Source organism: Onychostruthus taczanowskii, unplaced genomic scaffold (assembly GCF_017590055.1).
Source record: "Onychostruthus taczanowskii isolate IOZ18803 unplaced genomic scaffold, ASM1759005v1 scaffold11, whole genome shotgun sequence".
Classification (NCBI taxonomy): Eukaryota; Metazoa; Chordata; class Aves; order Passeriformes; family Passeridae; genus Onychostruthus; species Onychostruthus taczanowskii.
In genome coordinates this window covers 12,827,741-13,116,098 of record NW_024497629.1, presented here as the reverse complement: position 1 = coordinate 13,116,098, position 288,358 = coordinate 12,827,741, and the positions used below count along the sequence as shown (strand labels likewise).

Sequence of the window (288,358 nt, the reverse complement as noted above, 5' to 3'; positions counted from 1 at the left end):
AGAAATTTCAGAATTCTAAACTTCAAAATTCACATTTAAGAAGCCAGATTATCAATTTATATTTAGATTTTCCATTTTCTTATGCAAATTTCACAGAAATTTGGAAAGTGTGCAAATGGAGACTACCTTCAAATTTAGTCCTGTTTATAATGAAATTAATGCCAGGTTTACATGATAAGCTATGACTATAAATAGTGGGAAACTAGTAATAGTCTAAAATACAAAGTCTTGAAACATTTACGGCAGACAGCTAAAAAATTAAGTAGGAACACGGAAGTTTTTAATAAAATATTTAGAATTAAGGTATTGAAGGAAAGCTGTAGCAGAAATAAAATTACTGAACTTCACCTAATTAACTGTTAACCCACATTTTTACTATTTTCTCTACTTGGTGGATTGATTTCATGCCCTCAAAGAAACTCACTTTTCTTAGGCAGACAAGAGCTTCTTGTAAAAAAGCAATCAAGACAGCCAAGAGACTAGAAGACATGCTTGACAGATTTCCATCTCTAGCTCCTGAGGGAAGGGATAACAAATGGTTGAATTCTTCATAGGTGATTATTTTTATCAACTTACTTCCTTTCCTTTGGTTAGAAAATCATGTGTAGTCCACTTAAACCAGGCTTGATTGTCTTTGATTGTATCCATTATTCATGGGCATTCACTAAAACATAAGATGAGTGTTTTTCAGAAATGACTTGTGGGCTTTGGATATTTGCTGTTAGTCAGATGCAGTATGCAGACATGTGGGATGGTTTCTGCTCTACAAATGGACAACTATTCTGTTACGAAAATCACACAATGCCACATCCCCGGAGCTTCATGCTGATGACAGTTACTTGTACTAACACATGTTTGAATTTCACATGCACTGTCCCTCCTAGCCCACAGAATTTACTAAAGATAAATTAAAAACAAGTGTTGATGATCTAAGAAATTAAAAAACTACAATTCAATTTCTGAATAAGAGAGTACATAATTTTGGCTTTAAAAAAATTCATAGAGAATTTAAAATCTCTTATTTGCCATTTTCCAGGCCTGTGACTGATGTCAGTTTTAACTTTGCATTATCTTCCTATTTAAACAATTAGGTATGTCCTGTAAAGACTTGTGCATGTCTCTGTCTCATACATTCATTAAACTAAAATGATGATAGGTACCAAAGTCTCGTAAATGATTGTTGCATGTTGCTGCCTAGAAGTGTTCATTCTTTGCCAAGGTTCAGAAATTTTTCAAAGATCAAGATAGAATCCATCTAGCCACAAAACCAGATATAATTTCCAAACTGGAATTAGGACTGGTCAAAAAATATTAGTAATTATCTAAGAATGAATAGTCTGATTTATTTCCAAAATAGTATATAACAGGTCACCAGACCACTGGCACAAACATGAGAATAAATTAAGGTAACAGATAAGTCTTATTAAAGTTCAAAATAAATCATTCATCATGGATTCATCACACAGATTTTTATTTGTTTTTCTTTTCTTCTTTTAACAAAAGAAATAATTGTTAGCTAAGATCCAGAATATGTCCAGTGCATTTTTAAAAAATGTCACTAAGAATAAACAGTAAGTGTTCAAAAGAAAGATAGATAAACCTAAAATTATCTACTCTGCTTTGTTCAAAAAAGTAATTACATGTTCAACAAAACATATTGATAAAAAGCAATTCTGATTCCCTAACAATTTATGAAAAAAACCCTAATTTTGCTTTAATCAATTGTTTAGGCTGAATTAATTCTACTGCTGTTGACAGAAGACTGATAATCACAGCTGCTTTTGATAGAATTGCATGAAAGTTAGTGGCTTCATTTCACAAGAGCACTTAATAATCATGCAAAAAAACTCCAAACAAGTATTCTTAAAAAACAGTGCATTCCGGTAAACTTTAAAATTGAAAGCGTTTGAAAACCCTTTGCTCAACTTCAGCTGTATAGATATATTTAAGAATATCATTAGAGTAAGGTTTTCCTTTGAAGGACCATAATGATTAGTTTGTAAGACAGCTGTAAATGCACTTTTTAGTGCAGCATTTTACCAATAAATGAACATTATTTGCATTCTACATTCATTTCATACACACAAAGACACATTTATGCATTATTTTTATGAATATTCATGCTCCTTAGAGATAATTCAAGTGGCAGTTGAATCTGAAGATTTCCATGATGTAACTATGTAAAATATTGCAAGCACATCCTGGAGCCATAAATCCTGGTGTGCCATGACCAGGTGCACTGTTTCCATTGCAGGGCCAAGGTGGGTCTGGGGTGCCTTGTCTTCAGGTACTTGCTTCTATCAGAAGCCCACCTGTGTCTCAGCTGAAGCATGATAGTGCCCTGAGGTGCAAAGTCATCTGACATTTCTAGTACAATATTTGTATTTTCCCGAAATAATTTTGGTTAGGTTTGCTCAGGATAATCCTTCTGAAAGCCCCCCGTTCTAATGCTCTGCTACACCAGTGGTCACTGCAGCCCACAACTCCATATAAGGTAGTCAGGATTTCCAAAGATATCATTGGTTTTTGTGGGACGTCTTCTGCTGCCCCACTCCCAATTTTAGATCTTTAACACTCACTGTGCTCCTGCTCTCTCAGAGCAATGGCCCTGTCCCTTCACACAGGACAGCAAGTCCCAAACAAGGTAAAACCACAGCAAGACCTGGTAGCTCACAGCTTATTTTTTTTTCAGTCTCTATTAAAAATAGAGTGCATTTAACAGTGGCTTCAAAACTACTCTGGGGTATAATGGATTAAAAAGAATGTGGGTTTTTTTTTGTTGTTTTCAAAGAAAAAACATTCAAAGATGCAGCGGTCCATATAATTAGCTCTATGGTCCTTGTTTAATGATACAGAGAACAGTGTAGTATAATACAGAGATTGACAATACTGAGGCTGATTTTTTGTGACAGTGGACAGCCACAGTCTACAGTTATTTGATACATAATTGATAATGCTCACTCATTTACAAAGTCAAATATAAATTAATAAGCCAGTTGGGCAATGCTGGCTTTTTTCAGGCATGTTAAGGAGTTTATAGAGATCGGCTCTTCATTAATTAACTAGGCTGAAATGTTTACTGTAGGAAAACTTAATTATATTTCAAAGGAATTATTTTGTCACATTGAATTGTGAAGAAAATTAGCAGCAGACATTGAATAGTATAAAGCATAAAACAATACTAAGAAACACTATTTGACTAAAATTATTAAAACCTCACATATTGACTCAATTGAATGCCTGTTGGACATCCACAATAATAAGGAAGGAAAAAAGCTGCAAGAAGGATGTTAGGCACACATGCAAAACTTTATGAAGTCCTGATCTAAAACTATAATTGCCATTCAAATAGCAATTCTTTTCAAGAGGGAATACGAACTTATATGGCTTACATAAACAAGCTGGTCTGAATCAAATGGTCAGCATTTGACCATATCCAGTCAGGTTATGAATATCCCCAGGGGTGTGTTTCCATTTGTGCCCACTGCCCGTTGAGATGCCAGTGGGCACACCGAGAAGGGGCTGGTTTCTGCTTCATCCCCTCCTGTCAGGTGCTTACACACATCTGTGAGATACCCCTTGTTGTAGTGTGCTTTTATACTTTGTAATAGTTTTGATTTTGTATCCCCTTATTCTCCCCAGATGATGTACCCCTTTTTGTACCCCCTTCCTCTACCTGTGTAACCATTCTCCTGTGTTGATATCAACCCCCCAATCCCCGCCCTGGCTCTCTGTCAGTCTTTCAGCATCCCAGCCCCTCTATCTAGAACTTTCGGTCAAAGCCGTTGAGTGATTAGCCCGAAGCCAGGGGTCAGCCCCCCAAGGATGATGTTATACACTATCCCAAATGTCCATCCCTAAGGTTGCATCCCTGGAGGGTCTTTATTGGTCAGCAAATGTATCTCCCCTCGGTTTCCTCCCCCCCTTTAAATGTAACCTTGAGAGTCCTTTGTTTCACCCTGAGCACGGCGCATCACTGAGGTGTGGGGCCCCCTGAGGAGCTCCGAATAAACCTTGGATTGGCCCCAAACTCAGAGTCGGCCTTTTACCCGCTACCGATGTCTCCTTTGTCTCTTCTGCTGCAAAGGCGACTAGCCTAGCTGCCCTCAGTACCCTCGGGGCACCAGAGAGTGTCCCCCCGTTGTCGGTCACTTCGGGGCTGCCCCCCCGCTGTTTGCCGACCCGGGGCTGGCCGGAGTTCACTGGGAGGCACCCAGAGAGACAGAGATAACCCCTGACTCCTCTTCCACAACAAATCCCAGCTCTCAGACTTTCCTCACAGAGCAGATGCTCCAGTGCTTTCATCACCTTTGTGGCTCTGTGCTGGACACACTTTTCTAATTCTATATGTTCCTTGTACCACAGAGCACAGCAGTGGACACAGCACTCCAGATGTGAAGGTGAAGGGAATGCTATCTGCATGTACAATTTCAGGTTTTTCACATAGCAGTAAGAACACAGTCACCAGTAAAGTGGCATATCAGCATACTTTGCACGTGCTGTGTATGCACCAATTTGTATAATTAGAACTGACATTACTTTTGACTACACTTTTTTTTAGTTTTTAGAACTGAGTACCTTTGACTACAATTTTTTTGTCTATCTGTTAATGCCAGTGTGTTATAACATGGTTCATATGGAATGAGCCCTCTTAAAATAGTAAAAGACACTGTTACACAGTAGTGCTTTACATCCATAATATATTACGTACCCACTGTTTTCACTGACACCTTCGTCAGTTCCACTAATTAGCTTGTTTCTATGTATATTGATTCTTTTAATTGACTTTAGCAGAATTCTACAAATTCATTTAGTGTCTTAATAGACCATATATTTAATAGCTCAGTAATTTATTCAAACTGTTAGGCATTGCTCTTTGACATTATTGCCCATTATGTACTTCACATAACAAATTCTCCTTATGTGTTATTAAATGGTAAAGGCATTCTGGCAGTCTGATCCAAATATTAAAGATTTATGTCAACTAGATTAACTTTTATAATCTTTGCTGGCATGGTATTTACATGTTATGTAGATTAATGGATCTGTAGATCTCTGAAGTTCCTTCACAATCAAATTTAGTAAGCTTTACCTAATTGAAGGTAACTGTTATATACAGCTGTTCATGGCATCAAGCTGTGAAAACTCCCCCAGTCAAAAAAGGGGATGATCCTTGTTTGTCCAGGACTGGTATGATTTAGCTGAATTATGTGATTGGTAGATATGAACTAAACCCACAACTTTATGAAAGTACATTACAAAGCTGAAATGTACTGCCATAACAAAACACAAAGCACTACTTTCTTGAATTTACTGCAACACTTAGATGCCAGAACATCCACCAGTGATGACATCTCATTGGCAAAGATAGATACAACAAGAAGACAAAGACCATTACAGAGGTCAACGAAAATAATTTTAGGGACAATTTTTTTAATGTAATTCCCTCAAGGTTCCTTTCTTCAATACTAAGGATTAAACAAGGGAGAAAACACATTTTCCCAGCACGTGTATGTTTTATTATCCTATTCTATCTAATATTAGTTCTTTATGTGCTCTCCCAAAGTTGTCTACATCTAATCAAAGAAAATATTACTATACTACTACTCATTAACATGGAAAGCAGAAATATGAAAGATCAACTTTCTTTTATTTGCTACAGCCTAAAAGAACGCACATGAACTTTTGTCACAGTTTTCTTGAAGAATTATCTATTTTTTTGACCACCTGCAACCTGATTACTGGGTTACAGTTTCATTATTCTTTAATGACTTGTAATTGCTACAAAATGAATCTCTGTGATCTCCCACGTAGGTCAAGTTGTGTTTATTATCATCAATATTAGAAGCTATGCCCTATTTTTCATTAGTACTGCCTTGTTTTATCACTCTAGTGCTATCCCTTGTTGGAAGACCCTTTTTCATACTAAAGAACACATAGATACAAGGAGTACCATGCTCCTCACAACAGCTGTCCTTCTGGCACAGTAGTCCTTCCCTGTCAGGGGCCATAGGGGATATCTCTTAGGGATAACCTTGCCAGCACCTAAGCTCTATTCCTGTCTTATTCCTCCAACAGTCATTTTTAGATTCCCCATAAAACATTTTGATACCTCACTTTTCTATGTTTCTCTATGAAAACATTTTGTTCACATATTGACTTTTCTTACTCTTTCTCCTTTCTCACTTTTTTCCATATTCTTTTTTCTACCTGTTTTGAATCCTTTCCAATTGTTTTTAAATCTTTCCAGCTTTAGACTTCAGAACTGGATGAAATAGTTGCAATGATGTAATCAAAAAAAGACATACCACTTATTTCTTCCTGATGTCCTCCTGTTCTTCTAAAGCTTCAGTGCACTCTAGTGACATACAGAGATTCCCTGTTCAGCCAATTATCGATTACTACCCCTCAGATATCCCTTTGCAATGGAATGACACAGCAACCTCCATTCATTTGTGGCCAAGTCTATTCTTCTGGAACATTCATCTATGGTATCCTGTGCCTCAGTGGAATGCAGGCTAAAATAGATTTTATAAGTGAGGTTTACAGGTTTGTAGCATATTTATATGTTACTTCTCTCTAAAGGTTTTTAAAATTAATTAATACTCAGCAATTTTTTTCATCTTTGAAGTTAAACTGGTTAAAAGCCATTGTCTTTAACAAGCTAAACTGTCATATTATTGTTCCAAAACTGGTTAATCCTTATTTCTGTTCTGCAGCACACTACCATGAGACAGCATAAAGTTACGTTGTCCTCAAGGCACAGATATCTTTGCATTCGTTTCACAGAATTTTCAGTTTTCTATAAAAGACAAGTATTTCCTAGAATTCTGACCAGTTCAAAGAATGGATCTATTACCTGATAACTCTTTTAATTACTGGTAATCAGTAGCTCTGTTAATGAAGGTTGAGGTTATGTATACTGTTTTCTTAAATAAGCTGTTTTAAAAGTAGGACAGACAAATGTGATAAGATAGCTGAAGGAAATGCAGAAACTCCGGATAAAATTAGTTATGACTGGATATTTTATTATTTTATTTCTTTGTCTATTAAGATTCCTCTTGCTGATGAACATTACTGAAATCTCTTGTCATTTTCAGCTTGTAATCTGCATGATTTGTTTATTTAGGTGTTATCTTCCCCTTGTTTTCCTCTTACCTGCTGTGCTGTTTTCAAATGTCCTATCTCCAAAACTAACCTTCTGCTCTATATCTCATTGCCTCGGCCCATTTTCTATCACTTCCCAACTGCTGTTTTTCACTTTGCCAAAGAATCTTTCTGCATTCCACACTTGGCACTAGTGACTTGCGCTTGTCAGTTTTCTACACAGTTTCCCTTTAATTGCTGTTCCCATTAGCAGGAAGGCAATAGAGCAGAATATGCTCGGAGATGTTCAAAGTTCTGGAAAAAAAAAATCCAGCATATTTTGCAAGAGTTTAGAGTAGTAATGCAATAGCCTGTATTGGTATCTCCAGCTGCAGAAATTTGTTCCCCAGCACATTACCCTTGTAACCTAGACTTGCTCTGAATCAGCCTTGTGGGGTGAGATAAACAGGATGGTTACTCTTTCTTAATGATTTTTTTTTTCTTTTTGGTGGCTGTAGGTGTGAGAAATACTGGAAAGTAAACAGAATATGAAGAAGGAATGGTCAGCCTCCAGGAGCCAAAGGACTGTTTTCACAGCTCTTCAATGTCTCCCCCAGCTACAGATTGCATAGAGAGGATGGCAGAGGCAGTGGCAGGATCAGCTGCACTCGCTGGGTAGGTGAGACATGTCACTGCACTTTCCCTTCTGTGACCAGCTGGGCATTCTCTGCTATGGCTTTATTTTAGCTTTGACACCAGAAATTCTTCCTTTCTGCTGTTAAACTGTGGTATCATAGGCTTTACTATTAGTACTGTAAAACTCACTGCATGCATAATATTCTGGTTTGTCCTAGTGGAGAAGGACCAATATAAATCAATATTTGGTAATCTTATAGCATGGTAGTGCTTGTATATACTGCTTATCCCAGGCAATACTTTTCATTAATCAGCTGCTCTTCCTTTCCATCATTTATGTGCTCTTTAGAGCATGCCTGTATGATGCAGTGAAGGTTTTCCTCTCAGGTGAAAGTAATTACACTGATACATGAAACATATAATAATGTGCAAGAGAAGTTCAAGTATCAAGGATGTCATTTCTGCCTGAACTGATCCCTAATTCCGCTTAGATTCTATAGATAGTTGAAAAATGCTAAGTGACGTGCTGAACTTAAGCAGCATTACTTACATCTGGTTTCTTTCTGTCACCAACTTCACAGTATCATAAGCCATCACAAACTCACCTGTCAGAAAGTGCTAGATGAATTGCTAATCAGGGTGCAAGAAATACTGAAGGAAGAGCAATACAATTTTAATTGCACAGCCTGCTCTGGCTGTAGCTGTGGAATGTCTGTGTTAAGAGAGTACTTATGATACCATATCACATTTCAATTTAAAAGAATGCTACTTGAGGCTGTTCAAATATTAATAGTCTTGTCAACAAGCTTTTTTGAAAGAAAAAATTTAATTTCTGAATATCTCTGTTTGATAAATGCAGAGAAAGTGAGAAATGTGAAAAACCAACAAAGGTCTTACTATTTTGTGTAATATCAGTCTCTTGTATCCATCAGTCTCTTGTATCTCTTGTTTGGTCTTTAACTGCAGTCCGTTTTGGTACATGTTCACTGCTTCATAGATCATACAGATATTATTATCAACATTTCACTGAAATGTTTTTAAAAGGATCCACAGTTTCATAGCGCAAGTGGATTACAGTAATATGTCAAAACTTCCCAGAGAAACAGTTTTCTTGATCATTTTGCCCAAGCCAAACACAGAGACAATGCCTGTCATGAGGGCTAGGTAGCCATGTGTCACTGTTGTCCTTGCTGACTATATTCTCCAACTCCTTTTCCACTTTTGTTTATTTTTTTTCCACTATATTTAATTTAATTTCTAATTTCACTCATTTTTCAAGACTGTAGATCATGAGAGAGCCCTTATCAGCAATGTTCCACTGTAGGAGAGCTCAGAGACCTTGGTGGGCAAGCACCAGGGTCAAAGAGGTACATACACATGTATCAGAGAAGGGGTCAGAGGAAGACTGCCACCAGGGGCCCAAAACCCTACCCCTCACACAGAAAGGGTATCCCAGGCATTGAAATGCTGCACATTCTATCTGGGAGATCTCCCACGGGTCTCACATTCACTGCAGGCATCAACTGCAACGTCATGGAAGTGATAAGATGCTACAACTACTTAGCTTGTCTTCAGTTGTTTTCTGTGCAGGGTGAGACTAAAAAATTTTCTTCTCATTAACAGAATTCAAATTGAAGAAATTTTTCGTCCTTCAACATAGCCCAAAAACCAATTAAAATAAAATAACAGCTAAGATTTTGTCATTACTGTGAGTTTTTAATCCTGTCTTCAGGAAAAAAAAATCTTTTAAATTCTCACAGCAACAGTAAATTTAATTTTGATGTCTGCACTACCTTTTTCAATAGCAGCTGATTCTTTTTTCTTTAAAAAGTGATGAAAAGAAACGTCATGCACCCCGTCATAACATGTTTACAGAGACATCTTCCTGCCCACACTTCTTCATTAATTTCATCTTAATTATTCTATTGAAGATATAATACTAATGGATTTGAAATGACAGTGGACATTCCTAAAATTCATAGGATGAATATCACATTTGCACTCAATAGAAAAAAAATTATGTATTTTACTTGGCTTGCAACAGAGAGACATTTAAGCCAAGAAGGAGATTTTCCTCATTGCCAAAATCCAGGCCACTAGCTTTGGCACATTTTTATCCATTTTGCTCGCAATTTTTTTCCAATTTGCAATATTATTTTATGTGATGTGCAAGCAGGACTATATATTAGTATGTATTATCTGTTATGAAAATAGTGAAAAATTCTTTGAACAGTACTGGAAGTGTAGCATGCCCTTGTTTCTGCATGATGAGAATATATTTTGGGAGTGTAACACACCACTGGTTTTGAAAGTTAAAAGAAAGATTCTTCCTATCTTTCTCTCAAAGTATTCCTGTTGAACTGTCAGGAAAGATTACTGTCCAGAAAAGAGCTGCTGTGTGATTTATTCTCTGCAGATATAGCATAATATTTGGCTATTAAAAAAAGACAGAGATTCTGGAGATGGAGCATTAACTTTGCTTTAAACATGTTTTGGCATTCCTTTTTCTTCTGCAAGCTTGTTTTTCCTGGAAAAGAACAGAAACAGAGCGGAACATTCTTAGACTTTTAAAAATCATAACAAACTATTATAAAAATGAAAGAATATTAGTAATTTAATCAAGGCCTGATATAAAATAAATAAATTGGTTTAAACATCTTAGATAAAAATATATTCCAGTTTATATGGTATGTCATGAAAGTTATTGTAGTGTATTATCTTGCAAGGATAGTTCATCTCTTGTATCAAATGAAATTAGGATCTTTTCTGGCAATGAAGTTCACAATGAAAATATTTTAATGTATTCACTTTGTGGCTTGAAATCATTCATACACTCTACCTTGATTTCAAAGCTCCTAAATATGAATAATCAGCTTTTTTATTAGGCGTGTTTTACATTTTTCTTTAAAGATAGTAATAAAAAATGAATCATACAGCAGGGTATCAGCCATGTTATACTACAGCCATATTACTGAGAAATATAATTTATAAGAAGTTGTAACACTTCTAATTAAAATAAATTTTAATTTAAAAGGTCATATAGCATACCTAATACCCTTTCTAAACAATCTAGACTACTTATTAAATAGAATTCTTTGCTTGGAAAACTGTGAAAAGAGATTTGAGATTAAATTCTAGCAAATAATTTTCAATACAATTTCTAAATTTCCACACTTGGTAAAGTGTTCTTTACACAAAGATGCAGGATTTCCCTGGCTCCTCACAGGTTTTAGAAGCCAGACATAATATGAAATACTGAACACTGAACATTGAAGAGCTGCTGAAAGAATTAATGGATTTTTGGAAAAAGTGGGGTGAAAATCCTCATGATCCCAGTTAAATCTAACTCAACTGAAAAGCTGGCAGCAAAATGGAAAATGAATAAATTAGGTGTTTTCTCAAAGTCCCACAGTAAGCCAAAAGAAGAGTCACTAGAACTCCATAACCCTACACTAAATCTAGGTGCTTAATTAATAACAAAATTTGATCTTTATTCCTAAGTATATCTAACTCCTTTGCACTAAAATCAACTTGAATAAAAGACTAGGAGATACATGTTGAAATTACTGAGACTCTCTTTCTCAGTTAAATAAAGCATGTAATTTGGGCAGTCAATATTTACTAGAAGTTTCACTGTGCAGTCACACCTAAAATGACACAGCTCTTTGAGTTTCATTTTCTATCTACAGTAAAGCATAGCTGTCATCATAAAATTCAAGTGTTTTGCATAGGAAATACCTTTACACATTGTGCAGCCGTAGCCTGAATATTATAAGCTGGTACTGCTGATGAGCTTTAATGCTATCCAAGGTACTCTAAATTCACTTTAGTGCTCTGCATAGGTTAGTATTCAAGTGCAAATCTATCTACTATTTTAAACCTTTTATTCATCCCTTGTATTCTACCAGTTTTCAAGAAAACAAAACAAAATTAAAACCCCATAATTATTTCTAGTTCATTATGTTGCTTCATTATGCAAACATAAAATGAGAAGTCATGGAAAGTTTTTCACCATCTATTCAGCAAGGTCTTACACTTTAAGAATTTAGATAACCTGGACAACTATCCAGAATCTGCAGTTCTCATTATATCTGATCTTCAGGAGTCTTCATCATTATCAAAAGCTTTTTTATTTTTTTTCTTTGCAACTTGTATGATTACAAGTCATGTAATGTTTCTTTAGTCATAATAATGTTTCATTATATATTGTATTTTCATAAATACTTCATAAAATATTTGAACATGAAACAAGTTATTCTTTATCATAAATTTTTAAAAAATTTGTCTCAGATATTCTACAGGAGAAGAACTGTCCTCCACAACTCCTGTCTACACTCTGGGCTCTTTAATCCCAGAAAAGTGTAAGTGCATCTGTTTTACATTGTCTCTTGCCCTTCAAATTCCTGTTGATATACAAAAAGCTCTACTGGCTCTCCAACTAATCTATTTGCATCCGCACATATACGCACTTACAATGACCCCTCACTTTGCACTGCCATACACGGGACCATACAGCATCCCCACAGATGTCGCTACTCCAAGATGGTCACCAGAAAGACACAAATCCAACACAGGGGTAAAGCCATGATTCTGAATGCTCTGCTCCTCTCAGAGTTCAGGAAGTCATGACAGGGACCAGATACAGACTTTAGCCAGGCATCAATATCCAATAACAAACTTTGGCTCTGAAACATGCAGATTATTGGACAAATTCATTCAATAAACCCCCCTAAAACAGAGATCAGCATCTCTGTTTTAGGAATCTCTAACCCCTGTGTGAATGGATGCTATAAAAATATTTTTTCTGCGGTGTTGTGTGTTAACCCCAGCTGGTAGCACAGCCCCAGACTGCTCTATCCTCACCATAGTGGGATGGGGGAGAGAATCAGAAAAGCAAATGAGGCCAAACTCATGGGTCAAGATAAAGACAGTGCAATAAGTGAAGTGGAAGCTGTGTGTGCACGCAAAGGAAAACAAGGAATCCATATATACTGCTTCCCCATGGGCAGGCAGGTGCTCAGCCAAGCCCAGGAAAGCAGGGCTCTATCACATGTAGTGGTGACTCAGAAAACAAATCCCATCACTCTGAACATTCCCTACCTTCTTCTCTCTCATCTGTGGGATAACACTTTAATACTGAAGCTGGTGACTCAGAAAACAAATCCCATCACTCTGAACATTCCCTACCTTCTCTCTCATCTGTGGGATAACCCTTTAATACTGAAGTTGCTACAACAGGTGCACTATACTAGATAATGACAGAAAAAAAAATGCCTCAAATGTGTTTTAGCAAAGCACTTGGACCTATGCTTTACATTACTAAAGACACATGTAAGAAACCAACACATAAAGTATGAAGTTCAGCTCTGGAGAATATTTTTTCAACCTATATATATTTGATATTTTTTCATTATCTATACAATTAAATATCTATACAATCAGTGGTGCTATACTACAGCAGAAACAAACTAAAGGTTGTTTTATCAGTAAGTATAATACAAGACATATGTCTGATTTTACCGCGCAGGATGGTCTGGTTTGGATCTAAATAACATACCTTTTTCTAAATTTTTCTCTGAAAATGAGGCAGTTGGAACCATCAAACCATATTTTGTTTTGTACTTTTAGTAATTTTCCTTTGGCAAGGCTAAATTGAATTTCAGGACACTATTCCCTAACCAAAAGTAAATTTTTTGTGCTCCATTTTAGCAGAGAAAAAAAGTTAAAATCCCACAGCCAACCAAATAACCAACCAAACAACCAACCAACCAAAAAAAATGGGAAAAGATGTTGAGAAAAGATACTTAAAAATTTATAGAGCAATTATTTTCTGTATCTTATGTACCCCTTTTAAGGGGACTAATCTCTGTTTTCTTGATTTATCTGATAAGTAGGAAGATACTGTTATAATTTTCCATATTTATTCTCGAAGTTTATAGCAAAACCATGAGCTTTCTCTCTTTCAGAAGAATAAGTTAAGAGTAGATTTGCACACAAAATAAGATGCAGTTCAAATTCAACAAATCATTTGTTCAAAGGCCTCAAGATTTCACTGCATTGTGTTAAACTGTCTTTATGAATATGCATTATACTCTGATCCTAGCAAAATATATATATATATGTGAATGTTATCAAGTAATAAAACTGGAATTATACTATTTATATTTTTTTCAAAATTTTAGTAGGATCTCATCTATATATTCTGTGTTAATTCTTTGCTTATAAAATTTTTAATTTGACCATTATTTCAGCTGAAAATATTAATCACATTTAAATTATTGAAGGTCTTGAAGGAGAGTGACAAATAAAATATGTATATATAAAAAGAAAATCAAAAATCTGAAAGTTGTAAAGTCATCTGTCTTATATCTGACATTATTTCTATTATTATCTACATTGTGTCTAATACCTAGTTCTTGGCTACATCAAGAAATATGATTCCTGTCTCTGTGCTCCATCCTCCATTTTCTTCTGAAAAGACATAAATAGAGCATCAGTTCAGCAAATCTGGTGTTCTTTTATCCTTTCTATCACTTTTCAGCTACAATTTCAGTGCAGCAATTTTCATTTTATCTTCAGTCTCCCGTAAACATATTTGCAGAACAATTTACTATTAGCTGAGAAGGACTCTGCAATTCAATGATAAGTGTATTTTTGTGTCCCTGATTATCCTTTTAGTATTTTCTGATCAGTTTTATGTCTTCTTAGCAGACAGCTTGTAGTTTGAAAATCTCGCATTAATATTTTATTCTGAGGTCAAAAAGATGTGCTTCCCTGGATTCAGGATTTGAACTCAACTCTTTCAATCTATAACTCTCAGGGGGAAGAACAGCAGAGTTATGCTCAAATATAAAAAAAAAAAATCATATATAATTTTAAAGTATCACCTATTTGTATGTGTAAGCATTCATGTAGCTGTTGTCATCTCAGTATTTATCTGCTTCCTAACCCTTTAAAGAGAGCAACATTTCTCTATCAGAATTTCTCTTTTTGTCTCTCTCCTGAAGGAGACACAGCTGGATGACCATGACAGGAAGTTACAAAGGGGAAATAAGCACAAGAAATAAGTGCTGGTTTAATTAGAGTACATGTGAAAATATAAGTGATTCTTTTTTGCTGCATCAGTGGGCATCAATTCTTGTCCAAAATGAAAGCTTGGTTCTTAGAAGATCATGAGCCCCCCAGGACTGGCTGACCTCTCCAGCTGTGCCAGCAAATAGAGCTGAATGGAAACAGAAGGGATCTCTGAAGTTGTGAGGGACTGGTCCATGAAGAGTTCAATCTTTGAACTGCATTTTGCAGATATACACTTTTCCTTCTTTGTTACAATCATTCCATTTTTGGAAACGGTGCTATTTTTTGATCCAGCATTTCAAGAATAGCTCTGAAGAATCATCCTATGTAGTCCAGGAATTCACATTTCAAGGGAAAAAAAAAAAAAAAAGCAATTGACCTCCCGCTGCCCAAGCCAAAACTCAAACCCAACATCAAAATCCAACTCCAAAATATAACAAAGAGCAAACATGCCAAACATATCATGTTGTCAACTTTTTAATTGATCCAATGTACCAGTTAAAGTTATCTTAGGGAAGACTTCCAGTGCTATAAACTTTAAATGTGGAGAAGTTAAAAATTATGATAAATACCTGCAATGCAAAAAATAGTCACTGTTTATCATGGTAAACTTTCCTCATATGCCACACTCACAGCAGTTTTAACAGTATTTGCCTAAAGTTTTGGGATATTTAAGTTTCATTTTTTGTGTGTAAATTGGATTGGTCAAATACAGGATGAACTAATTCACTAATATTATAGAAAAGAAATATCTTACTGTTATATACTAGATCATATTAGTTGTTATTTATGACAAGTTATTTATTCATGAAAATGTTAATAAATCCTTAAAGGATTACAAAGTGTAAACAAGGGTGTGTCAAAAATATGACCTAACTATGTTTTGTTTTCCTTCACTATCTACCATTTATTATTCTCTGTTTTTTAAAGAGTTTCAGTCATCTAACTAAAGAAACAATATACAATTTGGTTTATGAGACATATTGCACTTACTGAGTAGTCAATATAAATAGTTTGTAAAGAACACATATCTGGAAATTTTTTGAGAAGTCATTCATTTTGTCTGTCTGAATAATGAATACATCTGCCAGAAAGAGAGGGTAGTGTCAACGCAGGGGTCCCCCTGACGCAGGTGGAATTAGCACTGACTCCGTGATGCAGAAGGCTGAATCATTGCTTTATTCCTCTATCCTATATTAATACTATATTCTTAAGAAACCCATAACCCCTTCCAGCCTGTCCGATGCAGCTTTGACCTCATTGGTCAACCACCAAGCCAAAACACCACCACCCTTTGGTAAACAAATCTCCATAACACATTCTACATTTGGCTAGCAACAGGTGCAGCAAGTAGAGATAAGAATTGTTTTAATTCTTTCTCTGAGCTTTCTCACAGCCTCTCACAGCCTTCCCCAGGGAAATTGCCTGGGAAGGCCTGTGCCTGCTCCCTCTGGCCAGAGAGCTGCTGCCACAGGTTGTTTTGTATCCTGTTTTTTTGGTCCTGTTCCTTTATGAACAGGACCAAAAAAACAGACTTAAATACAGCCAAGAATGGGTTTCCAAAGAATAGTTTAACCAGAAGCACTAATGATACTTGAAGGGTTTTAGTGTAAGGTAATTCAGTAGTGTTCCCCCCTGAGTATTACATTTGTCTGTCCAAACACCATCAAAACTCTTAAGCATGTATATATGCACAAATATGTATGGATATATAAATTCAGAATATGTTAATGGAATATATATATCTCTTCAGCTTTTATTAGTTATTTTAATTTCATTTATAATTTTGTTTTTGCTTTTTGACATCCTCAGAGGATTTCTACCTAAGAACCTACAAAATTCTGGTTACAAACTATTGTTCATTAAGAACTCCAAGAATAAAGTTCTTGAATTTTATTCAAGCATATTTTTACACCTCTGTATTACAGACAGTGTAAGTCAGCAGTAAGGGCAGACAGAATGCCATAAATTATTGATTATGATGATGATGAGCAAGAGCTGGGGATCTTGTAAGCTAAGCTGAGTTACCTTCAGAGTTTCAGTTTGTCTTCTGATGGGCATTAGAATGAAAAACATTAATTATCTACACATAATAGAGCATGGTACATATTATTTCATCCTTATGCCTCCCACAAACCAGTTTCAAGAGCTGTTGCATATAGTAAGGCATATGTTTCTTTATTTGGCCCCACCATTCATTTTTCTCCCACTGTTCTTGGTTATTTTTCTTTATTTCTATGAATGCTTTTAAAATACCTTCTTCCCAAGGTATTTTATAAAAAAAAATACCTTGGGAAGAAGGTATTTTAAAATACATGAAAACTGTTAAAAGAAACTGTAAAAAATCAGACTACTGCAACCTATGGAAAAAGCCAAACTTGTCTATACAAAGGCAATCTAAATTTATGATTTCTTTGGAAGGTTTTATTCAATTACTTTGAATTATTATCACTCTTCCAATTATTCTGTGAATATATTCTAGAAATACAATTAAATAATATAAATTATTTTTAATGTCCTTCAGGAGGCCTTTATTATTATTATTATTATTATTGTTGTTGTTGTTATTATTGTTGTTGTTATTATTATTTTATTTTTATTATTGTTATTATTAGCAACTCCTACTTAGATTTGCCTATTATCTCAATCTAAATAGTGATATATCAGCAGCTCACAACTCTTCTGCATCAAATTTGCCATTTCCTGTTTTATTTTCCTCACCCCTTCAGTAAATTCTGAAATGTGGTATTTCAAAGCCCTGATGAATTTCCAATTCAGTGTCCCTGTCATTCCAATATTAATCTCATACAGTGCTTATCTTTGAAAACATGAAAAAAAGATGAAAGAGAAAAAGACATTAGAATTCTTTTTAATATATTATGCTATGCCATACCAGCATAAGGCTTACAGTTTTATTGCTGTCCTTAGTGATGAAACAGAATCATGTCTTTGACTCTCCTTGTTTCCACAGTTATCTGCCTTAGGGATTTTGTTCAATTTTATTTTTAAAAATGCTAAGCTTTCACTAATGATTTTTCAATTTCTAACCTGTTTCTGTCAACTGCAACTGCAAATCAACCCTTAAAAGAGTTCTTAGTTAAGACCTGCCAAGGGTTGGGCTCTTATTGGTTTGCTGTTATGTGATCTCAATTCAGCAAAACTCTTGAAGTAATTACCAATGTCCTGTGTACACACAGACATAATGACTGCCTGAGACTACATTCCTGTCTGAAATCAGAGACTGACACAAATCCTGCAGGAAATTAGGTGCATTTGAAGAAATCTTCCAGAACAAGCATTCCTGTTTCAAAGGAAAATGAAAATTTCAAGAATTCCACTCTCCTTTTTATTTCCTTGGGAGAATTTTCTCACTAAAGGTACAAACTTTGCAAATTGCTGTGTGAAACTTGGTGGTAGGACTAGAGTTTGCAACTGCTTATGCCTTTGCAGATATTCTGTTCTTGACACACACAGAGCATTTTTTTACTTGAATCATTACAGAAAATTATACATTTGGCTTTTTCTGCATCAATGGAATGCAAACTTTTCAGAAATTCACAAAACCTTTTATCTTTGGGCAATTTATGGCAAGTAAAAGTAGCTGGTATGCAGAAACTGGTTTCCACTCATATGTTGATGTTGTTTAACGAATATGTGATAAGGCTTCCCTGCCTGTTGCTTTTATTATTCATGTTGTGGTGGTACTGTGCAACTCTTAACAGAAAAAAGGCCATCCTGTACCAAGAATGTATTCCAGAGCCATGCTCATGTCCCTGAAAGAGCCAAAAAAACAAAACACAGATATCCACCTCCTTGAGTTTGCAGACTGGAAAGCACTGACCTCTGCAGGCAGTTTGCACCTCCAAAGAAGGTGCCTCTGGCATTACCACTAAGTTTGCACATAAGAGAAGATTCCCGATGCTATATGATTATGATGTTGTTACTTCAGTCACACAGATTCTCTACAAACCCATTTAAAACAAATTATAAACTAACAATTCAAAAATACATTAGTTTTCAGTCTGGAGTTAGGGTATCTGCCATCAATAGAATGCTTACATCACTCAACATGTGAGTTTTGCCATCTCTTCCACATTTTACATAAACAATTTTGTGATCAATTGGATTTCAATATGTTGTGGCATTAGCATAGGATCAGGAAATATCTTGAAAAAAAATACATTTTTAATTTGTTCATCAAAGGAATTTGTCTCAATGTGGATACTCAGTTTAGGAATACAAAATCACAGAATCATGGAATGGTTGAGATTGGAAGGGGCCTCTAGAGGTCAGCTTGTCCCCAGCAGCTGCCACTTTATACCAGCAATTATCTCACCTCCATAATTTTGCCTTTATCTAAAAGTGCAGCACAAAGTTCTCTTGTGAACACCTTTTATGCATAGTTATTTATTTTCTAACAAAATTATACAATAATTTTATTAGAAAACAACCAAAAGGGAGGGACCTGCCCCCACGGACAGGGTCTGCAATGTGACATGGGAATACCCACCTGGGATTCGCCTGATGCTGCACAGATGCCCAATACAGATACCCAGCACCTAAAGTGGCATAAGATTGACTTGCTTTTTGTATTCCTCTTCTTATACAGTCTCAGTAATGCCATTAATTTGCTTTTGTTATTGGGCCTTTGTTACTGAGAATCATTAGGAACCCTGCACCAGCAAGCTCACTCTCTCTCTTTCTCTCTCTCCCCCTCTCCCCCCTTCCCTCCTCCCTCACCCCCACTCAGTATAGAACAGTGACATGATATCTAATCAGTGCAAATCACATAGGCACTAAAATTAGTAGGCAACATTTGTTTGTTTCATCAAGTTCTTGTATTAAGGCAGAACAAATATTATATTGAAGTGCCACAATATTTTTCAAGCACTCAGAATGAGGCAATTTTGAGTACCTTTCCCTCTTCTCTCTGCTCCTGAAAAACATTTCCAAGGTGTAGATTTCTTAGCATTTTGTGTAGCATCTAGGTTCATTATGCAACCACCTATCTAAGGTTAGAGGAAGAATATACATACAACCTAGCATCCAGGCTCTGTGAAGTTCTATATATGGTACTTAGTTTAACACAGAAATTTTATTCCATGGCATAATTAGACTGCTGCTGTTACTCAGTTCAAAGTAGCACTTAAATAATTGTGATGACATCTGCTAAGTGCATCCTGAGAGAGTCCTTTATAATTAATTACTCATTTTCATGAATCATGCATCCACCCAAAGTATATCTGTTACCAGCAAGATGGTGGTAATGGAAATTTGATATAATTTTTTGTAGTGTATTGCAGGGTTGAGATTTTAGTCCATTTTTGGTGGACATTATATGAGTTATTTCATTTGTATACCCTAACAACCTTGATCCTGGGCTGTATCTAGAACTGCTAAATCATTGACTGTTCAGACACAGCAATAGGCTCAAGTTGGCAGAGATGCACAGGCTGCAAAGCTGTAGCCCTTCTTTTCTGAGAAAAGGAAAACTTCTGTGTTAAATTGCTATTGAGTACATGTGACAAAGGACAAGACTTACAATACTCTTTGCTGGTGTGCTTCTAACATGGTTTCAAATATCATATTATTTTCACAGTACAATGTGCATATATACTTTTGCCTATTTATTTATGTTTGGTTTCTTGTTTTTAAGAATAATTTCTGCTAATCCATGGATGTATAAGCCTTGTTTTATAATGAATATAATGTTTGTTTAATCATGCTATAAGGATGGAGTTTTTTTCAGACAGAGGAATGTTTTGCCAACAATTATTAGGAGTATACTGTAACTGAGCAGTAGTGTTTTATATACAAGGTTATTGCCTATAAACAATGTTTTTAGACATATGTCTCTTCAAAAACATTATCAATAGTTTCCATCTAAGGGGTAGCAATAGGAGAAATGCTTGCTGTGGCTGACTGACTAATGGCTGTTTCGTGAGGAGACATGGCTCCTTTTCACTGTTAAGAGGAATATAGGTCTCCCATACTTCTTTCTTATCCTCCAGTCTACTCTTTTTTTTTAACTTAGCCTTCCAGAGCAGCCTGCTTTTTCCTTTTTGTCATGTTGGATGCAAGTGGGCTAATCAGGAAAAGTGCTTTTCTGGGGTTTCTACTAACTAATACTTAGTTATTGAGAAGGAATCTGAAAGACTATTTTGCTTTCTTAATTTATAGGCAGAGTGATTTCTGAACTGCAAATTTCATAGTATCTCTGGCTGACAAAGGCCAAGAAACTAAATTAAAAATATAAAATAAAAAACTTTAAAGCAGTTGCATTTATTGTAATGCAACTATAAATAAATCTCTGTGCAATCAGTGGTATCTTACTTTGGTCCTCATCTATCTAATGGGAGAATATAGAGCAAAACAGGCAGGTATTTCTTTGGAGTTTGTAGCAATGGGGACGATGGACACAAGCTGCAATGAGGGAAATTTTCACTAGACCTATTTTCACCCACAGTATATTTAAGCATTGTCATAGAAGGTCCAGAAGTTTCGTAGGATCTCCACCTTTGGGGACAACCGAAGCTCATCATGATGAGACCCTGACCAACCTGCTCTGACTCCTCTTCAAGCAGGAGGTTTTATTAGACAATACCCAGAGGTCTCTTACAAACTAAATTATGCAATGATTTTGTTAACTACTCCCTGTCCTTTTTCTTCAGCATGAATAAGTTTGGGCTGTGATTCAGTCAGCTTTCCTAAAAGCGACATAGTCTGACAAATCAATTTCAATTTAAATGACTACCCTGGAAAACATGTAAATGTTATGACAAGTCTTAAAATGTGCTATAGCTTTGTAAAGGCCTCGCCTTGGTATTTAATGTGGTAAAGTTTTCAGTAGTTTAAAAGTACAGTAGAAGTTATTTCTAGTATTTTAATTAATATATCTTAAAGCCGTCAATATAAATACTCTTTAACCATTAATGATATTTATATAGTACAGCTTCTCTGCTCCTGAAATTTTGTTTTAAATGAACTCCAATGATCTGGAAATGTTGCTCATTTTGGGGGTATGTTGCGGAACACAGAAGATTTAATGCCATGCCCAGACAAGTTACAATTGAACTGTTCAGAAAAGTAACTTGGTTGCAGTTAAAGGAATAGTAGCCATATTTTGCATTCTCTCTTCCTATAATTCAATTTATGTCCATTCTCTGACTGTCTTGCAAATATCATGAGTAGATAAAACAAGCTTATCAGCAAATCATCAGCAACTTTTGAAAGCAAGTACAAGTGTTATTTTTGGCATTGGCCAGTAATGACACCTGGACTCCAACTCCCTTTCAACCAAGTCACTATATGAAGATGTAAGTACTCCATGGCACTTTACCTACATCCAGATGAATGGGCCTGGAAAGTATATATTTTTCAAGAAGAAACTTCAGTTTCTCTACCTTTGCTTCTGTTCTGAGGTAAGTGGCCCATCAGTAATTTTTTTTTGAGTCACATATCTCATCTTTCTCATTTCTCCCTACTACACCTCTTGTATAAAGTAACAGGAGTTAGATCACAGAATAGTTAGAGTTAGAAGGGTGATTATCCAGTCCAACCTGAAGCCAAGGCAGGGTCACCTGGAGAAGGGGACATAGAAATGCATCCAGGTGTGTTTTGAATGCCTCTGGAGAGGGAGATCCATGCCCTCCCTGGGCAGCTGTTCCAGTGCTCTGACACCCTCAGTGTAAAAAAGTTCTTCCTCATATTGAGGTAGAACTTCTCGAGGTTTAGTTTACAGTCATTGTTCTTCATCCTGTTGCTGGGAGCCACTGGAAAGAACCTGGCACCTGCCTTTGAGATATTTGCAGGAATTAATGAGATCCTCTCTCAATCTTCTCTTCTCCAGACTAAACAGGTCCATGTCCTGCAGAGTGTCCTCATCAGAAAGATGCTCCAGACCCCTTCAGGCATATCAGCCACTCCCCCCAGGTTCATATCATCAGCAGACTTGCTGAGGGTGCATTCTATCTCTTAATCTAAGAAGAGATAGATTATGATACATAATGATAAATAGAGATATTATGCTGATCAAAAAGTCAAATAAGGCTAGACCCAGTATTGATCCATGGGGAATGTCGCTGACTACAAACTTCCAACTGGATTTACTCCCCTGATCACGGCCTTCTGAGCTCTGCCATTCAGCCAGTTCTTGGTCCACCTCACTGTCCATTCATCTAACCCACATTTCCTGAGCTTGCCTATGAAGATGTTATGGGAGATAGAGTCAAAACCTTGCTGAAGTCAAGGTAGGTTACATTCAGTGCTCTCTCCTTGTCAACCCATCCCACCATGCCATCAGAGAAGGCTATCAGATTGTCCAAGCATGATTTCCCCTTGGTGAATTCATGCTGACTACTCCTCATGACATTCTGTTCTTCTACGTGCTTGGTGATGACGCCCAGAAGGATCTGATGCATCACCTTTTCAAGAGTGGAGGTTAGGCCGACTGAACTGGAGTTTCCCATGTCCTTGTTCTTTCCCTTTTTGAAGATGGGGATAAGATTGGTCTTCCTCCAGTCATCAAGCACCTCACCTGTTACACTTGTTCAAAGATGATGGAGAGTGGCTTAGCAAAAACATCTTCCTCAGTACCTGTGTGGGTGCATCCCATCAGGACCCATGGATTTATGGGTGTTAAGCCTGTCTAGCCACTCTCTAATCCAACCCTCTACAAAAAAGGGAAACTTCAACAATCTATATTATACAAAAGAAAATTATTTAACTTATAAAATCTGAAACTACTTCCATGACGAAAATTTTAGCAAGAGTGGTCAGTGCTACAGAGCAGCCTCAATAGGTGGAAAGACCATTAGTAATATGTGGAAAGACCATCACTGAAACAGACTTCTGCACCAAGAAAAAGGCCCTAAATCTGGGGTACAATGAAAATACAGAAAACGTAAAAGATGACATTAGGTTTCCTTACGTGTTTCTTTTTTTCAAGTAGGGCATGACTACATTGCAGAACTCCCTCACAGAATTTCACCCAAAAGTATATATGCTGTTTAAGGGGATGGGACACTCATATAAGATGGGATTCAGTCATGTCTGTGAAGGATAATGGGCCAGAGAAACCTTTGGATTGCTAATTTTCTAAAACACAACCTGTTCAAAGACAGGAAGTTTTATTGAGTTCTAGATATTACATAGTTGTTAGACTCTTTCCCTAAATATCTTCTGCTGACCAGATCTGAGGTGGTATAAAAAGTATTCTTATGGGTATTTGACCTACCTGTACACATCAAAGGCTGCAGCTAGAGAATATAGCTGGAGAATGTAGCCGGAGAAAGCCTGAACCACACGAATTTTACTTCCATGCTGCAGATGCATACCCTAAATTTGTAGCCCCTGGATCCAATAAAACCAGTTATTCCTCAATTTTTGTTAGAATAAAAATATTTATTTCCACAAACAGTGGAACTACTGATGTTTGATTGCCCGTAGAGTTGCACCTCCTGGTCAACTTTGAACTTAGAAAAAATATTTGCCATCCTTGTGGCATTATAACACATCAGATCATTGATATCTAACTGTTCTTCAGTTATGCAGAAGTTCAGTACTAGTTTTTTTCCTTATTCCATTGTTAGTTTGTTCTTTTTCATTATTATTATGCTGTGGCAGTCCTTTTAACATCCTCTGCCCTTGCTTGCTGTAATAAACTGTAGCAACTGCTCAGTGACACATATCTAATATTTTTTCTTTCCTTTGACTGTTCACAACCACTACCTGGATATCTAACACTATCTATCCACCACCTGAATATCAAACATTCTGAAACAATTCTACTCAAATAAAACAGAGATTGTGATCCCATCACACTTAAGACAAAATAATTTGGTACTACATTATAGCCGTTTAAAACAGATTTGTATGTTCAGTTTCATTGACTTGAATTCTGCTTTTAAATGATTCTCAACATTTAGTGATTTACTTTATGTATTTTCTACTAAATCAATCTAATATGCATAAGCAATACTGGCAGTGAGTCTGTCACCATTTGTTTTCAGAATTAGCACACCACTGAGACAAATATAGGAGTACCCTAAATTTCAGCTATATGTTTTCTCTCATCAAAGACTCAGAAATGTTTAATTCTATTTTACGAAAAGCTGAACAACATACAGGATAAGGAAAGGAAAAATAATTGGTCTTATTTTCATGGGCTCCCAGGCAGTTTTGGCTCAGGGATTTTTGGTTCTTCAGGGATGAGATTTCTGAAGTTTTTTCCTGCCTGAACCAAGATGATTCTATCAATTTATGAGAATTCACACTTTATAAATGTAACTTATTTTACTCTTATATTGAATCCCAAAGAGATAAGATTGCCAGAGAGTTAAATGTCTTGCTGAAATAACCACTTTTGGTAGAAGTTTCTTCTGTTTATTCTAGCAGCCGTATTGGTGAATAAATGCTCAGCTGGCACTAAATGTATAAAAGACAAGAAAATATTGTGAACAAAATTCTCTTTCAGTGGTAATCTCTTTCAGTGCTAAGTAAATGACCTTTAATAGCCAATTTTCCTCAGCTGTACTGTGTCTTTGTTGATTTTATTTGATTCTTCATGGTCTCCTGCTGGTCCAAATGAGATCTTCCCAGATATTGGAATCACTATGACACTGCATTTTAGGTACTTCCTGTAGCAAAGTGCAGTCATGAAAACAGCAGTGAAAATTATCTTATTTTAGCCTGGGTCCATGTAGCTCTGTGTGAAGAAGAGCTTAGATCTCAAAGTAAGAACAACGATTTTGCTCAGAAGAATTAATTTAGGACCTTTTGAGAGCTTGCAGAGCAATTGTTTTACTACTAATCATTCAAGACCCATGAATCCCAGCTAATGAATCAATTTGTGGCAGACCCAGAATGAGGCTCAGCTGGCAGTGATGTGTCCCCTCACTTCTCAGCTGCTCTCAGCTGCTCTTACTGGAGAAGAAAACAGAGACATGACTGTCTTCCTATGTGCTCTGACCAGTTGTGGTACAGCTTTTTGTGAGTCTTTAGTCAGCACAGTCAGGGCTTCCGCTCACCCCTTTCCTGTGATCCCTGAAGGAAGGAGATTTCAGAGGGAAAAGGCAAGAGCTGCAGCTACCCTTTCCCAGCCAAACTCCTTCCTCCTCCAGCTTGGCATTGATAGTACCCCCTTTATTCCTTCAGTTTCCTCCTTCAACTCCAGTGCTACACAATGAAATTATTCTTCAGACAAAATTGTAAAAACTTTGTATCTGAGGCTGTGAGATGAGCGGTGTGAATAGGCCATGAGATAGACAGCATTTCCACACTTCAGATATGAGTGAAGACCTCTCCAACCCACATCTTTCCAGCATGACTTCACTGCTGCCACCCTGACAGCAGCTGAGAAGGTCAAGGCAGGGGATTCACTGAGCACTTCAAGGAACCTGAAAGAATGAGACAAGGTCAAGCCTTCATTTATTTCCCCAGGCCTTATTGCTCCTTTGCTATTAGCCTTCCATCATCTTATCTTTGCAGTACTCAAGAACACACAAGAAAATTAATCTATTAAAAATGTATATAAACCTGTAAAAACTTATTATATTGAATGATCACTGGAAAAATGGAAGCAATAGACACTGTATTTTACCATAGATGCTTACATCGAAACAATTGTCTCTATGGATACAATGCAACTTTGATTAAGTTTTTCACTCTTAGTCTATAGTTTCAGGTACAGCTTCATATGTAAACTCTGAGACTCATAACAAGAGGTGCTGAAAAAAACTTGTTTAAAAATTGTGAAATTTTTAATTTATATTCTAGAATATTAAAAATTTTTGTATTAAATTGGTTGTTGAGCAGTGATCACTGTCCACAAGAAAAGAGAAATTTCATAAGGTTTAAGAATCAAATCCTTTTTCAAGTCTGAAGTTGAAAGGGAGCACATTCAGCCTTGTTTTATTAATTAAATAATTCCAGAACAGGAAACTATATTTAACTCTTATTGCAGTCACTGACATATTTGCAAATTAATTATTTCAGTAAGAAATAAAAACTGCTTTAGATTAGTTTAGCTGGTCAGGCCAGGAAAACTTGTGAAAAGCAAGAACTGATGAAAACTGCTGTGATCTTGAAAAAGGAAAGTCAGATCAGTAATTCCTTGCAATTGATTCTGCCCTGAATTAATTATGTGGATAAGGAGAAGCTGTCTCTGACTGCCTCATTCCTTATCATGAACTTGGGACTGAATGCAGCAGGTGAAGCGTGTTGTGGTTTTTGACCTGTCCCTCACAGTTTTTTGAAACATGGAATATTCTTCTGCTCACAGAAGAAACTTAGATGACTGCTTTTCTTAGTACAAGTTTGTTATGCAATCTGATTTGTTGTTTAGGATTTCTTATTCAGATTTCAGTTTTGCTCATTCCTACCCCTTCACAAACCAGTGATGCATCTAATTAATCCTTGCTTTGACTGAGGTGCTGTAGTCATTTTGCCTATGCTTCTTGCCAAGATGAAAAAGAGGGCTTCAATAAGTAATGAGACACAAAGTTATCTATTTATCTCCAAAACTGTCATGAAAAATAAGCAATATTGGCAGGAATACAATAGAGCATTTAAGTGTTACAGATGTATAGAAGAAAATCAGGCTTGCTTCTAAAAGAATGACCAAACCACCGATCAAACTTTATTTTATGGAACATGAGAATGTCAGTCTTAGAGTGTGATCTAAAATTTTATTTAATCCCCTTCGGTTGTTGTATTCATCTTATTATATTGCAAAAATTAAGAAAAATAAGATACATAAAAAACTTCAAAGGAAACTTATTGCTAATCTGTAAAAATATTTATTCAAAAATTAGTGCTACCAATATGAATTTAATGTGGCAGCTTGACATGCAACAGTGATGTGAGCCATAGTTTAAGGTAGGCAGAAAGTGGGATGGCAATGACTGGTCTGTAGGCAAGGAAAGGAAGGGGCAAAGCACACAGACTCGGGTGGGAGAAATGAGGAAGCAGGAATAAGAGGAGAAGAAAGAAACATCTGGTCTCAGATTTAGAGGCAGAAAGATTACAAATCCCTCATTAGGAATAAAGCATTATTTTTAACAAGCGTTCCTATTTCTTTCTACATATTTGCCATTTTTTGTACTTCTTTTTCTTAAAATAAGTATTCATAGATATTTCTTGTGTACTTTATTTTTAGAGAACTAGCAGCACATAGGATCCTCCTTACACCCTTATTTCTGAGCTGCTGCTGCAGGTTTGACTGTTCAGCTGTGAATTCTATGGTTTGAAAATTTTCTGCTTTGACACTGCTCTTTTAAAGAAAATCCCATTACTGAAAACAGAGATGCTTGCAAAAATTAGCCAAGGACATTAAATGAAAGGAGTTGCTGTTTAATATATTTCTATAAATAGCATAGTGTTTCTCTTTTCAAGAGACCAGCTGCTGCATCTGTTTAAGAAATACACACCTATTAGCCAAAAAGCTGAATAAATAAATATAAAAATGTAAATATGCATAAGTGTGCATATATATATGCAGGATATACTGAATTCACTGAATTTGAAATATATAATATATTTCAAGATTATATCTCAAATATATTTGAAATATCTCTGTATATATATATATGTGTGTGTGTGTATAATATATTCAAAACATATATATATATATATTTCAGTTTTGATGTTTGAAGGATTGGACTGACATTACCACAAAAGAGTTTTTAACCTGTCACAGAATTGGACTTGTTAGAGACAGGGAGTCCCCAGGGCACCTATTCAGAATCATTCTTCTAGGGCTACTTAAAGTTAGGGTAGTTTCAGACTAGATACTTGCTCTACAGTTGGTTTTCTATGAGAAACTGCTGGTTAACATTAGCTGCAATGGATGAATCTAAAAGTACAAATACTTTTATTCCACTGATAGAGCGCTGGCATTTTTGGAAGTTGGCTGACTTCAGAAGTTAGACAGACATATCCAATGGCTGTGCTTGAAATTGTAAAGTTGTGATGTCCATTACATGAGCAGATCCCACAAGATTTCCTCAGCACTTCCCTTCTTGTGGAACACATTATCACCAATAGTGAGTTGGCATAAGGAATAAAACAGGTAGCCTAAGAGCACAATATTTTGTGTTTCAAAACGAATAGTTAGCTGCCTGTGTAACAGTAAATTTTTTATGTTTTACTGGAACCTCCAGGAATATATTTTTTACATTCACTCAAATGCAGGGGCAGTTCTCCCCTAGGCAGCAGTGGGGTCCAGCCCCACAGGAGCTTCCTAAACCTTAATAAAACCTTTCTGACTTTTTGCTTTTCCCCTTTGCTATACATGGGTGGCCCATGTCAGCACTGACCCCAGCACCATAACACTGCAAGACAAGATGTTCACACTGAAAAAAGTAGATTGTACTGCCTAGCGGGAATCCCCACCAGCTGAAGATGTCTGGAGTCAAAGTTTCAGTGATATTTACCTCAGTATGATTAGAATTATATAAATTTTTTCAATTGAAATTCCTATTTTTAGAGTTTTTAATGGCTGCTTCTGCCATTCTTAGCATGACTATATGAGGTAAAACATCCAAGCTCACACTTTCTCCTGCTAAGCCAGTATTGCATGTATGTACAACAGTTGCATATATCATAAATTTCTGAAAGTAGATTCTATCCTGCCATCTATAGCTTCCTCAGGAGCCTATAGCTAGCTGTTAAAGGATAGATCAGAGGAGTTCTGCAAAGCAATGTAAAAATCTCTGAATATACCAGATTCAGCCCCAGCAAAATCCATGTCACTCCTCCTGAGCAGGAGGTTAAAGAGAAACAGACTGATGTGAACCCCTTCTCAAAGCCAGGAAAAAAACATACACATTTAGAGTAGAATTATTTTCTGGCTTTGAGAAAGCAAGGAAAGGGTCCAACATGTTTGCAGCTGAATTTCAGAGCTGTAATCTGTACCACATCAGAAAATATTCCATGTCTCTGTGTTTCTATACGAGTCAGGAGAGAACAATCTACCAGACACCAGCAGATTTTGGGTCCAGGTCACATAACAGATCTCCCAAAGAATTTATGATTGCTTGAAAGAAGTGTACCTCTGCTATCTCCCCTCCAAATTTCAAGGCTAAACTTTTAATTGTTGCTTGCTAACAGCTTCAGAGGCAGAGAATGGTACTTGGCATATTTTATTTGCTAGTATCGATAAAGCCAGAGGGTCTATGAAGAATGTTGTCAGGAGCACAGCAGATTTGAGACATATCTGAACTACTGAGATTTTTTAGGCTCATAAGGATTCTAATGCAGACTGCCAGTAATTATACATAAGCAAATGTGAAACATGGTTTGAAAGTATTCTACTGTTTTATTTAAAAATCTATATGTATTGATTATAAACCAGAGGAACACAACTCTAAAGTAAAACAAAGTAGAAATCCAGTAATTCTGCAGAAAATTTTATAGCATTGTAAGTGCATATCCCATATATCATGGTCATATTTTTAAAGATAAGATTTTAATTGTACTTCAGCCAATGAATTATTCTCATACAAACATAAAGCTATAACAAAAGCAGCAATAGAATTACTAATACTTGCAACTTAAATTTTCTACTAAAGGAAAATAAGGTCATTAGTGAGCTCAGAACATGGTCCCTCTGGAGTAAAATAAACTGGCTTAATATTATTGGAGCTGTTTAAAGCATAAAGATACTGTATTTTCCCAAAATTAAAGAATTTTCATTTCATTGTGCTGAAGAAATAATCCCTCAAGTATTTATAATGCGTAGATATATAACAATTGGTAATTTTGTTTAATAGTGCATAGAAAATAAGGATAATGGATTTTTGAAAAGTAAGCTTAGGCAGCTTCAGGGACCTGACGAGGCAATATGAAGTCAAAGTATTTGAATGGCTGCTTAAAATCAGCCTCCTGGTTTGCACAAGGTGTAATATCCAAAGACTTGGTCCACTGATCCTATCTCCCCATTTTAAAAGGTTGCTATCCATGTCGGTAGCTTAACTGTTTGTACATTACAGTCCTTTCTCATTCACAAGCACCTGAAAAAAACTCCCTAACTGTGATGGAAGAGCAAAAATGACAGAATGGGCAGAATCGAAGAGAGAATCTTGAAATGCCGGCATGGAAAAATAAAGCAACTAAAGTGTAGAAGTACTTTAGCACTCAAATACAGGACTGGGAATGCAGGTGATGTAAGACCTGGAAAAAACTCAACCATTAATTTCTTCATGAAAGTGAGAACAGTCATTGAAAGCAATTGCATAAATATATTTTCAAAAATAAATTGCTATCTTGGAGATATGCAACTACCTTCAATTAGGTCAGAAAGAACAAGTTCTCAGATAATGCCACAGAAGTTTGCAGATCACTGCACTCCTATGGAGAATAAAGCTTTTGAAAGATCCTTCTTTAATCTCATAAAGCAAGAAAAAGTAAGAATATAAAATATTTCAGTCAGATTTTTGTGTTATTTAGTTAAACATTGAGCTTTGATGAATCTTTAGGCTCTGTGTGGGATCAGACTTTAATGGGCCTCAATAGCCCAAGAGTGAAGGAGTAGCACTGGAAGCAGTTGTGTAAGGTAGAAGCCAGTTCAGTTCAGTCAGACTGGATTGCATGCTCTGGCAAGGTAAAAGGGAGTATTGCACTGCAGAAGAGAAAATCAGGCTCCCACACTTGCTCCAGCAAGTGCACAAAATACTAACATCTTATCCTTTTCGGCAAGAGACAAGTACCACAGTAGATGTGGAATGAAACACCATTACAATATCTGTCTTTAACTGGAACTGCTGTAAATGTTTGAGCTAGAGTGCCAAAGAATCAAAGCGAGGATTTTTGCAGAGAGGAAGCAGCACAGTCCAGAACAGCCACAGGCTGCATAAAGATGGCAGCAGCAATCAAGGAAGGTTCTGATCACAGGAATGATGCATCAGCATAAATAGCAACTCTTCACAGAATTTGTTTGGGAAACTTTCATGGTTGGATCTATCTCATCTAATTTTAGGCTTATGCTTGATAGATTCTAAATGACTATTCTATAAAAATATGGACTCTACCTTAGAAGTAAATTTCTTCCCATTTTTGCCTCAGCTGCAAAAGTCCATATGAATCACTCAGATGTAGCTCAGGTAAGCTGTACAACATTAGTTATATATATTCTAAATAAGGCATCACAAGTATTTAAGAAGACAGAAACAAAAGATGTATATAAAAACACAAAAATGCAGCTTAAGAGTAAAAAAATAAAAATAAATGAATAAATTAATAATAAAAATGAATTAAAATTAATCAAATGAAAGAAATTTAAAGCCTAAAATTTATATAAAGACAAAGCGTAAAAAAGAAGAAATCAGAATCTTAAGCTGTCTGTGAAAACGCATTGCCCAAGAAGAATTGTCCAATTTCTGCTGCAAGTTTTGCATAGGTTTATTTATACTGAAGAAATCATTATACCTTGCTTCTGGATTATTATTGCCATTACTACATCAGTTTGTTTCAGGAACCTGGAACAAGAAAGCCAGTCTGCACTGTGGATATCTAGACTAGACATGGATTCCAACTTTGACAATGACAGGGATGAAATCACAAGTAATTGTTGAGAACTTAAATATTTTGCAAAAGAGGATAGTTTTAAGTGCATTGTGCCTGTATCAACAGGTGGTAAGCAGATTCATAAGGAAAATCTTGGTGCTTAGGACCATACACTCACCCGATAATCCTTCCAAAGTATGCTTATGTAAAAGCATTGTAGTTGTTACCCAGATTTTGAAGGAAAATATAAGTTTGCGCCAGCTCCTATAGACTACCTCGGCAGGATCATTAATCTTGCATGCTCTTTATATAATATTGACTGTGAAAGATACTGTCATACATCTAGCCGTGATCAGACATTTATCTTGATGATACATAGATGGTAGTATGTCACCCTGCCCTCCTAAGTTCTTCTAAGCCTTCTGATGTTTACATTTTTGTAATGGAGTTGCTCACACACTTTTCATCTAAATAATGATTGTTTTGCATTCCTTTCTGGAGGAGGAGAAATTTGATAGACTGTTGGGTTGACCAGAGTGGCTGGAGAGGTGGCAATTTCATCCCTGAATCCATGGTCACTTTTGAAAGTCTATAAATATTGGAGTTTGGAAATAAACTGCCTTCTTTTTACCTTTGTATTCCAGCTTGTGCGTGTGGTTCATTTCGTGTCCTATTGCGACAGTAGTAGACATATACTTGCTGGGGTCAGGATTCTCACCCGCTGGACCCCAGCTAGATGTTTTTTCTTCACCAGATAGAAGAAGGGCAGCTTGAGTCCTGGATAATTTCAACTGATTTATTGCAGGGTCCAAAAGGGATAGGAAAAGATGGAGGGTAGGCTGAGGGACAGATGGTGAGTCGGTGGGGCAGCAGGGAAGGATAACAACTAGTAGAAGGACTCCAGGGCGAGTGCCCTGTTCTTAGGGAAAGTTAAAGTTTTTGTGCACAGCTACATGTCGAGGGGGATGGGAAGGGAAAGTTTTCACAGGAGTAACTATTGAAAGATACAAAAGGGTACAGAATGGGTGGGAGTACAGCATTCGATCCATGGGAAAGGAATGAATTTCTTCTGGCTTAGACAACGGTACTTTCACAGGGCATTCCTGAGATAGCTTTCTCACCCCTGACCCCCACATATACTCCGCAGGTATCAAAAGGAAAGTGTAGATTTCCATCTTTCTTTCATGAGTGGTATCTTTATGATTGCAAGGTGATCTTGCATTACTGACACTATTTTCTGCTATGGGCTACTGAACAACCTAAGTCTGAGCTTCTAGCAAACAGCTGGGGCTGTCCTTCCTGCTGGGCACCAGCACGTAACCGAGCGTGTGTGCAAAGAGCACTGGTGAAGACCGTGAGCAAAGAAGTGTGTGAGCAGCTGCCTGCCACTAACAAGAGCAGCTAGCAGCTTGATTTTGTTGATACTAACTTAATGATTAAAAGAGATTCTAAAAACTTCTGGTTCTGATCTGTGTGTCCCCCTAGTTGCCAGAGAAGGAAGTTTAAAATAGTCAGTCCAGTTTAGTTTTAGCTGTCTCAGGGCAACTCTCCAGAGACTCTGCAATCAGACTGTATCAACCAGACATCAAATGTGTTAACTTTTAAGGAGTTTCATACATTTGGCACTTAGGTGGCTTTTCCCTTTTGATGACCAAAACGGCTGGTATAGATCTGGAATAAATACCAAGTTTTTAGAAGGTTGAAGCAGGATGAAACCTTGCCATAACAATATGTTATGTCAAAGCAGTACATAAAAACCTTTCAGTTACATTGCTTTTTCCACAGAAAATATATGTGCACATCACACATGTAAGAATTATACCCAAAAATTACTTCTTAGGGAGTTACTTATCTTCAAAGATTTGTCATTTCCCTGCACACTGATAAAGAGCAAAGAAAGAGTTCTGCTAACAGTAAATCCTATTGAGAAACAGTTAATGCTCTAAAATTAAAAAATCCTGAGCACCTTTTTAATTGTACATAATCCTCAATGAATGAACCAATTTAGAGAATTACATTTCAGTTACAATTTAAAGAAATTACTACATACCTAGATTTTAATATTCTTTTGACTAATAAGAGCTACTATACAACCTTGAACACAGTCAAAACATCAAGTGAAACATTCACATCATTTACATTTGAATATTCAATATGCTTTGAACCTTCCAACTTTTTACACTGATGTGAAAATTTGCATGTCTTAGTAGTTCCAGTGGAACATAACATTAAAAGGTGCCATGAAATTGGATAGCTTGACAGCCTGTAAATCATGAACTATAACCTTCACTCTGTTTCTTCTCTTTTTGGTCTGACAATACACTTTTGAACTGAGAAGCACTTGCATTTTGCTACTCAGTGGTTTTAATCTGATACTTTAACTTTGTGCTAATTTTTTTCCAGGATAAAAAACTAGTAAGAGATTAAAGCAAGGTGTTGGACAGAGAAGGTAGGGGTCAGCTAAACATTTGGAAGGGAAGAACTGTGAGATAGTGTTTGTGTTTTTCTTTCAATCCAATCAAGCTTGCTTTCAAATTTAGTCTTACTGTTTTAAACTGTTTATGTCATTCTATTTACCGTATCAACTATGGCAGAGAGGAGCTAAATTTAATCATGTATGGGTCTGTTGCAGTCCTAGGAATACTTAAAGAAAGCACTCAACTTTAAAAATAAATATACAAAAAATGTGAAAATACTCTCAGATGGGTGCAGTTTTTCCAAGATATTTAAGAGTCCTTTAGTTCCAAATATTTAAACAGAACATCTCAAAACTATTTATAATTTCTTAATTGTGTCTGAAGTATCAGAAAAAGAATTAATTTATAGTCTTAGAATTCTAAAAGTCTTTACACTTCTCAATCTGGTTTTTGTGATTTCCATTGCCTTTTCTCAGTTGCTGCTTGCTTTAATGGAAATGCAAATACAGACTGGTCAGAGACTTAAAATAACAATATCTCACCTTTCTTTTCTAATTCCTTCTGTTTTATCTTGGTGTATTCTCTGGACAGTTCATGCTTCTTCAAGCATCAACATTGCAAAACTAAAAAATGCAGGTTTTTCACTGGCACTAATCTCACTTGCCTCTTTTTCCTTATCTTAAACCTTCTAGTATTCTGAACATTATTTAGCCTTCCCAGTTCTGAGTGTGAGTAATAATCTCTTAATGGCACCTATCCCAACATGAGTAAAAGCATCCTGTTGCTGAGACACTGAGGTTATTAAAATTAATTCACATTGATGGTGCTTTAAGATTGCTCTTTTTAGGCTACTTTGGTGATTCAGTTATTGTTTCTGCTTCTTTTTTTCTGTTTTTTTTTAAAGACAATTTTCTCAAAATGAAAATGTTTCTTTTTACAAAACATTCAAATATTTGAATTTGTTATCTTTAAAAAAAAAAAAAAACCTAATACTGTATATAAAAAATTCTTATATAAAATTTTATATTAATTTCAGATCATATATTCTCCTTATAACTTCATATATTGTTACAATAAGTTTTCAAGTTTTAAAAGTTACAGACAATAATTAATCTGGTAATAAATTATTTCATTAGCTTTCTGAGGTATTTTACATAGGGAGGAGCTGATGCCTCCAAGATTAATAATTTCATTTTTGCATTAAATACGTTACAGCTAATTTTGTAGATGTTTTCTGCTGATTCAACCCCCAGTGAATTAGCACAGATGCCTGAAAAGGTGAGTGCAGTTCAATATCTGATTAATATACAATGTGTATGTTACGTATTTTGCAACAGAAGTAGCAATATAAAGAAAATGCAGAACCTCTGGATTGTTGGTTTTCTCTCCATAAAAAAAGGTAAAAAAGGACATGCAAAAAAGCCCCGAACATGTGACTTACTGGGCAGTCATTTTTGTTTGCTTCAGGGTTGGATTACAGGTCAGGAATATAAATCCTGTTTTTTCTATTCCCATTCCAGGAATATAAAGCTGCCATAAACCCATAAACCTGCCATAAACTACTGAAGGATTGATCATCTAGGAATAATCTAAACAAGATTCTTTGTGACTTTTATAGATCATGTGAACAAGAAAAAAGGAGATAGGGATAGCACCTATTTAAATTTAATGGTTAATATGAGATAATCTGAGTTTTCCAGTCAAAGTATCATTTTAATGTCTGTTAAAAGGATTGGATACACCTCACAACTTTTTTATCCCTGTTTAACCTTAGGGGAATTGCCACGTCTGTAATTTCCAGAAATGCATAAGCCTTTCACTACTAATGGACTTCTCATCCTAAATCAATTAAGTGCTTACTGAAAGTTCTGCCAAGAGTTTTCCTCCCAAGTCTGTCTGCCTTTTCTTTAAGTTGCAAGAGTAGCATTTTCCCATATGATATTTTAAAAAACATGTCTATGTATAGGATTTAGATATCCTATACACTATCTTAATAGAAATATTTAAAATAAAATCTTAATACACACATAGATTATAGTTATTTTGTAGAACATGTCTGTTCTTAGAGCTGAATAAAAGTTTCCAACTTTGTTTACAAAAGTCAAAATTAAGTTCCTCCCATATTTTTAGTAACAGAGGTATTCATTCCCTGACAGTCCACATTGTCCCAACAGGACTTTAAAAATTAAAATGATGAAACATTCTTGTAAAATTTATTAAATATCAGCATACTCTTCAAAATTGACATGCAAAAATTTCCAGTGAATATTCAACAAAAACGTCGTCGATGGCTTCCATGTTTTCATGTCTTTCATCTCTCATGTATGTTCTCACTCATTAGAGACCTCATTTGCTAAACACTACCGGTTCTTGAAAAAATAATAATAGAATGTCTAAAGCAGTTTGAACAAGTCACACATTCAAACAGCTACTTGAAATTTGTATGTGTTTTTGCTGAAAAATTTCAACTATCTTACAACACCACTTGTATATAAAAAAAATGATATATCAAGATATATCAAAGAATTAAAGGTTCTGAAATTGAAATCTTGCAAAATAAAACCACTGTCAGGAAATGCTTATTAATTAAAAACATTCATTAGTGCTGTGGTATGTATGGTGTTTTCTGCCCCTGCCTTTGTGTCAGATATCACTACAATATATTTTGAATATTATCTCAGTATCATACTTGTTATCACAGAATACACGTAGCTTTGAAGGAAGACTAACCCTAGGCAGAGCCTTCAGGTGAATTTCTTAACGTAACAGAGAAAAATAGATGGATTCGTTCTGTTTATCTGAAATAGGTGCCCAGCCTTGGCTTTTGTCGGCATATTTGCAGAAGAGTGTCCCACCAGGAGGCATCTTGTGGATGCTCCGTCCCTGGAAGTGTTCAAGGCCAGATGTGAGCCTGAGAAGCCTGGGTGTCATCCCCCCCAGAGCAGGTGGGTTTGGAATTATATGATCTCTAAGAAACCCTCAAACCTAAGCCATTCATACCCAGTGAGGATCCAGACCCTCATGCCCAAAAGATGGAAACTATTCCCACTGAGCAAAGGATCCCAAGACCAGTCCTCATGCATGCGTCTCCCAAATCACGTAAGAGGGGAAAGGAGCAGAATGATAGCTCTGTGAGTTTCGAGGCTTCCTGGGAAGAAAAGAAAATAGAACTTTTTATTAGTGTAGAGGACAGGTCCTATGAGGAGCAGCTGAGGGAAATGGGGTGATTTATGCTGGAGAAAAGGAGGCACAGAATTTGGTCTCTCCAAGAACCCAAAAGGAGGTTGTAGCAATGTGGGGTCAGTCTCTTTTCACAGGAAACAACTGATAGGAAGAGCAGTCCTCAAGCTGTGCCTTTCACAGAAGGGACTCCCAAGCACTGGATGCCCAAGCAAATGGTTGAGTCTTCATCCCTGGAGGTATTTCAGACATGTGGATATGGCATGTAGGGAAGTGGTTTAATGGTGGACCTAAAGTGTTAGGTTTACTGTTGGATTCAATAATATGAAAGGTCTTTCCAAATCTAAATGATTCTATGTGACCTCACATTCTGCATTGCAGTAGATGGGTTTTCTTTGATGAATGTTATCAGCAGCAGGCAGGACTCCTGCTGAAGCTTTTCCTCAGACTTATGCACCTGCAGAACATATTTAATTATCCACCATTGGGGATAGCCTTAGTATATTAGAAACTTAGCAAAAATGTGCAAAGTAAATGTATTGTACATACCCAATGTGTGATTTGTGAACTCAATTCAAAACAATTGTTTACTAGAACAAGCAGACACACTTTTCCACAGAAAGAGGTCTTTCCATGCCAGGCTTCATCACTTGATACCGCCAGCAGTGGGAGTGGTTCTGTTAGGAGAAAAAAAAAAGAAAGCCGGTAGCAAATGGAGCTTTTTGTTTAGTTTTCTTCTTTTAATGTGAGAGAAACATATTTTACTCTTCTTTATCATAATGTTCTAAAAATTGGTTAATTTAGGTTTAAAGAGAAACAACAAGCCTGTGGGATGAGATCAGATCTAGAAAACTGTTCCTCAAAATTTGAAGTTTATGAAAGTGAAGGGCAAGTGAAATATGTACTTTGAGACTTCATTGCAGTTACTGCTTTCTGCAATGAAAAATTGATTTTCAGCAGACCTTTCTGAAACACACTACAAATCTGGAAAATGTAAGGAAATCCATGGATTTTACTTCTTTATTTAATTTTCAAATCCTCAGAATTTATTTAAATATTTTTATTTTGATTTACCTACATCTTATCCCTGCACTTTGAGGGATCAAAATACGAGGGGGTTGGATGTTTCTGTGCACGCTAGGGAATCTGTGCACAGAAGGTCAGATATTACAGATGTTCCTTACTTGAGTCTCTGTGTATCAAAGGGGAAAAGCAAACTCCCTGAAAGTCTTCTCTCACACACAAATATTTATACTGGAGAGCAGGCTGAAAGAAGAGGAAAATAGAAAAGGGTTTTAGCTAGGTGACCACAAGATTTTAACAATTCTAAATCCATCAAATGAGATAGATTTAAAAAGACAGCAGTCTACAGACGTAGAGGTCTAAAATTCTTGTCACTAATGCATGCTGTGTTTATCATTAAGTATCTCCACTTGTAATAACATTGATAAAAATGCTACTATGCTGCCAAAAGATTAAATACTATCATCATCAGCAGAAGCAGAGGCAATATCCCATGTAAAAAGGAAAAAAAAAAAAAAAAAGAAAACACAAACCCCCTGGTGTTTTCTACTTCCTATCTCCCCTAAAAAAATGATAGTGTTTTTTAAATATTCTTCCACCGCAACAGACTGCACATACATTCTCTTTTTAGTGCCAGTTTTACCCATCTCTAAAATTATAGTTATGATTCCACTTGCATATGTCAAGATGCCATGCATTCACCAAGGATGAAGAGGACAAAGTTCTTGGAGGGGCTGCAATTCTCTTTGTCAACGACCATGTCCAGGCAATGGGAGCTAGATGGGATAGTATGTCCACAGAAAATATCTGCTTAAATCACAGAGGCAATCTTGCCTGGGGTGACTACTTAACTATGCTAGCCAACATGATGACAACTCGTGATGTTTCTTTTAATATCCAGATTGTTTTAAATCTACATAGTTTAGAGGCCTATTTGTAAATTTCTGTAAGGCACATTAATTTAGTTTATTCAAATTAATACACTATGTCAGCAGTGGTAGAATGTGGAAAATGGAAAAATGACAACTGGCCATTAACTCCTAAATCTAAATTGTAATTCCCACTGAACTGTGATAATGTCAGTAAATGAACACAGAAACCCAAAAATATTTTTCAAAAGTAACACTGAAATTTCAAGAGGAGAGACCTGTTCATACTTTTTTTAACCATGAAAGGCTTATTTGAAGATAAATTGTAAGAAATGTTAATATTAAATTTATTAACTGTAATATTATAGTATACCTTGCTCCCAAACAGAACCCCTGGAAGTTTTATCACCAATATTATAACCACTTACTCAAAAGTCTAAAGTCTTGCACCTGGAAAGACCTACCTGTCTGTGGAGCAGCTCTGTGGAAAGGGACCCGGGGGTCCTGGGGATGACCAGCTCAGCGTGACTGGTGCTGCTGTGGCACAGAGAGCCAGCAGGGCACTGGGCTGCATCAACAAGGGCACCTCCACAGGGACACAGAAGTCATTGTCCCACTCAGTGCTTGTCAGGCCACACCTGGAACACGGTGCTCGGTTCAGGCTCACACTATGCAGAAACATGTAGACCAGTTGGAAAGGGTCCAGATAAAGGCCAAAAAGGTGATCCAAGAACTGAAATTTTGTCAAGGAAGGTGTAAATAGATGATCCTCAGGTCCCTTCCAACCTGGTGTTCTATGATTCTATGAAAAGAGTAATAGCACAAATTAGACACAAGCCTTCACAATTCACAACATAATTTGCAGATTGAAACAGACATACTACCAATGGTACACACAAAACTGGGCTTGCAAATTAGAGACTCCTTTTAAAAATTTGGCCCATTTTAAAATCTCTTCATACTATTCTAGTTTCATTAATTTTATTAGAATTGTCTAATACTATTTGTTTCTAATATTATTTTTTTTCTAATTTTTTTTCTAAAATGTTTCTAATACAGAAAATAATAGTTCCCTCCAAAACTTTTTGATAAAAAGAGAGTAGCAGCTGATCATTGGCTTCAGATTTTTAGTTAGAGGTAGAAGATGGATCCTTTAACAAATGAGAACAGTTTCAAATACAAAGGAGTGGGTTAGGGAAACAAAACTTGAAAATTTTAGTTGTAGTTTGCTTTGAAGTTCTTAGATTTAAGTGATCTTGAAACACAAGCAGGGAAAAAAATCATGAACCGGGTTACGATATGTTGGAACTATGGTTGAGCTTCCCTGCTATGATACAATGAAGAAATATGCTTGACTATGATAGATATCTTTACATTAGAGGAAAAGCTGGGGCTGTCGGTTTTGGTTTTCTTCTGTCTTGTTTTTAAAAAAGCATCTGACCTTTCTATAAGAAGACAGTCTTTGTGTCTTGAACTTTATGGAAACACTGAGGCTCCTGTTATGCTATAAATAATATGCTTTTGAGAACAAGTTTTTCTCAGTTTAAAACTAAAATTTTTTCTGAGTACATCAAAGCACTTGGCATATGTTGATATCAACTCTTTCCAGTAAAATATTTACTTAATAGGTTAATTATGAAAGCACTAATTATTCTATATGTCTGTAAGGCAAACTGCTTCTGTCTGGAAAAGCTTTATAATTCTGACCTAGTGAGGCATTTCTGTCAGGAACTAAAAATTAACATACAAATTCACTGAACCATTAGCGAACTTTGATGTTTAAATTCTTTCTGCTATGAAATGGGATGATTTTTTATTTCATGAGTAATCTTTGATGTTGGCAGTTACACAAATAAATTAGGAAAATCCCAGTGACAGGAATAGTGTTGATGAATTACCGTATTGCATGAATAGTTTCTTACAAGTGCAGAAGACTTATCAGTACAAATAAATTTATGGTTAATGTAAATTCTTGCTAAACTAACCTGGGCAGGTAGGTTGCCTAATCACTACCCTATAGCTACAGATATATAGGGAAATAGTTTCACAGACATGGCTTTTTAGGAGGTGACTTATCATTTCTTTGAAGTGGTGATCTCTGTTTCATTCAGTATCATATTTTTTAACTTAAATACCAGTTGCAGAAAATACAGTTCAGAGCAGCAAGATTCTTCAGCTTTTTTTTTTTTCTGTTGTGCTGTTAAAAGCCATAACCCAACACCTTGGTTTTGCCTCAAGCATTTTTATTAAATTGTCTAATATTTATAAGCCTTAAGTAACATCTCATTATAATTCATCTCATGCTTCCTATGAAACACTGTAAAACTGGAGATGGCCTGTGGTCAAATGCTGTACAGGGGAGAGGACAGAAAACAGGTCTCTCTTGTCTTCCGAATTATCTTCCTAATCAAGAGGAGGACACAGTTTATGCTTTTAGGTCGTCATAAAGCTTCAGAAAATCTTATAGGTTTAGTAATCAAAGGTCTTTGAACTGAGATGACATTAACCATGAACTGTTCTCACTCATCTGCTCCCAGCACTGGGTTGTTCCTGTGGATCCTTGCTCCTACCACAGAGGGAAGCAATAAGAAAATTTCAGGATCTTTTCACTTTCTCACAAGAGAGCTGCAAGGAAAAAAAAAATACACCTACATCAGAGTTTTAGTTTGGATAAATTTTTGAAGTGCATCTCCTCATTTGCCATGGTTGGGTTGGCACTGTGGAGTGAACTCTCAGTGCTTAAACTGCCTTTGGGTATTCTTCCAGGATAATGATGATGTGTTGTCTGGAAATAAATTGAAAGGCTGGAGTATTCAGCTCAGGAGGCCAGATAAAAATTACTTTCCTTGAAACACGCATTGTGTAGGCATAAGGTCCTCACACCACTTCTCTCTTTCTGTATCACATTTTTGAACCATACTAATTACATTATTGCTTGGGTAGTCATAGTTGATAAATTAAAAGAGTGATGCAATATTAGGGTATATTTTGGGTTGGCTGCTTGGTTTTTATTTTCAGCATTTCGAGTGTTTTGTTTCCTGGGACAAACTCAAATAATTTGTCTCAAGTTTTGATTTATGAGGGATTTACAAGAAATGCTGGCTTTGGAGACTGTATCTGCTGTATCTGCTACCCCAGCAGCTCATTCTCCTTACCAGGTAATTTTTAACATTGATTTGTTCATGGATGTAGTCTACAGCACAAGTCATGAGGTAGCACACATAGGAGGGGTGTGAAAGTTTCTTAATCAACTGCCAAAATAAAAACATTCCTCCCTGAGTTTTGAATGAATCATATGACTTTATCTGGTGATTCATCCTATTTAACATTATTTTTTTACTCTTAAACTTTAAACAGCCTGAGCTAATGCCTCTTCTTTTTATATAATCTATTGCTGATTTTTTCCCATTCTACCACAAATGTAAAACCTCGGGCACTGCCTCAAACCAGATTAGTTTCTGTACTAGTAAATGGAATAAGTGTCTTGAGCTAATTCTGTTAATTATGTCCTGAAGTTAGTTTTATTTCTCAATATTTCTAGTTTGTTTGTCCCAAAACACTTCTCTAATAAAAACTAAGCCTAATTATATGAGGGGAAATAGTGGAAAGATAATAAGCTGTCTGCCCACTGACACTTAAGAAGTCAATGACACTTTTCTAAGAGAGCTTTCTTTGTTATTCTTCTTCAGCTCTCCTTGCACTGCAATGTTATTTTCTCAACCCACCCTTACATATCAGACAAAAATTCCAATTCAAATTTGATACAGTTTCATTACTGTGTATTAATACCTGAATTGTAGCCTCCTTTCTTGCTCTTTGTGAGAGCCTAGATCTGAATTTCACTTTGTTTCGCACACTGAAATATGTTTGGAGTCTCTGAGTCTTTTTGAGCTATTCAGTAACCTAGATTGTTTCTCAAGTTCTATACTTTATAATAAAACATAATGTTAAAATATTCTGTACTGAAAATAGCATTAAAATAGTTCATTTTAAAGTTCACATTCCTTTTTCTTGATGCTGCTTTTCTCTGGTCATAATTAACAGTGGTATCTTCAGGGCCAAAAATATATTTGAGCTTTTGAAAAACACTTTCTATTTACATCACAAAAATAATGCAGGTACACATATCACTGCATTCTTTCTAAATATTGCAATAGAAAACTAAAGCAGTTCCTTAATTTATAGAACCTAAAATAGAATAGTTCACTTTCAAAGGAGAAGAAACAAAAATAAATAGAATGAAGGATACTAGAAGCAAGTAAACCAACAAACAAAAAAGACCTGTCAACCCTTTTGCAGAAATACTTTTTTTGCTTACTATACAAATAGCAGCCCATACAATCCTCTTTCATTCTTCAATAGATAAAGTTTAAGTAAAAAAGAACTCTATTTATATTAATTATCTCTTGCCCAAATGATCCTCTTGCATAAAAAATTTAAAATGTATTTTGCAATACAACCTTGGTGAGTGGAGAATTTCGAATTTCACAGCTGATTTTTTTACAGTGTACAGCCTATCTATATATATATATATATATATATATAATTGCATTGAATTTCAGATACAACTAAAACCATACATGCCAACTGGTATCAAAAATAGAAGGAGGCTGACAATTGGTAAGAAGCCACAAAAGTTAATGATGATTACAAGAAAAATTAGAAGAATTCAATGTCATGACTGATCAATTAAAGTAGGTATAAAACATGACATAATAGTTATATACAGATTATTTTATCTAAGTGATTGTCCCTGCTTAATAAGAACTAGATCTGAGCATATGGAGAAGAGGCTGTTGACCTGATCAGAATAGTAACAGCATTTTTACACAAAGTAGGACATTTCCAGCTGGACCTGCATCTCATTGAAGCTCATTATAAACTCCTTTGGACATAGATGTTAATAAGTATTTAGAGCAAATAGCTCACCTTTGACAGAAAGAGTAGCAACTGAATCAGTGGCTAGTTTTTGGTACTGTCTTTCAGTACACTAAAACAAAACTGTTAAGAAAATCTAAGGGGAATTAATGTAACAAGTCTTTTATTGAATATGCCAGTTGATAAAAGAAATCACAAAAATGTGTGTATGGGGAAACAGGTACTAGGATTATAGACATACTTCTATATATTGACTAAGACTTCTGCTGTGATATGCACTCAAAATTGCATCTAATCCCTACCTCTACTACATAAATCCTACCTGGGATTTAGAAAACTCACATAATTTTACATTCCTCATACAGGGTATTTGTAGCATACTAGATACTGGTCTTGCACTTGAACTGGTAAAAGTCTGAGAACATAAACTAATTTAAAATACTCAAAATTTCAGCAGGCCCTTTCTGCCTGATAGTATAAACAAATATATATATGACATCAAATATAAATGACATCAAAGTCATTTATACTTTACATAGTTTTGGTTGAATAACTACCTTCACTGAGGTACTAAGGTCCTTTGGGACATACTGGGCCTACAGTATTTTAAAGTCATCTAAACCAAATGCATCTTGTTTGCATGCAATTTATTTTGGTAGCTCCACACATGCATCCCCAATTACTACTAGTGCAAAACATTTTAGTGCCTTCAATTGGCATTTAGCTTTTTGGTCTTTACCTCACTTTAGAGAAAAAGCCTGTTCCACATAATGACAGCCTCCCCTTCCCCCACCAAACCAGGACTGAACTGGGTCATCCAGGTGTGCCTGGGTAAATGTGGATGTGAGACAGAGTGAATCTCCTAGAAACTTCTTCAGAAATCCTAATTCAGCAGGGTTTTATTTCTACTTTCCTTCCCCCTTTTTATATTTTATCCCCTGGATAGGACTATAGGGTTTAATTCCTTATCTCTTTGACCTTTCACATCTACCCTGTAAATTCAGAACTACTCTACTCTAGCGAAGAAGAATAACACTGTTGCTTGGCTAAGAACATTTAAAAGGAATTCTTCAGATTACTCCTTCTCATCAACAGCACAAACTTTCCACACCTCAGTCTCAGCTTCCTCTCCCTCTCAAATTTTCATGTCCTCTCAGTAACATTTGCCCACACTGTCTTCATACACCACCACTGTGTTGCATTAATCACAAGCAATTTGTTTTGGCTTAACAGAACACTCATCATATGCAGAGCCATGAATTTATTAGTAGTCTAATTAGTGTTTTGGCAGCCTAATACAACAAAGACATATATTAATCCAGTTACAACAATACTAACACGTATTCCAAATTACCCAATCATTGCTAATCCCCATTAATTTGATTTTTTCAGTTGTGTGCTGACTTTTTGCAATCTAACCCTCTCCCATGACCTTCAGGATACTAAATGATCCTCAGTCCAGAAAAGGAAGGGTTTGCACTGAGTCACCAGTGACCTGAGTTCTTCGCTGAGAAGTCTGTTCTTGCTGTTCTCTCTGCTCTTGGGTCTTAGGTTTACTTTATACAGGTGCCTTCGATTGACTTGTCTCTTCCTATTACCTTCAGGTTAGTTATACAACAACCACCCAGTTTTTCATAGCTGCACTTCCTGAGGCCACACATACAACTGCAATCAGTGCTAAGCTAATGCAAAACCCATTGCAGTGGGGCAACAGCCTCTTATGCCACTTTGCTGTTACACACCCACAGTTACCCAAGACATCAGTGAAAATTCCTCAAGTCAGTTGTTAAGTTTATTAGAAGGTCTGTGGTCAAGGTATAGAAAAAAAACCACTGGTTGCTTTTGTTTAGGTTCACTTAATACTTGCAATTAATTCCTCTGTAAAGAGAGGCAATTAGCTTAATCAGCACTTTGTCCAATCTATGACTATGACTGAATATGTAGAAAAAAAATAAGATTTAAAATAACTTGGTATGTAAATGTGTATTAAAAATTAATTTTATATGAAGATTTTGCATATTTTTCCTATATCTTTAATACTCAAGTATGACTCTAAACCTTAGGAGATTAAAAGCTAGAGAAAAACTGGTTTAAAACAATATTTTGTGGTGCCAGAACACAGAGAAAACTTTTGTACTGTTATAGAAAGATGAGCGAAAAGGAATATTACCACTGCAATGAACATTTTCTTGTATTTTCTAGTCTATTTTCCATGGGGACTATTAAGAATATACTCTCCTAGCATTTTCCAGGCAATAAAACCAGCAATAAAATTCTTACTTTCTTCTAATGGTCCACTTTACTTTTTTTTCTCAACAAAGTATGTCTGTCTCAAATGAAACTCCTTTAAAATTAGCTATAAATTGATTCAAAGTAGTATAAGGATGGGATGGGATGGGATGGGATGGGATGGGATGGGACAAGACGGGACGGGACGGGATGGGATGGGATAGGAATGCAGCTACTGGAACAATTCAAGAACTATATTGTAGCCTTGCTTTTGATAATGAGTTACTCACAAATGAAGAAAAATCCATAAAAATCATGTCCATCTGTAATGACATTATTAATACACAAGGCTATGGAGTTTTTGACAGAAGTTGGCTATGAATCATGCACACATAAGTTCCTATCTGATTTATTTATTTTTGACACAAACCACATAACATTGCCTTGGTTCATTGATACAACTTACTAGTGTTTTGACATGTAATCATGTTCGCTTTCTTTGTGAAACACTTTTTCTTTCTTAATTAAATGAGTCTTGGTTACTTTCAAATTTTTATTGGATAAGAGAGATTTTGGTCAAGTAATATTGAAGCACAAATAAAAAATCTATGCGAACAAACTGTGTGATATGATAAATAGCTCACAGTGATGCTTATGCATTGGTTGCCAAATGTAATGAGCAGAAACCAGTGTGAAACAGAAAGCTAAAAAGAGCATCACATCCTATCTCAGTGAGACAGGCACTTCCCAAGAAGCAGGGACTTCTATATTCTACTGCCTCCTCCCACAACTGGCAACTATTTTCGTGTCAAGCAGTTTCTAAAACTGAGTAATGACTGTAGGTTTCCAGAACTTATTTCTTCCCCCTCTCACAAGGTGAATACTTGTTTGTGCTTCCTTTGGCCATGAAATACCATATTCCCTTTTGCATATTGGCAGAGCTTCCACAGAATGTCTTGGCACATTTCTGTCTGCAAAGAACCAGCACACACAAAATACTCAAGTTTGCAGAACATCAGCTCCTCCGCTTGGCAGTACAAGGCAGATTTCAAGGACAGGCAAGAATGAATGTTTTATCAGCAGCTTTAAGAAGCAGGACTAAAATACTATTTGGTTCCACAGTGCCATTTAGTCAATTGCTTGCCACTTGCTACTTTTCCTCAGGTGGTGATAAGCACTGGAAGTCTACATTGATGTTTTCAGTGTTATCAAAACTGTCTGATTTTGAACAATACATACTGATCAGTTCAATGGTCCTCTGTAAACACCCACTGGGAATATATCTTTTAGATGTCCACTCACTCAGTTACCCATTTCTGATCATCTTTTGTAATAACTTGCTCAGGACAGCAGTGATGAGTTTGCTGCCTTGAATAGCCTGGGATGCTGAACTCCTGATTGATGCAGTCAATACTCACTCGTGTGATAGTGACAGCCAAAATATTACTGGCTTGCCCTAGCCAATCCTTAACTTTGGCAGCAGGGTGCCCTGGTAACATGTACCTATGCCTCAATAAGGGGTGGGGAAAGACAGTTCAGCAAACTTTTCAACAGTGTCTCCCCCAAGCTGCTCAAGCCACCTGCCCCAAAGGATGAGACGCTTACTTCTAACATCCTTTTTCAATGAACAGTTGTTTAAGGAAAGTTTTTGTTTGTTTCTTTGACATATAGCAGTCTCTTCCTTTCCTTTAATGTTAGACAATTTTACTGACTCTTTCCAGTTTGCTACTGTCATATTTACAGTTACAGTTTTTTACCCTACTGAATGAATTGAAGAAGTTTCCGGGGCAACTTATAGGGTATTTGATGCACATTATAGTTTGGAAGAGCAAGGGAATGTTGGTCTTTTGAAGAAAAAGAATATATCTGTGAAATTTTAGTGATTTACCAGTGTGTATTTTAAGAAGACTCAAATATTACTGTCCTCTGATAGGCTGTCCAGTTGTTATTTCCTGTAATTTACCCCTTATTCCTGATGACACAATAAAAATGGCAAATGGAGAGCAGATTGAGATAGGTATCTAAGGCTGATAGTCAGCATACTAGTGCCTTCCTTACTCTTCCTAAGTTGGAGAATACAGGTGGCTGCATGGCAGCATCCTCATCAGGATAGGCAGCAGTTTCCTTGAGACATTTGTCATTTTTATAACGCCTTGCCTATAATTTCCAAGTAAAAAACTTCTTTTTCTAGTTGATTGACTTTGGCTGACTTCCAGACATCCACCAAAAGCTGATCTCTCATTCCCCTTTGCAGCCGGACTGGGGAGAGATAATACAACAAAGAGTTCATAGTTTGAGATAAGGACAGGGAGACATCACTCATCAAATACTGTAACAGGCAAAACTAGCCTATTAGACATACTAAATTTGTTGCTAACAAAATCAGAGCATGATAATGTGAAGTAAAATAAGACCTTAGAAACACCTTCCTCCGACCCCTCCCTTCTTCCCAGCTCTATCTCCTCCCCCCAGCAGTGCAAGGATATAGGAATGGGGGGTTATGGTCAGTTTATTACCCATTATTTTGCCTCTCTCCACAGGTCTGCAGGTCCCTGCCAGGACCCTGCTCCAGCACGGGCCTCCCACACGGTCACAGCCTCCTCTCAGGCATCCACCTGCTCCAATCTGGGTCTCCTCCGTCGGCTGCAGGTGGATCTCTGCATCCCTGTGGATCCCCATGGGGTGCAGGGGCACAGCTGCCTCACCATGGGCTGCCCCATGGGCTGCAGGGGAATCTCAGCTCTGGTGCCTGGAGCAGCTCCTGCCCCTCCTTCTCCACTGACCCTGGTGTCTGCAGAGCCTCTGAGAGTTCCTCTCATGTTCTCATCCCGCCCTGCTCCAGCCACAATTACACCTGCACAATCACTTTTCTTTTTCTTCTTCTTAACTCTGTTATCTCATAGGTGTTACCACCATTTCTGATTGGCCCAGCCTTGGCCAGGGGCACATCCATCCTGGAGCTGCCTGGCATTGGCTCTGCTGGACACAGAGGAAGCTTCTGGCAGATGCTCACAGGAGCCACACTTGAAGACCCCCACTACCAAAGCTTGGCTATGCAAACCCAAAATACTTCAAAAAGTATTCTTTGCTTCCCCATACCTTTGATCTCTTCCCACAACACAAAATTAAATGGTGGAGCATTTATTTTGTTAGTAAAATATTAGGTGCAATGAAGTTCACAAAGCAACTAAGTTTTACAAAAGGCTTCCTTCCTGATTAATACAGAAAATATTAACATCAAAAAACTAACATGGCATCTGCAAATTTTGGGGTTTGTATTAAGACAACAAATGCACTTCAATAGCTTTGTGAAGGCTCTTGTATTGACAGAGCTATGTTTTAATTTCTGCATACCTACATTTCCTGGAAAACCAAATTATACTCTTTCATTCACCTCTCTGGAAAAAATCCTTATCCTTGCTATCATAGTAAAATAAATTATTTTTTGTTTTAGTGCTAATAGTCTTCTGTTTCTATTCTGAGCCATGTATCATCTGTGTGTGTGTGCTCATATGTACTAATGCAAAGCATCTCTATGAAAATAGAGTAAACAAAGCCAGGTCTGTAATACGATACCTTCCAGATTCAGCAATTTGCATCTGCTTTCATGCATGCTGATTTTATTCAAATCTTTTGCACAATTTTCAATTTTCCTGTTGTGAGCCAAGTCAGATCTGAGCGAAACTTGGCAATTATCTACTGTAACACCCCAAAATAATGAGTTTGGCTTAAAGTCATCTTATTGAAAGCATTCCGCATTGTCTGGAACTGCCATCTTTTTGCATCATTACTTTCTTGATATTTTGTAGATTTTAATAAAATTTTCAAATAATTGCCTTATTTCAAATTATAGGATTTAATGTAATCCAGAAAAACAAAAATTCTCATCACTAAAATAGCTATGTGACAGCTATTTCCCATTTCATAAATGGGATAAATGGCAAAAGCAAAAGATTTTGCAGGATCAAAGATGCAGTAAAACTGAAAAAGTACAAAAAGAAGAAAGGGAAAAATGCATATATGCTTTCAGCTAGTAACAAACTGAATGGACAAGATATCAACTCCTAAAGAAACTCATGGGTTTCTTAAGCTATTAAACCAAATCACTCCTTGAAATAAAGCATAGATGAGGCTATCACAAATTTGCTTAGCTCAAGTAAAAATATTTATTTTTTCCTAATCCTTCCCCAAATTATATGTACCCACTTACATTCAGTACAGCAAAGCCATAGGAAAATATGATTCACTGAAGGGCATTTCTAATCCCAAAAATAAATTAACATAAATAGTTCCTTGGCTGTCTGAGTCTATCCAGTTTCTGATGAATTCCAGAAATAATTTATATAATTGTCAGTGTTAAGATATGCCACTCAGGAAGTCATATATTGTGTACAAGGCTTAATTATATCTACTGACAAAGATTTTTAAGTTTAAAAAGCACAGCTTGTAGGTAAAGAGAAACATTCTAGAAAGTAAATTCTTTCTATTTTACTTATCTCTGCCAGTAATTTCCCATATATATTCTCTGTACATTATCATACAGCTGTCATTTATATTATATTTACATTAACTTGTATATCCACTTTTTAATCCCCACTTATATGCCATATTCATAAAGAAGAACCATGAGAAGCAATGCTGGATGAGGTAACAAGTTTGTAGTCACAGGAAAACTATTACCAATACTAGCAAATACCTTCCAGGACTGCTGCTGTTATTTGCTGGTCCCTGGCAACTCCCACGGAGCCTGGAGCAGCCCACCTCCAAAGCGAGCGCAGCTCATCTGTGCTGCTTTGCTTTCTTTGGCTGTCTTTAGCCTGAAGCAGACTCGTACCTCTCACAGTGTCTGCATGCACCTAAGTCTGGATGGTCATGTGGGGCAGTGGCCCAGTCTCATCTCTTCCAACACTTCACACTGGTGTGTTGTCATGCACTTTTCTACAGGCATGGAGTGAGAAAAATGCCTTTTCATGCACAGGATGGATTGGGGCAGATTGGCTTGAGTGCGAACGCCAGCTCTTTAGCAGAATGGGTTGAACTCCACACCTCTGTGCATGGTAAAGAAAATAACTCAGGCACAGGTGGAGGGCCCCGTGAACCACTGGAGAACAAATGAAATCCCACAGCAAACTGCCCTCTTGTCCACCCCTCCCCATCTTCTCCAGGGCTCTGGAAAATCAAACAGCAAACAGGGATGATGTCAGGTATTTTTTGACCAGGAAAACCTGGGAAGCGAAGAATTTATTCTAGGGTAAAATATAGCAGTGACAACCAATATTTTTATGGATTTACCTCCAAGAGAAAGATGATGAATGTTTCTTTCCGGCTTTACTCATGCACTTTATGGGGGAAAAAACCCCAATTTTAAAAGTAACTTTATAAAAAGTCTAGCCAATAGTCCAGTCATACTTTATCTATTTGTGCATGACAAAGGTAGAGGTAACAAAAGGGAACAGAGATGCCTTTTCAAATTACATTTAGGTAAGAAAACAGAAGAGTACGTGCATGAAGCACATATTTTTAAATCAACTGATAGGAAAAAGTAAAAGCTTTCCCTTCTCTCTCCTCAAGAGTCAAAACATATGTCTCCTAATAAAGTAGTATGTGAAGGACCAGGATGAACTTCTTTGCCTTAGGATCAGCTTCAACAATGCTATCACTGGACTTCAAGAAGCTCCCCCAAAACTGATAGCCTGGGCCACGGACCATGGTCAGGAATTGGATGAAAGCTAAAGATGCATGGGGGAAAAAAGAAAAAAAATCTCATGACAATGTTTAGGTGCTATCACTGGACTTCAAGAAGCTCCCCCAAAACTGATAGCCTGGGCCACGGACCATGGTCAGGAATTGGATGAAAGCTAAAGATGCATGGGGGAAAAAAAAAAAAAAAAAATCTCATGACAAAGTTTAGGACTGGGGCTTTTCCTGGCCAGGTGTTACACAATGCCAAGGGTACCAAGAATACTCGAGGGATGTCAAACTCCTCTTGGTTTTGATTCAGACATCAGCGAGCGAGGGCTATGCGCGGCTGCCGCTTGTGACCCAACACAAGGCGCAACTGCCTGCTACGGGCGCGGACAAGGCGAGAGGGGCTGCGCTCGGAGCGGCAGCACCCTCACCCCCACAGCCCCGCCACGTCGGTCACCTTCCCCAGCAGCAGCGCCCCTGCCCCAGCGGAGCGCGGGAGGCCGGAGCCCCCGCCCGCCTTTGCCCCGCGGGGCGGCGCGGGCGGGCCGAGCGGAGCCGTGCGGTGTCGGGGAGGAGCGCGGCAGCGCTCGCAGGAGCACCCAGAGCTCGGCTGTCGGGATGCGGCCGCGGAGGGGAGGGGAGCGGGAACGGCGGCACCTTCCCCCAGCGAAGAGCCAAGTTAAATAGCCAGCACCACGCCGCTGCCTTCCTCTTCCCTCCCGGCTCCGAGCCCTCGGCGAACACCCCCGTGCCATCCCGCCTCGCCCGGCCGCGGGCGGCGGAGGGCAGCGCGGAGCCAGCCTGCCCCGCGGAGCCAGCCTGCCCCGCGGAGCCGGGACGCCGCCGCTGCGGGGAGGGGCGGGCGCTTGGGAGTCGGTGCCGGAGGCGCCGCTTCCCGCCGAGCCGCCCGACTGAGAGAGAGGACTACGCCAGCTGCATGGGAGGAGATGAGCGTGGCGGGGAAGCAGCCTCCTCCAGCACCGCTCGAACGGCCCGGCAGCCTCCTCGTCCCCACCTGGGCAAGTACCGCTCCCCCTGAGCCCGTCCCGGAGCCAACTCCCGCGGCGGGGCGGGGGTGGGGAGGGTCCCGCCGGCGGCGCTGCCCTGAGGGCGGGAGGGAGGCGCCTGCGGGAGGGACGGCGAGCGGGGCGGCGCGGGCTCGGGCTCGGGCTCGGGCTCGGGCTCGGGCTCGGGCTCGGGCTCGGGCTCGGGCTGCCGGCGGAGCTCGCCGGGACGAGGGGGCAGCTGCCGCGGCTCCCCGGGCGGGACGGGTGCATCCCGCCTCCCTCCCGCAGCCGGGCGGCACCGGGGCTCGAGCGCGGCCGGGCGGGACCTGTCCCGGTTGATCCTGCCGCGATTTTCAGCGCGCCGTGACAGGCAGCAGCGTGAGGGTCGAGTTTCCCGGGGACCGCGCTGAATCACTCAGTTTGAAACCCAGCTGCAAGCCGGCGATGATAAATTTAAAAAAGGAAAAAAAAGCACAACAACAACAAAACACCATAGGTCAGTTACTTGAATGTATTTAGCACCTCATGCACTTTTAGGAGAAGCCCGTGAGGGAGTTAGAAAATAACTTGCTACTTCACGGCAGCGTATTTGGCAAATCATTCATGAGTGATGCCCTCTGACGGCGATTCTCCGCTGTCCTGGTTTATATAAAATGTAGGAGGTCTGCCCTGCGGACCTTTTAAAATCATTACAGACTCTGTGGTTTAACACGCCGCTCTTCTTGGCATGTAAAGTTGTTTTGTTGAAGCGTCATTGCAATCGTTTTCGATCATCAGCTAAAAAATTATTCATTGTATTTATATAAAATATGTAGCAGTGCTAAAATAAACTTCCCCCCCCCATCCTTCGAGCTGTTTCGGTGACCACAACCTTGCAATTTTTAAAAGAAAAACTGTGTTTATCTTCCTGATGTTTTATCCAGGGTGTTGTTTAGAAGGTGCCTCAGCTGCATGAAAGCTGACTTAAGAGACATGTTCTCCCTCACAGTGAATTTGTAACTACTTCAAGCTTCTGTAATCATAAAAATGAAAGTAATATTTGAAAATTCAAGTGTAGAAGAAAAGGGTATAGAGGATACCTGTCATCATAAGGATGTATGACAGTTGCACATAAATCTGTGGAAACAAACTGTTGTCTTGTCTGAGAAGATTTCACAGCCTGTATTTGCATCTGTCTTCTGACTGTGTGTGAGGAGATGCATAGTTTTAACCTTTGAGCTTTTAGAATTTCTATAATTCAAAAAGAAATAATGGAATTAAGCCTACTGTGGAATACTCTGTGTTTTAAAGTTGTTTCGCAGTTCTTAATTTGTAAGACCTGTTCAGGAACTGCAAAAATATTCTGTGCAGCAATTATCTAAAATGTTAACAGCTGAGTAGGTTGTATGGCAGTTCAGGATATTTCAGTGTTAAAGGTGAGGGATAATCATTATAAATAGGTGAAATTTATGACTGGTATTCTTGTAGTTGTGCCAAATGTGTATGTTTAACATACATAGACATGCCATTTCTGCTGCTACTCATGGGATTTCTGCCTGGGACCAAACTAGGCACTTCATGAATGGTGAACTGACCTCTTGGACAAGAGCTATAGGAACTAAAGGCTTGTGACTACACAATTTACCTTGACTAGATGAAAAAGAGTGCTATGAATCTAAGGCTTTGGCAAGCTGCCTGTTTCCAACAAACAGACAAATTTAGCCTCACTTTCCTGGCTATTTCTGATAGAGGTATGTGATTGAAAAAAGGAATTAATAGTGTAAGTTAAAAAAGCAATTTAGACTCAAGTTCAACAGGGACATGATACAGCAGTAATTTATTTAGGTGAGTTCATAATTACTTGGCTCCCCAGATATGTCACATACTAAACTTTGAAGAAAATTGTGCTCAAAATGTATTGAAAAATAAAAACTTGATTTATAATTCACAGTGTGACAGGTGCTTGACTTGCATCTTCTTAAGTTATTTAGCAGTATTGGAATCTAGACCTGTTTACCTTGTTAAAAGAAAAATGTGTATTTTAATGTCTGTGTATTGACTGTGTGCACATTTTTCTCAGAAACAAGATATAATAGTAGTTAGTGTTTACTAAATGTTGCTTGCTCAGTCAATTAAACTGTTTGGGATTCTGGTAGCTAGACAATATTAATACTAAAAGATAGATGGGATGTCTTTTTAGGTTTTTTTCTCTTCAGAAGGATAGCAGTTAAATACTACCCCCTGGAAAACACCTCAGCATACTTTCAAATTAAAGACAATTCTAGATTTGGAATACAATACTAATTTGTTTTGCATGCATGTATTGATATGTATCTATATCAATGTATCTATAAACTTCTTGAAGTGCAGTTGTTTATGTTCAGTTCTGTAGAACTGAAGTTTCAGTCAGACTTTGTCTTTAATGTTTTGCCAATCTCAGTGTCATGAAACACCTGTTTCATTCAGTATCACATACGGATTCTTATTAATCTGATTTCAAAAATCAGTATATGTTTCCTCTATCTGTAGTGAACTTTTTGTTCTAATTTTTCATATAATCATTTCCACCCTTTGCCTTTGGAAATACTCAAGGGGTCATATCTCTTAGTAATTGTTACTATGTTAGAGCGCTTGTGCCATGTTCTTACATGGATTTTATGGTCTCATTGGTCTAGTATGCATTAGGTACTGTGGTTTTCATTGTGTTGCTAGAAACTTGGAAGGGAATGGTAACGTAAGAGGCACTTGTACTGTTGATACACCACGATTTTATGTACAGTACAATGTACAACAATTTTATGTACAACTGTACAGTGTACAATTCATTGCTATGTAGAAATAGACTTTTTTGTGGTTTTGGGGTTTTTTTTTTTGTTTTGTTGTTTATTTTTTTAAATAGGGAGTATTATTTTAAACTTGTGCTTATTATGTGTTGTAAATCCAATTTTCTACTAGCTTCCATACAAAACCAGAAAAAGATCAATAGGTAGACTGTTTCTTTTTTCAGCAGAAACCCAAAGAAAAAAAGCCAGCAACATGAAACTTTTTTGGATAGCACTCTTCTCTGCAGTTACCCAAATTATGTACTCAAAAAGAAGGGCAAGTGCAGCACAGGCAGATTTTCCTTTCCTCCTCTCGGTTTTCCCTGTGTCTGTGTGATTTAGGCACTTGCTTAGAGATGCTAGTATAAATATCTATCTTTTTTTTTTTTGGAAAGAGGTCCTGGGTCATTGATGTTTCTTCAGCATTTGGCACCCACCTACGCTGAAGCTTCCTGAAAGTGAACACTAGGTGTCATGTTACCACAAGCCTCGATGTCTTGTCTTCTCCCTATGTTTTCAGGGTCAACAATTAATCTTGGAGGTTTTGTAAAATAGATGACCACCATTTTATTCCACACCAGTATTTTAGTAAGTCTGGAATCCATTCAGTCATACTGTTTGTTACTGTCAGAAGTTTCAATTTTCCTGTGATTTTTATGAGAAGTTATCAGTACTGAGGTGGCATGGATTTCAAGATTGTTTCCAAGATATGTCTATGCCACAATACAAATCAATAGGAGATACTTACTAATTGAAGCTTTTTCTCACAGATACTAATTTTCTATTAAAATTCCTTGCTTCTTAAAAGCTGATTTCAGAAACTTTTGCTGTAAAGTGAACAGAATTTATCTTCTGATTTGGGGATGGCAAACAAAACAGATGGTGGAGCTTCATGACAGGGAGGAGGTGTCTGTGTACTCTGTTGTGTGAAGCCTAATAATTACTTTCTAGTGTAAATCTTTTTTGTCTTCCTGCTTATTTGGGAAAATGTTTTTTCCCCCAAAAAAATCAGTGAAATTAATAGTTTCAAGATCCTATTAAAGACTTTGCCAAACAGTTACTAAATATCAGAGTGATCAGATGTTTCATTTTGCTTCACTTGGCTTCCTTGCTTTCACAAACCAAATCTGATATGGCTTTTACCTGTAAATATCTTCATGAAAACTCTTATCAAAGTGATAAAAAAACATATTCAAGCTTATGGCTTTAATATCTTAATGGAAATAAGACTTGTGCCCACCTGCTGCTCAGAAAAAGGAGAGCATTGGTATTCCTTTTACACCTCAGATCTGTGTTTCATATTGTAGGCAGGTTTTTTTCTGATGCTTTAAACATTTCATGAGATGAATATAAATAGAATCACTTTCACTTGAGAGTTCAGAGACAACTTAGAATAGAAATGGTAGTAGAGGTCAGCAGAAAGGAACAGAGCATGACCATGTTCCTACAAAACTGACACCTATTATTGCTGGTCAGTGGCATCACAATAATGGAGACAGCAAACACAAATCAGATTCACTCAGGTTAAAAGGGACCTTGGGATGTCCACAAATGTAGCCTTCCCCTGAAAGCAGTGACCGTGTGGAATTCAGATTGAGTTGCTCAGGTCTTTTCCCAGTGCATCTTTAAAACCTCCAAGGATGGATACTGCTCAGCCTCTCTGTGCAAGCTGCTCCCTGCTGGGCTGTTTTCCTGGTGAACTGTGGGTGTGCTGGTAGCTTCTCCCTCGAAGCCTTAGGTCCGGCCTGGCTTACTCAGCCACTTCTCACAGGGAAGTGCTTCAGCCCCTGGTCCATTTCAGTAGGCTTTGAATGGGACTTGCTCTCATTTGTCAGAGTGTTTCTTGTGTTGCAGGGCCCAAACATGTCTGCAGTGTAGTGAGTGCCAAGCAAAGGGAAATGATTGCATGGATTGCTCTCTCTTCTGGCTAATGCTGTCAGCATTTGTGGCTGGCATCATGCACTGGTGACTCCTGCCCATCAGGACAGAAGGACCCCTGCTTCTTTTCAGTATATACTCTTTCCCACACCTCACCTGCCCCCTCTCTCCTGCCACATCTCAGGGAGAAATCTGAAGGTTTTAAAAAGCAGATGGCCAGTTTAAGTGCCTCTTCTTGTCCTCCTTTTGTTGAGAGTGAATGCAGAACTCCAGGGAAATTTAGCAGATCATTGCACTTTCTTTTTGGTGTGCTTCTTGACATTTTTTGGATTTTTTTCACCACCGAAAGGAAGAAAATACTCTTGCTGACTTTCTCCTGAAATTAAGATTCATTTACTATAAGAACTGCGTGTTAAACTGGTTGGAACAATTTAGTGGACTTACTCATCCTTCACATTACAGATGAAGCTGACCGTTAAAGCCAACTGAGGTCCATGATTGTGTTTCACTACAGACACTCTTTGTCAGTAATACTCTTACAGCAATTCTGATCTAAATTTTATTGGTCTGTTTTCTTTGAAAAAGGGAAGCTGATTCTACTCTATTGAGCTCTTCTGTACCTGCTTGTCTGAACTTTCTGTCTGAAGAACAGCATGACTCCAGTGAGAGCTGCCATACTGGAACCCTTCTGCCACTCTTTATTTATGTATATCAACAGGCAGATTTCTATAATGAGATTTACAAACTCTCTAAAGGATATAACCTTGAAGAGCTGGAACCCTTTATCACAATCTAATCAATATTATCTCATTTATCATCTCCTTGTGAAGTTCAGGTTGTGTAGGGACAAAATGCACTTCTCATATTTAGAGAAGTTGTGGGCAGAAAAATCAATGCAAAACATCGGGGGGTTTTGTACTGTGTTTAAAGAGGCATTGTACATGCTTGTGCTGTATGATACTCTAAAATCATTACCCTTATAATGCTTCCCTCCACCAGGCCAAACTTGAATGACAGTTTCATAACTCTTGTTTTGTGATTTTTACCTTTGCAGAGCTTATCTGAGAAATTTAAGTCACCAGATGATTAAAAGCTAAGGAGAAACCTTTCCCTAAACAGGCAAGTTCTGTGTAATGCCATTTGCTGTTCAAAGTGCATCTATAGTAGCTTTTATTCATGGGTGCTTAACATCCTTACTGTAAACACAGTGACTTCCCAGAGTCAGAGTGGCTGAATTCCATAGCGCTTCCTTGACTGAAACCAGTAGTTAGAGTGAGGTGCAGCAGACAGGCTTAAATGATTTGTTGAGGACCACAGAAGCAGTCTTACCCGGGGCTGGAATCAAAACCTTTTGGTGTCAAATCTGTATCATCAGCTCTTGATGATTTTTCCATGCCACAAAACAATAGTTTGTTGGTTTTACCTTTTGTTGGGAATTCTTGTTTATGGCCAGGTTTTGCAGGAGGCCTGACTACAATGGAATGAGCTGAAATGGGGCTCAGAGTGGCTCAGCCTCTATTTTGTGGTGTCTGTTCTCACACAGCCAGTAAAAAAACAGTGAGTTGGCTACACTGTGCTTGCTGGTGGGCAGCATGTCTACAGTGATACAACAGTGGTTCTTACTCACTGATGTTAATATCTATCTGTACACCAGAGAAAATGTACATAGTAATGTGGTAAGTTTCAAACTTCACTCTGTGAAGTGGGTGTGTGTTACTGTTCCTACTTTTATCAGTGGAAAAACTGAAGGAAAGAGATTTCAGTTAAGGTTTTGAGTTGGTTTTGGGGTTTTCTTTGTGAATTTGGATTGAGGAAATTGTCTTTCAGTACTTTACATTTTGTGAATACCTGACAAAACTTCCCCATACATTATGTAGAGAATGTTTTTCAAAGTTTTCTTTTGTATCTCAATTAGATTTCTTTTTTCCTCTCTCAATATCACTCGCTATCCTCTCCTGTCTAGTAACAGATGTAGTAATGAGATTTGGACAAATCTCATTCATTTAACTAATTGGCTGCTGCTACTTGTCTAACTAAGGACAAATATATTTAGGATTACCATGAACACGGGTACATCATGTTACAATATGTAACAAGAAAAATAGAGGAGAACAAAAATACACATTCAAAACGAAATGGGAGATAGTAAAGTATATTATTTTTTTAACCTCTATAGAAGCTGTGTTTTTCCTCTAGGTATATGTGCAAATAGTAAGTTTATTGGAGGAAAGTGTCAGAAGAATTGATCTCATATGGGATAGCATGAGGACACATGCATATTTGAAAGCTGTTTGTCACAAGTGTGTTGCCATCTTCCCCTCCAGCAAGCCTGTTAAATCAACAGGCAAAGGGATTGGTTTTTTGTTTGTTTCACTGGCTGCAGCTATGACATAGATACTGCAAGGAAATTCATGGGCACATCTTTCCATACAAATCCTGTCTTAACAGTATTAAGTCACAATTTTAGAAAGGCTTTAGGAATTACTCAGAGATGTTGTTGCATTAATAAAATGCTAGTGTCTTCTGTACCAGTAAAATGCTTACTTCAAGCAGGCATTGCAATCTTATTTTATGTCATGTGTCTTTTCCTCTCTTTCTCAAACTATCCTGCTGTTTTTGGCATTGTAAATGCAGCATTTAGATGTTCTTCTGCCACCCTTCATGAGCCCTGATGGAGCAGCAATATAAGGATATGCAGTAATCTGTGCTGTGTGCTCATTTCCAGAATACAGTTGAAGCGTCATTAAGCATGTTTCCAGTTCAGTCTGACAGTATTGTTTTGTGATATAGCTATTGCTCTTTATAAAATCTCCTCTTTTTCTAGTTTTGAAAGAGTAGTTATCAGTTGTATCGTCACACAGTTTTATGCAACTATTTATTGTACTTTCATTAAGAGATGAATTATTTGCTAAGGCATCTGGTGCATCATATGGTTCATATGCTGGGTGTGCTAAACAGAATGCTCTTTTTTAATAATAAGGGAAAAAATACTCCACATAAAAGGATTAGACTTCCTAGTGTGCTTTGAAGAGTAACTTTACTGTTCTAAAATCTCCAAGCCTGTTTCACAGGATTTTGTGATCATTAAAGGAATCTTTGATTCTAGTGGAACATGTGTGTATAACTGTATGTGTCTGTATTCATAATATCTAAAAAATAGAGGGGTAAAAAAGACCTTATTCTCTGACAAAAGCTGTATTATACATGGGCTAACTATATGATACTTTTTCTACTTCTGTGACCGATAATCACAGAAGTATGTGTTATAGTAGTACCATTTACAATTTATAAGGCAAGAAATTTTTATTCTTATTATCTATAGAAATTGTATGTCCTCCAAGGTTATCAAACATTAAACAAAAACCTTCTCAGTCTCCAGATAACCTGTAGTCAATAGATATACTTCAGCCCACTGAATCTAACTCTACACAAACATCCAATTTCTTTCATATATTTAAGACAAACTTCACACTCATTTTACATTAGAAAATTATTGAAATGTACTGTAGATGAAATCACCAACTGGCATTAATTTAAGGCTGATTTACCACTTCATTCCATAGTATCATTTCCATAATGTCAAGGGAAGGATGGCAGAAATTGTATATGGGCTAATTTATTCACTGGTTAGAGTTACACATCTTTGCTCCCAATCAAATAAAATTTAATACAAAACTTTCTACTTATAAAGTTTCAGAAGTTGAGACTTAAATCTATTCAGCATACCTTCCATTTACAAAAAAAAATTTGTTTCTTCCTTGAAATTAGACATTTAGGAGTTTTAACAGCTGTAGGTTTTTTTGTTAAACAGGACATTAACAAAAGCATGGCTTGTCACAACTGTGTTTAACAATCAAAGCTGGGGATGTAGCGGAATGTGTTGTTCTCAAAGGACTTTGAAAAGCAACATTTTTTTCAGAAAACATGCTTAATCCAATAAGAAAGCTGCCTGCTTTAAGCATATTTGGCTTTGAAATAGGTGGACACTCCTAAAGGTAGATGGTTTAAGAAGATGGCCCAGGAAGAAAATATGAAGTCTGAGTTGTCAAAATCACAGAATTAACTAGGTTGGAAAAGACCTTTGAGGTCATGAAGGCTGTGACCTCACACGACCTTGTCAACAAGACCATGCCACTGAGTGCCACACCCAGTCTTTTCTTAAACACCTTCTGGGATGGTGACTCCACCACCTTCCTGGGCAGCCCATTCCAACCCCCAATCACCCTTTCTGTGAAAAAACTTCCTCCTAATGTCCAACCTAAACCTCTCCTGCTGCTTAAGACTGTGTCCTCTCATCTTTAAAATGCTACCACAACAACCTAGTGGTTCAATTTACACTGATACAGTTTTAATCTGATTTGCATGCATAATCCCAAGAAGCTTTCTGTTATTTATGACAGTGTCAGATGACATAAATTTTAGCTTGAAGGAATGCTTCGTTCTTCATACTTTTACTACCTGTAATTAAACCTTTTGAATAAGAAAACAAAAATTAGATTTGTAATTCTTCCTGAGGGCAGTCTTGTAGCAGTTGGACCCATCTGTGACTAAATCTTCAAGAACATTCCTTTCAAATGTCAGTAAAGAAGAAAAAAAATGTGTAATATTTTACTGACAGTAAGGAAAAAACCCAAACCAACCACAGCTGACAAGCTGACTTGATATAGTGATTTTTTATAATTTCTTCAACTTTTAGTTTATTGTGACTAATTGTGCTTATGTGCTATTCTGCCTATTTACTCCTCTAATTCTGTACTTCACTAGTTTGTGCTCTTTCTTCATAGTCTTTACTGTAGATCTAATAAAAATAAATCAGACTTTCTCATTAGTAGAAATTAGAAGAATACATGTACTCTTGTAGGTCCTCCATTTGTCCTCCATTCAGTTAACAAAAAAATGAACAGAAGATTTTTTTTTCCCTACAGTCAGAAACATTATAGGGTAGTTTTAAAAAGAAAATGGATGTGAAAAGGGTGAGTAGGTAGACAGGTGTTGCCTAGACCTCAGGGTGTACAGGGTTGGTTTTAATGGGTTATTTGTATTTTCATGTAATAGAGAAAGTCCATACTTACATCTCTGCTATCTCTGTTTCTTCTTTGCATCTTTTAGCAGTTTGACAGACCTTTATGAATGTTGCTGAGCTTAACTCAGTGTCAACCTGCTGAAGTTTTCATAACAAAAAATACCTAAATGTAGTAAACCTGCTTGAGTTGACTCTAATTCTCATAATACCAGTGTCATTTTAATCTGACCAGGCTCAACCTAATTCTGTTTTGTAAAAATCTCTTGCTTCATCAATTTATAGCATAAATGAAGACTTCGTCTTTTAAAATTTATAAAATTTCTCCTCTATTAGTCCAATATGTGATTCATTGCCAAGTGCCACAAGGAAGTACAGAGAGTGCTTCATGTATAATTTTAAGCAATTAGTGTTAGCATTGTCTGCTTGGGAAAACTATAAAAAATGGTTTTTTTTGTAAGGCAGACTATTCTAACTTAAAACAATTACGGCTTAGCCCAGCATATTTATCAGAACTAAAAAATAAAACTAAAACAAATCCACCAACCTACTGCCATAGTTTATGGCACTGAGGTGTGAGATTAACATAATGATGTTCTATAAATTCCTTTTGGATGGAATTTATAATTGGTAAAACGTAGATTGTTTTGCAGAGAATCATTATTTTTTAAGTATTTCTGTGAAACTTTGGCAAATAGAGGCCAGCCAAGAGAGTATTATCAACATAAATTGAAAAACTCTTGTCCTATGGAGAAGGGACCTTTTTTATTTAAATTAAATAATCAAAACATTCTCCAAAATGAAAGATGAGGAAACATTATTTAGGTCTATGAATAATATTTCTCTGTAACTGACTAGTCTGACTATAATCTCTGGTTCTATTTGTGGTGTTGATGTTTCATTAGGAGGGCTTTTGCTCACTGACAATTAATTATCTTACATTTAATTGGATGTGACTTGAAAGAATAATCAAAGCAGTATTCTGTGTTTTCTATATGTAATCTGCAAGAAATACTGAAAAGTATTTTCTTACTTAAATATAATGGAAAATTGTCATCTCGAACATTATTGCACAGAATAAAAAATTAGACACACTAGTTATACATTGCAGTCTAAACAGTCTTTCATCAGCTTGCTTGATATTTACAGATCAGATATCTTGTGGAACTAATTAATGTTCTTATGTGAAATTAAGGTGCTTTCACTAATGACTTCTGCAGATACTTTTTATGACTGTTTCATTTAATTGGAACATAACACCTTGCCTTAGTTTTTCAAGACTTAATAGTTTTCAACTTTTCCACTGGTGGTCCAGGATAACCTATGACTTAAAGGTCTAGTCCTGCTTGGGATATGGGAGTTTCGTTGGATGTCGAGTAACTGCTGTATAAGCAAAATAATATTCCATTTAAATGGTACCCTTCTGTGAGTGAGAATTACTACTGCCTACACTACTGAGATGTAGTCAGTAAGAGTGCATGAAATAATCATGGCAGAGTGCCAAGCACTAAAATGCATTTGATTATAACTGTTAAGATGTTGCACTTCTCTTATCTGGGAGTTTCCCTCTGAGAGGCAGACATACCTGGAGAATTGGGCTGATAAAATACAGGGCTGGGGCAGCTCTTCCCTCTCTCTCTCGCCTTCAGAGGAGGATGATTGGAGCTGCTGCTTGGGGAAGGGAATTTGCTGCTGCTGCCAGAGCTCAGCCCAGAGCTGCTTCTTCTGCCATGAGGTGAGCCTCTGCTTGGGAGAGCAGCCACTGAACTGGGACCTTATGAACACCCATATCACTAAAACAGGGACCTATCCCCATCTGTTTGGGTGCCTGGGATCCTGAGCTTTTGAAACTCTCTTCTGTGGTATTCTTATAGCAAGGATGCAGGTACATTATGATCTGGATGGTGACATGAGTTAAATATCTGGACTCTGGAGGTAGTGGTTATGGGTCTACCTTTTACGGCAGACCCTGCTTCGAGCAGAAGGCTGCACTATGCATCTCCAGGGGTCCCTGCAGTGGTCATTCCATACAGGACCTGATGCCTCTCTGTGGTACTTCAAGAAGTGAAATGTAAGTAAGATAACCTGGATGGAATTACAGAATCAGTATCCAGTACTTTCTTTTCAGATAATGTACTAATTAGTATAATAATGTCTGAATTTTGTCAGGGGGGAAAAAAAATGGTCACATTAAAGCTCTTGTTCCTTTGAAGATGCTGAATATAGAATTAATTAAGGCAGAAGGAGATCTAAGGAGGTCGAAGTACAGGAAAGCCACATGGTAAAATGACCATGGTACACTGTGTTACTAAACAACAACTAGGAATATTATCTAATTTTCTAACAGGAAGATTTAACTTAATGGATATATAGCAGTGGGACAGAGAAAGTATTTTTAGGAGACTTTTGAAAGCTAATATTATATTTCTGATTTCTTCTTTTTATAATGTGACATGTATAATGCCTTTCTGCAACAATTTATTTATTAAAAGCTTGAAACTTCCAGCATTCAGTAATGGATTTTATTTTCACACCATACAATCATAGAATGGTGTGGAAGCCTTGCCTTGAACACTTCCAGGAACAGGGCATCCATAGCCTCTCTGAGGAAGCTCTCACCACCCTCATAGTGAAGAATTTTTTTCCTAATGCCTAATCTGAATCTTCTGTCTTCCACTTGAAGTCCATTCTCTCTTGTCCTATCTCGCTGTTCTGGTTTGAAAGACAACTTTCAAACTGTCTGCCTAGGAAGGCGGGAACCTCCTTTGGAATGGAGAATATGACCCCCTTCCCTCTGAATTATTATAACTTTGAAGTTAAGGGGCTTTCAGGCAATGATATGGGAAAAGGAATAACCGTTCTCTACTAGTGTGTACAACAAAGCAAACAAATGACAACACCACCAGCAGGAACGACAGACGGGAGCAGAGTCCCGCTTCCCGCCCTCTCCCGGCCGCGGCGCTTTCCCTGCGGTGCAGTTCCGGGCGCGGCCAGCAGGGGCGCTGCTGGCTCCCGGCAGGCAGGGCAGGCGCGCTGATTCCCCCCGCCTGCAGGGGGCGCTGTGGCGCGAGTTTCAGCCGCCTCTCCATTCGGTGTAGGCAGAAATGGGTGGAGACGGGGCTTCCTCTGCAAAGCCGCAGGGGTGGCTTGTCCGGGAGCCGCCTGTGCTCAGCGAAAGGGGCTGTGGCGGCAGCCTCAGAAGCGGCAAGCTGGAACAGCAGGGACCTGGAAAATCCTGGAGTGATAGACAAGATGTATCAGAGCCTCCGCAGCTGTAGCAGGAGCTGATCTCGGAAAAAACCTTGGGATCAGTAGCAGAGGCATGGTGGGGCAGGGTAGTGGCAGCCCAGCTCCTGAACACAGCAGGGAGAGGCTCTCTTGAAGGGGAAAGGACTCGGGATCTCGGGGTTTCCCCTGAGATGCCTCATCAAATGGTGAAAGTCCCTTATTTAGTGAGGTAGGGTGTTAATAAGGTCCCAGTTCAGTGGTTGCTCTCACGAGCAAAGGCTCCCCCGTGGCAGAAGAAGCAGGACAGGGCTGGTCTCTGATGGTGGCAGCGAATTCCCAGTAAGCAGGAACTCGACCATCCTTCTCCAAAGCGGCAGTGAGAGAGGGCTGGGGGCTGCGCCCAGCCCCTTCCCCCAGCCCAAGTCTTGTGGTATCTCTGTCCTTCCCGGGAGATTGTCCCTCAGCTAGGATGGTAAAGCCAGCTGCACTCCTCATTCTCTGTGGTTACTTCTTTTGTCTCTCTTAAGTGCCAGTCTTTATTGTTTCTTAGCAACAAAAGGGGAGAAAATTCCTTAAGAGAAAGAAACAAATGGAAAAATCCTAAACCCCAATACATGCTAACCCTTGTCAAAAGTCTGGCTTTCTTGTAGGACCCTTTTAGGGAGTAGGTTGAGGACAAGCTGCTCTCAGGTTTCCCCAGTGTCTTCTATGGGGAGCCCAATGCTCGTGTTCATGATTGTCCCCTGGACTAACTCCAGCAGATCAATGTCCTTGCTTGTTGGACACCTAAGAGCTGGATGCAGCACTCCAGCTGGGGTCTCACCAGCAGTACAGAGGGGCAGAATCTCCTCCTTTGAGCTGCTGACCATGCTCCTTTGGATGAAGCCCAGGACTGTTTGAATTTCTGGATTTCTGGGCTGCAAGTACAAATGGATGGATCACACTGTACTTCTCTTTGGCAAACACCCCCAAGTCTTCTCCTCCAGGCTTCTCTCAATACATTCTTCACTCAGCCTATATTTTTGCGTGGGATTGCCCCAGTATAGGAGCAGGACCTTGCACTTGGCCTTGTTGAACTTCATGAGGTCTGCATGGGCGCACCTCTGAGGTCTCTCTGCATGACATCACTTCTCTCTGGCTTGCTGACTGCATCACACAGCTTGGTGTTGTTGGCAAATGATGGCAAATTACCCATTTAAAACAGGCAAAATCCTAGAGCTGTATTACTGGGTCAGACTGCTACAGACTACTACTACAAACAACCGCATTTCAAATTCAAACTTAGCTTTCCTGTTGAAGTTTTTACTTATTTAATATGAGAGCTTTTTTAAAAGTAGTTGAAACTAAGTGAACAGTAGCTGATAAAAATGTGTTGTGCTATTCAGGATTTTCATTATAATTGAAAAGCTCAGGTCATGATGTGGCTGAATAGAAATTGGTATCTCAACCAGGACAGAGAATCAGCAAACCTGGTTTGTAACCATGGAGAAAAATTATATGTATTTAAAAGGTGAAATACTAGCAAACTAAAGCATGCAGAGATATAAAAAGAAGGAAGTGTACCAAGCAGAATGTAAGGGGATATACAGAAAAAGGTGAAAAAGTTAAACATGCTATTTCTTTTCAGTAATTTTTTTTTCTTCCACGGCTGTAATTGTCACCATTTTCTAGATATAACTGAAATATTTTATTTGTCTCCAGCACTAAAACAGTAAGCAGATCTCTTTTCTGCATTCCATGTAGAAATTCGAATAAGTCACATCTGAAGTTATTTCACAACTTATATTAACACTGTAGCTTAATTATTTTTTTTTCATTTTCACTCCACATAAGTTGTTACACTTTTATGACAGTAACTTTAGATCCACTGGATCTCATTCATGCAAGTGCAATTTCTGCGGGATGTGTTAACTTGAGTGAGGGTGCACAATTTATAAATCAGTATGAACTTTTGTAATTAATCTGTCAGAACTGGGATTGTGTCTAATTTTGCCTTGTGCATGAGTGTCAATATTCTTTTTTTTTTTTTCTTGTTCACATTACTTCTTGGTTGCTCTGGAGATTTAAAGAGCCAGACTCTGCTTTGCGATTAGGAAGAATTTCAGAGAATATGATTTCATGTTCCATGAGACAGAGATTTCACTTGTGATACATATGAAAGCTAAATACCTTAAAGAAATGTATGGGAACAGGTTTTTTTCTGGGCTGTTTAGTCCAGAGCAATAGAAGAAAACAACATCAACAATTTCTGAAAAGTTACTTCTTCAAAAACTTCAGATTTTTGCCTGATATTTTTCATAATTTCAAGAAGGAAAAGAAATAATTGTTTTTCTGTTGCAAATGATAATTAATGCTTTTTTTGGAGGTTTTCTTTTATTGCATATGGATTTTGCAAAACTCGTTAGTTACATATAGTGGGATATGTAGTGAAAAGTTATTTGTGTGATCATTATATTTTAATTATCTGCAAAATAACCCCCATGCTTTTTGTTTCACAGTACTAAGTGTTCTGTAAAATGTTTCTCTTCTGTAAATAGTTCTGTAAATACAAGCAAAGAAGGAAATTGGGAAGGATATTGACTTTTCTAGGATAATTCTAATATTCTTTTTGTATTGTGAAGATAGTGCTGTGTAGCTTTGGGTGGGGACACTGGGTCGTGTTGATTCTAGCTGTAGATGAGAGCCACCAGAGCACAGAACCCAGCTTGCTGTGAACATCAGTGACAGTAGGTTTCCATCAGGCTTAGTGATCTCCTCATTTGAATGTTGTATCCTCATAAACTGGAGTGTAAAACAGGATAAATACAAATGTTGTTTCTTACCATTTAGCATTTCTCTAACTTTGCATAACAGCTAATCATTTTTCTAAACTCGTTGTTTGTGACGTGGGCTCATATTGCAAATTTTCACTGTCTAGTGGAGTTTAAATTTACATTTACAATTTTGATTGGAAATGTTTGGACAATGTAACAGTTTTGATTTACTCTGCATTCACTTTTTCAGTCAAACCTTTTGCAACCTTGAACTCTTCAGATTATGTCATCTTTTCTCCCTTAATGTGTGTGGTTTTGGCTTTGATTCCAGAGCTGACACTGAAATGCTAGATTTTTATGAGACATTTTGGAATCAGACTCTAGCCAAAGTAAACTATTCCTTGTGTTTATAAAGTTAAGATAAATATTTATTTTTTTAAAAAAGCTCTGAACTGAAAATACATTTTAAACCAGTGGAAGTAGATGATGAATACCAGTATTTATTAAATATCCCTTCTTCTGTGAAATTTTTCCTTGCATGCAAATCTTGAATCTCAGTGGCTCCATACTTACGAGGATTAGATGAAACCTTTTTGTGTCGGGCACCAGAAAACGGAACTTTACATGGATGAGTATGTTGTTCTTGTGTTTTAAGGTGTTTGTTTGATCAGCATCCAGGAGTGTGTATTTGCTGAAGTGAAACAGCACCTTCCAAACTGCATTGAAAGCAAATGTTAATATTACATTCTAGATTCAATATACATTTTGACTCTTGCATTTGAAAATGTATAAATGCTCATAGAGTGTTCTGCTGGAAAACTTTCAGACATATGTATTGTGGGAAGTCAAAACAAGCTTTGTTTTCTTCAGTTTGTTTTACCTAATAAGTTTCTTTTGGTCAATTAATGTTGTGCAGACAATGTCACAACTCTCTTCTATTTTGGCTATTGCATAGACCTACTTCTGCAATGTAATTTATAGTAATTGGATTATTGAATGACTATAATAGTTACCAAGAATTGAAGTAATAGATATAGGCAGAGCAATTTCATGCTTTTCAGATGAGATTATATTACATTTAGGATAAGCCACAAATGACTTGATGACTTCACCAATTTTAATTAGCTTTAATATCTAAGAAGAAAAAAAGAACCTGTCTGAATTGTCAATCATTTTAACTTTAGTTGCTATTTCACAGCTAGCATTTTTCTATGCTCAAGATTCTATCTTTTAATTTTTTGACGTATTTCCTTTTCATGGTCTTTACAAAATGTTATTCTGGACTATCCTTGAAAGTGAAGTGTGTGACCTTCAGGACCAAGATCAGTTCTTTGTCAGCCTGACAATGACTTTTCTGTTTGGAAGAGGACTCCTGTTGAAGCTTCAGTGCATGTGTTTTGATGTTTTGTCTGTGAAAGCCATTTAATGTGTAGCTTGAGATGTCTGTAAGAAAACTTGTGAGTGTTAGGGTTAAATATCAGGCCTCATTTTCCCTCTCCTAAGCTGCGGAAACCTGTTCAAAGACAGTGCTTGCAAATCCGGCAGTGTGGTGTTTGTCACTGCTGTAGTGCTTTTTACTGTCCTTGCTACTTTCATTTTCTCTAAATTAATGTATTCATGCTAGTGAACGTAATGTTTTCACAGTTCTCACTTTTAGACTTCTGTGTCATTCACTTAAGTCACTAAAGCTGGCAGGAAGCCTCCTCCCAGTGTGGCAGACATCTGCAGAGATGCTCATTTTAAGCATGGTCCATCTCTGTACAGCAAGAGCTGTACCATGCTGACAGAGGTTACCCCACCTGTACTGAAATGGTTTAATTTTCACAAGTAACTGGCCATTGTAGATAAAACTTGCTTTAAGCTGAGAAACAAACCAGAATGTAAAATCTAAATTACAGCATGGCATTTCACAAAGCCCTTGTGCCTTCAAAACCAGTTGTCTGAACTCTGAGAACACCACTGGGCTGCATCCTCCCTTCTTAAGAAAGGCTCAGGGGGCCCATTTCAGCCCAGCCTGACACCCTTTCCCCCAGACTGACCTACACTGGCACCAGCTTTCCTCACAGCTTGTTTGGGCTTCCTGGCTTGGCCTTGTGTGGCCCCTTAGCCTGGTTCTCAGAGTCTGGTGCCCAAATGTCGGGGTCTCTGTGGTCAAGATGACCCTGAGATGGTTCAAAAGCCTCTTTTTCCCAGCCCAGCGCTCGAAGAAGGAGTCAGAGTGCCTTGGCTCTGTTTTTCAAGGTTGTTTTTTTTCTCTTATCTAAGAGAAAAAAATCTTTTCCTGACCCACAGAGGTCTGTCTAGCAGGTCGATTTGCAGCACACTGCCCACCCTTGGGCTGATGTCGACATTTTATACTAAGAACACTAAGAATTATTTTCCAATATCTATCACCTATGTTAGACTGTCTACGTCTAGTCTAAACCAATCTTAAAGTGCCAACATCACACAGAAGATGGATGCTAGGAAGAGGAAGGAAGAAGGACAACACCCAAAATCCTTCATTTTACCTCCTAAATCCCTTTTCTATGAATCTCCAAAATTCCACTTTTCACCCTGTGATAAATTCATTATCATTCTACTTAAACTTCTGTGACTTGTAATTCTTCATACAAAGTTGGTAATTTGCTCTGTGGGTTAAAATTGAAAACCAAGTGTCCTTGGCTTTCTGCCAGGGTCTCTGAGCCCCCTGCCAGGAGCCCAAGCCATCCAGAGCACCCAGAGGGATGTGCTGGGTTCCGACACCCAAACCCCCTTTGCTGCCAGCTCAGTGCCTCCTCGGGAGCAGCCCCTGCTCCAGCTGCTCCGGGACACTGAGTGCCCTCTGCGCAGAGCTGCCTGTGACAGCCAGGCCCCTGCCACTGCCACAGTGGCTGCTCGAGGCTGGGTTCAGTCCCATACCTGATGGTTTTCCTCACATAAGATATAGAGTGGGATAAATGACAAGCAGGTGTACAGCAGGTGTTTTGTGTGTACAGAAAATACATGCAAAAACGGAACTAAAGGGCTTTTATTTTCTGCCCTAAATTGCATTATGTTATGAAAAGTTAATTTTTAATTCAAAATATTAATTTTGAAACAGTAAGAAAATAAGTGAAGGTTTATAACAAAAAGCTTCATTAAATACACTGCCAGTCCAGTAATATTTCAAGAGGCTGTTTGCTGTAGCACTTCTTGTGTTCTTTCTTACTGACTAAATAAAATGATGCAGACTATAATAATGAATAATTCTTGTAATGTAATCAAGCCATTTTAGTTTTGGAATGTGTTTCTTCTGAAATTTATGGAAAACCCATTACCATTTTGGCAAGACAAATTTATTATTTCTGGCTTCTCTGATAGGTGTCATGTTTCAAGTGATAATGAATCTGTAACTTCACTTGGCAGTTTGTTTAATGATCTGGTGAGTGTAATTTTTTCCTCTGGTAGGGCGGCTAATGTACCCTACGGCAGCTTGAAGTCTTGCCTCTTGTTCTGTCATTAAGAACAAATGAAATTAATTGATTCTGATTTTCTTTCAAATCTGTAATGGTGCATTACAAAATAGTTGTCATCTCTACCACCAGAATTTTCTTTCTAATGTGTCTGTGCTGCCCAGTAAAGGGTCTGATAAAATGACAACAGTAGTTGGAGATAAAGAGTCAAATGAGGAGTATTTAATCTATGTGTTTCCATGAAGAAGTGGTTTTTGATTGCTAATTTTCTGTGTTCTGGAGGAAGCTTGACCAAAATCCAAGAGAAAGCAACACATATGGGGTGTTTAATAGTGGAAAGTGGTATTAACTGAAATTTGAAAATAATATAGCATATCTCTTTTGGTAATTTCAAATTGTTTCCATATGTAGTAACACTTTAAATGGAAAATTCACAGGTTCGTTGTGAAATAGGTTGTTAGGTGGAAAATGCAGATGAGAAAGGTTAGGACAAATATAGGGCAGTATTTGGTTCTTACTGGAGCCCAAAGTTAGCTGAAGACTACACGAGAATGTATAATCTCACTATTTTTAGCAGAAAATTAATTCTCAAACCTAGTAATGTCTGTGACAATATTGTCTTACCAACTCCTCTCCCACCAAGAAGGTCAGTGATTACAGTACATGCTTCTATGTTATTTTGAAACTTCTTTTCTAAGACTATGATCCAGAGAACTTCCATGTCTGTGCTGGACTGACAAATTTTCCTTACCATTGTGGGATGTAGCATGGAAATCTTGAATCTGAGGGCACAGCTACTCCATGTGATTGCAGTGCTTGACTGTCAGCTAGCAGTCACTCATAGGATAGTAAATGAATTAGTTATTATATTCTATTTGGAGAAGCTATATAGTTCTCACTTTCAAGTTTATTAATATTTTGAAATTAATTATGTGTAAGTATAAATAATGTTTCGTGTACTTGATAATACAACTTTATTTTTGTGCTGTGCATGCAACTATAACCTCCTGTGATCAATGGAACTTGGTTAAATAATCAATTGGAGCATTTATTTTATATCCCTCTATCAGACTCATAAGCTTTTAATACTAAGATAAAGAGGAGAAAGTAGGAAACTAGCTATAATAGAGGAAAACTTAAAACAACTCCTTAGGACTAAAAAATGACAAATTAAGGAGTTATATCTCATTTTGAAGGCAACACTTTCTATTAGCATGGCTCTGCAGTCGTGGTATGACTAAAAGCTGAAGACTACAGCCAGTGCTGAGCATGTAAGGCATCTGCAGCACACATAAGTGTCAGCTGCTGGCTCTGTGCTAACACTAAGCTGAGGATTTCAGGATTACTGTCCCATGCTGCATGTAAGAACAAGCAGCATTCACTCACAGTGAGGAATGTCGTTAATAGGTGTGGGTTTATTAAATGCATCTGAGAGAAGTCCTGTGACATTTCGCCAAGCAAAGGTGAAAGACTTGAAAGCATTTCGAGCTGGATGTTTTCACAGACCCCTACTCTCCCTTCTTCCAAACTATTTTGTTTTGTTTTGTTTTGTTTTAGCATCACACGATCCTGGTATCTATATTAAGATTAATGTTCTTGTGATTTTTCTGTTGTTCAGTATGAGGCAATAAAACCTCATCTTCTCATATGGTGGAGTAGAGAGACTTTGCTCAAGTTCTGGGCTCTGGAAGAGAGCCAGAATCTCTGCACTTTCAGCTGGGTGGCTGGGTGGATGTGGAGGGCTTGGTTTGCAGCTGCCTGGCAAAGTCTAACATATTTGTCTCCTTCTTATACTGATCAGAGACTGTGGGGTCCCCAATCCTAAACAGTTGGGTCACGGCAGGATGCTTTTACACTCCCCTTTCTTGTACTAAGTTTTTTTTTTTTTTGTTTGTTTGGTTTTTTTTTTGTTTTTTGTTTTTTTGTTTTTTTTTTGTTTTGTTTTGTTTTGTTTTTTTTTTTTTTCAGACTTAATCACAATCTCTTTGTAAATCCAGGTGTCTCTGTGTCCTTTTTAGAGACTACCAAGCATAATTTTAACTAGACTAGAACAGCTGTTCTAAGTGTGTTGTCCTTTTAAAGGAAGAATATTATGTGGTGTTACTGAAACATCAGGAATTATTAGTGTTCTTTTCATCTTTCTTCAAACCTCGATGTGTCTGATTTAATCACTTTAAAAAGGTGTGTGTGTCTGTATGTTTATGCTGGGAGTACAGTTGGACATAATTATTCAAGTAGAAGGGGAAAGATGTGAACAAATGCCTCTCCTTTTAGAAAGAATGTGGAGAAAATCAAACCATTATTATGCAAAATATAAACCACCTAGTTTTACATTTCACTCTTCGGTTATTGTGGAATTTTCTACATTGATGTGAAATGCAGTGCTGTAGTTTTGAAATACTACCTTCTTTCAGCTATGCATTGAGAGCAAAACTGAAATTATTAAATCTTCCTGTCATGTGAATTGTTAAGAGTCTATTGACTCCAAGAAGAATTGAAATTGCTTCTCTATGAGTGTATTGCACATTGTGTGGTCTTCATATCAAAATGTTACCAATAAAAGTTACAGGGTAAATGTTTCTTAGGATTTATTTCTTTATAAGAATTTCATATTTCGGGCACTAATCAGTTAGCCACTGTCATCTTAAGATGTCTGATTAATTTGAAATGTGAATCAGTCCCTCATTTTGAGTCTTAATTCAGATTAACTGCAAGTTTGAGGATATACACTTGAGTCTCTCATTTAAGCTTTTAATGATCAAAGAGTTGCTGTCTAGCTTCAAAGTGTTTCACTAAAACTCTACATAAACAATTAAAAGTGACTCAGTGTCTTTAGAGTGACTTCTTAACATATGTGCTATGTAGTAGCTAACACAAAATCAGAAGTATAAGGGATGGTTGTGTGTTTATGTTTTGTAGTTATTTGGAGAATACTTGCAAGCAATGCTAGCACAGGTAACAACTACGTAAAGAGACAAAGGTTGATAAGTGAAAGTAATTTCTTAGGAAGAAATAACATTTTTAGGCAACTGAAGCAAGAATGTTCCAAACATTTTCTATTTGTTTTCTGTCCCCAGTGAGTTGCTGGGTAATTGCATGTGCTGAAGGCTATTGAAAGAAGCAGGGCATGTTTTTAAGTTGTATTTCCTGTGAGCCATTTTCTTTCCATAATACACATCTTAGCAGAATTCAACTAGTTTTAACTCAGTAAATGTATATCCATAGATTAACTTTATTATTCATGAAGTGAAATAAGAATGGTTGCTATTCACATAGTCATTTGGGAACTGCACTTTTGAGGGGAGCAGGGGAAGACAATTAAAAGAGTAATTTTGATAAAAATTGTAGCATCTGATAAAGCGACATTTATACAAGCCCTACATATAATTTCTATTTAAATGTCTTGAGGCATAATTAGGACACTTCATTATTTTCTGTCTTAGTCATATAATCCCAATTTCAATACAATTATAGATGATTTAATGTAATTTGCAATGAGCTTCTTCTATTTCACCATCAGTTACTTCTCTTTTAACAGTGCTTGTTGAAAATATCCCTGGCCAGCTACATCCTCGTATCTTTGCAGGACTCCTCACAGGCCATCAAAAGTTTCCCACCAATACCTCCCACCTTGGCCATGTACAGCTGCAGATTTTTCACCTGTCATTTTCAAGAAACGACCTTTTGACTGTGGTGGCATTAAGTGTCTGAGGGTGCTTCTGTGAGATGCAGAAGTTCATTGCCACTGTCACAGAGAGGTCCTGTTCATGGCTGTATGAACAGCCTACATTCTCTGCACAACTGTCTTTCTGTTGTGGATAGACATTCATAGGCAATTACATTCCCAGATACTGTTGGCATCCTTTAGGATTAGCCTCTCAGCAGTGCTATTAACATGAAATACTTTAAAAAATTTTTTGTTTGGAAGAAAATTAAAGACAGAATAAGCCTTAAATGTCATATTTTTTACTTAAGAAAGCTCTACTGGTAAAATTGGATTTATTGCCTTCTGGAACTTGTGATCAAAATTGATGTGGAGAATAAATTTTCAACTGTCATTGCAGATACCAGAAAAAAATTGTATGGTTAACCATTGTTGCCTTCCTGTCAAGATTTTGTATGTCTTACCAGAACATGTTACTTAGATCCAATAGCTATGAACATCTGATTGGCAGAGATGAACAGTGGGAAAAATGTTTGTACGATCTTAATTTAAGTGCAGTTGAGTGAACTGATTTTGTGAAAGGAGTATCAAAACATGCAAGTCATTGTCTTTTGTACAACTGAAAATTCCAGTATTCCTTGCATATAATTTCTGTCAAATAATTTGGGATTTTTCACACTGAACAGTTATATCAGTTTTGCCAGTCATATGTGTCTGAACATAATTGAAAAGAGCTTTAAAAATCAAATCTGGTAATAGTTGTGCAGGGGTCTCGAGTCTTTCTGTTTAAAAGGAAGGGAGAATGTTGCCCCCTTGGTGAAGGTATAGCCTGGGTACCTCATAGACTCTAATCTAAACCTACCATCTTTCATCTTAAAGCCATTCCCCCCTGCCCTGTCACTGCCTACCCATGTAGAAGTCCCTCTCCAGCTTTTCTTGTAGGCTCCTTCAGGATGCAGTTAGGTTTTCCTGCAGCCTTTGTTTCTGCAGGCTGAACAGTTGCAGATCACTCAGTGTGTCTTCAGAGAACTGTGAGCTAATTGCTTTATTCATCACAGGGTTTTTTTTTCCATTACAAAAATTTTTATGTAGAGCCATGTTAGTGCTTGTTCTAAAACCATGCTTATTGTGCATTTTGGGAATGGCTCTGAAATTAATCATATCTCTACCATCTTGTGCTTGGAACTTGCTTGTGGTAGGTCCTTGTGGAGCAAGGCAAAGGAAGTTCCCCTCTGCCTGCTTGGTAGCCTGCAGTCATGCCCTTCCTTGCCTTCCTTGTCTGGGTATCTACAGAACGAGCAAACAGTGCTCTGCCTCATGAGCCCATTGTGTGCAGTGCTTCCAAGACTCTAAAACAATTAGATGTTGTGTGAGAGGGAATTATAAAGGACTTTACATAAGGAACTGCTGACATGTACTGCATTTGGACCTTTTTTCACATACTTAGGAAGATACTTAAATATCTTTCTTACTGACTTCTGTATCTTCTTCATCCTTTTAATTCAATTTTTTTTTTGATTAGTCAACTGTCCTTCTGATATTGCGTAGACAGAAAAATAACTGACTGCTCCAGGTATGAGTCTTAATCAGCTTAAAATAGAATAATTTAAATTAATTTTTGATGGGTCAGTCTTACTTTCCCAAGAAGATGAAAAATATGAATGTTTCAATTTCTGTAATGCTGTAGTATTGTGGCTGTCACTCAGGCTTTTCCTGCAAATCCAATGAAAGTCTTAATTTGTTATGATTAAGTATAATACTTCTGGCAATCCTTTAAGGCCATATTATGACCAAAAGTAAATTAGTTATGAAAATATTCTTGTTTTGTATTAATAGAAAGCCTTTTTTTTTCATTTAGAAGCAAATATAACAAATCTCTGTGGTGAATAATGCTTTAAAGATACTTCCTTTTATATTTAAATTGTTTTTTGAAAGGGAGCATCATAGTACTTTCTGAGAGAACAGAGGAATAAAGTCTTGGCAAAACTTGTTAATATGCATCTCAAGGCTTATGAGTTATCCTCTAGGTGCTTGTAATAAACAGAATTTTTGTATTGTTCAGGAGTGATAAAGTAGTAGAATGTACGTGTTATAGAAGAAAATATTAAAGCTCATGCTATTAATATTTTCGTAAAGAAATACTTTGGAAAATTTTAATAACAGTTTGCTTTTCACAAAACAGTTCAATAAAAAGATGCATAGCTGAATTCATTACTTTTCTAGTCTTCCGTCAACACAGTTCTTGCGGAGATGGAAGAAAGGCACAGTGTATGAAATCATTCTCTGTTCCTAATTGACAGAGGTCATGGGTAGGTGTTAAAGGGCAGAAATAGGTGTTTAAAGAGCAGAAAACGTAAAAAAATATGCAGAGATTTAACATGTTACAAAGGAAAGCCAACACATTTCACATTACTGCCTGTGAAAGATCTTATTTTTACTGGGGTCAGTATTGTTCCTCAATCTTAAGCTCTGTTCATCCCAGTAAGCAACACTGTATTGGGTTTGCATGGCCTGGTTTTTGGTAGCAGGGGGCCACAGAGGTGGCTTCTCTGAGAAGCTTCCAGAAGCTTCCACCATGTAGAGCAGAGAGAATCCGTGATGGCTCTGAAGATGGACGTGCCACTGGCCAAGGCTGAGCAAATTAGAGATGGCAGAAGCCCCTCTGTTGACAGCATATTTCGGAAGAAATCAAAACAAAGGTTGTAGAAGCAGTTTTCATTCCAGCCAGAGAAAACACAGTGAAAACATGAGAGACAAACAGCCCTGCAGACACCAAGGTCAGTGCAGAAGGAGGGGCAGGAGCTGCTCCAGGCACCAGAGCTGGGATTCTCCTGCAGCCCGTGGTGCAGCCCATGGTGAGGCAGCTGTGCCCCTGCAGCCCATGGGCATCCACCTGCAGTCCGTGAAGGAGCACACACCAGAGCAGCTGGATGCCTGAGAGGAGGTTGTGGTCCTGTGGGAGGCCTGTGGAGAGAGGGGCCCTGATCCCAGGCTGGAGAAGCCTGTACTTGGAGGACTGCACTCCATGGAAGAGTGACCCACGCTGCAGCAGTTTTTGGGCAGCTGTTGCCCAAGGGATGAACTCACATTGCAACAGTTCACAGACAGCTGTTGCACATGGGATGGACTCAAATTGGAGAAGTTCATGGAGAACTGTTTTTGCTCAAAGTTGGATTCTATGCTTTTGGGGGTCTTTTGCAACCTTAGTTATAGTTCCTATAGTTCTAGGATTAATACACACCAAAATACTGCCTTACAATGTATTCTGTCAGGGATAATTTCTCATAGTATTTTTTTGGTGTAGAAACCAGTGCTTTTACATTGATTTCACAAATACACTGTTTCTGAACCTGCTTTAGTTCATGCCAGCAAAAAGGTTATAAAGTTTTTTGCAAGCTTTTAAAAACTAAGCTTTTTCTCAAAAGATCACTTTTTTCTATTGCAGGGAATGACATGACAAACAACTGCATTCTGTCACTTCTTGTCAGTTTTGTTTCTTTTTCTTCTTGGAAAGGAAAGCCTTTGTCAGTTCAGGAAGGATTGTTGTCAATTTTTCTTTCTTTAATGGTGAATTAAAATAAGCCAAGATAGCTCCTGTGTTATGTTGATGAAAATATTAAACTATGAGCTAAAAAGAGAAGGCATGGGAGGGATTTTTGTTTGTTCTGTTCTGTATGACTAGTCTATAACTTTGACAACTAGTGTCTCTAGTGAAAAGAAATTTCAGGAGTATGTTTTTTTTCATGCAAGGCAGGTTTTTGGATTGCTTTTCTTTCAGCTTGGACAACTCCAAAAGCACTTACTTTAAATGGTACCTAAAGAGTAGGGTTTCGCTTTATTTATGTAGTTTCTACTAAACTTTCATTTTTATAGAAGAAAAGGAAAGCGTGTTTAACAACATTATGCAACTTAAATGCTTCTATTTTTTAAGTGTATGATTTTATGAGAAAACCAATTTTTTTAAAGATACTCCCAAACACCACTGAATTTGATTTCAGGATAGAAGTTTGGATGTGCTGAATTGTACTAAAAACAATTTAAACATGCAAAATTATATTGCTTGTTGAATGTGGGACAAATATTTTATAATCAGTTTTAAAAGAAAATTCTCCTTTTAAATTAATTTTAAGTCCGTTAAAGCATAGAATTGGTACACATTCTGCTCTGGCTTTTGTATATTTAGATTAAATTTTTCAGGAATTTTATATTTCTACCTGGCAAATTAAAAGAATGACTGTTACAAAAGTTAGCATTTTTAAAATTTTTTTTCCACTTGCAATATATACTTATTATTTTGTCTGTTTCCTAATGACCAGTGGTTCTCTTACTACAACATATACTACAAAGGCAAAAACAAGACAGAACACCTAATGTTCCAGTATTCACAAGTCATTATGTTTAAAGTTAAGATTAGATATCTGCAACTGCTGATGCTTAATACACTCAACATTGCAGATTTGATCTAAAGCCAGTTTAACATCAGTATAAATCTTAGCATTGACTCCAATGACCACTGATTTTCAGAAAGCAAAGATATGTGCAGATGTTTTCAAAATGTTTTTTGGCCATCTTGCTAGACAAGGAAGTTTCAGCTATCTGGAAGTATAAAAGTGTAATAGACAAATAACTGCTATTTGGTGGGATGCTGCATAAATGGAAATTAAAATGGAGCAGTGTAGATTTTGCTGCAGTCAAATGTGAAGTTCAACATGCAGGAGCCAAAACACTGATAATACCTGGAGATGGCAGAGATGTGGGGATTATGGAACCCCAGGAACTGAAGGGATTGCTGCTAACCAGGAGAAGCACAATGAGAAGCTATGGAGCATTAAATAGTTCAATGTATTTTTTGTGTAACAATTGTCAGGAAGAATTAATTAATGCTTGTTGCTATAAAATCTCCAGAGGCCTCTATAAAACCATTAATGTATATGTATATAACCTATGTAAATGCCTTTGTGACATTATCAAAATCTCTAAATGTGATTGTTTGGGATTTTTGTCAAGATTATATGGAACTAATATGCAATCAAGCAACTGATGTGCTCAAATTTTGTCTGCTTCAAATTTTACAATGTTAGTTTAGTTTCTCTAAAATTTACCAGGACATAAAATGCAGCCAGGAAAGGTCTCTTTTGAGTGTTGGGGAAAGAGCATGTGGGCTCTGTTTAGTTTGCTAAATGATAAAAATACATGCATGTGGAAGAAAGTTGCTAGTTTGCATTTTTTCATGTGACCACTTTCTCAATCAAACACAAAATTGAACATTTTCATGCTTCCTAAGAAAACCTCTCATAATAGCGTTTTGTTTTTAGGTCTTCTGTTATTGACTTTTCAACACTTTTAAGATAGCTCATCACCTATATGCAACTGCAGAATGTAATCATAAGTAATTAAAACTAAGAGAAAAGTTCTCACATTGCTCTGCAATTTTTGAAAACTTTTAAATCAATCTTCACATTTCAGGTTGCATTGTAAGTTTAAATATGAGGCACTGAAATGCCTGCACATTACACAAATTGTTCTAAAAATGAAAGTAGGTCAGATTCTGGAAACTCCATGCTTGAGTTGGATTGACTTCTGATTAAAAGATTTTCTGCATCCAGATACATAATGAATGTTTATTCCTAGCTCTTTATTTGCTTGTATTACTTGAGTTATACAGCAGCATTTTCATGTTGCTTGCTCAGCACTAGTTTTGTTTAAATTTTGTGTTGTTACTTTTTAAATTTTTTACATGTTGTTTCTTTATAGGTAAACGCCACAAAAATCTGATCTTCACTACCAAGTGGTGCATCTCTCACAGATGAGAATTTAAATTCTAGTATGGAAGGGAAAAGTTGTCATTATATGGTCTTGGGAGTAGTTATTTTTTTAATCTTAGTGGCGTGTAAACATAACCTTTTAAGAAGATAAAGGACAAAAGGATGATGTAAAGATTCAGGATTTAGAAGTGTTGTAGAAAGAGGAAGTGTCTAAGGAGATCATTGTAGACATTTGAAGACCATCAGAATCCACTGGGGAGACATGCCAGTGAATTTTTTTCAGGCAGCCTGTGTCAATTCTTGGAGTCACAGAACCACTGGGCTGGAAAGGCACTTCTGGAATTTGTCAAGTCCAACCCCTTACTTAGAGTGGACTCACCAGGAGGAGGTTGCTCAGGGTGATGTTCAGTCAGGTCTTGCATATCTGTAAGGCTGGGCACTCCGCAACTTCTTAACCTTTTCCAGTGCTTGACCCACCCACACAGTAAATGTCTCATGGTGCATCTCAGTATGACCAAGAGCAGAGCCAGAGCAATTTATGACTCTACTTTATTTACTTTCCCTTGGCAAAGGATAAGCCTTCCCCTTACTGTATTCAGTTGAAGTTTAGGTAGGGGTCTAAGGTGTGGCTTGTCACACTGCTCCAAATTTTTTGTCCTTTTCTCCTAAACAAAATAATGGCTTCTCTTCCATGTGCCATTTCAATCATTTGATCTGAGTGCAGTGCTTTGTAAATCCTCATGGGTATTACACATTGTTTTTAGATTAGGTCAGAGTCTCATGCTAAATTTAATGTCCACAGAGTGGATTCAGTAATGTGAAACTAGTCAAATATTCTTGGTCATCAACAGAGAATAACAGCTTTGCTCAGAAAGACCTTCCTGTGACTCAGATAGGAAAATACATGCTATTACTTTGTGCTCATGGATGCAAACAGTATATTGTTGGTACTGCTCTGTCAGAGCAGACCAGTGAGAGGCTGCACAGAAGTCTGAGTAGCTGAGTTTGTGAAGGCAAAAAATAGGACTGTAAAGAATAAGAGCAAAATTTTTATTCTTCTCCAAGGAAAAAAGAGTTTGGAAATCTTTAATGTTACTTGGAAGGCAGAATGAAAGGAAACCAAAAACCTTTAAAGACAATTTTTCCAAAATGCTTGGAGGAAGGAATTGGGGTGCCAAGAACCTCAGAAAGAGAGCTGCAATAACCAAACTATTTAATTACAGTAGTGTATATGGAAGAGGAAAAGATAGAAACTTGTATGCTATTTTTGTATGTTTTCATTTATTCTTTTTATTTGTGGGGACTTCTGTAAAACCTTACCCTTCTCTTCAAGAGGAAGTATAATGCAAAATCTCTGACACAATGATGTTTCTTTATCTTTTTTTTTCTTTTTCACAAACTTCACACTCATAGAACCTTCCAAAAATATCAGTGTTTGAAGCTCCGTTATTTTTAAAGCATACAAAGTTGTGTCATACAAAGCATACCTGTTATGTACCTGCTTGTAAACCTGCAGCCTGAACAATCAGGAGGCTGAAATACAGCTTGGAGTGAAGCTCAGCTAGCCTTGCTCATGCGGCTATTTTGTCTATCTTCAGAGTTTGAGGTATACAGTGTTTTTTTGAAAACCAGAATAAGCAAGCCACTTTTACTTTTTTTTTTTTTTTTTTTTTTCTTTCCATTTTCAGCATGGGAAAATCTTTGTGTTAAAAGAATTGCAGTGGAGGTGGGCAAACCTGTATGTTGCCTTTTAATTGTCAGTGTTGTGTAGGACAGATGGAAGTGAATGCAGTATTGAAGTATCTGAGAGAGCAGCCTCAAAGCGATGCTGAACATTACCACAAGAGAAATAAATTCTTGATCTGGTTTTGAGATTTGACTCTGGATCCCCGAGTATTGTCTGTCACTGTTAAAAATGTAATTTCAGCATGACTTTAAAAGAATGAGACAACTGAAATTTAGAAATGCTTGTGTTGGTTGTTGAATGATTATTGCCTGAAGTAATTACAGTGTAATGTCAAATATATTCTCACCAAGAAAGTCTATTTATAAGTCTTTTTGCTGGTTTTTTCCATGACTTTTATCCCAGGTGAAAATTTCATTGTATGTGTCTAAGCTCTGGATTCATGAGTTTGTGTCCAGTCTTTTCAGGCAATCCTAATGAAAAATGCCTTATTCAATATATGAATTTGATTTTTATCTTCATTTCTCTTCTGAAAACAGTCAAACCTCCAGCGGGAAAAGAAAACTAGTCTATTAATTGCCTAGGATTTCTAAATGTAATAATGAGGTACAGCAGTGTGCCATTCCTTCGGCTGTTCTTGCCAAACCTGTTCTTGTTTTTGTCATGCCAAACCACGACAGCTGCAAAGGCTGGGAATACTTAATAGGGTATGTTTAACTCTGTATTACCTAAAAGAAAGCCAGGGCTAATAAAAGAGAGAGTATACAGAGAGCAATAGTACCAATAAATACATAGAATAAATAGAATGTTTTTAAAAAATTAAGCTGTTACACTGGACTTTCAACTTCTAAACATAGAATTTTTTTTCTCTTGCATTGCACAGAACCCCTTAAAAGATGCTGAAGAAGATACATAAGAGGAGTAATGCACATTATAAATTAAATTCTAAATAAGAAATATGTGAAAGTATTGAATTATATACCACACTAAATCAATAGAATAGTTAATACTTTTGATTCCCTAGAATTCTCAAAAATTAGCTTAATCATACATAAAACTGAAAACAGGGGATGGTTGTAGCAGATGAATGATTCTGTAATGAGAGAATAAAGTCCTTATTCAGTATAGCAGTTCTAAACAGGAACCAAATATGCATGGTTTTTCATTACATGGTCGGGAGTAGATAAAATAAGGAAATTGGTGACCTCAGAACATGTTTCTTTCCATCTGGACTATATCATGATAGATTAGTCCAAAGTATTTTATCTGGGTACACCTGATTTCAGGCAACTGTACTAAGTAAAAAGATTTTCTCTAGTTTGAATTGGTTTGCTTGAACAAATGATTAAAAATCATTGCACTGCAAAGTGCTTATTGACACACAACTCTACACATGGAGGGATAGGGAAAATCTTGTCAGTAAGTGAGAAGACAGTAATTCAGTGAATAAGATTGTTATCACTGATTTTGAGGAAAGTAGTTATTTGAATTTTCATCTGGATTACTGATAAGAATATGAAGATAAGCAGGGTAGAAAGAAAGAAAAACAATAGGGGAAAGTGATAAGAGAAGTGACTGGGGTAAGATAGAACTATCAGTTTTTAAGTATAAAGGTGTACAAAAAATTGTTTAATCTAAATTATTTTTTAGTTTGAGACTGTGTGAGCATGTTTTGCATGCCCATGTATTTAAGGATCAGATTCTTCTTTCCAATCAATTTAGAACTGTGTTTTCAGTGTACTATAGACCAAAGAATTCTGTTTCTTTGGGGAACAAAACAGTGTAATTGAAGCTAGGAGAAGAAATTTGGAAGGTTAAAGATGATGAGGCTTTAGAGACAGCACTTGTTTGTAAATGCTGACACGCCAAGAGTCTCTAGCTGCTTGGTATAGCTCAGAAAAGCCAGTCTGGACAACACTTCTGAAGAATTTTTGGTGGAAGGGAAGGCAATTTGCTGAAAAGCTACTTGGCCTAAGTGAATTTGGTATTTTTAGCCCGCCAAAGCAATACAGATACATTAGTGTCCTTTAACCAATTATCTACTGAGAAATGAAGAAGGCTCCAGTCGTTTTGGAGCCACTCTAATATTATGGTGCTTCTCAGAGCCAACCTACCTCAAGTAGCTCTCTCCTGTTTCACTGAGAGCACAAGTATTGGCTTTTACTCATTCCAAGGCGGCATATTTGGCTAGAATACCAAATGCATGTTTTGAAGGGGCTTATATTCAAAATCATGCCTTGAGTGCTGAAAATATATATTTTGGAAATCTTTTCTCAGTTAAGCACTTATGTTACTCTCCATAATTATGAAATTAAACTGATTCCCTGGGATATATTCCAACAGAACAGTTGTTAAAACCAAACACATCCTTCTGGACTGGCATGTATGATTTTGGCTGTTTTCTGATCTTTATGAAGATGCTCAGCAGAGTTTACTTTTTGAGCAAGTTTGCAGTAATACCTCATTCTGCAGAGCTTTAAGTGGGTTTTGCTGTCACTTCACCTCAGTGATTTCTATATATAGCAAGATTAGACACAAAGTGTTTTTCTGAATTGATTTCAAAACTGAAAACATAAGAAATAAAAAATGTCGAGAAAAACACATGTATTGAATTATTTAGTTTGTCAGTTGCTCCTTACATTCCAACACCAGTGTGAGCTGTTTTGTTGTTTTTGTGTGGAAATCCAAATGCCTTGTCTGTGTCAGATGGGCACATTTTTTGTGGAGTTCCCACTTTGGTGGGATTTACTGATGATTTCAGAAGGGATGAAGAATGCATGTCTGCTTGGGTGTTGATGAAGGCATGGCCATATTTGTTTTCATGGTGTGTTTTAATATGTAGAATGTGTCACTATGTAAGACTGTCAAGTGGTACATACTGTCTTTTATGCTAGAGTTTGGATTTTTTAAAACTATTAGTCATCATGATTTTGGTCTTTAAAAAATTGTCTATAATAATGGACACCTTTTTTATTATTTCTAGCTAAAATTGAACAAATTATTCCTTATGATATTTTGGATGGGTTTTTTTCCCAGTTTTCTTATTCCAAAGCAATGGAGATAATTCAAGATCATTACACCATTTCTGTGTCTGCATTTGTGACATTGTCCCTGCCTGGAGTGGCCCTGGCGTGGCCAGCCTGGTGAAATCTCCTGGAAATGGTCCCATGAATGTGTTCACCCACGTGCTCAGTGGCTGGCTATTGCCAAGGCTGATTCTGTTGCTTGTTAGATCTTGGCTGTAAATAACCATTCCATGATAACCTGGACAGTAGGGCAGTATTCACCTGAATGGTAGATGACAGAAAGCACAGCTAAAACAAATCCAAATCCTTCGAAGTGCAGAGACTAAACACCATTGGTGAGTGTAGACCCTCCCTGTGACCTTTCAAAGGAAAGGCAAAAGCCTGTTTCCTGGGCTGTCTCAGAAAACTGTAGCACTTTGAAATTTTTCTAGATCCAGGAGACTGAAGGGTGGTTAATGGGTCTCAGACAGTGAGTGTTTCATTTTGTCTCTTTACAGCTTATGAGCTCTCAGTGTTTGGGCCAGAGAACAAAGTTGTTCAGCTGGTGATGCCACTATACCTGGATGCAGATTATCCTCCTTTTCAAAGCCCTGTGACTTTCAAGCCTTATATATGGCCTTGAAAAGTGCTGCCTTTTTGCGTATTTACTTTTATTTTTAACACTGGCTCAGTAATAAAAGTGTTATAGAATAGTACCAAACAGAATGACAACCAAGGTGAAAACTGTAAGCTAGCAACATTTTCAGGCAAGGTCATTTTAGTTTTTTGCTTTGTTAAGTATAATACTGAGTGCAGAGGCAGCCTCTTGATATCTGGCCAAGTCATACACACCTTACTCCTTGCTTGGGTACAAGGTACAGCATTGTGCTGCAGTGGTAACTATTCCAGGGCACTGCACCTTGGTGCTCTGCACTGGGATGTTGTCACCATGAAGCCTAGCATTGTTTGATCCAAAAGAACTACAATTGACTCAAAGCCTCCTCAGGCAGAATCACAGGTCAGCAAGAGCCACGGGAGTTGAGTGAGGCCTCATTGTCTGGGATGGAGAGGGAAAGGTTGACAGTCATGACATGGGCTCTCAGGAGGGCTCCAGGCCTGAGAACAGTTCTGGCCCATTAAATTCATGAGTCTAGACACAGTTTTTGGATGGAAGCTGTACCAGGGACAGCAGCCAGCAAAGTAGATATGTTATGCACAGACTTCTGCAATGTCACTCCAGCTTTGACGGAGAGCTGACTGCACTCTTGACCTTGCAAAGTACTTGGCTGGGGAACTGGAGCAAGAGAGCTCCTATTTGCCAAACAGAATCTGTTCACTGGGCAGTGGTGTGCTGCAGTCAGAAAGCTGGGAAGCCAAGCACCATATTTTTTGGCACAGCAAATTTTTCTGTAACATGTCCTGAGGGTTTGCTCATCACTGATTAAAATCTCTTGCTTCCTCCCAGGAGGGAGTAGAGGTGCATAGGCATCTGCCCACCTCACCTCTGTTTGATGGGATCACTGTGAAGAAACAGAGATGCTGAGAGTGTGAGCTGCTAATTTAATGTCAGCTGTTGCTTGTTCCAGCTAAAGTAGGAAAAGCATTGGTCAACACAAATAGATATGATCTGAATGTAGAGGGGCTAAGTTTTTCATCTATAGGTTGCAGATAACTTTTTTGCAGGTTGGGAGTTCAGGCCTTAGGAGAAAATAGTTGTTGGTGATGTAGGGAAGTGAGGAAGGATGATGGAGCAAAACTTAAGCTGGGACCAAGATGGACTGAGAGGAGAACCTGGAAAAAGTGACCCCAAGGTGATCAGCTCTGACTGTGCTGAATCATTCTTCAGGTCTCTTGGACCAGCCATGCAGGGCAGGTGTCATGTGCTAACAGGGAGTACTTGAGTACTTGTCTTGAGATATGCATATTTCTCTTTGTCTGGTTTGAAGGCAAACCAGCAGGAGGAATTAACTCCACACAAATATCTTGCAAGAGATTCCAAGTCAGAATTACAATTTAATAGGAAAATTAAAATAAAGGCAACAGTACAGAAACACTGACTTGTCAGAATAACCTGACACCCTGTTGGTCAGGGTGGTGATCAAAGGGTGGCTACAGTCCCGTTGGGGTGGTGGATGTGGTTTTGTCAGGTGATCCTGTAGCAAGACCTGGTCCTTCTCTGGAGGTCCAGTGGTAGTTACAGAGCTCTTGTCCTCTGTGAATCCAATGGTAGTGCTGCTCTGGTGTTCCAAGTCTCAGATTACATACAGGTAGGAATGTTTGGTTCCTCCCCAAGGGCAGGGCATCTCACAGTGGGATGATGTCACCTTGATGGCCCACACAGAGATGGCCCCCTCAGGGTAGCTGCTGCTTCCCCAGACAGGATTATCAGGACTGAGTCATGGAGAAGATAAAGGACACTGCCTCACCTATTTTAACAGCTTATGTACATGGTAATAGAATACATACTTTTGGTTATACCTTCCATTGTAACCTAAGACACTTGTGCTTTACTCAGCCACTCATGATAAAACAACAATGTGTCTAGCTTGTTTCTTGACTAATTAGTTCTTTGAATAACACACTCTTTTCTTTAAGATCCTGTAGACTAAAGGTATTTTTAGGATACTTTGAGCAGTCCTTATGAATGTGCTTGCAAACTTTTTTCTGAGCCTTGTACTAGCAAGAAAAAAAAACCCAACATATTTCTGGGTTTCATAATCCCTGCAGCAATAGAAAAGGCTTTTTCTATCTTCTAGAGTAGGTTTCTTACAGTGTAGGTTTAAGATATTCAAAGGGCTTTTTGAAGTGCCATTCTGTTCACAGAGCTGATAATTAAAGCAGATAATAATAAGAAAGGGAGGAGTCCTAGAGAATTAGGTAACAGGCTATAGTTAGGTGGTATAACATAGTGATGGGAGAATCTTATGTCAGAATGGCATCTGCAACATATGGAAGCATGTGGTGCTAATTAGGAGTGACATTATATAAAATGTAAAAGATTGACTATGTATTGTTGTAATCAATGCTTCATTGTATTCATTAGTTTTTAGCAGGCATCATCTGTTCCTTTAATCTCAGAATCATAATGCCTGTGCCATATGTTGTACTGTGTTGCTCAGCTAGTATGGAGACAAGAAAGACAAGTAAGCAATATTGTGCTTCAGAATGCAAGTTCCACTACTGGGGGCTTTATTATTATTATTATTATTATTATTAGAGAATTAGGTAACAGGCTATAGTTAGGTGGTATAACATAGTGATGGGAGAATCTTATGTCAGAATGGCATCTGCAACATATGGAAGCATGTGGTGCTAATTAGGAGTGACATTATATAAAATGTAAAAGATTGACTATGTATTGTTGTAATCAATGCTTCATTGTATTCATTAGTTTTTAGCAGGCATCATCTGTTCCTTTAATCTCAGAATCATAATGCCTGTGCCATATGTTGTACTGTGTTGCTCAGCTAGTATGGAGACAAGAAAGACAAGTAAGCAATATTGTGCTTCAGAATGCAAGTTCCACTACTGGGGGCTTTATTGGCTTTATTATTATTATTATTATTATTATTATTATTATTATTATTATTATTAACATATTTGGACAGCTGATAGAGGAATTTGTATCATACTTTGTGTTGTTCAGGGTATGGGACTGGAATTTTTAATTTCTTCGAACTAAACAACTCTATAAGAAATACTTGGCCTAATTAAAAGGTATTAATAAATATTTTGCAAGGACTGCATGAAAATGTCTGCAAGCAGACTAAAGGATGAGAAGTATCTTGTCCTTAATTGGCAAAGGGACACCGCAGATGAACTTTTGCACAGCTATTTGGTAAACTAAAATCCCTTTTTGTCAAAATATGAATATCTTGCTTTATTTCAGAGCTAAAAAGTGATCCTTGCTTACAAACTCCTCTTGAAATGAAGTAAAACATAGGGTCTGGAGTTTTCCTCAATAAAACATTAATTGCAAATGAAGCCAATGCATTCTTCTAGCCTGATTCTTAGATGCAGTTTTGAGGAATGCATTTACTAAATGAGTAAGTAAACTGTAGCAGTCCAGATCTATAGTGACTTTGGAACATTTGGCATACATTAATTAATACCGACTGGGGTTTTGAAGAAAAATCCATGAGATGTTAAAAATGCAAGTGGATTCTGTTTTGACTAGCATTCTATGTTTGTTGTCTTTGGGGTTTTTTTTTAGCTTTGGGTCCTGCTAGATTTCTTCAGGGTAAATTGTCATGCTGATACTTGAAAATTTTAGTTAATTTTTATAATCTTTAAGCATGCTATACTTTCTCAATATGTTGCAATTAGATTTTATATTCTCTGATGTAATTGTTTTCTAACAAGGGCTTTTTATAAATAAGGAGCATATTCTCTGTTAATATCTAATCTAAATGATAACATGCGAACATTTATTGAGATATATTAGACATTATCATTTCAGTTTATTACCATTAATGCTTCACAGAAGGGCAGTGTTACTAATATTTCAGAGGTGATTGTTTTCTGGTGGGGTTTGGGATTTTTTTTTTGTTTTGGTTTGGTTTTTTTTGTTGTTTTGTTTTTTTTGTTTGTTTGTTTGTTTGTTTTTTGTTTTCTTGTTTTTGGTTTGTTGGTTGGGTTTTTGTTTGGGTTTTTTTTTATTTTTATTTTGTTTTGGTTTGTTTTTCTTGTCTTGTTTTTTCTTTAATAGCAGTTATTTCATGAAAAATTGTTAAAAATGGTAATCAGCTCTGTAATTTATTAAGTCATTAGTGCACACTTTTGACTTACAATTTCTGTTAAGAATGACAGATACATTCATTATAAGCATACTGTCATATGCTTGAGGCTGATGCAGCTGTGTGTGTGGCTGAACTTTCTGTGGTTATGAGGTGAAAGTATTGAGCAGGTAGAAAGGGATGCAAAGGAAATGTTGTGAGGACGCTACCCAAGGACAAGTGGCAGCTCAGTTAAAAGCAGCTGATCAGTTTCCTGCCCCATGTGTACCCCCTGTCAGACACAGTCTTTGGTCACTGCTGTCTCCTGACCTGCTCTGGTGCATTTGATGGGGAATGCTAGTAAGTACAGGCCAAACTGTGCCAAGGAGGAAGCCAACATTTAATTAGTGTGCATGACTTCTGTCCATGTCTCAGCCCAGCTTTTTGTTACAATGAATATGCTTTGGGAAAAGTCACAGGCTTTTCTTAGAGTTTGTTATCAATTTTAGCATGTACCTGACTTGGATCATTTCAGCCTGTCATTACTGTTCAGGATAAAGCCATGTTCTTGAAGATGACAGACCTTCTGTAACTGACTGCATTTTTGTCACTTTAAATATGCTTGTTGTTATTTGATTTCATGCTAAGAAAATACATGCTCTTGAATTGCAACAAAATCTGTAATAATTGCTTGGGTAAGTGTTTTCTTTGGGCTTGTTTTCTGCAGCTCAAGTTATGGATCTCTAACAGTGAACAACATAAATATTCTTCAAGATGAGAAAAATCTGATAGCTAAAGGAAACAACAACAAGGAAATAACTAGTGTAGTGGGGGCTGATAATTATAAACTGGATATTTATTCAATACATTGGTTAATAGGTCTGTGTGACTGGGTTTTTTTTACAGTGTATTTATATTTAAAAATTGTTATATGCAAAAGAGCAAACTTTCCTTGCAGATGTAACTCTCCAACATCTTTTAAGGTCAATGTAACAGCGGATTTCAAAAGCAGTAGCTGTAGAGTTCTTTTTTGGCATCATGATTTTTTCAGAAAGGCTTGGATTGAAAATCCTAGCAAAAATTTTTAAATTAATAATTTATATAAAAGATACATTAAATATTCATAGAGAATATAGAAAGTATATGTTCCACCTCAAAATACCATAGGTACTATAGTAAAAATCATGCTTCCAGATTAAAAAAAATACTGTTTCTAGCCTAAGCATAATTAAGTGGTGACAGACGGAATAAACATCCACATAATAAAAAGGATCACAGAATTTTTCATTTAGGAAGGGGACCTCTGAAGATCCAGTCAAACCCCTCTGCTCCAAAACAGATTGATTGCAGCAGGTTGCTCGGGGCTGTGGCTGGTTAAGTTTTGAGCATCTCCCAGAGCGGAAACAACTCAGCTCCCAGGGCAGCCTGTTCTGGTGTTCAACTATCCTGTCAATAAAAGTTTCTTTGATGTTAAATGCAGTTTTCTGTATTCGATTTGTGCTCATTGACTCTTGCCTGTTCTGGATCTCTCTGGACCAGTCTTCTTTACTGTCTCCTTCAGGTGCTTATATACATTGAGCACATGTCACCAGAGTTTTATCTTCTCTGGGCTGGACAGTCCCAACTCTCTGTCTCCTTGTGCAGTTCCCTGCACTTGCTTCAATATTTCCACGTCACACCAGTGCTGTGGGGAGGGAAAGCATCACCTCCCTTGACCTGCAGAGAACAATCTCCCTCATGCAGCCCAGGCTGCTGCCAGCCTTCTTTACTTCAGTGGTGTATTGTTGGCTCACAATCCTTGATCGTGATCAATATGGTGTCCACCCAGAGCCCCAGATCTTTTTCTGCAAAGTTGCTCTCCAATAGCAATTGCCCCAAACCTGCACTCATGTATGAGGTTATTCCTTCCCAGGACTGAGCACTTTTATTTTGACTTCATTAATCGCTTGTTGACCTATTTCTCCAGCCATTTAAGGTTCATCTGAATTAAACACAAATATCTTTTGTATCACCCTTCCTGCTTGCTTTATATAGTCTGCAAACTTTTGGCAGGTGTTTTCTGTCCCATTACCAGGTCATAAATTGCAATGTTATACAGTACTGCTCCCAGTATCTACTTCCTGCATATTCCACTAGTGACTGGCCTACAGCTGGAAGTTCTTCTTCTTGCTCATTACTGTCCTTTGAACCCAGCCTCTGCTTTTCAGTCCACCTCACAGTCCACTGTCCTAATCAGTGTTCTTTTCTACTCTTCCTTTTGCTGGTTGTATTTCAGTATTTCAGCTTGTGCTTGTTTCCTCTTGTCTCTTCTGGATCTGAGTCAGTCTTCCTTGCTGCCCCCATCAATATCTCTATATGCTAAGGGGGTTCCATGGGTATTTTTTTTTCTGGGCTGGATAGTCCCAGATTCTTAGCATCTCTTATTATCAGATACCCAGATGGGCTTTGGCTTTCCTAACAGTTGGATAGTGTCTTTTTATTCCTTCTAGATTACCTGTTCCTCTTTCTACCTTCAGAATGCTTCCTTCTTCTGTTTCAGTCCAGTCAGGTACATCTTATTTACCCCTGCAGGCATCTTGCTGCATTTGACTTCTTGCTTGTTAAGATCAGCCATTCTTGAGCTTGGAAAATGTTATCCTTGAAAAATCAATCAGCTGTTCTGGGTTTCCCTTGCCATGACTATATCCTACAGAATTCTTCCAAACTGATCTCTGAACAGGCTAAAGTCTTGCCTGAAACTCAGTGTTAATAGTCTGCTTTCTGCTTTCTTCCCTCCTCTCAGGGTCGTGAACTCCATTGTCTCGTGGTCACTGCAGTGAAGGCTGACTGTGGCCTTGCATGCTCTGCTGGAGCATGGTCTTTACAGAGAAGTTACAAATAGACACATAAAAGAAGTCTGTTTAAGCTAAAGCTTACTAAAAGTCATTAAAAAGAGAAAAAAAGGAGTCCATGTTTCATATTCAAATCTGATCATAAATTGCATCTCTGTGGAGAATTTACTTCTACTTATGAAGAGATTTCTTTAATTCTAGATTATATATTTTAATTGATTATATATTTTAATCCATTGTGTCAGACACTGTTGAAAATAATACTGGTTTTGACAAAGGGTTATTTCATTTTTAAAATGTCTGATAGATACTGTGAACGCTATCATTTTGGTAACACAAATGCAATTCACAAGTATTTTCTGTCACTAATTGTTTTGACATTGAAGAGAAGAATTCATGCCTTATAGGAGACAAGAATCTTTCCTTCACTTAACATACTTGTTTGTCCCTTAATAGCTAACTATTTCACTGACCACTAATGCAAGATGTGCAGCAGGTTCCTTTCATTACATGACAACTACTTCTGTTTTGGGGGAAAAGGTCCTGGAGCTTTTGAATTGTGTTGGAAGTTAGGTTCTGCTGGTGCTGTGACCAATTAAATGAAAAAAAAGAATTGAAGATCTTTCAGGCTATTAATGTTCTGTGTTCCACATGATGTTTTTAAACTAATTTAAATTAAATCTCTGTGAGTATGTTTTGGTTTATGCTTTGTTAAGATAATGGTATTATTGTAGCCTTTTTCTTTCTGACATTTTTGGTGCCTTTTGAAGAAATGTGAAGAAATAGGCACCTTTTCTTGAATGGAAGAAAGAACTGGTAGAAGAGTGCTGTCTTCTGTGTCAATCTTTTTTACTTTTCCTTACCATTTTGTGTTTAAATACCAAAACTACTTACAAGTGTTAGAAGCACAACTATTGTTATTATTTCTTCTTCTTCTTATTATTATTATTATTAACATATAATTTAACAGGATGAAAGAGCATGTGGTAGGTGATCTGCAGCACATTAGGTGATATTCTGTGGCACTACGTCATGTAGTTCAATGTTGATATATGGTTCTTTTGCCCAGTCATATCTCTTAGGTGAGCATATCAAAATAAACAAAATGTGAGATGTGAAAAACTAGATTTCTGTAGAAATAGTTGCTGAATATTTTTCTGTTTGGTGTTCCTTGCCTAAAATTATGAAGACCAATGCCCTTGGTCTTCACTTACCTTTTGAGATCTTCTGGTCAATAGATTGAGGAGCATGGATAAAATAATGCCAAGCCATGTTTTTTCTTTCTATCAGAGAATGGATTAAAAAAGATTCAATGGTGTTTTATTGGTCATATCTCAAGTAATGCACATGATTTAATAGGTGTTAATTTATGGAAGTAAGTAATGTGAAACACTTTGAGAGCTGTACTTGGTAAGCTAAGAGAATTTATCTAAAATGATTCTGTGATATCTTGTGTACTGCAAGAGTAGAACCACATTAATTTTCTGTTGATAGTGGAAAATATTATATCTTACTGAAGACTTAGAACTCAGGATCTGCATGGCAAGTTTCATTTCTTTTCACTTAATATCATTGCTTGTAAATGTGTGCAGCTAATTCTTTTCAGTCTTGCCCCTAAGCAGTCCAGTTTGGCCCTTGTTTCTTGCATTTTTAAAGATAATGGGAATAAATAGTCTGAGTTAACAATGAATTCTTCTTAAGGCAATGAAGCTCTATCCAGTAATCTCCACAGCAGCATTTTTAGTAGGAAGTGGACTGTATGTATTAACTAATTTTAAATTTTCTTGCATCATCTTCTAAGATATTTGGTTAATTTTCAGAGTATGGATGCTAATACTAATGTAGAATGTCTTGTAAATCATGTTCTTGCACTTAGACACACAATTATTTCTGGCTATTTTTGAAGATGACAAAATTTTGCATGAACATTTAAGTTTTCTGAGCTATGTTTTTGTGCTGCTAAAATGACTAAAAACAGACAGTGAAATTTCTCAAATGAAACCTGACTTTATTCAGTTGAATGGCAATATCTTTTTTGAGTCAGTTTCTCTGAGAAAGGTTGTATTCTTTTACATCAGTTAAATGCTACTTTGTCTTACAAAGGTTTGTCTGAATTTAGCTTATGGCTCTAGACTACGGGTGATGCTCAGATAAAGCACCAGGAATTAAATTAGATGTTCCTACATTACAAAATCTGAGATCAGTAAGATGTCTTATCTAGCACTGCTGATGCTACATTTTGATACTTGGCATCATCTAACTTGTGTCTTTATAACAGTGAGAAGCTTGAGGCTACCACTGAACTCATTCCAAACTCAGTTCAGTGTATATAAGCATCTTCATAAAATCTTCTCTTGCTTCAAACATCCTTTTGAAACATAGGCATCAATGAATTAGATATAAGATCTGCTTTAGAAAACCCTAGATCATTTTCAAGGAGAGACACAGAACTTTTTTGAAAGATCAGGTTTCAGTGTTTATGTCAAATGTTCTAGCTCTCAAATTTGCTTATAAAAGTAAGAAAACAATTTGAAGTATCCTGGAAATACAGATGAAGTTCTTGTACCACCTGGCATATCTTCTAAACAGATTAAAACATTGGGCGATTTACACCCAAAAGGTAATAGATGGGATTCATCCAGGAATACTCAAAGATCTGGCTGATGTCCTTGTGAGACCCCTCTTAATAATTTTTGAATGGTCTGGCGAGTCTTGTCCCAATGTTTAAAAAAGGCAAGAAATATGACCCTGGAAACTACAGACCTATCAGTCTCACTTCAGCAGCTGATAAAATTATGAAGATTATTCTGGGAGATACTGAAACATGTTTACAGACAATGTAGTAAACGACTACATGAATGGAATTTTGCTTGTCAGAGCTATTGTCCTTATATGAAAGGTAACCCATGTAGTTTATCAAGGGAGGCCAATTAATGTAATAATGGATTTAAAATTCCCTTCCTCAGGAGTTACAGGTGGCTTATATAATATGGTAGAAAAGACATGGATTGACAAATACAAAGAAGCCATTACTGTGGTAAAGGAAAAATGTATAAATTATGAGTGTTGTTTATAAGAACTCCCAAACAAAATGCTTGACTATCATGTGATTTCTGCCAGTGTGTCACCTCTCCATGCTGTTGACAATACCTGCTTCAGGAAGGTGAGATGGCCCAGGAGATGCTGCTGGTCAGATGGGTCAGCCCTCTGCTCTCAAGGAATTCTGCAAGTTTCTTGGGCTTACTTTTGGTGTGCACTATGCAGCTTTCTCCATCTGTCGTCCTGTGGAAGTTCACCTGGACAGAGGCCATCCCCAGTACACAACAGGTATATTTGCCTCCTCTTCTGAGGAGTAAAATAGATCATCAGGCTGGACCTGAGCTGTTCCTCCCACTGGCCTCAGTGAAGGAGGATGATTGTGGCTCCATTGGATTCTTTTGGTTTTTTATCCCATTGTGTCTGTTAGCTTGTTGTGGGAATAGTGGGAAGGTCCCTGAGAGTTTTTGCTCTGTATGCTCTCATGAAATGTCAGCACTGTATTATTTATATTTAACCTGAATTAGGGTCTATATGATACCACTCATGAGTATAACAAATCTTATTATTATGGCAGAAATAGAATTTTTCCATTATTACATTTTTTATGTTCCTGAACAGAAGAGGTATGTGATATTAAAGAATGTGTGAGAGCAATACAAATGCATGTTATTGGCTTCTGACAATCTTTGTATTCAACTAAAAAATTTCATTGCGCTGTTAAAATAATATTTATTTTCCCATTAGGTTCTGAATCGATCTTTAATAATATTGTTTATTGAAAATATTTGCAGAATGTTAAAGGCCTATTTCTGTGCTAAGCAGATTTTGTTGATACACAAGGGTGATGTTTTTCTGATCATATTAAAATTCTCACTTTAATAGCCAGAAGCCTAGGAATTGAATTTGAAGTGCTGGTGCATTTGTTTTCAGAAGAAAACAGTAAAAATGTTGTATCCCACCCTGAGAGGCTGCTGACTATTGGACATTAACCTTTTTCCCCGGGGTAGTGTAGTTGGCCAAAATGTTTAGATTATTTTATTTACTGGTGGAGGACTATTGGGTTCAAACAGAAAATACTTGGATGCCTTAATTTGCTCCAATCTTAATCTTTACCATGGCATCCCACAGCTCAGCAGCAGGGGCAAGTGTGCCTCTTTTGTCTTTAGAAGCATGCACTAGGTGCTTGCAGGGGATTCTGCATTCATGCTGGAATGCCTTGTCCTGGAGCTGCCTCATATTTCTGGAGAAACAGTAATAGCTCTTGGATTTGAGTTATTTCTTTGTTTCCACAAAACATACAGTGGAATAGAAACCACAGGAGAATTATGCTATTCAGGAAATAATAGTATTGGAATCTCATATATCCTTAATACAAATAACTCATATTCTGAATTCCATAAATGACTGAACACATTTTAAAATCTAAAGAACCTAAATTCAAGTACCCAGAACATGTTTTTTATGTGTTTCTTTGCAATCTTAAGGAAAAGTGATGTTGGGTTCAAGAGGTTTTGTCTGAATAACTGAATCAGTTAATTACTGTGATTAATGCAGTAATTGGTGTTGTTGATCTTTGCAAGCTTTATGTGAAACTTTGTAATAAACTAGACAATGCTAAAAATCCCCTTGAAATAATTCTTCTTAGAGGGGAAGGGTAGCATCTCTTGTCTACAACAATTGTTTTGCCTATCCAGTGTCCCTTATGATGCAGTAAAAATCTCATCACATTAATATTGTTCTTTTTCTGCAGCAAGAGTCAGGCAGTGAATTAAAATGAGTAATTTCTTCGAGGATTTATCCAATTTATGTTTTCCGATAAATGCAATTTCATGTCTCTCTACTTTTTCTCAGAGATATTGCATCTTATGATGTTAGTGACCCAAAATTTTATTTCTGCATTCCAGTGAATCAGTCAAAATACAGTAATACAAAAGAATAAAAATTATCTTTACTATATTTCTAATTGTATACTACAAGTAATGTATTGTGATTCTGTAAGTTCTTAATCTATTTTGTTCTTTAAAAATTGATTTGGATTAGTTTCAGCAGAATATCTGAATCTTACTTCTTATGAATTTCAGCTAAGTTGCTATAATTTAAAAATGTCTGGTCAGCAAGAAGGCTTGAAAGAATACTAATTTAATAAATCTGTTCTAATTCTACGTAGGGAAATTGACTGGTGGGGATGCAAAAGGTAGGGCTAATTGCCAGCTAACCTTTATTCCCTACTCCTTCAGAAAGTTTCTTACCATGGAAGAGATGACTGAGGGATCACAACAAATATCAGAGTCTGCGCTGCAAGGATTCTGCTTTTTTGTGGTGTTTCTAGATTTAGCTACGAACCGTTCTTTGCCATGTAAACAGCCTTCACAGGAAAAAGAGAATATCAAATGACACTTAAGGAAAATACTTTTCTCAGACTTGTTAGTACATGGTACATAGTTAATACTATATTAATTCGAATTATATAAAGTCATCTCAGATTTGGAATTTTTAACTTCTCAGTAAATAATGTTTTCAACAGTAATTATCATTTGGTCCTGAGTTTATAGGGAGTTAATTATGTTACAGTAATTAATTTTACCTCACTTTGTGACAAAGACCCTGAATTACATGCCAGCATAACAACATGTGCTGAGTCTTTTGTTTATGCCTTGGCAGAAGTGTCCTCTCCCTCCCAAAAAGATAAATTATAGGCATGCTTTAGATATATTTGCTACAGCTACCAGTTAAACTGTGAGCTTTTATATCCTTTGGTAAGGTTTTCAGCAAAGTTTAGAGTTAGAATTTTTTAATATAAAGTCTGTTTATTTCAAACAATGATTTTATGTGTTTATTTACTCCTTTTTACTTAAAAAAACTCTACCAGTGACTCCAGTGGAATAGACTGCCTGAAGGCTTTGCAATATGTTCAGTTCAGCCTTATTCTAGCTGCAGTGCAGAGCTGCATCTCTGCAGGGGATCTCAGGGGGACTCTGCAAGGTATAAGAAATCAGCAAAAGATTCTGCGGTGTGGAGAAGGGTGATCACCACGGAGGCACAGCCTTTTGTGGCTGGAGAAAATTGTTGTGGTAATTTGTTCAACTGTCCAGTAATTAAAACCATCTGCTGTCAGTTATTCCGCTGTTTGCCCACATGCTTTCACTAGCTCTGGCAGGAATCTCTTCCAAGACTGTGCAGCCTTTATTCTGAGAGATACATACCTTCCTTTTTTGGGTAACTTTGGCTATTAGACTTGGTGTTTCCAAAACTTTTTAAATAACTTACATGTTCCTAGGTTCTGTAGCAGGCAGGTTCTGAAGGGTCTAAATTCAGGTCCTTGAAAACATCAGTTGTGTTGCTGTTGTACTTCTAAACATTGGTGAAGATTAAGCAGAAGGGTGATCTAGCAGCTGCCTCCACGTATTTGAAAGGCAGTTGCAAAGCTGATGGTGACAATGTCACCTTAGTACTACCAGGTACTGTAATAAGGGTGCAAAATGCACCTTGGGTTGTTTGGCTTAGAAGTAGGGGAGCAAATTCCCCTTGGAGGATGGGGTATTGCAGCATGAGAGCAGGTTGTTTAGAGGCTATGGAACACCTTTCCATAGATTTTCAAGGCTTAGCTAGACAGAGCAACACCTGAATTGGTGGCTTGATGCTGGATACGTTCCCACTTAAAGCTCAACATCGTACAGGGCACCTCCAGAGGTTTTTATTGACACAGTCCTGAGTCTTGGCTCTGGAGTGGGTCAGGCTGACTCCAGCCTCGGGGTCACTCAGTTCAGCCAATTGCTCACGGGCCGCCCATGGGAGGGAGTGGGCTCAGCATGGTCATCACTCTCCTTCTAAGCCACGCACTCCCACATGCTCCTTTATCAGACCTGACTTATAGAGGCTTACAGTAGAAAATAAGTTCATTTCATTATTTTTTTTCAATTTGCAAGAGGCCTGGTCTGACTTTCCCTTGGTTGCTGCTGCCTGAGCAGTAACAGGAATTTATGGGTAAGGCACTACTGGGCTTATACTTTCAGAAAGGCCACCTGTGGAAACGATGCAATTGTGTGTGGGGATGGGTGAATAAATACCATTTTTAAATGTAATTTGTCTCTTGGTTGCTGGCAATTTATATTTTGAGGAAAATATTCTTTACTTGCTTAGCAAACTGCAAATACTGAAGAATCCATTAATCAAATCAGTAGCATGTAGACATAAAGAGCAGACAGGTAAAGAGAAGGCATCAGGAAGAGACTCATGTTTATTTTTATGATTGAGTGTGTATGGGCAGGGCAGTCAAGTTATGGCTTGTGGTTACATCAGAATCTCTGAACTAGAAAAGAAAATTATGAAAAAGTAAATCTAATTGGGTGAAAAAAAGTGTTTTAATAGGGATTGTTTTTTCAGTTCTAAATGTGAGTTTAAAGTTCTAAATAGTCTGGAAATCTCAAGGAACTATCTATGTGCTTCTATCTACTGGTGTTGCAGTACTTTATTCTAATGTTAGGCATGGGAACTGAGAGCAGGAAGGTCTCCTGTGCTACTGCAGAGTTATGAGGTCATTTGATCATCTGGAGGAATAAATTTCCAATAGAGAAAACATTTGTTTCTCAAAAGAATGTAACTTTTTTCATCTGTTCTGCCATTTCTTATCCAAATTCATGGACTGTGCACTCTCTCAGAGCCCACTTTTTTACTTACATGTGCAATGGTGTATACCACTGACTACTGAGCAATAACTCCTCAGAATAACAGATAAATATACAAAGGCTTCAGGCATTCAGTAAAATACATTTCATTTTATGCTGAAGGAAAAACTTAATCCTTGGCAACTCTTGCATGGTTCTAACAGATAAAATTAAATTACTGAAACATGAAAACCTGCTGTATTAAGAGCAGCCTTTAAAAATTGTTTTCTCAAACAGTGTTTTCATGTGGAAAATGATTCATTTAGCACCTGCTTATGTGTGAGATTGCTGACCTAGTAATTGATTGCTTGAACTATAAGTTTATAAACAATATAGGTTTTAGTTTCACAAGTGTATTAGCTGGCTGTCTTAAGTATTAAAAATTTCTTCAGGTATATGGAACTAAATTGTTTTGTTACTTTGCCTTTCTTAGAAGACAAAACATAACTGCTTTAAAAGTGAAATGTGCATATTTAAATTATTGAGAATAATCTCTTTTAAAAAGATTATTTTTCTTTCCTTGCAGACCTATCTCTCAGTGAATAAATGAGATTTTGGCAGATTTTCTCTGTGTAGAACTAGGTTTCTGATAAATCCCTTATTTGTAGTTCAAGTGAGTATTCTTTTTTTTTTTTTTTAATAAAGATGTACATTGCTTCTTTAATCGAATGATTAAAAAAATAAGAGGACCAAAATCCATGCAGCAAACACTATATGTATTCAACAGAGACAGTGCAGATAAATTAAGTTCTGGAAAATTCTGGATTTAAAGGAATAAATAGGTGTCCATTTTCACTTGAAATTTGTCATTCTACTTGTCAACTTCTGGTTACAAAATACATATTTAAAATTTTTCCCATATAAGTGGTTAAAAGCAAAAAAAAGATATTCCTGTATTACTTATTTCAAAGAAATAGTAGAGATGTTCATCTCCCGTTATGGTTTTCTTTAACCCAGGAGTCTGTTGTCAGACCTTTCCAACAGGATTTTGGAAGAACTAGTGTTATTAGTAAGGAAATGTGAAGTCTTGTCTCTTTGTCAAGAAATATTTTATCATATTTTATGTGCCTGATTCACTCACAAATAGATACCTGGGTAAAAGGTGAATTAGTTCAGAAGGCACAGGTGGTAAAGAAGGTGTAAGGTAAGAAGAGAACCTTGATTAGGAAGCATTCCTACTTTAAGCAATAAAATCAAAAACTGAACCTGATGTGTAAAGCTGGTTGTTACTGGAGATTCAAGTTGGAAGCAGTTGCTGGAAATGCTCTGGGGTTTGTGTTGCAGGCAGAATAGCTGCTGAGCTTTGAACATTGACTGAAAAAATAAATCTACACCCAGTGGCCAGGGATTGATGTGCATCCAGGTAAGTACAGCTATGGGACATCCAACAGAGCTCCAGTGCAAAAAGTGGGTAGGATTGATTCTGGCCCAGCAGGATTGTTGAAAGTCTCTGGTGTAATTTTCTGTGTTTGCTCTGCCTACAGACCAGCTATTTGCAGTCCCAGAGCTGCTGGTTCCAAACCAGGAGCCCTATTCTGGTAGCAGACTCATGCCTATATCACAAGAAATATTTTCATTGTCAGTCACTGACTAGAGACTTGTCTTGCCTTGCTTAGCTTCCTGACAAGGCTTATCAGGCATACTTTGCACTTTTCTTAGGCTTACATGCGGCTGTTACAGCTTCTTCAACTGTAATAGCAATTGCATAGTGACCAAGAAATTGTTCCCTTATCTGTTTTGATTTTAGTTTCGTATTGTAGAATTGTGTACTGAAAAGGCATTTTTTCCCACAGACTCTCATGCACTTCTTGACTAATAGTGTAATAAGCTGCAAACTCCATGTAAGATGAGCTATGACCACAGGAGAAAGGTATAGTTCAGAGGATCAGGGGCATAGAGTGACAGCAAAGCAATTAAGTTGTGATCACAGAAGATGATACACACATATCCCTGAGATATAAACAGCTCAGAAATGTTCAATTACTGATCACAGAGGGATTGAATTCTTTGGAATGAAGTAAAATTTGCTTTAGGAATTCAAAAAAGAAAAAGATCCAAAGTATAAAATATAAAAAAGCATGATATTATATTAAAGTTAAATGGTATGTGGAGCTGCAGACCAAGGAAGTAAAATTTTTTTTTTTTCCTCATCTCTAAGTGCTTCATGATCTCAGTTTTCTTCTGTTTGGGTTGGTTGTAGTTAATTTCTTGCTCTGTGGAAAAAGACAGCAGGAAAGTTGGCTGTGCAATGAGATGCTTGAAAAAATTCCAAGACAGCAGCTCAGACTTGGCTTAATTCAGCACAGCTATGGAGGAATGTACACAGATATAAAAATTAAGAATAATCTGAGCATGAGAGTGTAGTTTCTCATTGTTTTATTTGAAACAAATATGAAATTCAGTTTTGCTGACCACTTCCTGTAATTAAGGTAGTTTGCAGCCTGTGTCCATAGACAGTTTCATGAAACTGAAGAGGTTGTAAATTGGGAGATCGGAGAGCTGGTATGGATTCTTACGTTGCCCCTCCCACCAAACAAGGTTTAATTAAATCTTGACAACTTGTTTACCTAAGGGTGCCATTGCAGTGCTTGGAAAGAGTGCTTTTGAAGTGCATGTGTATTGATGTTACTTTTTCACCATCCTGCATTTGTGTAGGACGCACCACTACCACATTCTTTCCAAGTGTTTTTTATTAATAATCTATCAGTTTTGGTTTTTTCTGCTTTGTGTGCTAACATTAAAATACTTAATTTATGAATGGTGTGCTCATAATTTCAGGATATATTAATAAATTGTAACTTACTTATCTATTAATAAAACCTTATGGAAAGACTTGTTATAAAAAAGTTCTCGCAGTATTCCATCTAGTCTCTCCTTTTTTCTCCAGATTCCTTTTGGCACTTCTATCAAAGACTGAGAAACAAAATATTCTTAGCAAATGAGAAATCATTTGTGGTGAAAGAAACCTTCATGTTGATGTTTAATCTCTACTTCACTCCTAGTGGCCTTTATCATAGCTGTTAGTGGAGTAATGGAATATAGTATCATTTCTTGGTAATACAGGTAGAATGCTAGTGTGAGTAAAACTCCTTGTACCATAAGTATTTTATAGCTACATTTATTATGCATGATACACATAGTGTGCCTTGCAGTAATCAGAAAAGACTAATGGATTTGGTATGTTACTCAGAATTAATGATATCATAAATAAGTATTTAGGAGGATAATATACATAATATGGGGGGCACACAGCAACCTGTCAATGCAAACTTAGGGGAGCATAAAATGACCGTTTAAAATGTTTATTGTTTCAGTGGAACAAGTGAAAATGTGAACAGAATCCTGCAGGGCTGGAATATTTGCTGAAAAAGTAAATGTAATTTGTGCTCTGAATATTCTCAGAATTATGAGTTTCTGAGAAAAAGAAGAAATAATCTTCACAATGACTTAATTGCTACAAATTAGATTTACTGGAGAGACTTTCTGAATTGTACTACAAATAGGAACAAAAATTATGTAATCATCTTACCTCCAGCTGATAAATGTTACACTGTATGCCATAAGCATAAACTGAAATTAAAAAAAAAAATTACAGAAGGGGTGCAACTGAAATGTAGTGAATTTGTATTCATTGGCTCTGTCACACAGCAAAAACTATCTTTAATAAATATCTTTGTTATTGACTCTGTTCTTTTTCTGATGTTGTCATGCAGAAGTTCAGAATCCTTTCACACAGAAAATCTTCTTTGATCCACAGAGCTATTTCTTCCACAAAGGGACTATTGTAGAAAATTGAATACCTCGCAAATTTTATATAGCATGCTAATAATGGCTTGAAAAAATTATGTTCTTCACTATGGAGGACACTTGAATGTTTCTTTTTCTCTTGCATTATTGGTTGGGTTGGGATTTTTGTTTGGTTTTTTTGGTTGATTTTTTTTCCTCTTCAAAGTCATCTTTGAAACTTTTTTTAGTTTAGTTAGCTTTCATGGAGCTGGATTTAGCATTTTCAGAATAATGATCAATATGAAGTCAAATATTTTTAATGGAGTTGTTTTCTGTACTGAGTAGTTGGGAGCACGGGTAGTAATTTTTATCGTTTCTTCCAAATATTTTACTTTATTGCTTTATCTTTGTTGTGTCAATCTGATCTACATTTAATTCTGTCTATCCTACAGCAATAAAACTGGCACTTTTTGCTCCTTCCTGCTGTCAGAAGGCTTTTGGATGTCATAAACTTCCAATTTCTTGGAAGGAGTTAGGATTATAGTGACTACATGAGCTTTCTCACACCTTCGTCTTTGCAAAGTTTTCAATGAGTAGCAGACTTCCTGTCCTCTTTTGCAGTAATGCCCTCAGATAAAACCCCACATGGAATACTTTCCTGAGACTAAAAAGTAATCTGATAAAGCAGCCTGGAGAACAGCCTGAGGATCAAGATTTGGTACATGGGTCTCTGTGTGAGGTAACATAAGCAGTATATGATATGAATGCTTGTACAAGCAGATCAGTTTCTTACAGGTTTTAACCTCCGCTGCACAGAGTTGCCAAGCAGTTGGTTGAATGAATCCTGTGAAAATTGTTTGTGGGAGTTGACATAAAAACCTTGACAACTGAAGTTGGTTGTGCCTAAATTCAAGTTAGAAAATCACTTGTCAGGATGTCACAAAGAGCATTGCTACAGTACTGTGGTGATGTTTTCAGGCTCAGCAAACACTGATGCAGATAAGCTACCAGTTTCTCTATTGTGAGCTGCATTATAGAATGAAGTTCTTCATATAGTGCTGCTCTTAAATATTGTAGTAAAATTAATCTATCAGGCTTTTCTGACAGTCTTCCTACAAAGAAGGCCAGAAATCAAGGATGGAAAACTGATCTTTTTGTGGTCAGGATTTACAGTACCTCTAAGTACACTTCAAATGCAAGATAACAAAATAGAAGTTAAGAATTCAAACAGAAGCAGGTTCTTACTGAGGTCAGAGCTGCAGTCCGACCCCACCAATCTGTTTCTGATAGTGACAGTGCAAGACACTAAACCATATTCTAACTTTGGAAACTGTTTTCCTTTATTGTATCCAATTTATCTTTTCAGTAATACTGATAATGCAGATAAATGCTGTCAGCCTGGAGAACCCTTGTGATGACAGATTTCCCAAGTTTACTACCTGCTGTCTAAATGAGTTATTTTTGTTTGCTTACTGAGTTGATGCTGTGTTTTTTGCTGCACAGAGCTTAGTGAAAATGGTATTCCCCTTAACCCACTGTTGTTACAATCTTAAAACTTGCTCCTATTCTCTGCAGACTCTTACTTCTGAGAGTTCCAAATTTCTTTATTTATGTATAGGGCAGCTGCTCAACTCCTTAGCAGTACACTTCAGAGATACAGAGACTGGAACTACATGTAGAAATTGTGCTATGTGGAATGGATGCCTTGAATTTTATCACTGGAATTTGAAGAGAGATTCCAGAGTGTAGTTTGTTGTGTGCTGTTTGGTGTGGATGATCTTAAGTTTGGTATTCAGAGCTATCATTTCTGCAGTTGAATAATACAACACTTCAGCTTCAGGATTAGAGACTGTTCTCACATGCATTAATTTCATAGCACCCCCAGAACTGGAGAAGATGTTGCACCAATCCATTACCAGCTCAACAGCCATAACATGTAATAGTAATTTTAGAACCTAATAGGTTTCTGGCAAAACTTCATTAATTTCTGTTCACAACAGATCCAGGAACATTTTAAGTCAGTCATGCAAGTATGGGAGTTACCGTATCTGTTACTTTCGGTGTTTTTTGCAGAGAAAATCAATGCAAAGATACATACACTTGTCATTGTTATGGTGTGGAATTGTTACACTATTAATTAAAAGTTTATTTCAATGACAGTTTATGTGTTAAAGGTTTTGAGGCAGTATATGTGTAAGGTTTACTTAAATTATTTTGGAATGATGTATGGTTAAAAACACCTCTTCAGAAAACTGATATATTCAAGAAAGATATCCATGCTAAATATATAAGTAAGCATTTGGGTTGTCTAATTGTATCTATTACATTTATCAGACTAAATGTGGTTTGAAACTTTCAGGCAAACTATTTCTCTTTTCTATTACAATTGCAGTCTAAAATGTATTGATCTTTATTTACCATAGAATCATAGATTGGTTTGGGTTGGAAGGGAACTTGAAGATCATTTAATTCCAACCCCCCTCTACCATGGGCAGGACACCTTCCAGGACACCAGGCTTCCACCCAACCTGGCCTTGAACACCCCCAAGGAATGGGGCAGCCACAGCTTTTCTGGGTGCCCTGCTCCATTGCCTCATCACCCTCACAGTAAAACATTTCTTTCTAATATCTAATCTAAACTGGATCCCTTTCAGTTTAAAACCATTCCCTCCTCTCCAATCACTTCATACTCTTGTAAAATGTCCCTTTCTGACTCTCTTTGGGTAATGGAAGGCTGCTGTAAAGTCTTCCTGGAGCCTTCTCTTCTCCAGGCTGAACAACTCCAGCTTTCTCAGCTTGTCTTCATAGGAGAGGTGCTCCAGCCCTCTGACCTTCTTTAGGATTAATTGTGTGGCTTTTTGTTTGTTTGGTTTTTTTTTGTTTTGTTTTGGTTTGTTTGTTTGTTTTTTTTTTTTTTTTTTTTTTTTGTTTTTTTTTTTTTTTTTGTTGTTGTTGTTTTTTGGGGGGGGGGCAGGGTTTTGTTTTGGGGTTTTAATATCCTATGGGAAATTCATCTGACTTTATGTGCAGCTACAGCTTGGGTTTTAGGGAATTTCCCCTTTCATCTCCAAAATATCCAAAATATTTCCTGTTTCATCTCCAAATTATCTCCACAATAATATAAGCAAGGAAAGCTTATTGTGTGTGTTGAGGAATTTCCCCTTTTCTCTCCAAAATATCCTAGCAATGGAAAGTTGTAATAGTTGTTTTCATATGCATTTATTAGCTTGAGGTTTTGCAGAGAGCTGAGGATTTGTCTTGTACAGAGAAGCGATGTAGGCTCAGTAGACAGCAGTCCCAAGAAAGCACAGAAATTTCAGTGTATTTATACCTCTGCATACTATCTGCTTTCGTATCTTTGAGAAGTTATTTCATTTACACATCTCTCTGTCAGCATCCCTGTAATTTCATTATGAATATTCATATGCCATAAACAGATGTGCTATGAATATTTAAAATGTGGGTATATCTATATGTATGAGTGCCTACAGATATTTCTGCTTATGACTGAGAACAGGAGGAAAATATATACTAAATTGTGTCTTTTAAGTACCTGTTGCAATCATTTAAGTAACCAGATTTTTGAAATTAATCTTTAAAGTACTTAGAAATTTACTTCCATATTCTATCTTGTTAAAAAAATGTCTGAATTTATTTCTTGTCTTTCAAGTTAGCAAAGATTTTTTACACTTAGTGTCTTGTAGTATTGTGTTCTATGCAGACAGGAATATTCAGAGATTTTATGTTCAAGTTAGACAGCATGTCACACACCACAGAATCACAGCACGGTTGGAAGAGACCATGGTGGGGTCATTTGGCAATCAGTTCCAGTGCTCAGTCACCTGCACAGTAAAGAAATTTTCCTCATGTTCAGGTGGAAACTCCTGTGCATCACTTTCTGCCCATTGCCTCTTCTCCTATTTCTCAGCACCATCAAGGCGAGCCTGGAGCATCCTCTGACACCCTCCCCTTCATTGGAAGGCTTCAACGAGGTTCCCTCTCAGTTGTGTTTTCTGAGGTCTTAACAGACCCAACTCTCTCACCCTTTCCTTGTAAAAGATGTCCTTTTAATTAAGAGGTTTTGTGTCATCTTTTCCTAGTGAGGGTGGCTTAATCTGTAAGTAAAAAATTGTCAGTGATAAAGTCCAGTGAAGGAGTTTTTATTTTACCCAGGAAAAAAAAAGAAAAAAAAGAAAAAAAAAGGGAGTTGAAATTTGAAGAGTTTGAATTACTATGATACAAAACTTCCAAACAAAAGTTCTAAGGCGTAAGCTTCCCTTGTCATTGAACAAAATGAAACTTTGAGGGTACAGGAAAATTTGCCATTTTGCAAAATTGTCTTTATGATATTTATTTTTGACTTCTCTGGACAATGCTTTGACACAAGTTTTTGCAAGAAAAATCTTCTACCATTTTTTATATCTCTGCTCTATAAGCCACCTTCTGTAACCTCTTCCTGTTCCACCCAGGGGAGTTCTGGAATCAGTGTCTAGTTTAAATCTGGACCAGATATAAAAGACAGTAAAATTTTCACTGGGTTAGTGAAGATTGGTAAGAGAGGGAGAAAAAGTTGATCATCTCTTGCTGGGAACACAGGAAGACTTTAAGACTTCTTGTCATGCAGCTTGAGAGAAGCTGGCAGAGTAATTATGTATTTTTTTCAAACTATCTCTTCTCTTGATTAGAATGACAGATGGAGAAATAAAGTAGAGAAGTGGTAAGGTAAAGAGGAAGAATCTGAGTTTATGGGGAGAAAATTATAAAGTGAGGTATTGAAGAAGGATCTCATCTGCTTTGATGAATCCTTTTTTATGTTTAAGGACCTGTTGGTTATGTCAGGGATCAACATGAATTGATTCATCCTATGGTATGCAGTTCCTGCAGGAAAGGGGGATCCAGGACAGCTGGTTTCTTTTCAGAGATGACCAATAGCATGTATAGAAATAGCAAATAATGTTTCAAGTGTTAGATCTACAAATGAGAAGAGTTCTTATTATCATCATGTCAAAAGTGTGTGTGATGTGACATAAGATCTCTACAAAAACTATCCAGGTTCTGGGAAAACACTGAAGAAACACTTGAGAACCAGTGTGGACAGAGTGGTCACTCAGAGGCTTTTGTCAGCAAGTGACTGACAAATGCACTGCAGATGAATGAATATCCCTTCTGTCTGCCAGCCTCTCAGCATTGCAACTAAAAGAGAAGACTGAGTGTTAGTGTAAGGTAAGTTATTAAGTGAAAGAAAAGATAAAACTTTAGGTTTAGAAACTACAGTGACAACTGTATGGTCAGTCTTTTACTTGGCAAGTTTTTTATTTGCTCTGTGTAGATTTAGAGTGCAATTTCTAGTTTCTCTTCCTAATAAAATAATAAAAATATTTGGAGGTGAAACTAAGTGATCTTTAAGATCCCTTCTAAGCCAAACCATTCTGTGATATTTTATTAACTAAATCTAAGTATTCATGATTAGGAAATGCTTGAAAAATCCTGGAGTAAAGCTTGGAGTTTCTCTTTTATTTTGTCAATCTAGCATCCATGAATATGTATTTAAATTTTATCTGTATTTTTCTTCTTTAAATTCAAAATAAAGGCTAATTATTTTTACTTGATTTATAATCCATGGGAAATATTTTCCAGCTATTCTGTGTATCTGTATAATGTTTTGTTCTCTTTAATTAGTGGTGTATTCAGTGTTGCCTACTGTTACATCTCTTCAGTGTCCTCAAATACTAGTCCATTAAGATGTCACTATCAAATGTTTTGTGTCCAAAAATGAAATCTCTGTTTATTAGCACATGTTGTTTCTTCAAGTCAAATAATAACTTCTTAAAAATGTTAGACTGTGATTGTATTTAGTTCAGAGAAGATGGTGAAAGCAGAAATATTTATTTGTTCATTTGAAACTGCTTCTTGTTCATATGCGGTTGAACTGAAGAAGTCTGAAAACAATTTTTCTTAGAATAAAAGCTTCAAGAAATCCCTTGAAGTCCTCAGAGGTGCACACTGTTCTGCCCAGCTCACAGACATTTAGTGGAATTGGTGAGAGGTTTCTGTTGTACTAGAAGCAGTTATGTTCCTGCCAGGGATTATAAACATGGCAAGGAAGTTGACAGTTACAGAAATGTTTGTATTTGAATAGGTAGTAACCTTGATTAGAGGAAAACTTCCCAATCAGTGGGTCTTTTCCATTGCTCCCATTTACACATTACACTTTTGGTAGGTTTATTTAGGTATATGCTTAATTCTGGCTGCTTAATTTTGCTTTTTTCATATCACTTGTTATGATGAATATGCTGCCTTCAGATTGACTAGATCTTGCCCTTCACATGTTCTCTCAACCTGAGCCATGTTTGAGCAATTGTCTTCTTTTTCTTTCCTCTCTTGCTTTGCAAAGAAACTATTTCCTCATATTGTTCTTATCTTTAATTCAGTCCCTTGAAGAGAACTCATTAGAATTAAGCACAATTTTAAATCTTCATCCTGCTCCAGTTTGCAATCATCTTATGACATTTTTTTGTGCAGTGAGTGTACTACATTAATAGTTCAGAGGAATTCTGTGCAGCATATTTTCTCTTCCAGCCATGGAGATGCTAATATTTCTAGTCTTGACATTTGTAGTCTCTTAACATAGAACCAACCAAATCTTAAAATTTTATTGAGCAAGGGCAATTCTTGCTCTTCATATTTTAAACTTTTTTTTTTTTTTTTTTTGGTACTAATGTTATCTTCTATCCTCCTGCCATTACCAATATTCTTTGAAAAAACCTTATAAGAAATTACAAATGCAGTCTTAGGAACATTTTGGCAGAAGAGCATCCTTTGGGGAATTCCCCAAGCACACTCCCTGTTTCATACCTTTTTCCTTGAGTAAACTGTGCCATGTTTTCTAAGACTTGTCTCTTGCTTTCTATTTACTTGTTTTACTGACATCTCTGATAGGTTAGCTCTATCTAACTTCCCATCTATAAGGACAGGGTCGATACCAAATTAAGTTGTATAAGGCAATTGGTGTTATAATGAGAATGTGTTAAATCATGTTTTGTATTTACACTGTCCTGTAATTACTGCTTTTGTAAATTATATGTCTCCTTGTATGATCTGTGAAGTCAGAGTAGGAGATCATCCTTGCCAAATTCCTTCCTCTGGAAGGTAATACAGGTACTTTACATACACAGTAGTCTCTCCAAATCTTTATGAAGGAAATAAATAATTGCTTGCAATAAACAGAGAGAAGTATAAAAGGTAATATGTAGGGTAGCATAATTTGTTGTGCTTGTAATTATTTTATTATTTTAGTTTTTTTAACTGAAACATCCCATAGCAATGCAAGCTTGCATGTCAAAAGGGCTTTTAATTATCAATTATACATCCTTGCAAAAGTGCAAGTGGAGTACAGGTGGTTTAACAGACTTGGATACTCATTGCAAATTTTTTAACATGGTACTTATCTCGGTAAACTGACTGAGTAAATATAGTATTTGTGTGCCTGTGTAAATACTGGTATAGGCATGTATAAAAATATGAGTACAACAATTGGAATGCAATTGCCTTATTTTATTTTTTTATTTTCCTTATCCCTTCATAAAGTTACTATGGAAAAAAAAAATTGTCCTTATCCTGATCTGGAGACAAATACTCTCCAGAATCATGTCTTCAGTATATTAAAGATATGTGTAAAGACCCATTGCAAGACTCTGAAAGCCACATTCTGTTACACTAGGTAGAAAGAGAAACCTTGTTTTGTCAGCATTTCCCAACTGTTTGATCCATTGCCAGTTCATCACATTTAAGGGTCAGACTCTCAGTGGAGTATGGAACAGGAAAATGAAGCACATATAGGCAGAAGATTGAATAAACATGACAAGAAACGAGCTTTTATATATGAGTACAAGGCAGGAAGCATTAGCATAAAGCAGTCAAATTTGTATCTAAAGTGGTCTGTGTCTTCATTTTACTGTTTCTGTCTTGATGATGAATAGTTACTGTGAAAATTGAAGTATTGGGGAAAAAATTATTACTGCCTTTTTTAATTAACACTTTGTGTAGCTATTACAGTTTTGAACTAAGCTGTGAGTTTTGTGTACTGTCTGCACAATATCTGATTCTTCTTCCTTATTCAGAACACTGGTATCAAAGATGGAGCTGGGAAGGAGTTTGCATATTAGGATCAATTAGAGTGCAGGGGAAATACAAAAAAGAAATTGAAAACTGACACAGGTTAAAATCAAGGTCTCCTAGTCACATTTTGAAGGCAGGTCCATGATTTTTTTGAAGATACATTTAAAAAATGGGTATAAATTGTGTTGCTATTATCTATAATAATAACAGTCTGTGCCAGCAAAAGTCCAACTTCATTGTGCAATCAGTATAATTTTGTTAGCAAAGTACAGTTTCCAGTTTGATGAAAGGTTTTGAGTACAACACTTTAGTAAAGGCAGCCAAATGCCCCTTCAGTCAAGGTGGGTTACTGTTTGGCAGTCTTGGCAAACAAGCAGAAAAGCAGCCCTCTGTGCATGTAGATCCTAATTGTCTTGAGCATAGAGAGAATATTAAGTTTGGAAGAATAAGTGCTTCATCAATTATGAGGAGGTTCTTTTAATGAAGGCCATTTTTGTCATTTCTGTAGCAATAGGATAGTAATTTACATTGATTCAGGAGCACAAGTAATGAGTCCTTAGTATGAAATACTAGATTCCTCTAAGAGAATTTTGATTTTTGTTCACTGGCCTAGACTCTGCTGAACTGCCAGCCATTATGTTCCTCTACTATAGCCAAGTTATTTAGAGGTATATCATGGATTGATTTATTGAGTGACTCTTGCCTAAGAACATGATATGGCTGATGTATAATCAGGATTATAAGTGATAAAACAATAGTAGGTGAACATCCTTACAATAATATTTAACTGCATTGTAGATCATTGTAACAATGTGAGTGAAAGGTGAGTGTGATACACCACATAAAAAAAACTGTAAGATGTAGTAGGAGTATTAAGAGAAACATAACGGATGAGAGTACTTAAAAACAACAAGATGTTTATATTATTTGAATTGTAAATCAAAATAAAAAGATTGAATATGTAAGTTGATTGTGGTCATCTACGTCAATTTTAATGGTAATCTGTAATTGAACTATTGAGCAGAATCTGAGTGTTGAAGTGTCTGAGGCCTTTTAGGTGAAGAAAAAAGTTATATTTCTCTTCAGATCTAACTGCATATGGTGTTTTAAGAGTGTAGGGCTAATTCTGTACTGAATTAGGAATTGTGAAAAAGATTCAAAATGTTTGTGTTCAGAGGTACTTTTCTTCACATTTTAAGGTGTTATCTTGCAGGCATTTTTATAGAACACTAATGTGTATGTTTAATTACTGGACAGGTAGATGTGAAATCACTGTATGTACTATGGTGTTTCCTTGATCTGATAGAATCTCTGTGTAAGTACACTTAAGGAGAAGGCTGCTTAGGACAGAGTGTACTTTAAAATAGGTTATATGAACTTTAGGTAAAATAGGTTATATGTACTTTAAAATAGGTTATAATAGGTTATATAGAAAGCCATTCCTGTTAAAAGTGAGCATTTATTAAAAGAACTGCTGTGGGTCTGAGAGTAACCAATAATAAGAATTGCTGGCAATACTTCATTACAATTAAAAATTATTTCCACAAGTTTCATGTTCTGGGGTATCAATTTATTTAGTTAAGTAACAGAACTTGTAGATAAGTGTTACTGAACCTGAAAATTTTTATTTTAAAAACCAGGGAAAGACTATTACATTTTTGCCAGTACTCTGATGGAACAGAATCACAGCATCAACTAGGTTAGAAAAGACCTTGGAGATCTTCAAGTCCAACCTATGACCTAACACTACCTTATCAAGTAAACCATAAACCATGGCAGGGAGTGCAACATCCAGTCTTTTTTTGAACACCTCCAGGGATGGGGACTCCACCACCTTCCTGAGCACCTTTTTCCAACACCCAAACACTCTTTCTGTAATTTTTTTTTCTAATGTCTAGCCTAAATTTCCCCTGGTACAGCTTAAGATTGTGTCCTCTCATCCTGTCACTGGTTGTCTGGGAGAAGAGACCAACTCCCACCCGGCTACAGCCTCCTTTCAGGGAGTTGTAGAGAGAGCAAACTTCATGGCAGCAAAGTCCTGCTAATCAAACCTGATTTTTATGACAAGGTAAGCCACTTACTTGATCAAGGGAAGCCAGTTAATGGCATCTTTTGGGATTTCAGTAAAGCTCTCAATACTGTCTTTCACAGTATCCTCTGGAATAAATGTCCAGCACACAGTTGGATAAACATCCACATCATGTAATGGGTGAGCAGCCGCCTCATGGATCAGACACAAAGGGTTATCATGAATGAGTGACATCAGACTGGGGACTTGTCACTAGTGGGGTTCTTCAGGTGCCATCCTCAGCCCTGTGGTCTTCAACATCTTCATGAACAACTTGGATGCAGGACTTGAAGGGGCACTGAGCAAATTCACAGACGATACAAAACTGGGAGGAGCTGTTGACTCCCTCTAGGGCAGGGAGGCCCTGCAGAGACCTCAACAGCTTGGAGGACTGGGCAATCAACAACCAAGGAAGTTCAACAAGTGCTGGATTCTGCACCTGGCATGGGGCAACCCTGGCTGTACAGACAGGCTGGGGCATTAGATTCTATAAAGCAGTGGCATGGAAAGGAACCTCGGGGTCCTGTGGACAAACTGAACATGAGTCAGCAGTGTCCTGGCAGCCAGGAGGGCCAGCCCTGTCCTGAGGTACATCAGCCCCAGCATCACCAGCCAGGCAAGGGAGGGCATTGTCCTGCTCTGCTCTGCCCTGGGCAGCCTCACCTTGAATATTGTGTGCAGTTTTGGGCACCGCAATGTAAGAAGGATATAACTTATTAGAGAGTGTCCAAAGGAGGGTAACAAAGATGGTGAAGGGCCTTGTGGGGAGCTGTACGAGGAGTGACTGAGGGCACTTGGTCTGTTCAGCCTGGAGGAGACTGAGGGGAGACCTCAATGCAGTTATAACTTGTTAGTGAAGGGAAGAGGAGGGGCAGATCCTGACCTCTTCTCTGTGATGACAAGACCCAAGGAAATGGCCTGAAGTTGTGTCAGGGGAGGTTTAGGATGGATATTAGAAAAAGGTTCTTCCCCCAGAGGGTGTTTGGGCACTGGAACAGCCTCCCCAGGGAAGTGGTCAGACCACCAAGCCTGACAGAGCTTCAGAAGCATTTGGACAAAGCTCTCAGGCACATATTGTGATTCTTGGAGATAGTGCTGTGTGGGGACAGGGAGCTGGACTTGTTGATCCTTGTGTGTCCTGTCCATTCCAACCCAGCATATCCTGTGATTCTATGATTTGAAGATAATGCTACCTCTTGAATTGAAAACTCTTCACACCAAGCATGAAATAGAAATACCAGTTTTCTATTTAATATCTTTTAACAATTTTTTTGGGATTAAACAAGGAAAAATAGTGCATCATTTCTGTCCAAATTAATTTATTTGCATTCCTAAATTAGGAATATAAATGTGCTTTCTCTAAAGATAAACTAATAATCCTGTATACCTTTGAAAGATTAATTTCCATCTGTAAAAATAGATGATCTGCTGTTTCATCCTATAGAAGGAAAATGGGTCTCATTTTGTAATGGTTAACATCTGGAGAATGCAGGATGCTTTCCTGACCTGAGTGATTATATTCTTGTAATTGTCATTAAAATTTTATCTCTTAAAGCAATTGAAGTTGTATAAAACACAAAAAACCCACAATTTAAATTTTTTTTTGTTAGAATTTGAGAATATTATATCTTACTCAATGAAGCTATTTTCAGAGATAACTATTGCAGTCAAGTTGTAAAACCTTTTGATGGTCCAGTCCAAGATATTCCTCGTGTTGAAAATTAATCCTAAAAAAACTTCTGAGTGATCTTCCATCAATCTGATGTGAAACATCAGAATATGGTGGAATATGCAAGTGGAACTGGAAAAGGAAAAATACCTCTTGCTTTAGATACATTTAAGCTCTTGTAGAGATGCAATTGGCTATTTTGCCATGTAACTTCTAAATAATGCAGTCAAAAGACTAATATTAGAGTTCTTTATTTCTAGAATGTTGAGGAACTAGAAGAAGCCAGGTAAATGTGGTTAGTTTGAATTCAGATGAAGAATTCATCTTCTACAGCAAATGACCAGGGTGGAGGAGAAGGGCATCTTGAACTGCTGCCTTCTGCTGGTGGGGAGAAACCCTGACTTCTTACCTAAATGTTGGTTGGGGTGTCCTAAGCTGTGCTGTGTGCTGTTAATGGGATAAGAACCTAATATACAAAACATGTTTAGTATGACTCATGGTTAATAATTTCATAACTTGATTGCCACCTCTTCATTGCACTGTGGCTGTTGTGTCTGCCTCAGAAACCTTTGAAAGCTTTGAGACTTCAGCATTAGTGGAAATTACACAAAAAACATACTCTGTATAAAGTTAAATAGTTCTTTGTTCATCATATATTTTAAAGCAAATTTATAAGTTGCATGCGATTTGAATATTTATAGTTCACGCTCTTACCTCTTTTGCCATAGTTGAGCAGTTGCCATGGTTTCCATTACACTGTCTGCTTTAGAGGCAAACTTCATAACCATGCTAAATGGAGCTAAGTGTACTACACTTGTAGTGCCCTCAGCTGCCTCTTGAATTGATCTGCATTTTCTACTGTCTCCCCTTATACCATGGAACCAGAGATTGGGGCTCACAAGAAATGCAAATATAAGTACACAAAATTAATTCTCTTCATCTGTCTTACCAATAAAGAACAACAAATTAAGTGTGTTAAGTGTATAAAGAAGTAATTTTTTTTTTTAAGAAATTATCTTCAATTAAATGTGGGTGACACTATAATCTGTAGGCATAATAGTTCAACCTTTGTGCAGGGTTACTCTTATTTCTGAAAGGATGTAAATGGGGAGAGTTACTATAGTTATGTTTTGCAAGGATCAAAAGACTGGGGCAATTTGTACTGATATGAACTTCAAGGAGAGATGTTGAAAACTTAATTTTTATACTTTTGGCATCATAACTTTCAGAAGATTTAGCTTGCTAAACCTGTCTTTATCAAGGGTTTCTGTTTCATGTCTCTGGTGTATCTTTAGTTGGGTTTAACATGTTCTGAACCTCAAAATGAAAAGAGGTCTCCTACACCTAAGCATTTAGAAAGATCACATTCTGGTCTAATTTTTTTGCCAATCCACTTTGATTAAATATAGATATGTATATATATTACCATTAAATGATCTTGTAAAAATTTATGTACTTACTGATTCATTCAGAAATGCCTTAACAGACATCTGCTATGTAGAGGTAGCTCCATGTGACTTTACAAGCCTTTGCATATTCACCTTTGCAATATCTTCAATATTGATTTTCATGTGATAGGTGATAAGGATTTGCAATTTACTAAAAATCAGATCCTAGCTGGTAGGGGGAGAAGGTGACACACACAACTCAATAGGTGCTTTTTAAGTGACTCCTGTATAATGAGCATCAAGACAAACTGATCAATTTATAGCAAATAAACCTAATATCAAACAGCTTCCCCCCACACCCTCCCCAATGGCAAAATCTTAATTCCAGCAAATTTCGTACTCAGAGCAAGATTGTGACTCAGTAGGTATATTGCTGTTGACAGTAGTGGTACCAATATTACACAGCAAACGTGAAATAAAAATTCAAACTCTAATATACTCTAATATACTCTATAAATACTTCTATACATTTAAACAGATAAACTACTTGCCATGTGCAGGATCCCCAGATTTGAGCATGCAAAGGGAGAGTTATGCAGAAGATATGTTTTATGCTGTTATTGCAAAGCTAAAAATAATTTTTAAAGCTTTACATTTAGACATGCTTTTTGTAAATTACTTGTGCAGAGCCTCTTTACAACTTCATTGTGTGTAAGAGATGCTCCCATACAAGCTTGAGCTGCTCTCTTGACCTTGAAATGTGCTCATTTCTCCCCTCCATCAGGCTGCTCTGCTTCTGCTTTTATTCTCTTCTGTCAGTCAGCTTCTCACTGATACTAATTGCTGTGTTATAGCCTCACATTATTAGGTCTAAATTAGATAACCTGTTGGTGAATCCAGCAAATGCTGAAGAATGAATTTCTCTCTGGGTTATGTAGGTTTGTAGGGGTCTATGAACATGCATTGTGGGAGAGGTGCCTCATGGAGTGCACGTCTGCATTCCCACCTATGTCAAAAATAGGGATGTTAATTATGGTTTGTGGAGATGCCAAATATGAACAAAGAGCTGTTATGTAAATAAATTATATTAAAATAGTGCTTAGTATAGAATTGTGTCTTTTGCAATGGGTGGTTACATCTGGAATAAGGATAAAGGATGAAATAATATATGAGAACAGCAGCATTGGTTGTTTCTGCTGTGTAATGCTAAAGATTTGAATACTGCTTTCCCTATTATTTCCTAGTGAAAGTATTAACTCTTATTATGCAACCATCTATTCACCACTGAATGCACTTCTTTTTTTTTACCTCAAAGGTGCAAAAAGTATGTGCATTTAAAATGAGTCATTTATTCCAGAGTAACTGTCTCATCATCAGTCTGCAGTGTGATGAATGTCTGTTGCCTTATGTCTTTTCATACTATAATTGTTTACTTGAGGGTAATAGCAGACCAGTGAGCAAACTGCTGTGGAGGAGCTGTTAAACTGCACACTCCTACATGCTGGGAATAGCAGCACTCCTGGGAATAGCAGCACTTAGGCTGTGACTGGGTAGGGACAATTTTAAAGTAATTTTTTATTACTGAAATAAAATCAGTGGAGATGAAGGGTGTACCTAATGTTGAAGTACAGTGTGAGACTTTACAGTGAGTTTTAATGTTTAGTCCTTTGTTCCTGTGGAATAAGACATTTAAAGACTAGGGCTGAACTTTCTCTGTTGCTTCCCAGGTTCTCTATTGCCATTTTCACCCACTCTTGTTTTGGTAGGAGTACAATATGTTTAAATCATGCTCTCTGATTCAGCAAGTTTTAATTTGGTAATATGAATTAATAAAGTAAAGGTTTTCCATGTCCTCATTCCAGTAGTGACAAAGTTGATGTGGAAAAGGTGGCATAATTTAGGTATAATTTGTTGATATTTTTCTTTCTTCCAGCTTTAATGGTGTTGCAGAAGTATGTTTTCCAGAACAGAAACTGTTATGTTTGCATTTTTGTGAACTGTATTGCAGTATAATACTGAAATGTCTTCAGGCATTGCTGTAAAACACAAACACAGAATGATCTTACTTTTTGCCAGGGAATACAGTGAGCAGACTATACTGCTTTTTTTTCTGTATATGCAGCATTATATTATCGTGCTTATGTGTTATTACTGCTGGTGCTAGATTTTTACCCTTAGATGGTAAAACACTACAAACACAAAGTCTGTGATACAGTCCAATATAGTTAGTATTGCTCACCTTAATTGGAAGAATGCTGCATTAATTACACATTAGATCATTGAAAATCCTGGTATCTAGAGTTAGTAAGAAAAAAATGTGGTAGAGAGACTCTTTCAGCATGTGATGCTCAGTCTATCTATTGTATTGTGACATAGCACATAACTTTGTATTGAGATTTAAGGCAGGTTTTTCATTGTAGATTTATATCAAATACTGCATATGGTCTCAGATCCTTAGTGATGTTTTTTTATAGAAGAGTGATTTGGTTTGATTTAGTACACTTTGCAAAGAAGTGCACTATGGTCTTTTCAGTCTATACATAACTTTTTCTTATAATTCCTTTCTATATTGATAACAAAATTACTTCTATGAAAATACCTTTCTTGGTCTTTGAATCTGTTTATTTACTACTGGAGGCACTCAAGCTCAGTGTATTTGACTAATTTAGTGAGCTCTTCCATATGTATGACAAAATAATTCCTTTTCAGTGTAGAATGTAATTTTAAAACGTAGATAATGCCATCTAGTTGGGCTATCATTGCAATGTAACTTGTGCAGAGCAGTGTCCTGCTGCAGAGTGGCACTGAAAGGAAAGCTCTGACTGTGGTGATGGCAGTAGTAGTTTCCAGACTTTGATCTCTGGTCAGATGGGGGATCATAAAAGGGTACTTCCCTTTAAAGTGCTTTCAATTGAATGTTGGATTTGTACAAATATCATGAGGATAATTAATGTTGATCCAAGAAAAATCTTAACGGGTAAAAGATTCCTTTGGTGTCAGTTGGTTCTGTTCCTGGGAATGTTCCTGGGATCCCAACTGGAGATTTACAGTATGAAAAGGTAGTAAAGCAAGCACAGAAGGATGAGATGACAATGTCATGCATCCAAATGATATGACAACTGACCTATAATAATATTTTATTGAATAAGTCCATTACAAATTTCTAATACAGCTGTTTGAACATAATGCAAATGGTTGTGGAAATACAGGCAGCCAGGCACAAGGGCTTTACAGAGCTGTCACCACGCATGGATGTAAGACAGGGGAATCCAAGTGTTTCGTTCTAGATGGAGGAACAGTGCAACAGTGGCAGTGAAATATTGACAGTTCTCTTTTTACTTGCTCTAATGTCTTCATTATATTTTGTGGATGACTTTGTGATTTAGTTAGATCTTTTACAAATTGATCAAGTGATGAAATATGAAATCAAATTGTGTTCAACTGCATTATATACCAAGAGTTCTTTCTGGACTATGTTATACTTATTCTCAAATTATACTCAGATATTGTACTATGTTACTATTGTCTTTGTGTGCATAAAGGTAAAGCACAACTGAAAACTTCAGAAAGCCCACAGCATTCACTGCATTTGTATCTTCTTTTTTAAATGGTTCATTATAAATATGGGAAACTACATCTTGAAAATGCTGATTTAAATTAAGCAAATAATGCAAATTCTTCCACACTAAATGTATTCTATGTGATAAACCACTCATTAATTTTTTTGGCAACAGCTGCATTTATCTAGTCTGTCTCTCCTGAATGTGTTTATCATATTTCCTTGGCTAACCCAGCAAATATAATGAAAGTTTAAAAACAAAAAGATGAATGTAGAAAGACAAATTACAAGACAATAGTCCAAAGGCTTGGCTCTTTTTTCCTTTTTTTCCCCTACATTTTACTGACCAGCAACAGATTTCAGATTATGCTTGACTATGATGTTTGTTCATGAAAAAGACTTATTTGCTAAAGGGCTAAAGGCTTGTGAAGGTAATGGGTGTTATCTGGGAGCATCTGCACATAAACCCAGGTTGCCATGCCTTCTCTCCTTGTGCAGACTAAAAAATGGAGTGGTGATACATTTCCTTGGCTTACCTGCTGTTGTTCCTTCTACAGTTCAAGGATCCCTGCACCCATGAGAAAAGCCAGGCATTTTGAAGGCTGTGGTAGCAGCCAACTGAAGCACAGACAAGTTACAACTTCCCTCTCAGTACTGCAGAAAAGTGAGAGTTTCACATGGATTTTCAGGGAATTTGAGGAATGAGAAAGGATTTCATTCCTTGGTTTTTGCTCTTTCACAGAAAATTGTTTGTTTTGGCTTCAGGTAGTGGACTCCTGCCAACTCCTCGAGGACATCCTGGACATCTTAAGTGGTGAATTTAAATATGCATAATAGAAAATTACTAGTTAAAGGGGTTTTCATTTCCCTGCAGTAATAGGATAATAATGTTTGTGTAATTGAAATTATGAAGAAGAGTGATGTTAGCATCCTTCCACTTGGATATTTTTTGTCTGCCCTGGTAAGAGAGGTAATAAGGCAGTGGACACAGCAAATTCAAGTGCCTAACTTTTTTCATTTTAAATGTCCTGCTCAGTTTCAGGCTTTTAGAGTCAGTATTCAACAAAATGCAGCTTTCAGGACGAACAACCTGTATGAATTGTACAGAACCGGCTATTCAATGTAAATGGGAACATCTTTACCTGTTTGCATCTTCTACTTCATGAAGCTCTGCAAAATTTTATCTAACTATCCATAACTGATTCAAGAAATGAAATGTTTTTTAAATGAAGAATTTATGGCAGAACTTTTTAGATTATTGGAGAGATGTAATGATACAATTTTGGGAAACCATATTGATTAGCATTAAATGAAAATGATGCCAAAGTCTAAAAAAACCAAACAACAAATCCACACATTCAAGAGCTCAGGAGTATCCATTAATAAAAAAATTTGACAACTTAGACTATATTTTGGCAATACTTAGATAAATATCCCTATCAAATTATTTATTATCAAATTCGCAAGTCACTTTGTCAAACTGACTTGTGAAATTCTTCAAGAAATAAAAGTCATTTTAGGAAGTTGGTTTTCCTTTAACTTTGGTGACTTTGTTTCCAGTGTGTTAATATCAGAAAATGATTATTATTTTACTTGTGTATAATAGCTGCTAATCTGTTTGTAATTACCTAGGATGTCCTATTTGCTAATGCAAATAGGACAACAGTGTGCTTTTAATAGTCATTTGGAATTTTCCTGCTATTCCATGACTTGTTAATTAACATCAGTGGCCTGAGGTGTCCTGAGCTGCACTCCATTGCTATCTGATGGCAACTGTCATAATTTTAAGAGCCTATCTTAATTCTGTTTTTATTTTACTTTCTCAGATTTTTGCAATTTATAAAGTCTGGTTTTTGCTGATTTCTAATGACTTTCCTATCTTTCAGGATTTTTTTTTGTCTTTAATGGCTACTTTGCCAAGATATGCTTTAATCTTATTTTCTTGCTTATGCTGTTATTTTTTAGTTCTTTTGGCCTCTTGACCTCTCCCATCTGTACTTGTTAGGCTGGTGATCTGCCATTTATTTGCATTTTGTCACTGATGTTCCTTTCAGCATCCTTCCCCTTATTTGTTCTCTCTGTTAGACCTAAACTTTGTGAACAGTCCATCAAGTGAGGTGCAAAATTACCGAACAGGGCCTCTGTTCTGAAGTATTTTACAGCCAATTAATTCACTCATGTATTTTTAGAGGGTATATTCTCTAGCAGAAGGCTTGTCCTTCCATAAGTACATTTTGCTCCTAAGGTTTGCTCTTTTTTGTCTGTCCTCATCCATTCAGTACTGGTATGACTGACAAACTTCTAAACAATGCCTGTTGACACACACCACATTTCCATCCCTGGCTGGAGGTGTGGTTGCTCCTGCTCTGCATGTGCTCCTGCCACTTCCCACAGTCTGTTGGGTCTTGTCGCCGTCCAAAAGCCCCCTTGAGATCCTGCAGACAGTGAGGTGGAGGTCCCCAGGTGTGGCACACCCAGCTAGGCCCTGGTGGCCTGTGCTAAGCTGTTGATTTCAGGAGTAGAACTGGATTTCAGTAGTGTTCTTGTTAAATCCTGGGTACATACCTAAATGGTTTGCTGAGTTCAGTCTTGAGCAAGTTTTGAGTAACTGAAAAGTCACTTATTTTGTTAGATCACCTATTTTTTTTTACAGGTAGCCTTATTTTCCCATTTGATGTAAATACATTCAAATTGTTGTATTTTTTAAGACAGCGACAGCTCTTCATTCTACCCATTATGTGTATCCCCATAAGAACTGAAATAATTACAGTGATTTTACAAATTTGCTTATGTATGAGTATGGAAAGATTTCTACTTGACTGTAAAACCTGACCTTACTATGGTTAGTGCTATTTAAAATTTATCATGTTCACTTTGTTTTTAAATTAATCCCCTAAAATGGTTTAAAACACATTTGTTGACACGCACTCAATCTGACCTCCCATCTGACCCACCCCAGTAAGCCACTGTTACATTATAATTAAACTACTGAAATAAATCCATGAGACTGCTTTCCAAAATTCAGATATTCCTGCAGGATTTATGGTGTGCCTTTATATTCTTTTTGTGGGATGATGACTAAGGGCTTAGACAAGGGCTGTCTGCACAGTACATTTCATTTTACATTATCTTTGTGGATGGAAATGTACACAGTTGATGTTAAGAAAGGCTGACTTGGCTGAAGGATGAGGTCCTGTGGAGACAGGATGCACCTGAGATAGGATGATACTCTGGACATGAGCCAACAGTGCTCAATTGCAACCCAGAGAGCCATCTACACCCTGGGCTGCGTCCAAAGCAGTGTGGTCAGGAGGGCAAGGGAGGGGATTCTGCACTCTGCTCTACCTGGAGTGCTGCATCCAGCTCTGGGCTCCCCAGCACAAGAAAGATTAGAGGAGGTATAGAGTGGGGCTACTTGGTGAGATCCTTGGCAAGATCCCTGGAGAAGTAATAGAACAAATTCACCTGGAAATCCACTTCCAAATGTGATAGACAAGAATGTGTTTGGAAGTACTCTGCAATGATTTATATTGGGGAAATTTCACCTGACTGACATTATAGTCATCCCTAATGAAGTCATTGGATTGGTAGTTGGGGGTCTAAGAGTGGATGTTTATTTTGCATATAGCAAATTCTTTGACACTGGCCCCCATCATATCCTCACAGACAAGTTGATGGAGTATTTACTTGGTGAATGGGGAGGTGCAATTTAAAACTGACCACAGACAAAACAGTTGTGATCTGTGGCATGAAGTGCAAGTTGATGATGGTCTCTAGTGCCAAAGTGAGGAAATCAATAATAGATCCAGTCCTGTTTACCATCTGTTGACTTGGATGTTGGGACAGAGAAAGCCCTCAGAAAGTTTGCAGATGGTACAAAACTGGGAGGACTGGCTGATAATATCAGATGGCTGTGCTGCCTTTCAGGAGGACAGGCACTGGCTGGAGAATAGGCTGAGGGGAAGTTCAGGAAAGGGTAGTGCACAGTCCTGCACCTGGGAAGGAATAACTCCAGAGACAGTAGAAGCTGACAGGATGGAAAGCAACTTTACAGAGTTGGTAACCAAATTGAACTGAGCCAGCAATGCAGCCTTGTGGCTAAAGGCAGCAGCTCTCTCAGCCAGAGCATTGCCAGCAGGTGGAGGGAGGTGATCCTGCCCCTCTGCTCAGCACAGCACTGTGAGACAGCATCTGGAGTCCTGTCCTATCTTGTGCTCCCCATGCAGGAGGGATATGGACATGCTGGAGCAAGTCCAGCAAAGGCCCAAACAGATCAAGGAGCATCTGACATATGAAGAGAGGTGGAGAGGGCTATGACTGTAGAGCTAAAGAAGGGAAGGCTCAGAGCAGTCTTACCAACATGGAAAAATTCCCAACTGGCAGGTGGCAATGAAGACCGAGCCAGAATGATCTCAGAAGTGCCCACTGAAAGAGGCAATGAACAAAAATTGGAACACAGGAAATTCTGTTGAATTGAATTGAATTCTGTTGAATGAGGATTATTTTTTATTTTTCACAGTGAGGGTGGTCAAACACTGGAAGAGGTCCCACATTGGTTTATCCAATATTTCCATCATTGGAAATACTCAAAACCTGATTGCACATGATCCTGAGCAGAGCAGCCTGGTCTAGTGGGAGATGCTCCTGCCCATGGAGGGAGGGGTTGGGATTAGATGATCTTTAAAGTCCATTCCAACCCCTTAGCATTCTGTAATTCTATGATTTGCATGGGGCTTTGAACTAGATGAACTCCAGAAGCCCCTTCTATCTTTAGCCCTTCAGTGTTTCTGTCCTAGTGTTTTCCTGTAATTTTGAGAATTTTTTTATTAAGTGCACAGTCTCAAACAAACAAAAAAACCCTCACTTTGTGAGAGCAGAAAAATGAATATGATTAGCATTTCCATGCTTACAGTGATAACCAAATTTCAGAAAAAAAGATCCACATTGCTTTTTGTTTTAATAATTGATCATTCTTAAAAAATGAAGCAGGCCCTAGCACAATCAGGAAAACAAGCAATAAAGAAGGCTACTAATATGGGGGTTTTTGCATATCTTTAAGTAGGTTATATGGTATAATTGTGATTGGGTTTTTTATTGTTTTTGTTCCTTGTTTCTCTTCCATAATTTTTTTTGTAACATCTCCATAGAAATCTATTGTGTTGTTCAACTATATTTTTTTAAAGGTTCCTGTACTGTTTGATTAGGTTTTCATTTTTATGTTCAGTTTTCACTGCCTTTATTTAAAACACAATTACTAAAACTTCATCTGTGTGTGATTGTTTCTTCATTCTTTATTAACAAATATTTTCATTGTATTAACCTGAAGTATTTAGTAGGCAATTTGGCCCTTGTTTTTCTGAGATTGCTTTGGAAATAGCAGATTTTAAAACTATACTACTTAATTAGTTTTTTAAGTGTCATTTTCATTTCTAAATGGCGATGTTGCATGTGTTTATAATTTGTTAATGTACCCTTTTCTTTTTCAGAAACTTGAAGGAATTTTAAATGAGTATGAAAACCAGCATAGTTTGGTGGGGTCTTGATAGCAGTTAACAAAATGGTTTAGGTGGATTTTATGTAAGAAAACTGCAGAATCCTGAAATATGTCCTTCTACATTAATTTTTATAGTTATGGTAATGACTATGCTATGAATGTTGCAACTTGAAAAGCTGTCAACATTTGTGACAAAATTTAAACTAATTATTTTTACAATGAAAGCCTGACTTGACTGAGAATTTTAAATTGACTTCAGCTTCATTGGGACTAAAATTAAATCCCTAGGATTTTTTTGAGCATTTGTGCTAGAAAGCTGTTCCTCTTTTATGACAATAAAATAATAGCTGAGTTTCAGCTACAAGTAATGGAGAGAGATTATCTAAGATTACTCCCAGGATTTTTAATGACCCATGAACACCGGTGAGAATCATCTGGACACAGAAAACGTTTCCCTGTAGTACAGAAATCAAAGGAGAGTAACAAAGGCTAAAGTAAGCCTTTGACATTCATGTAATGAAGAGAACTTAAGCAGGAGCAGGGGAGGTGTCCTGTACTGCACCTTCTAATATAAAAATCTTTATTTGCAAAACAGAAAATCCTGATGTGATACTTTATGTGCTGCTTTGGTGTCATAAGAAAAAAAAAAGAAACAAAAAAGAAAAAGAGAAAGCACAGTACATTTTCAGCTGTAGGAATAGTGAAGTATGAAACCTGTATGTCACAGAAAGACTGAAAGAGTAATGTTCTCATTGTTTATCCCTTTAACACTTCCATAGAAAAGCACATAGTTTTCTTGTTTTCCACTGTGCAGAAAAGGGGTAATAGAAAGTATGGCAGTATGTAAAAGGGATATAAAACATATGTAAGTATAGGTGTGGCAGCAAAAATGGGATTAGGAAAGCAATGATCAGTTGGTTGATCAGATGATTAAGTTGGCTCATCCATCTTTGGGCTGGCACAACAGCCCAAAGGAAGTAGTAGAGTACAAGGTTCCATTAATGGTCATCCTGGAGGGCTGTGTGATAGTGGGAGAAGCAGTGGTAAACCTCAGGTAGGATCCTGTTTACCACCAGCTGTGTTTTATGGCTTCTTGTTTAGCTGCACTTTCAAATATTGGATATCGCATTTGTTGCACACAGTTTTTGTAAATTTTGTCTACATTTTTCACACATATTTTTAATACTCTGAGTAGAGCTAATATGTCAGATCCTTTTATGGAGTAGTAACCTATGGTGATCATTCCTGCTAAAGATAGATGTGTTTCTCAATGGGCAGCTACTTTTTTTTCTTAAGCATACAATTTCTAGAAATTACCTTTTTTAATATTAATTTATTTCATTTTTGTCTTTTCCCCTCTATTACTGTTAATTTCTCTTACTGTTTTCTGTTCTTATTTTAAATCTTCTCTTCCTCTTCCCTTAGTTTTGTTGTCTCAAGAGCTATTCTCCTGCACATCCATACCTCTGCTCTGGTTTCCTACGCAACACAATCATGTTTCTTACCCTGCAAATTTGTCTTGCATACTTGCCTAAACTGTGAAACTGTTGATAGTTTATTTAAGGCCATGCACCTTTTCTGAACACAGGCCTTTCATAAGTATGCTTCAAATATACACAACAAAGGAACTTGTATTCTCAGTGTCTCATCACCAAAATATTTGTACCCTCATGGACATTACTTCCTTCAGCCCTTCCATGTGAAATACCACTAGGATAAACTGACAGTAATTCTGCCATCGTACTGGTATAACTTCGTGATGCTGTTGATGTCGTCTGGAAAGGAACAATTAAAATTTCTGTTTTCTCTTCCTTTCACTCTCAAGGGTTTTGTCTGTTTCTGAGTCTGTTTTAGTTCTTTGGTTCCAGATTCTGAACTCTCAGTCCCACCATTTTCTCCTGCCATTTCTCAGGATAGGAGTTTACTTATGTTCTGGTGAATACCTTTCTGGGACAGGAGGGTTATCATAAAATTTTGTGAATCCTTGGGTTAAAATTTCTGGTGTCATTTTGCCACCTGACTTCTGTTTAATGCTCTGCCTTGCTAAGCGCTGATTGCTGCTTACTTTCTGCAGGAGCTCTCTTTTCCTGGTGCAGTGTGTGCTGGGGAAGCTGGTGCTCCTGTCCTTGGGTGCCTGCTCTCCCTACGCTGTCCGGCCCAGCAGAGACCCTGCCCAGCCCTTACTGTGCCCTGCTGACCTACGAGTCCATCAGAGCTCGCTCAGTAACCTCTGCCGTGGTCTGCAGAGGGTGATACAGATCAGCTTTAACCCAGCCTGTGGGAGTGAGACTTTCCATGTGGTGTCAGTCAAATACTGTGGCAGTCCAGTGCTCTGTGACCAACAGCATCAAGGGACAGATGACACTGGACAGATGATAATGGATAAAAGTAAATTCTGCTGCACATTAATCACTCTGAAATACAGATTTTTGGCAACATTTTATAAAAACCCTTAAAATTTCCAGCTCTTTTGTCAAGCATCTTACTTTTGAATCCTTTTTACTCAGAAATGTTTGATTTTCTCCTACCTGGTTTCCTTTCATAAGTTTCATTTTTGTTATGTGATACATGCATCCAAATGTGTAAATGCACCTCCATAGACTTAAGCAAAATGCTTACAGGCCCAGTGTATCAGTCAGTTGCATGTACTGGTTCTAGATCAGAAAATTATTGAAATTGAGAAAAATATGAAACTAGTTTCATATGCAGCTGTCAAAATCAGACTTAGCATCAGTTCCAGATTTTTTTTCTTAGTACTGATCTTCGTGTTTGTCTTGATGTTAATGAGACTAGACTGTATATGCTTTAAAAATAACAGTGTCTTTGAATTCTGGACAAACATTCATTCATCCCAGTCCATGTATTTTTTTTTATTTAAATGAGAGCTGAATCTGTATCTCCCCTTGCTATTTCTGATTACATGTTTTCTTGCTTTTGAAAAGGGGTTTAGAATACATATTCTCTGTCTTCAGAAATCTTTGTGTGAAGTCTGAGTTCAAATAAATAATTGAATTTTCATTATTTAAATTACCTGCAATTTTTCTTCAGTTACTGGGTATTGAGAAAAACCTTCAGTTTTTCCTAGGTTTTCTCCATCTTCTGTGCTATTTTCTTTATATTCTTCCAGTTTCCAAAGGATGACTGCTTAAGGTCTTGAAACTAGTTATATATTATTATTTTGTTTTGGTTGTTGTTTTGTTTGTTTGCTTTGTTTTTGTCTTCTGCAGAAACTTTAGTACTTTTTTCCTAGTTGGACTTGTTTCCCACCTTATTCAGAAATTAAGCAGTTAGATGTGGCTTTGTTCTTGGTTTTGGCAGACTAACATAACAGTTTAACAGAACAAAAAGAAACAAACCAAAACAAAACCAAAAAAAAAAAAACAAACCCAAGAATTTTATGCAAAATCTTGAAAAAGAATGAATGAGAAAAAAAAAAAAAAAAAAAAAAAAAAAAAAAAAAAAAAAAAAAAAAAAAAAAACAAAAAAAAAAACCCAAGAATTTTATGCAAAAGCTTGAAAAAGAATGAATGAGGTGGACCTGTATCAGTCAAAAGGGGAAGGATAGCAAGAGCAGCATGAATCAAAATCTGGTATTCTATTATTAAAAAAAAAAAAGTGATGCCTTTATAGTGCTTTTTCTTGGCTATTCTAGGTTAAGAAAATTGGTGAGGTGTTTTTATTATGCTCTTAGTTTTTTGTTTGCCTTTTGATATAACAACAGGAATATTTATCAGCTGAAGCCCTACCAGGGTAAGATTCATGGTATCAGCAATAGAAATAATCACATTAATTTTCTGATAATCTTAAGTTTCTTAAATAATTTCCGAAGGGAATGTTGTGGGTTTTTTCAGCTATTGCTAAGTGGTTTATTTTGAAGTGTGAAATTTATGCTTTCTTGTTCAACAGGTAGGAAACTGCTGTAAACATAGGAGCATCCTTATATTCTGAGGTTTTATACTCCTTATATTCTTAATTCTTCTACTTAAAGATACTATCTAAATCAAAATAAAACTAGGCAATTTTTCTAATAGTTTGAGCCTTGGCAATTTTCTGGGTTAGAATTTCTATTAGAACATATTTAACTATATGTCTTTATTAGCGTTTGTTAGAGTTTTAAGAAGGCAAATGTTGTTCTGACATGACATTCTGGAAGTTCATTTTTCAAATGTGCAATACAGAATTCAAATATTTGTGTCTGGTGTTTTGAGAGGTGCATGAGAATGACAACAATCAATCATATCTTATTAGCTCATGATATAATGAGCTTGCAGTAATTAAACAAGATATTAGTGCTTACTGAATAAGATCACAGATATTGTGAGCCAGCTGTTAATCACTTTTCTTGCAAGACTAATGTTATTAGCAGATATGGATCCCTAAGGCTATTTTTGACTATTGAATAGGTTGTGACTATTCAAAATAGACTTTTATATTTTGTATATTGAAAGCATCTTCTCAAAGTTCTGTTACTTTCAGTATGGCCCTTGAAAATTTAGGAAAAATTGTTCTGAGTTGTTAGAAAGTGATGTTGTCATGCTGCAGTTAAAATCTTCTAAAGAGTTGTAATGCTACTACACATTTTACAACTGTGTATATTTAAATATCAATTCACAATATTGTTATTAATAAATGCAAATATTTAAAAAAATCTTTATCAAAACAATTATTGAAGGTGCATATTTCAGATGTAATCAATGCTTTTTGGGAAAAATTCATTCAAATATTTCCTAAGTATCTAGTTTAGACCATCTTTATTTCTGATGCTGATTCTTATCAAAGAGTGCATTTAAAATTTACAGTACATTTTAATTTAGTATCTTTAGTCTTAATTGACTTACATTAATCAGTGATGTCCATCAAATAATATTCCACTGGCTTTGTTGTGATCCACTGTCTTTTGAATGTGAATCACCTTTTTGAAAGTAGTTATTAGAAATTTGTGGTTTTCTTCACTGAGAACGATTGTGGACATTATGAAATTATGAAATGGAGTTACAGCTCTAACAAGAATGCATGATGTATTATCAGTCTTTAAATGTGGTATGACAAACATAAGTAATCTTACTAGCTTCTTACTGAGGCTGCAAAGCAGTTGTGGTATTTTTCCTGTAATTTCCTGTGCATTTGGCTTGTGGGTGTGCTTATATTAAATAGGAGCTGAAAGAAGTTGTGTATGTTCCCAGTACATCATAAAAGTTGGGTAGCTATTAGATCAGTTTGATTGTCTATTATTCTAGTTTAGAAGGTGGGGGGGTTTATTGATTTTGTGATGCTAAAAATGCCAGTGTTAAAAATTAACATTGGCAGTTTCTTTCCAACTGGAATGAAATTCCAACTTAACTTGGTTTTATCTTAATTTGAAATATTTCCCTTCAAGCTACTTTGAAATATTTCCCTTCAGACATGAGCAGGAGTGTACAGGCTGGACCACTGGGGCAGCCAGAGCTTTCATCATCTGCAGCAGTGCTGGTGTTGGCGCTGTTTCCCAGCTGCAGGGCTTCTCCTTTGGGAAGGGAGGCAGAAGCAGCTGCTGGTGGACTACATGTGGGGCTTTGTGTGGAGGGTGTGAAAGGGGGATTGTGGCCCCTGCCGTGACTGTGAGTGTGTCCTGGCCTTTGGACTCTGAGATAGGGTGGGCAGGACTGCTTGGCCTAAGTAAAGGCATTGCTGTATCCTTCTGTACATGGGAATTAGATATTTCTGAAAGTGGGCAGTAATACTTAGAGCAGAATGATACCTGATAGGGGCAATAAGCATGATGATTTCTTTCCTGATTTTTTTTTAAATTAACATTTTTATGCATTCATGTCTTAAGACAAAGAATCAGTTTTATTATGAATATTGTTATTGGTATTAGTAGTACTTTAGTGTAAGGAAATAAATATATTTGCTTGCTACTTTGTTACTATAGCCTCAGTCTAGATGGGTGGGTGGACAACTACTTTGATGCTCAGGCATCAAAGGAGGTAGTGGTTAATGGGGTATCCTCTATCTGGATTCTTGTGGCAAGGGATCATTTTAGGAGGAGAACAACTAGGAGATTGAGCACTCTCATCCCAATGCTCATTAGACTGTATCCAGGATCTGTATGCAGTTTAGATTCCCCCAGTACAAAAAAGGTATTGATGGTATAGAGAAAGTTCACTGTGGAGTCACCAAGCTGGCTGGGGCTGGAAGCACTTTCCCTGTGAGGGAGCTGGGCTTGTTCAGCCTGGAGACAGTCATCAGGACTTAAACACAGCCTTCCATGTCCACGAGGAGATCAAGAAGATGGAACCAGGCTCTTTGTAATGTTGTCTGGATGGGCAGGAAACAAGAACCAGAACTTGAAATGGGACACAATGAAAAACCTTTCCTCATGAGGACAGAGGAGCAGTAGAGCTGGTTGCCTAGCAGTGGAGAACAGCCTCCATCCTTAGAGGCTTTCAGCCAGGCTGGTCACAGAATTTCCTTACTTTGAAGCTGGGCTTCGTACCTTTCCTGATCCCTTCCTACATGTGATGGTAAAATGATGTTTTCTTTCCTGATAAGAGTCTTGAACTACTCTTCTGAGATATGGGACAAATCCATACCATTTCTTCTCCACAATATTTTTTGAGATGCTTCTTCTGACTTGTTCATCCTCATAGTATTGGGGAATCATAACCTATCCTCCAAATAGTATGTTTAATGGCCTCATTATCATTATAGTCAAAATTTCTTAAAGGAAGGAGTATGAGGTTAAGTATTTTTGTCTCTGCATTTGTGAAACAATGTCATTAGATGTAAAAGTTGTAGTATGTTAAAGCTGAGAATAAGGACAATTCCATATATAATTACAGGAAAAAACATACTCTGTAAGGGAGCTCTCTATGACTGATTTCAGCAAGCTACAGTTGATTTCTGTCTGCTTTTAGTTTTATTAATGGTTCTTTGTGTACTTGTGTTGCTAATGGAATTGTTGATTCTCCGTGTTCCACAGATGCGTTACCGTTCTCACTTATATACTGCCTTATCCATTTGTCCCATGTTGGTCCATTAAAAAGTGCGTATTTGTGTTCTTACTCAAGGCTTCTTAAGCCTGGAATTGTCTTTTCATCAGGAAAGACATGAGCACATTTCTTCTTAGGTTACAGTCACCTTTCAGATTAAGTGCTATGAAAATTATGATTTTTTATGAAGTTTGTTGTAAATGTCACTCATCCATTATCAAGGCCCCTAAGTGATAAACTTCTTCAGGCCTTATTAGTTATTTTGCACCCGTCCTATGGCAGTTGCAAATTGTTCATTCCAGGTGTTCTTGTAAAGCTGATCAGGTTTTCTCCTGGATTCGGAAGTTCATTCATATGCAAGAAGTCACATAATTTTGAATATTAGCGTGAAATAGATCTAAAGGAGATTTTCTTTTCTGGGATTTTGCCCTTTTGGGCAGATGTTTGTTCAGTTTTCTCTCAGAATCCATTAGCAATGGTTGTCCATAATTCATCCAAGCAATCTGTTCAAGGACTTCCATTTCCTTGTAACCGGAATATATTCAAAAGAGGAGATTTCTGAATTATTTTCTTTCCTGATTTCTCTATTTGTAATAGGTTATGAAGTACTTAAAACTGTTGCTATGTTCTCGTGTATGCTGTCTTGAAACTAATTAACCTGAATTTGTCTTGAATTACTTACACATCCTATTTTACAGATCGCTGACCACTTTTAATTTTTTTGCTTCTGTCATGACCCTTTTCAGCTCATTACCTCTTTGATGTAATGTAGCCATGAAATAAAGCTGATATAATACTGTATAAAAGGAAACAATATACTAAGATGTATTAAACACAACACTGGTGGTGGACTACTTCATGGGCATGACATTTTGTTCCCTCACATTCAGCAGTCTTTAAGGAACCTTCTCTAGTACCCAATTAAAGAACTTTACTTTGATTTGTACTTTTAAGTACTGTCTTGTAAGATTGAGAAAAAACAAATCAGTTGGAAAGAATATAAAGAAAGAATGCGTGTGCTTTTATTGCAACAACAAAATATTGATGCCCATATTGTTCTGCCAGTCCTTAGTCCTACATACCTGTTTCCATTCTTTAGGACATGGTGATGAAGAGCTTTTCTTCTTCCATACAGATGACTGTTCTTCCTGTAGTGCAACACCTTGCACTTTTTTTCCTTTTATATTTAATTCCATTTTAAATTTTTTTTTGTGAGTCAAAGATATTTTAAATTTTAATTTCCCTGAGAAAGTATCTTTCTCTTTTGATCATGACAAGCAATGAACATCAAACCAGTCGTGAGAGAGAAAGTAGATTTGAGCCTGCTGTAATTTAGTGCTCAAGGCACTATGTGGGACTGCCTGATGTTCTATTTCTTCCTAGTCTTAAATGATGTAGGATAAAAATCAGTGACTCCAGTTCTTATGTGTCTTCAGCAAGTTTTCCAACTATACTATACCACTGAGTTAATTACACTTAAAAAAATGAAATTGGATTAGAGAATTTTATCACTAGACCTATGAGGTATAAATGTTGCTGATAAAATATTAGTTTAAAAATATAATGAAGCATTTCAATGGGAAAAAAATGTTCAAATATAGTGCTTAAATAATTTTATTTACAAATAAAGAGAGGTCATTTATGAATGAATTTTAGCAGATAAAATTGAACTCCAGTACACTTGAAGCTACAGATGTGTTTATTAAAGATCAGCAAATGATGTTTTCTGCTGGAGAACAAAAGAAACTCAATGCACAGGAATTTTTTTGTAAGCTATTTCAAAATAAAACAGCAGTGAAGACAAGTATTTTATGCCAGTAAAACTGAAGTTTGTTGTAGAGATGCCTGTCTTGAAACACAATTTACAGCTGTGAGATTTAAACTGCAGATATAGCAGATTGAAAGAGTCATGTTACTTTGAGTAGGGTCCAAAACATTAGGCTGAACAGGGAGTACTTTAAGGCAAATACACTGGCTAGGGACCTGCTTAAGTAGTCAACAATAAAACTGATAAAAAGATTCATCTGCCATTCTAGCTTCCCCTACAGAGGAATGTTTTCTGTGGTATTGGCAGTTTTTGAGCTGGTTTGAGAAAGTAGGTTTCCGTGTTTTTTCTTTTTTTCAAAAACAGAGCAGTGTCTATGCTCTCTTAAAAGTCACAGCTACAGCTACTGTGATGCTTGTACCACTGATCTTCTTTTCTCTTCCTCCCACCACATGGTGAACATGCACATGAACACCCACACACTCCTCTTCCTGAAGCCAGTGTCTAGAAAACTAAGAGACATGAAAATCAACATTTGATTTCTTCTTCTGCCCAAGTGAATTAAAATTTGTATTCCCCTACCTCTCAATGTAAATGCTGAAATCCTATTGAGATGCAATTCCCTATGAACTTTCTGCATGCTTTTTATTACAAAACGCATGAGCTCTAACAATACTATATAATTTTGGAGAGTTATTTTGACTTTTCAGTCCTCAGATTTTTATATCAGTTATTTAGAATGGCCACTATATAGACAGTTTTTAAATGAGAAATCAAGATGAATGTAGCTAGTTAAAATGCAAAATATGCATATATATGCAAAGACTGAGTTCTCATTTAAAGTTTCTTATTTGAAGACACTTTTGTCTGGACTGAGATTTGCCTGCTAGAGTTGTGTATGCCATCTCTTTAACACAAATACAGAACAAGGGAATGTGCTGAACTTTGATTCAAAGCTATTTATAATGGTCAAAAAAAGCTGACTTTAAAGGCTGAGAGAAATCCAGATTAATCTTATTGATTCTGAAAGCAAATAAGGTATTGCTGGGCGTCATCTTGGATGACATCAGCAGTTAGATGAAGTGTAGTGTACCTATTGGATTTTAATAGTAATAGATGAGCTTCAGTGGGACTTTGGTTGAAATAGTGTGATGGCAAATACTAAACTATTTAACAAGTCACTCTGCTTATTTCATTTGTTACCTGATCATCTGTTACAAACTAAAGTTCAGAGTTTTTTTCATGCGGATTCTTCTAAACGTATGTAACAATTTCTAGCAAGAGAATTGTTCTGGGTGTAAGCTGTATAAAATGCTCCAGAGCTCCATTCTTGCAGCGTTCCTGTAAAGCATGCTCTGGTACACAGCAAAAGTCACCAGTCCAGGTGGGACAGTGATGCTCAACATCTGAACAACAGCAAAACTCAGGGACAGTGGGTTTTCAAGTCTGTAGTTCTACTGTTTGGAAATACTTCCTGCTAGTAGCATGGCTTTTAGGCATATGGTACTGCATAGTTTTTATGTGTTGTCATTCACAAAAATGTATTGCTAAGACATTCACACATGCTGAAAATGTGAAAAGACTCAAAGTCTTGGAAAAATAAAGAAATGTTGGATTCCAAACAAGCGAGAATGATTAAGGCTTTATACCATGACTGAATTTTCTTTCCCTTAGACATACCCAGCAAACACTGAATAGATTTGTCTTCCCACACTACATCCACACAGGGTGTGTAGTAATGGGACAGGGCAGAATGGCTTTAAACTGAAAAAGCATAGGTTTAAGTTCCATATTAGAAAGAAATTCTTCACTGTGAGGGTAGTGAGGAACTTGAACAGGCTGCTCAGAGAAGCTGTGGATGTCCGATTCCTGGAAGTGCTCAGGTTGGACCTTGAGCTTTGAGCAACCTGGTTTAGTGGAAGGTGTTCTTCCAAGGAGTTGGAAGTAGATGATTTTAAAGACCCAAGCTGTTCTGTGATTTCTGCACTGTAAACCTTTTGTGACATCCATGACAGGCTGAAGATACCTACATGTGGATGTCTGCTGACATGACCAATGTTAGTATCTCATTATAAACATGGAAATCTGGTCTTGCCTCCAGCTAGCAAAAGACCTGGATATCCTAAAAATCCTTTGTCACTTTTACATGCTCAGATGTCTTAGGATATCTCAGTGTCTTAAATGGCAGAAGTGACCTACATTTAATTGCTGTCTAGATTGCATTTTCTACTTCTACTGTAAGGGGGGTTTTGACATTCAGTTGCAGCATAGAGCTACACTAATTTTAAGTGCTTTAAGCTTAACCTGATCCTGTTTTTAAAGACCGAAAAGTTTATTGACAATCACTACAGACCTTTCTCCCTAATTTTATAGAAATGAAAATATTCTGAAGCTAATTTTTCATGTTTAATTTTATTTTTAAATCCCTTAAGCTTTCATTCAGTACACAGGACACATTTTTTCTTTAATTCCATTACTCTGTTTTTTTATATAGTCTACCATTTAAGAAAACATAGGTGAACAACTTGATTTTAAATCTTCATTTAAAAACAAATGCTGCAGCTAAAACTTAAATCATGCTTGATTTTTCCTCACTTACATAAAGTGCAGTGCTGTGATGGTGCTGTAATATACATTATAAATTAACAAGCAAATAGTACTTTTAAATATGACCACTCAGAACAGGTGTTTTTATCTTCTGTGCAGTGAATGTAAAGATCTGAAATTTCATTTGTGTGCATATTTTAACAAATACCTATAAGCGGTCCTAATACCACAGTTTTTGTTTGGAGAAGGAAATATCTGACTGAATAGTGGGAAATTTAAGGGAATAAGCCAGAAATTAAAATAAAGCTTTTTTTCTACTTGTAATGGAGAAAACATTGTTTATACCAAATAGTTGGCTATCCTATGGAGTTTACTAGTTATTAGTCCAGTGATGATGTAACTTAAGAAATACATGCTCACCTTATCCTAAGCAAAATAAATTCTGTTACAACTGGGTTTGATTACGTTTTACAATGTGAAAACATAGTTTTCTACTGTAACAGAACTCTGTATCTTAATGGCAACTTTTATGAGGGGCACAGTTCTTTTTCTGTCAGATTGGAATGAACATCTTCAAGACAGGAACAATATTTCACTTCCCCACTTCTTGCCAAAAATGGAAAATGTGTTCACTTACATTTATACATACCTATCTCTTTCTAATACATTTTCATAAATCTTTGTATAAATAAAGGCAAACAGGACATCATTAATTGGCAACACTTCTTTATGTAACAATATAATGGAGAAAATTTTGTACTTTTTTTTGCTCTTTGCATATTAATGTCTACTTCAAAGACCACTTATCCTGTACTTTCCAGTACAAAAGAGGCTTTTTAAGTCTAATCAATTTGAAGACTGAAAAGCATACCAGTTTTCCGCTTTCTGTAAATAAGGCTCATTTGTATGCTTTTTATTTATTGAATGGCATAGAGCTTGTTATTCACCATTATGAAATGTTCATATTCTTAAATTTTTGTGTATGCCTTTCTTTTTTGCAGACTAAAACTGGTATTGCATTGTTGTATGATGAAGTATCTGAAAATGCTTATGACATCCGACTGAAGCTTACAAAAGAGGTATTAACAATTCAAAAACAAGATGTCGTCTGTGTTAGTGGAAGTGATCACAGTGCAAATGTAAGTGCTTCTATATCTCTGTGCTTTTGGCTGCACACTTTAATGTCTTCTGCAGAGGACACCTTATTGTATTGGAGTGCAAGAGATTTTATTGGGTAACAGAAATACAAGTAATTATCAGTTGTTGGGTCTTCTGTGCATACCTACATTCATAAATATAAAAACTGCATTTCTGACCAGTGCTATACATACTTTATTACGGCATTTATAATCTTAATAGAAGAAAAAACGTCTATAAATACCAAAATTAAGGCATTCTTCCACCAAATATTGCTAGGCCATTAAATTAAGAGAAAAAAAGGAAAAAGTGTTTCCCAGTGAAAGCATTTGAAGAGTAAATTGATACACCAAAGTTTTCTTCATTTGTGTATCAGACAGAATGTCTGATCAAGGGCATTGAGCTGACTGAGAGAACACTTGATGGGCACTTATTTCACTGTAATTCTCTTTCAGGCACAGATGGAGCTTAATCAGCGCCAGCACGTCTGGCGTGCTTTTTTTAACCAAGATTCAGTTATGCTGCATTTTCAAAGCCTGTGGTGCCTCTAAGCTATAGAGGAACCTTCTGTGTGACCATTTGGTAATGTCATTAGATAAACTGGTGATGTTTTGCATAAGCAGTACAGCAAGGGTGTCTAAGTTATCAACATCCCTAAGTAATGTATTTCATTTCCTCATATAAACAGTGTTCTTGAATTTGGAATACATGTGCTTAATTTAACACTGTAAAATCAATTTCATGAACTTTGCTGGTGTTTCTTAGAGTGCACAATTCATGGCAGCCTCCTCAGAGTGGGCCAAGGGAGAGTATTTCTGTCTGCTTGCTGTATTGCATCCTGTAAACTTAAAATCTGGCACTTGGGGACATCAAGTGGGTTTGTGATAGTCTGCTAAGAATTAGAAGCAAAAGCATATAACGGGTATTTGTGTGTGTATATGTGAGTATGTTAGAGAGTCTGCCTCTATAATATGTAAATATTTAATTCCTGCTGCAGTAAATATTTATATAAATTGTTTAGTATCACAGATAAAATAATTTGAAATAGCTTTTAGTAATTCAAAGCATTAAGTACTTGTCCATGGAATTCTGTGGAACATGACTTGCTCTTTAAAATGTTTTAAAAGGTTGATCGGTGACAGGCATGTCCACTTGAGGTTGGTTTGCTGAGATAAGTATAAGCCTCATTCATCAGCTTTGCATATACTTTCTGCTTCACTGAGAAAACACAGTTGTATTTTTTTTTAGCAGGCATTGCTGGTAATGCTGATAAGTTGCAAGACTCATAGTAAAATATAATGAGACTTCAGTATATAGCGTCTGTGCATGTAATTATACATGATTGCTATGGACTCGATGTGTTCAAATGCCTTGTGTATGAATCTCATAGAAGAAGAATCAAAATTCTATCCTACATAGTCCCAGGTTACTTCTCGATTGAGTTAACACAAGCTTGGTACATCTGAGAAAATACTGTATCAAATCTGTGTATGTATTGATCAAGACCCAAAATACAGCAGGACACCCCCCACCCAACATTCTCAATCTCCAACCTAAAACAGTACAAAAACCCTCTCTGAACAACCCAAGTCTGCCTCTTCCTTTTAGTATCAAGATTTGGGCTGATTTTGATGCCTTTTGCTCCTACATTTTATGGATACCCTAAATAGTATTTCCTGGTGGAAGACAGGGCAGGAATACAAGCTTTGATAATATTTAAGCAACCAAATTTTGAAATAAATTCTGGAAAGTAATAGATCTTGCAGAGGAGGCATAGCTGGGATATCCATCCTCTGCATATAAAATGAATCAAGTTTCATGGTTGTGGTTCATCACCAGTAGTGATCACAATAACGGATAGAGCCTAGAAAGAAGTGATTCCCAGGACTGTGGCAAGAAAGACAGTTTATCTTGGTTGTAGAGGTAGTGTTAATGTGTAAAAGTAAGTGAATTTCAAGTATAATTCAGATGATAATTTAGGTAAGGGTTGCAAAGTATTACGTGGCTCTAGGTATGACACCCATTCAGAAGGGATTTCTCCTACCTCATACTATTGAGAAATAAGAGTGGGCAGTCATGCCAAGCTCATGCCCTTTCCTTGGAAACATTGTTAACATTGTCCTTATTTTCCCTAAGTTTTCTCACTGAACCGTCTGAAAACTAAAATTTAAGTGTCTGATCTATTTTTTCTGTGTCCCTTACAAGATCTCCTCAAGGTCCCTTTCTGAAAGTGTTATCTGCAGTCTTCACAGGATTCGGTTGTCAAACTCTAATGAGAAAAATGAATTAGACTGTTTTCATGGCCATATTCACTTTTTCTGCATTATACTTTGAACCAAATAAAAACTTCTGGACAATTAGCATTTAATATGAATGCAAATTGAGTGTAACGTGAAGATATTTTTTAAACTTATATAAATTTCTAGTACATAGGAGCTCAAGAGCAGAATTTGAAATCAGGCTGAAATAGCTGGTATTTGTCTAGTGCTGAGTTTGGCAAGTTTTACAATTACAGTTACGTGACAGAAATTCCAGAGATAAATGCTTTATATTTCAGGTGGTAAAAGAGAATAGTTTTCATCCCTGTTCTATATGATTCAAAATATTAATGGAAAAATTTAACCTGAAAGCCAATGCTATAGCAGTCATAAATGATCACATTGTCTTACTGATTTATTCTCCTTTCTCTGTACTTTTTCATTCTCAGGTACTCCTAGTTAATCTTTATTTTACACATGGCCATTCATCAAATTAGTTAATTTTCGACAAAAATAGAAATAGCTTTTGCCTTCTTTTTGTACTCACCTCAAATGCATGGGAGGAGGAAAAAACTTGGTGTAGAATGACTTTCCCTCTTAGGTGGGATATTTGAATGGAAAATTATTGAAAAGGAAAGTTCTGTTTCTACTTGTGGTAATACTTTTTCTTCAGCAATTTACATGGGACAGCATTTGTGGGATGCATTTGCTTCCAGCATCCCTTTTACAGATAGGTTAATCCTGAGGAACAGTGGGGAAAGGATTTGCAGCTGTGCATATTTAGCTCTGCTAGTCTGGTATATTCTGAATGCTAGACTGAGGACTGGCAAAGATATCAGTGATCACTAAAGCTGCTGTGATGAGTTGGACTTTCAGCAACAGAGATTATATCCAAGCATAAAAGAGTCTTACTATAAAATGCCTTTTACTACCATCATCTAGGTCTATTCCTGTTTCATATTTTGTCATCTGCCATTCATTTAAGTGCTACTTTTAAGCATTGAGAAACCTTCACCTTTGATGAGAAGTTTTATACCTGCCTTACTGTAATTTAATGATAGTTCAGTCCATTTCACTTCTTGCAATCTTGGACTTGATGAGAGAGTAATGACAGAAAAACATGGTTTTTGAAATTCAAGGTGTATATAGACAAAATAATGTAAAATCAGCTGGGTTTTTTTTGGTATTCAATTTTTTTCACAGGAGGCAAGCTGCTTTTAAGTATCTCTAAAAATCCTTCTAGATGTGGAGCTAATTAGGGAAGTATTTTGCAGTGTTTTTTAATATAATATTACACTTATGAGAATAATTGTCTATAGAAATATTTATAAATATTTATGTAATTTATATTTGTGTCCTAAACTTGCAATTGTTCCATCAAGATTTTCAGACTTGGCAAATTGTGGTGTTCTAAGCAAGTCTTCATGACTTGGTGTAACATTTGGGGTGTTCAGCTTTCAAGGATAAAGGATGTATGTAAATGCATCAGAATCACAGTGGTGGAGCTGCCCTCTATGTGAGAAAACACTTGGAATGTATCATGCTCTGTCTTGGGGTGGATGAATAAGCAAATTGAGAGCTTATGAGTTAGGGTAAAAGGGCAGAGTAGCAAGAGTGCCACTGGTGAGGGTGGCTGCTGCAGGCTCCTGGTCAGGAGGAGGGAGTGGACGAGGCCTTGTACAGGCGGCGCAGAGCAGCCCCACAGCTGCAGGCTCCAGTTCTTGGGGGGACTTCAACCACCCCGGCATGGCTGGAGAAGCAGCACTGCGAAGCACAAACAGGATGGGAGGAACCTGGAAAGCATTGATGGCAGCTCCCTGACACGGATAGTGGAGGTTCCCACAAGAAATGGTGTGCTCCTTGACCTTTCACTAGAAAACAGGGAAAGCCTTGTTGGAGATGTGGAGGCTGGGGGCAGCTTAGGCTGCAGTGACCATGAGATTGTGAAGTTTAGTGTAGAACAAGGAGAAGCAGGGCAGCAAGTAAATTGTAACCTTCAGCCTCCTCCGGACTAAAGAACAACCTTTAGCCTCTTCAGGGGATCTTCTTGGAAGAATCCCGTGGGAATGGGGCTTTCAGGGAGGAAGGGTTCCAGAGAGTTGGTTAATTTGAAGGATCGCTTTCTCCAGACTCAAGAACAAACCACCCCAGTGAGCAAAGAATTGAGCAAAGAGGTCATGAGACTTGCATGGATAAAAAGAAACTCCTGTCATTACACTTACTCAAGTGTAAGCAGGAAATGCAGAGGAGATGGAAGCAGTCAGACCACTTGGAAGTAATGTAGAGAGGTTGTTAGACTACAAATGAAATGAAGGCCAAGTTCCACCTGGAATCAAATCTGGCCAAGGTTGTCAAGGGCAAGGGATGTATTTAAAAGAAAAGTTTTTTTAAATACATCAGTAACAAAAGGAAATCTAAGGAAAATGTGAGCCCGTTACTACATGGAGAGGGGACCCTCATAACAGAGGATACAGAGAAGGCAGAATTACTGAAAGCTGCCTTTGCACTGGTCTTCACTGGTAAGTTGAGACCTCTGGAATCTCTGACCCAAGAAACCAGGAAAAAGGACTGTTGGAAGACAGACTTTCCCTTGGTCAAGGAGAATGGGGTTAGAGAACACCTAGGTAAACCTGACATCCAGAAGTCCAGGGGCCTGGACGGGATGCATCCACAAGTGATGAGAGGGATGCTAAATACCACAAGGCTGCTCATGATCATCCCTGAAAGGTTGTTGCAATCAGGAGAGATGCCTGAGGACTGAAAAAAAACAAATGCCACCCCAGTCTTCAAAAAGGGAAAGGAGGAGGATCCACAGAACTACCAGCCAGTCAGCCTCACCTCAATCCCTGGAAGGGTGATTGGATGCCTCATTTTGCAGGCCATCTCTATGTACATGGATGACAAGCAAGTGACCAGGAATAGTCAGCATGGATTCACTAAAAGTAAATCAAGATTGACCAACCTGATTGCCCTCTTTGATGAAACAGATACCTGGATGGATGACACCTGAACTCCAACTTCAGTAAGGCTTTTGTCACTGTCTCTCACAGTATCCCCCTAGGAAGGTACGCATGCACTGGAACAGATTGCACTGAGGGGTTGTGGAGTCTCCTTCCTTGGAGACATTAAAGAACTGTCTGGACACAATCCTGTGCCATGTGCTGTGGGATGACCCTGCTTGAGCAGGGGGATTGCACCAGATGACCCACTGTGGTTCTTTCCAAACTGACTCATTCTGTGATTCTCTGAATTGGTGCACACTCATAGAATCCAAGCACAAAAGTATTGACAGAAATGGTGAATTAAAAATAAATAAACAGATTTCCCTATCTGTCAGGTATTTTTACAGAAGATATTTTTCCCTCCAGATTTAAAGTGAAACAATACCCACAGAAATAAATTAATTGCATGACAGACAGAGAGGGATCAATTTTAGTTAAAGGATAAAAAGAAAGGCATTAATTTTTAAACTTCATGAAGATATTACTGTACTTTGACTCTTTCTCACTTTACCTGCTAAAATTAATTTAATCTGACATAGAGTACCTCATCCTTAATATTCTTTGGTTTTCATCCATGTATATTGCTTCCTCCCTCTCCTGTTGACAGTCCGCAGTTTTATGCTCTCCTCTTTTCATAAGCATTTTCTTTCATTTATTTTGTATTTTATTTTTGTAAAAAAAAAAAAAGAACAGAAATCCTTCTGTTTTTTGTTTTGTTTTTTTGTTGTTTTTTTTTTTTTAATCGAAATTGGTCCTTCTCACAGTGATAAATTTTCTCTGAATTGGTGAGGGGTCAGGCAAAGAGTTTTTGAATGCAGGTGGATGGCATCTTGATTGGAAGAGGGCTCCTCAGATCCCTATTTGAGTCTAATAGAAACAGTATAACAAAAACCTTTGTATGCTTGATACTCGATGTTCCAGCTTCACAAGCTGTGTCTGAGAATGAATTAAAGTAGGTGAATAAGGAAGAAAAGCAGCAAGATTAGTTATTTTGTTGTTTAAAAAATAGAAACAGTGTCTGAAAGTACTGTTCAAATCCCTGATGAGATTTCTATGGCTTTTCCTTTATAACTCAGATGCTAATAATGACACAGAAAAATGTTACCTTAGAAAACCTCTAGGGAACAGATTTGCAAAAAAATCTAGAAGTTTTTGGGTTTTTTTTAAAACAAGGAAATTTCTGTCTCAAGTACTGCTAATATTGCAGTTTGCTCAGTGACTGTTCCACCATTGCTGGTGTGGTATTTTAGTCCAAAATTGTTTGTTTTTTGGTTTGTTTTTTATTTTTTTTAAAGCTAATAATGAACAATTTCTATCTTATTTTAAGCAGCAAGTGAATGATTAAGAGTCTTCCTTTTTAAGCTAAGATCAGTTGTATGGAGAAAATATATTATTTAACCATTTGTTATTTGTTTTTCATGCTCTGGAAAGCTGACCTAGATACTTAGAAGATAGCTATCAAGTAATTCCTTAGGAACTTTATTATGACAGATCATAATGCTTGTCTTGCTGCCAATCTGAGAACAGTTAGAAGTTTGCACCACAAAATAAATAAGAGTATTCTTCAGTATGATAAGAAAACTTTATTATTAAAGATAGAAAGAATAAGTAGCTTTAAAAAAGGCTGCTAAATAGAACAGAAGAATGCAAAGAACACTTTGAATATCCCTGAAAAACAATCTCATCCTGAAACATGGAAAGAGTCCATCTAAGGGTGAGTACTCATACCAACAAGATAAAAGAAAGGCACCACAACTTTGATAAGCCACACATATACATAAATATATGTGTCCTTTAATTGAAATTTAAATAAATCTATTACACTTGAAGTTATGACAGCGTCAGGACTGGTAAATTGTAGCTTAGACATTGTGCGAGATCTTGTAGCATTTTGAAGCTTTCAGCAGTTAGGAGCAAACTGTCTGACTGTGATGGTAGCATGAGGCTTTCCAGGATCAGTATTTGGGATATTGATGGGCTCAGCCTCTGTTGTTCATCTTCACTGTAGCTGTGAAATGCTGTGCAAAGTTGAATGCAGATTGGCATTACTCAGAGAAAATCTGTATTCTGGCAGAATTTAGCTATAATTTGTTGTTACAGGATGCCATTTAAATTGAAAGTAATCAGCTAATTTTCAATGGGAAAAGTATTACCATATCTTGACACAGGGCCTTATAGGTGTTAATAGTAACTATATTTTTAGATAATCTGCATTATGTAATTTGTATCTGAGAAGAGTCTGGGGTCTTTTCACACCACTTGCCAGGAAAAGCTCCTGTCCCAAACTGAATATTTGACAACTCAGTGGAGGAGCACCTAAGGATTATTCTGAAGTCATACTGAGACTGTTTTTCATTCAAACACATTAATATGATTCCTTCCCTCAGAGGAATAAAACACCATGGGCTTTATCAGTCATCTTAACTAGAGTAAATCATGTAATAATTTATTTTGAAAGGGACCTCTTGAGGTTATCTAATTCAACCCACTGCTGAAGGTGGTAATAGCTTCCAAGTTGCTTTGCCCATTCATGTTTAGAATGTCTCCAAGGATGGAGATGCTGGGAAGCTCTGGGTGTTTAACCATGTGAAGTTCTTTCCTATTGTTATGCTCAGCTGGAATTCCCTTCCTTGCAAGTTGTGATTTGCCTCTAATACTTTTTCTTTGTGCACCTGTGAGAAAAATTGTTTGGGCTTTTTTGTTGTTTTGTTTTGGGATTTTGTTGTAGAATCCTCCCTTAGCTTGGCTGGGTTTGTAAATAAAATGAGTGACTTCATTTTTGTCTAAAAAACTCCACAGAAATTCACCAAAAAATACACTTTCCCCTTAAAAAACTCCAAAATAACCGACAAAAAAACCTACACAAGCAAAAAAAACCCCACCAACTTTTACCTACAGTAATAAGATAATATAACATTTACAGTAAGATTATAATGTAAACTAATAAAATATTATATTTAATCTGCAGATGTCCCAGGTCTGTTTTAGTACATGAAAAGATCTACTTTGACTTTATACAAAACTGAACATCAACTGACATGTCTTAATTAATTTTTACTGCATTCTTCCTGCCCTTTTAGGAGAAGGTGAGAACTTGTACAGTGCAAGAACTTAAGCTTCAAACTATCACATTCAAAATAATATTTTGATTTTTGTCTACCTATTCCTTATAGGAATAGGTAGACACTTCATGGAAGTGGAGAACAAGTGTTACCATGGAGTACTAATTTGTGTCTTTCCCTCTCTTTCTTGAAGTTTTCTTGACTTACATTTACATTATGTCAATATTTTTTCCACTTAATGAGTTATACTGTCTTTTTAAATGATGCAACTGTTTCTAAGAATATAGAAGGCTGTTAAAAATGATCCACTCTTGTAACTAAAGTTTGTACAGACACCCATGAAAAAAAAGCTTTTCCTGGAAACCAGGCATAACCAACAGTATAGTAAATCCTACTCTCAATAAAGTTCTTCAATTCAGACCCTACCCCCAGTGTAGTTTTATAGAATAGTTGTTTCATTATTTTTCAAAGCAGTCTTTGGTTGTTTATGTGGCTAATGATAAGATGATTATGGTTACAGTTCTCTGAGAGGACTGTATTAAGGACTTGTAGAAATGCAGACATGGCGTGTTCAGTCAGACTGTGGCTAATTGTGTTACGTTTACCTTTTCCTCATGCTGCACTCATTTTTTAATATAGTCAGGACATACATAAGTAGTAACAGCAGTGAGTAAGGAAGCAGCAGTCAACTCAGTGCTTTCTGGTTTATAGTCAAGTATTCTTTGATCCTGACTGCCATATACTGGAAGAACAAATCTCTGTTCCAGTCCTAGGTGTTGGTATTGCAGTTCATCTGGTGTGCTGTATGATCTATTATATATCTTTACATATTAACATGAGATTGTCTGGTTCTAGCCTTGTCATGTAGATGCCTGTATTGTTAGACTTAGTGGTTAACCATAATCTGGCACCATGTTTTGTTAGTGTGCTGCACATACCTGCTCTCCTGTATGGTGTTTCTTTTGAATTCCATCCGGAAATAATTTTGGCAAGTGCAGCCCCTATTGTACTTTTAAATCCATACTTCTACAAGAAAAGTCAGTGTTATGAATAGAAGTAGGGGTTTAGATAAGTCCTTGCCTTTTCCCCAGGCCTCTGGCAGCAAGCAGTAGCTTTACTGAGGTGTTCAGCACCCCAAAACCCACTCTTGTCTGCAAGTTCTTTAATGATGGCTGATTCAATCTATTATAGAATGAATTATTCATTTAATAGAAAAAAACTAACAGATATAACACTTAAACTAATACTGAACAGGAATAAGGATAAAAAGAGAATCTACTAGTAGGTGTACCTATTTAATGTTACAGCTAGTGAAGAAATAAAATAGCTTAGGATTCACTGTATCTTACCATGCAATTGTTGGTGGAGCACACATCAAGGTCCTTTCCCTCATTCCCCAGAGGGAAGTAACCATGGATTTGCATCCCAACTCCAGGTAGAAGTCTCAAATGCTTCAGGGTGTAAGAGGCTTCTGCCTCTGTCATATTTTGTGTGTAGTTTATAGTTTCTAATAGTAAAACAGTGTCTATTAGTCAAGAATATTTTTATCCCTTCCCACATCTGCTCTCCAGACTATGTTGATTCTTAGCTGAGGTCTGAGCCCTTTTGGCACCAGAGATGACCTCTTGCTGGGCCTTTTATCCCCTGGGTTATCTCTTCTATATGCACCAGCTGTCTGTGGTAGAGCAGGGGGCGTAGCTGTCCTGCCACAATCAGCCAGCAGGTGCACAGCAGCCTGCAGCCACTGGGTAGGTGGAATTTTGCTGCCAATAAGTGAGAAGTGGGGGTTGTATGAGCAGAAGTGGAGCTATCTATTTGACAAAATGCTAAATACCTGTTAAACAATTTGCTGAGGAAGCTCAATGTTTGGAGAGGTGGAGGCTGTGAGCTGAGAAAGCCCTCATCATGGGAACTCCCCATCTTGAGGAGAAAATTTCCAGAAGAATTTCAACATATCCTTGCTCACCACATCCTCTTTTCTTCTTTTGGGATGTGTAACAACCAGCGGATATCTGCCTTTTATGATACATTTTAATGGGTCTCACATTCTTACAAGATCTGTTTCTTCAGTCATTTCCTATCTCATAAATTGCTCATGGTATCTGTCAAGAGTTGCTAAGAAAAGGAACATATGGCTGATACGTTAAGTTTTGAGAAGAAAGCTAACTCTATCCCAAGTGAAACCAGGACAAATTTATCTTCTTATCCCTTCAGCTATCAGACTTTCTTCCTGCATCCATGTGGACAGGTTACAGGCTTCTTTTTTAAGTCTTATTATTGCACTTGTTTTGCTTTTTCCTTTCCCCTGTATGTTTCCCAAGGGCCTGGATGGCAAACTCTGCATTTTTTTTTTATAGCAAACCTGCCCTGTAGTATCTGTAGTTAATTTGACATCTTGCTTTCAACAAGTAAGGAGATCTTCTGAGACTACTTCTTCCAATAAATACCAGCTGCAAATTTAGAAGTAGGAATAAATTTATTTTTTAAAAAATCCTGTAAACAATGCTGAAATTATTTCTTTGTTCTCTTTGTTCACCTTTTCCAAACTTGTTCACTTGTTCTCTTTGTTCACTTTTTCCTATCTTCTTGTTTTTAACTTTTTATGTTTAAGGACTAATCTGTTATCTATTAAGGTCATAGTCTGTTGTGGTTTGAGTGTGGGGACTAGATAGGCTCATGCACATTTAGTCATGGCTATTTATCAAATATATATATTTGATATATGTTGTATTATATCAAACATAAAATTTATCATTTACATACGTTCTTTTTCTGGGTTAAGTAAAGGTGACTAGTCCCCTTGAGTGAAGACCAGTGATTTTTGTCTTAATTGGTGATTTTGATGATGTGTCATGATACTGAGCCTGTTGGTGCCCCTACATTCCATGGGATTTGCTGATGTGGCCATTGTTATGGACATTACTGTGGATAATAATTGGTTGACCCATTTTTGCCCATTTCTGTCTGAAGCAGTATAAGGCACATAGCACCCCTTGGTAACTGCAGGGCTGAGCCCAACTACTCTTAGCCCATGGGCACAGACTCAGGCTAACAAGTGGAGTTCGTACCAGGAATTTAACCTTGTAATGCTATTGGTCAGTGAAGCCGAAAGATGGAGAGGAAGCGACACCGTCACACTCGGGCAGTGCTCAGCTTAGTTACCCCCAAGGCTCTTATTGGGAACACGAGGAGGTGTGACATTGGCAGCTCTGCCCAGCTCTTAACTGTGTCCTACCCTAGAGAGTTACTCCCATCAAATTTAATGCTGTCAGCGTCCAGGTCCTGCAGAAGGAAAGATGCCCACACAGGACACGAGTCAGCACAGGGTTCCCCACTTGACCTCCTTTCTATGGGGACAGGGCAGTCCAGGAGGACACTGATGGAGTCATCACAGTAGTCTTAGTGATACGTAGAAAGGAAAAGAACAAATTAAATTGTTGGTGATCTGTCTCTTCCAACCTGTCCTTGCCATTGTGAATGGGCTTGTTTCCTAGAACAGTTTCTACAAAACCTGAAGAACACAGACTGTGTCAAGTGCTCCAGCCTTTTCTGCTGTGTACTTCAGTTTGATGCTTGGAAATAATATATGTATTCATTAATATTTTCGTGCAGACTGGAACAGAAAAGTAAAATATTGTGCCTACAGAGTCTTTTTTCAAAAATGTCTCTTTATATCAATGATTTTGGAGTGCTTCAAGCAGAATCTTCTTCTGAAATCCCCATAGCACATTATTAATTTAGATAGATAGATAGATAGATAGATAGATAGATAGATATAATACCTTTTTCTGATGAGAGGTCTTTTGCCACAAGTGCCAGTCCTGGGTATTAACAACCTGGTAATAATGACATATTAGGTAGGCATTGGCCTATAGGTGGATATAAAATCTTCCTAAAACAGAGCAACAGAAATAAGCACTGCAGTTGCCTTCTCATATTGCCCATTAAGCTCCAGTCATGCCACTTCATATGAGCAAATAACAAGAGACAAAAGACCTTCCCAGAGATAAAATTTCTATCATCATTTTTTAACAGAATCTAGTAAGTCTTCTGTGTAGAGCTCTCATACCTAAAAGATGGGTATTTGACCATATAGTTCTTCCCATTATATTTGAAAGTGTTATTCAGTGTGCAGCTAATGAAAGTATAGCAAATTTTTCAGCTGTATTATTCATTTTAGCTGATATAAGCAGCACTGCACTTTTTACCAAGTGGTCTCTTTATACAGTTGTTGAAATAATGCTCTTGTGAATGGTGTCTGCATCTTATATGGGTAAAATTTTATGTTGTATCTGCTTTTCAATATATTCCCTGTCTGACATCATTCTTGGAGTTCCTGAAATTTTCTGCCTCACCAGCTGACAGCTTGCAACAATAAAAGGTCTCAAAATATAGGAATATTCCATATTGGTATCCTGCGAATTACAGTTTTATTTCTTATGTTCTGTATATTCAAATGTGTTCTGAAGTTTTATGTGGGATACTACTTTGTCCTGTAATCTCCTAGAAACAGGAAACAAAACAGCCTGTTGTGCCATGGGGGGGTACATAATCTCTTCTGCTTGGTAGCACACCTGTAATGAGTGATTGTTACAGAGTACACATTGGGTGCTTTGGAACCCATAAGAATAAAGAGTTTCAAGAAACCATAGATACTATTGAACAAAACAAAATGCTAGTTAAAAAGCAAAAAGGTTAATTTAAAAAATGTTAATTTCAGCTTTGCTGTTCAGACTTATTATTAGTAACACTGTCTAAAGAGTTTTCCTTGCTTATAATGAAATAAAATTACACAGTCTACTATAGCACTCTATTTTTTATTTTTTAACACTGATACAAATGTCTGTCTCACTTCGCTCTAAAACCATAAATAAATACATCTGGAAAGAAAAATTATATCTAGCCTGCAGGCAACCAAAAAGTGAAATAAGTTGTTTGTTTGACTGAGACATACACATTGGGTTTTCAGCTGCATATGTGCATGACATAAATGTCACAAAAAGATAGGTTTGTTTATTTCCCCACAAACATTGCAGTTCAGTTTTGGCAAGATGCTTTGGAGTAGAGGTTTTTTTCATAGTTACTTGCAAAGCTGCTGTGGGTTTCAGTCCAAATTTCATAGTCATGAAATTTTGTCTTGCATAATAAATTCAGGACTGATTCAGATCTGAGGTCTACTGAGCCGACTGTCCATTTTCTGACAGCAGCTATTAATGTTTCCTTAGAAAAGCCAAACAGGGCAAGAAAGCTGTTTTTCTAGTCATAGCAAATTATATATTATCATAGACTTGAAATAAATTTATGTAAATGATCTTGATCATGGCACTTAATCATGCTCAGCTTTTAGCATTTTACTTTGCAATTTGAACATCTTGAAACGAAGAAAGTTTTTGCAGCTTTTAAAAGTAGCCTTTAGTAAGCTGATATGTAGGGATCATTTAAGTATGAGTTTAATATCTTCTTTTAATAGCAATATTTGAATACCTGTAATAAGCAATACTATGAACTATTTAAATAGAAATATCAAGATTATACCAATGTTATGCAAATAGTTTGCTTCATAGGACTGCCTATCAAGCATATAAAAATGTATGTTAACTCTATTTGAAAATATAAAATGCCAATAAGTAGTACCCTACTTGTCTTTTTAATAAAACTTCTAAAGCTGTTCATGTAGCAGCTTTCTATTTGCGTGATTGTGCTAAAGCAAACTAAAATGTGAAAACATTTATTCCATTGTCTCCTCGTTGTGATGGGATATATTAGAATAATATATTTTCAAGGTGTGAGTATAAGTGGAGTAAAACAAGAATTAAGTAAGCAGACAGTCATTATTCCTGGAAAGCATCTCTTGGGAGTGAGTCACTGAGTGAATTCAAAGTTAGGGATGTATTCTGATTCGGTTCGGATCTGAACTTTTTCAGCGAGTGTGATAATTTTGATCAAAAGTTATGATGCAGTTCCAAATTAATAAAAAACCTATGAAAAAATTTGCATTGGCATGGATTTCAAAGAAAGTGAATCGTATTAGCTGAAATTGAATCATATAAACCTTTTGACATGTCAGGTGCCATGTTCATAGTGCAGCAGTTTTCAATTTTTAGTGCAGACTAGTGTAGTACAGTATTCATTGGAACAGAAGCAATTTTGAAAATGTATGAAAAAATTCCTAATTTTTTTACCATAAGCATTATTTTTATCCACCTAAAATGAGACTGAAATTCCAGTTACGTTTTGTTTTGTTTTGTTTTCCCCTGAGCCAATATGAACATATGTCTTTCGGAGGGGTGAGACAGAGCATACCATTTAAATAAAATGGAATACAACACACCTATACAGAAAGTATACATATAGGAGTAATCTTATATACTATTTCTAATGCACGGAGAAAGAAAAAAAATATTACATGTTCAGGAATTACTGTAAAGATGGCATTCTATCCACTACTGTTCAGCATGTTCCAAGAAAAGTTCCCATCAACTGTATAATTATTGTCAACAGATTAAATGCTATTATTATGTTGTCAGGCACCATGAGTTACACATTATTGAAACGTCAAATTCAGCATACTGTTAAACATATGATAGGTTTCTTTAGAAAAATATTGATAAAGGTTTATCTTCTTTATGCACTTAAATCTGAAAAGAAAAATTAAGCATTTGAAGTAGACTATTACTAAAAGTTTTTCAGCATATGCTACAAAAAAGATATAGAGATCTGAAGATGTAGACTAGAAAGCACTGGTATCTTTGGTTGAAAAATTAGAACAAGTATGCATACGCAATAGCTATGAAAATGCACATATCTGAGTTCTTCAAAGGAAAAGTATGTACAAATTTCTGTTCAGGAAAAATATCACTTCAGAGACAGAAAAGCATGCTAAAGTCTGAATACACAACTCACAAGTTCTGCTCTCTGTGATAAGGAATTAGTTGCCTATAAATCAATGTTGAATGATACTTCAGAACTGATCACTCTGATAATAACTGATTCTAGACTGCTTTTAGGAATATTTTTTTAAGTAAATGAGAGCCTAGGAAAATCTTTTATGCTCATTCAGATATTGTATTTTCACCTAAATTTATTTTTTCTACAATTTTTTAAAGCACAGAACTGTTACACTTCGTAGACAACCAGTTGGTGGCTTGGGCTTAAGCATAAAGGTATGGGTAACATCTCTTTTTTTCTTTTGAATTTCAGTATGACCACTTCAGTCTTGAGATCTCATGGTTAATATCTCTCTCTTACAGGGTGGTGCTGAGCACAAAGTTCCTGTCGTCATATCAAAAATATTTAAAAACCAAGCAGGTAACTTATGCTATTTACTTATGTAGTACTGTTGTTACTAATAGTTTCAGGAATCTGTTTTTATTTCAGTAAGACAGTTATGTTCCAAACAAAATATTTAAAGTGACTTGCAAAAACATAAGTATGACAGAGGAAATCTATTGATATACTTAGATTTTATAATACAGAGGACAGAAAAAGTACAAACCAGTTGTTGTATTTTTTCCCACAGAGTAATTCATTGCTACATGGCATGACTAACTGTGCCTAGGTGCCTGCAGAGAGTAATTTGTAATGTTTATTATGGTAAAGATAACACAACATCCAAATCAGTACAGTCTACCCCGTTAAGTATTATATTGACATGTATCTAGCAAAAGGAACCTTTGGGAAACCTTTTCAGACCTGAAACTGAACTTGCCAAATTGGAGAACTGGTCTGGAAAACAAAGGGGTTCTTTAGTGAGGAAAAGTTGCATGTGGGTGGGCAGTGCCTTGCAACATGAAGGGTCTTAGATGACCAAAAGCAGTCGTGTTCTCTTCTCTGATGGATGTGGACATGGGGATAAGCTTGTTCTTTTGTTTTCTGAGGCATTCTTTTACATATTTTAAGATTTGTTGTCTTCCAAAGCTTCTATGTGTTTCCTCTCTTCCCTAGTATAAATCTACCCATTTCATATAACCTTTTCTTCAAAAGAAGGTGAAGACTGTGATCCTCAGTGCATGTCCTGCTCCTTAAAGGTCTCAAAGCCACTGACATGACCTTTTTAATTCATCAGGCTCTTTTCCTGTTTTGCTGTAATGGAGATTAAGCACATTTGCTTGACACCATATTTAGACTTACACTTTACTAGGTCACATACTGTGCTGATTTTCCTCCTCTGCATTTTCTTCAGAGGGTCCTTGTTTTACTTGAAATGAATACCTGATTTCATCTGATACCTAATGAATATTGAATGGATTGTCTGTGCCTGTATCCTATTGGAAACACTGCTTCAAGTTTCCTGTGTACAGTACTTACATTTCTTTTTATAATATTGTTTCTGCAGTGAGGAAGAGAAGGTGAAGATTTTTATATCAAATGTATTACTGTATATGGAACAGTGATATGCTCCTTAAATACACAGTGTAATAAACAATACCAAGAAAATGTGCTGCATGAAAATAATAACAATAATTTAATATAAGCATTCAGATCAAAGGGAAGTAATTCAGAAATTTAATCACCAACAAGGAAAGCTGTGTCCTGCTCTCTTAGGGCATAGTACTCTCAACAAAGGTTAGTAGTGAGTTTGTATATAGAATACTTACATTCAAAGTTTTGTACATTGTGAGTAGTTTATCTGTATTTATTTGTAGAGAAACAAATGCAACAATTTTGTGGGGTCATCTTTTTACTTCAAATTTGAAAATCACTCCTCAGAATGTATTTAAGATCTTATTATCTTTTGTCTGAGGAAACTCCAAAATCAGTAGTGGTTATAACCAGGGGCAGTGCTGTATCACAGCAAGCCCATATGCAATGTTCCTGGCAGGATCAGTGAATGGAATGAAGACATTGACACACCTGGCAAGGTATGAAGGAAGTAGTCGGGCAGGTTCCAGTTAGCTCCTGCATACCTTCTAGCCTGAGTCTGTGATTCAGGTAGTGCTGCAGGTGCTAAAGATCAGAGATCTGAGATAGAAATGCTTTTTGGGGCACTTGGCTTACAGCACTCACATTCCAGTTACTGAATTTCTGTGCAAGAGAAAACAGAGTGGAGTTTTTGTTCACTTGTTTCTTCCAGAAAATGAATATTTCTAAAATCATCAGAAGAATTTCAAAAGTACTCAACCTTCTTATACTGCAAATCTTTTTTTTTTTTTTTTTTTTTTTTTTTTTTTAATAGGGGATCTCACAAATCTCAGAGAGGTGCTGTTATTCAGTATAGGAGGAAGATAACAACAAAGTAACAAAAGCTATTCACAGTGTTACTCTTCTAGTATTATATGTAACTGGAAATTAAGTAAGAGAACATGTCTAAATTTATCTCACAGGTGACATTGAGGCAATATTTCCAGTTTAAGATTCTAGTGTTTTAATGTAAGAGAAAACAATCTAGCAATATTATTTAAGGGAAAATAAGAAGTGTTCTATAATTATGTGCATTCTCTCTCCATTTATACAATATATTGATACACAGACACGCATACCAAAATGCAGATGTACTTACATAAATAGAATATCTTTAAAAGGTTTAATATAATGAGAAGAAGTGTTATACAAGATGGAGAGACGAGACTGGTGCAGATTTATCTAAAACTAAGTTTTGTTCTGAAAATCTGTATATTCATAATGTAGATAAATCACCAATGGTCTTTCATTACACAAGGTACTAATAACAGTGAAACAGATTGGCTGGCTTTAAGAGTGGCTTTTAGTTAAGCAGTGAGATTCATTATTGCTTCAAGCAAATATACTGAATTTTAAAAAATAAAAAAGGCTTTATTGTGCAGTAACATTAGAAAATAAATAATTTACCTGATTAAAAAAAAGCAATTTCCTATCAGGTAAATAATTTACCTGATTAAAAAAAAAAAAAAGCAATTTCCTATCAGGCGTTTTACTGTTTTCTGTACTTGAGTAAAATGCCTGAACGTACATGAGTAAAATTCTCCTTAATAACTGAAGAGCTGATTTCCTAAAATGGTTAATAATTTGTGATACTTTTCATGAAAAATGAAATAAAATAATGTTTACAACCTTACTTTGTATGGATATAGTACTATTTTTAGTACCAAAGGTAGAAGCATGATAGAATAAAACAGTTGTTTCTTTTTTAGATCTCTATATCCTTTCTGCTATCTAAATAAAGTAATTAGTTGTCTATTTTTGTACTGTTTATTTTTTCTAACATTGGATAAGTGATTTTGTTGGTACTGACCTAAGCATCAGCTGACAGCATTTGTGCTTCAGTTTGTGAAATAGGATGAACACTTCAATAGGATTTCATTTCATTATTCCACAGAAGCATATCCATAGCAGCAGTGCTTATAAATACTATTCTTATAGATTTGACCTCTCAGCTGTGATCACTGTGTTTATAAATTTCAAATTAGTTATTCTAGATCATTCTTCTTTCCTGAACAAGTTCACTGAAACATACACAGAAACTCAGTTAAAGAGCATAACTTTACATTTTTGAAATACAAGATTAATTGGTCACTCAGTGATGGAGACTGATGTCCAATGTACTGCAAATCACAGTAAAAAATATACTGAGTTTTTCTTGGGCACATCTTCCTCAACAGTGTTAGAGCAAGTTTTGCTAATTCCAATGACTCATCACCAAGTTTGGCATTTTATGCTTTTTCTATTGATTCTGCCTTCCATTCTAGTAAAGATTACTTTTTTTTTTCCTACCTCCAAAACTTTTGCTAAAGTTAATTGCAGAGGGAAGAAAGTTCTGTGCCAGACAGAATGAGAAAAAGTAAATACAAACTTTAAAATGTAATGTAGAGTTATAAACTCAAAAGTAAAGTGATATAATTAGCCGCAGTATCATAGGAAATTATTTCACTTCCAAAACCAGGTGTTTTTCCTACCCATAAATCAAAACATCAGTTGACTCAGGGTATTAATAACATTGCTGATAATCTCCTAGATTATGGAAAGAATTATTAATGTTGAAACTTCTCAGTAGTGTTCTATAGGCCTGATTCAGGCTGGTTTGGTTTTGGGTTTTTTTTTTTTTTTTTGGGTTTTTTTTTTTTTAATGTAATTTAATGCATTATTGTTTTTGTTTTTTCCTTTTGAAACAGTCTTAAGATGGAGTGCATTGTACTCATTGTACATTGATTGGTGATTTGCTATTAATTTCTAGGTGTGTTATATTTTCATATATGTGCTATAATCATATTAACAATTTACTTAAGGCAAATAGTGCTGTGGACTTACAGTCAAATAAATGTAGAGTCCTGTTCTTAGAGCTATGTAATGTAATGTCCAGAACTTGGAAAGGAATCATATCGGTCAGGTTTTCTTTTTGTACAGTGAATCTATCAGCTCAATAAAAAATAGTTCAGAGAAACTTCAAATGCTATATGTGGAGATAAAGTGTGGAGATAAAATTTCATGTGTTTACATCTTTCTCTGTGTATTTCCATTTTTAATTACTGAAGATTCTTTATGAGTTTGTAGAATCTAGATGGTGGAGGTTGTAAAAATGAATGGATTTTTAAATCTAAGTTCATCCTATGTACAAATAATTTACCACATATAATATTGGAAATTCTGGTTGTTTAAACATCAAACAATAAAGTACTGTTTTATTGCAGAATTATCCAGTTAGCAATCACATTTTCATCTGATGCAACTTTTCATTTTGTGGGACCTTTTCCAATAATTTGACTACTGCTGCAAGTTCTGCTCATAGCTCATGTAATGTGTGGAGTCTAACGAGCAGCAATGATGAAACAGAGCAGTGGGTTCAGCTCATGAGCCATGATGAAAATAGGTAAATAAAATGCTATAAAGTGCAATGGAATGGGGTTAGTTTGCATTGTGCCAGTTTCAAAAAAATCTCCGTTAGGAGCCAAAATTAATTAAAATCTTATTTTGAATGTATTTTCCCATTTTCTGTAGTAAAAGCTGACTCATAACTCATGTTTTCCTGTGTTGAAAAATCTTCTGTTTTGTGCTAAGTCCATTCCTAACTAATGCTGTCCAGGATTGGAATGAACTCCAGACATTCAGCAACTGAAACATTCTTGGTTTAAAACTGTGAGCTCTGCAAACACAGACTGTGTCCAAATATCACATCCTGGCTCGTGCATTCAGGACATGGCATCAGTTTGATGAGGGCTTTTAACAGTTTTGCATGCCAAAGATGGTTTTGTGTGAAATTGTCTGTGATACCTCCTCCACAGGTATATTTCTGGGTTTTGGTGTTGACTCATCACCCAAAGGGTACAAGCACAGTAACCCAACCTAGTCTGAGCGAGCTGGTGGGCATGATGTGAGATTGCACTGAGCTGCACAGCATGGTTCTACCCGCAGCTGATGTTCTTCATCCCTGCAGCTGTATTCACCTTAGTTTCAACAGCCTTGGAGAATCATTCCACTGGGGCAGCCAGCTCAATATTAAGGATGCGTTAAGGGCAAACAAAGGTATTTAGGCTTATAAGGAAGCCAGAAATTTGTTACACCTTGTGCTAATGAAGCTGAAGACTGAATACAAGGCCATCTTTGAACATGTAGCCTCATTAGAACATAAGGCCTCATTACAATATAAGACAGCTGAAGCTGTTTGGACATTATTTCCTAATATCACTTAAAATTTTATTCAGGTTTTTGTTTTAGAATTAATCTTATTTTCTATAAATATTTTATTATCTTTCATAGTGTTATTTTCCTTTATTATTAGAAGGCTAATGATATATGAAGTTAGCATACTCATTGTTCTTTCTCATGGACATATGCCTCCATCTCTAAACTTATTTTCAGAAGGCATGGAAGAACATTCTTAACATTTTCAATTTCTTTTTAACTGTTGCCTTCTCAAGACAAGGCAGGCCATGAAAGGCAGTATCTCTTAATAGAAGGAAAATCTTAATGAACTGTTGAAGATCACTCGACAAGTAAAAGCAAGGTATTTCTATCTCTGATTCAGGAAATTTTTTCTATTCAACCTAGTAAGAATGTATTTAAGGTCCAATATTGGTTAATAATTGAGTTGATATAGTTGTATTTTAAATTACAAATTAAAGGTCTTGCTTGCAACAGGTGTATCTTTACAGTCAGGAGTGTAATTATGTCTAATTCATGGAAGAGGAGGGGAAAAATACATCTGGATATACTGAAGTTGTCTTTTGCATCCTTAATACTAATTTTTTCAATCTTTTAATTTCATCCAATTTCTTAACTATTCCTTTATATTTTCTTCATGCAGTTAAATACTTATGGACATGTTTAATGTGCATAAGTAAAAGGCTTAAATTTAAGCTTGTGAATTGATAAATCCATGAAGTCAGTGCCACTCACTGTGTGCTTTAAGCAGCATTTTTTGTCGTAAGACATAGTACCTTGCATGTTTCTCGTGTGATTCAGGAATTCAACAAAAATTAGTGAAAATATATACTGTGACCAATCTTGAAAAATATAAAGACATCAGATAATCTATGGACTCAAATCTGCATAGAGATTTGCATCAATTAACTAGCTGTAACTAAGTATTTCCAGAGACTCTGTTCAGTAAATTTGCCATTTCATTACCTTGGAAATTTTGGAAAATTTGATACAGTCTTAGTGGATAGGAACAGTAAGCAAAGCAAAGCCAGAATTACTGGTTCTTTTCCCTTCTCACTGAGTGAAAAAGAATTTTTAATAGTTCATTGCACTGTTAGAGGTTTTGGTTTTCTTTTTTTTTTTTAAGTAACTAGAATGATCATTTACATTTGGGAAAGTTTTTCAAATCTAATATACGCAAAAATAAGATTTTCAGTTTTTTAATTATTATTTTCATACCATTACTTCAGCATAAGCCGTTTTAGGTATCCATCCTGCTTTCCTTTGTTCAGTATTACTTTTGAATTTAATCAATGTACAGCATTTAATCAGCATTAAACCTCTTTAAAGATAATTAAGATTAAAAGTAAAGGTGATGTAGCACTATTTTTTCAAGTAAAACTCAAGAGGCAAACTGGAATCTGAAAAAGTTGCATTTATTGTTTCATTGAATAAGGTTATATGTTCTGTGGTAGCCCAAAGCTCTTTTTGAAGTATTTTGGTTTTAGTGTTGCTTCATTTTACTCATAGTGACTGATAATTTTAGAGTAGCCTTTCATAAGCAGCTTTGTATATGAAGATGTTGCCAGTGGGAGAAAGTTTCACAAAGTTTGGAAGATTTTACTTAATATTTTTGTCATGTAGGTTGAATGTGATTTCAAGGAAACATCAATAGATGTTTGGAGACTTTTTGTCTCCAAATAGTTTTTCCAGTCACTTTATTTCTAATATATTTCTAAACTATATATTAAATTCTGCATTGTAGTGACACACCCTCTACAATTTCATTTATTATAAACATATTTTTGAGTAACCATCATTGATTTTAAATTATAGACCATTGTCTAAACACAGTCTTTCATCACAGACATAACAAGCATAGCTATGATGGTGGCAGCAGGTGTCCAGCTTATTGGTTTCGTACGCAGCATAGTGCACTTCTAGAAAAAATTTGCTGATTGTCCCAAATGCTGTGCTTGTTTCAGTTCATAGAGTGTTTGGTATTGACCACATAATGCTCCTTCTCTCATTTACCTATGTGGACAGCCTTGATTGTTTTTCAAGATTCTGTGAGTAGGACATAATTAATTGCTTTGTGCTCTTAAACTATAAAATTTATTGGCTAACACACCTGAGGTGGCTGGGGATAGTGCAGTATTCATCACCCCTGTGGAATGAGCAACGGGTCTTTGCTGACCTGGCAGTCAACAGTCCTGGAGGAAAAGTTCAGCCTCCACTGCTCCATAGAACACAAGGGAATTGTTGTCTGTGTTGCCAAGTTACAATCTTCCATTTAGCCAGTTTTCTTCCTTGAGGTTTTACACTTTTTCATATTACTGCTTTTCCTTTTTAAGCCTTGAGCTCCTAAATAGTGTTATTTCAAGAATTTTAGCTGTGTCTAGAATTTAGTCTTTCCTTTTTTGCATGAATACTAGCCTACATATTTTCTTATAACTTTTGTAACAATGCAGCAGTTTTCTCAGAAGACTTAGACAATGTTGCAAAACACTGCTGTTGTGTCATTATGCAGCGGATCACAGATAGCTGAACATCCCGGAAAATGGTAATACCTACCTACCTGCCCACAAAACTTCATCATGCACTCTCCCATCAGGATCTTATATTTCACACAAATATTTTCTAGTTCTTGCCCTATATTTTTATGTTGCCACCTCTCACAGAAATTTTTCCAAATTCATTTCTTACATTTCCACATCTCTTTTTTTACTGTGCTTTTTCCTATATTGCTGTTTCCAGCTGATCTCCCCAAAAGCAGCAGCTGCTTTGGCCGCCCAGCAGAGCCAGCAGCACAGGGCCCCAGGAAATCAGGGCTGCTGCTGCCCACATGTGCTGTCCTCATCACCTCTGTGGCTGGCAGATCAGCTGACTGCTACTTGCTGAAGAGCAAACAAACATATCAGCTGTGCTGCAGGGGCTTGGAACCTGAATCGACTGTGACCCCCACACAGAGAGTGTAGTACCTGAGGACTGGATTCCTAGGGTTTTTCTCCTGAAGGAGGCTGAGGACACAATGTCCTTGTGTTTCACCTTGTTTGGCTGCTCTAGGTTCTACACTGATTCCAGTTTCAGGAACTATTGCAGTACTTGTAAGCAAGGTCTGCTTCTCCCTGCTGGGGCCTCTTGCCGCTGTTACTGGCAGCATTAATACATCACAGTGTATGGCACTGGTGTGCCCTAGGATAGTCTGCTTAAGGGTCCACAAAACAGAAAGGCTTTTGTACTAATTTTCCTTGGTCAGCTTCACTTCACTTGAGAGCACTTATACTGGAGGACCAATCTGATCTCGTTTAAAATCCCTGAAACTTACAATATGGATATAAGGAACCTCATCATCAGCTGCTTTGTTTCATGACCTCTTTCTCTTCTGCCTCTTCACACATGCCTTTTGTATCCTGGTTTTAAGCTGAGATAGGATTACTTTTCTTCTTAGTAGCTGGTACAGTGCTATGTTTTTGATTGAGTATGGGAATGATGTTGATAACAAACTGATATTTTAGTTCTAGGTAATAGTGCTTTCCCTAAATCAAAGACTTTTCACTGTCCCATGCTCTGACTGCAAACAGGTGCACAAGAAGTTTGGAGCAAGCATGGCCAGGAGAGGTGACCCAAACTGGCCAAAAATGTATTCGACGGCAAAGAAATATTCCATCCCATAAAACATCATCCTTGAAATATAAACTGTGGGGAATTGGCTGGGAGGTGTCAGTTGCTGCTTAGGGATGGGCTGGGCATCAGTCAGCAGGGGATGAGGAATTGTATCGTTCTTCACTTGTTTCTCTTGGGTTTTACTGCACACTGTCTCCTTTCCATTACTATTATTATATTATACTTCAATAATTAAACTGTTTTTGTCTCAACCCATGATTTTATGTTTTTTGTTTCAAGTCTTCTCCCCATCCCTGTGGGCTGGCAGGGGGTAGAAGAATGGGGTTGGAAAGGATGGTTGAGCAAGTGGCTGTGTGGTAAATAGTTGCCAGCTGCGGTTAAACCATGGCAGCTTGCTGATACAAACAATGCTTAAAATTTCTCCACTCATTTCTGAGTCATTCAGACACTGTGGACAAGGCATGCATCCTTTGAATTCATCCTTTTCTTCTTTACCTCAACTGGAATTTCAAACTTACCCTCTTCCTTCTATCTGGATTTCAAAGATGCTTCCACTTTTTTAAAACAGCCCAATGGCCCTAACATAAGCACTGAATTAAAAATTGTTCACATTTTTCACTATTGGTGTATGTATTATTAACATATCAACTAGAAGTTTAATAATGAGATGCCCACACCAATGTTCATCACCTTTACCAATGTATGTACCCAGAACAGATTACTTCAGATTGCTTTGTGACAGATTTGAACTGTTGTAATTCCATTAAATTTCTGTACATAGATGTCTTATCCATGCCAGCTATTAAAAATTATATGCATGATTTTAAATATAAAGTAGGATGAGAAGTGGGATAAAGACCTCCAATGCAACTTGTAACATGATTTTTAAAATAAATAGAGAAATATTTCTTAAGTATTTACTAATGAACTAAAATTTTTGTCTGCCAAAAGAATGATGAACAATTTCTTTTTAAAAAAGTGCTATTTTTAACAAAGGCACATTTGCAGTAGCAACAGCTAAATTGCAGAAATCAAGAATATTCTGTCTTTTCTTTCTTTTTTACTTCTATTTTTGTTTCTCATAATACTGTCTTTGTTAACATTGATGACATTCTTCTAAGTCTCAAGCTGTGACCTTAAAGGTCATGTATAAGACTAATAGGCCTTCTTTAATACTATCAGTCTTTTAAGGATAAGAGCCTTAATTTTAATTAATTTATGCATTTCATGAGATAAACATCCTTAAATTCCAACCAAAAAAAAAAGTTAAAAATTTGGAAGTTAGTGAACACACCTCAAAAATGTCATTGTTTGTACCTCTGGAGACTTGATTAAAGTTTCATGGCATTATGCCCATTAACTTTGTAAGGCAGGAAGCATGCAAACTGGAGATCAAAATAATGTTATTCTTAGGGACAAAACTAACTCAAACTTCATGTTAAAGAAATGTATTAAATTCTAGTCACAACATCTTTAATTACAGCAGTCCCTGTTCCCCTTTTGTGGAAGAATAATGAAAAGTGTGAATCACATTTTCAACATAATTTATTTAAATCCTTCATTAGTGAGAATTGACATTTGTATTCCATACTAAACAAGCTCTTTATGCTTGGAAAGTAGCTCTATTAATTTGTTTAAAATTGCTAGGAATCTATTACCTTTTTTGGATGAATACTGATTGCTCTGCCATTGGTATTTTCACAACCAAATCAGATTCAAATGAGGATTACAAAGAGTGTGATAAAGCAATTGCTGGAAGAGAATATAGCATTTTTTTTTCAGTACTACTATCAATTAAAATCTACTCCTTCTGTAATCCCACAGCTGAACAGACAGGAATGTTATTTATAGGAGATGCAATAATACAGGTCAGTAAATATTCGCTTTTTTCCTCAGACATTTGTTTCATACTTGCTTTTATTTCAGTAACTAACTGTGCATTACAAATAATTTTCTCCCTATCGTATCTGTTTTTAGGTTAATGGTATAAATGTAGAAAGTGCTACCCATGAAGAAGTGGTAAGTCATTCCACTTTGATTTTTTTATTGGTGTACAAAATATCTTATGTCCAAACTGTTCTGTCTCTGGTCTTGTTTGAAGTGAATTTACTCTTTTTTACTATAAAGACAGTGCTATTGTTAGGTTTATAATATATTTGATTTTTAAAACTTTTCCAGTTATTTAATTCCATTTTGAAATAAAATTTACCACAATGTTTAGTCTAATCTGAAACAAAATAATTTCTTGAGTAATGGTCAGGTTTTATGGATTTCCTTCATTTTATCAGACTGACTGTATGAGGACAAAGCCAGTTCACATTTACTTGATGTGCAGTGCTTTTCTGGTCACAGTGCAAGGCCATATAGATAAAAATTGTTACCCCTGTTGCCTGTTTATTGGCAGTATCTCAGAATAACATCTGTAGCAACCATAAATCACATAGGCTTTGGCCGTGTCTTATCAGCAGGGCAGAAATTACATGGGCAAGGAAACTAAACTTGCTTTTATTACTTGAAGGTGATCTCTCTAGGTCAGAATAAAGTGCAGCTGCATGATCTTGCAGTCCTTTTCTTGGTGTTGATTAATACCATCAAGCTGACTCTGTTACAGACAGTGTCAGTAATAGATCTATTGTGTATTGGTGAACTGCCCTCCTGCTGCTTGTGTTGTTATTGCACAGAAAAAAATTAAACTTCCAAAAAGCTACTCCTCACAAAATGGTAAGTTACTTCCCTTAAGGATTGTTTGTAAAAACTAAGAAGTGCTCCAGAACTGTCAGTGTAACACAACAGAGATGAGGAATGAAAGACAAATGCATAGTGCTGCTCCTGCTGTACATGGGAATTCAGTGGAAGCATTAAGCATAAGTGCTACTACCACAGTCTGTTACTATGATCAGAATGGGGATAGAAGAATGCGTCAGGCAATAGAGAAAATAACTGGTTCCATGAGAGGAGGTGGGCTGTTGACAAAGCTCCTGAGAGAATGGAAGATCTATTATTTCTTCTTTCAAAATTATCTTTCCATTTTTATGAAATAATGGTTGAGATAAAGTCCTTTTTGTTTGAATATGATGGGTTTGCAGTTTGAAGGAAATGATTTAGGAAGGTTTGAGCACCAGAAACACCTCTGAAGAAGGTATATAACATATTAAGCTTGTTACACTATATTAAGCTAGTAATATAGTAATATAATGATTATGGGTAGTTGTCCAGAAAGCAGAAGGTTAAGAATGAAGAATTCATCTAAATTTTAGAAAATCATACCTATATCTTGTCTCTTTGTAAAGGATGCCCTGTTGTTACTATGTTAGTGCCCTAAATATCACTCAGATTAAATGAGGGATGCTCCAGCCCTTCTGTTCAAAGCACACTCATCAATGAGGCTTGGGCATTCTTAATCCACTCTGGGTTCAAGTTTACACAGCCTCATAAACATAATACAGTGTTAACATAATGCAATGGAAGCCTGTCAAAGGTTATTGAGTCATTCTTTTGGTTTGCTCTATATGCATCTGGCACCGTGGTCTCTTACATATTCAGCTTCAAGGTGGGATTCCTGAAACACCCTCCTGAAATACAGTTTGAAGGCATTTCTTGCTGCTTGCATTCTGGGGGCAGGAGGCCTCTTTTGCAAACACCTAACTCAAGGTTATGAGTTGTACTGTGTAATCCAAGGGATTTTGTGGTGGGTCTAGGCTGAGGCTACACTAGTTTTCTTTGTAGCAGCCAGTATGGCGGTGTAGTTTTGTTCATGACTAAAACAACGTTAGTACCATGCCAGTGTGCCTGTTATTGCTAAGCAGTGCCTGTAAGTCATCAAAGCTTTATTTTCCTCAGTTTTTCCCCTCTCTAGGAGTAGGCTGAGAGTGGCCCAAAGTTTTAAGGGGATACAACCAGGGAAGCCTATCTGAACTGAGCAAAGAGATATTCCATACTATATAACATCATGCTCTGCAGTAAAAATTGTGGGGAGTGTTTTCTGCAGGAAGCAGCCATTGCTCAGAGACAGGATGGGCATCAGGAGGTTGTGACTGATTTCCTTTGCAGAATTTGTTTTGATTTTTATCTTTGTCTTTATTTAAGTTACTAAATTGTCTTTATCAGAAAACTGTCATTATCATGAAGGTTTTGTTCCTTTGTTGTTCCTATTCTCTCTCATCCTGCCAATGAGGGGGAATGGGAGTCAACCCACCACAGACTGCTGAAAGTGATGCTGCTGGCAAAGGTAGAGATTCCGGATTACTCTGCTAGTCCAACCATAGTGATAAGCCATTAAGGGGCAGAAGCAAATATGTTTCTTACTTTTTTTAGTGTTGAACTGATGGGGTTTTTTCTCTTTGTTTCTCTTGTTGTAGTTTGATTATTTTATTTTTTAAATTGTAACTAACAAATGTTTTCAAAAATTTTCTTTCTGTTTTTTATTTTGTTTGTTTCACAATAACATTCCTTGCTGTTCAGACTTTTCCTCTGCTTTTACTTTCTGCCATTTTAGAATGTCTGCTGGTTCCCCCTTGCAGGATGTGTGGAGGTGCACTCAGCACACGCTCAGAAAACCTTTATTTTACAAAACTGAAGCTTAAGTGTAATTGTACATCAGTATAGTTCACAGGTGTTAAAGATCTAAAGCCCATTGGGGTTAATACATGGGAGAGAATGCTACAAAATCTGAGAACTTTAGGAAAGGAGGCCAGTTTGTTCTGTCTCCTACCTACCATCTTCCCTCCTGAGATGTTTATGTAGTTAGCTGGTCCTGATTGTACCACATAGATAGTTTTGTTTCTTGATCCTTGAACTTCAGCAGTGTTAAAAGGTGATTAGTTCTGGGCAAGCCAAACAATTAGCTACTCTGTCAGCAACAATTTAACAATGAACTGGCTCTCCTGTCACTTCTGATCACTTCTGATACTAGAATTTGGTTTTCTCCACAATTATTCAAGCTGCTACTATCACACATTAGTTCTGGCTAAGGGTATGGATAGAATAAATAATTCAGAATCAGTGCCAAGAAAATTTCTGCTTTTGTAGTAGGTAATACAATAGTGTGGAAAATTGAAAATAATTTATTTTCCTTGAAAGTTTAATTTATTTTTAGAAATAATCTACTGGTGTGGAGAATGCAGAAAATGTTAATTCAGAGATTAATATAGTTTCTGCATTGTGTATCAGAGAGGCAATTTAATTTTCCTTCCCAGGTTCTCAATGTGCATGACATGAAAGAAGCAGTCAGATCTCCTGAGTGGAGAGAAAGAGGGAAACAGGGATAAAGGAGTATTTTGGTGGAAGTTCACAGAAGTGTACAACTTGATGTTCTTTGGCTGGTACTTCAATTTTCAAGATATTCACAATAAACTGTGAAAGGAAATGAAACACCACAACACATGAGGTGGCAGTTTTCTGATTCAACAGGATTTTTTAGATTCATAGAGTCACAAAATGGCTTATTTGGAAGGGATCTTGAAGATCATTTGCTTCCAACAGATGATCTGTTGCTGTGGGCAGAGACACTTTCCATTACACCAGCTTGCTCAAAGTCCCATCCAGCCTGGCCTTAAACACTTCAGGGATGGGACATCCTCAGTTTCTCTGGCAACCTCCTCCAGTGCCTCACCACGTTCACAGTAAAGAATTTTTTCCTAATATCTAATCCAAACCTCTTCTTCTTGAGTTTAAAACTGTTCTCCTTTGTCCTATCACTACATTCTCTTCCCTCTTCAACTCTCTTGTAGCCCCCTTTAGGGTCTGGAAGTTCTCTCCTGGGTTTGCTCCTCTCCAGGTTCAACAACCCCACCTTCCAGAGCCTGTCATCACAGGAGAGGTGCTCCAGCCCTCTGAGCATCTTCATGGCCCACCTGATAATCGCAGGGCTGAACAGACTTCTTGACACTTTGTGGTGTGAGTCTGAGTACTTTTATCTCCCTGTTCTTAGTGAAAAAGAAAAATAAGATTTAGAAAGATTTTTGTGAGTCCCCGAGGTAAGCACTGCCCTCTGCTGAAATGCACTAGAAGTACCAGCTTGTTTCCCCCATAAGCAAATTATAGGAAATGTGATGAAAAACCATCTCTGTTGCCTTTCAAAGGGGCATTGGACAGGGTTCTACATAATCTCTCATGAAGGCTGTTTTATATGGATCCATGATTTGTTCAAATGTAATTTTGTATGAAATTAATCCTATTTCAAGGATTAATAAACTGATTAACTAGAAAATGCAGGAGAGGGTGTTTAGTTATACAAAAATGGAAAATCAGGTGTTGCATGTTATTTTTTTCATACTATATCTTATTAATGTATTTTATACATTAATATAATTTACATTATGGTAAATTAGTATGTTTGACACATTTTTAGTATTCCACACAAATCTTAATCTCTTTGGAATATTGCTCAGTGATACAGGAAAGTACTTGGAAACATATATTTCTTTTTATTTACAAATATTCTCACAGAAGGACATGGCTAAATAAACAATATCCATTGAAACAGAGAATCCATTCAGTGGGAATAATTTTAGATTTTCAGAATTTGAACAGTTTTTAGTCAATAGTAATTAATTTTTAAAAAATATTTAGTACTTCAGATGTTTACTCTAATGCTATTTAATGTGTCATTGGCATGTCTGGCTGGCACTGCTGAACATGTTCTTCATTAGGCTAATTAACTGAGATACAAGGATTGAACCTGAAAATTGTTTATTTTCATTGAGATACTGAGATTTTATTTTCATTTGTGCATTAGCTATTTTGGAAGTGAAGTTCTCTGCATGTTCTTCTGGAATTCAGTTCCAAACGGTGGAGCACAGACTATGAATTTTATCCATATAATATCAGAAAAAAAGAGCTCAAATAGAAAATATAGTGGAGAGTACATAACTAGAATAAGCACATCATGGTTAGCTACTCAACAAATATATCAAAACTAATAAAATAATAAAAAACATAGAGCTAGAGTAATGGATTATTAAAATAAAATAATAAAAATAATTATAAAATAGCTTTTCAAATAGATGCTTGAGAAGTAGAAAAAATATTTTTATTTTCAAATTTTACTGTGTAATAATATCTTTTTAATGTTACTATATTAATAATCAGATTTTGGTGATTTATTAAAATCATTAATCTTCAAACAAATTAAGATATATATTTACAATGTGAAAATTGCAGTGTTATGCTCTGTTGATTAAACCGCATGTTAATATTGGAATATGCAACTCATTAATGTTTGAGGCAAAACTTTATGACATTTAGAGAAATAAAAAATAAAGTTTTTATTTTGTATATGCAGAAGGTTTAAAAACTTAAGATTACTGCTAGAAACAGTCAACAATACAGACCAAAGTTCAAGGAAATTTTTTTTAGCTAGATTGCCCAGGTAGTTGCTACACTAACATGTATAGATACCCTTACAGACCTACACATATTTCTGACCCCATTCTGAGTATTAACTTCAAATTACTCCTTGAATTTCTGCAGTTTTTTCCTGTTGGATGCTTTTTGGTTTGAACATGCTTTTTCCCCCAACAGAAAAGATGTTAATAAGTAAAAAATGATGAGTGAAATTCAAATACAACAAGTACAAAATGAGAGCTTGACCACTTAAATGAAGGAAAAATGAATATTTTTCTATGTAGACAAACTGTGTATCTTTCATTTCTTGGAGGTCTGTCTTAGTGGTACGAAGATTGAAACTTCGCAGTACTTTTAGCAATGCTCTGCATGATTTGCTTGAATAGTTCGTCCTTTGTACTGCAATTTTTTTGTTTTCTCAGCATACAAGAAATATTCTCTTCATATTGGAAGGGTAATTCTACCAGATCCAGAAGAACCAGTAACTGGGTTTTTTTTCACCTCAAGTGAAGATTGTGTATTTCCTCTGCATGTCATGAAACTGTTTGATTTCTTTCTTCAGCTACATTGCTCACATTTTCTCAGTAATTTCCAGAGTTTGGTTTTAGACTGTTTAGATTGCTTTTGGTTTTTTAGATGGTTTAGATTATAGTAAACTATTTCTGCTTAGAGTTTAAGCCAAAACCTTTAGCATCTTATACTTTTCTCACTCTAGCTAATTTCCAACACTGACCTACATTGTCATTAGTTATTCAAAAAGACATTTAGAGGGTTCTACATATCAATTTTTCTGTTACTAGTTTCTGTGTAAGAAACTTTCATTTGTTTTTGGTTACACATATTATCTTCCCAATATGGTGCTGTTGTCATTTTCTTTAAATGGACAATTTGAGGCTTGGAGTAAGGGTAGCTGGAGTGGTATCCTTAAGGTTTTTATCTGCCCCAGACTATGACAGTGTCTCCAGTTACCTAAAGACATGTGAACAGAAACATCATGGGTAGAATCCATCACCCAGAAGTATTATTGACAGGGAGCTTGCTGAAATGATCTCAAACTGACCCCTCGCTTTCCTTACTATTAGGAGATTTGTATTTGGGATCAGACAATGTGAACATATAGATTTGAGACCGTTTGTAGGTTACTTTCAAGCACAATACACTTTTGACACACAGCTGTTCAAGAAACTGCATCATTTCTGTAAGTTGGTTTTCATTGAGATGCTTTTAAATATGAAAAATTATCAAGTTTATGTTAAGGCATTGTTATATAATTATAGGACTATACACACACCAAAGAAAAGTTATCAATCTTTTGAAGATTTTACTTTCTTTACTTTATCTCAGTAGTAGTTCTCATTGTTCATTTGTCATTGCCTCAGTCAGTTCTAAAATAATGCTTTGGTCATCTATTATGTGGACAGCAAATACCCTTTAATGCTGAATTTCTATCTGCAGGACAGCTGCATGCATCAGACCTGAGGCAGGAACTGGGAGAAGTGAACTAACTCTTTTATTGAGCAGCAATTATTAATGAGCTTATTGTAGTCACTTTCATTAAGTGCTGTGCACTTCAGAAAATTTGCTGCTGCTATGTAGGTGGACAGAAATAAGCATCAATAGCAAAAAGGCTATTTTTTTATATTATATGTGATATTTCCTGGACATAGTTTTCTTTCAGTTAACCTATAGAATTTTCCTGACCTACTTTTGTGGAGATTTAGTCATAGCAGAACAGGAGTTATCATGACAGTGAGACAAATAATTTTAAAAAGTTTTTCACCTTGCTTGGATGAAAACTATCTAAATTTAATATAATTTTTCCAGGTGCTAATTACCCATAAGTATTCTGTATCACAGAACTGTATAAAGATAAAGCTACATAAAAATCATCAAATTATAATATAACTTTACAACTTTGTGGAATTTACAATTCACCCTCATTGTTTCCAGATGCTCTGAGTGTGATTATTTCCTCACTGAATGCATCTGGCAACATTTCTCACTAAGAAACAAGTTATAGGATACTTTTGTTCTCCAATGTCTTTCACATGCAAGTGATAAAACTCACATGCTTAAAACATGACTTTGCCATTTAAATTTTCATCCATTTGCCCCCGTACTGTGCTTTTGTAGGAGATAGCAAAATTTCAGAGAAAGATTTTTTAAAAATTGAATAACATAAGTACCTATGTAAAATGTACACCTCAAAATATTACACAACTTTTGTAATGTAATTATGGAAATAAATTTTTATTTCAAGCTCTAAATATGTTAAGAAAATATTCACATTAAGTAGTTCGTATTTCAGCACTACTATTTTACCTCCATCATTTCACAGGAACTTAATTTCCTGCATTAGAGAAGCAGCAAGTACATTGGCATTATGAGCATTTACAATGTGCATGATCTTTGAGCACAAAAGCAGAATTACTATAATTAAAACTGATGGAAGAATTCAGGTTCCTCACACAAAGAAGCTCTAGGAAGAATTGAAATCTTTGTTAAGCTATGGATGTAAAATTACTTAGGTACTATGGATACAAAATTTTCTTAGGTAAAGCATAACAGTGTGGCTGGACAGCTACAATTTTAATTAATTGCAAAGTGTACAAGGAGTCAAGATATTTTAAAAAAAATTTAAAAGGCATTTCTTTTAATGCTTTTAAATGTCTATTTTTTTTTCTTTAATAAATGTTGAAGGACATACAAAGGATTTATAAGAAATTATACCAGCCACTTTAGTCATAAGTGGAGGGGCATTTTCTTCCACCTCCCACCTGTACAAAACTGAGTGCCATAGAGGTAGGTTAAATATATGAACAAAAAAGGGACTTGGAAGAAGAACAAAAGGGTGTAAGCTTGCTGTGGATAAATCAGTGGGGAGGGTGGGACACATGGGGGGAATTGTCTTTGAAAGGGCTGGTAGGAAAAGAAAAAGCTACTTCATAGCTTCATGCACGATAGTATATTATGTTCCTTATTATCCTTGATAATTAGTGTGAAAAGTCCTGCTTCCTTTGATCCTTACGTACTGTGCCCAAAGTAGTCTATCTCTTCCTTTTTAGTCATTCTGCTTGGTTTCCACTCTGGGCAAACTAACTTAAGCAGTATCACTCCCATCTCATTTCTCCCTTACACCTTCCTTATCCTAACTAAACAGTGTTTTGTGCTTTTCATTAATTTACTGCCTTATATTAGGTGACCTTCAGTATTTCATCAGGGTACAGAGAATTTTGAAGTGCTATACACTCTAGCTCAATGTTATCAACACAGCATAGCTGCAAGCTAATAAAGAGTTAGTGTGCACCCTGGTGATTCAAAAAAGATGAATTAAATAAATGTTTGCGAAAGAATAGACTTAGGCTGTTTACGTAAGTGAAACTCAGTTATTTTGTGTTTTTTAAGGTTGTTTTTTTTTTTTAATGGAAAGGGAAATATAGTTATATAGAGGCCTTACAACCACATAAAATTAACCCATTAATAAAATTGGTGTATTTCTGTTCACAAGAGAGATTAACTCCTTTGAGATCACAGTGTATATTGTAGATAAGTACTATTTCTCTTCAAAAAGTTCAAAAAGTTACTAACTTAATAGGATTGTGATCTAAACAAGTGAATAGATCTTACAGGTATCACTAATATTTCAGACTCATTTGTTTAGCTGCTGACTTGAGGATGAATAACAGCACCTACGCTTGTTCCTTATTGTAGATAGCAGACAAAACACTCATAGAGCAGAATGTATTCATAAACTTGAAATGCCAAATAAGCCAGCACATTGCATCAAAAGCATTAAAGGACTGGATTAGGAAATCAAAAGGGTTTTTGGTGGTTTGTTGGTTTTGGGGTTTTTTTTTTTTTTGTTTGGGTTTTTTTTTTTTTGTTTGGGTTTTTTTTTTTTTGTTTGGGTTTTTTTTTTTTTGTTTGGGTTTTTTTTTTTTTGTTTGGGTTTTTTTTTTTTTGTTTGGGTTTTTTTTTTTTTGTTTGGGTTTTTTTTTTTTTGTTTGGGTTTTTTTTTTTGTTTTTTTTTGGTTTTTTTTTGTCTGATATAATATTAGGCATCAAAAAGTCTAATACAAAAATGTCTAGTAGAAAAAGTATAGTCCTGTATTTAAACAGTTATGGCTCTAACTGTAATCAGTATTCTGAAGGAAGAGAAACCAATTCAGAAGATTGTAACATGACAATGGGATTTGAATGCTATTCCCTTTATAAAATAGCATGTTATGTTCCCAGTGAAGGAAATTTTTAGTATTGAATAAAATAATATACTTTATGGTGGTCTGTGCTGCATAAATATTAGCCTATACAGTAGCAAAAGTACAAGAAATCATTAACAGGTCTATAGTCATTCTCAGGACTATGGTCCTGAGACAGTATAAAGAAGGTTCAGGTATGAGACTTTGCCTAAAAAAGATTTCTCTCTGATGTGTGCTGTATATTGCAGGTGATCTGCAGGTGTATGATGATAGTAACACTTTCATCTCCATGGAGTTGGGGAAACAAAAGCATTAAGAATTAGCATAGAGGGCTACTACTACTATGAAATAGTGCTGAACTTTATCCATAGGTATTCCTCTTATGTTTATATGTTCATCTACATGCTGTAAGGTGACAGTGCACACACTGCTGACACTGAAAATGGTGGCAAGCATCAGCCCTTTCTTATTCCCCAGTACCACTTTTTATAACTTTTATAACTTTTATAACACCTGCATGCTCTTTTATTCTTTTGTTATGGGTCAATACACATCAGCATTCCACACTTCTCCTTCAATGCTGTTCATCTGTCTTATACAGCTGCAACCCATTAGGGATGAGGCTCTGCCATAGCCCCATTCCTATTCCCTACAATCTATTCTCTAACAGTAAGAAGTTTAGTAAAGGAGAAATGTTTCTGTACTATAGGTGCCTCAGTTCTTTAAGTCTGAAAGAACGAACATATGAGTGATTATAAATAAATGCTGTGGCTGATTCAAACTGCAGGGCACTCCATTGGACTGATCACTCCATGGTCTTCTGGCTTGTACTTCATCAGTTAATGTGTAGGCAACAAAAGCACTTCTTGGTGCTTCCTATCTTTAGTCTTGTATTAACTCTAGACTGGGCTAGAAGACCTAGACTGAAGGGATCATTGTGGAAAAGTTTGTTGTGAGGAAAGAAAGAAATGTCCACATTGTTAACAATTTCTAAATCAGAGAATGCAGCATATGACCTGCTGGGTTTGACAACTTCAAAACCTTCTGGTTCTGTTTTTTACATTTGGTAGCACAAGACAACCTTCATTAAGTATTGCCCATCCTTCAGCTGAAGTTACCTTCATCATCGTTTTATACCATTGCCATTAAAAGATGGCAGGGGTTTTTGGTGGATATCTCTCTCCTCAGAAACTTCAGGTCAGTTAAATCTGTTTCTGAGAGCTGTGCAAGTGTTACAGATACAAGCAAACAAAGTAAATTGGAAAGTAATGGCTACATGAAAACCTGCTTTTAGTCTTTTTAGCTCAATCTGCACTCCTTTGAGTTTGTCTAAACTGAATCACTAAACTATCATCTAGAAACATTTCTAGATGTAGTTGAAGATTATCAACCTGCAGGGTTAGGCTGCTCCAATTTATTTGCTTGAAAAAGACTGCAGAAATGGTTTTTTGGACAGAAATGTTTGCAATTCTATGGATATTGATTCCACTTTGCCATATACCTTTGCAATCACATGTAGTCAGATATGTGTACCTGTCTGTTGTGAGTTTTTGATACCTGAGACAATTCTTTCTTTTTACAAGCACTGCAAAACAGTAGATAAGTGATAAAATATACTGCTTGTTCTTTAGTTCTGTGGTTTTGAACTCTTTTTATTTATAGCACACTGATCCTAGTTGAGACTGACCTTCATTTCCAGACAGAAGTTGCCATAATGCTCTGATATTCTTGGAATTTTTTGAAAATGTTACTTTCTCAGGAATGGGTCTTCATCCTTCAGGTAATAGTTATCCTTAAGTGAATTTATTTAAACTTTAATTGCTTCAGGGAACAGCCGAGTTGACTCAAAATTTATTTTCCAATGCAGAGTATGTAACAGCACCTTTGATCTTCCAGACAGTTTTGCAAGCATTGTTTACACAATGCTAATTATACACTAGAGCGTGTAATTTAATAGAAAAAAGTATGTACAGAATAATGAAAAAAAATTGAAATAGTTTCTTTTTTTGTTCATAATGTTCAGTATTTATATAATACAGAAGCAGCATTATTTGTTTAACTTGATACCAAAGCTATCTGTAAAAATGTCTTTTACTATATTTATAGGCAGAAATTAGAGAAAAGTTAGAAATGAATAAACTAAGAGAAGTTGCAGTTTGGTTTAAATCTGTGAAAATTTACAAAGTCTACATTGACTGCCATTTTTTCCTAGCATATTTATATAAATAGTTCAGACACAATGGCTTGCTTTGTATTAGCCAGCTAAGCATTTAGAAAGAGATTATTGCTCATTGAATAGTGCAATGCTAAGGAAGGGAACAATCAAAAGTGTTTATTTGAAACCATTCCATATTCAACCATTAAAAAAGAGACAAGTATCAAGAAATCATTGTTTCTTGAACTAACTTAATTCTGCTTCATGGTCTTCCAATATGAATTGCAATCCAATTTTAATTTTAAAAACTATTTTTAAAGCCATTTTGTGTCTACTGTCGTTTTAAAGTCTACTTGTACCGCAAGGTGTCTGTCACACATCTCCCTTGCCTACTCATAGACATATAAGCACAGTACCACATTTTTTTGCCCTGTTGTATACTTTGAGCTGAAATTGCCAAGTTTCCTAAAGAGCCTCAAAGTATACTTTTGCCTAGGAGGCATTTTAAGTGTTAAATACTATTCTGTCTGAATAGTGAAGAATTTTTTAAAACTTTTAGTTATCTAGATTTCACTGGGTCTTTTTGGGTTTTTTTGTTTGTTTTTTTGTTTTTTTGTTTTTTGTTTTGTTTTGTTTTGTTTGTTTTTGTTTTTGTTTTTGTTTTACTATCATATATTATGGTCTAATTCTTCATATATTTTACTACATCTCAGTTTTTTCCTGCTCTCTTGCAGGCTTGTACATAACTTCCATCCAGATACTTTTCAAGGCCAACACTTGCACTTTGTGTGAATTTGAAGTGTTTTATTTGGGAAATACTTGTGTCTCAAGCTCAGGCATTCATCAGGTGATTCACATCCTTCTACTTCAAAATTTTTGTTTCAGACTTTTAGTCCGATTTTTGTACTTAAATATTCCTCAAGTCACGCAAGATAAGATTAATTTCATCTAACTTCCTATGTTTAAAGTGTAAGGTTATCATGCAGATTAATTGTATTTAGAGATACATATCTGTGAATGAGGATTTCTTTGTATCCTAAGATCTTTACTAGAAAGTAAAGATTTCTAGAAAAGATATTAGCAAATACTTTAGAGTTGAATCTTTTAAATGGTCACAGTGAAATTATTTGACTTCTGCACTCAGAATAGATATTGGCTAAAGGGCCATATGGATGAAATAATTCATCAAAAACATTCTAATTTTCAATTTTAATTACTGTTCTTAATAAAACAGAACCTGTTTCAAACAGCCAAAACCTTTTCTAAATATCTGAGCAGTGTGGATATTAATGTTCAGGTATGTTTGAAGATTAGATCAAATCACAGTAAACACAAAGAACCAGAATTTAAAAAGAATGCCAGCAGCTTTGCATTGTGCCATTGGCTTGTCTGTATAGATGTATATAGAATTTCCCTTAACTGGGTGTTGACAGTAAAAATGAGATGACAAAGGTCATTAGGTTTTCCTAAAATATGAGTCATGTTTTTCTCTGCAGACTCTCCGCTGTAGTTAGTTGAGATATAGAATCTCCTATTTATATTTGTAACATTGTCCCTGTTGTGTTCTTGAGAAATCCGTGTGAGAAAGAGAAGTGTAATAAACCCTGGACTGGCAGATATTCCCAGAGATACACAAAGCCTGTGAACTGGAGCCAGCAGGAAAAGCAAGCACTTCAGCTGAAGCCCTTTTTTCCTTTGCACACATGAACATAAATGCATGAACACACACACACAGACACACACAGAGTCTTCTTCACTAAATGCATTTAATCAACCTTTAAAAACAACATAAAACACTCACTTCTGCAGTTCTCTTTTAATAATTTTACTAAAACAGTGTAGCAGTGAATGTTACTCAAAAGATACTGGATTTGTCTTTTTTGAACTTGGACTTTTGCAAAAGCTTCAGCATCGCACAGCAGTGCATTATTTAGTGACCTTCTGACTGATAAGACCTTCTTGTGATCACTGAAATTTATTTAGTTCTGTTGGTATGTGTGTGCTTCAACACTCTGACTTCTTCAGGCACTACCTGAAGAATACTAAGCAGCTTCAGGAGAGTATGATACAGTGTGAATATCTTTTAAGCTACTAGTGATGCCGGGAAATTTTAAACCAAATCATTAACATTAGATTTATTTCCTTTTCAAAGTATAATTTGAAATTTTAGAAAGTGAAATCTCATACTCTGCAACAGTTTCTAGTCTACTGTTTCATTTTGTTCCAACAGTTTTTCTATTTGTCTTTGTAAAATTTGACTAATATCTTCCAAAAGTACATTAGGCAATATGTCTGTCATGCTGTGTCCTCTCATCTCTTGACAAATATAAATGTTTGTGTGCAAACAATCTTTGCTTAATTAAGAGGAAACATAGTTGTTCTTCTGTGTTTGCAAAAGATTTATTTCTGTTAAGAAATTAAAATTCTTTCTTGTTATTCCAAAGGTAAAATTAAAGTACTTCACTTCTTTGGCTTATTCAAAAAGGCAATTGTGAATAAGAAAGTGAGTTCTCAGTATTAATTTTATTTGGTTTATATTTTTCCTATTAGATATATCAAGACTACACTTAAAATGTGTTGATTTTGAAATTTTCTATTTAATTATGCAAAACACTGTTGTTTCTGTACTGATTATAAACTACAGTTGGCATTTTTAATAGATTTACCATGCGGTGAAAAGTAAAATGGTATTACAAGAACAGCAGCACATGGTAACAGGATCTTGTATTTTTTGCCAACTGTGACTTCTTCCTGCCCTGATACTTTCTGACATTTTTAATTTGGAAGGGAATATATTGTTGTCGTATGTTTGTAACAGTAGAGTGAGACTAGCAAAGCTACCAATCATCTTCAGTGTTTATTGAGTAATAAATAATGTCTAAACTTGGAAATAGGAAATTTCCTGCATGAAATAAGGGACAGAGGAATTCAGGAGACATAGTTTTCTTGCACCTTAGGATTTAATATACACTGGTTTTTTTGCAGCCCTAACATTGTATGACCTTAAAAAAAGCATGCAAATTTTGCTGCACTGTCATTCTTGTTTACTCCTGTTGTGACCATCTTCAAATGGTTTAGTCAGAAATCAGTGATAATATTATTTTTCTCCACAACATTTTTTCCCACAATGAGACCTCAGGTTCCCTTACAGTCAGTTTTCACAAAAGCACAACATTCAGGTTTCTGGGGTTGAGTCGGTAGCACTGGCTGTTGTATTTTTCATAATAAATCATTTAAAAGCAGACTGAGTTGGGGGGAGATGGGGGTGGAAGAAAAAATAAGACCAAAAAAGATTCTTGGTTTCCATCAGATATAAGCTTGATATTTTCATGTAAGTGAATATATCAGTTTCTGGTGTAAGCATTATTTATGTACACAAGTGGAAAACTTAAAATATTTGAGGTAATCCTGCATCTGACGATGCTGGCCAACGTGGCATTTTGCTAAATCAGTGGTCTGGAACAACACAACCACCAGGTTCCTCCCAGCACATTAAACCATTAAATGCATCTATAAGTCAGTGTGCTAGAGTTAGTTACTTTTCTGCTTGGTGGACGAATGCTCTTGTTGTGCTCAGATTAGAGGCCACAAGCTGTAGCGTCCATTTCTGACAAACTGGGTCAGGGATATGCAGACCCTGTGGGTACAGGGCACATGCAAACCAAACACAAATACCTGTTTCCTGAGAGTCATGAATATGAACCTGGGGAACACCTTTGCCCTATAGTAGGAACTGAGTTTCACCTGAGATCTTATTTGTAGCTCTGCATTTTAAAAATCACTTTATGTGGTAGTGTGCTATGCCCCAAAGTGAATTCTGATGGTTTAAAACATGTCTGTAAATGTGTCTGTGTGTATGTGTTCCCTTTTGGTTAACAAATGCTTACAGACAATAAAGACACAAAACTCAAGACTGTATTTGAAACACGAAAGTATGCTTAATTTGGTACCCAAATAAATTAAACCAAATACTTAAGATCAAGATGTGTATGATGATGTATTAATATATTTCCATGTATATTTCTGTTTGTATACAGAAAAAAATTAATATATTATGTCTACATAAGCACTTATTTCCCTGTTGTCCTGTGCCAATTTTATAAAATCACTTAGTGGAAGTTGTGTTCAGCTGGTATGTAATATCAGGTTGCCCAGCAAATTATTTATTCAGGTTGTTCCACTGGTCTTGCCTACTCTTTTCTGTTGCTGGTGTGGCTTGATCCTCAACTATTCTACATTCTAAGTCAGAAATGCTTACACTGAGTTTATTATAGATCAACAGGAATGTTGATTTTATTGTAAGTAATGTGCTTTCCATGACTGTTCTTTGGTTTAAAGTAGTTGTTATTTGTCACACTGACAGGTACACCTACTGCGAAATGCTGGCAATGAAGTTACCATCACAGTTCAATACCTCAGGGAAGCTCCATCATTTTTAAAGCTCCCATTAGGTAAGAGGAAATTAGTGAATGGGAGTAATTTGTTTTCCTCTTTGCAGTATTCTTGTAATAAGCTGACAGTGACAGAAATAGAAATTCAATCCTTGAGTGCTTTACAGGAAGAAATAAAAAATTGTCTGTCTACTTTACTGTTTAACATATAAGAATCAAATGCATACTGCCTTGCTGCTTATGTATAATTTATTCAAAATAAAACTGAAAAAATATCATTAAAATGCAGTACAGTCATGGGTGATAGCTGAAAGTTTTTCAATAGAAGCTTTGCCTGAATACAATAAAATAGTGTTTGCAAACATTTGAATCATACATTTACACTGAAAGGTACTTTGAAGGCACTTACCAAATAAATGGATAACATTAATTATGTATGTTTCAAAATTACTTTTCTATTTTGATTGGTTTTGTCAGCGGAATTCTGTTGAGAAAACTGAGTAATTTAACAGTAGCAATACTAAAAATTGTATGAACAATACAGATCAGGGAAGTTTGGGGCTCTTTTGGTTAACAGATAAAATATTCAAGTTGCACAGTTGTGATCAGTGTTGCAAGTAGAAAAGTGTTCATAATAAATCAGTTTATTTAATCAGATTAAATGATTTTGCACCATTTTATTTTAACAGATTATTTTCTCTCCAAAATAAGCAAAAAGTTTTGAAATGTGTCTTGTTCTTTGGATTGATTTAGATTTTATTTATTTAAGTTGCACTCAGCTATGTACTAGGTTTTTTTCTAATTTCAGCAGACTCATAGATGTCACAGTTTAGACCTTGCCATTAAAAGGGTGTCAGTCATTTAATCTAGATATTTATACCTTTCAAAAGCCAATTTGGCAGGCCTCTACTAAGCTGAACTATACATTTCATGCTAGAACCTTTCTTTCAGTGCTTACTTCTTATCACTTTCATTTGAAAATGTATGGTCAGTGTTTCTTATAATGAGTCTTCAGGTATGGTCTTCCTACTTTTCATACTAGATCATCAGACAACTCTAAAATTGTGTTGACTGTGGCTTGGATAACTGTGTCCAAGCTTTAACATGATTTTGGGCAAATTAGCAACATCTACCAGTGGTGTCTGTGTTGTTGGCCATATTTATTTGTGACTATGACAGTGCTGCTAGAACTTGTATCTCATATTCTAGACTGACATCACATACTTGAACTGTACTGCCTGTTGTTGGTTAACCTTTGCTAAGAGCCAAACTCCCACTCAGACACTCTCTCACTCCCTGTTCTCAAACAGAACATGGTGTACAAATAGAACAAAAAAGCTCTTAGGTCAAAAGAGATTAGCTACTAATTACCATCATGGCCAAAGGAGAGGCAATGAGGAGAAACTTAGACAAATTTATTGCCTATTAAAATAGATTCAGGCAATGAGAAACAAAGACAAATAAATTGTCCATTGCCTTTTTCATTGACCTTGAGGTTCATTTGATTTTTGTGTCACTCTTTTCCTTACTATTGTCTCTGCCCTTCTGCATTTACCCTTTGTTAAATAGTTTCCCAGAGGCGCTACCAGCTCAGCTGCACAACCCAGTAGTAATGTGGGATCTGGATGGATCTGTCTGTTTCTGGCACAGGGCAGCCCCAACCATTTCCCACTTCTGGAGACATCCCAGCCCTTGCCACTAAGACCTAGTACACGCTCTACACAAGCTGGCTGCCACCTTCACAAGCAGTTCATGTAGGTCCAGCAATATTGGTGCCCTCTTTGTACGTCCTGGGGAGCTTGGCTTTCTCACCAGGAGATACTGCAGCTTCATTGTCTGGGTGGCTGACATCATGGCACTGCTTCCATAAAGTGCTATTTCTGGAAACAGAAAGCAGTTATCATCAGGGAGGCCATCTCCCATCTCAATGTTACCAGCTAGGAGTTTTTGGGGTCTGCCCCTGATTACTGTTCAAAGAAAATCTTTTCTGGAACAGCAATGATAGTGCCATTTTAGACAAGCTACCAGACTGTCAAGGAGCGCAGCAGTGCTTCTGAAATGGGACATCTTGTGCACAAACTGCTTATTTTGGGCAGCTTATCAGACTTGCTTCCTTTATGCAGAGCATGTGGAAATTTTTGGCAAGTAGTATACTACCCTCCCCGGTCCCACGCATGACCCCAGCCTTATACCACATGCTCAAAAAAAAAAAAAAAAAAACCTGCTAGGTATGATCAGACGTGTAAGGAACTTAAGAAATAACCCTTCTTCTGAACTGAACCTGGACCCCCACAAGAGCTTACATGCACCTCTCTAGAATGTTCTGTGTAGCCATTCAAACGAGGCTGAAACCAAGGTTTGTGAGTCAAGTAATCTTTGGTAAATGGCTTGCTATAAATATTCATTCTTGTAGTAAGAAAATAAGCAAATAAGATGGATAAAATTATGGAAAATAGTTCTGATTTAATACAATAAACAAACTGGAGTTACAGAGAATAGTAATGGAGTTACAGAGAATAGCACCCCATTTCATGAAAAACTTTTCACAAGTTTTTTCCATGCACAAAAGAGAATTCCAGTCATGAAGCATCAATGACACATTTAGAAAGCTAAGTAGTAATTCCATTATGCAATAAAGAAATTCCCAAATCACACTGCAGGTGGTGTTTAAGTCCATACATGCATGATTCTGAAGTATCTTGGCTACTCTGGCCATCCCAGAAGACTCAGGCACTTGGTCCCCTACCTTCCAGCATTCAGTCAGACCAGCTGCTGTGCTGGCAGCTTTAGTGCTGTGGTGTGTTCATTTTAACTGCAATCATACTGTCTCTTTACATCAACCCATATCATCACTGTGAGCATATCATCAGGAGTTGCATCTGCCTCCCCTGCTTCCTTCTTATACATCTCCCTTCCCTACAACATCTCATGTCATGGCAAAAGTGCAAGATGCCATAACAGGGAAATATCTACCTACAGTTCTCATGACATTTTTTTTATCTGTTCCACTTCTTTGTTATTGCCAACAAAAAAACCCAGAATTTGACAAGAATTTTACACAGGTTCATTTGTAGATACCGATTCAGTATCGCTTAAAGATGAGACAAGAACTACTTGTTTTGAATGTCTCATTCTCAGTGAAAAAAAGCTTAATCCTGCAAACAGTTAAGCATACAAATAGATCCCATGAGCACAACCCCTCTCAGATGACATCTAGAAACCTTTTTTATTTCTAGACATTAAATATAGCATGTGGATATTTAATTGTCTGTCTTTCTAAAATACAAGTAGTATTTCTATCTTGGTTTGGAGAATTATATTAAAAATTCTTCCTGTGTTTTATAGCTGGAATAGATACTGTCTGATATATACATATATTCTTAACATCAGCAGGTCTTTTTCTTGAACTGATTTCCAGGTTCCCCTGGACCATCCAGTGATCACAGCAGTGGAACTTCATCACCCCTCTTTGACAGTGGCTTACATTTAAATGGAAACTCAACTAACACGGTATGCAAATGAATAATAAAAGCAGGGTGGGTGTGAGCTCTATAAGTTCTTTTCCCATTTTGAGCTTCAAAATGCTAGAGTAAGACTAACCTAGTTGTTTTCTTGTTGTTTGCTTTGATCGATTTTTAAGTGCTTATACTGTAAAATTCTGTACTTACAAAGTCCACAACACATGACCCTGAACTGCTAGGTTTTTACTCTGAGACAGCTGAGACATTTGGAAGAGTGAGCACAGTAAGATTTAATCATTATTTAGACATGAATTCATGTGAACTTTTGTCAGACTTTGTTGCATTATACTGTTTAATTCAGCTGGAGATGCTGAAATGCAGGTGAAATTAAGAAAATAATGTAAAGTTGAATTCTTGAAGGAAACTTTTTTTTAATAGGAAAGATAGGGAGAAAAAGAGAAAGAACAAAAAGAGGGAAAAAAAATCTCTTTTTTTAACCCAGAGGATATTCAGTTCTTTTTTTCTGCAGTGAACAACTGTGATTAAATTAATTGCAGCATTGTGGGGAAAGAAAATAAGTTCTTTTCTCCAGGAAAAGTGGTAGTTACCAAAGAGCATAGGATGTCTTAGTAAGCAACAGTGCTATCCTTTTAGTAATGAAGATTGAAGATGTAAAAACTAGCTGTACAAGGACATGGACCTTCATGCTCAAAACCTGTTCAACACCTAACAAATCTCAGCTCTAGTCTTTCAGTTGGATATTAAATTATACAGAAAGAGTACCCTGAATGAATCCCATTTACCCTGAATGGACAGAAGGCTTCTCCTCTCTTTTCCTTTTTCTTCTTAGACAGTGATATAATTGTCTGATGCTTACTGTACTTCTCTCAAGCTTTGCACTTCTTTGAGCACTGTCTCTCTATACTGCTCCTTAAAGCTTGTTTTCATCGGTTAAAAATATATCCATGAATGATAGCATAAAGGCATAATGTAGAATAAATAAATAAATAAATAGAAATATGCTTCTGTGCTGATACTTGTACCGCAGTGTTTGGTGTCCACAATGGTCATAGATACAAACGGTTTCATGTTTATTTGCTTGCAGTTATCCAGATGATTATTAATTTGAACTGCCTTGTACTGTTGTCTTACTAAACAATCCAAACTTCAGGATCCAGCATTCTGCAATACCTGTCTACAAGGTTCTCTGCAGGCAAAGAAAGTCCTGTCTGCAAAGAGCTTACATTATAAGAAAAGGGCTATGGCAGTGATTGCATTAGCACATTTTAGTAAATTAGCACCTACTAAATACTAGAATGAGTGTGTTGTGATGATTTTTAAGAATCATTGTGACTACTGTGGGAATTGCATACTTGTAACTTCTCATAAGTGGCTGGAGTTTTGTAGACTTTTAACAGAGTAATTTAGATTTAGCACACAAGACAGCGCACAAAAGACTGCGTATAGGCTTGAAATATAAGCAGAAAAACAAAAATTAAAAAGGCAAAATAGTAAGGTGCTAAGTTGATTTTATACAGCACTTAATTTTCCTGAAGCCTGACATAAATTCACATGAAGAGCTATGTATAAAATAGACACTATGACCTAGAAGTGGAATAAACAGGGCAATCTACATCATAGATCATAAAAGTCATGCTCTCCCTTCACAGAAAACAAAATAAAAAATTTCTAGAATCTTATTGTGAAACGCAAAAGCATGGCCCTATGTATTTTGAGCAGAAATTACTGGATTTTGAGATGACACCTGTATGATTAAACTTTTCTCAAGCTGTGAGTGTCAGTGAGCTGTGATCATATCTTGAAAAGTGGTTATGAATGTGTTTCACCTACCATCTAGTGAGCACTTCTATTTTATTCAATTAAATATTTTCAGTTTTATGGTAAAGTAAAAGCAGAACTGACATTTCCTGTAATGCTAGTGCCTAATAAAACTAATGATATTTGATTCCTGCTTTTACATCATCTTGGCTGGGGAGATCTGACTCACTTTGAAGACAGCATCTTGCAAATTTGTGTTGTAGTTTTATGCACCTTCCTAACCACACTCAGATCCATGCCATAATACACAATGCACCTATATTTATAAGTGGAAATTCTACTTCAAAAACCACACCATGTAAAGGACAGGAGAGGAATGAGAGCTAAGGAATTACTCTTGTTCCAGTTTTACCAAGCTGTCATTTTGGATGTCTTCTGAAAAACAATACTGAGGCACTACAGTTGGCTTCTAGCATAGAGGCAGTAGTTTAGCCATCTTAGCAGCAAAACCTTTCAGCCTAATAGGATTGTACCATTTTCAGTTCTGGTACTGTCTTGCCTCTGTTAGACCTATCTCTGTCACCTCTGCTGTGAAGCATCTGCTGTATGTGATGTGATAGCATCTTCAGGATTTATATACATCTTCTGTAATATCAGAGCAGTTTGCAGTACAGCATTTTAACGTGGTTCTCTGAAACCCAGAGAAATGAGCTGAAGTGATCTCTTCACACCTGATTATTTTGTGCTTGGGCACTACTGTGACAAATGCTGCAGGGATTGACAGTGGCAGTCACATTCATCTGTACCTTATAGGTGGTTTATTGAACACAATGTGAACTTCCAGAGGGCAGCATGCAACATACAAAGGAGGTGGTCTCAAGGCTAGTGAGTACAGGTTGTTTACCTGGAGAGTTCTAACTCTAGAACAATGAAAAAGTGCTGTAGAGCTATCCTACCAGATGTCCAAATATCCTAGACATCCAGGCCAGCTCTCTGGAGAAATTAGTGGTGGAAAAAAAAATACTGTAAATAAAACAAATTACTGTTTAAGACACCATGGGATAATATGACAGTTACAATGCAAAGGCAGAATATAATAGGTTTTCATTTGTTTGAGAATCCGGCTTCCTGGAATTGTCTAAAAGTGATGTTCTAACAAGTGAAGCTAGACTAGAGTAAATTGTTGTTTTCCGTGTGTTCATGTAATTTGAGAACTCTAATTTTGATAGTGTGTGTTAAGGTTAGTTGGTTAGATGAAGCTAAACAGGCACTTACATTTTTCTAAATTGCTTTAAAATATTTTTCCTTGATGCCTTTGTTTTATCTGCTAAATTAAATTTTGCCTTTAGTTTTGCTTTAAAAAAGACATTTCCTACTTCATCATCAAGTTTTTAAAAAAGAAAAAATACAAATGCTCAGCTCTTGATGGGATACTAGAATGCTACATCTTCAATGTCTATGGTAGTCCTAGTTTCCAGAGTGAGAGAATGATACGACTCAATCCCAAGCACTAAATGGCAAAAAGAAAGAGGATTCAAGACAGGGAGGTGCACACCCTTGGGGAATGTATGACCAGAACACTGAATTGAGATTGAATTGATGTCCTACATACTAAAGCTTCAATACTCTTGCTTTTTTGAATATTCCTGTAGTGTCTTCCATTTTCATATAAACACCCCATTCTTAAAGCTTATTTTATTCTTTGGTTTTTGTCATCCTGTACCTTGCTTTAAGAAGAGAAACTTCAGAATTTCAGTTCAGTATCTTTTCTATTGGCATGATTTCATGTGTGATACCTGTTGCCTCTTCTAACTCTTGATCTGAAAATCCGTGATTTTCTCATGTAGTATGAAAGCAAGGTAACTCTGAATTGACTTCCAGTTCACAGTGTATCATTTGGCAATGTAAATTCATAAAATGGATAATGTAAAAAATACAAAAGAATCTCATGTAGACGTACACAATGGTTACTGTCATTAATCGTCACCATGTCTTCCATTTTTTGCTGAAGAGAAAGGTAAAACAGAATAAACACAGCCAGTAGTTTGGACTTCTGTGCTGAAGACCTTTATGAAATGAGATGAACACACCACAAATCAGTTTTCCTCAATTAATAAAATTTGAAATTACTATCCCTATTCTACCTCAGTGGAAGATAATCCAGATTTTCTGTTCCTGACTATACCTCTCAGAAATCCTAGCAATAGAAGCCGGAAGAAAACTTTTAAATAACACCTTCCTACTTCACTACAACAGAATTATAAGGAAAATCTTTTGGATTTACAAGGTTTATTTAGATTTAGCTGTACAGAAGTGCTGTATTTTTCTAATTGTGATTAGAGTTGATTGGCACTTTCACTATGACATAAATGAAGTGAATAAAAAGTATCTTTACAAGTCTTATCTTTCCTTTTATTAATGTCCACAGTCACTGCTAATCCTTTTAGCAGAGTTATTTCTTCCAGTATTTAACATTTGATTGATCAGCTTGATCGTTTCTTCTGCACAGAAATTCCCCAGTTTGTTAGGTATCTGGTTTTAGTTCTTACTTATATATATCTTCCCCATACACAGCCCTTGCATGTGAATACATTTTTGTTATAGTTCTTACGAATTTGCTCATTTCAAGCAAATTTTCAGCAGCAGCAGCAAAAAGGAAAATGTTTCTAAATTTGATGTTAGTATCAGGAAGTTCAGGTACATGTGAAATTATAGAGGAAACTGAGAGTGAAATTGAGGTAACACGTTTTCCCTCTAAGCCGCATTCAGTGTCTTTTCACAAGCTCCAGCAACAAATTGACACTGATGTCAGAGAGAGAAGCAAGAGTCAAAGCTCAAATTTATCCTGAGGGGTGTGCAGACTGTGTGAAATTCAAAGAGTTTCCCTAACCTTGAGCTAATTTTTGTAAGCCAGGACATCATGCCTCATTTGGGGATATGAAAGGCTGACAAAAGCTGCATCTAACGGCTGAAATTTGAGTACACTTGAATTTATAGTGTAAAACTATAACGATCTCAACATTGTATCTTTTCCTTATATACATTTAATGTTGATGGTTTTGATTTCTGACTGCTATTGTAGTTTTTGAGCAGTCATAATTACTTTCTACTTTTTGTGCTGAGGTTTAATATAAACTACTCTGGTCCCTGTCCCCTACATCCAAAGGAAGAATATATCTGGAAAGGTGTTCCAGGCGAGGTTGTTGAGGTTACTCAGAAACCAATTACATACTAGCTCAAAGGAAACAAATTAAAGAAAAATGTGCAAGATTCTGACAAATAGTCCATATGTATTTTCTAAAAATATCTTACTCAGGCTCTTACGCCATTGTTTCATTAAAAAAATAATAATGTAATAGCACCTAGCAGCACAGATCTAATGAAATATTCATTAATATTTCCATTGTAAATCACCTCTAGAGAAATTTCTATAATTGAAAGGGTTTTCATTTGTTCCTCAATGGTAGAATAATAATCCAATTGATTTAAAAGCATAGCTATTACAGTGAATGAGGCAGTGTAAGTTCCTAGCATGTACTGCTATACAGGCTCTATGTAAACATCTTATATAGGTGCTCAGTGTTCTGTAAACTCATGTATTAATCAAAAAGAATTAAATGTCTTAAAGAGCAATCATTATATTTCAAAAGCATATATCTGATGCAGCATTAGAATTAAAAGTAATTTTTTTCTCTGATAGGAAAGGAGTTTTTCACATGCTTTTTCACCTTCCTCCCATTTAATTAAACATCTGTCAAGTAAAATATTGTAGATAGAGCTGTATAATTAAAAGGTGCTGCTTTCAGTGAATTTTGAAGACATCATATTACAACTCCAAATTGTTACTTCACCTGAAAGAGCATGTTTCCTCTATAGAAGCCTTTATCTATTAAATGATTCAGTGATGCATAATTTACCAGATAAGTACTGTCTTCTTAAAACTGTCACAGAATTGTGCACCTGCGTCTATGAATTACATTAAAAATAAATAAATACAGACCCTCTTCTGAATTCATGCTGCATCAAAGGATGCACAGGTATTTTTGATATCATAATTAAATCCCTCTGAATTCTGAGACAAATTGAAAGCTCTGACTCCTACCTGCAGTAGATATCACCATAATTTGTTTTGTTGTCTGGGCATCACAAGAGTTTCATTCATGTCTCTACTTCTGGCCATAAATTTGGTATTTGTGTTGTTCAATGATTAAAGCAAGCTAATGTGAAATTCTTACTGCTAAATGGAGCAGTCATGTTTTCTTCTCCAATCAACAAACAGACCCTGCTTTCTGTCTGTCCGTGTAATAAGTATTAGCAAACACTCAGCCATACATAGGTCAGATAGGTTCATTGATATACAGAAAATCAACCTAGCTATCTATACATGTATACACATACACATTACACATGCATATACATACATACACACATACATACACATACACAGATTGAAAACTGTAGAGACCCCATTGAATTCACTCTGAGTTGAATGTTGCGAGAAATTACGTAACTCTAATTCTCTTTTTTCAGAATAAGTGTAAGACAAATCTGTCTGTTTGAAAAGTGTATTATATTGAAGGCTCTTTTTTGAGTATGCTGAAATATTTTTAGTAATGGAGCTTTGACAAAACACATTTCAGTTGGCATCAAAAAGATGCATGAAAGCTAGTGTTTTCTAATCTAAGAGATTGTCATGAAATCTACTGAAACTTAATGGCCAATGTGTTCAGTTATAGCTTAAGGCAATGAAGCTATGCCAAGTTATTTTAGCATTTCAGAGTTATAGGCATGTCTGGAAGACACTCTTAGTCATATGGTTTAATTTTAGGTAGTCCTGTGAGGAGCAGGGATTTGAGTGATCCTTATGGACCCCCTCAACTTGAGATACTCTATGCTTTTATGTTTCTATAATTTAAGCCACAGAGTTGTTTTTACAAGGAAAATATATCAATATATAAATATCAATAATGTTGCTATACATATTTTACAGAGAGATATTTTATATTCATTTCAGAAATTCTCAGCAATGCTCACTAAAATGAAAACAGCAAAAATTATTTTGGGAAATAAATAACAGCATCATCATTATCATCTTTTTTTGAACCAATGCTGACAAAGACAGTAATCAAGATTAGTCATACCTCTTACATATGCTTTGTAGAAATATAAATTTAAGGAACAGGATCAAGGCTTTAATGATGCACTTTGAAATATTAAATCCTCTAAATCAGAAAATTGATAAATTCCAAATTATCAGTAAAAGGTTATATTTTTTCCTAATGGATGTCACACTTGATTCTTATTTCATAAAACGGTACAATCATAGACATATTTAGGTTAGAAAAGACTTCTAAGATCATCTAATCCAACCTGAACTTAACCAAGAACGGCCGAGTCCAGCACCAAACCATGTCTCTAGGTGCCCTGTTCACATATCTTTTAAAGATCTCCAAGGACAGTGACTCAATCATTTCCCTGGGTAGCCTGTTCCAATGCTTGACAACCTTTCTGTGAAGTTTTCCCTGATATCTAACCTAAACCTCTCCTGGTACAACTGAGACCATTTCCTCTTGTTCTGTCACTTGTTTTTTGAGAGGAGAGACCAGCCCCTACTTAGCTACAACCTCCTTTCAGGTAGCTGTAGAGAGTGATAAGGATCCCCTCAGAGCTGCCTTTTCTCCAGCCGTCATCCTTGGGCACACCCAGGCTCATGTTCAGCTCTCAACCAGGACACCGTGGTCCTTTTGCACCTTTCCAGTGATTCTACCCCCAGCCTCCAGCATGGCAGGGGACCATCATGACCCATGTGGAGGATCTGGTGCTTGGCCTTGTTGAACCTCATACGATGGATAGAGTCTGTCCAGATCCCTCTGCAGATCCTTCTACCCTCCAGCAGACAACACTCCCACCCTGCTTAGTGTCCTCTGCAACTGACTGGAGGTACACTTGATCCCCTCCTCCAGATCACCAATAAAGATGTTAAACAGGACTGGCCCAAATACTGAGCCCTGGGGATCACAATTTGTGTCTGGCTCCCAGCTGGTCTAACTCCATTCACCAGCATGCTCTGGGCCCAGACATCCAACCAGATTTCACCCAGTGATAGGTGCACATCTCCGAGTCACGGGCTGCCAGCTTTTCCAAGAGAATGCTGTGGGAGACAGTAACAAAAGCTTTACTGAAGGTAAATATAGATAACATGCTCAGCCTTTTCCTCATCCACTAGGTCTTGTAATCGAAGATCAGGCTGGTCAAGCAGGACCTGTCTTTCCTAAACCCATGCTGGCTGTACCTGATCAGGTGGTTGTCCTGCATGTGCCACATGGTAGCACTCAGGATGATTGCTGGTCGAAGCCCCACTCAGCCTGACCTTGGATACTTCCAAAGATCATCATTGGCTTTCTGCAAAGCGGAAACTGTAATATGACATTAAAAATACATTTAAAACCAAGCTTAATCCTGCTGAGTAATGTGACCCTGAGTATTTGTGATTCCATGTAAATTAACTCATCTTCAGCCTTCCTGAAGCCCATGTTTAATGAAAAAGCTATGTCAACTTAAAATAACACTGTGGCTGCTTTCAAGGTAGGGCCCTAGCTGGAAATTAAATTACTAGAGAAGGTTCAGAAAGACTTTCTTCCGATGACAATATTTCTCTTGCAGAGATTTAAAATCAATGACAGTTTAAAAGAAAGTAAGGTAAGATAACTGAGTTTCCCAAACTCTGCAAATTATATGTCACAAAAAGAGGAAAAAATTGACAGTCCCAGCCATCTGGGATCTTTTCCCTTCCTTCCTATGCTCTTAGTAGAAATGTAATTATAGAGACAGGTCTGATTACATCTCTCCAGTAGTGGACTTTATGGACTTATTCTACCTCTTGAAAGACTTTTTGGTTGCACCATAATGACTAGTTACATAGGTGTTTAAGAAAGCACTAAAGCACTTGCCTAAAGTGTCATTCATAGGTCAGTGATTGCTAATAGGATACAGTCAGGACCTCCTCCACGTCAACAGTACACAGCTGTCCCAGGTAGGTAGTGATTATATGTCATTAAAACTTGATTCTTGTTCACTGTTCTGTCAAAAACGAGGGTTTTGTGTTCAATCCATTTCTTAATATGCAGGTGTTATAAGCAAATTGGCATTAATTGGCAACATTGTTGGTGACCTCAGCAGAAAACTGAAGGTATAAAATGACTGAGAGCACAAAAGCTGTGATTACAGAGATAATCTCTATTTTAGTCCTTTGGAGGAATGATGTGAAGAGTTTTCAAGATGAGCAACAGCAGCTGTTTTGTGGAGAAATGCCTTGAAAGTCAGACAGCTCACTACACTGGGTCAGACCAAAGAGCCATCCAGCCAAAAAGCTGGTTCCCAGAAGATGCTCTCAAGGGAATGCAACAGAGGAAATATGTAAAGTTATTTCTAGGGAATATTGCCTGCACTTCTGGTGACTTCTGGCATAGGTGCTTCATGGAGCAGTTGGTTATATAGCCTAACACATTAATTCCCTGGTTTTAGCCTATGTCTTTTACTTCTAATCAATACCCCTGCTTCTTATGTGAAAATGCCAGGTGAACCACTGGTTTTTAACCCCTTTCTCTGTTATTTAATTTTTTACATATCTCAGTCATAGAATTCCTTCAACAGTTTCTTTTCTAGACCAATGAATCTTTGTTAACCTAGTTGTTAAAAAACAAGTCTTTCAAAGATCTAGATTATGAGCTGTAATTATTTGTTCATATCCCATTGGAGTGTGGGAAAAGTTAATGTTGTTTTTCTTCATGTGCATTGTTATACATTTATCTACTATATTTTTAGCAGTTTTTATCTCTCATTCAGTATAATGAGCTTCTTCCTCAGCCCTTTCTCTTGTTTTTTCACTTGCTTCCTCCTGAGTTTTTTATTTTTGTCCATGTGTTTTGAAGAGGATATATCAAGGAATCTCAGATTGAATTGTTAATAGATTATAGGTTAAATGGAACAAAATAGCTGCTGGTCCTATGATAGTATTTTGTTTCCATGCAATGGTCTTACAGACATATGTATTCCCTGTTTTGTCCTTAAGAAGATGAAAAGGGGTAATTCCAACTTTATGGTCTACCATAAACTCATTAGTAGAGTATGTCTTCATAAGAAATACGATTTGAAACTTAGACTAGCTTGACATCTTCCTACCCTTTTGCTGTTCTTAGCCATTAATGTTCAGATCAAGCAGTAGAGTTTCTGCAGTTATGAGTAGTTTGGAACTGTGGGAAAAAAAAATTTTCTTTCTAGTGTGTTTTTCAAATATCAAATCTTTGAAATTGTCTGGGGAAGACCCATTTGCTTTAGGAATTTACAGCAGTTTTAACAGTTTAGTATTTTGACATGAATATTTCTGTACTGCAGTTTTATATCTTGGGGTTAATAGATTTTTGATCAAGTGATGGTGGCCAAGTTTCCTCTTCAATTCATTTACCTAATGAATAGCTGCAATGTACATTTTCTAAAATTCTAACTTTTACTTCCATTGAGATACTTTTTCTTTATGCTGATACCTACTGAAGCATTTGATTGAAGTGTAAGGGACTCAAATGGAAACATTAAATTGCCCATGTGACCTACTTTTTTTTTTTTCTGCCAAATGCTCATAAATTACCTAGACTATTACTGAATATTTATCAGGTTGTTCAATAATCTGACAAAAGAAGTACAACTAATAGTTCATAAGAAAAAAACTTATGTATAAATTGTCTAGATGTTTTCTGCATCTTGAGAATTTAGGAGGTGGGAACAATAGATGATGCTGTTGCAGGAATTTTTATGGGATTTTTTTCTCATTCTTGGATTCAGTGATCATAATCAAGTATTTATATTTGACTGCAATAAGCCACCTTCTGTTTTATTCTCAGACATTTTGGTTTCCAGACAGACAATGTTAGATTATGTTGATCCTTTTCAACTTCAGATTGCATGGGCTTCTGTCAATTATTTTAGTTCATGCAGGATTCTGTAGTATGTGTCAAATTCTTCATTGTGATACTAATAAATTTATTTTAGATTTCAAAGGCACCTTAGAGTTTTGTGCCTAATTTCATAAAATAAAATTAGTCTGTGGACTTGATTATGAAATACTCATATGCAAAAACACCAGATCTCAGTCTAATGAGAGCTGTATGGTTCTAGGGGATAGCAAATGCTCTAAATTAAATTCCTGTCCCCAAAATGATTGCTGTCTAAAACATTCCTTAGTGTTACCAACTCCAGCAATTTCATTACAAATGTTTCTTTTACTAGGAAATTGTACTTCAGTCATTAAATCTCAGTCATCCTGTTAGGATGTGAAACTCACTATTTTGATTTATTTAAAGAAGTAAATAGATCAGCCCTTGTTGACTGTACAAAGGGGTTTTAGGGGAAAAAAAATAAATCCTAAATCCTTACGAGAAAGATAAAGAAATAGACAATTCCCAAAATGTTTTTAGTATGTGTAAGTTTTATGACTTTTGAACACCTGGCAGAACAGAACTGAATTGGGTCATTCTGTGGTTTCTGAGCTTTCATAAATACTCAGTGCTTACTTACAGCTCATATAAAAATAACTAACTTTCAACTCTGTTTTCTACTGGAAAGTTCTCCACACAGTGCAGGATAAAAAATTTTGGTTCAGAAACAGCACAAACACCTAACTTTGACCTAAATGTGTATGTCTGTAAATCTTTCTCAGCCAACTTTGTGTAAATTTTACTTGTATCTTTATAAAAGAGTGAAATGCTCAACTCTTGCCTTTCTAGTAGAGGCATTTGAAGAAAGGCTTCAAAGATAAAATTTCAAGTCATCCATCTGTAGTATGGTAACACAGGAATTTGAATTTTAAATCTACTCTTAAATGATATAACAGCACAATGCACAAATAGACGTTCTAGTGTAGTATTTAATTAGGATATTATTTATGTCCTTTGATGATAGAAGGATGCAGAAGAGTTATACAGAACAAATTAATTTAAATTACAAATTTATACTATGCTGCATTTAGAAAGAAGTCATGGCATTTATGACTGAAAACTTTCTTTTCTAGTATCAGTTATTAATATTAACAAAAATTTGATGTTAAAGTAGTACTGAAATTGCATCAAGAGCAAAATATCAAGATGGGTAACATGGGTTTTCATTTCTCTACACCATCCTGAGTTTCTTGAATACTTTTTTTGTGATGATTATTCACTTCTGAGACAAACAGACCCAGAGATGCATATTCATGGGTTTTTCACTATATTGTCTTATAAGCTTTCCTACTGTTTCTCATTTATTCTGCACAGGCTCCATCATCACCTTCTTCACCCATAGCTAATGAACCAAAATACGAGAAGCGCTGGCTAGACACCCTATCAGTTCCTCTGTCGATGGCTCGAATCTCGAGGTACAAAACTGGAACAGATAAATTAAGGTTTGTAATCTAAAAGGGGAGGCACTGGGTTAGTTAGCTGTACATAGTGTTTTGCTGTGGATTGTTGGCTTTATAAGAACTGAGTGGAGATATTAAATTCTTCTTATTAAAAGATATGCAGTTCATCTTCTCCTAAGATTAATGATATTCATGGTGATTACCAAAGATAAGGTAAAGCTCCTACAAATATGTTTCTATAATCTGTTGTCTCTTGGGAATTCAGTTAGCATCAGCAGCTAGTACAAAGTTGAATCCTGGTGTTAGGTGAATGAATTTTGAAGCTACTACAATTTCTTCCGTATACCTAATAGGATACTTCTATATTCCCCAATTCTAATATTGTCAATTAACTCTCCTTTTTCATTATAAATGATAACACAATGCATAATCATCATGCCTGTGCTATCGTGTCTTATACATATGTTTTTACCAGTGTCATATAGAAACTCATATTGATGAGATTTTGGCTAAGTACATGGTACAAAATACTGTATTTTTGATCATAGATTTCTTTTGCATCTCAGAGACATAACTAATGGTTCATAAAGTAACTGTGGAATAGGATGTCAGAGGCTATTTTACTGGGCTTCAGGAAATATGAAAGCAAAAGTGAAGTTTAATAAAACTTCAATAAATAATATGCTTGAGAAAGTTTAACACATTGCAGCATATATAAGCTTTTTCTGTAAACCATTATGTGGTATAAGTCTCAAATCTACCAGTAGTTGTAGGTCAAGCAGTCCATAGTTCTCCGTATGTATCAGAACAGGAGCTCATTCACTGTCACTATTTTCCATGCTCTTTATGGGTTGCCCTACTTTTATTTGCCTTTAATACATATTAAGGAGATAAATGGAAGAAGAATTGAAGAATCAATATACAGGTCACCTCCTATGAGGAGGTACCAGAAATTCATGTGGATACCTTTCTTGACTTATGCCAGCTTTTTTACCTGTTTCCTCAAAATGACATGAAAAGCATTATCTTTCTAGTAGGACAGATATGCTGCTTTAACTTACAGCAATTCATCTTCTAAGGCAATTGGCAGCTCCTCTCCCAGACTTTGTGTTAAAGCATCACAGGTGAATAATAATAAATTGTCCAGAAAAATTTTAGCTTCTTCTACAGACTTTCTTTGAAGTCTTAATTCTCTTCTACTTAGTGTCTCACCACTTCCTTCACCACTTTCTTCCTCCCTACTTCAACTGACAAGTTCATGCTGTTCAGTCTTGTCCAATCTATCACAGACCTCCAAACATTCAAGGCTTAGACATTCAGTAAATTAAGTAAAAAAATCTCAGTGTTCACATTTAGGCATCAAGTTATCATCAGTGTTCTAGAATCTAAAATATAAATGGAAGAGGGTGGAGCATTTAAACCTCTGACTTCAGTTAGTTCCCTGATAGTCTGAAGCACTTTCATTCCTGTGCTGTGCACTTTACACATTAGATGGAGAAATCCCAAGGGATTCCAGTTCCCAAAAGAGTGGCATGTGCATTTTGAGAATTCCTTGAAGTAAAACGCCTTCAGCTTTGTACTGCGTCTGGTTGAGATGGAGTTTATCTTCTTTATAGTAGTCCATATGGCGCTGTGTTTTGATTTGTGACTAAAGCAACATTAACAGCAACATTATAGTGGTTGTTGCTACCAGGGCTTGCACACCATCAAGGCTTTCTCCTTTTCTTGGTCTGCTCCTACACAGTAAACAGACCCAGGGTAGGCAAGAATTTAAGAGGAGGCACAAATAGGACCAGTGAACCAAAATGACAAAAGGAATATGCCATGCTGTGTAGCATCTTTGCTCAGCAATAAAAACTGAGCAGAGAGAGCTTGAGGAAGGCAAGCCATTTCTTGGAGACTGACAAGACATCATTCTGCTTGTGAGAGATAGTGAGTGGTTGTGTTTGCATCACTTGTTTTGTTGTAATTTAGTTAGTAGGGTTTTTTCCCTCTTGTGTTCGTTTATTAAACTGCCTTTATTTCAGTTTATGAGGTTTTTTCTTCTTCGTATCCTCTCTGCTATGCCTCTGGAGAGGGCTGGGGGAGGGAATGGCAGTGTGGATGTTTGGCTCCTGGCCCGAGATCAACCCATCACAGATATGTTTTTTTGTGTAAGATTTGAGGAACTTAGTGCTTTTAGTTTTAGCCTTGGAGAGACATATTCTCTTATGATGTATCTCACTCCCAAATATATTTAGTATTTATTCCATTCTTTAATTATTAGCGAAGTTTTTTGTTATTGTTGTGTACACTCTGAAGGAACATGAAATAATGCCATAAAGCCTACTGCCATCCCATGATCCCAAAAAAAAATTCCTCAGACTATTTTTAAGGAAAGATGAGAAACATAGTAGATGTCATTCCTGTTCCAACTGGAAGATTGAACTTTATATTAACTACTGAAATCACCTTGAATTTGTGTATTGCACATTGTTGATATGATTGGAGTCTGTCTGAAGATATTTATATATGCATGCTAATTAGTCTTTTTGATTAGTTAGCAATTCAATAACTTTTTTATTCCTTTGCCTTTATTATATAAAATACTGCTTCTGTTATTCTACAATTCTCACTAATCCATCAAGGTAATTTTTCTCTGTAAGAAGTAAGGTAATATAAATGTTGTGAGAATGCTATTGCTGTGAATACTCTTAATTGCTAGTTGGCAATGGAAACATTTTTTGACTGTTGAGGATTGAATTGGTCAAAAAATGTGATGCAAGTTTAACAGAGAAATAATATCAGTAAGTTTTTCTCACTCAAAGGAATTTGTGGTTCATATTATAGCTTGGGATGGGATTTTTTTTAAGGTAGAAAAATAAAGATAGGTAGTCTTTTAGAAGGTGGGGAACACAGTTCATGCACTGTAGTTTTTCATTTTTGTTATGGAATTGTTATTTGGGGAAATGCAGATAACTATTTTTAGTCTTTACAGCTGATACTGGTAGTAATGCATAATAATTTTTATACAGTGCATTGACAGAAGCTTTGAGTAAAGGTACGATACTTATAACATCTTGAACATTATGAGTTTAGAGACTGAAGAAAAAATATTTATTTCCAATATGGGAGACTGAAATAGTGAGTGGAATGAAAGTAATTCACACCCAGTAGCTATGAGCCCAGGTATTTGTGATGTCAATTACAAAATAACCTAATTAGATTTAGGTGTTATTTTCTATTTCTTGGTATTCTGACCATTGCAATTATTCCAAAGGATTATGTATTTTAAAATTTTTTTTAATGTATTAGGTTCATTAGTTTCTTCACAGATTTTTTCTGAAGAATGGTATTTTCCATTTATCATTTCAGTAAGTTAACAATATGCCTTTAATTAGATAAATAATTGAAAATGAAGAAATTTAATAAACCATTTTGAAAAACATCTAGAAATTAAGCATAATCTCACTGAGTTACAAAACTAAATAAACTTTATCACAGTTTTCAGACACATCAGTTAGAAAATATTAGTAGAAGCATAAATGTCTGTGTTACTTCAATTATCTTATTTGGTTGCTATAAGTGTAATGAAAAGTTACAATACTGGAATCAAAATGTTCCCCCAAAACCACAAATATAAAATGCAATCCAAGTTTATGTTTAATGTTTTGATATCTTCGGAGTTATGTAGTTTTTGTCAATAGTCCAGTTATATGGGCACATTTAAACATTTTGTAAGGTACAAGGTTCTGTGACATTTACAATACAAAATCCCATTACTTCTAACACGACATTTCAAAGAGATTAAGTAATTCAGATCCTTCCTTTTGGAGAATTTCCACCCAGATCTACCCATAGTCCTTAAAACTTCAGTCTAAGTAGACATTCTAGCAAGAGGGCTGTGTAGTATTACAAACAAGCCACAAGAAAATGTTGTAACAAAAGCAATATTAACTAACAGAAATATCAAAAAATCATACAAACAGTGTGTACTGATTCAAGACCTGGGAAGATGCAAAGCTGATTAAATACATCTGTCTGTATCAGCATGGTAGTAAAGACAAATGAGTTGCAGTCAAGCCTACATCTAAATTTTTGTAGAAATATCTATATAATAAAATGCCTATGTAAGTCTAAGAGAGATGGTTTCACATGCCACACATACTAAAAAATATAAATATATGCTTTTCTGGAATTCTTAGCCTCCAATAATGTAAAAGTTCATCTCTTCCCATTTCAGCTGGGAAAAATACTTTTTATCTTAGAAAAGTCTTTTAATTTAACACCTCTATAGTAGCAAACTGCTTGTACGGAAAAATTTGCTTACTAATATTAATTAATAGTACTTGTTTAAAGGTGTCAATTTCAAGAAGAGAACCTAAAGTCTACCAACGCTCATCTGTTATTCTGACTGCCATGCTCACAAAGATAGGATTTCTTTTATTACGAGAAATTAATGCCATAAACAAACTCGAGAAGAGACCAGGCATGCAGATCTATTCATCATTTCACCATGAAAGTGACATAGAAAGAAACTGAGTATGGAAAATGTCTCATGCTCCTTAGCAGAAATGCTTGAAGGAAACAAATTTACAGATAGGGAGACAAATCTCAAAGTAAGAAATGTGATGGCAGTGCAACACAAATTTCTAGTATTTAGGAAATGCAAATATTCTTTGCTTGCTCTAGTTGGAGTAGTCAGTAGCATAACTTCAGTAACAGAAGATGCAGAAATTTCCTCTGTCTGTGTTTTAAAATCTTCTTAGGGCCTCAGGAAAAAAAAAGAAATACAAACCAACAAAGAAAAAAAAAACCCACAGCAACTTTATACCATCTTGAAACCTTTCAAACATATTATTTGGTATTAAATGGAAAGCTCCTCCTTGACAGCTAACTGGAGTATGTGCTTTGTTGTGTCTCCTTTTCTTTGTTTTGAGGAAATGACAGAGAGAAATGCATGTCATTTAAGCCTATAGGATTTATTTTCTCATGAATTTCAGTGCCATCTTGGTGCTTGCTTTGATTGTTTCACTTAAAACAAAAGCCTCAGGATTTATTTTGTTAAGCTTTTATTTTTAGTTTGGATATCTGTTTTTATTTGTAGCCTTCTGTACATTATGCTTTTCAGAACACAGTGTGGTACATGGAACAATATCAATATATTATGGGATCTTCAGAGAGAAACTTTTGTAACTGAAAGCAAGAAAAAATCATAGTAACATTGATTAAGATTCAGGGCAAAACCACTGTCTTACTACCACAGACTTCATGACTAGCATATGTAAACTTTGAAAAGCACTGGCTGTTTTTTATTTTATGTCATTTACACTGAACTGCTTTCTGGTAAAACCACCTTCCCGCCAAGCCAGCACAGTGGGGACAGCAGTGCCCCAAAAGTCTCAGTCCCGTGTGCCAGGTAATGTGACCACCACTGGCACATCAGAAGCCTTGAACCAGCCTGAGCCCTGGGAAAAGAATGTCCTGGTGTCAGTGTGTTGGAGCAAGGGAACAAGCTCTGCAGGCAGGGCCTGGGGATGTTGGCAGACTCCCCACTGAGCAGAAGTCAGCTGAGCACAGGTTCAGTGGTAAAGTCCCATATAAGGGGCTGTGTTAGCAATAACACAGTCAATAAGTCAAGGGAAATGGTTGTTCTCATCTCACCTGAAGCAGCTTCTTCTATGTCCAGTTTTGGTCCTCCTGTGGAAAAGATCTGTATTTTTGAAGAAAGTTAGTGAGGAGGCTGGACTAGGGGACTTACAGGATCTCTCACACCCTATTTGATTCTGTGCAAATATCATGTTAGTGAAGTGTTGGATCTCTAGATGAACATTGAATATTATTAACTGTCTGTAGTTGATCACCGCATTTTAAAAAAGATAAAGAACAACAGGACTTTTACTGTAATCCACTCTATCACCAGCAGCACGTTTAAAATGATTAAATATTTGGTAATTTTTATAATCAAATTTGGTTTTTTTTAATTTTGATTGCCTGTTTTGGTTGCATGAATTGTTAACCAAGAAGTTCCCTTCTGTGATCTTTCATCAGCCACTTACGTGACTTCGTGCCACTGGGATAAGGCATTCAGGTCTTTGTGTGTCTGCAGAAGCTGAGTTAGTATCTAGACACCCTGTGGTTCCATGGAGAACACATGCTATTTCTTGGCTCTCTTAAATGCTCTGGACAGCCCTCTTGCTTTGTAAGAATCCTAGCGTCTTAGCTTTGATATTTGAATGGGATATCTAAGCTGGGCATTGTAAAGGGCTTCTCCTCACTGCATTAAATTAAGTCTGCTTCCAGGCACCAGGGTGTATCAATGCATAAGGGTTGACAGATTCTCACTGTCTCAGCGGGATGTTGAGGAGATCATACCATAAGTCACTTCATTGCAGCACTGTTGGGATCTTTGTCAGAACCTTAGGTAAAAAGAACAATATGTTTGGGAGGGGATTATTTTACTCAGTTTACTTGAAGGCAATAAAAGGATTTTTTTTTTTTTAAATCGTGTCTTTCTTTCTGAAGAGGTGAAAGAGATTACTGAAATGAAAATGGCACAGAATTATGCCATTGATATCAAGTTTTAGTAGTTCCCATGATAATTCAATTATGAAAGAAAAATGGACAATTACCTGATCCATATCTAAGTCTTCAGGCCAAGCATGTTAAATTTTGCAAACAGCAGATATAATGCTTTACAACTCCTTTAAAAGCACAGCATCTCACTGTTCTGGTTTGAAAGCAAAACTAGTGAGAGACTCTAAGTCAGAAATACAATTTGTTAGGAAAAGGGAGAAAAAACACCAAAATACATGCAATAATACAAAAGAAAAAGCACTGTTAGGGTGGTGATAGCCATCCAGATGAAATGGTCTTGTCGAAGTGGTGATCCTGTAGAAAAATCTGGTAACTCTTGTCCTCTGAAAACCAGTGGGTAAGGGCAGTTTATTCTGCCCTCAAACCCAGGTTATATTCATGTGGGGATTCTTAGCTCCTCCCCCCGGGTGGAGCATCTCACAGTGGGCTGATATTATTCTGTGAGTCATGATTGCCCATTAAACAGAAATGGCTCCCTGAGGGAGCTATCTCTGGGTCATGTGGCGGGACAGTGATGGGCACATTAACAGAAGATAAAGAAAAAACAATGCCTCTCCTGGTTTCAGCAGCTCTTGAGGACGGGAAGAGATTACAACTTTATAATGTAACCTAGGACACTCACATATATCTATTCAGATACATTGTCTTATTTATATTGTGTATGATGGGTAGTTATATTACCTTTTCTAGCAAGTACGTAGAGTTCAGTATTCATGTTCACCATCAAACTCCCTACAAATGACAAAGGTTATGTTAGTAACTTTTTCACTAAATCAGGAATTAATGACTGCCCATTAACCTGTGTATGTCATTTTGAATGTTGACACATATCATCGATTAAGCAGTAGAGGACTTCATCTTAGATCAGAGAACTCCAGGAAGACTGAGCAACTTCACAGAGGAGTATTCTGATTCAGTAGTTGGCTTTCTTCTAGGTTGGTACCAGAAATAGGACAATATAGCATATAAGTATCAATATCTAATTTACAAATGTAGAAGGTAGTGGTGATATTCTCTATATTATACAAAAAAATGAACATGCACACAATCATTGAGAAAATTATAATTGTCTTTCACAATAGTATATACTAAATTGTAATTCTCCTGGCAATCACAGGCATTTAAATAATCTGGTTATCTTTGTGAAGTTTAGTTACTGCAACTATTGTGTGTCACTTTTTTAAAACTTAGACCAGTGTACTTCCATGCCTCTACTTAATGAGCTTTTGTTGTTTCTATAGGAAAATTTCAAGAGTTAAAAAAGCATATCCCACCATCATTCAGATGCAGGGGATTTCAGAGGTACATAGGCAGTGCCTAACTTACTGCAGATAGTGAGGAAAGGAAAGCATTGGCATTTGCAGAATAAAGTCGCTATAAACACATAAAAGTTGCATTAAAAATTAATAAAATGCAGTTGCACATTGGCCTGTGCCAATGTTGTTTTGAGAAGACTATTTAAGGAAAATTTTTGAAGAAACTTCTAAGAATGTTTTTCAAATTCCTATGACATAAAAGCGCTTGAAGAAAGCATTGCTTTGAATGCTACATAAAAACGTTTAGGAATCCAGCAAATGAAACCCTATGACATAAAAACGCTTGAAGAAAGCATTGCTTTGAATGCTACATAAAAAAAAGTTTAGGAATCCAGCAAATGAAAGCTAGGGAAAACAGTGCTTTGAATCTTCATACATTCCTAGTAAATGAAGCCAAAATGCAATAAATAAAATTGGCATTTTGGTTTAAAAAAACACTATGGGTTTTTGTTGGTGTTTTGTTTTTTTGGTTTTTTTTTTTTTTTTCAGAAAGACCCAATGCATATTTCCTGAATATACTACCTTATGTTCAATAATTATGAACAAAATATGTATACCCAGGGGAAGTAAATGATCATCAGCACATGTATATATTGGTACAGAGAAAGTACTTCTTGCATCTTTTGCTCTTGGTACTGCCCTATTATATTTAGTTTTATTGCCTTTCTATTGATTGGTAAATTAAGCACTCAAAAACTTGTCAAAAGGCATAAAAGTCACTTGAACACTGATAAATATTGGGCAGTTTCAGAAAACTGACATATCTTCCTTTACGGATATATTTCTTCTTACTGCAGATCTAATGCATTTGAAGTGCTGGCACTCGATGGAGTTAGTACTGGGATACTTCAGTTTTATACAGCCCAGGAGAGTGCTGACTGGCTGAGAGCAATGTCAACTAACATCAGTGATTTGACACTTCAAAATGTATGTTACTTTCTGCATATTTTCTTGTTTATGCTATTGTAAAGTTATTTCTACTTTTCAAAGGATAAAAAACAATTCACCTTTAAGTACAATATATAAAATGCTTGTGTATGGGGAGGAAAAGGAGAAAGGACAAAACAGGGAGAGGTTGCCTGATCAAAAGTATCAAGACGTTTTCAAGGCTTGCAGTGTTAGCGTAGAACAGAAACCATTAAAAAATCAGGTTATGTTTATAATTTTAAAGACTTTTAGGACAAAATATGCATCAATACTGGTCATTTCACAGAGCTTTAGATGTGACCAAAGCTTTCATTTTCACATTTTTGTAGTTAAACTGTGCTTGAAATTAGCATTTGTTGATTTTGAAACAAGCATGTGAAAATTCTGTAGCTAGTGAAGTATGATTTACAGAGACTTACTGGAGACAGTAATTTTACATCTCTAAGTTGTCTAAGAGTTGATTTATTTAAGGCCACATTATTCCATCTCACTTCCTAGAAGTATAAAGATGCTTATGCTGTTTTAAGTTACTCCTGTAAATTAATAAGTAACAATTGCCTTTGCAAGCCGAAGTATTAACTAATCCCCAGAGAAACAGAAAATTAATATTTGGACAGCACACTTATTATTCCATCAAAGAGCAGCTACAAACATTGATAATTATGGAATTAACTATGAAGTTAAATAGGGAACTCAATAATGTACAATTTTGAAAGTATATTTGTCTTTAAGACATTATAAAATTTAGTGATGAAAATACAATAGCACAGCTGTCCCTGAAAGAATTGTCTATGCAGGTTTTAATCTTTTCTTTCTCTCCATGTGCAGAGTCTGTTAACTTCTTTCATAAATTATGATTTAGTAGCCTGACTTTTATTTGTGCTTTGTACTCTAAATGAACTGTTGCTTAGGTCTCCAGATTATATTGTATAGAATTTGTATTAGATTTCAACAGAAATCTTTATGTCTGTTGGTTAAAACAGACTTAAAATTTAATTTGTTTTCCTAGACTTCAAAATCTACATGAATCACATTTGATCATAACAGTTAATTTATTCCATTAATTATTTTAAAATATTCAATTGCTTAAACAATCTCTTTGTCAAAATCAGACATTTTTGCTTATGACGTATTCTTTTTAAACACTATTTAGTGACTCACATAATGTACAGGGTATTATTATGTAATAATTCTAAGAAAGTGTATGGTAATATTTCTAGAGCAATTCCGATTCATAGTTACTAAACTTTTTTTTTTTTCTTTCTTTCTAGAGAAATTCACTGAATAAAAGCCACTCCAATGATATAAGTGAATAAGAATAAAAATAAATGAGGGCATCTTTTGTTAGTCATAGGGTGCTAGTCAGTTTTTTTCAAAGGACTATATACAGTAATTATGTGTCCTGACACAGTATCTTCACTGTGCTGCAACCCGTCAGCAGCAATATTTTATTATAAACTGAGTACTTTCTTAGTCTTCTCCACTATCTATTACTAGTGAATTCTGACAACAAAGTAGTCCATCTGGTGTTCATATAACTGGCTGTTCCCAGGAAGAGCCTGAGAAACAACAGTCATGATGAATATCCATGTTTTGTGTTCTTGGTGAGTTACAAAGTAAACTCTATGCAGCTCATGTGAGAAGCATGTAAACTTTTTTGCTTGGACAGTAGCTTTACAGGTTTTGTCAGGCATGCAGCCTGTGGTACAACTGGAAAGGTCAGGCCAGAGAATTTATTTAATTATTGAACTGCAGAAGGGGAGATGCAGCAATCAGTGAGAATTCCTTTTGTTGCAAACTATTTTTAAGATGGGGATTGAGAGGCTGGAGTACAGCAAAAGGCTGGACGACTCTCTGCCTCTGAGCAGCCAGAAAACACAGACCACCCTCCACAGTGTTTAGGACAGGGCCTTTGAAACAGGCTTCTTGGAAGTCCATTTGGAATCCTTTTGATTGCCTTAGTCTTACAATTTCAAAAAATTATTCTTTTATTATCATACCTCTGACACTGACATTGGGGACTTAATCTGTAATTCCTTCGGAGCTTCTTCCCGCTTCTGCATTTCTCCACTTCTGTAAAGTGTCTCCCCATTCTCCAGGACCAAAGAAAATCACTACTCATTCAGAAATTGTTTCAGAGAGCTCCTTATCTGGTTATGGGTTATTTTCATGAGTACTTGCTGACTCAAAGTTCAGTTGCTTCTCCAAATAGTTAAACTATTGATTTCCTTTTCTGTCCCACACCATTATCTCAGGATGGAAATTAATTACTAGATACATGGTCACAATGGACTTTTTTACTAACGCTGTTGGCATCCTTACCTGAGCTATTAGTAGGTTTTTAAGCAATATTTACCATTATTCATGTTTTACTTCCACACATTTTTACATTTTGTTTTGCTGGTAATTTTTTCATTACTTTAGCAACTTTTCTCATACCTTAGTAATTCTTATTTAAACTGTGCCTATCTGTGTTACTCTTATATACATTTTTTGTCCTACATATTTGCATGAAATTTTCGATAATTTCTTTTAGAATTTTAGTTCTGAAAAAGCTCCTAGTAGGGATTGTTTTTGTAGAGTGCACCCAATCTTTCTTGTATCACTTTACCCTAATATACTTTATTTTATTTTTTTTATTTTACCCTAATAAAGTCATGTTCAGCAGCTCTTTGTCATCAGATCTCCTGCTGATGCCAGGAGACAGTGTAGGTAGTGCAAAAATAGCTCTGCCACAATGTGACACTTCTGCTAATGTCAGACTACTCTTTTGAAGTACTACTGAAACATCTAACTTCTATACAAAGGCACGCTCTCTGGGGATCAAATGTATAGGAGGAGTCATCCACAGTGGAGATGTGAGAAGCTGTCACTGCACAGGAGTGCTGCCCCTGTACTTATTTAGAGAGTGTTACTTGGTAGATGAGAAATAATGATTTTGGTACCAGCCTGGACTTAATTCTTAAATGACAGAGGAGCACAGGGAATGCTGCAATGTGGAGAAAAATGTGAGTGTCTTTTCAGCCCACATTGCTGATACATGCTTTGTATGCTTAGCTCAGAAAATCTAGTTACAGTCAGCTTTATAAGCAACACGCATTTCTGAGGACCTTGCCCCAAATTATTCACCTCTCTGTATGTATTTTGTTTTTTCACATCATTTTCTACCAGAATGAAACTACCCTATCATCTTCCTTTGTGATTCAATCCTTATTTTCAATATTCTCAAAGCTTTTTGCATTTACCCTTGGCAGAAATAAATGCAGGTGAATCAGCACATGAGATTTTTTTCTTTGTACACCTCTTTTCTTGCAGAAGGAGGTGCAGTTGAAGAAACTGAGGGAAGAAGGGTAACAGAAACTGGCAGTGAATCTTCCATGATGAAACAAAAAGCCCGGGAAATGAATTAATCTGCCTGTGCTTCTCACTGCTCCTGTTCTTAATTTCTTCAGCTGAAGGGTTCTTTGTAGGCTGAAATGACAGTGCTGTAATGGCTATTACTTTTTAGGAGAAAGGTCTTTGGGATAATTTATATTTCTATCTCTGTTTTTCACCATTTGGATTGACAGCTATAAGATATATGCAGGTTTTCTCATGGATCTTAATTATTGTCTTTGAAATATTGCACTGAGTAGAAGCACCTAAAGGTAATGATGTCAGTTAATTTACATTATAGAGATTTGTTTCTTATATATAAAACTTTCTCAATGTTTTGTGTTTTTTCACAGTAAATTCTAATGGTGTTATTAAAAAAAAAAAAAAGAAAATAAATGAGTAGGTCGTAAGCAGGTCAGAGAACAAGTTATGGTGCTCTTGTTTCACTTTAAAAATTATTTCTGATTTTTATAAATCATTCCAGCAGTTTCATTGGATGATGGTAGAAACATAAAATTTGATATTAAAGTAGGGTTATTAATCCAGATCACATTTATGCCCATGACATCTTTTTTAATTGTATATGTCATAGTCTCTAAACCTTCTCTTTTATTTCTTCATGTAAACACCTATCTGGGGATATTTTGTATTGCAGTTGTGTGGAATGTCTGTTGTAATAGGGAGAGACTTATGAAAGATGAGCTTTAAACATACATTAAAAAAAAAGAATATTGAGAACCTCTTGCTTTCTTTACACATCAGATTGTGGGGTACATGTAGATGGAAACAAAATCCTTGTGTGTAGGAGCAGTATACAAATTCGAGTGCCTCAATGATTATACAAATAGTTCTATTCCCAGGGTGAGAATGCATAATATTTCTTCACTGCTGCTTTTTTGTTGTTTTAAATCAAAAATTTCTAGTTGAAAGTACCACAGTTCAAACTGTAGAGCTTGTAAAGGGAAGTCAGTAAGGATAGGACCCACGTGCCCTAAACTTGGCCAAGCAATAAGCCATCACAGAGGTTACTAATACAGCTAGGAAAAAACAGGTACCTGTGAAGATCCTTCACTGTTTTCTTGAGAGACAATAAAGGTATATTATATGTGAAATAAATCCCAGCCTGGGAGGCATTTAGATTTAGGTAAATGGTTCTGAATGATTTTAGTTCCTGCCCTGTATGTATCCATTTAGAACAGAGCATAGGAATTATAATTTGCTTAATAGTTCCTTTTCTAAGTAGCCTGCAGTCTTTGCAGACCCTGGTTTTTTGTTTTAGTTCCCCTGCTGTGTCCAGCTCACATTTCTATACTGCAGTGCTGAGAGCTCATGCAGTGCCAGCAAGGTAAATGTATCCCATTGGTATTCCTGCCTGTCTGCATCAGCTGTAGAGACATGTGAAGGGCACATGTGGTACTGGGTGAAGTGAAGAATTCCTACTTCTCAGACCCGTGACACTGGGATGTAATATGATACAGAAGCAGATCTTTTTCCTCTCCCCACAGCTACATCAGGGCTTCAGCCATCCTGCTTTGAATAGGGAATGAGTTGCGTGTGCAGTGAACAACTGTGGAATCCAAAGCATTCTTCCCTATTATCCTTACCAATGGGAAGCTGAGCTGGTTGTTAGGATGCTCTTCAAAATATTCTACCTGCTTGGTGCAGAAAATCTTCATAGCCAGGCTGACATACTTTTATCCAGGCACACCTGAACCCATTTACTTACACTGGTTTGTGCTATAGTAATCTTATTATTGAGTATGGTTTTGGACACTTGGAAGGAAACTATATTTTCTGTGTGTTTAACATGGCTTTTCTGTAGTTACTTTGTGTATGTATTTGTGTCTGAGGCATAGGAGAAAGGTTGGACTATCTTATAGGTAGAGTGTATCAGCATTTCTACCGACACTGAAGTATTCCAGGTGACTTTTCATTATGTCCTGAACAACTCTTTTAGTAGGATTAAGCCCACCACCAAATCAGACTAGTCCTTCTGCAACACTGGCCATTTCACCAAGTTGTTTTAACCAAGATACAGAGTGAGGTTCTTGAGTTCCAGCTGGTTTGTTACTGATAGGGCCCTGCGGGCACCAAGATGCTCAGCCACCTCTTCTCCCAGCCAGTGCTTCAGGCCAGCTCTGTGCAGTTGGAATGGTGCAGCCCAGCAGTTGTGCCAGGCCGAGGAAGGCACACCTGTGTGCATGACCTGCCAGGAGCCCCTAGGGCCCCTCTGTCCAGTCAGCAGCCGAATTTCATTTCCATCCTCCTGGTTGTCCCTGGCTGTGCTAAGCTGTGGGTGCCAGCCCTGCAGCCTGTGACCTGCTGCTGTTGTGGTAGTCCCTGCTCCTCCCCTAGGGTGACTGGGAGCTGGTAGGGCCACTCCAAGAGCCTGGCAGGATCTCCTAACACACAGCCAGGTCTGGAAGGTGCCCCAGGCTCCCACCAGCTTGGCTATCTCTACCTCAGACCCTCAGTCACCCCCAGCTGTCTGACCCACCAGCACACCTGCACCATTTAATTGCACACTTCAATTCCAAAGGGCTGCAAAACTGAGCACAAGAGGGAGAAGAAACCCTGATGGCCCATGGTGGGTTAGGACTGACTAGAGAGCTCCTACAGCCCTCAGCATTTCTATCACCCTCTGTCCATACAGTCAAGACTCCTGTTGTCATCCTACCCCCTCACATTGCCTTTTTTCTTAAGGTCATCTTGTTTATGATTGTAGATACTTCACTCTGTGGAGGACAATAACTTGTTATTGTCATCTGTTAGGTGCAAGAGTGTGTGTGCATAAATTCTGACTCATCCTGAGGCCTATGTCATTACCGTAACACAAAGTCTGTTGGCCCATACAGGTGTACTGGATCTGACTGGGATGGTGGTATCTTTCTTCATAGCAGCAGGTGCTGTGTTTTGTATTTGTGGCTAGAACAGCGTTAATAACACATGAGTATTTTGATTGGTGCTGAACAGTGCTTGCACAGGATGAAGTCTTTGACTTTTTCTCACTCTGACACACCCCACCCACCTCAGCAGAGGATGGAACAAGGAACTAGGAAAGAACACGGATGGGTTGGTTGACTGAAAGTGGGCAAAGAGATATTCCACATCACTTTGCTCAGCAACTGAAATGACATTGTGGAGAAAGGAGGTGTGGGTTTGTCTTCCAGCAGGGCTGTTGCTTGAAGCCCGCTTGTGGGAGGCCGAGAGTGATTGCATTCACGTCACTTGAATTTTTCCTGTTTCTTTCACTTAAGCTCTGTTCATCTTGACTCAGAAGTTTTCTTGCTAGGGAGAAGGGTGTGAGCAGCTATGCAGGTGCTCAGCTACTGGCCAGAGTCAACCCACCCCAGCAGTCAATGGCAGCACCATATTAACTGTGTTGCATCCACAGATTTTATTTTACCAATCTGGTGTGCCCAGGATACAAGCAATAGTCCCGGATTTCTTCTGTTCGTTTCCTATGGCAATTGTAGTTTTCCCTGTTCTCACGTGTAGGATTTTGGTCTTCCATTACAAGCCTGTAATTTCTAATAAAACAAGCTTTTTGACAGCAAGGTCTTTTGGAAGTCTCATCAATTCTAGGACAGTTTTCAGCTTACTCCTATCATGTAGGGAAAACTGGTTTTCCACTCTAATATATTTTTTTCTAAATTCTTATCTACACTTAATAAAATTACACTTTACATAATGTTACACTTCAAAGTATTTGTGTATGATATATGTCAGTATTTGACCACCACTCATATGTGCAAACTATGACTGCCAGAAAAAAGTCAAAATGATCAAAACTCCTCCTTATCTAAACAAAGAGGAAAAACTTTGTCTTGAAGAGTAAACTAAGAGAAAAGCCCATGCAATTTTCATTTCACCTTTAAATACATCTTATACTCTATGGTCATCATTTCATAAGGACTTAATTACAGACGTCATTTAAGAATCTGCTTAAGCAATTGTTTAACTGAGACCTGAGATGTCTAAAGTACAGTATAGTATTTTCACTCAGACTGGCAAAGTTAAATTCATAAATGCAATTCTTTATGAGGTATTTAAGGAAAACTGATTGAAGGCTTTTGTCTCTCAAGTCTTGGTTTTGCAAATTTGCTATAATAATAAATATCTAGTATTTAAGCACTGAATGATGACATTTCTCACAAATATAATTTGGAAGTATTAATGTAGTATTCAATAAATGAGTCAATCAATGATAATTGCTTTACAGAAACTCTTCAGCATATCAATAATTCTGTGTGTTCTTCCCTCTCTCTTTTTCATAGATGAAAATGGCAAATAAATGCTGTTCTCCCTCTGACCAGGTAATATTTCCATTATGTTATCCATTTTTTTTTAATTTGGATGATTAAATTGTTGGAAATTTGTAGAGCTTGCATATACACACCTAGTCATTTTTAAAACTGATCTAGTCTAGTGGACAGTCTGCAAGATCAGTGATGGGAGAACAAAGTCCATCCAACTGCAAGTAAAGATCAGATTTGTGACCACTTCAGGAACCTGAACAAGTCTATGGGATCTGATGAGATGCATCCCAGAGTCCTAAGAGAACTGGCTGATGCAGTGGCCAAACCACTTTCCATGATGTTTGCAAAGCCACAGAAGTCAGGTGAAGCCCCTGGTAAGAAGTAGAGAGGAAACATTGCACTCCCTTTTAAAATGGATAGGAAGGAGGAACCCAGGAACTACCGACCTGTCAGCCTCATCCATGTTCCTGGGAAGATCAAGGAACAGATCCTCCTACAAGTTATGATAAGGCACTTGAAGGGCAGGGAGGACTTGGAGAGCAGAAAACCAACTGTGTTCTGGGCTGCATCAAAAGTAGAGTGGCCAGCAGGTCAGGACAGGTGATTCTGTCCCTCTAGTCTGCTCTTGTGAGACCTCTCTACCTCTGCATCCAGCCCTGGGGCCCCGAAAATAAAAAGGACATGGTCCCGAGGAGGGCCACAAAGAGGGATGGAATACCAATCCTATGAGGAGAGACTGGGGGAGCTGGGGCTGTTCAGCCTGGAGAAGGGAAGGCTCCAGGGTGACCTTGTTGCAGCCTTTCAGTGTCTAAAGGGTGCCTATAAGAATGACTGGGACAAACTTTTAACAGAACATATTGTGATAGGACAAGAGATACAAATTTTAAACTGAAAGAGCGTTGGTTTAATTTAGCCATAAAAAAGAAGTTTTTCTTACATTAAGGGCAGTAAAGCACTGGCAAAGGTTGCCCAGAGAGGTGGTGCATGCCCCATCCATGGAAACATTCAAGGTCAAGTTAGTGGAGCTCTGAGCAATCTGATCTATTTGAAGATGTGCCAGCTTTTTGCAGTGGGGTTGACCTCCATTATATTTAAAGCTCCCTTCCAACCCAAACTGTTCTATAATTCTGTGATTTAATTGCTCTCTTTGTCATGGCTTTTAATTATTAATTAAACCAATATGAAAAACAGGTGATTATGAATTCCAGGGGAAAAGGTATTGGATTTGGATATCTTTTATTGGATTGTCTACTGCAAGTGCTTTAGTAACTATTCAAAGTTTTTTTCTTATCAGTTTGGGCACACATAATGAATTCAGTTGAAAAAAAAGATGTACTCTCCCTCAATTTTCAAAAAACTTTGGGGACAGTCATACAACTGTATACATATCACTAGATACATAATTTGATTTATTAAATTAATAGGCTAGTCTCCATAAACTGCCTAAATAATCAGTGCAGAAATGTATTCCACTCCAGAGAGCTGTTCAAGTTTGAAACTTGGAGACAGTGCTTTAAATTATCCTTTAGAGGAGTCATTTTTGCTAGTCTTGACTTGTCTCAGCCTACCATCTAAAGTAGGTGCCTAAAGTTAGGCAGTACAAATCTATCTTACTTTTTCCATTCCAAGTATGAAAAGAAGGACAATTAGGACCTTAATTTCAGAAGCTGAAAATTCAAGGTACAACTGACAGCAACAAACAATGGATTGTTCTCTGCCAAAAAGTGAGAAAAAAAAAAAAGTTTATAATGAATTTGGTGAGATCAAGTAAACAAAACTAGAAAACATAAAAATATTAAAGGAGCAATTCCGAACAACTAAAACTTTATATGTCCTGTGAAATTTTGCTTTAGAAGCAATCAAAATGTGAATTCTCAGGTATATAAATCACAAAGGCATCATATAAAACTTGGCAATGATAACTGAAAGCAGAAGAGGACTTTTTCTGGCCTAGATTAATGGCACTTATTAGTGTCAATTGCATAATATTTGTATAGACCTGAATAGTTCTTATTAAGGCAATTGATTTAAAATTTAGAGAAAGGATAACCTTAAGAGATTGAAGGACGCTTGAAAAACTGCCTTGAAGTAAAATTGGTGATAGCTGCAAATTTATCTTTCCTTTGAGCATGGACATTGCTGAAGAATTAAACAGGTCCTTAGAGTTTCATTACTGTGTTGCCTGCAGTGAGTTTTCTTCATTGCTTTTAGAGTCAAACTTAGTCTTTCATAAAGGGAGAAGGTTGGATGTGGATAGGTTTAATTCACATTCTGTTTTTCACAGGCCATTAAAAACTAGGATTCAGGGTTATCAAGAATGTAAAAAAATTACTTTGTTAAACCTGGCTTTCTTTTTTGTCTTTTATATCGCCTCTGACTAGTTTTATTGCGAAATGAATCTCCAGAATATAATGAATTCTGTACACATTTAAATAAAATAAAAGAGAAAGGACTAAGATATTGGTTCTTGGATCTAAACCAGCTGTATTTATGTGTCTCTTTGCCAAAAGATGTCAAACAAACACAGTGTGATTCTTAGCCTGTGCAGGGCCATAATTTAGACTTTGATGATCCTTGTGGATCCCTTCCAACTAAGAATATTCTATGATTCTCTGATTCTATGACTTTGCCCTGTGTCTATGAACAAAAGTTAGAGGTATTAGGAAAGGTAGTAGAAGTTGTATTTATTATTGATATTTTTATATTGTTAAACATATCAATATTGTTAAGCATTGTAAAAATATCTATTTATATTGACAGTACCAGGTAATGAAGTTAATTGGTCTGGCTACTTCCACACTTTTAAATTCCTTTTCCCCATGAAAGTAGGGTGTTTGTATTTAAACTGCCTATTGGAAATTATTTCCACCAAAGCTAAAATCCCAGACTATCTGTGGAAATTGTTTGGTGAATTCTAGTTATACCAGGACATGTCATGATAGTTGCTCCAAGCCAAGGACTACAAGATTTAAAGAAATATCTAGGGATTACACAAATTTGAAAAGTATTAAATAAGTAGCACTGCTGAAGCTTTGGTTCTAAGTGTCTATGTAACCTGTGTCAATGATGAAACACACAGCACCTAAACATCATAACTTTTGATTTTGCTTGATGTCATTTATTATAATACTCTAGAGATTTGAAAGCACTTGATTCTTTGTTAGATTTGGGATTTGATTTTCAAAAAATACATACTGCTGGATTGATTTTATTTTTTATGAAAGTAAATTAGCCAGTACTCTCTCTGTACAGATAAAAATACTTGCAATGTTTAATGGTTTGTTTTCTGGATAGTTTTTTATGTTTTTAAAACTTAAACTTTTATCATTAATATTTCAGGGATTTGTGTCTGCCAAGTGACATATCTAAACATTAGGAAAGGGCAAACGTTATGGTTGCTAATGGAATAAAGAAGGAGACATTGGACAATTAGATACTGCTCAATTTGACTTCAATCCCTGTAAAGAAATTTGAAATAAATAAACAAAATACCTGTGTGGAGCAGAAATATGACAAATGACTGCCCCGAAGGTTTTTTCAATAACAAATCATGACAACCAATCTAATTTTCTCCTGTGAACATGTAACATATCCTGTGGATGTGTGACAGGAGATTGCTGCAACATATCTTTATTCCAACAAGGTTTTTGACAACTTCTGACATTAAAATATTTTAAACAGGTATTATATGGATTTGGTTGTACAGATTTTGTTGGATAATCCAATATCAGATATAGATGGTTGACTTTCAAAACTGACATATTGACTAGAATTGCTGAAGAGGTGACCTGGATCCAGTTCCCTTGAATATTGCCTTTAATGGTGCATTAGCAAAAGTGAACCTATTAATTTTACAGACATTAAGCTTTAAAACACCATGTTAAACATATCAATGATCTTGCCATATTGAAGAGTGAGTCTGAAAACCAGAATTGAGGCCAATTAGGACATGACATATATGCAAGAATAATTAAGTATATGTAAAAGACTGGGAAAAACTGAAGAGGTTTTTTACTGAAAAATGCTTGATGGTTGTCTGGGGGGATAAATTCTTTTAGAAAGGTTTGTTTCATCCACTATTGTTTTACTAGAACTCAGAGATGACCCTATATGCAGAAGCCAGTCAGACAGAGATAATATGAAAAACAACAGGTTCATTTTTAAGACTTACTCTTATGGTTTATTATTGTGTTTACTATTACATCAGCATGTTGTAATTGGGTACAAGGTTGACCAACAGAGACCCCAAACACTTGCATTCCTTTGGTTTACCTAATATTCCTTTTTTTCCCCCTTTTTCCCCTTGCAAATAAGGAATTCACCTACACTTTACTGCTTCTCCATTGGCCCTTATTTTTTCTGAATTTTACATGCTCATTTGGTTATTTCAGCCTTAATCTTTGATACCACCACAACCGTCTATAAATCAGTCCCCTTTTCCTTTATCTTTTGGCATTCTTCACCCATTACTCCCTTTTTTTCTGTGAATTTCACCTTCTCGTTTACCCCCTTATTGATGTTTACCCCCTTGGTGGCCTCAGCTTCCAGCGAACCCCTCCCTTCACATTGCAGGCAATGCCCAGCAGTTTCTTACACTGTTACCTTGTCAGTTTAGCATCAGGCCAGGCTGGCTGCTCACCTTCATGCCAGAACAGCCATGTCTGCTTGGTGGCTTTTGAGAAATGCAGGCATTGCAGGCTGTACCTCAGCCAGCTACTGCAGATTATGCTAAGCGTTCCTGTTGCTGTAAGGCCTTGGCAGGAATACTGCCTCTGATTTTATGCACTGTGTTTCTGAAGGTATTGACCTTCAGAGGTTTTCTGTGGCCTCTGTGGACAGGCTGAAAGAAATAAAGAACTATGAAAGAAATATTTTTGAGAGAAAATAGGAAGCCTCCACTATAGCAGAGGTCCTGAGAACATTAAGGATGCATTTTTTAGAAACAAAATATGTATCATGGCTACTGCATTTTGGAGAGGGTAGGGTACTAAGTTTTTCAGAAACTCTTTTCTACTCTGTGTTTGAAAATTATAACATCATAATTCTAAATAAGAAACTTTTCAAATATGAAGGGTTTTCTCATTGTTCCTTGTAGCAGAACTGCTGCTGCAGGTGTGCCATGAATGTTTGCCTGGCTTCATCCTGAAGCATAGAAGAAATCCTGCACCTACTCTTGAAAGACCATTTTTTTCTTCCTTTCTCATTCTGGTTTTTGGGGTTTTTTTTTGTTTTGTTTTTTTTTTTTTTTTTGTTTGTTTGGTTTTTGTTGTTGTTGTTGTTGGTTTTTGGTTTTTGGTTTTTTTTTGTTTTTTTTTTTCTCAAAAAAGAGAAAAATGTTTTTAGAATTATAACATGTAGCAATAAAATTACTTTATCCTAATGGCTAGTCTGGAAAACTTAGGTTCTTGAAGACTGTAATTTTACAATTTACACCTGCAGAAATGGAGCAGGACTACATTCCTTTAAGCATCAAGAGACCACATAGAGATAGAATTGAAATCTTCTTTGTTTTTTTGGCTTTATTTATGTGGGAGGACAGCTTTTCATTTCCTAGCGAAATTGCCTTGACCCTTCAGGGTCTTTTTCTGGTACCTCAGATCCTCAACTGAAAAAACTTAGTCTAACAGAAGAAGAACCACTTAAAAACACTGAACTTTTTAACCTCTAGTCAGCTAATACAAAGTGCTGTGAGGTAAATATGCTCTGTGAGATAAACAACTATAGTTTGAAATGGTTTATTCTTTATTTTTCCACTTGTAATATTGTAATATTGCTAAAATACAAAGCAGACATATAAGAAAAAAAGTGTTGAGAAAGATGTGAATTTTCCATTTTTCTTTAGTTTGGTCAGTTCCTGCTGCATAGATAATGCTGCTGATCTGCTATAATATAAGAATGCATAAGCAGTGAGGCAACTTACTGGTGGTAGCTGGCTTCAAGAGTTTTGTGCTTTGGATCCTAACTTGAACAAGAAGGCTGTGATGAGTAAAGGTGAGAGACATCAGGTCAAATTTACCAGCTTCCTGTTAAAACAAGCCGAGTAGACACTATTATTGCTACCCAAAAGGACTTGTGATCTGAATTTTGTCCCAGCAAACAATGCCTGGGAAGATGCATGAATTCAGATACATACCTCTCTTCATACTCCCTTCAGCATAGTGTGGACTCATTGCTATTTGTGGTGTTCAAACTGTGCCCAGCTTGGAGTTATAAATTTCATTCTTGAACTAAAGCACAAAGAATATTTGTGTCATAATTTCTAAGTGCTTCTATGCTTTGCTCTCTAGAACATTTAATTTTGAATAGTAGCCATTCAGACATAACTGAATGCAACTGATGTACAATGGAAAACAGTAATGTAATAGATCAAAACTTACAGCATTACAATCTTATTTTTTATTTTTATTTTACTTCCAGTTAAATTTTATGTATGTGCAAGGACTGCTTGTCCCCCCTCCCAGTTCTGCCCCTATAAGGTGTTCTCTTCAAAATATACCATCTACCACTTGTTTTGGAAAAGATCCCCCAAAACTGTTTAAGATGCCTCGAGATGTACTTCTCTTTGCTTTTTTAATTTGTTATAGTTCCATTGTGTCTTATGGTATGACACTGGTTCTTTACTTGCAGATCAGTCTGTCATCTCCTGTAGATTCTTATCCCACTTTAATTATATAAGTGTTTCTGTCTGTTCATACGTGTCATACATATAAATCGACTTGATTTTCTTTCTTCAGTTCCTTCCTGAGTGTTTTACATCATTTACTTTTCATAAGTGTTTAACTAAAAGTGCTATATACAAAATGTACTGACTGCTTTATTAAATTTAACACATTAAACTTCCAGTCATTGCAGCATCTAGATGCTTTATTGCTGCAGGAAAACAATAAGTGCAAATAAGAACCTTCATTTATCTGCTATGATTGGATTACATTTTGTTAGTGACTTGTTTTATCTCCTTGTAATGAGTGCCATTGCTCATTTTCTTCGTACAGGAACTTTTGGAAAGTGTATTAAAGCATGTTAGAAACTTAATAATGTATCAATGTTGTGTGGGTAATTTTCAAACAGTAGTGAAAGCAGTGCTAAGAAGGGACAGTTTGTAGTATAATGCCTTGTGAGCACTCCTGAAAACTTCAAATGGCTGGTTTCAATCAAAAAAACAGAATATTTTTTATCCCAGACTAACATTCCCACCCACTTACTAAGATCACATTAAAATCACAGTAACCCAGTAAACCACAGACAGCTTGTAATTAAGTACCAGCACTTGTTTGCTTTTGTTCCATACAGATTTTGTTGAACTGAGCAATAATTCTTTCTCCATTTCTGAAATCTAAAAATCTATTAAATAAACCAGTCAATAAGAAAGATATGTGGAAAGAAAGTAAAAAACCCTAAATTATATTGGATATAATTATTTTTGTCTGTTATTTGATATTAATAACTGATAATATATAATATCAGTAGAGTAACAACAATAATATAGTATAATAATATAGTATTTTTTTAAGTAATGTGATGTCTGAACATCCTGCTTCAACACTTTTGCTGACTACTATAGAAACAATGTTTTGGTCAGAGTTATTCAATTTACAGAACAGCAAATCAAAAACTGGAAGGTCTACTGTATTTATTTTGCTGTTTCTTAGATCTCCTTAAAATGTTAGTGCTGGAGCTCAGAAGAACAGTATGGAGAAGGATTGTCTGGTTCAACATATTGATTTATTATTAATTTATTGATAAATTGATTGACAAAAGACATAATTGATACATTAAATGCCAACATTAGAAAACAATTTGTGAGGTCTTCATAACATAGGTATGAAAATTCATTCATACTGTTAGCGAGGGCTTTGACATTTCTTCCCTCTATAACTCATTATTGTCTGTAAGTGTAGCCTTAGTTGAAAATAAGCAAGCTACTCAGCAATACTTGTACACTCAGATTGGTGATTCACTCTAGATTTAAGTACCTGTTTCAAGAGCAATATATTCCTCTTAATGTATGCAAAATGGAGCCTGGAATGTTTTTGCTTTGTTATTTTTTAGTAAGGACGTTCATGATAGTCTGCTACCACACTATGGCATTCTTATTTATGGCATTCGTTTATAAATTTGTATTTACCTCAGGAAGGAAGCATGCAATTTTACTTCTTCATTTAATTTCTTCTTAGCATTAATTTATCTGGAAAATAAAGGCATGCATTGCAACACTGCTAACGCTGGGTAACTGCTGGATTTGTTATCTAATTCTTTGAAAACGTAAATGTGATAAAGCATATATTAAAATGTATAAACTCTGAAAGACAACAAGTGTGACAAAGACTTTAACAGCTGCAAACATGAGCCTGGTGAAAGCTGATTGATTTCAGATAGTGATTTGTTTAGAGGTATTTCTTTAGAGGTATGTGTAATGGAAATATCAGTATGTCCAAGTTCTGACACTGCTATAGATAAGGTATTATGGTTTTTATAAACTGTGGAACTACTCTGGTACATGTGGATTTTCTGCTTTCTCAAATGAGAATCTGCTTTGACCTGCATAGGTGGCTTTTAAAACTGGGATTATTTCAGATAAGTTTCAGAGTGCCAGTACTACAAGTCTGTCTCTTCAAGGACTTCTGACACACTGGCATTATATTGTATGCTTCAAGAATATGGAAATGGTTGCAAGGCAAATGTGAAGTAGATGATGCATCCCATGCTACTAAAACCACTCATGATCCACTGAGAAAGAGAACTTTAATTTTCAATTTTCAATTTTCTTTTACAGGTCATACATATGGGATGGGTAAATGAGAGACTTGAAGGAACTGATTCATCTCAGCTCTACAAGTTCAAGTTTCTGGCCCTGAAGGGTTCATCCTTCTACATTTTCAGCACTCCACCGGTAAAAAAAAAAATGATATTTTTGTGTCAGCTTCATTGTAAATGGAAACCTGTTTGTTACATCTGGGTTTGTTTTCCTTTATCAAGTGGAGTTTTCAGCTGAGGTTTCAATGTAAGTTAAAGTCACAGATGCCACTGAATTTCAATAAACTGTAGATATTCAGCCTCTTTCAAGGTCCTCTGAAAACCTTGTTGTATGTTTTGTTTTTGAAGTTCTCAAAGTCAGGTTTTATTTTGGTTGGTTAGGCCTAATATTTCTTCCCTTATTTATTTTAAGGTATTTTGTAGATGTAATGAATTGGTAGTTACTCTGCTTTCTGAAAGACATGATGCATCATTAAATAAACCATCCATACTATTGGATGATAGTTGTGGACTTTTCACACAAGCAAGGGATCAAAGTGCTAAGTGTACAGTTTGGACAAGTCTTGCTTTGATAATTTATATGCCTTGTAACAAGAATTCTGTTTCACAATAGGTACCTTATCTAATATTTTTTTAAAAATTAATTTAGAAGGGTGAAATAGAAATGAGCTGTAGAATTCTAAACTGTTTTTGAAATTACCCATACTTACCACATGGTAATATTTAATCCTTTCTTTTTTCTCCAGAAAACCTTTGCCTTAAACAAATCATAAAAGAATAAAAAGTGGACTTAGCATGAAATTTAAATTATACAACATGCTTACAGTTTTGCTCAGTCTCCCAAGTTTGTCTGCTGGTCCAAAGAAAATCTGATTCTTTATATGTGTACTCTCTGCAGTACTGTTGGGAAATACTTACTTTTCAGAAGTTATTTGTGAATTCAATGAAATGCAATAAGTAAAATTTGCCCCTCTCTAAATGGAAATTATTAATCCAATGATTCCAATTAATTTCAATCATGCTAAAATGGCTAATAGCATTCTTTTTAAAGTGAGACAATATATCTGGCAAAAGCAGGGGGATTCCCCCACTAAAAATTGGTGTTTCATATGTTAAGCCAAGGAACTAAAATTTGATTAAATTTCTAATATTTAATTAAAATTTGAAAACCATCCAGAAATATTAAACAAATAAATAACACACCACATAAATTATTTTCCTCTTTAAATTTTAATTATTGTCTTCAGATCTGTTTCTAAGACACATTTTTGACATAATTAAATTGTACATCTATATGATACTAATTTGGGATAAACTTCTTCATTTACCATTTTCAGCACTCTACTAAGAACAGACAAGTGGGGATGACTAGTAGTAGAAATTATCTGACAGAATCTATTATCTTTTTACAATTTTTTAGTAGGAGCCTTGGCTTTCAAGAAATGAACAAAGGGGAACCCTTTGATCAATGTGTTGTGCCACCTCAACACTATGATGCACCAGTAAATGTGAAAGACCGTATAAATCATAAAACTTGTTGATTGGTTTTCTTGCTCTTTTAACATTCCCCAGATGTCTCTCATCAAGGGAAAAACCCCCAGAAAGAAAAGACCAAATTAATAGTTTCCAGCAACCTCCTATCTGGAGACTTCAAACCTGGATCTAAAACCACACTTTGATTATAATTTTCCTGAGGGCACCTCCAGCCCTGGCTTTTGTTGATGCCCTTCCCTGTGGCTCACTCCACGATCCCAGTGCAGCCCTGAGTGCAGCAGGGCCAGTCTCGGGCTCTGCCCTGCCCTGCCCAGCCTGGTCCCACAAGGCAGGGCCACCCAGGCCCACATGCCGGCCCAGCCTCAGCCTGTCCCTGCTTCCAGAGGATGGCTGCTGCCCCGAGCTGGGGCTGCCCGGTCCCCATGGCTTCCCTGCTCCTGGCTGGGCCTTGTTGGGATGGAGGGCACCACTTCAGAGCGGCCATGGTTTCTCACCTGGGGCTAAAGCAGAGCTGACACAGCCGAGTTTGGGCTGATGCTGGGCAGGGCTGGTGCAGCCTTTCCGTCCTCATCGCTCACCCAGAACGAACTACCTGGGGCTGGGACAGGCTGGGACAGGCTGCGGGGGACACAGCTAGGACAGCTGATTTAAATAGAGCAAAAGGGATTTCACGTACCATGAAACATCATGCTCAGCAATAAAAAATGAGGATTTGGTCTTCAAAAGTAGCCATTGCTTGGAGAATGGCTGGGGATTGGTCTGCGTGGGGTGAGCAGTGTGCAATTGCCTTCGCATGAATTGATTTCTTCCCCATTCCACCACCATGCATTTTCTCAGTTTTGCTCTTATTGTCTCTCCCATCCCATAGCAGGGGGATGAGGAGTTAGTGAGGGGCTCTGTGGGTGTTTGGCTGTGTGACAAGGTCAGTCCACTGTGGGGCCATGACTGGGGACCTGTTTGGCAGCGATCCTGCCCTGGCAGACCCCAGACAGTTCCCGTGGCACTGGTTCTGTGCCACACGTCCCAGCTCTGTAGCTGGAAACACAGGTCCCTCCACAAAACTGTGCGTACAGCTCTTTCACTGCTTTTAGAGATATTTGATGCTACTGCTCTTACCATTGCTTCTATGGAGGTTTGGTTTTTTTTACTATTTTAAGCAGGGGGAAAAAAAAAAAAAAAAAAAAAGATTGTTCAATCACAAAAATACAAACATTTCAACTTGCTTTAGAAGAGACAAGTTTAACATGTTTTATTTCAGAGGCGTTGCTTTTGCTATTTGTATCCTGAATCAATGTTGTAAATCAGTGTGTCAGTATAGCGTGCACAGAGCAGATGACCTATAAATTCTACACTTATCTTTTTCCATAATTTTACAACTGTTTGTAAAAGGATGTAGTACCATTTCCACTCTTTTTCTATTTCATTGTGTGTAAAAGATAATGTGACCGTACATACAGCTGCTAATTTTCATAAGAATGGAAAACATAGTTATATATGAGCAAAAATAAAGAAAATTGTGGGAAAAAGTGAATATTATACTATGAAATAAATCACTATGGCAAGTAATATTCTATTTATACCTTATTTCTACAATTCATGTGGTCTCAGATGGTGATTCCAGAAATATAGAGGCTTCACCACAGAAGTAAATATCAAAAAACGTGTGATTAACAGAGAAGGGTCTTTTTGCATCCCTGAAGGGGCTTATCTGAATGTATTTAAGAAATTTACAGATTTCCTTTACACACTGGTTTATTAGAAGTGTGACCCATTTCTAAAAACTGGATATCTGAAAAACATCACTGAACCAATAGAAATTATTCTTGTGTCAGTTTTAATATATAAGCATTTTATTACATTCTAAAAACATCTATAAAATTTCTGTCAGTTTTCAGATATTGGAAAAGTTCTAAATTCATATCCCAGAAGAAACTGAGGAAAAAAATATTCTATATTATCATTGAAAATCAAACTAATTTTTATACCTTTGAAAAGTTCCAGAAAATAATTTAATGTTTTTATGTAATATGGGCTAGATGGAGGGATTTCTACTGTTTGATTTTTTTTATATTTCCCTTATAGTTCATTATGTTTTTTACATTAAAGTATTCAAGTAGCCATAACCTTAGATCTGTTGTGTAACCCTTAATTGCAAAACTATCTTTTTCAATGTGATTAAATAAATAGCACTGAAGTGATTTAACATGAAGACAGCTAGACAATCACTGCGTGGGCTGTTTATAATTTTAAGAAAAGAATAAATAGGAGAATATTGTGAAAGTAACAGAAATAGTTCCACATTTGACACTATAGAGAAGCTCGCACAATGTAATTAAGACAAGCAGTGTTTTTAAAGCTGCCATGTAAGTTCTAAATGCTAAAAATAATATTAAAAAAATATTTAAAAATAAAAATATGGGTTTGTTTTTTCCATTAAGGAGTGAAGAGACTAGTGAAATTAAATACTCTTTACCTAGAAGTATTTCATCTTCTCCTTAGACCTTTTTAGTACTTCTAGGTGTGTTGGATACTTCTGTTTAATTCTCAGATAATGCAGCATTTGCTGTATTCCAGTAATAAATACTATCGGCACTTTAATTTTTTCCTTTACATTTACGCAAATATTTTTAATATTTTGGGAGGCTCTGTAGACTTCTAGAATTAGATTCTGTATTCAGAGAAAGTCCAAGAGTATGTTATGTTGATTTGATTTCAGTGATTTTTGAAGTATGATTCTCTTTTACATTCACCTCATATTTCTTTATTTAGTGGTGATCTCTGAGCAGGCATGAAAGTCTTTTATGCCTATTGCTGGTTCTTGGCTTCTTTTCTCTACCTCTGTTGAGACTGGGATTGAAGGCACTCAAGACAGTATTTTGTGTTCAGACTTAGGTGTTTATTTTTTCTTATCTGTTTTACAGCCTCACAGGCAGGGAGTTCTGCAGTATTTCACTAACTAGGTGTGAAATGGCTAACTGTCTTTTGTTGCAAGGTCTTTTAAGGCTAACCTATCCAATTAAAGAAATGACACCTAAATTATCTTCACTTTTAACCCAATAACCAATCACTCAAAGTCCACAATGCAGACTTTTCTGTCCAATTACAAAATACCACCCAAACCCATGCAGAAGGAGGAAGATAGTAAAGAAGGAGGACAAGCCTCTGCTCTAAAACCTCCATCTTTCTCCATATATATTACTATATTCTAAAACCTTAAGCTCTAAGTTTTCCACCCTGTGATATTGCACACTTCTAATCAAACTACACACCCGTAATCCCAGCGATATCAATCAATTTTGGAAGCCTTCTCCACTGCCTCAGGTGAAATGCACTGCTCTCCTGGGAGTCAGAGTCTGTCAGCACAGAAATCCTAAAATTCGCAGCATCCAGAACCCCAACACCTATTTTATAATTGCAGAGTTCTCTTTTAGGGAGTAACTTTGTGAGCTAATTGTTTACTGCATGAGTGTGTCAAAATGAGTTTAACTTCATTGTTTTCTCTCTATTTTAAATCATAACTTTTTAAAGAAAAGCCAATGATTAACTCACATATTTAAAGTCAAGTATATTTGGAATATGAGTTTGAACTGATAATGAGATCACCTGATCTATGTAAAGCTAGATTTTTATCAGCTTTTTGTTTATTTTTTGTTTATTTTCAGAACTCCACTGTAATGCCTGTTTTTAAACCATGAGGAAATTGCAGAAATCATGCTAAAGTTAAAAGTACTTCTGCAACACTTGGGACTTTTGTAACTCTCTGTACCTATTTTAGTCTCTCATTGGAGACTTAGAATTGTAATTTCAGACTACTATTTTTCATAACCCTGTTTGGTTTTATTATCTTTCTGATCAGCTCAGTGTTACCTGTGAGTTTACAAATGTCTTAATTTTGCAATGTTCCTGAAAGGATTAACATAGCTAAATGTCTACAGAACCAAGTATTCAACACATACTGCAGTGGGTTAGCTAAGGAGGTGGTCTGCCAATAATATGAATGACAACATTCAGCTCCTCTTGGGAATAAATTCATATAGTAGACAAACACAAATTAAAGTAGAGGCTTACTTAATGCTAATTGAAACTCTCATGTATTTTGACACTCTTTCTGAAACTGTCTGAACTAAATTTATATGAATGTAAGCATGTCTCATTGAGTCATTTATTCTGAATAGAGCTGTTTGAAATGTTTTGTCAAATCCTTCATGAAAAATAATAACGCTGTCATGCCAAGAAATTGCAATGTATAGAATACCTGCAGGAACAACTCTAAGGGGAAATAATGAGAAAAACTACTGTATTGTCTAAGAAATATACTTGGGTGTCTCATTTATCTTAGGTACTTATTACCCAGTTATTACATGTGTGATGATGGATAACCTGCAATAAACTGGAACATTCTTTAAATCAAATGAAGGATATTGCAATTTTCATGAACTTTCATGATTATTTCCAGCTTTTCCTCTTGACTAGGTGTATATGGTTATTTGTGGGGTTTTAAAAGTAAAGCAGTCTATCACAGTAACATTTTAAACTTAGATATACAATGATAGATCTGATAAAACTAGAAATAATGTCAGCTGTCTGTTTAGATTCTAGTATTCCTTTGTAATAGGTTTATTTTGCCTCCTTAAAATTCCTCTCAATATGTCATTTGTGTTCTGAGCACCTTGCACACAGTAGTATTCAGACTGTTTCACTCTCTAAGTGTGGTAGCCTTTCTCTGACATAGACAGGTAAAGAAATCCTTGGCTTATATAGGTGCCAGCAGTTGTCACTATCACTGTCTGCCTCTGCTGAAAAAGTCATATGAGGTTACACAGCATCAAAAGATGAAAGAGATGCGTGGAACAATGGGAAGAAGTCTGAAGTACTCAGAGAGAATTTAATGGCACAGCAGTGTCACCTTCATCCATCATTAATAGTGCAAAGATCCCCAACAGTTAAAATTAATCTTCAGAAATCAAAACAAATGATATGAGCAAATGAAAGTCCATTCATATCTCAACAGCTTTCAGGTCATAGCCCACGTCACCAAAGCCAGTTGCATAAACGGCAAATGAATCAGTGCTTATGCTTCCTTGTCTAGCCACTTACAGAAATAAAGGGTTCTCCTGCTGCTAATTGAGATGGAAAAGATCCTTTCCCTTTGAGATATTCAAGACCAAATAATGGACTAGCCTCCATTCTACTCTAAACCTTGTTTTGCAAGAAGCATGAATATCCCTTTGGAGGATCAACAGTAATGGGGAAAAAATGTATTATTTAATTATTTTCTTTTCAAAAAAGCCATCAAAGTACAAAATATTTCCCTGGACATAGGATTAAGCAAAGACCTGCAGTGCTTACTCTATTGTGAGCCTGTTTAAATGTACATTTCTTTATGAATTAGCTTTATAAGACCTCTGTTTCAGTGGTTTAAAAACGTAGGTTATGTCTTATTTGTACAATAATTAATTTGAAAAACTCATATAAAATATAGAATGGACTTACAAGAAGATAAATAGAAATGGAAACCTAAAAAATAGAAAGGTATGTCTTTAAAAATTGCTACCTTTTTATAAAGTGATGGGAGGATAAGTTAGTACCTAAAATTGTTTTAAATTCCTTTTCTGAACCAGCTGACATTAAGTTTAAATTTGAAAAAGTTTAGGTAGTACTATGTGCTTTTATCATGTCATTTTAAAATTACCTGTATGCAAAGTTTTGAGCTTTAATTTTTGAGACATTGCTTATAGTAAAACAAAGTGCATAATCTGTTATGTGTTGTATTCAAGTGATGTTTGCCATTTGATTGTTAAGATATAGAAAATGAAATGGAGAATCCTAGAATGTGAGTCCCTCTATATCCTGAAAAGATGTAGTTCTTCAATCCCATTTCAGTAGGTGATTTATATCTAAATTTATTAATCTAAAAAAAACCCTAATCTAAACCTAAAAGAAATTAGAAGAAGATTAGATTATTAAGAATTAATTCAGATTGTTAAGACTAGAAATAAACTAACACCAAGTTGACATTACTCCTCCAAAGGACTCTGAAGTAACATTTTATAACTAACAGAAGTCCCCTTAGAGGCCTGTAAGTGTTGCAGTGGTTTGGATTCTCACCAAGTTATTACAATTCTGTTTAACAGCTTAGAATTTGAAGAGACTTGAAAATTAAACTTTAAAATTAATTTTAAAAGAACCAAAACATGTTGATATCTCCATGCAAATCATGAAAAGCAATACTACATTTTTAAAAGGTGAATTATGTGCTACTGTGAACACAGAGGAAAAAAAAAATCTGTGAGTGAATTTCATAGTTTTTTCTAGTTAAGTTTGATCTGCATAACCACATGTTTTACAAACAAGTTTTTCTTTATGTTAATAGTTTTAATTTATTTTTTCTGCTTTCTTCCTTTTGGGTGGTGTGTGGAAATAGGCCAAAGCTGTATAAGCCCTAGAATTTTACATTATCCAAGTGGTACCAAAATACTTATTTCCATATATTGAATTTTTCTTGTGTGTGAGGTGGTTTTTTTGTTTGTTTGTTTGTTTTGGGTTTTTTTTTTTGGTTTGTTTTTGTATTTTTTTGTTGGGTTTTTTTTTGTTTTGTTTTGTTTTTTTCTTGAACTATGTAGGCTGGGTACTGTTTTCAAAAGAAAACAGATTATCGCATCATATCATTAAGTAGAATTTTAGTAAAAGCTTCAAACATCATTCTTCCTCTTCAGATTTTAACAGCCTGTCATGTCAACAGGATTAGGTATTGAAATCAAAAGAAAACAAAATATAGGTGTTTTCATATTATTGAGCACACAGCTGATATTTTTCTTGATTATAAATATTGCAGTCACATAGTCCTTTTCCAGTTTTAGACTTAATATTGGGTTATTTCCTCCCTAGTGCATGTAAACTCAAAACTGAATTTAGGACTACATCTTGATCTATTGATTGTAAGTTTTTTTTCAGATTGAGACATGAAGGTGAATGACTCTGTGTTTGAGACTGAGTTCTCTGTGTTAGCATCTTAAGAAATAAAAATGCTTATGTAACTAATGACAGAGATTAGAAAGACATTTCCATCATACTAGGAAATGAAAAAATGAAATTATTTAACACCTTTTAATTCCTGTTTCTGTAAAAATTTAATACTATTCAACAGTCTTTTCTAAATACTGGATATTAAATATAGTGATGTGCCTGTATTTAAAGGATCCAGTAGAATAATGATGGGTGAAACCTTTTCAGGTTTTTTTCATCTGAAAATGATTTTCAAATAAAAAATGTGCTGATAATTATTTTTTTTATATATATTATAGGTAAGCACACTAGACTGGGTACGAGCTGAAAAAATCTATAACCTCTGTGAGGTTCTATTTAAAATTCACAAGGTAGGTTTCCCAACGGTTCCAGTGATTTTATATAGTAAAGAAAATTTACCTTTTCCTGTTGATGATAAGCTCAAATTAATCTTAACTAGGAATAACTAGTATTCAAATAGTTCATCTGTTGTTATAAAAAGCTTTTTGCAATTGCTAGTGCATTAGCTATGCAAATATAAGAAAATATGGAAAATAGGTTAAGCTCCAAGTGAGCAAGTTACTAACATTGTGTTACAATGCTTTCTTATTGAAGAAAGTTTTTAGTGTTAGAGCTGTATGAAGTATCAGTGAGACATACTGCTGAGCATGATATTAGCTTTTTCTTAGTGGGTCAGATTTTCAAGCTAATGTGATGAAAAATGTTCTTGCTGTAATTCTTGATCCATGCAAAGATATTTTTATTTTAGCAATTAAAAATATAAAATTATGTCCTTGTTGTATCATATTGATTGATTGTTTTATCAAGTATTGTAGTGTGTTTTTCCTTATAAAAGGCTCTGTTTGTTATAACGTGTTTGGTTTGTGTCCCATAGAATTGATTTTCTTCCCCCAACTAGGCAAAGTCATGTTTTCTGTCTAGCTTGTCCCAGTCAAAGATCTGGGGCAAAATATTAGCACTTTGTGTAAATTATTGACTTATAGAATAAATTGTCTAATAAATTGCATCAAATAGATTAATTTTATTCTCCAACAAAAACAAAACCTTTGCAGGTGAGATAAGGCTACTATGAGAGGCTATTTGTTAAGGAGAGTTGTAGCCACAGCTCTCTCCATCAAGAGCAGCAGGCATGACTTTCCCAGGCATTTTCCTGGGGAAGACTGTGCGAAAAGATTGAGAAACAATTCTTATCTACACTTGCTGCATCTGTTGTTGTGCACCTGTGGAATGTGTTATGGAGATTTGTTTACCAAAGGGTGATTTCTTAATTGGACACTGGTGATGGTGTTTTGATTGATTTACCAATTAGATCAATGCTGTATCGGGCTGCCTGTAAGGGTGATGAGTTTCTTAATAAATATAGTATAGTACAGTTTAATAGAATAAAGGGATTGATCAGCCTTCTGTAATCGTGGAGTCAATGCTAATTATTACCTGGCTGGGGGCCTGCAGCAACAGAGATTAAAGAATATTTTCAGAAAAAAAAAATCCATCTTTTCAGATAAAATACTATTTCAGTGAAAAATTAAAGCTTATCTTTAGTTCTCACCAGCTGCTGCCCTTTTCTGCTGTTTCCCCTTTGACTACACTTATGTTGTGGAAAAGGCAGGTTGTTACCTGTAACAGATCCTGCACTGAAGCAAAAGTGCTTAAGATTTTTGATTTGGTATTGGTGGGGGTGGTTTGGTTTGGGGTGTTTAGGTTTTTTTCTGTTGTAAGGGTTTTTTATTTGTTGGGGTTTTCTCTGATGCAGGTTATTCAGGACATGTGAAGGAAGTGTTTTAGCACTGCCATGCCAGGAAAACAGTAGTCCTGGAGTTCAGGACTAGAGCTCATCTCCAGAGGCACAGGAGGAGAATCATATTCTTGTAGTCATAACATTATTTTTGTGTGACCATGTCTCCAGCTGGGAACATATGGGCAAATTCAGGACCTGCCCATCACTAGCATACAAACAAAAAGTAGATGTTCTGTCACAGATCATTTATTTAGTCTCCTTCATTATTTTTTTATAATTTTACTTTTGGCTCATAAATAAATCTTGGGTTTTGATTTTGTTTTTTCTCCTATAAGTATTACTGCAAAAACTCGGTTCTTCCTGGAATATTATGGTAATTTCAAGGATATTCTGTCCTTCTGCAACTTCTGCAGTACTTTTTCATTAAAAAAAAAAAAAGAAGCTGGGAAATAAAGTACCCAAGATTCAACTCTTTAATGTTCTTGACATTTTAATAAATGAATGCTTAATTGCCAGTCTTCATGAATACATAAGGTAAAGTACAAAAGCTCAAACTGAACTCCTTAACCTCTTTTCCGTTGATTCTTTGGTATAAATGACAATGAAGCAAACAGAACAAATCCAAAAAATTGTAAGAGATTAAGGTTTCTGCATTAGATATTATAGAGTTATGTTGTAAAGACTGCCATTTAGGGAGGGGGTTCTTAAGGATTTTCAGAAGCTGGTTAGCATTAGTGCAAAACCCTAGGAGAGTGTGTTATTGTGTCTTCTCATGAAAGATGGATTTTAAGGAGAAGAGCTCTGGTTACACACCTAATTGTAAGCTTCTCATCTATGTTTATTATGGTGCAAGAGTTAAACATGGAAAATAGCAATCCAATGTGGAACTTAAATTTTAAAACAGAATTTTTGATATATTTTAGATTTGGGTGTATGCATACATACATATAAATACACAAATATGTGAATTAAAATTCATATATATGATATATCCTTGCATATTTCTGTTCATTTGGTGGTAAGAGCCAGATGATTTGAAATGTAATGTCTTGCATCACCTGTGTTTATTCTTACAGCTTGCCTCATAATTCAAACTCTTACTGTAGTCCTGTACATTTTTAAGTAATTTGTCATAAAAACATTTATTTTCTTTTATTGTCTGGTATTTTCACATGCAAAATTAAAAAAAAAAATTGTTAAAATAGCAGTCTGCAAGCCAGGATATGCAGCACTGAGTCTTGAAACAGATTTAATACCTGTCACTCCATAGCTGCTGAACACCAAAATATATGCAGAAATTTTGTTCAGCTTCCTTTTCAATAGTGCAAAGGAGTGTTGTAAAATAACTGAGCTTCATAAAGTCTGTTCTCTCCTCACGTAATTGCAGGGCCAATTTTGACAACACAGTGCTTTGAACCATGGTGGCAATACGTGCTGCTCCTGAGATGCCCCATGAATCATTGCTAATTATTTTGGGGTTTCAGTCTTTTCTGCCCCATGATATCACAGAGAAATGGGGATAGGGAAGGGTTCTACCTGATAAACAGAAAAATAAAAATATGTGTGATTTGTAAATTCAAGCTGTGAAAGTACTTAGATGTGTAAGTTGCAGCTTTTTAATTTAGTTTTCTTTTCCTCTATGTTAATCAATGAAGTCTTGAAATATTGGGGAAGTTTCTTGTATTAATTTTTTTAAGCTTACAAAACATTCTATTGCAGGTATATTTTTTATTATGCAAGTTTAATGTACAGTTTCTCTTTATCTTGAAGGTGATGGCAGGATCTTGTGTCAGTCTCCTTGTAGTTACAGAACAGCATTGACAGCTGTAAGAGGAAATGCTCTTGTTGTCATTTCCAGAATTAGCCCTGGGGATCTTGATAAATTACTGCATTCCTTGGGCTTTAGCATATTGGAACCCAAGTAGAACGGAGTAAATATAGTCTCCTTTACAGCTGGTACACCGCTTCTGGAATGTCTTGAAACATTCACAGATTTCCTTCTTTTTCCACTGTAAACAATATATTTGTTCAAACCCACTTCAAATTATATATGTATTGCTTAGGTAATTTTGATAGTGTTTTGGAACTGCAGTAGTAGCTTGGATTAAATGATAGGGGACAAAATGAATAAGAATCAAAGAGAGAAGCTGTCTTTGACATAATTATTTAACTCCTAGAATATTTCTTCAACACAGTTGTTGACATAATGGCATAGTATAGCCAAGTACCTATCACTTACTGAAGATAGTGTTGCTTCAATTATTTGGTTTTGCCAGATGAAGAATCACATACTGAAACATATCTTTCAGCTCTGGCTTGCTGATGATTGCTGGCTACAAGCAAACTTGTATTTAGGTATTCACCAGGACTTTGATCTTGAAGACCAGAGGCCGTATTGTTTCAGTGTTATGGTTGGACATGGCAAGAGCCACTATTTCAACGTAGAGCTGGGCAGTGAATTGGCAGTGTGGGAGAAATCATTCCAAAGAGCAATTTTCTTGGAAGTTCAAAGAACAGGGGTAAGTACAATTTAAATAATTTAATCTGTAAAATAAGTATAACAAGATTTTGAATTATTTGTATGTTTAGTAATAGTCATGTCCTCCATGACTAAGCATCTGAGTACCTTTAATAGGCTGAAGACTTCTGAAAGCTTCATCATCACATCAATATTCTTCTGCCAATGACTGTGTAATACCAGTCAATGAGCATGTTATGACAGAGTGAAAATTGAAAGTTATCATTTGCAAGTTCACCTTGATTATTAAAAACTGGAAATTAAGACACTTTACCACTGGAAAACTCTCAGGACTGTATTTAGTCCAACTTGAACATTTTCTTCCAGAAAACTAATTTTCTTCTCACATAAGGTAAATATGATATGTGTTACGTAGTGCTTCTGTATTCAAAGAAGAGATATTTTATTCTTATATTGTTAATTGTGAATTGGGATTGTCCTTGTTGACATTGGAAGAGTTTGAAGACAGTATAAAAGTGAAAAGAAGTTTGTAATAGTCTTGAATTCTCAAAATTAAACAGCAGATTATCATTTTCTGCTGGCTAGTAAATCTAGATCCATACTCTCTCAAGTGAACTGGATGAATGTTATGGGAGTGTATGCATTGAGACTATAGGCCTTTTCCAATTAAAAATATATTTACTCAGTTTAACACAAAGACAGACTTGATTTGGTGTGCTCAGGTTTGCAGTGCCCTGTGTACATCCTAAAGACACTGGAAACACTGAGAACACTGGATCACAGCATTGTATTAACATCACTTGCAAGGAGCAGCAGTCCTATCTCAGGTGGTTAATCAGCTCATCTAAATTTCCAAATCTCTGGGATTCTAAACAGGTTTCTGGGTTCTAACAAGGTACTTAATTAGAACCCTTCTATTTGTCTCTTTAGACTGATGAAGGAACAAAAAGATTTTGTAACAGTCCCTAATCCTGAACTGCTGAGAAGGAATGCAGTTCTTCAGGAAAAAATTGATCCTTGTATATATTATCCATATGAAAAACAGATAAGATATAATTAAAATTAAGTATGACAAGCATGCAGAGTAGCTGGCTCCTTATCTGATTAAATTTCTGATTATTTATTGTTAAATCTCAAAACTTGCTTTTCCTTTACATCCTTAAAATTAAGGAACGATTCTTACTTGTGGAATGATCTTTTGTCATTTGAATCAGTCATCTAGACTCATTTCACACAAAAGACATTAAATTTTCTGCAGCTGTGGTTTAACCTATCTGAAACCACCAGGAAAGTAATTCAAATAAAATCCTGATTACAGTGATCAAGTCTCCATATGTGTTTTCATATGTCTTAATTTTCTCTCACATAGTTAAATACATCCAAATTTACTGTAAACTACTATGTCAGTGGAGTTCACAGTACTGTGATCAGTCTCCAGCAGTGAAAAGTCTTTTGACTGCACTATTTTCTTTCTTTCTTCAAAGCCTAAATTCTGTTGTGAGTGCCTTTCTTTTCAGAATGATGTCAAGAGCAGCATGAATGAGGTGCAATTTAACATTACATAGAATATTTCAAGTCATAGAAAAGGTACTGGCATTCCAATATCCAGAAAATTCAAGCTTGTCATTGGTATGTCAGTCTGTAAAATTTCTTTCTTTTGGAGAATTTTGGAAATTATTTTTTATTCATAAGTGATTGGGTAAGATTCATGGCTGTTGGATTGCATTGTGCCATTTCAGCCATTCTTATTTAAATGGAGCTTGGTCCATTTGATGTCCTGTGTAGCTAGGATCTTGCCCATGAGGGTTTTTTAACCTTTTTCTGTACATACCCTTTCTATTTGGTGTTTCTATAATAAGAGCTGTATTTCTGAGAAGATTCTGTCCTTACACAATTTATGAAGAAAATGTTAAGATGCTGTGGTCCTTTTGAATTTTATCTGCCTGTGTTGGGTGATTTTTTTTTTTTTTTTTTTTTTTTTGGCCTTTCTTTTGAAAATGCTGCAGTAGATGACAGCAGCAGTAGATGACAGAAAGAATGCAATAAAGCAGGAAGAAATACCCCCCACAATATTGCTCCCCTTTCAGCTGTCTTAAACTCCTATTTCACTCTGCAATTGTTTACAAAATTTTACCAAGAAAACTCTGAAATTCAGTGATCCTGGTAAAATTAATCTATTTGCAGACAATGGCAACAAACAAACAGATGTTGAATCCATGTACTAGAAATACATGGGGTTTTTTCCTAGAAAAACTTTTGTGGTTGCTCATAGCCTAACTTGGATAGATGGGGACAATAAAAAAGCAGGAGAAGTGAGGCAGAAAGGCAGTTGAAATAGAGAAAAAGTGTTGTTAAAAAGTATTCCCATGAGGCTGGTAATAAAAGTCAGCATTGCAATGGTGGAAGATAGGCAATGAAATTCTCTCAGTCATACCTTGAAGTTAAATCAACTCCTGCAAATCCCTGAAAGAATGCTTTTTTCATCTGGAACATCCTAAACAGTGCAAGATGAATAAAGGATGCTTAGATTAGGTAATTTTTCTTCTATTTTTTTTCCAAGATTTTTATGGTTTAGAAAATCTTCAAAAATAAGAGACTAGCACATTTTCCAGAGCTCTTACTAGTTCTTTGACCCTTCAGGTTGGACTTATCAGTAGCATAGGATATTATTCCACATTTTTTCCAATGTTATCTTGTTTTAATTTCTTAATCGGTATTCTTCCTTTGCCTTAGAGTATTTTTTCCAAAGGAATTTATTAATCATATCCAAGACTCAGATGGGTCAAAATAAATGAATGCAGAAACATCTCAAAGGGATGATTTAGATCAGTTCTGTTCAGTAGGAGGATGGAGGAGAATATTGGAATAGTGGACAGATGGAAGAATGACAGTAATATATTTTACTGTCAGCTGTAGAAAAATTGAACCACAGTTTTGTCATCTTGAAACCTTGTACATGTAAGCTTTGTTTGATGTCTGGAAGACAACACAGGAGAGGAATCTGCTTTTCAAATTAAAGAATTATCAGGAGACTGAAAAAAACCATGCAGTGGGAAAATCATCTACCACAGTGTCTCTAAAGTACCTGCAGTTGGTATATAGTGATAAGACATGGTTGCATACTCTCCTCACTAGCAATTCTAACACAAAAGAAAGTTTTCCCTTCATACTTCCAGCTGTGATGAAGATGCTGCAAGTTCTTTCCAATCCTCATAAAGCTGAATAACCTACTGTATTGAAACCATTTGTGTTGCTTGGACAAAATATTTGTTTAATATGAGTTACTTGAGAATTAAAATAGGCTGGATCCCATTAAATTATAACAGAATAATCAAGAAGTTTTGCTGCCTTATTATTTTCCATGCTTAAAGGTAAGTACTTCTAGTTAACTTCTTTCCATTTTGTTCCATGATTCAGTGACTGACATCAACAGAGAAATAAACCCTTCAAATACAATTTTTTTTTTTTTAAAGTCAGGGATATGAATGTATAGAGAAATGTTAGCAGTAAAATTCATGTTCCTGGAATGATACAGAGTCATCATGTGAAATACATACATTACAAATAAAATCAAAGTAAACCAAGCAAAATAAACAAATGAAGATTAATCAAGGTTGCAATGTTGCAAGTTATTTCACTTAACACGACTGGAAATCCAAAATAATTTTATAATGAACATAAATATATGATGCATTTTTCCTGTGTTTTCCCTCTTTTAAAATCAATTAACATAAATCCCATAATCTGTGGATGTTTTATGTTTTTGTATGCATTTTTAATATGTCTTTATTTTCTGAGAAGTTAACACCAAACCATTCTCTATAGTAAGATTCTTGATGCTGCATATATGACATATATGCATATAATTGTTGTGACTCAGAATTGCTCTCTGACAGATTATGTCTGTTCCTGGATAAAACAAAAACAACTATTGTGAATAACTGTGCATGTAGACCTAGAGCTTTGTTTCTATAGCATTCCCACATTAGACTTGCAAATTTCTTTCTACAAATATTGTGCTGCTAAAACACCATGATGAAAATTCCTAAAAAAATTATATAATAGATAAGTGCAATTGATAATTTTGTATTGTTTTGTAAGCAACAATTAATTGCTTTTGCATATTTGTTATTCAGCTAGTCACTCTTTTCCTCCATGAACTGGAGTCTTCCATGCTTAAAGAAGATGACAGACACAAGAGTGACATATCTTACACAATGCTTAGTTCACCATCTTCCTGTTCCACTTTAACATTTCTCCCTATACACTCTGTCTTCTTCAGGCTGATCGGTATGAAGTATGTAAGGAATCCAAAATCAAGTTATTGATGGTTAAAACCAACCAATCAACAAAAAAATTCGCATAACTGTTTTGAAGAAATGTTAACTCAATAACCTTTCCTCAGCTTTATATGTCTTTGCCTTTTTGCTTGATGGACTATTTTTCATTAATTATCTGGTCCTGGCTATCTTTGGTATGCTCTCTCCTATCCATCTTTTTAATTTCTTTATAATACCTTGTCATAGATTTTGCTAGTTCATCAGTTTAAATTAATTTCTAATGTATTCATAATATTTTCATCTGAGAAAATGAAGTTTCTTTCCATGAAAAATATATTGTTCATTGTACAAATCCTTTCAGAATACTGTTGACAGGTGTTGATTTTCACCTCTTGGTTTTCTAGTAAAGATTTATGGGTTTAAAGTTTTCTATGTAAAACTCGTCCATGTAATGCTTCCTTCTCATCGTTCCTTTTCAGCTCAGCAAATAATCTGTGCAACCTCCTCATTACAACACCTGCTTGCTGTTTGTTCTAGACTGTTACTTAATTTTAGATGTATATCTTTGTTAAAAATCTTCTTGAAGGGTTAACTACAATTAATTTAAGACATACAGAAGTGAATAAATTCTTTCCAATTTACCTCAATAATCTTTCAAGGAAACCAGGCTTTTTTGTCATAATTTCTCTTTAAAAGCATTCAGCTGACTATATTGTATAAAATAACCATTGACTATATTGTATAAAATAATAGTGACTGTATGCATACATACTACTTACTAACCAGTCACAAGCAATAATTGATTCATAACATGAAATGCAGCATTTATATTTTAAATCACATACTTGTTTCTATGGTATGTAAAACCACATAATGATGACAGTTCTTCAAAAAGAACTGCACAAAATTGCACTGACATTTTAAGACTTCACATTTTCTCAAAATTAGTGGATAAATAGCTCCCATATCTTGAACAGCTCAAGAGCCAAAAATAATTTAGTTACGCATTTATTCTTTGTCCACTGGAGATAACGATAAATTCCTCATGATTTCAAAATTAGGAGCCAGATGGAGAAAATCCCTTACATAGAAGCTCAAATGGCTTCTAAATAATTTTTTTTTTTTTTTGTAGACTTAACTTCAGTGCTTATTTTAGCAACATGCCTTCATATTTGCTTAATGCTGAGTGTTCAACAAGTCACCAAGAATATAAATAGTGAAGTGTGCTGGTCAGGGTTATTGATTCCTTGCATTCCCAGTGTATGGGAGACAAGCTGCATGGAAGTGTACAATCAGCTCCATCTGAAACTAATTTTTTTATCATGAAAGGTACATGTTCAATTGAAGATTTTGGATTTAGAGAAAACAGAAGAGTTTTTGATGTTCATATCAAGACAGCATACAAGAAGTTCAGTTCCTGTATCTCCTTCCTGCAACATAATGCAAAATGTGTTTTCTAGTCATTCTCTAGTGACATTTTGAATTGATTTTACTACAATTCCAGTTAGATGTATATCAGAATCGATTTTAGAGAGTGTCCCCACTAGAACTTGGTCAGAGATTAGTTGTTTCCACTTGTCTGTCACAGCTTAAGTCTTCCAAATACCTGACTCCTGAGATACGCAGAACTTTGGCTTTCTCAGTAACTCTGACATCAAAACAAAAACACTAATTTTTTCTGAGCATCTTTGGGAATTAAGTGGTGCTGCAGAAATAGTAGTCTAAACCACCCTCGGAGACTGAGCCAAAAGAAATCCACTTAAATAAATAAAACCTAGCCGAAATTAGATAATCTTGATAGGAATTGTCATTTCTATGATCCATTATTGGACATTTATGATTTTATTAATTTGTCATGGTGACCTGAGAGGTTGAATAAATCATGATTGGTCAATCACAATGTAAACCTTGTGAGCTGCATGTGCTGTATTGAATTGCAAAAATATTAAATGAAGTTGGCCAAATTTTTGGTTTTTGGTTTATTTTTTTTTCTGTGATGATTGCAAAGCATATATGAAACAGAGTTATATGTAGGATTCCCTTTAGAATGGAAATGCCACCATATGCTAATTTCAGAACTAATTCTGAGACAAACATTTAAGCAAAGGAAATATTCTCCTTATATTCAGGTGAGATATTAAATAGCATTTAGATTAGGTGAGATTTATAGTGTCATTAAAAGATGCTCTCCAGTTTGTTACAAGAAGCACTCAGTTTAATTACACAATTAAGTTTTAGATTGTTTTCATTATGCACAGAAAGCTTATTACAATTACAATTTAACTGGTCACCTTTAGAAATAGTGTTATATTCTAATTCATTTCCACACTGATGCAAAAAACTCACCATTCGCTGACACAAAGAAAGGTTCTGAGAGCCATACAGATGAATAGGTAATACATTTTCAATAATTGTTAATAATTCATTAATTCACATAACAGATGAAGAACAAGCAATATGTTTATTAGAACTTTTAAAACAGTGAGAGAATGTAACAATTTTCAAGGCTATTGAACTCAAACTTGTTTCTATGTTCTGTATTTTTGACATGATTAATATAAAATGTTGACCATTATCCTGAAAATATAAGATATTCTTAAAATTACATTATTTATATTGAAAGAATAAATCTAAATAATGTTATATTACATATATTTATTTCTAAATCCAAATATTTAGATAAAAATTATGTCATGGGATTCTAGTTTTGTTATTATTTTCCAGAGGATCTTATGGACTTGAATACGCAAGAAACCACAAGAGAGCTGGAGAGGGACTTTTTCAAGAGCATGTAGTGATAGAACAAGTGGGAATGGCTATAAATTGGGAGTGCAGTTTCAGATTTTGTGTTAGGAATAAATGCTGTATTGGAAGGTGGTGAGGTGCTGAATAGGTTGCCCAGAGTTATGCCGTGGATGCCCCATCCGTGAAGGAGTCCAAAGCAGGTTGGATGGGGCTCTGACGAGCTTGATGTATTGCAAAATGTCCCTGACTATGGTGGGTGGGCCCATTTTGGACCCTTCCAACCTAAAACATTCTGTGATTCTTTTAAATCTGTCAAGAATTTGCTGTGAAGAATTTACTATCATGGAACTTCAGATTTATAGAGTAATATTACCTTAGAATTTTGATCCTGGATTGTATGGTTGTAATTTTGGTGTTCCCTATAATTCTCTACCCACAATTTATAAGAATCAGGCAGAAGAAGAAATTCCCAGTGAAAGCATCACTGAGTCACAGCTGAATTTTGCACTCAGGAATGTCTCTTGATGATATTTCTGATTAATTCCCTTTTCAACTCTGAAATTCCAGAATTTACAGATCACCAGAGAAGAAAAATGTTTATTATTGTGTAATAACAAACTGCATCAGAATGAAGTCATTGTCTTTGCTGAAGTAAGCCAGTAGTGGTCTACTGGTTCTACTAAAACAAGCAGTGTCAGCTTGATTACTGTGATTATCACTGAGAATCTGCCTCAGGGTTATGAAAATGTGCTTGTGACATGTAGGAAACATAGGAAATGCAGGAAAACATGTAGGAAACTTAACACTGAAGTCACTGTTGATTCTTGCCTTTCTTTACGGAAAAATGAGTTGCTGCAAAACAGAGAAAGTATTCCTCAGATACAGAGATATGGAAGCACAATCTCTTTCTGACATAAGCAAAGGCTAAAGAACACAATTTGAATTTTCCTGCTAGGAGGTAACAATTTCTAAGCTGTTGCCCTTAGAATTTGTCCTCCTGCATCCATTTTTCACACTGCCTTTTCCTGCAACCAATTTAAGCCATTGTCTGCCTGTTCAGCAAAGAGGGTAGAAGGTCTTTTCTTCTGTCAGATTTGCTTTAGCCCTAGGTTCGTATCACAGAGAGAATGCCATGGCCAAGAGTAGGCATCCACCACTGCATTATCTCTCTTGCCAAAGAGTAGCTGAACGTACAAGTTCACCTCAGTCTTGCTACAGGATCGCAATTCCCTGTGGAGTAAAATTCACTTCATTCCACATGTACATGTAATCCTAATGTCTGAATGGTGGTTTAATGCCTTATCTCAGTGGTGCTGAAAGTATCTGAAAAGACAGTCTGTACAATGAGTGCTGTACTCAGCAAACCATTTTTGCAGTTAGCTGCTATAATGTCATGAGCATTAAAAATTAAATATTATGCATAAATCAGATAGTTATTTCAATAGATGACCTCAAGGGAAAAGTTTCAAGTTGAGCAGTATCCTGAGAAAGCAAGCATTTAAAACATGGATGTATTAAACCTAGGTATTATTTTCTAAAGCACTGAGCTAGTCCCATTTTTACCGAAATAAATAGAAACTTTCTTTGAAATTCAGTGAAAATATAATGAGCCATCATTTGAGTCCTTTGAAAAATCTTACTTTCACTGCCAGTATCTCTTGTATACATATATGCTAAACGACAAATGTGCATAAATGTTTAAAAAAAACAACTATAACATCTTGAAATCATCAGATTACAATACCATCTTTTATAAGAGAATGCACTTTTTATACTAATACTAGCAAGGTATGCAAAAGAGAGTTATTTTAGGATATTATGATGTAATTCCTTCGGCAACAGGAACAGCAGATCATGAAGCAATATACAAGATTTTAAATCAGATCTGGTTTGTTTTGATGAAGTGGTTTTATTTGTATCTATCCATAATTATGAAAGTTCTGTAAACTTTTAATTGTGACATGATGAATTCCTTAAAGGTATGGGCAAATGAGTGGATCCGCCACAGTTTTTAAGTGAAGATGGTATTCATTTGATCACTCTCACTGAAATTATTTCACTGATACTTTTTTACTGATAGATGGAACAGGAATACACCTGAGTTTTGGGAATCTGTTCTAGATGAAATTTCTGAAAACTCTCATGCTTTTGGTGGGTGATGGATTTCATTGTTCCTTCATTTTCTGTTATATAATGTTAATTCAAAGTAACAATGCTTTTGCTGTACTTTATAAACATGTTCTGCAAGTTTTGTTTTTTAAAAAATGACTATATATAAAATATTTTATGCTAAAACCCCAATTTTTTTTTTAAAATATGAGAAAGCCAAAGCATCTACATTCTTAATTTAGTGATTCTGCTATTTCAAAGGGTTTAAAAAACATTTCTGTTTAGCATTAGTCATTCTATGCAAAAAGAATCTTGGAGGTTTTACAGGCTGTGTTCAGAATTAAATAATTTTTCCTTCTAGTACTCTCTCTGTGTGGGCTGATATATATTTCTCAGTACAACCATAATAACTCTGGTTGCTCTTATCTTTATTTTCACATTCTGCTTGGATTTTTTTAATGCTAAAAGGAGAATTTTCAAAAAGAATTTTTTTTTACATATCTGGTCCCATATTAAGGCTTTTACCAAACTCTATATTTTTGTAAATACATTGGATGCATTAAGACACCTTACTCCTGTCACTCCTATATGATTTAGAATCTTTTAAAAAGCTGCCATATAAAGTTTTGATGCAAGAATCTGTGTTCCAAACAATTTTTTGTCACTGTATCTTAAATGCTGGTATACATTATTTTTATTTCTAATGCAGAATAAAATAACACATCATTTAGGTCCTTCTCTCTTTCAGGCATTTAAGTTCCTCTGACAGTCCAACAAAACTCCTTCCATTTTTTACTGACATTGACAGAAAAACGAAGAAAAATATTAAATGTAAAGTGATGAGAGATTTGGTCTCAGAAGTAAAAAGAAACAAGTAGAAGTAAAAAGAAACAAGTAGAAGTAAAAAGAAACAAGTAGAAGTGATATTTGGAGGATGCTAAAATTTTATCAGTTCAAATTAGCAATGCTGGAGTGTTCTGCTCCAAAAATATATTCTTTGGCTTCATAGCATAATTTAATTTTAATGTAAATACTTTTTCTAAGAAAAGGCAAAATTTCAGAAAGATTTTAGCATTTTTTACATTGATGGCATATTATTTCCACACAGAGGCATAGCACATACTTTAATTTAAAGTAAGTGAATACAGTATGCAGTATGTGCACTGCATGGATATGGCCATTGCCTAAATGCTGTCCTGTCTGGTTAGAACTTAGTTTTAGAAAATATGTGTTAAATTCTATATCATGAGTATAGTGAGAAATAATGTCTGTGATCCCACTTACATATAATAAACCTTTACAGCTCATCTTAGATCAAATGTATATCTTTATCTATAAGGTGGTTAACAGCACAGCAGGGAAAATATGTAGTTCAAGCAGGAAAGTGTAATGGTATTGCCAACTTTCCAATTACTTTTTGGAAAATAAACAAGCCAAATCATGTACATGCCCATTATGTGTTCACTTAGACTAGAAGGTAGGTATTATTTCTGTATTTTGGCTGATTAAAAACACTAAAATTCTTGCTCAATAGAACATGGCTGTGTCCAAAATTAGTGAATACGTTGTGTATTGGTGCTATAGTTAAAACAAAATGAGGATTTCCTTCATGCAAGACAATAATTAACTGCAATGCAGCCAATCATCAACTGAATTTTTGAAACTGTACATGTGATGAGACATTTGGACCAACAGTATTAGAATTGTAAAAGTAATATCTTTTAAAATGAATACACACTGTATCATTTTTCTGTGTTACACTTAGATGAGCAACATCACTGAGTCTCACTTGATCCTTAGAAAACTTACTGCCATGAACTTAGGAAAAGGAGTACTGACTGAAAAGGTTGGTGCCCTGATTCTTAAAAAATTATGTTAAATGGTATTTTTTACTAAGAATCTTTGTGATGATCTCAGAATATGCTATCTCAACTGACAGTTATAGTTATTAACCTTGATTTTAAAAAGTTTACTGAAAAACAAAAGCGAGTTGAACCACTATTTCTCAAGCAGAATGTAATCCCACATCAGAGTAACATTAAGGACTCTATGTCTTCAAAAAAGAATCCAGAGAAACTACGCTGGATGCCTGTGTCAGAACTTAGGCAAATTTGAACCATCCATCTAAAGCACTGCAATCAACTCATGTTCCAGCAGTAAAAAAAGTCCATTGCAAAAAAATCTGTTGTATGTCATGATTCATTTAGAAGCATTTGGACTGCCCAGTCCCAGAAGAAACCAAATGTACTTATGGCTTTAGCCTACATGGGAGACCCCCGTGTGTAGAGAAATGAAAAGGCCTCTCTGTGATCCGGGGAGCCTGCATGCTTCCTTCTGCCATTGTACTTCAGCTTAATGGGGACAAGGCACCAACACAAAGAAGGAAACTGAAGAAGAGGAGGGTTCCTCTTTATTCTTGCCTTTCCTTCCCCAGACATCTGCGTCTGGGCTGCAGTTGTGCTTGCTGCCCCCCCAGTCTTCGTGCTTCAGCCTCATCACAGCCTGGTGACTCCCCATGAAGAGGTCCCTCTTTCTGTTTGTCCCTCGGGCTTTGTCTCTCACACGTATCTGAGGTATATTGGTGCTCTCCTCTCTGAGTGGAAATAAATCCCTCTTTTTATCTCTTCCCATATATTCACTTTCCAGTCTGAGTGTTTACTCACGTCATCTTGGGTTCCTAACACCTATAAACTGAGTTCAAAGCCCTTCTTTTGGTGCTAGCTGGTCTGTTTATAAACACATTCTCTACTGTGAGGGAAAGAGTCATAGTAACTCATAAACATAAAAGCTGGTTTTGAAATTAATTGGCTCTTCATTGTTTATATTTCTAATGTCTTTTACTGTTAGACAGAACCCTACATCAGTCTTTCTTTCAGAGTACTGGAGCAAACTCTCCCATGTCCTTGCCCTTTTGTAAAAAATGGTGAAAAGGACCTGTGCCATCATCAAGTCCAACCAGACTGATCACCTCCTTGTTAACTAGACCATGGACCATGTAGACCACACAGACTAAGTGCTATGCCTGGTTGTTTTTTGAGCACCAAGCATAGTTCAAAGCTGAATTATTTCAGAGAAATCTCTGTCTGTTGGAATGAGAATGAGTGTATATGTGTAGTCATTGTAACTATGAAGCCCTCTCAGGGTCTTGGAGTACAGATGCACAAGCCAGAGATGGACAAGACTCATACATCTGATCAGCAACAGGAGGTCTGTGTGAGGAATTCTGTCACAAATGAGTCAGATACAGTGTTCTTGTGGTATTTGAACAAGTGGTATTGTCAACTTAATGATCTTTTTATGAGTTAATATGCACTGAGATGCTGATACCTGAACATTGCACAGGTAAAAGTTTTGTTATTGTCTTTTATTAAAAATATAATATTCTGAGGATCTTTACATTGCTCAGAATACATCAGATGATTGATCTAGGTCATATAGTACAGTTTTCTTAGCTATTGCACTATGAGGCCTGTTCTCTCTGTTGTTTAAACTGTGACTTAGCAAGCTGGCTGATAGGCAGTGCTTTTTTTTTTTTTTTTTTTTTTTTTTTTTTTTTTTTTTTTTTTCTAAATTCACTGAAAGACACCTGAACCCAGATCTCTGATGTTAAATTTCCACATAAACAATTGTTGTGGATAGCCAAGGGTGATCACAATTGCAGCTGTATGGGAAGCTTATTCCAAAGGCAAAAATGGAAAGGAATAAGGCTCTGTCCTGGGGTCAATGAGTCAAGATGAGGGTCCTTACCACAGAGCTTTGTGAGAACCTGTGCAAAATCACTGAGGAGATGCCAGGAGCAGGCTTTTAAATTTATATGGCAAAATACAAGCTAATTCTGTCGTAAAGAAAACCCCGTGAGTCGGTTTTATAAGTAAAAAAATGCATATATATTTTCAATAACAGTGAAAATGAAGCGTGTTATGTTTGGCTCTGGTATTTTGGGAAAATTTCCAAACTGGTTCCATTATTTCCTAATACTGAATATTTTTAAAGTATTCCAAGCTCATTATTTGTGCATAGTTCATTTTAGTATTCACCATTTGCGGCTGAGCAATTTGATGCTTACCCATTAGGGGAATCTAATTTTATTCGTTTTAAAAATTGCTTTGCTCAGTCAGAGCTCAGCTAGTATGACCTTTTTAATTGGAGAATAATGGAGAATAAGTTATGGCTGGTGCTTAATGCCACCTTTTAATTACTGAATGAAATGTAAGGATATGTAAATGTCATTCTAATTGAAAATCAATCACTGAAATCTTTTTAAATGCCAAATAATATGATCTTTGAACACCAATGAGCAAAGTAATTTATTCAGAAATATTATACATCTCCATTATTGTGGAGATTATTATAATACTAATCTGCACTTATAAACTGATATTACTCCTAGCCCTTTCAAAATCCTTTTTAAAATGTCAAAACTGTAACTCAAAAATGCTTATTTTAGTATAACTAACTTCTTTTATTAATACTGGAGTGAAGATACCTTTACAATCATACATAAATTTTAGATTACACCAAAAATTTTTAAAAAACCTATTCAAATGGCAGTTTGCATTTTAAGCAAGTTTTATTAATGTTTTCAGTCTCCTCTAGGGAATTCTTGCATGTAAAAGGATTTTGTTGGGTTTTTTTTAAATTAAAAGAAACTATCCAGATCCAAAACTTTTGTGTAAACAAATAGCTAAGCATGAGGCAACACTGAGATTTATGATATATCAATCACAGTGAAGTAATACTTCCTTGGAAGAAACAAAAAAATATCCAAATTTCATTAGGCACAAGGGTATAATCTTAAAAATGTCTGCTAAGGTGTGGCAAGGAAAGCCTGGAGACAGGATCTGATCTCTACTTGTGCTGAAGGCAATGGGCTTTTTGCTATTATGGCTGTCAACAATGAATGTCATCAGGCTGCTCCATATTACAGCAAATCTCATTCATGTCTTTCCAGAATCTGTCATACACCTAAGTTAGTGAGCCTTAAAAATGCCTGGAAAGAGTTAACTTTTTACTGTAAAGCTTATTCATAAGTTTAACCTGAACTTCTGAGTTTTTTTGATAAAACAACCTATTTTTCCTTTCTAATCTGAAAGTTTATAATGGAATTGGTGAATAGATAGCAGAGTTTGTCAGGTAGCAGTGCTAACCAAGACATGATAGCTATTAGGTCTTACTTTGAAATTACATTAACTAACTTTAGCATAGGGCTGCGCCTGCATGTCACCAGACCCAAATTAAAAAGTGTTATAAGATAGAAAGATTCTCTACAAAAGTTTAAATCAGACGGAGAGGTCAAGCAGACTGAATGCTTTTCTATAATTAGATTGTAATGACTAAACATTTAGGCACTGTTCCCTGAACATATGATGGAAGCAATATCAGAAATCATTAATAGTTCAGGTCTAAGCAGTTTCAAGTAGTCAGATTTGGTTTTGTTAGTTCTGTGTTGCCTTTTGCAAGGGTTGGTTTTCAAGAATATATTAATTTTGTAGAAGAGTGACTTGAATATAAAAAACCTGCAGCTAATGTCTAGCTGACAGATGGGACACTAATTTACAGTCAGAAGTTTTTGACCATTTTCAAACATAGTAATATAAAGGAGTATCAGTGCTGTCAGCTGAGTGTTTTCCCAGCCAAAAATACCTGCATAAAATATTATTTTAATATGATAATTTACAGTGATGGTTGTTCTCTCAAAGATCATGCCTTTTTTTTTCAGTCTAAAACATATATGTGCAGTTGGCAAGGGGATACCCTGTGTTTCACAGTCGACTTTGCTCTAGGATTTACCTGTTTTGACAGTAAAACAAAGGTAAGAGTAAAAGAAAAAGAAAACATAACTTTGTATTGTTTTATAGTTATTGAAGTTATCATCTATTGCATTTTCTTTATGTTTATGTCCAGTATTTATTCCTCCAATATACTGTACTATTTATTTATTTAGCCCTACTGAAATGTAGTCAGTTTGGGACTTCAAAGGGGCGATTAGAGTTGTATAGCATGTAAAGATGCATTTTGAAGAAAGACATAAAAAAGTAACTTCCTTTTCAAGTAATAAAAGAAGGTTATATTTAGCAGAAAACTTGGTTTATTATAACAAGGAAACTTAAAGATTTATAAAAGATTACAAGTAATAAAAAAATGAAATGTCACCTGATTCTATTTGTTTTGAAGCTGCAAAAGTAAAATAGGATTAATTATTCTTCCATCATAAGAAATGTAGGTCATGTCTAACATAAACAGAATAAAGGCAAATGTGTTTCAAAGTCAGAATCTAAAAGATTACATTTTCAAAGATGCACTTATCTTGCAAAACAGTGGCTATATAGAAAGTGCCTACAGGGAATGGTTAATGATAGATGCCAGCTTCCAAGCCCTGTCTATAATGCTACTATTTTCTGTATAATTTAGTGGTACTTTAACGTATATTATTCTAAGTGGATTTTAACATTTTTTCATAGTAGAAGAAAACATATATACAAAAAATGTTTTTGCATTAATAGAACTGTTCAGTAGAAAATCGGTCTTCTCAAAATTTTTAAAAATTTTGAGAAGACCGATTTTAAAAATCGGTCTTCTTTTAAAAATTCAATCAGTCATTCTGAGAAAAGAGGGAACACACTGCATTTTGAAATACTGATGCAGGATCTTTTGCATGTTGGCATTTTGTGGGTGGGTTGGGACCAAAATGCCCTCAAATTTCAAATCTATTGAAATCTTAGTGCAGAAAAATAATGACCAAAATTGCATGAAAATTTGGACTAATTAAGTGTGCATCCCATGCAGCAGGACAAAATTTCAGAACATACTTTTGTATACGCTTCTCTCCCTCAGGTGATACTGCATTCTGGAATTCTGCTTCTTGCACAATTATACGCTTTGTGCGTGTAACCACAATTTATCTGTAAGAAGTAAGCTACCTATAGAAAAGGGTTTCTTTTAAATGTGAAGAAAGATTGCATGTACTCTCACCTTTAAAATAATAACCTTACTCTATTAATAGAACTTTGTGTCACAGTACCTACCTTCAGTATTGATGATGAGGAGGATTTAGATGAATGAATGTTGCTTACGTAAAGAGAAACACAGAATACCAGCAGATAGACTGATCCTGTTGCTAAACAGTAAAAATTCTGGAGAGCTCAAGTACATTTATTCTTCATCTGTGTGAAAGATGGAGATGTTCTCTGCATCCTCAAACCTGAGTGAGGCAGTAATGGGAGACTTCTACAGTTCGTCATGCTTCCCATAATTATCAGCTGAAATTTACTGTGTTCTCCTATATGCATAGCTATTTTAGAATATTTCCTACTAATGGAAAAAAGATTCTTAAAGTGGTCAAACCATTAACAGTTCATTAGGGACATAGGAATTTTACTGAAGAATCTATCTTTTCTTGAAGTTAATGAAAAAAAATAAGGTCTTCTACTGATGTAAAGAATGCTCTTACACATAAAGGCCAGTCCCCTGTCTGCTCTATGACTCTAAATCTGGATCTCAAATTTTGGGCAACCAGCTCATGCAGTCATTGAAAAACATTCTTTATTACATTTTGAAAAGCAATTTTAAAAGAGCCTTATTGTTACAAATTCTGAAATAAAAAGCACAAAAGTTTTTGCTTTGGAGTGTGGGGGGTTGACCCTGTCTTCCTCATGAGTCAGGCAAATGAAAGGAAATACAACTAAAGACTTGTGGGTCCAGATAAAGGCAGGGAGAGGTCACTCAGCAGTGACTATCGTGGGCAAAACAGACTCCACCTGGGCACATCAGTTTAATTTATTGCCAATCAAATCAGAGTATGCTAATGATAATAAAAACCCAGATCTTAAAACACCTTCCCCCCCACACTTCTCTGCTTCCCAATTTTCTTTATTTCCTCCTCTCCAGCAGCAAAGGCATGTTCGAAATGGGGGCTGTAGTCAGTTCACTACATATTGTCTCTGTCCTTCCTTCCTCTTCAGGAGAAGAATTCCTCACACTCTTCTTCTGTTCCAGCATGGAGTCCCTTCCAAAGGAGACAGTCCTCCAGAATTGGGCATGAGTCCTTCCCACAGGCTGCAGCTCTTCATGAACTGCTCCAGTGTGGGTGCTTCCCAGCGGGTGCGATCCTTCAGGAACAGCACCTCCTACCCCTTCTTCACTGACCATGGTGTCTGCAAGGCTTTTTCGCTCCCATAGTCTCATTCATCTCTCCAGCACAAGAAAAATATCTTTAAAAAACTTTTCTAGAACAATTTCTTTTCCTGCATATTCTATTCCAGGCTCTTGATGGGCAGAAGCTTAATTCATTCAGCTTTTATCTTTTTTTGGGCCCATCACTGAGCTACTTCTGTAGCCTACATCTGCTTTATATCTCATTTTAGGGATTCTTTTTATCTTGTCAGCTTGGTTGGTTCATCTTCCCCATCCTGTGCCTCCAGCCGCTCCTCCAATATAAAGGGATCCCAAAGTGTGCATTTTCTGCCATCTTCCAGCACTCTCTACTTCTCATCTTTCCCACTTGGTGTCAACTGTTGAGAGAGATGATGACTCCAGCAATGCTTATTATTACTAAATTGTTCCCAAGTTCTTGATTCATCTCCACCTTAGCAGTTATTACATAGCAAACATTCATCTATCTTGTTTAGAGCCAAACTCATTTAAGCTTTTAACACTTTTCAGGTGGTCTAATTAGGCCCTCTGGACCCAGTTAAAATCTGTTCATGAATGTAAAGTTTAAGCACCAACACAGTGCTGTGGAATACTTGTTTTTCTTCATCTGTTATATCTCTCTAAGAACTCAGTGGCATTTATGTCTGCAGGGAACCAGTAGATAGGTTTTGTATAGGACATTCCATTTTAAACTATGAATAGGGTTCTGAAGCCCACTGGTAGCACTGGTCTACTTAACAAAAATATTTTAAGAAGCATGTTGGAAAATGGAGCAGAGCAAACCTTTTTTCCATGTGTGCTTTTGAAATAAGCTCCCAAGTATTTAAATTGTGTTTCTTCAGCAGTGTCCAGGAACTGAAGCACACTTCAACATGTGCAGAGAATTTTCATTAAGATTATAGATATTAAAGGAAGCATCAACAGGAAGTCCAGGTGCAAGCTGTTACCTTGTGTACTTTTTTTAATTATGCATTTTCAGATGATGAATAGAAAACATTCAGATAAATACAGAAAATAACCTTGATTTCAAAAATAATTTCCCAATTCTTGTTTTTACAAAATATTTTCATAAATATTAAAGCATATCTGTCAATCTAGATTTTGCCAGCACTACTAAGATGCCATGGATAAACCTGTGGGAGACCAAGAAGCTTAGAAGTCATATATTTTACAAACCAATATGTAATGTAGGACACATTTTTGTGGTTTCTGAGACTATGTTCAATAATAATATTTTTGCATTTCTGTAGCTTTTTTGAGAATTTCAAACCACATTTCACACATCAGTAAGTTCATCTTTGCAATATCTGTGTAATTCACAATTATCTACGTTATGCAAATGAGCCAGCTGAAATACAAAAGATCAAGATATGGCATGGCATTGTTTTCATACTGAAACTGATACAAATATCCTCATGGATCTTTAGGAATTAAGCTTTTGCTATCTTTGTGCAATGTAGGCAATTGAAACATTTATATCTCAGAGAATTTCAAAATAGTTTAATTAATGAATTTTATTATTGCATCTTTTGCTTTCACAAAGGGTACAGAAATGTTAATTTTAATTGCTCTGCAAAGATCCTGTTATCATGCACTGCATTACTGCTGTAGTGCTTTATTTTAGTACACGTATATTGATCATCATTCTATAGTTCTAGATAAAATCATGTAGCAGAGTCCTTAATCAAATTTATTTTTCTTTAGAATGTGCTATGGAGGTTTAAATTCTCTCAGCTCAAAGGCTCATCAGATGATGGGAAAACAAGAGTAAAGCTGCTTTTTCAAAATATAGACACCAAACAAATTGAGACAAAGGTAAGCAACATCCTCTTTTTCAATTTAGTTAAACATGACATAAAATTACTGTCAAGGCATCAGAAATCCCATTTACTGGGACATACATGTGGTGAACACATCACAGCTTATCTATTTTTGCCAATTCTTTAGAAACTCCACAATAAACAGAAGCAATGTAATACCCACAGATTTGCTGCACTATTTCTACAAGCCAGTTATTAAGTTGTGTTATGATAATATTTTATTTTTTAGAAAAATAGTTTCTCTGAAGTTATTCTGTCAACCTATAGTAGATATCATGTCTAAAAATTGTGTTTAAAAAAAATAAAGTAAAAGTAAAATTTGATGCCAAGCTTTCTGTTGAATAATAATAATAATAAATATTAAAAAAAAAACAACAGTTTTTCAGTTACACGGTTTTAAAAAGAAGAAGGAGAACATGGCATGATATGACATAGAAAAGGAAGATAAGACTGTGGTTCAACTGTGTTGTGGTTGACAAAATCCAGTGAAACCAGAGAAAAGTATCTGAAGACCTATGAACGTTTTTAAATACTCTTACCTGGAGTTGTACAAGTTAGAGTCACTTATGAAGTAATATTTTTCTATACAGACCATACACAAAAGATATATGTTACCTAGCCTTCTAATGTTTAAAATAATTGTAAGGAAGTCTATAACCTTCCTTATTTATCATAAAGTTACAGTACATGCAATATATCTTTCTTTATACGTCTGTATTAGTAAATTATTCAGGATTTGATCAGCAAGCTTGACCTGAGTTGCCCCTTGGCTCTACTGTAAAAGATATTATAATATCTGCTACAAAAAGTACTATGTAGAATAATTTGTCCAGTCGCAGGCCATTTCCACTTCATTTCTCACAGTAGACCTTGGAGACAGAAAAGGACTACTGACTTCATTTCATATGTGATCCTCTGCTGCAGTGAGCTTACATAGCTTGTTTCAGGTCAGACAGGAAGATTGTACTCATGCATAAACTACTTTGTGTATCTTTGTGCATTAAATCATTAGATAGACCCTGTGTGTGATTAGCCAGTGGCTGCAATTCCATTGCTTGTAATGGAATTCTATTACTTTAATACTCTATCATTCCTCTTTCTGTTGTGGTAAACAATCGGATTTTTAAAATTTTATTTTCTTTTTAATTTTATGCAAATTAAATTGCTTTTAATTAGTTTTACCCAATTTTACTCTTTCATAGAAAAATCATAAATTTTAGTTTTTTTATGAAAATTTGGTTATCTGTAAAATTATTATAATATAATGTTAATTTTGTAAATATAATACATGTTTATAATACATGTATTATAAATATATGTATATAATACAGTAAATATAATACATGTTTTAATATAATGTTAATTTTGCAGTAAATTTTCTTCAGGAGACAGATTTGTTAAAACATTAAAAATTATTCTTTTACATAGCATTAATGAAAACATCTTGTAGTTGGCAAAATTCACCTTGAAAGTATCAGATAGAAGTTGGTATGGGATTGGTTCCTACACAGTTCTTAATATCTATGTATCTAAAAGTACATACGTGTTCCAAATGTTGGAAGATCCCAGAAAAAGCTCATTAAAGGCCAGAGGAAAGGCTGATATTGAGTAGCTGATGATTTATCAGAATTTCAGTGATTACACCTTTTACAACTGTCTCTGCAAAGTGTAATGTACCCTCTAGGATTTCACATTTAATGGGACTGGGACACAGCTGTGCAGCCTCTCCAGATAACTGGTATATATCATCAATTATGCCCACCACCTAAATGGTGTGATTTCTTAGACTTGAGAGTTACAGGCTGGCTGGAAAATGCCCAGCACTAATACCCGTAGAACAGTCCAGTATTTGTCTCTGCTTATTGCACTGAAAGATATTTAATGGGACCAGATGGTGTTATATGATGAAATGCTGCCAATAACAAGAAATAAAAATGTTATCAAATAACAGAAATTTCATTTTTCCTGGGTAAATGAGCCACTATGCACAAAAAAAAAAGCTTGATGTAGATGACTTACTTTCCCTTGGTGGAAAAGAGTCAAGGTTGCAAAAGAGTTTTCCAAACTATGTCTAATTCTACATTATTATGAATTCTTGGGAGTAAAAAAAACACACTTGGGAATTCTATTTTTGTGTCTTGTTTACTAGCTAGATGTGATGTTTCTTCTCCTATTTTGGCTTCTAAATTTTAAGCCAAGTATTTCTTCCTATGCATTTTAATTTTAGGTGAGCAGTGCATTTCTCCATTTAAAAAGTTTTCTGTTAGAAGATAATAAGGAAAATATTCCTGTCAGTTGTTTCTCCTTCAGGTTCTTCATATTCCCTACAACTCCTTATAGTTTCCCACTTCAGTACTTCCCTGAACTTACCCTACCTTTAGTATTGAGAAATTGCAAGTTACCTTAGTAATAGTAGATATTCTTTACCCAAAAAAAGAAAAAAAATTCTTAATACTTTCAGGTTTGTATTGATGCTTTATTTCCCTTTGCTAAACTGTAGCTATATATCTGAAAAATAAGACTTTTTTACCAAGCCTATTTGAATTGAGCATTTCCATTTACTTGTCATCTTACTTAGTCTTAAATATTTATTGAAGAAAGATAAGAAGCCATTGTGGCCAATGGAGTATTGTGAGACGTACTGAAGCCTCAACTAGGTGTTGCTGGTCTCATAAATTTCTTGTCTATTACAAGAAGATAACTAAGAACCCTGCATATTCTTCTCATCCATGATATGACAACCAAGCCCTGTTATATTTGCTGAGATAAAGAATAAAATTTAAATTTTTGGTTTCCATTTTGAATTTGGTGCTGTCTGGAGCTAAAACCTGGACATCTTTATTTGGGATTACAACCTGAAAGAAAAAAAAAAAAAAAAAACCAAACCACACCAAACCAACAAACAAACAACAACAAAACCCCACAACAACTAAAAAAATCAGTCTGGTTGGAAAACATATCTTGAATGATACAGTGGTAACAGTTCTGCTCTGGTCAACAAATAACCTACACTGAGGCTTACCAGTGTCTTTCAAGTTATGAAAAGCACAAGGCACGATAACACTATCTGTAAGCATCTCCATTATTTGTCTTCCATGTGATACAGGCTTATGTCTTGTTCAAATAGTGATTCAACAGCTCTCAGAAGTTCTTAATAAAATTGGATGCATGGTAATAACGCAACAGGCTTGTCAAGCTCTTTATGATATGTAATAAATGCAATTCTCCCAGTGGGTGGATGAAATAAGAACATATATTTTTCTTCTTTGGCTGCGCACATGCAGTGAAGGAGGTCAGTGGAGTGTGCTCATTTTTTGTATTTTCAGTGCCAGCAGGAAGTTTTGCAGTCTTGTCCTCCCACTGCTTTAATCCAATCTTTTGTGTTCTTCTCTCAGTGTCTTCCTTCCAGTGCCTTTGTTGTACTTAATCTACTTATTACGGAACCTACATTAAACTGAAAGAGGTTTGGTTATTGAAATATTAGACATGCACAGATTCTCCTTAAATACTGACAGTCTCAATTAAAGAAAAAAAGCAGCAAACTCAGATAAGGAAAGCAAACATAAGGGTGCTTAGATGGTATAGTACAAATAAAATGATCAGTTACTCATCTGCCTGATTGACTACATAGACAAATGTTACTTTAAAAAAACTAAACTATTAGAGCAATGTATTTGTTTGAAAGAAATGTCATTGGTGTTATTTTCTAGGAAGAATTTATATTACATTCCAAAGCTAAAGAGGTTGCATTTCCATCTATAAAACTATATTTAAGATAGCAAAGAGACATATTGTGTCACAGTCTTCAGACTGTGCAACAGCTACATTTTCCCAAGTCAGAAAGTCATTCTTATTTTTTACTAAATTCATATTTTCAAATTAACCCCCAGTCCTCTTCCCCTTTCCCTGTTGTAATCGACATGTAAGCAAACCCTTACCCCAGCTTATCCTTAGGTATGTGTGACTATTCCTCATTATCTACACCTGACTAGCGGGCTGCAGGATTGCAAAGGCAGCCAGCACAGGCATCAAACATCCTTCAGACACAAAGTCCACAGCCTTACTCCATTAGTGGACTTCTTGATCAAATACTACTGTGATAAGCTGCATTTCTAGAAGCTTCTGGTGCATGAGGCCTCAGAGGAGCCCCACTTTTCTGATGCTGTCATGGTCCACATCTAACTGAGGCCTGTAAGACAACATCTCCAGGGCTCTGCTCCTGTTTTATGATCCAAGAGGATTGCTTATCCCTGCACAAACCTAACATAAAAAAGTGAAGAGACAAGAGGAGTGGACCAGCTGGTGAACTGCATGAGTGCTTATATGCCACACATTTTGCTTTTCAGCTCTGTAATAACTTTCAAAATTGTCACCACTCTTGAAAGTAATCCAGAAACAGGGGACATGCCATATTAACTGCAGAAAGCAGTGCTGTTGTCACGTAAGACATAGGTTTAGTGTTACTGCTAGTCTTCCACCTCTATGCAGATATGTTACAGAAGCCAGAGCATATTAGTATTCAAAAGTTTATTCACAAGACATTAGACCACTTCTCTCAGATACAGAGGAGGTATCTGATATACAGTTTGATCCAGTTTGATTGCAGTTTGAACTGTGATGGAAACAGAGAGGACTCTGCAGTTGGGACATTGGGAAAGACTGACTCACAGGGATGAGATGTTCCTGTCTTTGCTCTTTTCTAAACCCAAAGCTCTCCAAGTAATGTTGTTAGAACAATCTACAGTCTGTATTAGGTTCCTCCTATCTCCATAAACATTTACAGATTTGAAGTGCATAAAGCTGGAGTAGAGAAATGGGAACTCTGTGAAGGGCTCTCTTCTCTCAGTTTGTTTTGTTTGTCTCTGTTTGGTCGGGCTGTTGGATGCCAGAACCTAAGGTGAAATTGTTGGGTGATTTCAGTTGATTTTAGAGCAAAGCTAAGATTAATGGGAATGGTCACATTTTTTAATTGCTTGGTTTTGAAGATGGAATTTCAGTAGATGTAAAGCATTTGATTGAACCAACACTTATGTATTGAGGCTGATATTTCATGTTTCATATTTCATATTTAATTAATAATCATGATTGTGTATATAATTTTAGTTTTAGTCAACTTAGATAAGGAGATTTAAATAGTGGCATTGTAGGGTTTTTTCCTGAAAGTGTTTATATTAATTTATATTAATATTTAAATTCAACATCTACTGTCAATAAAATGTATTTTAAGAAACCTCCTCCCATATTTGCTCTTCAAATGTCAGTTAAATGTCAGTTAAAATGAAAGAAACAGGAGCTTTTTGCCCCCAAAATTTAGGGCAATGATGTCATGGGCTGAAATACACTCATGCTTTCCTCTGCTCCACTATGGCTTCTCCATCAGTTTCAGTCCCTTCGAGGGTGTTACCTGGTCTGCCATGGTGTACCCTCTGCCTCACTGGCCTTGTTATATTTTTGGGGAATTTTCTGCCCATTCTTACCTATGTTTACCCTGTCTCCCTGTGGGGCTCAGCCATGCCCAGTGGTGCATCAGTTGGACCTGGCTAGAACCTGCTCAATCTGGCACAGGGCAGCCCTGGTCTCTCCTTGAAGAAGCTGTGCATGCAGGTCCCTCCACTCCCAAAAATTTCCCAGTTGTGCCCCAAACAGGGTCACAAAATCATGCCCCACAAATACTACTGAACGATTCATTAGTAGTAGGACCACTTGTGCCTAGTAAATACCTGGCCTTGGACAACAAAATGGTGTGATGGTGAGCTTTTATGGGACAGTAAGTTTGAATTCCAAATATTCTGTTTGGGCCAATATAGTTTAGAACATACTATAAAATTCTGTTACAGAAAAAACAGAAGCCCAGTGCTTTGCTTTTTGCTTAAAAACAAGCATACAGAGTGTGCCTCAACAAACTAGTTAGCCAACAGATTGTTGAAAATAGTCTTCTGCTCAAACCAAAAATTGTCTCAGGTATCCCCACAACGTATTTACCAACTGCAAACTTCCCACATAGTAGTATCACTTAAATTGAACATGTTTTTTACATTATATTTGTTTTTTATGTCATATTTACATGACATTGTGTCAGACTATCCTCTATTACTGTATGGGTTCATAGGGAAAAAGAAAGTTAACTTGTGCACAGAAGATGAAATATGTTGTAAGAAGTCAAGCAAATCTGAGAACAGTTTAGGCATAATTCTGCCTTTCTTTGTGAATTAGGGCATTTGAATTTCATACCCAGCCATGTCTGTTTCTATCATTAGGCTGTGGTGTGACTTCACCTTATCTTTCACCCTGCCTGTGGCTTCTCATCTCTCCTTCAGAGGCCGACAAAAGATGTGATCTCCTCACCCTCCCCTTCTTGATACCTCATCATCCTCAAACAGCCTTAACTTGTCAAATACTTTAAAAATGTTCAACAGGGCCAAGTGCTGAGTCCAGGCAGTGCTGCAGGCTGAGGGCAGAGTGGCTGGAAAGGTGCCTGGTGGCAAAGGACCAGGGGAAATGGTGCCTGGTGGGAAGAGGGGTGCTGGTTGACAGCAGCTGCACATGAACAATTGTGCCCAGGTGGGCAAGAAGGCCAAGGGCATCCTGGCCTGGGTCAGCAATAGTGTGGCCAGCAGGACTAAGGCAGGGATTGTCCCCCTGTACTCAGCACTGGTGAGGTCACATCTCGAGTGCTGTGTCCTGTTCTGGGCCCTTCACTTTAAGAAAGGCAACGGAGCTGATGAAGGATTGGATGGATGTGACATTTGAGGAGTGGCTGAAGGAGCTGGGGATTTTTAGCTTGGAGAAAAGGAGTCTCAGAAAAGGTCCTACCACTCTCTACAACTGCCTGAAACAAGTTAAAAGAGATAGACTGAAAGGAAATGGGCTCAGCTTGTGCCAGGGGAAGTTTAGACTGGATATTAGGAAAAAAATTCTACACCAAAAAGGTTGTCAAGCATTGGAACAAGCTATGTAGGGAAGTGGTTGAGTCACCATCCCAGGAGATATGTCAAGTGTAGATGTGGCACTTAGCAGCATGGTTTACTGGTAGACTTGACCGTGCTGGGTTAATAGTTGAACTCAGTGATCTTCAATATCTTTTCCAAGCTGAATTATTCTATGTTGCAATATTTGAATGTTCTTTCAAGTTGACTGATTTCATTGTACAACCTGAGTACAATATAAACAATAAAGTATCACAGAGCGAAAACTAAATTGACACACAGCACTGTCAGTGAACGAGGTATGGATATAGAGATTTTATTCTTAACAGTTTTAATTTTACAGTTTCCTATAAAAATTCAATTTTCATGTTAAGGACATTATTGTTTTCTAACTAGTCTGCTCTTTATTAATGTAAAATGTTTATAAACCTGAATTTAATTAATTTTTTTTCTTTTTTTTTTCTCTTACTTCTTTCAGGAACTTGAATTTCAGGATCTGACGTCAGTTTTACACTGTATTCACTCCTTTATAGCAGCAAAAGTGGCATCTGTGGATCCAGTATTCATAGACAGTCAGAGTATTGCAAGAAAATACATGTACAGTAACTGATACTGGATTTTATGTTGTGACTATGGAAAATAAATTATTTTCTTAACAAAAGTAGTTATTTCATTCACAATATTGCAACTTGGTGATTTTATAAGAAGTCTATAGTTGTGTTATCTGTAATGTTAAGAGTTTTCACAATCTGATATATTTTGAATCTATGAGTTAAAAAATACTAAGTCAAAGCTTGTTATCTTCACCATTGATCTAAAATTCCAAGTGAATATTCATTCAGTAATATTTGTAGAGTCATTTTGATTTCTAAAATTTTGTAGAGTCATTTCATGATGATCCATTCTACCCCTTATTACATAGTAAGGTAGAGTAACATTTGAAAAGTGTATGTCCAAAATTTGGTCTCTAAGTCTGTTTTGAAAAGTGTTGGGCATACAGACAATACTACAGTCTTCACTGTAGAAAATAAGTAATTACTGAAGACAGTTGCTGTAGGAATTGAGCTTTCATCATCCACCTGTATCTTTGAAAAATTGTAGTTCTGTGGTTGGGCTCTTTCAAGGCCTGAGAGTTTAGCTCTTGCGAAACACTAAATACTCTATTTCAGATCTAGGAACATAGCTAAGCACACACTTGGCTCTAAGAATCCTCAGTAGCCCCAGTGTATTTGTAAGGTAATGTTAAGAGTGTGTTTAAGTATCAACTGTGAAGAGCTTTAGACTCAGCTAAGAAGCCTGACTATAGACACTTAGTTTTAAGAAACTTGCCATAGGGTTTTCTTATCTTTTAATACAGCTTCCATGACCCATTCATTTGTTCATTAATAGATTGACTTGACACCTATCCTTTACTCTAATGCTCTGTGTGCTTGGGAACAGCTTTTAGCTTTTATTTATGCTTCCAAGATAAGATGAACATAACAAAACATAAATATTTTTCTGAGACATCTGCCTTTCTTTTTCCTGTAGCTTTAACCTTGACTCTTATTCAAGAAAAGTGGATTTTGTCCTTGCTGAGGAAAAAAAAAAAATTTTACTTTCGATATATGCCTAACTTTCCTTCCGAAATCATAATCTTAAATACACAGATAATTCTTCCTGCTATTGAAAAAATTATTAAAAAGAAGACATTTTAGTCTTAGGGCATGTTCCCTGTAAGTGATACCAGATATTGCAGGTTTTTGTGACAGAAGTTTCAGTTTTTCTCACTTGTACTTTTGAGGCAGCATCAAGAAAATAAAACAATCAAAATTGAACAAGTAGAATATCTTAAGCAGATGCCGTGGATAAGGAGTGAATTCGTCAAAGTCCTCCCTAAATTTTAGGAGTCTTGTCACGTGTCCTGATAAAGTTACAGCCTAAAGTTACAGTAGCCTAAGGAAAAGAGGTTGGTGCCTTTAAAAGGTCTCAAGTGGGGAGTGTTCTTACATAAATTCAGTGCTTAAATTTAGTCAGCTAAATTCTCTCCTTCAGGTCTTGAGCTGGCTTTTCAGACTGCAGTGGGGCAGTTACTTCAAACAGGGGCTTCTCTGTCCACGTAAAGCTTGGGCACAAATAAAGTGACTGATACAGGTGATTTAATCCTGCCAGGAGGATTACTTGTTTCTAAGTGTTATCCATAGAGAAATTAATTTGAAGGTGCAGACTCTGTTTGTAATTCCAGTGTTGTTTAGGGTTCCAGAGTTGTTTGCATTGAGGGATGCTAACTCCTGGTAAAAGAGTATTTTAAAAATGTGATAAATATTTTTATTATTTTAAAATAAATCTTTGTAGCCATTATTGTATTTTTAACATACATAATCTCAATTTTATAAAAAATTTATTTCAAGAAAATAATTTTAAAAGTTTTCTTTTTTGAACAGGCATTTATTGAAAATGTTCGATTTAATTCTCAGCTTTCTTTTTTATTTTCACTCATTGCATTTACTGAGGTTTTAACATTCACAAATTACAGCATTAACATTATAATATCATCCTTACAACTAATTCTGAATTCAGTTTATTAGCATGAATAATTAGAAGCATCTCAGTTTCTGTAGGATGAAGAATTATGGAATTAATTCAGTTTTGTTTTTCTAGTATTTTCTCATGGGCAAAGTTCAATACTAAGTTCAATATGCTAGTTATAGTAGAAAACTGTACCAGCTAGTGCTGAACTGGTACTACAGTCAGTCATCTAGACTTCATGTTTTATGAATCATGTGATTATAAACTAGCATCTCTCCCCAAATACTGTAATAAAACCTTAAAATAAAGTAGGCCTAATTTATTAAGTAATCTTTCATTTCTGCCAAAAAAAATGTTCTGCAATTCAAAAAGAGGATTCTTGATTTTTTTTTTTTCCAAAGCAGCTGGATATTGCATTTTTTCATTAGCACTTTCAAATTTCTTATATGAAGCAGCTTATGCTGATTTTAATTAATTTTGTTATTTGTTTAATGGAATGGAATTCTTTTAGTCTTTTGATGAGCCACTGTTTTTGCAACACAGTAATTTTCTTCTGTATGTCCAAATCAATCTCAAGGAATATTGGAGAAAAAATTCTTATAAATTCACCCTCTGAAATTCAGCATTGTATTTTAGAAACAATTCTCCAAACATATTTTTAATGAGGAACTTGAAGATCCCTATTAGCTCACTTGCTTTTTCCTTTCTTTCTCTTTCTGCAACACTCTCAAAGCAGGGACCAAAGGCCAGTTTTTTGAGAAAGTTGCCAGAGGCTGGGAAAAGCTAATGGATTGCTAGTTACTCAGCTATTATATAGGCTGTGTAGGACTTCCATGGATAGTCATATACTTCATATTTGAAAATGTTGCATTCCCAATTTGTTCTGTTGCTTATGTTTCTTTGTCAAATTTTTAGTCATCACTAAAGTATATCAGTGTGTCATTGCCTTCAGAATGTGGATCATATATCATGCACTTTTTTTTGGTCAGTGTTTTGAGTATTTGCACCACATTTCAGCTGAGAAAACACCCCAAAATAGGAAAACAGTGGGATTCACAAATAGATCTGCTGGTAGATGGCTTCCACAGTCACCCCTCAGGAACTGTAGACTGAGGCAGAGGACACTTGCTTTAGGCATTTCAAATGTCAAATATATAATTTCTAATGAAATCATTAAACAAACTTTTATATTCTTTGTTACATACTTGTGATTTATTAAGGTTTAGTCTTACAATCTCATTATGTATTTGTGTATAGTTTTCCTTTATATTTTTCTAGGGTGACAAAGGTGTACCAGAATTGAATATGGAGTAGGAAAAGACAATCATTTGCTGAAGCAGCACCATAAACAGCATGCTGGGGAAGGAAGTATACAAACACAGAGTTATAAAATTGGTCCCCATCACAAAATCAAGAGAGCCGCTTGTGATTAGAAATTAATAAAAAGAGGGCAGTCTCTGTATGTCCAAGTTACCTTTATGCCTTTATTTAAACTCAAGACTTCGCTAAAGGCTAAAAATGATCCCCTCTACAAACATGATTTTGAGCAAATGGGTAGTGTTATTGATTTAAATTAGAACAAGGCTCATCAGTGATTTATAAATTAAGGCATGGTACAGCTTGGACTTAGGCACTGGACTTAAATCATACTGATGATTTGTTAATAGAATTTCTGTCATTTTTTTTCTCTAACATGATTAAAATCTGCATAAAAAATCCTATTCACAATCAAGCTCAAGTCAGCTCCTCTGTTCTCAGTGCATGGCATGGTTGTGTTACCCTGTTGAAAACACCAGAGCAGTTAATAGAGGGAACGTGGCCAGGCTGTGCCAGATGGCCTCAAGGAAAAAAACAAGTCCTGACAATTTTAGTTATAAATTTAGATGTTACCAGAGCATTTCACTGACTTAATCTGGCCTATAATATTTTGTTTTATTTTTGTCTGTGTTCATAAAGTCTGGGAGGCTGAGGCTGTGCTGATCCAAAGCTCAAGTTGTGGAAATCTGACTGAATTCTTCTAAGGTTAGGATCTTAGAAAAAAGTATTTCAAAATTATTCTTAACCTTGAGCCAGGAGGCCTGAAGCTAAAAAATAATTTTCTGGGGGAGGAAGACTAAGCTCTGCCAAATTTTACAACCATTAATCTAAAGTCCTGTATTATATCTGAACTACATTAATTCATAAGTAACTTCAGACAAGGCATGCCTTTTCCACAAAACCTTTAATGTGTAATCTGATCTTTGCAATGGCCTAAGCAGAATTTCCTAAGCAACCTGCCTGAATTTCTTTTTAAGCACATGTCCATAAATGCTTCTATCAAAATGTTGTCAGTATTTTATAATACTTTCCTGCCCACCTGAGTATCTCCTCTGTCACAGTGCTCAAAGTGAGGTCTGTATAATGGCAATGCAATTTTTCTGCTTTTTTTGTTTACTTCTGTAGTTGATTTTCTTTTCATATAGTTTGCCTGTGCCCTCCAGTAAGATTTTTCAGAGCAGAGTGGGTGAATGTTAGGAAGGAAGCACTTTTTTCCATGTGCTCATGAGGAGTGATGTCTGTCCCTCTTTCCTGTGCATGAGAAATGGGAGAAAGCACAGCAAAAATAGAAACAGGGAAGAATGGACAGACAGACAGACTGTGAAATCTTAAAATTCTTCACTTAGGTATGAAAAACAACTCTTGGAACTCATTTGACTCGTTATTGGAACTTCATCAGTAAATTCATCTTTCAGTGTAGTTCTCTTACTTTGAATAGCTGCTATTAAGCTATAGATGCTGAAGAGTTAAAGACTGCAAAGAAAAAATGTAAAATGTATCATGTAATTGTGTATTTTTTTTAACCAATGCTTCAAAATGTTTAGGTACTTTTGTGATGAAGCATGCAGAAAAGCAATTTTCTTATGTGAACTAAAGACCGTGTAGTAAATTTACTAAGTGCAAAACAGATTTGTGTAACATGCAAGAGGAAATCAAATATGTATTCCAATATTGTTCAACCACAAAAAATTCTTAAGTAAAATATTTTTATGAAATTTGAAGTTATCAAATTCCATGGACATGAGCCAAAATCCACTGCTGTTTTAAGTTCCAGTAAATTATACAGGACTTTGCCTGAAACAAAGATACATGATTTTAAATAATTAACAGAGGAACCAAAATGCTTTTAATTTTCTAACATTCCCTTGGTGCACAGCTGCCTACATGTTCAGTAAAAGATTCATTCTTACTGGAAAAAAACTGCTGACTTTTCAGTAGGTAATCAAAATCAGAACTATTTGGGCTGAAAGCCACAATCTTTTTTTTTTTTTGGAGCAGTTGTCACAATGCCCCCTACAAGTTGCACTTATTTGGGTATTCCGACCTGTACTTTAAATGGATCACAGATATTTTTTCAGTGCAAAGACGTGATCTATTGTGCAAGTTTACACATCAGGAGGTGTGAGTGGCAGAAGCATCTCAGCTGCGTAGATCTCTAGGATTGCAAGACAACGAAGCAGGGAAAGGAAGTTAAATGTAAGAACTTTATTTTTCTTTCCTCACTACTGATTATTCTTGGAACACTATTTCTGTTATATTTCTAGGCTAACTAACTGTCTGTTTCTTACGAGTCTCCAAATTCACAACTATGATGGAAATGTCACACTCGGTATTTATTAAGAAATTAATGTAGAAATTAGGTGTCCAGTCTGTGTTAATCATCTGGTCTCAATCCCATAACCAGTGGATAGAAACCAGCAAATCTGAGGAGTGTTTTATTCCTTACTGCAATAGATGCCTAAAACCAGTGGAATAAATAATGTTCTGAAAAAGCATCTTTCTCCATCAACAAGCTGTACTACCATATAGATTATTGACAGCTCAATTTTCTATAGATAGGTTTAATATCAGATTTATTTAACAATACAATAAAAGTAGCAATCATGAGCAATGTTGCAGGATTATGAGGATAAAATAAAACAGTGCTGAAGTGAATGAAATTTAAATGAGAAATTTGTCATCCCATTTAACTGGCAGAGGAGAGGGAAGAAAAGGTTTTAGCCTGTTTTTTTAGCTAGGGGTAACTACCTGGGGCATAGTAGAAAATATTTCTAAAATAATACAGTAGAAATTGTATTAATTCATAGATGAGTTCTATGTCTCAGGAGATGCACTGATTCTTGGAACACAGAGCTACTCATAAAAAAATATTAGAGACATTCTACTGTATCTCTAAGCACTTTGTTCAATTAACATTCAAAACTGAGCTAAATTACTACTCTACAACATCCATAACTAGAGTACATAATCAGCTCACTGTTTTCTTTTTGCATAGAAGATAGACAAGTATTCCCTGGTGGAGCGAATATGAATATCAAATTGGTTTTAGGGATAAAACTGCCTGTGTTTTAAAGTAGAAGTCCTTTAATGAGCCAGTGTGTTTCATGGCTGGATAGAACTGGAAAAAGCTGCTCTTAAGTTTTTCTCACTAAGACTTGGAGAAGTGCTATGATTTGCATCTGTCTTGTACTTTAACTGTTTTCAATACAATGAAGAATCCTTGGAATAAAGGCAGGAGTTTTCCTCATTTGCAACTCAAAAGAGGAAATATGTGCAACCAGAGAGAAGCAGGAAACAGGAACATCCAAAGGACTGCAGAGTTGAATGTCACAGACATTTCTGGGCTTCAGTTCTTTATTCAAGTCGATTATATTTATCAGCACTTGAATTATTATTAAAGATTTATTTCTCCCCATCTCTGGGATATTCATAACAGGTTGAAAGGAAAAGTAATAAGATTCATAACCAAACATACATTTAATTTGCTCTTTACCTTCCTTTGGACCAAGGCACTGTGGAATTTCATTTAGGTCACTCATATGGTAGGTAAAAATGCTCATATGGCAGCATCAGATTCTGGGTTCCCGTTCACTCGGAGTTAATTTCTTCCCAGTCCTGCAAATAATTTCCCTGAGTTTTTATTTGCTTGTTGTATTCTTTTGCACTTCAGAGTTTTACTGAAAGCTCAAAATATTCTTAACATTCTTTTGTTTCATTACAATATTTGTCACCCTAATTCTATAAAGGCAAGTGCTTCTAGGCCTTTTGTTGCCACATTAACCATTTCTAATCTTTCAATATTTTTAAATTTCCTTTTAATTTCTTAATAAGTTTCTCACTCAGTGTTTTATATAGTGTAGAGAAATATCTGCAGCTGCACTTAGGAAATTATCCCTAAAAAGCCAGTTTCTGAATGCTCATATGCAAAGGATGTAAACAAGGTCTCTCTGCTTTAATCATGCAGATTTTTTACTAATTTTCTTCCTGAAAAAAACTTGTACCATACTTCAGTTTTGTCTGGTATGTCATAGTATGCACAGAGGTGTAGTAGGTCTTTCCCATGCTAATTATTTTGCAGCCTTCAACAGTATGTGCCTTTCATCAGTAGTAAATCCATTTATGTGGCATGCTTTCATGTGATTTTACTTGATGTATCTTAAAGACGCACAGGTTTTCTGGGTTTTTTTTTTCCTTATTTAAATAGCATGGCCAGTCACCAAGTGGTTCTTTTCACTCAGAATTGCTTAGCTCTGCCTTCAAAGACAATATTCTCCTAGTTTAACATGACATCTTTTGTTTTGCAACAATACAGACAAGTAGGTAAGGTATTGATGTTATTTTTTTCAATTATTTTCAATAAGCAGAGTCTATTCTCTACCATCCAAAGCTGCACTACTTTCCCAATAGGCTGAAAATGCCTTTGTGGTAAACTGAGTCTGAGTCCCATTTTTGTCTAATGTTTTCTAATCAGTTTCTTAATTTTCATTGATGCATTTTAATCTGCAATAAACACTACCCCTAGATTTATCATACCACTACCATTTTGTCAAGGTCATTTTTCTGGAAGTTTATATGTTGTGTTCATTTGTCACAGCTCTTTCAAAAAAAAAATCAAACTTTTTTTCTTTTACAGGTGCATTTTCATCTCTTGGTCTGAAAAAATTCAATTGCCTGAAAAAAAAAATCTCTGTAGTTTTCTCCAACAATTTGTTTCATTGATGTTATTTTTTTTCCTCTTCATTTTCCTTTTTTTTTTTCTTTTGACAAAAAAAAATGAGAAGAAAGTTTTATGTGGAATAATAAGTTGCATGCTTTGTCCTATTTTGCTTTTTCCCACAATCCTTTTTAATCCTCACATTCAAAACGCACCCAGAATTATGTCTCTGTGGCAGGAAAGCACACCATCCAAAATCAAAAATTAAGAGTTCAAACTGTGTGAAATAACCTCACAGGGTTTCAGGCTCACAGTAATGGGCAGGTTACTGTACGCTATTGTTTGACACCTGAATTTGGAAATTGCCAGAACTGTGTGCAGCTCTACTTTAATTATCTGAACTGCAAATAAAATTGCAACTGAGGAAATGAGTGTTTCTTTAAAGATTGCAAAAACTAGGAATATTTCTGTAGCATCAGGAAGAAGGAACATTTTGGTATCAGGCATGTGGGTGTTTTTTATATTAAAATGTTTTTCAAACCTTGTGGATCTAACTACCAATTTGTGTCTGGCTGTTTTTTGTCACCTAGAAAAACCAGAGACCAGTAAAAAATACATAAGAAGGAATTTCCCAAAGTAGTTCAACTCTTCAGAAAATTTCTTGTGTAGACAGACATTATGTCTCTGTCATTTTAAAGCATCATATACCAGATTTTAAAAGCTGAACTCTACTTGAGAATATAACCCAGCAGCATTCACTGTATGCTACTTGCAATTTTCAGACTGTAGGATTTTCCATCAGAATCAACTTCCATCTATCAAAGAACAAGCAGATGGTGTATTTTAAACACCCACAAAAATGATACAGAGCTTTAAACCAGGGTAAGGTAGTGTCATAGGGTCATCAAGGTTGGAAGAGATCCCCAAGATCATCGAGTCCTGCTGCCCACCCAACACTACCACTGTAAGCACTAAACCACATTGCCCAGCTCCAGGTCCAGAGGCCTCTTATAAACTCCTCCAGGGATGGTAACTCCACCACCGTCCTGGGCAAGCTATTCCAAAGTCTGGCCACCCTAACAGTGACATTTTCTTTTCTAATATCTAATCTGAATCTCCCCTGTCTCAGCTTAAGGTCATTTCCTCTTGTCCTCTCACTTCAGGCACAGCAGAAGAGACTGACCCCCACCTCACTGCAACTTCTTTTCAGGGAGATGCAGAGAGCGATGAGATCCCTCCTGAGCCTCCTCTTCTTGACACTGAAAAAAACCCAGGTCCTTCAGTTGTTCCTCAGAGGACATTCTCTAGTCCTTTCACAAGCCTTGTTGCCATTCTCACTCCAGTACCTTAACGTCCTTTGTGAAATGAGTGGCCCAGAACTGGACACAGCACTCAAGGTGTGGCCTCACCAGTGCTAAGTAAAGGGGGACAATCCCTGCCCTGGCCCTGCTGGCCACACCATTGCTGATACAGGCCAGGATGCCATTGGCCTTTTGGCCATCTGAGCACAGACTGGCTCATGTTAGCAGCACCTGCAGTCTTTTTCTGCTGAACAGCTCCCAAGCCACTCCTCCCCCAGCCTACAGCGCAGCAGGCAGTTGTTATGAGCCAAGTGCAGGACTCTTCCCCTCACTGAGCCTCCTGCAGTGGTTCTCAGCCCATTGATGGAGTCTGCCCAGGTCTCTCCGTAAAGCCCTCCTGCCTTCCTCAATCAGATCAATGCTTCCTCCTACCCAGTTTGGCATCATCTACAGATTTACTGAGGGTGGACTCAAACCCAAAGTTCAGGTCTTCAGTAAGATGTTAAACAGGACTGGCCCAGTCCTGAGCCCTGGGGAACACCACTAGTGACAGCTGCCAGCCAAAGTGAGCTCCTTTCACCACAGCTCTCCAGGCCCAGACAGATACAGCTTTTACTCTTTGAAGAGCCTACCCAGCCAACCTGCCAGCAGTCAGTTTTTCTGAGAGGATGCTCTGAGAGATGGTGTCAAACACTTCACTGAAGTCTAGACTATATCCACAGCCTTTCCCTCATCAATTAAGCTGGTCACTTTGTCATAGGAGAACATCAGGTAGGTCAAACAAGACCTGCCTTAGGTGTTGATATAACTGTAGCTATATCAGCATATATATACATATATTTATATATATATATGTTATATGTTATATATATAATATGTTATATATATTATATATATTATACATATTATATATAATATATATTATTATATCAATATATTATGCATATATGGTATGTATATATCACCCTCTCTGAACTCTAGTTAGTAGGAACAGTGAGAATCCAAACAAATGACCTTGGGGGTTTCCTCACAGGAAGCTCAAGAAACAGAGTTCCATAGTCAACTTCTCCCTTGCTGAGCAGATCTTGCAGTGGGAAATAGATGTAGCTGTTCTAGTATTATATATAAGTGATTATTTAGATCACCCTAAATGAAAATTGCTAAGTTTGCAACAATCTACTCACACTAGGCACTCTTAATTCCTAGACCTTCACAGTTGTTTTCTGAGCATATTTCAGTTAATAACTCCAGCCAGTTGGAAGTGAGCATATAAATGATTGCTGTGCCTCAGTTGATGAGTGGAAGTTGCCATTAAGTTATAATACCTTGATTACGTATGGTTACTTGTCTGTGAATCTATCCTTGGACTTCTCAGGTCAAATAGATTAGTCCCACTAGAAGTGTGCTTCAGTAGTGGGTTTGAAATTAAATTAAAAATATAAGAAATTTTCTGCAAAATATTGCGGTGAGAGCAAACAAGTAGTTGCATTAAGAGTAGAAGAAAATAAGCACATTTGATGTACTTGAAAAATCTATTGAAGTCCATCTTTATGTTTTGAAACTCTAAGGATTTCTAATAATATAAAAATGAGCTGTTTTGTACTCATGTCAACGTAATTATGCAGTGTAGGAAATTCATATTTCAAGTCGTAGTATTGTCACATTCTCAAATGTGAGAGGACATTCAAAGCACCTGTCTGTTCAGCTGCATCATTGTTTATGTGTCTCTCTTTAAATGCATGCCTGACTCATTTGTGTCACTATCCAGAGCCATCATCCCTTACTCCTGTAGGCCCTTCATCCTGCTTATTCCTCTGTCAGAAAACAAAGAACCACCATTTCTTATATGCATTTTGTTTCAGATTTTTGAAAGTGAGGAAGTTTTATGTTTAGACCAGAAGAAAAATGCTTTTATCCCTTTAATCAAAACTAAAAGAAAAAGAAGCAAATATTCTTTTCCAACCCAAATGTTTCCTATGTTTCTAAAAGCTGTGTTAAAAAGGAAAAAAAACCCTTTAATTTAGTACAGTGTTCCTAAATATTTTCTAAGTTCCCCCAAGCCTCCATGAATTAGTCAATTTGGATTACAAGCAGTTTAAAGGTGCTAGCAAGCGTGGCCTCAGCCTGTCTTCTACACTCACAGGGTGAAACAAAGGTATGATTCTCAACTGTTACTAGGAAAATGAAGATTAATATTTTTACAGAAACATATACTAATTTGATTTCTTTTCTTGTACTTTTTTGGTCATCTATACTTTTGTTGTTTCCTTCTTTTCCTAGTTGAACTGTTCTGCCTCCACCAAAGGAAAAAAAAAAAAGAAAAAAAAAAGTTTTTCTGATACTCTAACATTTATTATAGGAAGAATTTGGAGGAGTACTTACTGGGATGAATTAACAAAGTCAATTTCTGTGCATCCCAGCACAACTGTTGTGCATCTGGCCGTACCCCTCAACCAGCAATCTGCCCAGACGGCAGAGACTTGAAGCTCTGGGATCCAGCACGTGGGAAATTCTCAGCCTGTCAGTTTTCCTGCCACCATGCTTCATTTCAGAAAACAGGCCCTGGATTATAGACACGTTTCCAAGTTCTTCTCATTTAATAACAGCAGAACTTTAGGGGTAGCCAGTCAGAAACAGAGAAATACCATTTTTTCATTAAAAATTCCCATACTGCAGATTAGGGCAAAAGCAAATTGACTGCTATGAAGTACTGAAAATGAGAGGTGCCTAAATATCCTCTTTCTCTTTCTGTTGTCCCTGATTGTCTTGGTTCCATATGATCCCATGATTTTAGCTGAGCATCCTTGCCTTTTTCATCATCATGATGATAACAGCACCCACCACTGTGGAAAATGGTGCCTGCTCATGCCAAAGACATTGAGCTGGGCTAATTCACTGCCTAGAATTTGCGCCGTTGTCTCTTGTTCACCTTGTAAAGGCAACAGTGGGCTAATTTTAAGTATATAAATAGAGACCAGTCTACTGGAGCGACTTGTCATTTCATTTCAAACATTTAATATTTGCATGATTAATTTTTTTTTTGTGAGAAAAGAGTAGTTGCGATGCAATATGTGATTACAGTCATAAAGTCAAAACTTACATAAAAACCATCTTGTAATGGTTTTGCATCTTGCAGCTATCTCATAATAGCTGCATTCACAAAGCTCTTGTCTGTAGAGCACAAAGTGCTTCTAACCACCTTTTATGTATGGCTAACTTACTGCTGTTGAATAATATTGCTTATGCTATAGCTGTGGCAGTGTTTGAAATAAAGAGCAGGACCACATGTTTTGCTCTATAAACAGTTAGATACAACACTGATACTTAAAAGTAATTTTAAATATTAAAACATTGGTGGGGAAAATTCATTTAAACTGTAGAAACACTCTCTCAAATGAAAAACTTGGGATGTGAACAGAAAACAAAAAAAGCAAACTAATGAGTTCAACTGGAACAGCATGGAACCAGGTGCTTGGGAATATGCTGAGTCCTGAGAAGCTGTTATGTAGACCAGAGGAGGCAGCATACATGGTTACAAACGTGGAGAGCAGGAAAGGAGAATTATTCAATAATTACTTGCACAGTGTGAGCAGAAATACTGCTCAATTGTTCTGGAACAGTGGTCCTATCAGAGAAAGTGAAATCTTTGGGTTTTGGTTTCCTTTTTGTGCTTGTGAAGGATTTTGCAAGTGCAAGTACTTTCCGTTTCTCTTCTTTAAGTGTGTAAATGTATAATTCACTGCCCTGTTCCTTGGATTATAATATCAATTATGCCTTTTGGAGAAAATTATAAATGTTCTCTCAGAGGATGCAATTCCATTCTCCAAGAGGTCAAATCACTGGTGGTCACTGAATATTTTGTCATTTCATTCCTCTGCATTCACTTTCCCATTGCACGTGTCTGTTCACTAAATGTATTTCAGCCTTTTTCTGTATTTTTTCACTGAGCATCCTTGAATGGTTGGTGTTTTTTTCATATCTGGTCTAGAGCTTCTGTAAATCAAATCTTTTGTTCTCTTAATCAATTTAATCAAAACATCTTATTTACTACCAATATTTTGGAATTCTTAAATTTCTCAAAGACAGATGGAGATAGGAGTTTAACCCTATTTGGAATTTTCTGATAGCTTGCTATATTGACAATACAAAAAGGAAAAAAAAAAAAGTTTTTTCACAGTTATTTCAAATTTTTTCACTGACATGACATTATCAGGTGTACTTAAATGATTAATTATTCATGCTTATTGCATTCTCTTTATTCCATTACATGAACAAATTGGATATTTGTTATATAAGCCATAATATTTTTTTTAAAAGGGAATAACAATTTATGATATTAGATGCTCAGATCTGTATTTATCTTTGTATTGACTGGAAATTAAATTAAAAAAAAAAAAAAAGAAACATTTTGCAATGACACTGGGGAAGTTAATTTAAATTTAACTATTTTTGCATATCTTGTAGTATATTAGTTGATTATTTGTCCTGTTTCAACAGAAATATGACCAATGACTTATGCTGATAGAGATATCAATCTGTAAATCACTTATGATTTAAAGTAAGGAATTTAAGGTTCTTGGAATGTTCTCAGGTTATACTTAGCTGCAAAAAATGGAGATTACTTTATTCTTTCTGAAAGTGCTAAGTGAAAAGAAGGGAAAGCTATGTGACTTTTTATTTGAAAAAACTAGTTGTCATGTGTCCTTGAAATTTGTATTAGGAGCATTCCTACATGTGCTTTTGTATCAATATTCCCAGGAATTACTATCTTAAATACTGCAGTTTGTTCAGTGTGGGTGGCAGGCACCATCAGCATCTGAGCCACACAGTACATCTGTGGGAATTTCCATCCCAAAATAATCAGTTTGAAATATGCAGCTGTTGCTTCTCTGCCCCTCCATCATTCCATCTTGTCTGCAAAGTGAAAGGCAACTGCCACTTCTTGGTGAAAACTTGCAAGTTTTTGTGATATGTGATGGAGAAGAAGTGTGGAGATTTTTAATTAAATCGGTGCTTTCTCCAGTGTATGAGCATCATTAACAGTGATGTCCAGGGCTGGTTCATATTCTGATCAGTAACCCTCAATGTGGCATCAATCTGGCTACTGTTGTTCATGGGAAAAGAGGTGTCTATTCCTTCATCATTCCTTCATCAAGGAATATCCATCAGATATTCCTTTTAATGGTTTGTTGGGTTTTTTTACCCAAAGAAGAAAAAGATATGTAGACACTTTATAGGAAATGTTTCAAACTACTTCCAGACATGCCTTTGAAAGTCAGTGGGCATTGGCAGAATTCCTTAAGAACTCAGGGCTTTAGGATTAAATAGTCAGTGATGACATTAATACTCAGGTATTCCCCTCTAATTGCCATCATACCCTGTAAATTTTTATTGAAAGGGAAAGATCATCTTGTCTTCAGTAACAGACATAAGTTCTGAACAATCAAGTATATTGCAGCCTATGGAACAGGAAAAAAAAAGTGATCTACAGCAGGTAATTGTCACAAGATTTTCAGTTTTAAATGCAACATGATCTCAGAAGTTTTTTTTGAAGAAGAACATTTGAATTAGTATACTCTATTGCAGCCAGTAACTATACCTTATTAAAAGTTTCCTGACAATTCACTACCTCTTGTCCCAAAAATGCATTAGTTCAGCAGTTCATAATAGAGCCTAAATAGGTGTCAAAATTCTATATAGACACATAAAGATTGAATGTTGTTCATCTTTTCCATGTGGTAGTTAAATGTTTGTTGAAGCTCTTTGGGGTTTTGTGCATTGCAGGTTTCTTCCCTTTTTGGAGGAAGGCAGGACTGAGGGCTACAGTGCAACAAAATGAGCCCATATATGTGATCATCTAAGTATAGGGAACTACTTGCAAGTAATCCTGTAATGATCAAAATAAAACTCAAAAAAATTTTTCATACTCATAGTGTTTCACATCTAAATGGTATTCATTATATATTTTACTACACATTTGATGTGTTTCAGTTGGCAAATTAAAAAAGACATCTGAAATGCAGCACTTTTTTTCTGTGTGCAGCTTTGCTTTTGTTGCTTTTTTATGGGAAATGCAGCCTCTCAACATGTGCATGATTATAGATTTGCAGAGTGCAAAATTACTGTAATTTTATCTGTTCAGGAAGTCAGAAAGGGATTTAATAAGTAGTAAAAATTAAACTAGGAAGTAATATAAAGGCAGAGTGTATATATTTTGCACTTTTAAAGAACCTTTTATAACAAGAATCTATTATCGTACAGTATACTGTAATTCACTTTGTAGTGATGCTATTGTCACAGTATTGTCTTCAATCTGGATATGAATGGTTTGTATATGTACACACTTCAAAAAGTGATTTCTACAATGGAATATGTGCTCCCTGTCACTGTTATTAGCATCCAACTGGAGAAATATTCACCAATTATTTTTTTTATAAATTATGAATGTACAGTGTAAATTAGAAAATCAAATATTGTAGCATTGAGGAGATGCACTTTAAAAATGTAAAAGTGTATATCTCCATGAGTGTTATTTTGTATAGATGTTTTTGAATAAATAATTTATTGCTCATTAGTGGGGGTTTTCGTCATTTATGAAATAAATATAAGGTATTTGAAAGCAGCTATTTGGGTTTTATATTTTATCATCAGTGATTTTAGTGGGTTTCTTTTTAAAATTAATTTTTTTGTAATTAGAACAGTGAAGGACTTAGTCATATCTTTCTTTTCATTCACTAAATCATTGTTGGCTTGATTTAGTAGCTGTGAGGAAGCCAAGGTGTGAGCCATGATCAGTCCCCAGTCCTTTTAGCAATCAGCCAGCAAAAGGACATTGACACAGCACCTTCCTTCAGTCATCAAGACCAATTTGGCCATGGAAATCAAGGTATGGAGAGAGGGGGACATAGCAAGGAATTGGAAACACTTCCATTTTCCATGCTTTAAATGCAGCCGGTTGATATTTACAGAAAGGCATAATGACTACAGCATGCATTTGCTTCAGTGAGAGATTAGTGCTGAAATTCTGAACTGAAAAGTACTAAACAGCAAAATGTCTGTAGCCTTCAAAGCTGGGCATAATTCAGATTTGTAATCTAAGATTTCTCCTAGATTTGTTCCTTGCTTTGGTAACAGAGAAAAAAATAGGGCACGTTAGGACCAAGTCACCTCTACCAGGAAGATGTTTGGGAAAGGAGACTTCAGAAAATTTTATAAACAGGGGTTTTTTTCTTTTTTAGTGTCTTCTTGTATATCTAGCTTGTGAGAAGAAAACACATTTATATTCAGAAGGAGAAGTATAAATCCTGAATTTAAACCTAAAAGAAAAACAGTGTGTGCTTTAATGGAGATGGGCTTGATATCTTAGATAATGACCAAAGCAGTGTCAACCTATAAGTTGTCTTTAAGTTAACGTTTTTCAGTCACCACTCCTCTTAGTCTTTGAATCCAGAGGTATCCTAGTATCACAAAATTGAAGTAGGACTTAGACAACTAAACTGAAAGCACAGAATGAAAAAGCAGTCACAGAAAAAGTCTTTTCTCCATAGAGGCTATAAATGTTTGCACATCCTTAATATCCCAAATTTCCCACATATTCTCATGTGTGCTCCATGTAGGCAGAGGCCAGCTGGGAGGAGGAAAGGCTGCTTGGTCTGCAGAAAGGCTCGATGCTCCAGTGCAATTTTAGAGTGCAGTCAGTCTCCCCAGAAGATGACATGGCAGCTGCAAGTTCCATAAAAATATGTACTGGCAGCTGGGGAAAGGCAGAGTAGCACCAATATTTAACTGCCCATTGATTACAGCGCTGGGTCCAACGTTTTCCCAACTGGGGAAAATGTTCTTTTAGCAAGTGAGCTCCTAGAGCAGAAATATTTATAGATGCCTGCCTGTCCCTCTTCTCTGTGCAGGGCTACCCCTGAGCAGAGGCAGCAGAGGAGGGTGTGTACCTGCACTGGCGGTGGCAGTCTGGCACTTTAAGTCCAGCAGTCCCTGCAGAGGTCAAGTTCAGTGTCCAGCCTGGAGGGTCCAATTGGGCAGGAAGGACAGGGCAGGCAGCTGGGGGGCTGTGTACTCCTTAAGCAATAACTTCTCTTTGCATGTGCCCAAGCCCTTGAGTGCAATATCAGAGCTGCCTTTATTATCTCAGGAGGCTGCTGTGAATGGCAGCACTTTTTTTTGGCAGGCTCCACTATGGAGGAGAGGAGGCAGATTTGCTGGAGAGGGAAAGTAAGCACAGATGAAGGTGCAAGCTTTGGTAACCCAGCAGTCAGCACAGTCATCTGGGGAGGTGTAGCCCTGAGCTCTGGTTCCAAAGAGAAATACACAGAAATGTGAGGAAGGCCTCATTTATGTGCAGCTTAAAGTGCATTTTATTGCAACATATTGGACTTTTTCACTTCCCTGTGGTAGTAAATTGTGCTTCACAGGCAATAGATGTAATTGCATTGTACTAAATTATATTAACTATTTCAGGTGGTTTGTTCTACTTCATGCTTGGAATGACAGAGCTGAATTACTTTCTGCAGTATGCACCTCAAAAGAGAAGAAAATTTGTGGTTATTGAGGAAAAAAAGTGGGGTTTTTTTCAACTGCAGAAAAAATGTTGAGACAGTGGCAAATTTTAAAGTACTAGCATTTATTATTTTCCTATGATTTTTAGTACTAGCTGGGGTTAGTTGCAAATTTAGTGATTTTTGCAAATGAAAAAAAGCTGTTCTTCACAGTTCATTTTTATTAAACTAGATTGTACTCAGTCTGCACTCCAGCCTAGGAACTGGGGCTAGCAGCATTGCACCTGACAGAGAAATGGCTGGGTTAATTTTTAAGTACCCAAAGAGAAGAGGTTGTTTTCTTTTCTCTCTTCTGAGAGCTGGACTTTGTTGTTCATATGCAGCCTTGTTTAATGATTCAGGTGCAGCTTTTGTGCATCCAAAGTGGGAACTTGATGTCAAAAGTAGAGCAAGAAGAGCTCAGGAGTACCTGTTCTGTATCTCTGCCATCTGTGAAACTCCCATTGCATGAAATACTTATTGCCTACCCAGCACAAAGGATTTTAAAGCACGCAAATCCCTCCTTCTGTACAAAATTGTGATGGAATTCAAGAGAATAGTTAAGTGACAATTAAAAGAGACCCACCACAGAAGAACTAGGGTAAGGACAAATAATATTAAGGAAAATAGAGAGGGAGGAGGAGAGAGAGGGAGCGATGAAGGTAGAAGGGCTGAACAAATGGAGGGTGGGAGCATGGGAAAGGGCTGGAAAGTGAAAATAGAATGTGAGATCTGAAAGAGGGGCATACAAGATGATATTGAGAGTTGTAAAGGCTGGAGAGGTAAGTGTAGGGGAGGGTGTCATTGCCTGGAAAACTGACCAATATCTGTATCTTTGATTGAGAACTAGAGGGGTGCTCCCTCTCAGACATTAATAATGAGCATTTGTAGGTGTGTTGCTGGTGTGAGGGAGCATGAAGTAGGATGGAAATTCTGAATAGAGCTGGATCAAAAGGTGTTGTCAGGTAAGACATTTCCAGGTGATGCAGGTAAGTTGATACAAGTTTGTTACAAGCATAAAATTATTTAAAAGTAATAGTAAAAGATCAAAGCTGGAAAGAAGGGTATGGTCTCATATTTTAATTTCTTGCCCAGAATATTTAAATCTTTTCCATTTTCAGACTTGTTTTGTTGTATTTTGTCCTCTTGTTCAACTCTCTTAGACATTAGGTGTATTCACCTTAAGGAAAGGATGAGACAGTTATATCTGAAAGTTTTAACCAATGTGGGGAACACAGAAAGATGAAACTTCAGGAGATAAGTGACATCAAATATAGCTCGAAAGAAAAGAGGAAAAACTTACTGAAGGTTTCAACAAAAACTACTGAGGAAAAACAAAGTGAGATCAGTCTGGTACAGATGCAGGCAGCTAAACTGCCTGAACCTATTGGCTTACACACAAAAGTCAGGTTAACACTGACTATAAAGCAGGTTTGAATGACAGACCACGACTTTGTTTTTGCAATAGTACTGTATCCAAGCATATACAAAGCCTCTTGAATAACTGTTATTTGCAATTTCATTCTCTGAGCATTTTATTCTTGAGAACCGCTGTAGTTGACCAATACAAAATATTCTGAAATATAAAAAGATGATCTTAGACATGGGGTGTTACTAATAACATTTTTAATTGAGGGCCTTTGATCTTTCTGTAAGAGAGCCCATGCAACAACAGCCCCTTGTTCCCATGCCTTTTCAGCCTTCCAGGATTTTCTTAAACAGCATCTGACCTCCAGATCTCAGATTCAAAGTCTTCAGTACCCAAAACTGAGCAAACCAGTCAGTACACTGCGTAGAATTAGCCACAAAGTGTTGTTATCTTTTGGGAAGAGATGAGTTCTCTGTCTTCTGCATCTTCTCCTTCTTGAGTACCCACACTGAATCTATGTATCCCTGGCATTCTCAGGGCTAAAGGAGCTTATGTACACCTGTGTGAGGCTGTACATCCTGGAATATCTATAGCTTCATGCACATCTCCTTCCTGTCTCTCAAACATTCCTGCATCTGCTGTCCTTCAGCCAAGATGAGGCATCTGTTAAACCATTACCCAGACCTGGCACATGTACTATTTTAAAAAGAATGTTATGGCACAGGCAGTGGAGTGCAAAAGTCATCACAAACTATGGTCCCTGTGGGGGTCTAGCCATCTGCTTGCTAATTATGTATATCACAGCCTGGCTGTTGCACAGAAAACAAACATTGCTGCTGGCAGGTTTGTTCTGCCATATAATTACTGCGACTGGCACAGGCAGAATTCCAGGAAAGTTATGTCTTTTTCTGCCCATTGCTGTTGCCATCTTTGTGTGTTCCCCCTTTAAAAGATCCACCTGTTCTTTCTGCCACCTTGTATCTTCTTCTAACCTGCTTGCATCTGCCTTTCCCAGCCTGTGCTAATCTCTCTCTCTGAGAGTCAAAGCACATCACATTACCTAGGAATGTGATTGCTATGTGGCAACAACTTTATTCATATTAAGCTAGTGTTGATATACCAGTGGAGTGTTTAACATATCTTTGTGCATATTGAGCTAATGTTGATAGGTCAGTGGTGTATTTAGCAACTTTTCTGCAGCCTTTCATAAAAGCCTTCTATGTAATAAGGCAGATATGTTCACTGCCTGGGGAAATGAAGCTGTTCTTTGTGTCAGATTAGATCTCCAGAGGTGACAGTTAATTCAACACTCCTTTGTGGTCAAAGCTCCATGAAATACCAGATTTGCACTCATCAGCACTTTTCTCCCGACTGTTTTTCCCTGTCTGTGAGTAGCTCTCCCCTCTGCCCCAGTACCTGTTAACAGGGGACAGTCCACTGCATTCATGCCTGTTACAGACAGGCTTGAGCCAGAACAACCTGTGGGAATGAGCGCTGAGGCAATGTCACAGACTGGGCTGGTGTTGCACTGCTGGCTAGTTATTCTCTTGCACAGGTGAACAAATGTGATTATTTTTATTAATGAAAATTCAGGTACTTAAGTGCTATCACATTCAGCAACTGAAAAGAAAGGTGAGCACCTAAAACTCTCTGTGCATCAGGGAGAAGAGAATGTGGACATCATTCTTAGATTTATGTATATTGAAAAAAGCTACCTGTTGTCATAATAGTATTTGGTTTTAAATGATATATGAAGATTATAAATGTCTGTATGAGTTACACACTCAGCTTCAGACCCTACTTAATAATTTCTGCAGGGACAGGAGTCATTTCTTATTCATGGTCCTTCAAGAGTATTACATTATATTTGTCACATCCCAAAGCTTCTACTACTCCTGTTGTCAGTGTGTTCTTATTTATGAATGGATACCCAAAACAAATTGGTTGATCATGTCCTCCTGTTAGAGCTCTGGGAAGTTCATTTTGTCCTTCAGAGTGGTCATCAGGAGAGCCTGGTACTATTCTATCACACAGTGAAGAAGCTGTCTTCCATAGTGGCCACATTCAATCACCTTGAAAAATTGATCATAGAGCACCCTTTTTAAACCAAGCTGTTTCTCTAGTGAAGACCCTTTCATTGCTCCCATACAAGTAAATTAAACTACATTAGGAAATGGTTTGGACTTGGGTTATGATTGCCCCTAAGGTAAATTTGTGAAAATTCTCTCATGTATTTTTGCCCCAGGCCAGTCAACAGTGCGCTGAAATGCCCCCAGGCATGGCTGAAGAATTAGCACAGGCCAGATGCTGTTTGCTACAGGCTGTGCAAGTACACTCATCTGGATTTGGAGATCTCCCGTAGTACGGATGAAATCTGTAGTGTTTCATGCACCTTTAATTCACTCTGCAGAAGCAGCTTCCCATTTCAGGGACTCCAGTACTCATATACAAGTTCCACCATATGGCATTGTTACCTTGTACCGGAGAAAGGCATCCATGTCTTCCATTCATGCCTTGTGAATAAGAAGTTCTTTAATTTGTGATGCCTGTTGAAAAAGGAACTGGGTATCAAAATCCTGCAAAATTTCACAGTATAATCATGGTATGGACTTACAGCCCTTAATATTACAGTAACATAGATTTGTGTTTTGAGGGCATTAAGCAGTCTAATGAAATAAGAACTCTTTTTGGGAGCACATCTTGCCAGGGTGCTACAGATACAAAAGCCACTTCCCATGAAATGACATTTCACTCAAGTGTTTATTACTCATTAACACAAATTTTATCATTTCTCAAGGGAACTGTGATCCTCTCAGAAGGCAAAAAATTCTGCTGTCAAATACCATTAATCTGAATTGCGCATAAATTTGTTTTTTTCTGTTGTTGAAGAAAGGGCTACCTTGTTCACCAGGGATCAACTGCATACCTGAAGAAACAAGGGGTACATTGTCAGAGAAAACGGACATAGATGGTTCTCTAACTGTGGTGCCTACAACTATATGCAAAAGCATCCTGCTGGTTTAGAGCAATGAGCTGATCTTCCAGACAAGATTACCCATCCCAGACTACCTGTAATGAAATGCCACCTACCATTACATACCCTGCAATAAGCGGCTGTGCAGAAAAGAAGCCAGACGGGTGGTCATGGATGGGGATGCCCAGGCAGAGCTCACCAGTGCCTGCAGGAGAGCAGGACTGGAAAGCTGGGCAGGAGCACAGGAAGGGCAGCAGGTGGGGTAAGTGTTGCTGACAAGTCTGCAGGAGGAGTAATGAGAAGAGGGGAAGGGGGGTTGGGGGCGGGGAAGGGGAAAAATATTGTTGTTCTTTCTGTAAATTCTTGGGTTTGTTCTCCTTCTCACAAAGAGCTGGTGTAACAGGGACTGGGACCCAAGGGTATTGTATGCAGGAGCCCTGAAATAAGTCAGGTCTAGGGGGCCAGGACCCTGTGGGGAAGGCTTTCTTTCTTCTTTCTTCTTCACTGCACACCCTTGTAACTACTTTCAATTTTTAATTGCATTTTTTTTTTGTTATTTGGGAGCTATATTTTATTTCATTGCCAGGGTTGTTCAATTCCAGTACAGTTCATCTTCTTATGCCTTTTTCTCCAGAAATGAAAACTTGCTCCCTGCAGTTTGGTTTTTTTTAAGTGTAAATGCTCAAGCACTTACAATACCAAACTCCAGCGCTCTCACACCAAACCAAGAACCTTCAGTCCTTTAAGCCTCACATTGTGAAACCTTACTCACAGTCTTCAGATCTCAAAAGTGGGTATGATACTTGTAGCAGAGTTACCAATTCCACATATTGACAAAAAGTTTTTGTTTGTTTGTTTGGGTTTTTGTTATTATTTTCCCTTTATATCTCAGGGACACATATTATTTTGTCTTGCCAGAGGACTAACCTGAAAAGTCTGCTGAGAATCAGTGATAAATTATTCCTTTATATCTTTTTCTTTCTCCTGAGTCTCAACTTCTCCAGATTCTCTTATCACACGTTTATTATCTATACAATTTATTTCCAAAGATACCACTTTATATTTGACTATATTAAAAAAGGGAGTTTTTTAATTTGTCACTCTACAATGTTATCTATTATTAATTTTACCTCAGTTTAGGTATGAAGACTTCAGTAAAAAATATAGTCTTTTGTTGTGTCTGTCTCTGTGTGTGTGTGTGTGAGAGAGAGAGAGCATGTATATATATTTTTATGTGTGTTTACATACAAATATACACATAAAAATTCTTCCCTGTGCCTTCACTTATTTGGTAACCTCAGCTTATTTTTCACAAAATATTGATTCTTATTAATGCTCATTTAAATGTGATAGATTTCATGCATGCTATTAGCTACTATTTAATGCTGCAAGTTTATTAATTCTTGTGTGCCTTTTGCATCTGGAGAAATAAGAAAGCTGTAGCATCTCCTGTTTGCTCAGTCTGAGAATTTTCTGAAATATACTACAGCTATAGAATACTTCAAACCCATCAGGGCGTTAAAAACAACAGTTCAAGATTTTTGGAAGCTTGACATGACGTCAAATAGCCAAGATGTTTTTATTACTCAGCCATAAGGCTCACTTGAACACTAAATATTCCAGAGAGTAGTGCTTTGTGACCTCTTAATATCAGTACTCATGAAGAATGTTTCATTTAACTTCTTCAGATCATTTACTTTCCTGATTTGTGACAGACTAATGGAAATTTGGAGATTAATTTGGAAGCATACTCATTTGCCTGAGTGAATATGAATTTGGATGAAACAGTTCAATAGTAACTCATCAGATTTAAAATGTAGTTTTCAATTAACAAAATGTGTTTATAATGTAGGATGTGTCTAGTGAACAATCCATTTAATGAGCTGGTAGCCATCTTGAGATCATCAAACATCACTGGCTGTTTGTTTCCCTTTACTACCTCTTTTTCCAAACTGATAACTCCAACTCCAATTTTTTTTTTTTTTACTGTGTTAATATCTATCATTGCCTTTATCTTTGAATTGATAAAAACAAATAACTAAAAATCAAATAATAAAGTTGGAAAGTGAATGCCATGCCTGGGAAAATGCATTGACCGACCAGGCAGGTCACCAAAGCAGAACAGCAGAAAGCATTTAAGTGTGAGGAGGAATTCAAGCACTGCTCTCCAATTTATTGCAACATTTGAGTCCACAGAGGGGTTTCCACATCACAACCATCTGTAATGCCTCATTTTGGGCATGGTATACATCCTAAAAAAGCCCAGGCTTTTTGGTTTCAGACTGTGAAGAGAGAGAGTAACACTCCTCAGAATGGGCTGTGCCGATACTGTCCTACTGAAATATCTGACACAGCTCATTAGAACAGCTGAGAACGCACAACTACCATGAAATGCTCTTCATTTGATATAGCATTCACACTGATCTGCAGGGCAGATTCTCTCTCCATTATGACTCCCTGCTCCTCTTCCTTCATAGATGTCACCACCTTTTCTTGAGCACTTTGGCTACATCGCCTTTTTTTCCTTTCAAATGATGGGTGCAAAATGCAAACATTGTCTCTGTCTGGATTTTCCCAGTAAGCTGGTTCTGAGAGGCAGGAGGTCAGAGTCATTGGTACAGATCCTAGTGCTATCAAAAGAACTTCTAAAGTGAGATATCCATTTGGCATAATTCCTACCATGGAAATATTTCACTACAAAAGCAGGACAGAAACATCTGCCATCCTTTGAGTATGGTAATGAATCACTGTCACTATTTGCACTTCCCAGTTTTCTCTCTAGAATTTTAAATTCTTTTGTGGATTTGTCACTAACCATGATAAGAGCCTCATTCACAGCAGGCTGAATACTCAAATTCATCTGTCATAATTTTATTAGGTGGTCATTTTTTTTTATTTTGCTAAATACATTTCTGTTTTCTCCTAAATTACAAAAGATCATGTCTGGTTAGTATTTGATCAGCTTTGTGACTATATGAC

At 36.3% G+C, this 288,358-nt stretch overlaps 1 protein-coding gene across 1 annotated transcript; it reads left to right on the top strand.

Moving 5' to 3' along the window:
• Window positions 1-53,529: 53,529 nt before the first annotated feature.
• Window positions 53,530-263,317, top strand: SNTG2 (syntrophin gamma 2). The gene is made up of 17 exons (XM_041419899.1): window positions 53,530-53,601; window positions 140,377-140,514; window positions 155,941-155,997; window positions 156,085-156,142; window positions 166,838-166,881; window positions 166,991-167,032; window positions 183,075-183,162; window positions 186,521-186,612; window positions 198,647-198,774; window positions 207,422-207,551; window positions 215,204-215,242; window positions 223,959-224,075; window positions 232,738-232,809; window positions 236,474-236,716; window positions 251,530-251,622; window positions 255,666-255,776; window positions 263,186-263,317. The coding sequence occupies exons 1-17, from the start codon at window positions 53,530-53,532 to the stop codon at window positions 263,315-263,317; spliced, it is 1,656 nt and encodes a 551-aa protein (XP_041275833.1).
• The last annotated feature ends 25,041 nt before the right edge of the window (window positions 263,318-288,358 follow it).

Coding starts and splice junctions, on each gene's coding strand:
- SNTG2 (XM_041419899.1), top strand. CDS start 53,530: ATGAGCGTGGCGGGGAAGCAGCCTCCTCCAGCACCGCTCGAACGGCCC. Junction 155,998..156,084: donor GCTTGGGCTTAAGCATAAAG/GTATGGGTAACA, acceptor TCTCTCTTACAG/GGTGGTGCTGAGCACAAAGT. Junction 166,882..166,990: donor TAGGAGATGCAATAATACAG/GTCAGTAAATAT, acceptor ATCTGTTTTTAG/GTTAATGGTATAAATGTAGA.